The sequence below is a fragment of the Tiliqua scincoides genome, chromosome 1 (genome assembly GCF_035046505.1).
Source record: "Tiliqua scincoides isolate rTilSci1 chromosome 1, rTilSci1.hap2, whole genome shotgun sequence".
NCBI lineage: Eukaryota > Metazoa > Chordata > Lepidosauria > Squamata > Scincidae > Tiliqua > Tiliqua scincoides.
In genome coordinates, this window is record NC_089821.1 from 188,410,963 (window position 1) to 188,699,320 (window position 288,358).

General features: G+C 42.0%; 3 protein-coding genes across 6 annotated transcripts; 1 reads left to right on the plus strand and 2 right to left on the minus strand.

The window, feature by feature from the left end:
- Positions 1 to 14,197: 14,197 nt before the first annotated feature.
- On the minus strand, positions 14,198 to 22,436 carry NDUFAF4 (NADH:ubiquinone oxidoreductase complex assembly factor 4). Its single transcript, XM_066612833.1, has 3 exons — positions 22,243 to 22,436; positions 19,343 to 19,440; positions 14,198 to 16,072 (listed from the first exon to the last, which is right to left on the minus strand). Exons 1-3 carry the CDS (start codon positions 22,367 to 22,369, stop codon positions 15,779 to 15,781), a joined length of 519 nt encoding a protein of 172 aa, XP_066468930.1. The 5' UTR covers positions 22,370 to 22,436; the 3' UTR covers positions 14,198 to 15,778.
- A 21,604-nt stretch (positions 22,437 to 44,040) lies between these two features.
- Positions 44,041 to 121,395, plus strand: KLHL32 (kelch like family member 32). Of its 4 annotated transcripts, XM_066612845.1 has the most exons (12): positions 44,041 to 44,286; positions 44,684 to 44,776; positions 60,297 to 60,387; positions 64,481 to 64,661; positions 71,918 to 72,025; positions 76,041 to 76,139; positions 90,085 to 90,300; positions 104,725 to 105,451; positions 112,667 to 112,725; positions 116,227 to 116,419; positions 117,360 to 117,454; positions 118,985 to 121,395. In XM_066612845.1, the coding sequence occupies exons 3-12, from the start codon at positions 60,365 to 60,367 to the stop codon at positions 119,144 to 119,146; spliced, it is 1,863 nt and encodes a 620-aa protein (XP_066468942.1). In that variant the 5' UTR covers positions 44,041 to 44,286; positions 44,684 to 44,776; positions 60,297 to 60,364; the 3' UTR covers positions 119,147 to 121,395. The 4 variants fall into 4 exon arrangements, with proteins under 4 accessions (XP_066468942.1, XP_066468949.1, XP_066468937.1 ...); XM_066612852.1 differs by lacking the exon at positions 44,684 to 44,776; XM_066612840.1 differs by lacking the exons at positions 44,041 to 44,286; positions 44,684 to 44,776; positions 60,297 to 60,387 and adding an exon at positions 63,012 to 63,079.
- A 2,273-nt stretch (positions 121,396 to 123,668) lies between these two features.
- Positions 123,669 to 202,556, minus strand: MMS22L (MMS22 like, DNA repair protein). The gene is made up of 25 exons (XM_066610120.1): positions 202,475 to 202,556; positions 199,640 to 199,834; positions 197,647 to 197,772; positions 191,339 to 191,391; positions 190,049 to 190,136; positions 189,786 to 189,963; positions 188,762 to 188,855; positions 184,113 to 184,243; positions 181,460 to 181,573; positions 178,951 to 179,130; positions 174,630 to 174,692; positions 169,415 to 169,534; positions 168,178 to 168,404; positions 166,609 to 167,118; positions 145,553 to 145,740; positions 144,322 to 144,472; positions 141,252 to 141,394; positions 139,156 to 139,298; positions 138,838 to 138,997; positions 134,976 to 135,145; positions 132,228 to 132,439; positions 131,120 to 131,286; positions 127,774 to 127,870; positions 125,690 to 125,857; positions 123,669 to 124,441 (listed from the first exon to the last, which is right to left on the minus strand). The coding sequence occupies exons 2-25, from the start codon at positions 199,816 to 199,818 to the stop codon at positions 124,360 to 124,362; spliced, it is 3,744 nt and encodes a 1,247-aa protein (XP_066466217.1). The 5' UTR covers positions 199,819 to 199,834; positions 202,475 to 202,556; the 3' UTR covers positions 123,669 to 124,359.
- Between the last annotated feature and the right edge of the window lie 85,802 nt (positions 202,557 to 288,358).

Consider the following 288,358-nt stretch of genomic DNA (forward strand, 5'->3'; position numbering starts at 1 on the left):
GAGCTGTGGAACGAGGGCTCCCTCCACTGCTTGCTGTGTCATGTCTGTGATGCAGCAGTGACAGCAAAGGAAAGGCCTGCCTTGCTTTGTGCAAGTCCTTCTTTTATTCATATAAGTTCCATGTCTAATATATTCATTTATGTAAATTTATTCAAATTTTAAATGTTAATTAATTCTTTTTTCCCCAGCCCCCAACACATTGTCAGAGAGATGATATGGCCCTCCTGCCAAAAAGTTTGGACAGCCCTGCTGTAAACTGATAACTCTGGCTGCCAAAGAGCACAGTCAGTGGTGGACCTCCCCTCGAAGTGCCCTGGGGCAAAGTACCATGAAGCTGCGCCCCCCACTTAGTTCTCCACGGAACCTTGTGCAACTCCTGGACCAACAGGAGAAGCCGTCTGAGGCTTCCCTGTGGTCTTAAACTGTGCTTCTGGAAATCTGGATGCACAGTTTCTGACCATGTCGGGAGCCTCATTAAGGCTTCTTGCGCAGTCCTGGAGGCACGTGAGCTTTGTTCCTGTGGCATTTGCCCCTTCTTCTAAGGGAGGTCTGCTACTGAACGCAGTAGGCACCTTTTAAATAACCTTTTAGAGAGAGAAATAGCTTAGCTCTGTGGCAGAAACTTCCCAAGTCTTGAAACAAATTACCAAAAAACAATGCATTACAATATTTTCACAACACAATGGTGTCTCTGGAATGGATTACCATTGTAAAGAGGGTGTCCACTGTATCTCTACTAAACAAGAGCAGCAAAACGCCAAAGCACCGCAGACACTTGCCTATAAGTCGATCCCACAGATAAGTCGAGGGCAGGTTTTGAGCCAGCAATCATGGAATTTTCTATGACCCTTGGATAAGTTGGGGGTTAAACTTAGGGGGGTGTCTGACTATAGTTTTGTCTGATTTTACTTGAGGCCAGATCCTGAAAAATAACCCACCACTAATTGTTACCTAAGAACTGTAGTCTCTAATTTATTAAAAACATAAGATACATTTTTATTCTTTTTAAATTCTGATCTTCACCACCTTTTTGTAAACACTATCAGAGTAAGTGCACTGTAAACAACATACCAGTAAAACAGTGGTTCCCAACCTGGTATTCATGTACTCCTAGGGACACTCAACAAGACCTTTAGGGATACTTGAAAAAGAATGGAATAATGGCAGAAAAAGGCAGGTCATGCTCCAGAACGCCTTACAAGACAGGAATGCCTTGCAAGGACCAGCAAGGCAGGAAGGGAGGTAGCTAGTTGACTGTGAAAGCCCCACCAATAGCTAGTTTTTAGTCATCAATTCATGTATGAAACAGTGATTGAAAACCAGCACAGTAAAAAAGCTGAAACGTAATATGGAAAGTGATCAATCACCCAGAATTTCTCAGCACACTTCTGGTGCAAAACAGTGCAAAGGCAGAGTCTTCTGTTCTTCAAACAGATGAAAACAGAAAATATGTGATGAATACATGAAGTCTGAGAGGAGATGAGGGCTTGTATTATTAATTACAATCATTTGCTAATATGAAGGGTACAATTTATGGAAATGGGCTGCCAAGGGATATGCAAGTGAAAAAAGTTGGGAACCACTGCCGGAGAACCATGAATCAAATCCACCTTTAAGGTGTCTGGTGTGTTAAGCCAGAAGCTCTATGTACAACATACAACCCATAACACATGACTTGAAGTGTGCAATTCAATTCACAGCAGAGAGATGCAGCAGCATATATTTGCAACTCTTTTTACTCAGAAGTAGACCCACTGCTTTCCATGGGTGTTGTTCTTAAGTAATGGTGCATTGAATTGTAGCCTGCTTCAAATGGAAAGGAGGATGCCCATCTTGGTGTTTCAAAAAACAGACCTGCTTTGCAAGCATTTGCAAAGCAGAACCAGGCTGCAGCAGAAGCAAGGAGAATAAAAGGTTAACAAATTGCTTCTAAGGAGCTGCCTACTGCTTGAGAAACTTGGTGCCTGTCTGCCGCTTAAGAAACCAAACTGGTCAGAGTTGAAAGGCTTTGCCCTCTGATTGACTCGGAGATAAGGCGAAGTGAGAATTGGAGCTTGATTACTTGGCAGAAATTTCACATACTATAGGTGAGTATCTACGGTAAGTGAAATTATGCCGTTAATTGCCATCCACTGCCGAGCCCATTTGAAATGATGCCAACCTACTGCAGTGTTGTTAATCCATGGCCCTTTGCCACTGTTTGCCAAGTGTGAACTGCTAGACTTGGCCCTCCCATCTCCTCACAATTACCTCCCAAAACTTTGCATTTTATGTTCGTTTTTGAAAGCTAGACAAGTACTAATGTGAAGGAGTCCACACCTTTCATCATCTTGAAAAAGAAACTGTCACCAGTGACAGCATCATAAATTTTGCAGCTTGGTTGTACTTTTCACCCTTCAGACTTGCAATGAGCAAGGCTTATTTTATAGGTACATACTTTTTATTGAAATGTAACTGGCCTATTAAGATATTCACAGAACTGAATGGCTGTTTTTCATAAATCCAGTAAATAATGTATGTGTCCACACGCATGTGTGTTCATAGAATAACCCAGTGGTTCCCAGACTCTTTTTGACTGGCAGCCCCCTTAACCTACTGGGCCATTGGCCATGGCTCTCCATTACGGGTACAATCCTATACATTGTACAGGGTGGTGGGTAAGACCTCCGAGAGGAATTGAATCAGGGGGTACAAAATTTCTTTTGGTATGTTCCCATACCCTGAGGAGGCCCCAATGACTGTCCCTCCACCACAGGATGCAGCACACACTCTACTGGCACAACTGCACCAGCTCTAGATTGGATTGGGCTGGGCCAAAAGTTCCCTATGAATATCTTTTGTCCACTGTAGGATCAAAACTGCCAGGTGGCTTTGAAAGCAGTTCTCACATTTGTGCCACCCATCACCAGGAAGGGTGGTAGGATTCTGAAGTGCCTTGTCTTAATAGCCGGTAACCTCAACATGTATTGTCCTAGTACATGTCAAATTGGAGTAGCTGAAAGATGCCTCTGATTTGTTTGGAACGGCTGTTGGAAGTGGTTTTTCAAGCTAGCAGCAGGTGTGCCCCAGTCTGCCACTTTGCGCCTGCACCAGAAGGGAAAGCGGAGGAGGAAAAAGCATGCATGCTGCTTTCTTTTTTCATTGTGGAAATGCACAGAGCAAGCATAGAAGCCGTCTCAAGCAGGCTGCATTATTTCTTTTATAAAGGCATTGTGGCGTGCCTTGTTTGCTTTTATTTATTATCATCCAGTGAACTTGTTACTCACGTACATCATTTTCAAACAGGCTAGAGCTGCGTAATAAATCAACCTCCTGCTTTGTCCACAACCTATAAAACATCTATAAAATAGTATTAAAAAGCTGGCAGATGGCACACACTTGTACCCACCGCAAAGGAAGATAAAAAACCATTTTGTTTACTTTAGAGCGTGGTAGTCTGTTATTGTCTCCATGGAAATAATAGTTTTATGACAATGCGATGATAAATAACATTTTGAGAAAAGGCATTATCTCTGCTTCTCAAAACAATTAGGAAATTAACACTGACTTTCTTTTCTACCTATACAGTACTTTCCCTTCTGAATGCAATTACTTTGGCTAGTTTGATCAGCCCACATTTGTGTATATATTTTGTAATACAGTGTATATCAATCACCGCACAAATTTGGACATACCGTATTTATTTCAAAGACTGTTCAACTGTTGTGTGATTGCTCTCTCTCTCTCTCTCTCTCTCATATTGCTTCAATAGCACAGACTAATATAATTCTCTATGCCAGTGGTTCTCACACATTTAATGTTGGAGTTGGTGCAACTCTGGCTGGTGTCCAGAGGGGGCAGGATGCTGTCCAGAAGGGATTAAGCTATGTCACAGTGACCCTGACCTTTCTACCTGTTCTCTCTGTGATCCTTGTGGGGTGTGGCTCTAACACTTTATCCTCCCCTTCTCCTCTGAGCACTTCTTCCTTGTCCCACTTTTTAGAATGAGAATCTGTCAGGACCCACCGGAAGTGATGTCATGACTGGAAGTGACATCATCAAGCAGGAAAATTTTTAGCAATCCTAGTCTGCAATCCTACCCACACTTACCCAGGAGTAAGTCCCATTGACTGTCATTGTTAAAAGGATATACATAGTAGCTTGTTAAAAGTACAGGTTTGCAACATTTCCCCAAATGCAGTCACATCACATGGTAGCATCAAGTCTAATAGATTAAGAATAAAATATTGAAATGAATGGGGACCTACCTGAAATTGGCTTGCGACCTACAGTTTGAAAAACACTGCTCTATGCTATGAGGACCCTTCTATGGTATAAACTTATTTCTAAATGAAAATCAATTTCAAAACAGGGCCAGCCAGCACATGAACATGTGTCACTACATGAATAACAGTGGTAAGGGTGCACTGACTTCCCTAACTATCTACAGCTAAGACATGACTTATACCATTTCATCACACTAATATCTCATTCAGTCATGGAGAATCAGGCAGGATATGTATTTTTTCACACATCTTTTATCTTGTCTGATTTCTAAAGGCTTAATGTATAACAAGCAGGGTAGTTTATAATCTGTAGTTCCACTGCTCAAGTGGTGTTGGATGCCTAATGTAACATCATCAATCTCAGCATCCTTTTTTTAATTTAAAAAAGAGCAAGTTTCTGGTCCCTAAAGTTGCACATCAGTGATGCCCAGCAAACTACAAAGCCAGAGGCATAATTGAGCAGGACTTGGAGCCCAATCCTATGCATGCCTATTCAGAACTAAGTCCCATTACAGTCAATGGGGCTTACTTCCAGGAAAGTGTAGATAGGATTGTAGCCTTACAGTGTTCTGCATTTCTTTTTGTCCTTCCCTTTGAATAGATAAACCAAATAAATTAAGCAATTTTTTTCACCAGTCAGATCAGGGAGGGGAGGGGGATTGTCGGATTGAGTCCTGGGAATGGGGTGGGATCAGTGGTGCTAGTGCACGCCATATCTCCCCTGGGCTTGGAATCATGACATGGCTCCACTCTGACTTGCACCAGCAAATTAGCAGGCACAGGTCTGAGTAAACCCATTGCCACAGCTGGGGCTTTCCTCAGGGGGCAAATGTCTCCTTATGTCAAAAAGACCTCCTGCCTGATCAATCCCAGCATTGGATGCAGTACAGCTGCGATGATTCTGTTGCATTACTGCTGGTTAGGACTGGGCTGTAAAACAATCCAAACAGTAACAAGAGAGTGTAGTGCTTTCATTCTCATAAAAACTTGGAGGAAGACAAGGAGTGGATTTTGGGGGCGTTCTGCAAGTTCAGTTCTGGTATCGAAAATAAATTATGTGGCTGATCATATGATCAGAGACACTCTGTTCCTTCATTCTAAGTGTCTATCCAACCTCCTGAGCCCTTATTTTGCACCTGGCTGCTGGTGGACCTCAGGGCCCTAGTAATCCCCCCCCCCAAGTAGATCCTACCAATTTTCCCACCTCTGCATTAGATGTCAGTGAAGCTTCTTTCTTTGATCTGTGGTATATATTCACAAACAAAAGCCCCAATGATGTTTCTGTTATTAAGCAATTATCATGCATGTGAAGCAGGTCCATGTTTTTTGTATAATTATGATGGTGATTTCTTTTAAGGTTGTGCTAGTGCAGCGCTTTGTTTTCGTTTAGAAACCATTTCTTTCTTCTTTCCAAAGATTCATGATATCATCAGAAACCCGGTGGCTGAATCAGTATGTCCTTGGGAAACCTAAGGGTAACAACAAATGCAGAGCTGTGGCAGAGAATTAACTGGAAGAGTGTCCATGTTAGGTGTTTCTGAATATTGGAAGGAATAGGTATACCTGCTTGCTATTTGTGACAGTTAGATGACTGCTAGTTGGCTGAATTCTATTATAGTTGCAGACCACCAGTTATGAATTTGGGGAATAGCTCCATTTGTTTTCATTTTCCAGCTTTCCCCCTTGAATAGCTAAAGCAAAATAAAGCTGTACATTTATCTTGCATTTGAATAACCAGAAGCTACCCCCATCGTGTTTAGAAGCCCAGTTGTCCAGTTCAGAAGATGTGAATTCGAGGCAGATTAGAGACCCAGCATAGTTTTCCTATATATCAACCATACGTCTAAAACCTGGTCTAAAACATGTTGTCTAAAACATGTTGAATACTGGCTGCATTTACGGACATGACTAATGATGAAGCAGTTCATCATGTTGGCGTGTAAACTTGGTATTGTCAAAAATAATTCAAGTTGGGCAAATCAAAATCTCTGTTTTCCAAGCAAACACTCATATTTAGAAGTATTTGAAAAGAATACAGAAGAATCAAAATTTGTGAAGGATGTTAGAAATCACAGCTTCATCCTAAGTTCTCAAAGCGCTTGATTAGTTTATCACACATTCTCCTTCCAGGGCCAGCCTTAGGAGCTGCAGGGCCCAATTGAAAACATTTTTTGCGGGGCCCCAGGTTCCCAGCCAAGGTCGGTAGAATCTTAGAAAAATAAATAGAATTTATTATAGATGTCCTATCTCTATGGGAGAATGGAAAGCAATCAAAATGTGCGTTTAAAAACTGCATGTGAATTCATGGACCCAATGGATCTAAGCATATTTTAACATAAAATTGCATACAAGACTCTAGAGCAGCCATTTTCAATCACTGTGCCGTGGCACACTGGTGTGCTGCGAGTGGTCCACAGGTGTGCCACAGGAATTTGGAGGATGGTCATTTATTAATAGGGCCAATGGGAGATGTGAGTCCCCACTGGCAGCATGGTGTGCCTTGTCAATTGTCAAAAACCTGGTGGTTTGCCTTGATCATTTAAATGCCTTGTCAGTGTGCCATGAGATGGAAAAGGTTGAAAATCACTGCTCTAGAGAGTATTAGGTGCAGGGATTTTTGTGCAAATTATCTGTTTGATGCTTTGTGTTAAAATAATTTATCTTCAATAAGTGTTACACTAAAAAGTAAATATTAGGGAAAGATGGGAAATATGTGGGCCTCCAGTGAGCATTTTACATATTGCCAACCCAACAATAAAGAAAGGGTGACTGAGTGAAGGTGAATAGTTTCTTGGTTCTACCTCTACTGCTATTGTAACTTTTTCACACTTCATGAACTATTATAGTCTGTGAGTGCATTCGGGTTGGAATGTGTGATCTAACAACCCCTGTCAGTTAACTTTGTGTAATCAAAGCTTGAAATATGGTATTGATTGCACCACAAAGGTTTGTTTTCCAATGATATTCACTTTCAAAGCCAGCAGACAGCGAAACCCCATCCATGAATAAAAACACAGATATATTTTCATCAATGTTGTGGTTATTCTACAGCAGTGCTGACAAATCTTTTGGGCTTGGCATGTCAAAAATTCAAAAAATGCCTAACTTGACTCTGCTGGTGTGTCACCCCCCCCCCCCCACCCTGAATAAAGGAGAAAAAATTCTTTACATATTCATTAAAAAAAATACAATCCAATCAAGTGTGGTGCTATGTATTATATAAAGAAGAATCAAATAACAAAAATGAAGTACGAGTAACTGACAGTCCAATCCTAAAGCCAGCGGCTCACAGCACCTAGCAGCACTGCCAAGGCCACTGGAGGTCTCCTCGGGGGAAGAGGACAAAGTTCCCTACCCCCAGGGAAAGCTCCAAGCCCTGCAAAGGGGCTGCCCAAGTCTGCACCTGCTATTTTGCTGGCATAGTCTTGAGGGACCCTGTGTTGGGGTCCCACCCCCTGTCCCAAGCTCCTCCCCCCCGCCCCCCCCCATGCCACCCACTCCCTACTCCAATACTACTTAACACCAGACAGGGCTGCTGGAGCACTGGCCAGCCTTCCAAGCTGTGCTGAAGCTCGGTGCCTACTGGCACTGGCCCAGAGCGGTAGCCCCTCCTCTCCAGATGCTGTAGATGTGCCTTATGGCACATTTGCAACACCCAGCGCCAGCACTGCAACTGTTTAGGACTGGGTCCTCAGTTGTTATGGGGTGCCGGTGAATGCTGACTTGTCAACCAAAACGTCTTGGTATGTCACCTTTCCCATGCATATCATAGGTTTGCCACCACTGTTCTATAGCCATCATAAGGCACGGTTACTTAAGTTGCATTCAGTTAGTACTATGCAAGATGAAACACTAATTATTCTGTAGAATCAGGCCTGCATTAAATAGCAAATTTAAAATAAACATTCTCTCAGTGCAGCGCACAGTTCTTTAAAAATGTGGTATTAATTTTACATCACCTTATTTTGAGCACACAAAAGATTACAGTGCAGTTTTAATAATGTTACTTCTGCTTCACAGCCTTGGCTTGATCCTTACAGCCACCTAGCATCCCACGTGCGTTCACAAAAGCTTTTATCTTCTTCTGACCTCTGCTACAAGCATACAGGTGCTGACTGCTGCCACCACATTCTTCCCCACACTTCCAATTATAGAAGCATTTCACAGGGAACGTGTCCAGCTGTTGCCAACACAATTTGCAGCTTGCTGCAGTTTTTGGATCCGCTTTCCTCTCTACTGGAAAAGTCAACAGAGTTAATTTGTTCTCACACTGCTTCGGTTTGTGAATTTCACAGTTCTTGGTTTCACCTACAAGGCACAGGTCTCTTCACAGACTAATTTTAGGACCCAATCTATAAGGTGCTGAACATCTTCCATTCCCAGCAAAAACTATTTTTGGAGCAGTCCTTAAAACTGTCTGCTCTAAATGGAGATAGCCTGACCCATTTTGGTATCTGAGGCAGAAAACCCAAACTGCAGAGTCGTCCCTTCTCCAACACTACAGATAACATACGAGTAATTGACACTTTATTTCTCTTTAATACCACCCAACATCTGCTGCCTAAAGGCAGCCATTAGAGCAGCTTTAAACCTCATGCATGATAGTTCTTCCCATGCTAGCATAGAAGAAGCATAATAATAACAAGAACAAGCATAATAATAACATGTTACAGTTCACATGAGAAAAATTGTAGTTCGGTAAAACTGCTGTGCAAAGGAACTGTGTAATGGACTCATAGCCCAATCCTATGCATGTCTAATGGGACTTACTTCCCAGTGTGTTCAATTGGGCCTACTCCCAGGAAAATATGGATAGGATTGTAGCCTCACTCACACTATCCAGCCTCTATATTACTTCTGCAATATGGGGAATAGTCACACTCTGCAACTCCCCTCCCCATGAAGGTAATGTCAAAAGGCACCCTCCCACTACCTAATGGAACTATCTGAAAAGAATAATCTTACAGTAGAATAGATATGCGCACTATTTAGTTAGCTTATCTATGTACCACCTCAATTCACGATGTATTTCTGGTGTTAGTCAAACTGAAGAGATTGCAGCCACTAGCACCATTTTCTCCATTAAGGCAAAAATGTTATGTTAAGTGAAGAATCGAAATATTTGCATGCCCACAATCATTCCATGTAGAGCAAAACCATGTAACTCCTGAGTGGCACTGCAGCTGGCATTCTGGAATGCATGAAAGTTTTGTTTTGGTAGCTTTCTTAGGTCCTGTTCTCACATGCATGTTCATGCTACTTGACTGCAGCATCCAGCACTTTACTGTGTATGAATGCACCCTGACAGATGCACACAATGCTTGTCAAGAGTCAGTTCACACATCTAGCTCCCGGTCATCAAATCTACTAGTCAAATGCAGGGGAAATCAAGTGAGTTACCATATGCGTGAGTCACCCTGTAGTGGTAACAGAAACCAGAAGTACTTTACGCAGAGCTTCCAGTGCAGGAACAAGTGTTCTGTACACACTATTTCTTTCCCCTCGTAGCTTGCCCTCTTCTGTTCCTCATTCCACTTATCTTATATGCTGTAACATCAGTGGTCTTCAACCTTTTTTTGTGCCATGACCCCAATAAATAAATAAGACTCACCATGGGTCCTGCTCTTAGATCCTTATCTGCCTATCTCTGCCCCATTGCCATTCATTCCCTGTCCCATTATGCCCTCCCAGCAGTATTACTGTAACCAAATATTCTTATTAGAGAGACCAGAAGTTACCATGAAGCCTGGCACTAATGAAAGCTATTTAGGCACAGTTGCTAAGAATCTGAGCAGGACACAAACTCCTGGTAACTGAAGGGGTACCCAGATGCCTCCCCCTTTACCTGGTGGTACTCTAGTTCAGTGGTCTTCAACATTTTTCATTCCTGTAAGTTGCTGTGACCCCACAACTGAGCCTTTGTGACCCCATGGGGGTCCTGACCCCAAGGCTGAAGAACACAGCTGTAAATAAAGGCTCCAATTGGAAAAGAATCATACTAATTCAGAGTTCATTTCCTGAAGATTAATTAAGGTGCTGGAATAGCACTGTGGTCAGCAACTCCATCTGCTGGAGGCAGAGTTGTAAAGAGACTGAAAATAGGTAGTCAATATTTCACATGGTGGATCTTTGCAAAGAGATTGCAAATCCACAGTGCTATCTAGGCTAGGAACATAAAATGGGATGTAGCCTGCTTATGCATTTCCTCTGGAGAGGATTTTGCCATCCACTGTATATTACAGAGCTCTCTTGAGAGGCAATAGGAAAGCCTTCAACCCATCAAAGGTGGTGCAGCCATTTCATAGACACCACTGTGCAATTTAAATAGTTCAGAAGTTGCAAATGGGACTGTCTATTAGGCTTCAATTGTTTTCAGGAAGTTTTTAGCTTTTTTACATATTTGGTCCCAAACAGAACACTTGCGCTTTCAAAGGTACGGGCATGATTTCTGCATTGACATGCAGCAGCTTCACCTGGTTATTACCATTATATTAAAAGGTTTTCTTGTCCTGTCTATTTCCCTTGCCTTGCATCTAAGAACAGGAAGCTTTAAAAGTGGGGGATGATTGGGAGAAGAAAGAAGCACTCAGGTCAAATGGGAAATAATTCTAATTATTGCCAAGAGTGGCACATTTTGTCTGGACAGAGGCCAGGAAATGAAAACAGAACCATGTACCAGACTTCATTACAGCTAGGCAACACCTGGTGTTTGATTTTTGTCTGCACACTGTTTCTTATGCTGTCAAAAGAAATGCGTATGTCATCTTTCTAGAAGACAATATTGTACTGGATAAAACAAAAACAGGATGCAAAGCATTCTCTGCACAGGAGGGTGACGCGCACTAAGAACATAAGAACATAAGAAAAGCCCTGCTGGATCAGGCCATAGGCCCATCTAGTCCAGCTTCCTGTATCTCACAGCGGCCCACCAAATGCCCAGGGAGTACAAAGACAACAAGAGACCTGCGTCCTAGTGCCCTCCCTTGCATCTGGCATTCTGACATAGCTCGTTTCTAGAATTGGGAGGTTGCACATACACATCATGGCCTGTAAATCGTGATGGATTTTTCCTCCAGAAATTTGTCCAATCCCCTTAAGTGACCAAAATCGCTAAAATCACAGTTTGTAGGAATAATACCATCATGTCATATACCATTCAATGCGGAGTCTACAGCAGAATGCAATGAGAAAAACCTGAGTGAGATATCTCCATTCTATCAAAAGTTATGGCCCAAGAAACAGAAAACAAAAATGCAACTGTCTTATGTAACAAAGAAGTACTAGAAGCACTGTCTGTTCTAGTGGCTGTCTGCTGGTATTCATTTGCATCTTTTTAGATTGTGAGCCCTTTTGGGACAGGAAGCGATTTAGTTATGTGATTTTTTCCTGTAAACCGCTTTGTGAACTTTTAGTTGAAAAGCGGTATATAAATACTGTTGATTGTTGATTCCAGCTTCTAAGTTACTGAACAAATCCCAGCCTAGAATGTGGCCAACAGTATCCCTAGAACAGCATATATGCACCACTCTATAATGCCAATCAATGAGTTATTGGTGTTGGCTCCACTACAGCAACATCAGAACCAGTCTTAGAAATAAATTAATTTAATGCTTTTTAAAAATATTTAGTTGGCTGGGTACGAGGACCTGATAACTTTTTTTCAAGCAAGTTCAGAATATAGGTGCCAACATTCAGAAACATTTACTATGTCAGTGGTTCTCAAACTTTTAGCACTGGGATCCATGTTTTAGAATAAGAATCTGTCAGGACCCATGATGTCATGACCGGAAGTGACTTCATCAAGCAGGGGAAAATTTTAAACAATCCTAGACTGCAATCCTACTCACACTTACCAGGAATAAGTCCCATTTACTATCATTGTTAAAAGTATGTACATAGTAGCCTGTTCAAAGTACAGATGTGTATGTACCATTTCCCCAGTGCAGTCACATACCATGATAATATCAAGTCTAATAAATTAAAAATAAAATATTAAATGTATGTGTAAACCAGGGGTGCTCAAACATTTTGGCAGGAGGGCCACATTGTCTCTCTGATAGTGTCAGGGGCCGGGGGGGGGGAAAGAATTAATTTGCATTTCAAATTGGCATAATTTACATAAATGAATATATTAAAGATGGAACTTATATGAATGAATGAATTCAAACCAGTTCTTCAGGACTCTCACACACAGAAAGGGGGGGCATCCCCCAGCCAGTTCTTTAGGACTCAGCTCGCCTGCCTCCTCGTCCTCCCTCCCTCCCTCCCTGAGGTGGCATGTGCTGTTGCTTGGCCACTCATTCACTCACCTGCCCGGCTACCTACCCACCCTCTCGTGGCTTGTGCTGCAGCTGGCTGGCTGGCCAGCTGGCCACCCACTCACCCACCCACTCGCTTGCTTGCTCAGCTGACTGCCCATCCAGTCGCCCCCCACCCGCTTGCTCAGGTGGCTTGCGCTGCAGGCGCCCACCTGCTCACTCGGCTCAGCTGCCTGCCTGTTCGATTTAGTTGCCTGCCCATCCAGCCGCCCTCCCCCCGCCCGCTCATTCAGGCGGCTTGTGCTACAGGCCCCCACCCGCTTGCTCGGCTGCCTGCTCATCTGGCCACCCTCCCCCCACCCGCTTGCTCAGGTGGTTTGTGCTGCCGCCCACCCGGCCAGCCACCTGCCTGCCTGCCCTCAACCGGCCAGGCAGGGAATGACAGGCTCAGCGTGCACGCAGGGCTTTGATAGCGGGAAGTAACGCGACACTTGCAAGGCTTGAACCTTCCCACTATAAAAGGTTCTGCAGTTGGCTGGTCTTTCCTTCGCTACCACCGACAGCGGCAGCAATGGAAAACCAGAGCCGGAGCTCGCATGTTGGGCCAGCGTGGGCTGTGATAAGGGCCAGGTGCCCATTGAAGATGGGGGGACCTCGTGGGGGCCAGATGGGGACCCATTGTGTGCCACTTGTGGCCCGCGGGCTGGGATTTGGGCACCCCTGGTGTGAACAGACCCTCCCTGCCAGAAACTAGCTGGTTGCCTAGGCTACTGGAGATAGATTGCCTCTTCTTTGCATTAAGAGCCTCTCTATTGTGTAAATGGATGCTCTGCTGCAGGGAGATGCAATTGCCTCATTAAGAGCATCTTTACTGTGCTTTGATCACCGTCATATGTGCAGTTTGTTGTTAAGTGAATGGATGTTAAGTAGTGCATGCCTGTATAACCCACAGGGTTATCCACCTGTGCGCATACCTAAACTACAAGCTTAATCCAGTTTCCAACCTATTTTAATTGCTATGGATCCTAGCTCATACTGGGAATTGTAGGTCGGAAGAATTTTGTTAAACCTCCTTAACCTTTGCATAGTAAAACTGAATTTTTAGGGCCCAGTCCTATCCAACTTTCCAAAGCTGATGCAGCCATGCCAACAGGGCATGTGCTGCACCCTGTGGTGGGGCGACAGTCACATAAACCTCCTCAAGGCAAGATAACGTTTGTTCTCTTACCTTGGGGTAACATTGTGGTTGTATCAATGCTGGAAAGTTGGATAGGATTGGGCCGTTAAGAGACCTTTGGGGGAAAGCCTTAGGAGGTAAACTGCTTCCATAATAGTTTAGATTAGCAGTGTCAAACATAAGGCCTACATGTCAATATGGTAAGCGAAAGCTATTTATCTGGCCAGTGTGATAATTGGGAAAATATACAAAAACGAGACAAGGCATTGTAAAGAAACAGACCAAGGAATTATTCCTTCTCCTTCCCATGTTAGGTGAATACAGTATCTAAATATATTTAAGGATTGGTCAGAATGGCACAAAATTATCTGCATTCTATGGCCAATTGATAAAGTATTTTCCTCGGAAGAATAGAAGATGCTCAACTTCATATATTCATGTTAAATTCTGGGCACTTAACAAATCAGAAAAATAAACCTACTATGAAATGCTAGGTGTTCAACAATGTGAGAAGTTGCTTTATCCAGACTAATTCACTCACACACGATACAAATGCACAGAAACCATTTTGCCTAGTGGTTACTGTTTTAACATGTCACAAGACCTGCAGAAACTAGATGAAAAGAACAAAGAGTGTCAATTGATGTAGCTTTTCTGATTTCTTGATGACAACCAGAGTGTTTCAAAATTCCTTGTTCTACATGATTCAAGAAGTACAGGAGCTCCATCCTCTTTTACATCTGGTCAGTTTAAAGTAAAACTTGCCCTAGGAGGGTCACTGTAATTTCAGGATGAATTTGCAGTACATGAGAAGTACGCTTTGTAGCCTACAGTAGCCAAACACAGTAAGTAGTGTAAGCGAAGTGTTGAAATGTAGAACAATTCCTTCTTATTCAGTTGAGATTTCCAATCAGGCACAAGACCCTTCCTGAAAGTTGAGGCAATAAATTAGCAGAATTGGTTCTACAAGGCCACATTACCAAAAAATTAATGGCATTAACCAAAGACAAAAAGACACCAGTAGCATCAAGCTTTGATAACCAAGGTTATATCCGGTAAGCAACTACAATAGATAAATTAGATTGTGCTGAAATGCCATTTGTTTAAAACACCCATCATTATGTCAGGAAAAAGACTGTCAACCCTAACTCAGTTTTACCTTTTTGTTCCTTTAACCAGCTCTTACCTAGATGCAGAAACGACATGCCTTGTTCTTTCTCAGAAGAAAAAAACACAGTAATTCTGCTTTACTTTCAATTATAATTACAGGTGTGCGCCCCTTAACAACCTTCTGGCCAGCAACAGGTCACATATATGACAGCCGCCCACTGGTCAGGTTGCACCCCCCCCCCAAGCTCTGCTCCCCTCTGGAGACTTTTCTGAGCCTGCACTTTTTCTTTTCTGCGCACAGCCTCTGTGAGGCTCAGAATGCCCCACTCGTGCGAGAGACATGATTTCCGGTTTCCCAGAGGAAAGTGGAAGTCACATCTTCCATGATTCCAGCATTCAAATCCTCACAAAGGATTTCCCTTAGGAGGCTCAGAAAAGACTCTGGAAGTGAGGGGAGCAGAGCTTCCCCTCAACTTCAGAGGCTTCGCATAGCATCAAATGATGACAGGAATGATGACAAATGATGATGGGAATGCCAGTCTGCATCCCTGTTGTTAAGCAGCGCACAACTGTCTTTACAGAATGCTATTACATAAATTACAGAAGAGTTTCTTTAATACAAAAGAAAATTACAGTAAGAGTTTCTGCAATGCTCATACCAAAGTAGATCAAGTCATTAGATAATGCATTTTTGTTGTCGGAGTAACAAACAGTTGGTCTGAACAGCTCCTTTTCCAGATGGCCAACATTTTCAGAATATTAAGGATACCTTCAGAGATTCTCCAAGGGTTGCCTCTACTCCACAGTGACAGGCCCAGGATATTTTATGAATGCAGCAGTGTCAGAGGAAATGCACACAGCACTTACATAAGACATATTCAGAAGGTTCTCTTTCAAGTGAGGAACAAAATCAGATATGCAGTTTACAGAAGAGACTAGCAAGATCAGTCAAGATTTGGCAGATATTATTAATTGGGTTTTAGACTCTTCTTGTCTTCAGAAGTAAAGATCTCCACAGCGAAAGGAATGAAGTATGCTAAGAGAGCGGTCACATCTTTCAAATCTAGACAGTATTCCTTGGCTAATTTCTCTGCAGTCCATGTTTTTGGAGAGTGATGATGATTACTGAGCAGAGTCAAGACCTCAACTACAGATATTCTACCTTTGGGAACAGTCTGAACGTCAAGGTTATGGAGGTGGCCTACTTTTGTAAGACGGCGCTCTTCTGGCTGAGATGGGAGGATTCCTCCTTTATTTTGGACCTAGAGCAAGAGAAGTTTTAAAAGCAATGATAGATTTCAGTGCATAAGTCACATGTGTCCCACATCCCTTTTAAGTTAATGATTCCCCCGGCCTTTTAATAAAATATAACATCATTTTCTGCATTTATTTCTAGTCTGAAAAACAAAGAATCTTGATAAAAAACTGCCTCCTCTTCTATACCCAACTGCTCACAAAGGGCTGGGTCACACGGTTCATCACTTTTGGACTTCAGCAGCAAATGGTGACTTGCTTGGATACGTGAGCCATCACGTATCAAAAATCATAGATAACTTGTTCAGGTCACTTCAGATTTGGTAGATCCAGTATATACATTTAATAGGCAGTAAAAAGTTTAGTAGAAAGATTTATACACCACCTTTATATACCACCTTTATATTCCGCCTTTCCTATGTTCAAGGCAGTGCTCCTTGTTCTATGCTCCCATGTTCAAGATTTTACACATATAGGGCAGCCCTCGTTATCCAAGGGGGTTCCATTCCAGGAACCCCCGAGAATACAGAAATATGTGGATGTTAAAATATGCCGATTTAAGTATTCCAAAGCCTCAGAATCTGACTGAAGCACCATTCCAGTTGGGTCCAGATGGCCTTTGGAGGACCAAGGACGTTCTCAGAAGACCTTCTGAGGCCTGAAAAGCACAGCTTTCCGTTTTGGGCCAAAAAGCAGTTTTCAGCCCTCTGATTTGGAGGGCAACAGGTGGCACACCCTTCAGGTTCAGAACTCAAGGATATCCAAATCTGCAGGTACTGAAGCTATGGCTACTGTGGGCTGCCTGTACATTTATGAATCAACCCAGGATCTTGCAGAGTCTGTAGTTTGGACGCACTACGCAGAAACCAGGCTTTGTAAGCCTAACCCTGTGATGAGCTAAATCATTCAGCTCTTGCTATGATTGGAAACAAAAATGTTGACAGGATAAGTCACAACTGATTAGAATCTGGGTAGAAAAGAAAGTTTACAGGTTTTACTTTCTCACCATACAACAATCTGCATTTGTTGATGCCATTTTCCATGTATCCATTACTTAATTACAGGCTTAAATTTTATTAATATCCCACTATTCCTTCAAAGGATTCAGAGCAGCTGACACATGGTCCACATGTTCAATGTCAGTCTTATCCCATAGTTGCTAGCAGTTGAAGCTCTGGTGCTTTTACAGCCTAATCCTAACCTGCCCTGGAGCTGGCAGGCCACCTGGCCTGCACTGTATCCAGAGCAGGCTTGGAGCCACCCATAGCTCAGCTCGGGGCAAGGGGGATTCATTCTCCTTACCCCAGGTAATGCCCCAGCAGCCCCAATGGGGCTACTTGGATCTGCAACACTTAAAGAGGTTGTGCAGATCTGAGCAGCCCAGAGTTGCTCCGGGCTGCCTGGGACTGGGGTTAGGATCTAGCACAAGTGTCAGATTCTGACCCCACCCCCTGCCCTCCCCAGAATGCCTCCTTCCTGCCCCCCCAGACCTCCATGCTTACTTTTGCGCCAGCCCTGCAGGACTTGGGCCAGCCTCCCTCCTCACTCAGTGGTTTACTGGGTCAAAAATGCAAGAGAAGCAAAGCAGGGGAGAAGGAAAAAGGAAGCAACTTCTTTCAAAAACAAACATTCACTCAAGCTATATCTATAGCACCATCACTATACATAAAACTATGCATATTAAAACAAATACAGGTTTCTGCTCTGAGGAGTTTACAGTATTAAAAAAAATCTGTATGGCAAGTGTGCACTGCCACCACACTGACTTTTCGCAGCATTTTTGAAAAGAGAAATACCTGTTCACACCACATGAGCATAGCTGTTTTACATTAAAAGACTGATCATGGGTAGCCCATGTATCTTCACTGCAGTCTAGATTACTCCTTTCAATCACCTCTCATCAGAAGGCTTACCATGATTAGCTAACAGCAGCCACCTTTTCTTGAAATAATTGCGTGTTTGCTTACTGGTAATACATACACAAACGTATACTGTTTTAAGAGTAAGATACCCAGATTTTGATTCTCAAAGGTATTCTTAACATTCCCAGATATCATTTATGATTTCTTGCAACAGAATCACCTTTGTACACAATGTTAAAGGTCACTATGTAACAAACACGTCCATTCCAGAATCTCATGAAATAATAATTTGAGAGAGTTCTGCTAATCACCTATGCAGTTTCCAGATACCTCCCTTGTCACCTTATGATCCCTAGTAGTGGAGATGAGGGAAGCAAGTGCAGTAGCTGAAAAACCACAGATGGTAGCCAGAAATTGGAAAGAGACCACTGGCCAGGATGGGAAAAGGACAACCAGCAGTAGCATTTGAACAAAATGCCAGAGGTACAATAGGGACAAGCACTACATCTTTCAAAGTTCGTATTTCAAAATTTCGTACTTATGCCTGAAGCCCTAGGATAAGGCATAGGCCTATCTTATCAGAAGCAGAGTAGACACCAAATTAAAACAAGACAAATTTTTTCCTCATCATTTGATTGTCTCAGTTCAAATCAAATCCAAAGTCTACTATCCTAACCGCTAGATCTAAACATGCTTATTTGCAGGTTATATTCTACTAAGTTCAATGGCATCTACTTCCTAAGTAACCTTAAAGCAAGGTATTTAGGAATTTATAAATATTTATAGCACAGTCCTATGAACATTCACTGAGAAGTAAGTATTCAATGGGGATTATGCCATAATCTACCTAGGCATACTTACCTGGCACTAAGCTCTGTTGAAATCATTGGGACTTACTTTCAAGTAAAGATACTCAGGATTGTGCTGTCATTTTTAATTATTACTACTAACATAACCAATTCAGAAGCAGTGCAGAGTTCCCCTGCTTAGAGGACAGGATTCTTTTTTAGTTCTCTAACTTCAGTGGAGAATATAAAATAATATCTGGCTTATGCTTATTTTGGCATAAAATAAGACCATTTAAAAGGTGCTAACAAGAACACTACACTGAAAAATGATACAAAGTTTTAAGACATTGATTAGCTGAATCATTTAGAGAGACTGATACCTTAAGAATGAGCAATAAGAGAGTTGCATAATAAAGACTGACTATAGCCTAAACTGAGGACAAATATTATCTTACATTGCAATGTGCCTGCATTGATAACTACAAGGTTTAAAAACCATGCCACACAACACTGGAAACAAGATGGAAAATTACCCAGCAAACCCTAACATTAAATAAGTTTAATGTTACTAATGGATATCTCAAGATGAAAATGAACCTGTGTATTTCAAAAAGGCAGACTGACTCACATTCACAGATGGTTCTTTGGAATCAACATAAACATCCTTTAATAAGGTGAGAAGCTGTTCATCTTTTTTTTTAATTTCTTCTTGGAATTGGGCAGGGTCTGAGGAAAGAGAAATTTACAGCATAAGAGTACAATAATTTATCACCTGGTTTAAATGATATAATGCAATTTTCCAAGGAAAACATTTCATATATTGTAAGAATACACTTGAATTTGTATGATGTCACTTGTATAGACATTTCTAACGGGCATATCATAGTGTTTCTACATGTCAGGGAACTAATATTTACTAACACACATTATACTTCACTTGCTCATTAACTAACCATTCATCCAGACCAGTTTCCCATGTCAACAGGAACTTGTCCCAGATCATTCTGAATCAAAAGATGGATCAAAACCACTTGATTGGTGCAGAAAAGTGTTGACAGCCAGCTTGCAAATGTGGAATACTATGTGGAATTGCACAAGTGTGCAATTCTATACACACTTATCTGGGAGTAGGTCCAATTGAACTTAATGGGTTTAATTCTGCATAAACATATATCAAACTGGTCTGTATAATGTTGATGGAAGAGCAGCTAAGAGGATTTTATCTCCAGTCAAGAGTGGAGCTTAAGAGTCACTCTGGTAGATCACCTTAGCAAAAGTTATTTGCTCTTCACAAGTACTCTGTATGTAAAGTAACTTACTGTAGGCTAAGAGAGAGTGCCTGGCCCACGGCCATGTCTGAGTGGGAATTTGAACCCAGGTTCACTCCTCCCTGTTCCTAATAGCCTCTCTACTCCCTTTTTTTAGTTCTCCTTTCCAGGTGCTTGCATGAGGTGGGTGATCTGGTGTTGTTTGCAGGCTGAAGTCTGTAGTGTAGGATAAGAAAGATTATAAGAGAGATAATAAGAGATTGGAGGTGCTGAATGGAAATCTCTCAGGGTTCTATTGCAGTGTTTCTCAATCAGTGGTACTCGAGGTGGTACCTGGTGGTACTTGTGGGACCCTCCAGACCCCCACCACCTGGCTGCAAGACCCCAATGCAAAGTGACAAGCAGCAGTAGGAGGCTCAGCTTGGCAGGCAGAGCTCCAGGGTGCACTTTTTGCACCCTTGAAAAAGCACTCGGGTCCACCCTGAGAACAAGTTACAGTAAAACTCAGTAAGTAGGTCTGAGCTCGTCAGCAAGTTAGTACCCAGTGAAATCGATTTTGGGTGCAATCCTAACCCCTTATGTCAGTGCTTTCCAGCAGAGGCATAGCAGTGCCAATGGGACGTGTGCTGCATCCTGCAGTTGGGTGTCACTCACAGAGGCCTCCTCAAAGTAAGGGCAGTCATTAACATTAACTTTCCAGCACAACCTTTCCAGTGCTGGAAAGCACTGACATAAGGGGTTAGGATTGCACCCTTTGTCTCTTGAGACTATACTGTGCTTTATACAGGGAAAAAAATTAGTCCAATGGGCTGACCATAAATTCCTTCCTTAGATTTTGATACAATATCCGTCTCAAATTATGAAGGGGAAGAGGTGTTGTTGTTTTTTTACTTGATTTGCCACACTGCCATAATAACTTAAAGGAGGCAGCCTGATAAAGGGGGAAGTGAAGGATGTTTCAAGCACGGGCAGGGTAGGGGATAACATTTAAAATAAGTGATGAAAGCAGGAATGTGATAGAACAGTGCTTCTCAACATTTGGTCCCCACTGTAACCACCTTGCATGGTCCACCTGTTGGAAGCAACACTGGAAGTAACCAGTGATGATGACTGAGAGGCCAGACACAACACGACAAACACTGGTTAAGTGCAAGGTGACCAGATCCCATGGAGGACAGAGTGCCTGCACCTTTAACCATTGCACAGAAGAGGGAATAGGGCAGGTGCTGCTTTTGAAACCCTTCCATTTTGAGCTGCACCTGCCCAGATTCCCTCTTCTATACAGCAGTTAAAGGTACAGGCACTCTGTCCTCCATGGTATGTGGTCACCCTGGGTAAGAGCAGACAGGAGGACTAGAGCACCCTGGAGCTCTGCCTGCTGAGCTGAGCCTCCTACTGTTGCTTGCCACATTGCACTGGGGGTCTAGCTGCCAGGTTGTGAGGATCTGGGGGGTCCCACCAGACACCACCCCAAGTACCACCAGCAACAGAACCCTGAGACATCTGTGCAACCAGCGCCTCCAATCACTACATACTACAAATCCCAGCCTGCAAACGACACCAGAGACCACCCACCTCACGCATGCGCACGGAAAGGAGAGCGTCAAAAGGGGATGCAGACGGGCCCTTGGGGAGGAGCGAAGCGCGGTGCGCGCTCTGCTTCCGAACGTCCCGGGCGCAGGAGGCGAAGTGTCAATGTCACGGGGGCCTCCCTCCTGCTGCTGCAGTAGCATCTGCCATACGCGTCACCGCTGTGCCATTCCCAAGCATGGAGAAGGGGGCTCGCGTTTCGTTCAGGTGTGCTGCCTGCAGTGCAGCAACCCCCACACCCACGACGGTCCCCGGCTGCTTCTACGCAGCTCCCGACAGTGTCCCCTCATGCCATGCCCCTGCCTTGAATTAACAACACAACGCCATGCATGCCTACTCAGAAGTAGGTTCCACTGCAGGCAATGGGGCTTACTCCCAGGAAAGTCTGCCAAGGATTGCACCCTGCAGGGCGAGTGTGACGGGCCATGCGTGCCTACTCGGAAGTAAGTCCCACTGCATGCAATGGGGCTTACTCCCAGGAAAGCGTGCCTAGGATTGCACCCTAAGGCCTACGCAGGGCGAGTGTGATGGGCTCAGACAGCACAACGCCATGCGTGCCTTCTCGGAAGTAAGTCCCACTGCATGCAATGGGGCTGACTCCCAGGAAAGCGTGCCTACGACTCTGCAGGGCGAGCGTGACGGGCCGTGCGGCTGCACCGATTCAACTTACGCTGCAGCGGGACTGCTGCGCCGGGGTGCCGCGGGGCGGCTGCGGGCTTGGCTTTGCTGATTTCCCGGTGCGCGCGGCTCTCCAGGTTGAAATTGCTCCACACGCGGGTCACCCTGGCGCCCATCATCCCCGCACGGCGCCTTCACTTCCGAACGCCGCCCGGGTCGAGCCTGCGCCGAGGAGAAAAAGCGGCTGCCGGGCGCCGCTTGGTGGTGCGGAGGGCGCTGCGCACACCGCCTTTCCGTTGGGGGTAGGGCGGTGCCAAGCCCAAGGCTCTTGTCTGGTAGCTGCGCCTTGGATGGCGCCGCCTCTGCTCTCAAGGGGGAGCCCCACACGCCCCGCCCGTCAGGCTTCGGCCTTATGCACGTGTGGCAGTCATCTACTTCAGCCATTTCTGCCCAACGTTGCATATACGCAACAAGGATCAAATGTGAACACTGTGGGATGGGCATAAATGGGTTCTAAAAATGCTTCCAGGGGAGGTGGGCAGATCGTGGTTTTTTGTTTTTTTTTAAATCCATATGATACATACATGTGTAGTGTTACCAGATACGCGGGGGGGGGGGCAGACAGAGCGCCTATACCTTTGCCCAGTGGTTCACTTTTTAGAATGACAACCTGTCAGGACGCACTGAAAGTGATGTCATGACTAGAAGTGACATCATCAAGCAGGAAAATTATTCACAATCCTAGGCTGCAATCCAACCCACACTTACTCAAGGGTAAGTCCCATTGACTGTCATTGTTAAAAGCATATACAGAGTAACCTGTTGAAAGTACAGATCTGTAACATTTCCCCAAATACAGTCATAGACCATGATAGCATCAAGTCTAATACGGATATTAAAAATAAAATACTGAAACTAATGGGGACCCAGCTGAAAATGGTTTGCAACCCGCCTAGTGGGTCCCAACCCACTGTTTGAGAACAATAACTTTACCCATTGTATAGGGGGGGGGGATTTTGGCAGATGCAGCTCAACATGGAAGTGTTTAAAAATTCCCTCTTCTATATCACAGTTAAAGGTAGAGGCACTCTGTCTATGCCCCTTTGCAAATGGAAACCTTATACATTTGTGTACTTGTGGGACCAAGAGCAATTTTAAATAGGAAAACAGTATAGTAGGAATTCCCCCTGCGCTCTTCCAATTAATTACCTTTTAAAGTGATATTTTTACTTGTAATAAATGCTTTTTTTAATAATTAAAAAAAGGGAGGGCAAGAGGTCCTTTTCATGAATGTGCCACATCATATCCTGGCTGTGGTTGCTTCTTTGTTCCTTCCAGTTCTAAATGTTCTTCTGACAGATTTTGAATCTTGCCAGCTGCCGCCGCCAGAGGGCTGCTGAAGAACCAGTTCACTGAGAACTGACTCATTCCTAGTTAAAGAAGAACTGCTAAGTGGAATTCCCAGTTCATGTGCAGACTCAACTGTTTTGACCTTTTAAAGCCTGAAATGTCTTTGGACCTGGGTGCACTAAGGATCACTTTCTTCTATAAGTGTCATTTGAGGTGCTTTATTCAGCATCAGAGACTTGCTCAACATGCTTCTGCTGAATGTGGCTCAAAGCCAAATCTTCTAATCAGGCATCACTGGCACTGTCATAAAAGCACTTTAAAGCGCTTTTCGACAACCAATGAGTAACAGCCCAATCCTATGCATGTCTACTCAGAAGTCAGCCCCATTTGAGTCAATGGGACTTATTCCCAGGAAAGTGTGGATAGAACATAAGAACATAAGAACATAAGAACAGCCCCACTGGATCAGGCCATAGGCCCATCTAGTCCAGCTTCCTGTATCTCACAGCGGCCCACCAAATGCCCCAGGGAGCACACCAGATAACAAGAGACGTCATCCTGGTGCTCTCCCCTACATCTGGCATTCTGACTTAACCCATTTCTAAAATCAGGAGGTTGCGCATACACATCATGGCTTGTACCCCATAATGGATTTTTCCTCCAGAAACTCGTCCAATCCCCTTTTAAAGGCGTCTAGGCTAGACGCCAGCACCACATCCTGTGGCAAGGAGTTCCACAGACCGACCACGCGCTGAGTAAAGAAATATTTTCTTTTGTCTGTCCTAACCCGCCCAACACTCAATTTTAGTGGATGTCCCCTGGTTCTGGTATTATGTGAGAGTGTAAAGAGCATCTCCCTATCCACTCTGTCCATCCCCTGCATAATTTTGTATGTCTCAATCATGTCCCCCCTCAAGCGTCTCTTTTCTAGGCTGAAGAGGCCCAAACGCCGTAGCCTTTCCTCATAAGGAAGGTGCCGCAGCCCTGTAATCATCTTAGTCGCTCTCTTTTGCACCTTTTCCATTTCCACTATGTCTTTTTTGAGATGCGGCGACCAGAACTGGACACAATACTCCAGGTGTGGCCTTACCATCGATTTGTACAACGGCATTATAATACTAACCGTTTTGTTCTCAATACCCTTCCTAATGATCCCAAGCATAGAATTGGCCTTCTTCACTGCCACCGCACATTGGGTCGACACTTTCATCGACCTGTCCACCACCACCCCAAGATCTCTCTCCTGATCTGTCACAGACAGCTCAGAACCCATCAGCCTATATCTAAAGTTTTGATTTTTTGCCCCAATGTGCATGACTTTACACTTACTGACATTGAAGCTCATCTGCCATTTTGCTGCCCATTCTGCCAGTCTGGAGAGATCCTTCTGGAGCTCCTCACAATCACTTCTGGTCTTTACCACTCGGAAAAGTTTGGTGTCGTCTGCAAACTTAGCCACTTCACTGCTCAACCCTGTCTCCAGGTCATTTATGAAGAGGTTGAAAAGCACCGGTCCCAGGACAGATCCTTGGGGCACACCGCTTTTCACCTCTCTCCATTGTGAAAATTGCCCATTGACACCCACTCTCTGCTTCCTGGCCTCCAACCAGTTCTCAATCCACGAGAGGACCTGTCCTCTAATTCCCTGACTGTGGAGTTTTTTCAGTAGCCTTTGGTGAGGGACCGTGTCAAACGCCTTCTGAAAGTCCAGATATATAATGTCCACGGGTTCTCCCACATCCACATGCCTGTTGACCTTTTCAAAGAATTCTATAAGGTTCGTGAGGCAAGACTTACCCTTACAGAAGCCATGCTGACTCTCCCTCAGCAAGGCCTGTTCGTCTATGTGTTTTGAGATCCTATCTTTGATGAGGCATTCTACCATCTTACCCGGTATGGATGTTAGGCTGACCGGCCTATAGTTTCCCGGGTCCCCCCTCTTTCCCTTTTTAAAAATAGGCGTGACATTTGCTATCCTCCAATCTTCTGGCACCGTGGCCGTTTTGAGGGACAAGTTGCATACCTTAGTCAAGAGATCTGCAACTTCATTCTTCAATTCCTTAATAACCCTTGGGTGTATGCCATCAGGGCCCGGTGACTTATTGATCTTTAATTTATCAATGAGGTCTGAAACATCTTCTCTTTTAACCTCTATCTGACTTAACTCCTCGGTTAGGAGGGGCCGTTCGGGTAGCGGTATCTGCCCGAGGTCTTCTGCCGTGAAGACAGATGCAAAGAACTCATTTAATTTCTCTGCCATCTCTAAGTCTCCTTTTATCTCCCCTTTCCCTCCCTCACCATCCAGAGGGCCAACCGCTTCTCTGGCGGGTTTCCTGCTTCTAACATATTTGAAGAAGCTTTTATTATTCCCCTTAATGTTGCTGGCCATGCGTTCCTCATAGTCTCGCTTGGCCTCCCCTATCACCTTCTTACATTTCTTTTGCCACAGTTTATGTTCCTTTTTATTCTCTTCATTAGGGCAAGACTTCCATTTACGGAAGGAAGCTTCCTTGCCCTTCACAGCCTCTCTAACTTGGCTGGTTAGCCATGCGGGCACCCTCCTGGATTTAGTGGAACCCTTCTTTCTTTGCGGTATACACCTCTGCTGGGCCTCTATTACTGTTGTTTTAAGCAGCCTCCATGCATTCTGGAGAGACTGGACTCTTTTTACCCTCCCTTTCAACCTCCTTCTAACCAGCCTCCTCATTTGAGGGAAGTCCGCCCGTCGGAAGTCAAGGGTTTTTGTTAGAGATTTGCCTGGTATTCTTCCCCCAACGTGCACGTCAAAACGGATCGCAGCATGATCACTGTTCCCCAATGGCTCAGTAACGTTTACATCTCTAGTAACGTTTACATCTCTAAGTAACGTTTACATCTCTAAGTAACGTTTACATCTCAGATAGGATTGGGCTGTCTGTGGCACTGGCAAGAATGGCAGTGTGGGTGACTGCTGTTTGGTTTATTGGGTTGACATTTATCCATGTTTTGATGCCTGATTTTGCTAGTTTTAGAATTGTGTTGCAGTTGTGATTTGACAATTCTCCTAAGTAATGCCTTGTTACTAGATGCCTTGGTTTTGTTTTAACAAAGCTTAAGACAAGATCCCAATTTTTAAAATTATAATACTAGTCATCTATTTTGCAAGATAGAGCCCTCAGCCAGAGAACAAACTGTAAATATTTGAAGCTCATGGCAATGTCTCTTTGCTGTGTTAAGAAAATGGCAAATACAAGCCACTAGGGTTGGGAGCTTGAGTCAACTTGAGTTGCGAAAATGCGTGTTTTTCACCGACTTTTGGACTCGTGAGTCATACACGTGGAAGACTCAGAAAAACACTTGAGTGCTGACTGGAGTCTGCCTGTTGTCTGGGTGTGCTTGCTTACTGTTTTTGTGGCATGGAAAACCTCATGGTGCAGCATTCTGACCAGGCAAGCAGCAGGGAAGTTCCAGCTGGGAGGCAGGGAAGGGTTAATGTTTGCTTTTGCAGAGGGGGAGGGGGAATGGGCTGTCTTTTTCCTTCAATGATCATAGGAGGAAGGATGGGCAGTCTGGTATTTTCTTTGGCTGAGGGAGGGCAGAAGGAGGAGCCAAGGATGTTCTTGCCTTTTTGGTTGCAGAAGCTGGATGGTGAGGGAGGGAAAGGAGAGATAAAAGGAGATTTAGAGATGGCAGAGAAATTAAATGAGTTCTTTGCATCTGTCTTCATGGCAGAAGAGCTCGGGGCAAATACCCCTCCTGACCAAGGAATTAAGTCAGATAGAGGTTAAAAGAGAAGATCAATTAAAGATCAATTGATCAATTAAAGATCAATAAGTCACTGGGCCCTGATGGTATCCACCCAAGAGTTATTAAGGAATTGAAGAATGAAGTTGCAGATCTCTTGACTAAAATAGTAGTAGTAGTAGTAGTAGTAGTAGTAGTAGTAGTAGTAGTAGTATTTATATATGCAACTTGTCCCTCAAAATGGCCACAGTGCCAGAGGACTGGAGGATAGCAAATGTCACACTGATCTTTAAAAAGGGAAAGAGGGGGGACTCGGGAAACTATAGGCTGGTCAGCCTAACATCTATACCGGGTAAGATGGTGGAATGCCTCATCAAAGATAGAATTTCAAAACACATAGACGAATAGGCCTTGCTGAGGGACAATCAGCATGCTTCTGTAAGGGTAAGTCTTGCCTTACAAACCTTTTAGAATTCTTTGAAAAGGTCAACAGGCATGTGGATGCGGGAGAAACTGTGGACATTATATATCTGGACTGTCAGAAGGCGTTCAACATGGTTCCTCACCAAAGGCTACTAAAAAAGCTCCACAGTCAGTAAGTTAGAGGGCAGGTCCTCTCATGGATTGAGAACTGGTTGAAGACTAGGAAACAGAGAGTAGGTGTCAATGAGCAATTTTCACAATGGAGAGAAGTGAAAAGCGGTGTGCCCCAAGGATCTGTCCTAGGACCGGTGCTCTTCGACCTCTTCATAAATGACCTGGAGACAGGGTTGAGCAGTGAGGTGACTAAGTTTGCAGACGACACCATACTTTTCCGAGTGGTGAAGACCAGAAGTGATTGTGAGGAGTTCCAGAAGAATCTCTCCAAACTGGCAGAATGGGCAGCAAAATGGCAGATGCATTTCAGTGTAAGTAAGTGTAAAGTCATGCACATTGGGGCAAAAAATCAAAATTTCACATATAGGCTAATGGGTTCTGAACTGTCTGTGACAGATCAGGAGAAAGATCTTGGGGTGGTGGTGGACAGCTCAGTGAAAGTGTCAACCCAATGTGCGGCGGCAGTAAAGAAGGCCAATTCTATGCTTGGGATCATTAGAAAAGGTGTTGAGAACAAAATGGCTAATATTATAATGCTGTTGTACATATCTATGGTAAGGCCACACCTGAAGTACTGTATCCAGTTCTGGTCACTGCATCTCAAAAAAGACATAGTGGAAATGGAAAAGGTGCAAAAGAGAGTGACTAAGATGATTACTGGGCTGGGGAACCTTCCTTATGAGGAAAAGCTGCGGCGTTTGGGCCTCTTCAGCCTAGAAAAGAGACGCCTGAAGGGGGGACATGATTGAGACATACAAAATTATGCATGGGAAGGATAAAGTGGATAGAGAGATGCTCTTTACGCTCTCACATAACACCAGAACCAGGGGACATCCACTAAAATTGAGTGTTGGGAGGGTTAGGACAGACAAAAGAAAATATTTCTTTACTCAGTGTGTGGTTGGTCTGTGGAACTCCTTGCCACAGGATGTGGTGACGGCATCTGGCCTGGACGCCTTTAAAAGTGGATTGGACAAGTTTCTGGAGGAAAAATCCATTATGGGTTACAAGCCATGATGTGTATGCGCAACCTCCTGATTTTAGAAATGGGCTATGTCAGTGCAGGGGAGGGCACCAGGATGCAGGTCTCTTGTATCAGGTGTGCTCCCTGGGGCATTTGGTCCGCCGCTGTGAGATACAGGAAGCTGGACTAGATGGGCCTATGGCCTGATCCAGTGGGGCTGTTCTTATGTTCTTAAGCCCAGGGAGGGGGAGGAGGTAGTTCAAAGTGATCACACTTTTTACTGCATGGCTGCTGTGAGTGCTCCATTGTTACTTGGGCAGAGGAAGCCTTATTGAATGGCTGGTGCAAAAGGGACTACTCCTGATTAGAGCTGCCAAGGATTGGGTTGTCCTGGTAAGCCTTGCAGCTGCTGCTTATGACCTTCCTTCCTCTTGCTGTTTCTGTCCTCAGTCTTTCACAGCCCCTCCCACCCCCTTCTGTTCTCTTCACAGATGGGCAGGGTCACCAGGGGAGTGTTTAAAGTGAACTCCAGCACATGCACACACCCCAGCAGCACCCCTGTTCCCCTCTGCAGAGCTGTGGTGGGCTTTTTAAAGGGGTGTGTGTGTGACTCAAGTCCTATTGAGTCACAAAAGGGTGACTCAGACTCTAGACTTGACTCGAGTCAAGCCACACTGGGTTTTCCCATTCCTAAAAGCCACACAGCTCTGTGTGTATATATAGAATTTTACAAATGCTAAGCATTTGTCTTTTCAAAGTTATAGGGCCAGCAGCTTGTAATTTCTTTGCCAGCTTGCCCTGTTCCTTTTACGGTATTTCTTTATTGCTCCTCTCTGAGATAGCCTTTTTCAAAAGTTTTGTTTTTGAGAACAACATTCTTGGAATCTGCTCGGACTTGCTGTTTAGCAGGCGCTGATCTGATTAGCTCCATAGGGCAGGCTGGGGCATTACTCAACATAAGGGGAAAAATATCCCCTTGACCAGTTTTATCTGTTCCTCAGCTACTGCCTATTAATGACTTGTGTAACCTTTCCTATAAATGAAATAAAAGCCTTAAGATACATCATTAGTTGGTAATGTTTCTTTGTGCCACTGAACTGGGAACACACACACAAAATCTTGTGTTAACCTCACATCTTGAAAAAAATGGTTAGCTTTTATGTGTAGATTTGTAGTAATGTTGTGAGCGACACCATCATCCTTTGTCTCTGGGTCTTGGGCCAACCCTGCTATATTAGCATACTAGTTCTTTATTTTAACAAGCTTCCTCCTCTGCTGGTTTTTCAAAGTGTAGAGGTCTACATACCTATTGACCTGCTTGAGCTCATTAGTCCGTTTGTATTTTCTTTCTGTTGAGTCACACATGAACGTCAATGTTTTCAAATTATATTTCTCCTGAGACTGTGTTCTCAACTCCAGGAGATGCCACCCATTATTTTCCTGGAAGATTAAGCTCAGAATTACCGGGTTAATCAATTGCTGCTGTTGCATCCTGGTTGTGGAGTGCGTTATAATTTATCTTTTTAAGTTCAAGGCCAGACTCGTACATGGCGAAAAGTGACAATCAAGTGGACAAATTTCCATCCACTTGGAAATCCATTCAAACTCTGATAGCAGTTTATTGGGAAGCCAAGCATCTTGATCCCTATGATTACTCCTCAGAAGTAAGTTCCACTGAGTTTGATTGCAGCCGTAAAATGTGGTGATTGAATAATTGCGCTATCTGTATATGCAAATTCATAAGTACAGAGAACTTTATTACAAGTAATTTTGCTAAGGCAAAACAGTATTGCAAATATTGCTCTGCTTATTCAATGCCTGGCAAACACAATGACTTCAGATATCACTTCATATGCAATAGGCTGTTGTACTAACACATAGCCTCAAGCGTCTAACTGTTGAGCCAGCAATGTGCACACACATTCCTTATTCTTCAGCCATCTCTTGCTTGCAAAGGTTTCCCTCAAGGACCATTCCTCAAAGAGAACAGTTATTTCTTCATAGATGCATAGTTATAGAACTCAGTTTTTGGAATCTGCCTGAGGCCATTGTCCCATGTTGCTAGACTGACATAGCAGCTTATCAAGAATGACCAGCTTCCTGCTTAGGTTTTACAGCCAAGGTACTCAGCTGTAATGTGGGTTATACTGTATTGCCATAATTTATGCCGGTTTAGTACAGAATAATTTCATCTTGATGTTATAGTGGGTGGTTTTAATATTTTCATGACAACAGCATCTAGATGCTAGGCATAATAGTGAACTTGCTGCTCTTTGTTTTAATGTTTCTCTTATTTTTATGATTGGTAGCTTTTATTGTTTTTGTGAGTGTTTATGAATTGCCTTTGGGGATCTGTTGTGGAACTCAAAAATGGTGTGTAAATAGAAAAACCAACAATATTCCCAAATATCAATCTGGGTTTTTGTGTTGTGTTTTACTTTTATTTGTAGATAGTGCATATTTTTGAAATGGCCACTAGTGTTTCTACATGGTGAGGTTACTTTGGACAAAATCTTTCCCAACTTTCCAGCCCCAATGCAGCCAATGGGGTGTGCCCTGCACCCTGGAGTGGAGGAGCAGTCATAGAGGCCTCCTCAAGATAAAGAAACATTTGTTCCCTTATGTCGGGGCTGCACAACAGTTTCACCATCAAAGGGAAGCTATTCCTAGCTTTCAATACAAACTGAAAGCAGATTCTTTTTCATCAAAACTATATCGTAGGAAATGGTGCTTAAATACAACCCCACACTGAGGTAGGTTCTTCAAGAGTCCCAACAAGCTTTACTTGTTGTCAATTCCACTCGTTACATCAGCAATTGATTAATCATACCAATTAATGAGTTAAAGCTTGCTGTTCTACTGCAGAACTTCTACAGTTAGCAAGTGAATAGTGCAATGTGTGGTTCCCTGTAATTTTAGGAATATTTGTTTCTGCTTCCTTTACATACCCCTTTCTACATGATTACTCATAAGAAGAAACTAACATTTAAATCAAACTATTATCCCATTTTTAGACTGAAGGAATGTATTCTATTTCTTGGAGAAGTAACAAACCTGTAAAGCAAATGTGCTTCTAAAGAAAATGTACAACTAGACAGTGAGTATTGTTGGGATGATTGCCCTACTTTAGACTGATAATTTAAATTGGATTATCTCTCTCTCTCTCTCTCTCTCTCTCTCTGATGTGCTCAGCAAAGATGGATGCTTTTATTGATTCATGTTAGAAAATAATCCAGGTAGCTTTCTAATTGAAATATTTGCATGTTGAGATGAACGATATAAAAGTTCTCTCTGTGGCAGTTGATGGTCCATTCACACCTGCAAGTTACCACTTAATGATACCCTCAAAAAAGTGATGAAGGTACATGTGTGAATCAGTTCTCCATGCTGGAGTTGAAATATGGGAAGCATCCTGTGAGGCTGAAGGTAAGTGCCGTACTTTGCGCGGAACGCAAGGCTAATGTGTGAAATGGCCTAATGGGATGCATGTAGCATAAAGACTTGGCATGTATGCTGCAATATTGAACATCCGTTCTTTTAAAGCCTCCTTGTGGTCTTTCCCTTAGAATATGTTGGCTGAAAATAGGTCTGCTGGATGCCACAAGAAGGCTAATGTGCTTTCAGAACAGTGTGTTATCTGGACTCCTTCAAGGGCTTTTACAACTATATGAAAACTCTCTTAGCTATTGTTTGTCTCGATAGGATTCTATTTCTGGCCTTCCAATGGGCCAACTGTGACATTTGCCAGTACTTGTACCTCTTTTCTTCAATTTCCACTGTTTTCTAGGCAGCTATAGCATGATTCATCTTGAGATCAATAAACTCAAATAGTTTATGACATCTGAAAAAAATTCAGGATTATAATTTGTGCTGTGTTCTTTGTTGAGTTACAGGAAAAGAACATACAGAATATCTATAAGAAAACTTCCAGAGAGCATTGCCGTAATTCGCTTCTGAGCAGAGTCTATAAAATGATCATATTGCCACCGCATTGGATTCCTGATGTCAAGGGTTCAAAGCGGACATGCTTCGCATACTTGAAAACGAGTTGTCCTTGGAAACTCCTAACTCTTCCTGTCCTAATAAGATACAGGTGAAATATAGAGGTGAAGTACAGAGGCAAGAAAGAATACAATGTACCAGTGGAGGTGACGGGAATGGATTTTTCCCAAAATAGAAAAAAGAAAACTCTAGCAACTGTGCTTTTATTTTTAACAAGTTGAAAACAAAAAATTGTAGAAAATTCTGTGTCTGTGTCTGAGTACATGCATATACAAGACAGTGCAGCAACTTCCCTACCCCTGCCATCTTTGCTGAAATCTACATTGTACTGTCCAATAAATTTGGGGGTAGTGTTCCCATAGGTATCCATAAAGCCTCTTACCTCCCCCTCTCCACCAAAAAGACTGCCTTTCAGTACCCCTTCAAGAGATCTGAGATGGGAAGTCATGCCTTGGAAAGTTTATAGGTACGGACAAGTCTAGGTAATCTGACAAGAATCTGAAAAAGTGCAATTGGAAACCACTTCTGGTTTCTCTATTGCAAACTGGAAGTCATTTGCAGTAGCACTTTCTTGCTGTTTACAGGCTGTGGAGGCTTCTGCAGGGCTCGCTGCACCCCTGGGATGCTAGCACTTGCTATTGTGAGTACAGGCAACCCCCCCGGCCCCTGCATGGGTGTGATCCTGGAGATCATGTCACTGTCATCCACCCCGGCCCTTAAGGGACCCGGGACGAGCACTTCCCTGGCTGGTAGGTCACAACCCACGAGTTTGGGAACTACTGGTATAGAAGGTTGCTCTGGGCAGCCGGTTCTGCTACCCATTGCCCCAGCAGGCTTTGTGCCTGGATTTCTGGGTGGACATGGCTGCCTGGAGCAACTTGCTGTACCAAGATAAGACGCAGCGTGGTGGAATGGTAAGCACCGCTCACAGTGGGGACAGGTTTTTGCAGGTGTTGGATCCAGCCTGCAGACCAGTATTTAGGTCCTGCTGATCTGGACAGATTTGGCTGCCCAGTTGGTACATGCCTGCCAATCTCAGTAGAAGGCTTGGCTACTCCAGATATATGAAGAAGGTGTTGGAGGAAATTAAAAATGATTTCCTCTTTGGGGGGGGGGGAAGCAGAGTAGCTTAAGCAGCAGACGCCCCCCCCTTTTTGGGTATCATCCCAGGGAACCTCCCTTACCCGGCTGACTGCTAATCAAAAAAGACAAAGAGCCAATGGCTTGTTAAAGTTGCAAAAAAGAAGTTCCATTGAGTGTATATATACAGCATCTGATTAGGATCAGAGGTTCAGCTATTACTTAGAGATAGCAAGGCCCTGGACCTGCCTCGCCCTGCATGCCTTGTGCTCAAGATGGCATGGGCATTAGAGCCCTGTTTCGCACATCTTAACAGGTCGGTGATCAGAGGACAAGAGGGGTGTGCTCAGAGGAGAAGTGAAGGATAAAGGCTTAGCGCCACACCCCACAAGGATCACAGAGAGAACAGGTAGAAAGGTCAGAGTCACCGGGTCATAACTTGACCCCTTCTGGACAGCATCCTGCCCCCTCTGGACAGCAGACGGAGTTGCACCAACTCCAACAGAAGGACCAAATCTATATCAGCACATGGCCGGCTGGGAATAGTGTTTCAAGCTAAGAGGACAAAGACTGCTGCAGGAGGATGTCCCAGCAAGTTCAGGCTGCTGAACCTGCACAGAATTGTCCAAAAATAAGAGAAAATGAGGTGGAGGATGAAGAGGGGCATTCATCAAAGAACTGAAGGAGCATGTTTGGATCCAATTGTATATATTAGCACATATATAAACACATGCAGTTTTCTTTAAGCTTTGAATCATGAATAAGCTATTCCAATTGATATATAATATATTCTGAGAACAATATGTATAGTGGATATTTTTCTGACTGAAAATTTCAGGACCGAATAGTTTTCTGTTAGACACATTTTCTGCAAAGTTACAGGCTGAATTTCACATGTTTTCTAGGATGAACAGTGCACCATCAAATCCCTCTCGGCTGTGAAGTCTGCAGAGGGTTAGTGTGAACTGCAAACATGTTTGTGCAGTTTCTGAACTACCTGTGAAATGCAGACCTCAGGGCATTTTTCTGCAAATTTCTTGTGTATTTTGAGAACTCAAATGTATATAAAGTAATGAAACTACCTATTGAAGTAAGTTTGCTTTGTTCTGCAACAGATGTTATACTGGTTTATTTACATATCTAGTGGATACTAGATGGTTGAAAGTCAGGTGGTCACATATCATTAACCGATGATAGCTTTGTTTGAAAACCTGTGGTAGACAGTACTCATTCAGGTTTGGAGCTGGCTGGATCATCCAGTCCAGTAGGTTGGAGATGGAAACTAAGCAGTTAGAAGCCAAATAGATCCTTATTTAAGGATGAAATACTGTATAAAACTACTGCTAAAAAAAATGAAACAATGTGTTGAAGAAACTGTGCCCCAAGTACTCTCAGCAGCAACTTTTAATAACCTATACCAAGGGTGCCCAAACCCTGGCCCTGGGGCCACTTGCAGCCCTTGAGGACTCTCAATCTGGCCCACAGGGAGCCCCCAGTCTCCAATGAGCCTTTGGCCCTCCGGAGATTTGCTGGAGCCCATGCTGGCCCGACACAACTGCTCTCAGTGTGACAGCCAACTGTTCTACTCTTGCGTGAGCTGTGGGATGAGGGCTCCCTCCACTGCTTGTGTTTCACATCTATGATGCAGCAGTGGCAGCAAAGGAAAGGTTGGCCTTTCTTTGTGCAAGGCCTTTTATAGGCCTTGAGTTATTGCAAGACCTTCATTCATTCATAAGTTCCATCTCTAATATATTCATTTATGTAAATTTATTCAAATTTGAAATGTAAATTAATTCTTTTTTCCCCGGCCCCCGAAACAGTGTCAGAGAGATGATGTGGCCGTCCTGCCAAAAAGTTTGGACACCTTTGACCTATGCAATAGCTATAATTATCACCAGGGCCTAGGAGAGGGGGGTAAAAGGGATAATTTGTACCCGGGCCCAGGAGCCAAAGGAGGGGGCCCAGGGGGCCTGGGAACTTAAATTTCCCTATCTACTCAGACTTGTTGCCCGCACGGGATACTGGCAACACTACCACCACTGGGGATGCTGGGGACACTACTGAAGCCACATGGGTTGGTAGGCTTGGGCTCCAAAGACTTTTCCAACTGTCTCTACCCTCCCCCCTCTACCCTGTTTCACCCCTCCCTGCCCCATTCTGCTTGCTCACCACCATTCTCTCCTGCTCTGTTTCACCCCTCCCTTTGCAAAGGGGCCCAAAAGAAGCTTTGTACCCCCTGATAAAATTCCTTTCAGAGGCCCTGATTTATCACATGCTAATAGGGAGACTGTTCCTGTACTCTAAAACCTCCTTGCCAATTTTTAGATATCAGCTGTATCAGAAAACTCTTGTTTCACTCCTGGCTTAAGTTTAGATTGTTGTTCTGTGTACTCAGTTTTAATGTTATTTTTAGTCTAATTTACTTAGGGATTTTTGTATTGTTATTTATCTAACTGATAAATAAATAAATAACAATACAAAAATCCCTAAGTAATTTAAGTAATTAATCCCCAAGTAAATTTATCTAGTGGATAAATAAATAACGGTATTTATATACCGCTTTTCAAAGGGAAGTTCACAAAGCAATTTACAGAGAAAATCAAACAAATAATGGCTCCCTGTCCCAAAAGGGTTCACACTCTAAGAAGATGCAGAAGAACATCAGCAGACAGCCACTAAAAAAAACACTGCTGGGGTGAGGAGGGCCAGTTACTCTCCCCCTGCTAAATAAAAGAAGAGCATTCACTTGAAAAAGTGCCTCTTACCCAGTGAGCAGGAGCCAACTTACCCATTTATTAGATTTCTATACCACTTTTCTAAAAACCCAGAACTGTGTATGGACAAACAAAGATAAAACATCAGAATCAAATATTAAAATAGGAACCATAACAACCATTAAAACAATTAAAAATCAGATTAAAATGTCATAGTGTACAGCAGCATAAAAGTTAAGAAGGGGTCCCAAAGGAGTGCCTCCCTCCCCAAAGGCCAGGCAAAACAGATGGTTCTTCAAACCCCACCAGAAACCATATACTGAAGAGACTGCTCCAGATCTTCTGGAAGCTGGTTCCAGAGGCGTGGTGCCACAACCAAGAAGGCCCTACTCCTTGCTGCCAACCCAGTGGCTTCAGCTGGTGTAGGTATCCCAAGAAGCATCCCTCTCTAATGACTGCAGGGGACATGCAGGAATATAGGGGGGAAGGCGGTCTTTGAGGTATCTCGTCCTATGCCATATAGGGCTTTAAAGGTCACTACCAACACCTTAATTGGGCTCAAAAAGGAATGGGTAGGTAGTGTAGCTGCTGGTGGGACGGCATAACAGATTCTGCATGCCGAACCCCAACTGAGCTGCCACATTCTGCATCAACTGCAACTTCCAAACCATTTTCAGGGGTAGTCTCATGTAGAGTGCATTACAGTAGTCTAACTGAGATGTTACTAGGGCATGGACCACCATCACCAGATCTGACTTGACACAGATATGGCTGCAGCCAGTGCACCAGCCAAAGCTGGGCAAAAGCCCCCCCCCCCCCACCACAGATGCTACCTGAGCATCCAGGGACAACTGCATGCCCAGGAGGGCTCCCAGGCTGCAAACCTCCTCTTTCAGAGGGAGTGCTACCCTATCCAGAGCAAATTATGCTCCAAAGTACACTTGGAGTACATCCTGAAAGGTGTGATAGAAATCCAACAAATAACTAAGAGCTGAAATCTTAATAACTTTTAAGTGAACTTCACACTGAACTTTTGAACAATGCATACGATTGGGCTGTGTGAGTTCTAGGATATGTCCCAAATATTTATCTTGTCCTGGTGAGCTGCTTATTCTCTTCTACGTGCTGTATTGAGTTGATTCTGACTCACCTTTGCAGAAATGAGTGCAGTTGTCAGAGAAAGAAAAGATCGATCAAATGCATCTGGGAGAAGGAAAAACCAAACTTCTGCTAAACTATCACCAGTTCCTAAAAGAGAAGGTAGCAGTTTAGGGAAGTGGCAATACAGCTGACTCTAATCTTTTGTAGAAACAGGGCACAGAAATAATTAATAGCTGGAAATGGAAAGTTTTGCATATTGTTCTGCTGGAAGAATCTCTATATTTTTAATGCTGCTGCTGTATTTTTAATGACCCCTCTGTAACCTCCATACCAATTCTAGGCCAGTGTGGTGAATATTTTAACAGGGCAAATTCATTGCGTCTAAGCTTTCCCAACAGCTGCGTGCACCAACAGACACACCAGGTGATAGTGTTCATATTCATGCTGTGAAAAGCTGCACCAGCTGGTTTACATGCATTTCAAGTTCTTAAAAGTACATGAGCAAGACAAGGCATTTTTCTAGGTCAGCTGGCAAGCCTGCTGTAGGCACAGTGAGAAATGTGGACAAACGGAGAAAGAGCCTGTTGAATTTGGATATCTGGAAAGCTAAATGGAACAACATGTTATTAACTTGGACTGTTGGTATACCTTATCCAGCGGATTATGTGACAATTATATACATCTTGTCTTCAGAGATCTTTCTGTGAAGCAGTAGCATTGACCACAAAATAGTGGCAGAAATGAAACAGTCTCTTGATAAAGGAATGAGAAAAATGTTCTCTTGCAACCCTTTATTAAAAGATTGATAACCTGCATCTTTCTCCTTGTGGGAAGGAGGTGCTCAAGGAGGTTTACAAAAAGTACCGACACTCCAATCCTGAAGCTGGCAGCTCTGCTGGGTGCAGCAGCACCAAAACAGCTACAGCTGCATCCAGCGGCACCACCAAGGCCACTGAAGGTCTCCTTAGGGAAAGTCCCAAACCCTGCAATGGGGCTTCTCAAGTCTGCATCTGCTATTTTGCCCCCCTGGGGGTTCTGTAGGCCTCCCAATGACTTGTAAGACACTTCTGGTTTCTCCTTGAAAGTGGAAGTCATGTGTTTTTAGCTGCCAAGCTCAGTCTGAGCCTGGCGGGGGCTGCAGATGGGTCTGCAGCCTTTGTTGGGCTCAGAGGACCCTCCGGAGGTGAGTGCTGGGGGCCCGCGGATCCAATCCGTGGCTATGGAATTAATGGATACGGCCCCCTGTATCTTTTTGTCTCTGCATTTGAAAACAAATTCAGCTGAGAATTGATCAGAGAGTGGAGGTAGCTTGGACTGTTGCCTCATGTTGAGAAGACAAAATTATTTATAATCCAATCCTGACAAACACAATGTTAGAAAATTTGCCTTGTAGCTGTCTTCTAGGCCTTAATGTCAGTGAGGGCTCCCTCCCTGTTTCCATGTATACTGAGGTATGTATTCAGAGATAATTTGCCTCTCAAGTGGAAGAATTTAGATGGTTCTTCAGCGATGTAGACAGGAAGAGAGGAGAGAATAAACCAATGTATTTTTCTGTGAGCACAACTGTGTGCCACCCCTTCTTTTTAGATCTGAGTTTCAAACTTCAGTGGTGATGGTGAACATATTGCCAATCAGTAAATGCATTCTGTTTATAGCACTGTCTGTTGTCAGACCTTGCCACAGTTGCCAACCACATGGCCCCCCTCTCTCCCACACACTAGTGGAGAGATCACCATGCTGCTCAGAGCAGCATAGGTGGCCTTGAAGCTCTTTATGACTGCAATCCTATACATTCCTACTTTGGAGTAAGTCCCATTGAATTGGATGAGACTTGCTTCTGAGCAGCATGGTGCTGGAAGGCTTGTCTAGTGAATGTTTTGAGTTGCACCATATACCAGGCACACTTTTACAGAGGTAGTCAGCGTTAAGGTAGATGCTAGGCAGATGGCAATTACTCAGTGCTACAGCACGTGGTAATGAGCAGCTCTACAAGCTGATAGGATTAAATCAACTAAAGCTTTAATTGCAAATTTTAGAAAGAGCAATTAAGCAGACCAGTTACTAGTCTAGGAAACAGTCTCCTTTAGACTGGCTCAAACTACACCACCACCTTCATTTTGGATTGGATCCCATACAGACTGGGGTCCAATTTGATCTGTATCAAGTTCTTCTAGATTCTGGTGTATAACACTTGGGTTGTTCATACAATTACTGGTGTGCCCCCCCCCATTTCATGCTACTAACCACATATCAGGAATTTCTCAGTGAGAGGGCCTGTGGCATAGTGGCTGATACTGAGCTGCAAATCAGGAGCTCCCCAATTTGAGTCTTGCCTTTGCCATGAACTCAGTAGTTGGCCTCAGCCTTGCTTAGCTGCAATGTGGACATACTTACTGTACAGGATAGTTGTAAGGATTCCATCAACATCATACATGTGGAGCACTTCGAATACTTCAAAAGTGCTGCGCAAACATTAAGAATTATTAGGGTGGACAAACTGCTAGAAGGACAACTTGCTTGCGGCTACCAATAATCCTCTGCAGGTGATAAATCCTATTCTAGGACATTCTCCAGTCTCCATTCTAGGACATAAGTCTCCATATAGGGCACAATCCTAACCAGGTCGACTCAGAAGCAAGTCCTATTTTGTTCCATGGGGCTTACTCTCAGGAAAGTGTGGTAGCCTTGTAGATTGTAGATTGTAGCCTAAGGCTACTTCTGAGTAGACCTGGTTAGGAATGTGCTGCAATCTCATGCACACTTTTCTGGGAATAAGTCTCCTGAGGTATATTTTGCATTTATATCTCACCTTTCTTCCATGCTTCCATTCTTCTTCCTTCCATTCAAGGCAACACACATGAGCCAGACTCAGTCCTGTTTTGTTGGCAAGCATACTGCCTTGCTTGCCGTCAAACAAGACCCTCAGTTTGTATGGGATGAGTGAACCTCATAAACTTGGCCAGTGTCATATGTCAAATAAGAATTCATCCTGGGCAGGGCCTTGGAACCTTTTACAATACCACTGTATTGGGTTGGGCTTGGGGTGCTGTTCACCAGCAATCAAACTTATTTGGAAAGTGTTTCCTAACTATCTTAACATTTCAAGGGAGATACAATCACATTGGAAGCAACTAGAAAATGCAGGATATGCAAACTGAACTTTACCCTGGCAACAGAGTCAAGTATGCTCTCTGTAGTTCTCATTCTGCATGAAGTTTTGTGCAGCCCTGGAATAGAATGACTTATAGATTCCACTCTCCATTGCTAATGTATCTTTTATATTGGCCCAGATGGCAAATTTATAGGGGAGAACAGTGTCTGATGTACAATATCATGTGTGCTAATTGCACACTATTAGTTCTGGCTGAAGGCACATAGTCTCTAATGACTTCACAGGGCTGTTCTGGAGTAACCTGAGAAGAGCAACACTAACAACAAACCAATTGTATCTTTCAACCAAATTATCTTGAAGCACTTCAGTAATTCTCATGGGAATGGAAATTCAGTAGGTCTCATGCGTGTAAAAAAAAAAAAAAAAAAGGTCACTGCCTGTGTTTAATCCATTTCTGCCCAGCCCATTTGATCCCTGTTGCATATATGCACCTTTGGGCAGAAATGGCTTAATATGGTACAAGTTAAACCCAAGTGCAGTCTGGTGTCTTTGTTGGGGTGTGTGAGGGTAAGCAGAATTCCAGATGCAAGTATCTTGTGGTCTTATGTGCTCCCTGAGCCATCTGGTGGGCCGCTGTGAGATACAGGAAGCCGAACAAGGTGGGCCCTGAGCCTGATCCAGCAGGGCTGGATCTTATGTTCTTAAATGTGAAAAGCCACTTGCTCTAGAACAGTTAAAATGAGAGTTGTTTGTAATCTATGTGCAAATCTATAATTAGGGTTCTTTTATATCTAGAGTTGCCAGCTTTTCTGACAGGGTTTTCTGTGCTTTTAACAGCTGAATGAAAATTTAATCCATAGAATAGGGGTGTCAAACATACAGCCTGTGGGCTGGATATGGCTCACTGAAGCTCTTTAACTGGCCCACATGACAATTGCACTATCCCAGCACCACCATCTTCCCCACCTCTCAGCTGTGAAGTGACACCTCAGCAGAAGCTGCGCTGCTGAAAGGGGGGCAAGTGTATGAAGGAAGAGGAAGGCAAAGAAGCCGCTCTGCCCTTGGCTCTGGAAACTTCCCAGGGCCTGCTCTTTTCCTTCCCATGCGTTGCCTACTGCTGACAGCAAAGCACATTGTTTGCATTCCCATGCAGGCCAATACTTATTTATATACTGTATTGGGAAGTAAATTCTCCCCCATACTTGGATGTTTACTGTGCTGCTTACTCACTAAGAAATAAGGTCCCCCAAGTGGGATCGGCTCACAAGTAGGTGTGGCTAAAACTAGCAGCACTCAGCAGCTTGTGAACTACTGCCTGTGCCTTCAGGATTAGGTCAACTGGGTCAGACTTGTGAATGACACCCAATTTAGCAGCTTCTGGTGCATCTTGAATGAATGCACTTGTGAATGATTTGAAATCTTTCCTGTTGAAGAATGGTACAATTTCAGAACTTCCACAGAACGTCCAGTTCAAGGAGATTGAAATGCTTACTGGATGCTGCTTTCAGTTGGGCATAATTCTCAACTAAGTATGTGTAGGACTGTAGCACTGAAGAATTTTGAAAGTCTTTCCCATGCATTTGTTCACCTCAGAGTATTGATTGAATAGACACATCTCCACCATACAGGGAAATGAGGGGTGAGAGTCTCTGAATGCACATCCAGCCTGGTGCAAGGGAATGGCAGTGAGATGGAAGTATATTGTGGTCTTGTGTGCTCCCTGAGGCATCTGGTGGGCCACTATGAGATGCAGGAAGCTGGACCAGATGGGCCCTGGGCCTGATCCAGAAGTCACAGCATGCACATCCTTCACCTTAGACATGCTTATTTTTTTTTAGAAGAACAGAAAGACAGCTTTTAAAAAATATTGTGGTCCCACCATCATTTAGAAGTCTAGAATAAGGGGCTGAATTTACAAAACTTCAAGGACAATCTTCAGACACATGTATAAGTAAGGTGAACATAAGAACATAAGAAGGTGGGAACAAAGTGCTGATTTCTGGTCATCACCTGCTTAATGGCACCACTTCTGCTCTCACCATGAATGCTATTCAGCCAGCTGTATGAAACTCATATGATATCAATGACATAAAGCTTTCCTTTGCACTGAGATGCAACAGTGTGAAAAACTTCACACGACCAAGGCGTCATATGTTAAAGGCGTAGGTCAGAAGCTCTTGATAACCAAATGGACATTATTGCTGCTACGTACACAAAAGCACACATGTACATTTAAAATGATGCAATTGAGCAATAAATATGTTTATTGAAATAATTTCCACTCCATCTTTCAGGTAACTTCTCCAGTCAGTCAGCAGTGCCACTGTGTGTGTGTGTGTGTTTGTGTATAAACTAAGCAAAAAACCATAAGAATATAAGAGGAGCCAGGCCAAAGGCCTGCCTAGTCCAGCTGCCTGTGGCCCACCACTGGCCCATAGTGGCTTCCTGTATCTCACAGTGGCCCACCAGGTGCCTCTGGCAGCACACAAAACAACAAGAGACCCATATCCTGTTGCCACTCTACTGTACTGGCATTCAGAGATGGGCTACCTCTAAAACCTGGAAGCTGCATATACAGGGCTGCAACCTGCAGGTTTGGAACCTGTGGAAATTCAAATTCATTCGTACTGAACCCACAGATACCAAGGGCCACCTGTAGTCATCATGGCTTGTAACCTGTGATGGACTCCACAACCAAATCTAATGGGGGGGGGGGGAACAACACTAATCCCAAATCCTGTGACACTTCATCAACCCACAATTCTACTGTAGGGCCAGTTTCCTTAAAAATGATCCAGAAAACCAGACATTCCTTTTTTTTGCAGGCAAAACTGCAATTGCATAGGAAAGTCTGTCAGATTTGGCATCTACAGCATGGGGGGGGATACAAAAGCAGAGATCAGTCTCCCCTCCTCCCCAGCTGCATAAAGAGACTCACAGCCCAACCCTATGCATGTCTACTCAGAAGGAAGTCCCATTAGAGTCAATGCAGCTTACTCCCAGGAAAGTGTGGCTAGGATCGGGCTGTCGGTGGAGGGGAGCGCTGAAGCATCCCCTGCTCGGTGCAGCTTCTTGCAGACAGACCCCGGCAGCTCCTGCGGGGACTTTCTGGAGGGAGGGAGAGGCCGCCGAGCAGCAGCAACGCGCCGCCTACCTCTTCTTCGCACTGGGCTGCCGGCGGCCTGGAGGCTCCTCCTCTTGCAGGTGCACTCGGCGTCCTCCGGCTCGGCTGTTGCTAACAATGCGCTGCTCCTGCGCACTCCAAGGGGGACCGGGAGAGCCGCGCGCCTGGCGGCAGCAGGAACAACAAGAAAGCAGGAGAGAGCCGAGAGCAGCCTCAGCCAGCGCTGCCTTCTGCTGCGGTGCTTCTCCCAGGACTGCAAGCTGCTCAGGCCGGGAGCAGAGGGACCAAGGGGGCCCTTGGCGCGCGCTTGCTGGGTGTCTCCTTGAGAGGTGAGTGTGGGCCGCCGAGGATTAGGGCGGCTCGGCTGGCTTGAGCCTGCTGCTGCTGCTGCAGCAGCAGCAGCATCCAGTGACCTAATCTGGGCTCGCGGGGGTCAGTGCCTGTCCCGGGCATGGCATGCACGCGCATGGATCCCCAGCACCAGAACTCCACTGGAGTTCCCCAAATCATCTCTAAGCTGGGCTTTGTGGGAGGCTCCTCAGCCTGGTCTGTGCTTCTCGGTTGCCAGGGGAACCTCCAGCAGCAGCTGGGATAACCCCGTGCAGTGGGACTGCATGCCTCCCACGCATGTACAGGTTGAGCATCCCTTATGCGCACTGCTTGCATCCACGGAATGAGAAGTTCGTCCTCTTGCTCTCCTTGACTTCACTGTCATGACCCATACAGGTGTCTGCTGACTTATGCACACTACAGAGGGTGGCTGCTGGAACTGTGCATCGGTTTGACAACCCGAACGGAGTGTTTCCTCAGTGCGCACAGGTGGAGTATTCCTTATCCGGACTGCTTGTGGCAGGATGGTATCCGAATGTGTCTGGTTTGAAAATAATTGCATCTATATCATGAGATGCGCTCTTGCTCTTTTCGCTGTGACCCATACGGGTGTCTGCAGGCCTTGTTGACATTTCTCAACAGTGTCTGTACAGGGTTAGGGTTAGAGCAGAGAATAGCACTTGCAGCTTGTACCTGTGCTGGACATGGAAATGCGCGCAAGACCTTCTAGTGTTCATACTGCCCACAACTAACCTTGGACAAAAATACCTGGATTTTGGAATAGTCCAGATCAGGGGTAATCTACCTGTAGTAGGGTTGCAACCTCACTTGGCGGAAACAACAAATAGGGTTTGTGTCCCAAGAAATATGAAAAGCTTGGGTGTGTGTGTTTAGCATTTGTGCTTTGTGTTTTTTTCCCCCCTTCAATCGGTAACCATTAAACATAAAGGGCTGTAGTACCTGTGTAGGAGGTCACACAAAGCAGGGGTAAGAAAATGGCACCTGCTGACATTTTGCTCTTCACAATTTTTAAAGGGACAAGGGCTTGCATATCCTTCACATTCAGCCACACTATTATCTACTTTCCAGTCAATGCCTGCAAGGGAACCAGAAGGGTGCAAAGAAGTGACATGAGAAAAACTTGGGGGGTGATGATGACAGCAATGCTCAAGCTGTCCTATGCAAGAAGTTGTTTTGCTGAAGCAACTTAGATTGTCCCAGCGCTGCTCAGAAGTGACTATTTTGTGGCTTTAAGATAGTAGGCCAGGCAAACTCCATGTGACAGGGAGGGGGAAAGATGGCCTTGTTAACTGCATTACAGTCTGTTAGGCGAATTTTATTTTATTGGCGTATTCAATTCTCAATTTGATTTAAAGTTGACATAGAAAAGGAGGACCAACTGCAAGATATATCACACTTCTAAAGAGACTTTATGTATTCACACAGGCTCCCAGATTTACAGACGTCCGACTTACAGATTTCCACATAACAGGCAGCTGTACTGGCGTTTTTGTGCAGGTGTGGTACTTTCTTTACACCTTTTGCACAGGTGTAATAGCGTTGAGTTGGCAAGAACGGGCTGTTCCAACCTACCTCAATTTCATGTTACAAACAGATCTGCAGAACTTAACCTTTCTGTAAGTAGGGGACTTGGGCTGCAATCCTGTCCACACTTTCCTGGGAGTAAGCTCCATTGACTATAATGGAACTTACTTTTGAGTAGACAAGCATAGGCTTGGGCTCTTGGTGTACTACATTTTGTACCCTGCCTCTTTCCATTATAACATTCAGGGCACCATGCATGGGCTTTCCCGTCCGTATATTGACCATAGCTGCTTAATATCAGCAAGGTGACCTACTTCTTGCCCCTCCAGGTGTGCTTTGGGACTCTCCTTTCAGAGGGTTCCATTGCTCGCACACTATCGCATTTCAGTCTTTTGTTGTTGCTACTCTCTCCTAATCCTTTGGTGCATGACAGATTTATGAACAACTTGCAGAGAGTTCCAAAGATGATGTAAACTACTAAATGGAGCTGAGCAGCTCAGTAATGTTTCCTGGACACCTACTTTAGAGATGGTGAGAACTCGCTAGCATGCACTTCTGATTGCAGCTGAGGCCATTTTCTTCGCCCCAGTTAACACTAACTTGGCACCTTTCCAGAAGCTAGATTTCTAATTATTGACTCCTCATTTAAAACTTTTCTGTTCTAGAAAGGTTTCTGTGCCTAAAAAAAATGGCAGCAGAAATTCAGCAGGTGCTGTAGTGGTGGGAGAAACTTCACTTGTTAAATTTCTGCTTTCATGCAGCCACAATGGATGATTTCACAAAAAAAGTGGCAACCCTTCCAAAGCTGTTTTTTAAATTTATGCTTGCATTACCGATTGATTAGAAATGGTCCAGTACTTCTTATTTTAATTCTTTATATAGATGCCATTTGTAATTTGAAACTGGAATGTTAGCCTGCTACTAATTTAGCCTCTAATCAAGGGGTTAAAGAAGTCAGTTCATTTTTAACATGATTTCATGGCAGTAGTGGTGATAAAAAAGGGATCTGCTTAATTAATTTCCAGACTGGCTACCCTTTTGGGTTGAATCCTCCATTTTATTCTTCTCAGCAGTTTACACGTCTTGCATGTTTGGTTGCTTAACTCATTTCTGCCCAGCCTACAGGTGTACACATTTGAACATAAGGACAGCCCCACTGGATCAGGCCATAGGCCCATCTAGTCCAGCTTCCTGTATCTCACAGCCGCCCACCAAATGCCCCAGGGAGCACACCAGATAACAAGAGACCTCATCCTGGTGCCCTCCCTTGCATCTGGCATTCTGACATAGCCCATTTCTAAATTCAGGAGGTTGCGCATACACATCATGGCTTGTACCCTGTAATGGATTTTTCCTCCAGAAATTTGTCAAATTCCCTTTTAAAGGCGTCCAGGCCAGTCGCCATCACCACATCCTGTGGCAAGGAGTTCCACAGACCAACCACACGCTGAGTAAGGAAATATTTTCTTTTGTCTGTTCTAACTCTCCCAACACTCAATTTTAGTGGATGTCCCCTGGTTCTGGTGTTATGTGAGAGTGTAAAGAGCATCTCCCGATCCACTCTGTCCATCCCCTGCATAATTTTGTATGTCTCAATCATGTCCCCCCTCAGGCGTCTCTTTTCTAGGCTGAAGAGGCCCAAATGCCGTAGCCTTTCCTCATAAGGAAGGTGCCCCAGCCCCGTAATCATCTTAGTCGCTCTCTTTTGCACCTTTTCCATTTCCACTATGTCTTTTTTGAGATGCGGCGACCAGAACTGGACACAATACTCCAGGTGTGGCCTTACCATAGATTTGTACAATGGCATTATAATATTAGCCGTTTTGTTCTCAATACCTTTCCTAATGATCCCAAGCATAGAATTGTCCTTCTTCACTGCCGCCGCACATTGGGTCAACACTTTCATTGACCTGTCCACCACCACCCCAAGATTTCTCTCCTGCTCTGTCACAGACAGCTCAGAACCCATCAGCCTATATCTAAAGTTTTGATTTTTTTTGTCCCAATGTGCATGACTTTACACTTACTGACATTGAAGCGCATCTGCCATTTTGTTGCCCATTCTGCTAGTCTGGACAGATCCTTCTGGAGCTCCTCACAATCACTTCTGGTCTTCACCACTCAGAAAAGTTTGTTGTCGTCTGCAAACTTTGCAACCTCACTGCTCACCCCTGTCTCCAGGACATTTATGAAAAGGTTGAAAAGCACCAGTCCCAGGACAGATCCTTGAGGCACACCGCTTTTCACCTCTCTCCATTGTGAAAATTGCCCATTGACACTCACTCTCTGTTGCCTGGCCTTCAACCAGTTCTCAATCCATGAGAGGACCTGTCCTCTAATTCTCTGACTGTGGAATTTTTTCAGTAGCCTTTGGTGAGGGACTGTTTTGAATGCCTTCTGAAAGTCCAGATATATAATGTCCACGGGTTCTCCCGCATCCACATGCCTGTTGACCTTTTCAAAGAATTCTATAAGGTTTGTGAGGCAAGACTTACCCTTACAGAAGCCATGCTGATTCTCCCTCAGCAAGGCCTATTCATCTGTGTGTGTTGAGATCCTATCTTTGATGAGGCATTCCACCATCTTACCCGGTTTAGATGTTAGGCTGACCGGCCTATAGTTTCCCAGGTCCCCCCTCTTTCCCTTTTTAAAGATAGGCGTGACATTTGCTATCCTCCAATCTTCTGGCATTGTGGCCGTTTTGATCCCTGTTGTGTAAATGCAACTGGGTAGAAATGGCTTTTAAGCATGCAGCATTTAGGACCTATAGCTGTAGGTTCAGTGAGAATTTTTTTTTAGTAATCTAGAATTGGTGCTTGGTCATCTTTGCTATCCATCCTCAACACACCCAATTGAGTTTCATCAGTAGCCCTTGATGCAGCTAGGTAACAGTGACTCTTGGCTTTCCTTGTCATTCTGTGGCTTTTTCATTTCTTGTTTGGAAGTGTGGTTGCATCTTTTGAGAGAGTAAGGGCCAATGATGAAAAAGGACAGAAATAGACAAATTATGGAATACAGTGCAGGCAAAATCTTAACATTTCACCTCTGTTCATAACTTGGTTAGTAGTAATTATGTAGAGATTACAAGAGATGCAGAACACACATTGCCTCCTGTTTATCCTTTCTTCATTATGACATCTAAGTAAACAAAATATGTGACATTGTGATGATGTCCATTGCTCTGCTTTTGTAACTGACAGTGGGATGTGAGTGGGAGTTGGGCAAAACATAGTACAAAGATGTCATTTCACACTTTGTGGTTACCTAGACATTCTGAGAAAGGAGAATAATATTGCAGTTCAGGACACGCTGACTTGAGACTTGGATCCATTGAACACAATAGGACTTGCTTCCAATTAAGTTATTTGGAGGACTTATTGGTCCTGTGATTTCTGTAATGTCTGGTTAAGCCCTTAATGTACCAGCAAACTACTGTAAGAGTTTTGACAAACCTGTAGTCTGCTTTTATGCCTGACCAGGGTGAATAATGGGGAAGACAGATCGAGTTGATATTCCGGTGAAGTAGAAGACTGCGATGAAATTAACCCAAGGCCACCTTTTACAGATGGAAAAATAAATGCTTGAGTGGTTTGCTGTCTGCTCCCATGCGTGCAGCCCAGGATGAGCTGACCCACTTTTTGAACTTGAAGGACATTGAAAACTGGGTCAGCTCCTTGTGAGTTGCCTGGCAATCTTAACACAAGTTGAACAGCTCAGGAGAAGTCTCTTCTTGCCCATAAAATTCAACTTGGGCAAATTTCAAATCTGACTCTGGTGGTGTGAAGCAGCTCTTCGACTTGGACTCTGGAGAAAGTTTAAAAAAGGTGTTGTCATTAGGCAGTTTTTATGGGAATGTCCTGAATCTGATTTGATGTGGAACTTGCCACATTTCTTCAGACTCCACAAGTGTTGAAATTGCATATATGCCAAAAACTGACCATTTAGTCCCACAGATGCTTCAAGTAATTGCTTACTGTTAAAACATGCTCTGATTCCCAGTTGTCATATTGGTTTCATAACACAGTATTTACTTAGCGTTATAAAGTGCTTCATGTGTAGTGCTTTATATTGTCCTAACAACAACTGTGTAAGTTAACCCATTTCTACCCAGCCCACAGATGTATACATTTGATCCCTGTTGCGTATATGCAATGTTGGACAGAAATGGCCGAAGTCCTGTACAGTATTGTTATCCCCATATTGTAACTTGGGAACTGAAGCTTGAGAGAGCAGCTTGCTGAGTGAGTGTGTGGCAGAGATGAGATTTGAAATGGGGAAGTTCTGATTTGTGGCTGAAAGTTCTGAGTTATGGCTGAGGAAGTTCTAATTTGTGTCTTTACACTAATTATGTAATGAGTGCATGATTTATGTAATCTGGTGGCTTGTTAGTTTCTTTTTAAAAATAGTGGCTGGGGTGTGTGTGTTCTCAAAACAGTAGGAAGTTTATGGGCTGTGTCCCCCGCAGCAGTTTTACTCCCAGTTTTACCTTCCCAAACATGCAATTTTAAGTGAGATAAAGTTAGGTGTTTTCTGTTTAAATGGCATGGTGGGGGGGGGGATTCATCTAGGGGCAAAGCTCTCAAGTCTCCCTACTGCAGCTCTGTTTGGTGTTGCATTCTCTGCCTCCAACCACTACTTTAGAAACATTACTTACCTACTGTGTCACATTTACTTGGGGCTCACTTAACCATGGCGTTCTCCTATTCTGGACAGTTGTGGCCAAAGTTTTAAGAGAGCTTGCTACAGGGGGATGCTCTGTAGTTCCATGGTTCCATCTAAAAATATTGCCCAGTAAATTAGATACACCACACACATCTGGGATAATATTTGCCTTTCTTCTAGAGGCATAAAGTGGAATTCATGATTTCTTTTTCTGCACTGAAGGGGAAGGGGAACATATAATTATGTTATATATGCCTGCCCTCACCAGGGCACGATATTGCAGTTGGAAACTCACCTCTTGTATCTCTGTAGAAGAACTACTTTGGTTCTCTTCCCAATAGAGTCTTTGATTAAAGGAAGATCAGTGACTTGCATGATCAAAGTTTCATGCTCTCAGTTGAAACTTGTACGCTTGCCTGCTAGACTAGAGCTTGTTGTAGTCTCCCCTGAGCTCAATGGTCCTTACTTCTGAGCTGCCGTCCTTGTGTCATTTGTGCTGCAAATTTGATATGCTTTGTATGTTCACCTTTTCACCTCATGAGCCTTTAATTGCTCTGAGGCTCACTATTTGGTTTAAGTTATGCTTAACAGAGGCCTAGTTGGAACAACCATAAGGCATCCTCAGCTAGGATTATGAGATTGTGGTTGTTTGTGCAAATCTCTCCAGTTTGTCCTATGTTTCTGAGTTATCAATGAAAGCATGAATGTTTTTTTTTTTCCTGTGATGTATACTGATTAATTGAATATCATTACTACTTTCATAACTAACTGTTCTTTGGTCTATTTCTATTGTGGTACCCCAAACCTGGAATTCAGGAAATATGTACTCTTAACATGCATTTTGATTTAAGTAAAGAGTGGACTTGAAGCCTAGTTTTCTACTGCTGATCACTTCAAATTCTGTGAAACCTTCAATTTTTATGCTTCTCTCCTTTGCAGACCAATTTAAGCCAAGCTTACAGATCAGCAGCATACAGATTTATTCAGACATAAGTCTTGTTGAAGCCAGGGAGACGTAGCCCTGGTCTGTATGCTACACAGAATGAGATGGCAGAACCCTGAAGTGGTAGAACACTTTCTGTTCACCAGTGCTTGAACAAAGGAGGCTGCTTATAATGAGTAAGACCCTTGGTCCATCTCGGTCATTGTCTACTGGCAGCAGCCCTTTAGGATTTGGGACAGAGGTTCAGCCCTATTCTAGAAATACCAGTAATGGGGCTTTCTGCATGCAACCTACCACGATTACGGTTTTCATCTTTTTATTAGTCTAACTTTTGTGCATTAATTGTAACTGGACATGCAGAAATTTAGCTGTTGAAGCTTTTCATGACATGAGGATAAGTTGCGGGTGTGTGTGTGGGAGAGATTCACCAACTAAATTTCCATGTATGTCTGTCTATTGTTGCAAGCATAAGAGTAAGATAAGTAAGGAAGCCACAGTCATGTACATCATCATATCATCTTGAGTCTTCTGCTCTGATTTGTGAGGGATCTCTTGCCTAGGAAACTGTAAAACAAAGATGACTAACAGCAATTTCATTCAAGTGGTAATGTTAAGACTTTCCTTAGTAGTTGTCAAATGCTCTCACCTTTCTCAGGCAATGACTAGGAAACATTAATCTCGGTATCCAATATAAACCTTCATGGTGTTTGATAACACGACTTGTTGGCTTCATTGAGTGCCACACTGCCAGTGAGGGGCTTGCATCCCCAGTAACCCTACCAATAAATGAGCCTTCCCAAAACTCCCATGGCAGCACACCAGTGTTCCACAGCACACTGGTTGAAAATTGCTAGGTTAGAGTGTTGGACTTAGATCTGAAGTCTTGGGTTCAAATCCCTGTTCAACTATGAAGCTTACTGAGTAGTCTTCTGCCATTCACAATCTACCGGCCTAATCTGTCTTTCATGGTTGCCATGAGAGGGGAAAGGAACCTGAATAGTTCCAAGGGAAGTCCCTTAGAAGAAGGGTGGTGTATAAATGTGAAAAATAAAATTGGTTATATGATGTTATACGCAGTTATATGAAGGAGAAAAGGTTGTAAAAGCTTTCTTTCCCTACATTCAAGATACAACCCATAAATATTATTTTCCCCCTAACTCTTATCCTGTGTGCTTTTTGAAGTCCACTTGTTGTTGCTGGGTCTGCAATGAGCTATAACATTTATTTTTGAAATTTATGATCAAGCAATGAGATTGCTGCAAGTTACGTAAAAAGAATTCTTACTGTTTGTGAGCAGGTTGATGTCCTTATTACATCTGAAACATTTTACATCACAATCTGCTTTATATGGAATACATGTTGACAGTCTCCTGGATTCTTTATTAAGTCTTGACAGTGTGCGGTTAGCAAGCAGTTGTATCCAGCACCAACTTTTGTACAAGCTTAAATTTAGAGGCTTTTTGATTGGCATGGGGTTTTAAATACACTTGTACACATTATAGTTTTAAGCAGATTTCTTTTGGCCAGTTCCACATTATTCTCCCTATTGCATAAGCCTACAAAAAAAACCCACACCCCACTTTTTTTTTTAAGTTGCCAAGGATGTTTGAACAAATTTAGGATACTTTTGAGTTGCTGAATCCAAAAATGGCATCGGTTTTGCCCAATTGGCTCAAGTCTTGGGGAACTTCCTTACGAGAAAGTCATGGCTTTCTCATGAGGAAGATTACTGAATCGGCATGTAAGGTTGTTATGTCATACCCTCAAAACTAGAGTGAATAGGGCAAAATGGATGTCATTATGGATTCAGCACTCCAAATATACTCAAGAATAGGTCTAGCTTTTAAGACAACAACATGTGTGCAGGCCTGTATTATTATTTTCTGTTTATCTGGAAGATTTATACCCTGCTTTTCCACGCTTCTGGGAGCTCAAGGCAGCTTATATAATTCTGTAAAACAATAATAAGCAATATAATAAAATTAGCCAATAAAAGCCTATGATACCTATTTAAGAATGATGTGGAATAAAAAAGATCCTCAGACCCGTATGGAAGGACTCCAATAAGGGGAGAGTCCTAAGTTTGAGGGGGAAGGAATTCCAGAGGCCAGACACCACAACAGAAAAGGCCGTGTTGCAGGTTGCTGCCACTTGAATGTCAGGTTCGATCTCGTCTGATCTCGGAAGCTAAGCAGGGTCAGGCCTGGTTGGTACTTGGATGGGAGACCACCTGGGAATACTGGGTGCTGGAGGCTTATACCATAGTCTTTCGAGACTGAAGGTTGCCAACCATTTAGTATTGACAACAGGGCCGCTGGTAATGACTTCATAGGATGGACAGACTCATGCTGGGAAGAGTTGATTCTTTAAGTTTCTGGGTTCTTAACTGTTTATATGTATAACACCACCAATGTATGTGGAGATTTACATAGAATGAAAAAGAGATCCTTGCCCCAAGGGGCTTATAGTCTTTCTAGTCCATAGGTCTCCAAATTCCAACCTGCAGGCAGGATTTGGCTCTCCAGAATAACCCTTCTGGGCACCGCACAGCAGTGGCCAAGTGAGCTGTGGGAGCCATCTGCACCAGATCATTGCAGAACCTTGTGTCAGGAAGCCACCTCCTTGGGAAACTGGGGCGCAGAGCCGTCTAGGGTGATATGCAGCGGCTCTCTAGTGCGAGGCTCTGCAACGATCTGGCACAAAGAACAGTGGCTGGGGTGTAATGGTAAGGTTTCGCTGCCGCTGCGCCATGCCTGGAAGGGTTATTTTGTTGGAACTCACACTATGGTTTGAGGACCGCCACTCTAGCCCCTTAAAGCAGCACTGATAGTGCACTTAAGAAAGAGATCCCAACCATGCTCCACCTTTAAATCTTTCCTGTGATGTGATAGGGGATAAAACAACTATCAACATGGAAATTTCAGTCAGATGATCTTCAGAAATGGCATCATGATACCAACATAATTCAGGCAAAGGATTAAAAGAATAGCAAGAATAGTATTATCATAGCAGAATTGTTTTTTTCTTCCAAAAACTGAAATATTTTCACATTCTAACAAATGAGCTTCACTATGGCTCCTAGAGGTTTTGAACAACTGGAATTGCTAAGTGTTATTCCCTTGGATGTGCTGTGCCTGTGGGGTTGTAGTTTTAAGTTGGTCATAATGCTATTCCTGTAGCTGAATGTGCCTTTCAAGCCAGTTTACCCTTTCCAGGGCACTGTTGCTCACTGCTGTGTGGTATATCAAAGCAGCTGGAATCAAATACCCTACATGGCAGTACCTGGACTTTATTAAGACAGTAATTGCTGATCATACTGACTATCAATTGTAAGCATTAATGTGTAATGCTGAAGATAGTACCTCTGAGAACTTTCCAGGTTTTTAAAAGTGCTGGTACACAGTGCAAAAAGCTACTTCCAGGACAGAGCCTATTTGCATATGTTCTGCAGGATAACATGTATTAGTAAGGTGACCTGGCTAATAAAATGATAAAAGTGGTAGGACAGCGCTTCGGTCCACATACCTAAGATGTAAATTAGCAGGCTGCCCCCCTTAACTTCCATACACATTAGCGTGGAAGATTCCATTGTGGGGGAAGTAAGTGTCAAATCCTATCCAACTATCCAGCTCCAGTGTTGCCACAGTGTAGCCCTGTGGTAAGGGAACACATGTTCCGATACTTTGAGAAGAACACAGTGACTGCCCCTCCACTGCAGGATTCAGCGCATATCCCACTGGTGCAACTCCACCAGCACTGGAAAATTGAATAGGTTTGGGTCCTAAGTCCGTTCTACCTTTCTCTTCACTGGATATTTGCATATAGCAGAAAGGGTCACAATCTTGAGACCCTAGAGCAGGGATCTCCAAACTTTTTGGCCAGAGGGCTGCATCAAATATCTGGCTCGGTGAAGAGGGCTGGAAAAAAATTTAAATATAAAATTTATATAAATAGATTAGATATGGAACTTAGATGAGTGAATAAATGAATGAATGGGCTCGTTCATTCAACCTCCCTGGCCCTTAGAACACCCTCCAGATGCAATCAGAGCACAGCTCCAGTCATGTTCGACCAAGTGGGCCAGAGGCTTTCAGGGGACAAAAGGCTCGCCACAGACTAGATAGAGGCTCGCTGCGGGCCACATCTGGCCCCTGGGCTGAGACCCCTGCCGTAGAGCAAAGTGTGTGACTTTAGACTGCATGTCTGAATTGGCCTATGGGGATAGACCAGCTCTCTGCCTGTTGTGCTGGGTTTCTGTTTGCAGGAAGATAAATTCAGTTCAAAAGAGGCCTTTGGCACCTTCAATCTGAAGTGGCCCAACACATTCTGCCTTCTCAATCTGTGGCTTGTGTAAACTAGGGTGCAGGCTTCTAAAGTGGGTGTGAAACTGTAGTTCCGATCAGAGGTGTCACTAGGGTCGGTGTCACATTGTCTGAGAAATCATGGTGTCGGCCCCATGGACCTCCTCTCATACTAGACCATAAAGAATACATAATCTTTTTGTTACTAATGTTACTCGTAAATTGTAATTCCCATATATCACTGAATATAAAAGCAATAGTAGTGACAACAAATGAGCAAAATTAAAATTATAGCTTTCAATTACAATATCATAGACACATTAGGATCAAGCTGCACGTGTGTCTAGTGCAGTTTCTCAAACTGTGGGTCAGGACCCACTAAGTGAGTTGTGAGCCAATTTCAGGTGGGTCCCCATTCATTTCAATATTTTATTTTTGACATATTAGACTTAATGCTACCATGGTATGTAACTGCATTTGGGGGAAATGTTACAGATCTATACTTTTAACAGGCTACTATGTAAATGCTTTTAATAGTGATAGTAAATGGGACTTACTCCTGGTTAAGTTTGGGTACAAAACGACTAGTTTTATAATGCCGTTGTACAAATCTATGGTAAGGCCACACCTGGAGTATTGTGTCCAGTTCTGGTCGCCGCATCTCAAAAAAGACATAGTGGAAATGGAAAAGGTGCAAAAGAGAGCGACTAAGATGATTACTAGGCTGGGGCACCTTCCTTATGAGGAAAGGCTACGGCGTTTGGGCCTCTTCAGCCTAGAAAAGAGATGCCTGAGGGGGGACATGATCGAGACATACAAAATTATGCAGGGGATGGACAGAGTGGATAGGGAGATGCTCTTTACACTCTCACATAATACCAGAACCAGGGGACATCCACTAAAATTGAGTGTTGGGCGGGTTAGGACAGACAAAAGAAAATATTTATTTACTCGGCGTGTGGTTGGTCTGTGGAACTCCTTGCCACAGGATGTGGTGCTGGTGTCTAGCCTAGACGCCTTTAAAAGGGGATTGGACAAGTTTCTGGAGGAAAAATCCATTATGGAGTACAAGCCATGATGTGTATGCGCAACCTCCTGATTGTAGAAATGGGTTATGTCAGAATGCCAGATGCAAGGGAGGGCACCAGGATGAGGTCTCTTGTTATCTGTTGTGCTCCCTGGGGCATTTGGTGGGCCGCTGTGAGATACAGGAAGCTGGGCTAGATGGGCCTATGGCCTGATTCAGTGGGGCTGTTCTTATGTTCTTATGGGTAGGCTTGCACCCTAGGATTGTTCAAAATCTTCCTGCTGGATGATGTCATTGCCAGTCATGACATCAGTTCTGGTGAGTCCTGACAGATTCACATTCTAAAAAGTGGGTCCTGGGGCTAAAAGTTTGAAAACCACTGGTCTAGTAAGAGGATGAGTGCTATCTTTCACTTTATTCTGATTTGTGAATAAACCTTCCTACGTTTATTTCACATATCTATTATCTAATGGACTGCTTTGAGAAAACAATAGCTCTTGCATATTCAGTGATGCAAATTATATGCTGAGTTTAAAAAAATAGTTATAAACTATTCTGGTGCTTTTAATTTATTATTTAATTATCTGGTGCTTTTAATAATTATTTTAATTATTTAAACCCTGATTTACTAGCTCAGTGTTTTTGACCACGTTCTACCACTGATGTGTTTTCACACCAATGGTGTCAAATGTTGTCATTTCAGTATCACTCCTCCCTGGGGTGTCACTGGTGTGGTCTGCCCCATAGTGACATGCCTGGTTCTGATGCAAACCACACTGTTACTGTTGGCAACCTTCAGTCTCGGAAGACTATGGTATCGCGCTCTGGATGGTGATTCTGGAACAGCGTCTAGTGTGGCTGAAAAGGCCGATTCGGGAGTGACAATCCCTTCCACACTGGGAGCAAGTGCAGTCTGTCCCTGGTCTGTCTCCCTGGCTGTGGGCCTTCCTTGCCTCTTTGCCGCAGACTGTTGGCCAAGTGTCTCTTCAAACTGGGAAAGGCCATGCTGCACAGCCTGCCTCCAAGCGGGCTGCTCAGAGGCCAGGGTTTCCCACCTGTTGGGGTCCACTCCTAAGGCCTTCAGATCCCTCTTGCAGATGTCCTTGTATCGCAGCTGTGGTCTCCCTGTAGGGCACTTTCCTTGCACGAGTTCTCCATAGAGGAGATCCTTTGGGATCCGGCCTTCATCCATTCTCACGACATGACCGAGCCAACGCAGGCGTCTCTGTTTCATCAGTGCATACATGCTAGGGATTCCAGCTCGTTCCAGGACTGTGTTGTTAGGAACTTTGTCCTGCCAGGTGATGCTGAGAATGCATCAGAGGCAGCGCATGTGGAAAGCATTCAGTTTCCTCTCCTGTTGTGAGCGAAGAGTCCATGACTCGCTGGAGTACAGAAGTGTACTCTGGACGCAAGCTCTGTAGACCTGGATCTTGGTATGTTTGTGCATTGTGCAAACCACAGTGAGGAAGTAAAATGTGGAGTTTATCAAAGCCTTGGTGGACGGACCCTTATTGCTGATTTACATGCACGTAGGGTTGCCATGTCAGATGCATCCCAAAACCTGATTCCTGCTGCTGTCACAGGACTCTCAGTTCTTGAAAAATGGGGGGGGGGGTGGATCTGGTAACTGAGTGGAGCCCAGCAGTAGCCCCCAAATAGCCTGAATTTAACTTTGCTGCCTGTCTGCCTTGGAGTGGGGGAAGAGTTGGAGTAGGAAGGACATTTTTGGCAAGTTACAACCTTACCTATACTTATATATCACGATATATTCAGTTGATGACTACTGTAGGAAGGTCATTTTTGGCAAGTTACAACCTTACCTATACTTATATATCACGATATATTCAGTTGATGACTACTGTATATTGATGACTGGCAGCTGAATGTGTGAATGGAATCCATCAAAAATATGGCTGTGGGAGGTTAAGCTACAAGAATTCTGCCTGTGGTGTTTTTTTCTGAGATGGCCTCTTTGTACTTGTCAGTCAAACAAACCCAGCAAGGTTTATCAAGAAGCTAAAACCTCAAATTCTGTCAATTACTTTTTAAAATGATGGCTTATTCATTGGAGGCAGATCTGTATAGTTGCTTGGACCTTGGAGACGATGCTTTTTGCCTTAAATTAAAAAGTGAAAGATTTACATAGATTTGCCCTGGTGAACCACTGCTTTCAAATTGTATAGATTGTTTGAGAACTGTCTGGTTGTGCCCTGTACAACCTTCATGTTGCAGTTATCAAGTAACAAACATGCATGTGGGAATCTGGCCTTAAATGAACTCTAGGAACTGCTCTTAAATGGAGGAAAATAGGATGCGAGGTAATACTTGACTTGCTGTGTTGCTGGATACAGCAGATCATTTAGGCCGCAATCCTAACTAATTTTCCAGCACTGACTTAAGGGCAGTGCAACTCCGAGGTAAGGGAACAAACATTTTCCTACCTTGAGGAGGCCTCTATGACTGCCCCCCAACTGCAGGGTGCAGCACATGCCCCACTAGCACAGCTATGCAGTGCTGGAAAGTTGGTTAGGATTGCACCCTTAGTCATTTCTCCATGGAGGAAATTTTAAAGAGTGACCTTGCAGAAATAGCTATTTGTAAATTTTGAATGTTTATAGAGATGAAAAATTTTAATTTCTGGAAGCTTGGATCCAAAGGTACCTTTGCACATTAGTGAAATATGCTTCTGCTGGTGCAAAGTGACCTGCCAAATTTCTGCTGCATCCTCTTTTTCTTGTTGCCTCCAGTGCCCCACCCCACTCTGCACTGAAAGATCCCTGATCTCTATGAGCAGTGTTTTGGGGTGCATAATGCACAGGCTGCAGTAGGGAGCAATAAGTTTGACATCTCTATTGTGTGAATGCAGTTTTGATCATGAACCCTAAGATCCAAGCCTTTGTATTTTTAGATTTTGCAGAGTGAGCACTTTAATGGATGATTTCTTCAACATACTGGTGTTGATAGATCTTTGTTCTGGAACGTGAAAAACACAGGTGGCTGAATGCCAATGGGGAAGATTGTTTCCTCCTCATTTAAAGTGAAACCTCAAATGACACCTGCAGATGTACCTTGATAAGTTTGCTGAAGTGGGAACAGTTACTGATTGGCTTGCATAATCAAGCTTTGTTTGTTGTACCTTGTTTGTGGACTAAATGGCCACATTAGTCAAAGGGAAATGCCTTAGAACTCTTTTCATAGCCTTTTGAGTCTGCTTCTTGGACTTTCAGTTCTAGTTGTATTTTTTTTTTAGGTGGGTCAGTGTCCAAGCATGTTACTTTCTCTGCCCTTCGGGCAGTCTCCAAAAAGTGCATGCAGCTTGATAATAGTAGGTCCCTACTACTTCAACCAGTTGTTGCAACTCATCTGAAGGGACATCAGCATTCTGCACTACAAGTCTGACTAATAATTGTGTTGAAGCTTGGTTTTCCTTAAGGAAGGAAGAGATACTTTTTTCTCTTTACACAATCTTTTGACTCTCTGGTTCTTGGGGTGACTTTCAGGTCTCACTCTGTTTTCCTTTCTTTCCAGCTGGAATGTGTACTGCCTTCTGTACAAGCTGCTAAGAAGTGAGAGGTTCAGAAGGGCAAAGCTGAAGGATGCCATCTGAAGTGTGCCTCAGGTACAGTTCATGGGAGTTGTCTAAGCCAGTTTTAATTTAACTTTCCTTCGTTGACTGAATGCTAGCCTGGAGGTTGGCGATATGGCAAGCAACATACATAAATATTGCATCAAAATGACTGTACTAAGGAATGTCCATGAGAATATATATTTTTGTAAAATCTTTGCAGTTGTGACAAGTTTCCATGGCTTTTGCACTGTGAAGCTCTCTCACAGAAACACTGTGTTGTGAAATACCCTCAAATGAGGAGGCTGGTTAGAAGGAGGTTGAAAGGGAGGGTAAAAAGAGTCCAATCTCTCCAGAGTGCATGGAGGCTGCTTAAAACAACAGTAATAGAGGCCCAGCAGAGGTGTATACCGCAAAAGAAAGAAGGGTTCCACTAAATCCAGGAGGGTGCCCGCATGGCTAACCAGCCAAGTTAGAGAGGCTGTGAAGGGCAAGGAAGCTTCCTTCCGTAAATGGAAGTCTTGCCCTAATGAGGAGAATAAAAAGGAACATAAACTGTGGCAAAAGAGATGTAAGAAGGTGATATGGGAGGCCAAGCGAGACTATGAGGAACGCATGGCCAGCAACATTAAGGGGAATAATAAAAGCTTCTTCAAATATGTTAGAAGCAGGAAACCCGCCAGAGAAGCGGTTGGCCCTCTGGATGGTGAGGGAGGGAAAGGGGAGATAAAAGGAGACTTAGAGATGGCAGAGAAATTAAATGAGTTCTTTGCATCTGTCTTCATGGCAGAAGACCTCGGGCAGATACCGCTGCCCGAACGGCCCCTCCTGACCGAGGAGTTAAGTCAGATAGAGGTTAAAAGAGAAGATGTTTCAGACCTCATTGATAAATTAAAGATCAATAAGTCACCGGGCCCTGATGGCATCCACCCAAGGGTTATTAAGGAATTGAAGAATGAAGTTGCAGATCTCTTGACTAAGGTATGCAACTTGTCCCTCAAAACGGCCACGGTGCCAGAAGATTGGAGGATAGCAAATGTCACGCCTATTTTTAAAAAGGGAAAGAGGGGGGACCCGGGAAACTATAGGCCGTTCAGCCTAACATCCATACCGGGTAAGATGGTGGAATGCCTCATCAAAGATAGGATCTCAAAACACATAGACGAACAGGCCTTGCTGAGGGAGAGTCAGCATGGCTTCTGTAAGGGTAAGTCTTGCCTCACAAACCTTATAGAATTCTTTGAAAAGGTCAACAGGCATGTGGATGCGGGAGAACCCGTGGACATTATATATCTGGACTTTCAGAAGGCGTTTGACACGGTCCCTCACCAAAGGCTACTGAAAAAACTCCACAGTCAGGGAATTAGAGGACAGGTCCTCTCGTGGATTGAGAACTGGTTGGAGGCCAGGAAGCAGAGAGTGGGTGTCAATGGGCAATTTTCACAATGGAGAGAGGTGAAAAGCGGTGTGCCCTAAGGATCTGTCCTGGGACCGGTGCTTTTCAACCTCTTCATAAATGACCTGGAGACAGGGTTGAGCAGTGAAGTGGCTAAGTTTGCAGACGACACCAAACTTTTCCGAGTGGTAAAGACCAGAAGTGATTGTGAGGAGCTCCAGAAGGATCTCTCCAGACTGGCAGAATGGGCAGCAAAATGGCAGATGCGCTTCAATGTCAGTAAGTGTAAAGTCATGCACATTGGGGCAAAAAATCAAAACTTTAGACATAGGCTGATGGGTTCTGAGCTGTCTGTGACAGATCGGGAGAGAGATCTTGGGGTGGTGGTGGACAGGTCGATGAAAGTGTCGACCCAATGTGCGGCGGCAGTGAAGAAGGCTAATTCTATGCTTGGGATCATTAGGAAGGGTATTGAGAACAAAACGGCTAGTATTATAATGCCATTGTACAAATCGATGGTAAGGCCACACCTGGAGTATTGTGTCCAGTTCTGGTTGCCGCATCTCAAAAAAGACATAGTGGAAATGGAAAAGGTGCAAAAGAGAGCGACTAAGATGATTACGGGGCTGGGGCACCTTCCTTATGAGGAAAGGCTATGGCGTTTGGGCCTCTTCAGCCTAGAAAAGAGACGCTTGAGGGGGGACATGATTGAGACATACAAAATTATGCAGGGGATGGACAGAGTGGATAGGGAGATGCTCTTTACACTCTCACATAATACCAGAACCAGGGGACATCCACTAAAATTGAGTGTTGGGCGGGTTAGGATAGACAAAAGAAAATATTTCTTTACTCAGCTCGTGGTCGGTCTGTGGAACTCCTTGCCACAGGATGTGGTGCTGGCGTCTAGCCTAGACGCCTTTAAAAGGGGATTGGACGAGTTTCTGGAGGAAAAATCCATTATGGGTTACAAGCCATGATGTGTATGCGCAACCTCCTGATTTTAGGAATGGGTTAAGTCAGAATGCCAGATGTAGGGGAGGGCACCAGGATGAGGTCTCTTGTTATCTGGTGTGCTCCCTGGGGCATTTGGTGGGCTGCTGTGAGATACAGGAAGCTGGACTAGATGGGCCTATGGCCTGATCCAGTGGGGCTGTTCTTATGTTCTTATGTTCTTAAATAGTTGCTCTTTGAGTGTTTTCTCAGTTCATATGCATACTGAGTACACTGACATAGAAAAAAAAAAAAGATCTGTCTTCCTGCTCGTGCTGGGGAGGGAAGAGGCAGATGACCGAGCAGCAGTGTGTTAGTCCACATGGATCAACCACCAGATTGCCCTTGGAATGTTGGGTACGAATTGTTTTTACTATCAGTGATAATCAATGAAGTAGAAAGAACAGTGTGAGATTTTTATGTTCTCATGCCAAGCTCTCTCTCTCTCAAGATCTGATTAAGATAATGAATTTATTATGATTAAATGAAAATGGCAGGAGATTTTTTTTACAGTTTTTAATGTAATTTTTTTGCATATTTCATATGTAACCCTAAGAATGTTTGTCGTTTAAGAAAAGGGAGATGTAGGATCTCTGAACACAAACAACCAGCAATCCAAATTTGTCATTTGTCATAGTTATCAGAAGTGTCTCAGTACATAGGACCGGGCTCAGATGTAATCATTTGGGAATGTTCATGCAAGTGCCTATGAGCTTCTTTTGAGGCGTTGGAGTGCACACATTAATATGGGGTAAAAAGCATAGAAAGTCATTTCATCAATACCTGTATTCCAGTTGATGTAGGACATACATTCAAATTATGAGAACTGCAAACGGGACTTTGGTGTCAAAAAAGTGAAATTTCTTCTAATTAGGCAGTAAACTGACTGGTCTGCATTTGTGCTTCAGCACCAGGTGTTGACAAGAGTTGGCAGTAGCAATTTAACAGATTATCAGACGCCTGTATTATATTTAGAAAGCTATTCCAGTGTTTAGCCTGTCTGTTTGTGGCACGTGGGGGTGATGGTTACACCCAACTTCTAAGGGTTATAAGAATATGAAATCTATCCACCCTAGCCAGTGCTATGCCTTGAATTCTCCTACAGTCAAGAGTCAGCTAGTTAAAACATTCTACCTCCAGCTTTTTACTAGCTTAGAATGTTGCTAAAAGAGTTATTCAAGTCATTTGGACCATAAAGTGAATGAGTGACAAAATTAAGCCACTACGGGCGCAGTCCTAACCCCTTATGTCAGTAGTTTCCAGCACTGGCATAGCGGTGCCAATGGGACGTTTGCTGCATCCTGCAGCTGGGCGTCACTCACGGAGGCCTCCTCAAAGTAAGGGAATGTTTGTTCCCTGACCTCAGAGCTGCATTGCCCTTATGTCAGTGCTGGAAAGCACTGATAAGGGGTTAGGATTGTGCCCTGCACCTCCAAGTTACCAAGATTTAAGCCTGTCATTATCCAATGGACCACAGTACTATTTGTGCCACACTATAATGCAACAAGCTTGTAGTTACTGAGATAAAATAAGGACATTACTAAAAAATACATACACTTGCAAAGTCTTGTTAGCATTAGTGAATCATTACAGGTGTAGCATCCCTGGCATCAGTCTTACTGAATTCAATGGCACTTTCTTCTGAGTAACCTAACACAGATGGGGCTGCAAGTTTCACATGGAAAATGATATCTGAAATAATATGCAGCCTGTGCATATGTTTTTGTGGTGCTTATACATAAATAATTATTTTTACAGTATTCAAGATATGCTGACTGGTCAGAGGCTTTGCCAGTCCAGTTCCCATAATGATTCTGTATTGGCTGCTTTGAACCAACAAAGAAACGACGGAACCCTTTGTGATATAACTCTTGTTGCAGAAGAGCAGAAATTTCACGCCCACAAAGCAGTTCTAGCAGCATGCAGTGATTACTTCAGAGTAAGTTCATGTAATAATTTATCCGCATTTGGGGGGTTGCATATATGTATTGTGAGTTATTTTTCAACACTGCGCTAAACCATTACATAAGTGTTTCTCAAATTGTGGGTCGGGACCCACTAGGTGGGTCGCAAGCCAATTTCAGGTGGGTCCCCATTTATTTCAATATTTTATTTTTAAAATATTTTTAGACTTGATGCTACCATGGTATGGGACTGCATTTGGGGAAATGTTACAGACCTGTACTTTTAACAAGCTACTATGTATATTCTTTTAACAATAATAGTCAATGGGACTTCCTCCTGGGTAAGTGTGGGTAGGATTGCAGCCTAGGATTGCTAAAAATTTTCCTGCTTGATGATGTCACTTCTGGTCATGACATCACTTCCAGTGGGTCCTGACAGGTACTCATTCTAAAAAGTGGGTCCTGGTGCTAAATGTGTGAGAACCACTGCATTACATTATAATGAATGTTGATATAATTTGGGGGAGGGGCAATGTGAGCAGTGGATTTGAACAGAAGAATTCTCTTTCAGTGCTTTCACTTATGTAGAGGTGTGTGTATGCATGTGTACGAGCATTTATATGTTGATGGATAGTCATGTCTGTTTATTCTCTGCGTCATGTGTGTGGTTTGTGGTGGGACAGAAAACCTTTACTATTAAAAAAATAAAGTTGAACTGATAACTGCACAACCATTGCTGCCTGAAACTGCAGATATGGGTGAAGGGAGTTCCCTGGGCTTCCCTGGGCCTCCTAATGCCTTATAAGACATTAAAAATATCACTTCTGGTTTCTTCGTGAAACTGGAAGTCATGTGATTTGAACTCTAAAGCTTAGTCTGAGCCCGGCAGAGGCCGTGGATGGACATCCACAGCCTCTGCTGAGCTCAAAAGCCCCTCTGGAGGTGAGAGGAGCAGAGCTCCCTTTGCTTCCTGGGCGGTCCTGAACCGCAGATAACTGAATCTATGGATATGGGATCTGTGGATATGGGGCCCCCCCAGATTGTATCAGCAGTTGATTTTTAAGTTTAAAGTATTGGGTACTGTTTTCTGCATTCTGATTGAGAAGGCTGTATCACAAATCAGACATAGATATTTAGCGTATCTGTGGAGTGATCTGAGGGAAGAGGTGTAGAAATCCTTCCTGTGGTACAGTTTTATTCAGAAAAGAGTAGTTTAGTGTGTTAAGTCTGCTAGGAAAAATATATATAATTCAAGGTTGGATAATGCTTTATTTAGGATCAACCAAAAGAAAAGGGGAAGAAAGCACATGTTTAAATTCTGCAAAATTCTTCATCATTCAAATGGTAAGCAAAAGGAAAGAAAGAGGGAAAGGGGGGCATGTTAGGAGAACCCCACAGTTTGCAGGCGGCAAAATCTAGAGATGGAGTTTTAGGACTTTTTCTGTAGTCTTGAGTCAGCTTCTGAAAAGTGTGAAATGATTTGAAAAAATCCTAAATAAAACTTTACCTGCCCTTAAATTTGAAACTTTTATTCAGAAATACAATTTGCTGGACTATTTGCAAATTGTCTCTCCAATCCTGGGGTGTGTAGTACCACTGATAAAGCATGCACAGCTTTATTTATGCACAGGCCAAGAACCAGGCAGCCTAGGAAAGCTAAGTACAGAACATTCTTCTTTTTGCATCTGTAGGCTGCCTTGTCTCCAGTGGGTGTCCTCATACCAGGTCTTCGGCTGAAGAGCCTCTTGGGGGCAGGTCTGGGTATGGGAAGGGGGGATAGGATCCGGTGTGTGTGACTGCCACCCCCGCTGTCAACTGGCAACTGTGCAGGTTCTGCAAGCTGCTGTCATCCATGCATGGCCTCTCAGCCTCTGCACTGGCAATAGCTCTGTGGAACTGCTGTCGTAGAATTGGGCTGTAAGGAGGTCAGTTTGGAAAGAGGACTTCTCAAATTATCCCCTTCCCTTAGTTCCTCAACTTTTCTTTGTTAATTAATGAGATATTTTCACTGATATCTACCAGTACAGCAATGGAAAAAATGTTAAAGAAACTGCTATTTTTCTTTAAAGTTTTTTATTTTGGAGAATTGAAGTGGTAAAATCACCCAGTCTGACTTTATTTTTTGAGAGGGAAGAATTTGATTGTCGAGGAACTTGACAATATTGCAGCTTCCTACCTCCTGAGAAAGTAAGGAGTCCAGGATTGAGTCTGGAGGCAGTGAGTTGGGATCTTGCCAAGTGTCTGTGACATGCCAGAGCATTAAAATGACTAGTCATTGCTCTGGCAGAAGCAGCATATGGTGCCTTCATCATATCAGTCAGCCTTTTAGTTGTTTGTCTGAACCTCACTGATGCCTCTCTGCTAATTTTCCAGCAGTAGCGCGGGAGTCGCTTCCCCTATGGTTTCTTCACAGACTGTTCCAGAATTGCTTGCAGGAAGAACCATGTGGGCATGGTTGATGGCTTTCTCATGTAAATGATACCTGAATAGAAGGGAGGACATATTTCGATAGGAAAAAAATAATGGCAATGACCTTCCTAGGTGGCTGTTTGGAGGATGGAGTTGTAACAATGGAGGAGCACATGTTTTGCCAGCATGCAAAATATGTACCAGGAGCAATCTCTAGCAGGCCCCCTTGGAAAGACCCCGTTTGAAACCCTGCAGCATAACTTGTACAGGTCCAGCCTATTTATACAGTCAGACTGGGTGATTTTACCACTTCAATTCTCCAAAATAAAAAACTGGCCAGCCATCTCATTTAACCATATACTCTGGTTTACAATTCAACTATGGTAGTGAAATGCAGTGTTTTGAAAGTGTTTTTGAAAGTGCTCCTAAGCACAGACACATTGTGATGAGCTTAATGGATACTATTTGTGTGCCCGACTTGCTTTGTTCTGGAAAGTCAGTAGCATTTGCAGGCAGACAATTCAGTGTAAGTGAATCAATCATCCTCTCGATCCACAAAGGGAAGACAATATTTGTTAATCTGTGTGTGAATCTGTTCTGGAAAGTACTAAAGTGATTTCAGTGGTTCACGATTAAGCGATGGGAAAAATGGAATATAGTCGCTTAGTATATGGTTAAATGAGATGGCTGGCTACAAGGGAAATGTTGTGGACACCACTAATATAAGACTCAAAGCTAAACAAATTTATGAACGTGTTAGTGAAAATCAGGAAAATGTGAAGCTGTTCTCTGCAAGGGCTGGCTGACTGGCTCTTTTTAAAAACTGGCATGGGTAAAAAGTCTAAAACTTTCCAGTGAGGCTGGTTGAGCAGATGTGAAAGCAGCTGAAGAATTTGTAAGACTCCTGCTTAAAATCATTGAGGAGAAAGGGCACCTACCTGAGAAGGTATTTAGCACTGATGAAGCAGGTTTGTTTTACAAACAAACAGGCAACCATACATACATTTCAAAAAATGTAGCCAATGAGCCTGGCTTTAAGGTGTTGTGCTACTTTGCTTTTCTGTGCAAACGCTAGAAGTGACTTCAAATGCAAACCTTTGAGGGTGTACAGGGCCCAAAAATCTGTGTTCCTTGAAAGGAAAAAATCTGAACCACCTGCCAGTCATTTGGAAATGGAACTGCACGGCCTGAATGACTGTTGAGATTTTTTGGGGACTGGTTTAACAACCACTTGATTGCTGCAAAATACCTGGCAAAAACCCTTGCATTCAAAATTCTGTAGATATTGGATGATGTGCCTGTTCACATTCATCAGGACCTAGAAAATGCCTACTCATATGTTGAGATCTTGTTCATGCCCCAAAACACCATTGGAATAAGTATTCTCCAGCCACTGGACCATGACATTATTAAGGTTTTCAAAAGCCATTTTGCCTGGGTTCTCTACTGCAGTGCATGCCAGCATTTGGAGGCAAACCCTGACTCTACGATGATGGACTTTTGGAAGTCCGACACCATCCATGACATGTTAGACTATGTGAAAGTAGTGTGGGAGAATGTTTCCCAGGCTACAGTAAACAATTGTTGGCAAAAAGCCTGACTGCAGTGTGCCACCAATTTTGAAGACTTTAAAGTTGTTGATGCACAAATAAAATCAAATGTGCAAGCTATCTTGAGCTTAGCACAAAGAATTGTTGGTGACAGCTTTGATGACATGCAGGAGGAGGATGTTGCTAAAATTTTAATGCAGTCTCATCAAGCTTACCAATGAGGAGTTGAATGCTATGTATAAAGAGGCCCATAAAGGTGGTGGCGGCGATGATGACGACAATGATTAGGAAGTGGTCTTAAAAATTGGTCCTGCTCAGCATAAGTGAGCTTCATTGTTCGACCAGGCTTCCAAGGATATCTGATCCCTCAGTAGAATGCAGTCTCAAGTTTAAATGCCAACTTGAGGTACATTTTGTCCATATGCCAAGCTATTAAAAGAATTGCAATGGAAATCATGGCAAACAATGCTCAGTTCTTTATGCTAGTTGGAAGGAAGAAATTGGCACCACCACAACTTTCAACAAGTTAAGGCTGTGGTTTTCAAACTCTCCAGGAGAGTTTGAGCCACTGTAAGTTCTTGCGGGGGCGAGGGGAGGCAGTGGGGGTGGGTGGAAGGCACCAGTGCAATCCCCAGGATCATACCGCTAGGGGCTGCAGGGGCTTGGGAACGCTTACCCAAGCCTCCTGCAGCCTCCCCAGGGTGCAGGGAGCCCGGTGCGAACCTTTGTTAGAGCTCCCTGCAGCAGTGAATGTAAAAGCAGAGTGGCCGCACCCCGCCTCAGCTAAAGTTTGTAATCGGCATGATATGATTTTACAAGTACCAACCTTTCCACCCACCCCATATGTATCGCCTCCTTCCTGGGCAGACGCATCAGCAAGTTGCTGGTATTTTACTACCCAATGAGTTTTGTTAACTTCTTTTATTAAGTGGGAAATAAAATAACAATGCCAGAAAATCTTCCCACAGTTTGATTTTAATTTTTTTTTCCATTTAATCTGCAGCCCCACCTCTTTGCCTTCTCTCTCTTTTGCTTGGCCACTTCCTGGTTGGTGCACGCGGCTCAAAGCCTACCTCTCAAAGGTTATTCTAAGTCAAAGGCAAAGGGGAATTTCATTTCACTGAGTGAGGAGGTGCTGACTGATCACTGACTCCGCCTCCTCCGCTGCTCGCGCTGGACTTTCTGCTCTGGGAACTTAGTGAAAGGCAGCACCTTAGCAGAATGAGGGTGAGCACCAGAGTGGAAGGCCCTGGTGGGAGGCCATGTGAATGGGCATGTTGGGTTGGAAGTGTTGCAGTCTGGTCCATAGCAACCTGCTCACGCACAGGGTAAATGCACCGATTCTGCACCTACAGGGAGACTTCTGTGGTAATTTTATTTGGAAGCATCTCCCCAGTACAAGGCTCTGCAGTTACCTAGCATGTCAGCAGGTTGCTACAGGCCACAACCTTAAGGCATCCCCACCATTGTACTGTGGGCTGGGAAAAATCCTCCAGTTGGCCGGTTGTGCTCCCCTGGACCATAGTTTGGAGACCCCTTGTTAGTGCATTGAGGATAAAAAGTAATTTGAAGGTTGACCATTGCTGGATCCCAGCCAGACCCAGGCTTGGAGGATGTTTCTGAGAAGACAGGGAGCTGGTTCCCATAGCTGGTTCCACATCTGCTATGATTTGGCTGGGACTAGAGGGATCACTAGACCTCTTCCCATCCCCAGGAAACTGATGAAGGGAAAGGGACAAGCTTAGTAGAAAAATGCTTACCTGGTTGCCCAAGGTTTTGCTCCCTTAGGTTTTACTCAAGTGGACAAGGAAGCAGACATCTACAGGCTCTGGATCAGAACGATTCTGGGTCCAAGAGAAGGTGGGCTTCCTGTATAAACTCTCTATAAACTCTTCAGTCTTGCCTTGCAGGACTCATCTCTTCTTCTGCAGTCTCGGCTTAGCGCTGAAAAGTACAGTGACCTTCATGTTCGCTGTGCATGGCTAATTGAGGGGTCGTTTCTGTGTATATAATTCTGCAGACTGTTAAACTGTAATTAACACTTGTGTTCTTAGTAGCAAAGGAAGGACAAAAGGAGGTCATTGAGTGGATGTTGCATTCTTTTTATAAAGTCATTAAAGTGTGTTTGCTGCACCTGAAGTTAGCAATATATTTATGATCATGGTTTCTGTAGCATTGCTTTGGGTAAAGCTGATGGATTATGAATAGTGGAGCCTTTAAAAACTGGAGTATTTTAAAGCACTGCCTGTATTCATGCTGTGGCTATTATTTTTATACTATGTGTGAAAAATAATTACAGTATTCAGCGTAAAAAGGCACTGATTTTAATAGATAATGGATTAGCTGTTCAGTTGTAAATTTGTTTCATGGAGTAGTTGTAATTGTTAAGATTTTTAAAGGCTTATGCTCAGCTGATATTCTCAGCAGCTGCCAGGCTATTGTCTGCTGCAGTGCATGGAGCTGTTGGCAAGCTTTACGATGCCTTAGGGATCACATGGAGATGCTGAGTCTTATGATGCCCTGGCTCTACGTAGACCTATGTATGTAGAGTTGCCAGCCCTCCAGGGCTGACTTGGCATCTCTAGGAATCGAGATCAGTCCAAGAATACCTTTAGTCAGAGTTAACTCTGTATGTATATGGTAGTTACAATGTGCATGGCCCCAGTAACTCTCCGTTAACTCATTTTCTTTTTTCTTTTTCTTTTTGAATTTTGGGACTGATAATGTTCAGCATTCATGTAGCATTTTTCAAATGTTAAAAGCATTACTTAGCAATCATTACAACAGTCCTGTCAGGTAGGCTAACTTATATTTTATTATTTCTTATTTATTATGTATTATTTATTATTACCTATTCTCAGCTAATAGACTGAGACCCCAATCCTATCCAATTTTTCAGTGCTGGTGCAGCCATACCAGCGGGGCATGCACTGCATCCTGTGGTGGAGGAATCGTCACAGAGGCCTCCTCAAAGCCTCTTGGGGCTGCATTATGGCAGCACCGTTGCTGGAAAGCTGGATAGGATTGGGCCCTGGGACTGGGAGACAGTATTTTGCCCAAGACCCTGCAATAAGTTCATGATTGAAGGGAGGAAGAATGTACTTTTCAGTTTGAGGAAGGTTATTGAATTTGGGCCCATCCAAGATCAGTTGCTTGCTAGTTACGTGTTTCATGTTATAATATGAAATCAAAGTTAACCTTTGGGTTGATAACCATGATATTCACAAATGTCTTTGTAGCAAAGGAGTATCAATCAGCTGTTCATGGTATTTAATTGGAAGGTTGAAGCTTGAATAATTTAAATATATGCAATTGTTTTGTGCTTTTCTTAGGCAATGTTCAGTCTTTGTATGGTCGAAAGTGGTGCCAATGAGGTAAATTTACGTGGAATCACAAGCATAGGTTTAAAGCAAGCTCTGGATTTCGCATACACCGGACAGGTATAGTTGGAAAAAAAAAAGTGTGTGTGTTATTTGTAACAGCATTTTGCATATACATGGTACTTAAAGCAATTGTATTTTGAAGCTGGACAACATGAACACATTTGGACATGTCTGAAGAGAATAGTCGCCTCCTGTTGGTTAAAAAATTATGCCTATTCCTGGGCTAATTGTGCCTGTTAGGACTATGAATTGCATTATTGCTAAGTGTGCTAAGGGGCTTTTATACTTGCTTGGGGTGTCTTCCCCAAGAAATGGCTCTTTCAGATGTTCGTGGCTGCTGTCAGAGCACAGAGAAGCCTCCATGCCCTTGAGGTGACTCAAACCCATTGGAGTGTTGATGATGGAAATTTCAAAGGATTGCGTGGGAGTAATCCCAAAATGCATTAACAAATAATTGGATTTGTGCAGATGCCTCCTACACACTGCTCTGAAAACTTAGTCACAATAGGTTCTGATCCATCAGTATAGTGTCACCAGAGGAATAGATTTTCTTTTTGGAAGGGAAAATTACTAGTATGTATCCCTCCCATTAGAAAACAGTAGCTCTCTGTTTTGTGACAACACCCCAGATGGAAATAAAATAAGTAAGACTTGGTTCAGCAGCAACAAATCTGAAACGCATACAGTCCAGTTTCCTACCACATCTGTTTCATTCCAGATGCTCTGTACCAATCTGCGCTTAACAGTCTGTTTGTGGCTGCTTTCATATTAGATCCCTCTTGGCAGTGTTGACTCATTGATGAGGTGACATAATGCATCATGAGTGGTACGTTTGGGGGTGGGGGTGGCATGATGGTTCCCTGTCTCTGCTGCTGTCCTATCTCACTGTCAATAGATCTTCAGTCTTCTTCCCATTCTCTGAGAGTGAGTGAGAAAAGAATTGGGTTCCTCCCTCTCTCCAGCTGTGATCTCCGTCCTCATTCTTTCTGCCTATGCTTCAGCAGCAGAGCAGATTAGAAAAGGTGGCACAGTAGGAGGGCAGGGTAACTGGTGACTTCAGTGGAGGGGATGGTATTTGTGCTCTATATCAGAGGACCCTTGGCTGCTAAGGCATTGCTTTTTTGTGATGGAGCCACACAGCACTCTTATTCAGGGATGCCCTCCTCTAGGGCCAAGATCTTTATAGGTTTGCTCACAAGTAAGTTCTGTTCATCAAAGTTTTCCCTACAAGGTTAATTCAGAGTTTCTTCACTGCAAGTTCTGTCTGTTTTATTGCTTCCCTTTCAGTGTGGCTTTGAGTTTATCGATTAATTGATCATTAGTAAGTCAGGTTTGATTTCTCATTTTCGGGGGCTTTAATTATGAGCTTCCGTTCATTATTTTTTTCACTTCCTTTAAATTTTGTAGTGAGATAGCATTTTTTGACAAGAAAATAATGAAAGGAAATGAGAAATTAATACCCTCCATACCTACACAGGGAACATATGCTGACTATTGGGTAATTAATCACTGATCTTCCAGTTGTACTGAGCATGGGCTGTGAAATGGGTTGAAGCTGCTTTTAATTTAAAGCTCCAGAGCCCTTAGAAGCTGCAGTGTTCCTGTCCTACTTGCACTGCAGTTGTCATTGCCTCCCACACCCCAGAATTGCACAAATCAGATCTGGGAAAGGAAGGGGAGCACAGAAAAACTATGGCAGAGCTCCATAGGTAATGTTTGGATTTTTCATAAATATTGAGTGAACAATGGATGATAATTCTAACAAAAGGGCTAGACACCTTTCTGTTCAACTCTCTTGTTTCGATGTTAACAAAGCATGATCCTCATCTGTTTACTGCAGTGTTTTCCAAACTTTAATGATACTTGTTTCATAATAAATACGCTTGTGAATTGACTTAAGAAATTGTAGCTAGTATGTCCAGTATAAAACCAAAAGAAGTGTCCCCTTTCAAGGTAACCTTGAGTTCCAAGAAGCTTGAAGCAGGAAGATCAATTTAAAATAAAACTTCATGGAGTTAAAGAACTGAATGGCGATGACTCACAGGTGGCTTGGTAGCAATCTTAGACTAGACTGTTAGGCTAGACCAGGGGTCTCCAAACCTTGGCCCGTGGCAAGCCTCTATCCGGCCCACAGCCAGCCTCTTGTTCCCTGAAAGCCTCTGCGCCACTCAACTTAATATGACCAGCGCTGTGCTCTGGTTGTGTCTGGAGGGTGTTCTGAGGGCTAGAGAAATTGAATGAATGAACCCATCCATTCATTTATTCACTCATCCAAGTTCCATCTCTAATTTATTTATTTAAATTTTATATTTAATTTTTTTTTCTGGCCCTCAACACCACGTCAGATTTACTACTGCTGTATTGTATTTTGCATCTTCCAACACATATGCTATTTGTGGTAAGTTAAGAGCCTCCTGTTCCTTACCTATGTATCTAGTTGTCCTATGCAAAATAGTTTATCAAAAGGTAAATATTTATTTTAAATGTTTGATCTCTCCTTAAAACATCTTTTGTGCATTATTTCTCGATATCATTTTTTTATTCAAACAGTAGAAAACTGAAAAATATCCTTTCTGTATAAAGTGGATACTTGAGACCTCTAGTGAAAACAGCTAGTGTTGCAGGGCTTGGATTTTGAATGAGAACAGGCAGTCCAGGAGGAATATTTCATTTGCATTGTTCAGCAGAGGTACCCTTTATTTGAACACAACAACTTTGACGTGGTTCTTAGGGTTGATCAACAAGGACTATGGAAGAGTTTCAAGAAGTGTCCAGTTTGGACACAGAGTAAAGTATAGCAATTCAACAATGATTTAGCATTCATATTTAGTGTTCTAGCTAATGGTGGGTACAGGTGGTGCCTCTATATCTGTTCCTGGATCTGTTTCCCCCCCCCCCCCCGCACAGATACAGAAAATTGTGGATAATGAAATGTGCAGTTTTTGGAGCCCACCTGAGCTCCAAATGCAAGCTCCGAATGGCGCCCAGAGCCTTTTTCAACTTCCTGTAAACAAGGTTTTGGTCACGTCTGGGAGGTCTGCAGGGGGCCATCGGGGGTTTAGCATCCGTACTGAGGCAAATCCATGGATGCCAAATCCATAGATAAGGAGGCAGCAACTGAATGTTTAATTTTGTTTTTAGTGCTTGAACAATCACTGCATCTGTTTTTTTGTTTTGTGTTATTGTTGTTTATCTCTTTGATAACTTGTCTTCGAGTGTACTCTGAACTGTGTGCATCTACATCAGTCTGTGTTCATTTAGCTTCATTACTCTGATAATGTTAGTTGTTGTATAATATGAACTTGTGCCTTAAAGGGGTCGACATTCTCTTCTCCTTTGTATATTTCTATATGTGCTCTTCTGATTTGTCAGCTGTTATTTGGAATGTGCTTAAAAAAAAATTAAAAATTGCCATTCATTGATCACTGTGCACATGTGTACTAAAATATGCATTTCACTTATTAGCCCACAGGGCTCTCAGATCAGCTAATATTAAAAGTTTGAGGTTGATGCTAGCAATATTGCAGTGAGTATGCAGATAAGGATACAGAAACTTGAGATATCCCTATGTAGTTATAAAATAACTGGTTTTGTACAGAAATGAAACAAAACTAAATGGGAACGGAATGAAATAATAAATTACTGAATATTTGCACACGATGGTCATGCACACAATCTGATTCAAAACCATTTTTAGTAAAGGAGCAAAGGTTTGGTTAATGTGAATTGACTTAAATCTGTGTCAAAGCTGGCAGCTTTTGCACATGGCAAATGAGTCAGGTGACTTTTTCACCATGAGCCAAAAACCTGTGAAGAAATAAGATTAATATGTGTGATCTATGTATAGATGTAGATGTATCTCTTCGTTCTCTGCTCTTATGCAGAGTTGTGTTAATGCAGAGCTATCCTTTAACTATAATTTAAATCTTTTTTTGTGTGTACAAGGCTTTTTTCAAGAATAATTTAAAATTCAGATTGAGAAGTTGGAGTTTGTAAAATCGACGGCTTCAAAGACCACTTTAAAGGCAAATTTCTTACCATCTTCAAATTTATTTTGATTTCCCCAATATAGGTTCTCCTGGAGCCAGGAGTGATCCAGGATGTGTTGGCTGCAGGCAGTCATCTGCAGCTGTTGGAGATGATTAGTTTATGTTGTCACTATCTCATCCAGGTAGGCTTGAGAACCTTGAAAACTGTATTTATTTTGTTAACTTCAACTTTATTCCCAGGTGTCTGTTCCATGTGTTCCTCTGTGAGGTCAGGACAGACGTGTTCAGCTATCTGACAATGAATAGATGAAAGCCGGAAAGGACCTTGATTATGCCTTTGTTGCTGAATATAAGCTGATCTTTTCTTTAGCTTTCCATCTGTATTGCATAATTGTTTGTGTGGGTGGACAGGGGCTACATCCTTGCCAGCCAGTGTGACTAAAAGTAAGAAATTAGTTGCAAACTTTGAGAGCTGCTATGTTTTAAACTTTGAGCAAAAGAAAGTCAATACTTCTATGAACTTCCTTGTCACCAGTGAAATCTGTTCTCAACATTTATACCTTGCCTTTTAATCTAAAATATTCCCAAGGTTGTTTACTATAGATTATGTTCAGTGGAGCTGCGTCTTAGGTTAAGGCTAGGTTCTAAAGTCAGAATGCAAGGCAGTGGTTTTCAACCACTGAGCCATGGCACGTTTGTGTGTCACAAATGGTCTGCTGCAGGAGTTTGGGGAGGGACATTTGTAAGTAGGACCTTTGGAGCCCCCCTACCTGCAGTGCAGTGTGCCTTGTCAGTTCTCAAAAAATCTGATGGTGTGCCTTGACAATTTTAGTGCCTTCTCAGTATGCTATGAGATAAAAAAGGTTGAAAATTGCTGATGTAAAGAGACAATTGTGTATAGTCAAAATTACCCTTGAAAATCCCTTAAATCACCTGTGTTTAGGGACTCTGAAAAATGTGTACTGTATCTTTAAAAACTAGAATTACCCTATGAGAGGCATATGGGAACTGAGACCAATGGTGAAAACAGCAGATTCATGTCTCCCATCTCATGCTAACTCCGGAGCATATGCTCATTGAGTGGAATGGCGAGTAGGATCTCCTGCATTATTTGAGTCATTTCTGCCCTATGCAGCAGGGATCAAATGTGTACACCTGTGGGCTGGGCAGAAATGGGTTAAACTGTTTGCCAAGCATGTATAGTTGAATCTGTGTAAGTTAAATGAAAGTATGATGTGACTCCACTGTCATACACTACAGGTATAACCTAATTATCCACGTATTTTTCACATGTGGTTTTATCTCAATGCGATAAGAACAGCCTCTAATTTAAAGGAAAAAATCATTTAACAATAGCCTTGTCAGCTAGCAGACACCAATCATCCTCTCTCCATGTGCTTAGAACAACTTCACTCAGAGGCAAGTGATCCCTCCCTTCCCTTGAGCATGTGAATGCAAGTTATCACCTCCTCTTTGCATTCTTCCCCAAACTGCGCTCCTGGTGAAGGGAGTGCTCGATGCCTTGGAGGGAAGTCTTTCTGAGCACCTGGAGAGAGAATGATTGATTAATTGTCTGCCTGATGCTTCTTTCCTGCATTACAAAGGTAGGAAGGCTGTTTTTAAATCATCGTTTTTTGCAATTGTTTTTAAAATGGATTTCCTTTAATGTGATTTTTGGCATCCACGTGGATTCTGGGAACAGAACCCTCATGGATACTGAGACTCAACTGTATACACAAATATGGTATATTTTGCCATAAATATATTTGTGGGCCAGCTAAGAGAGGCTCTGTAAGGACATGATGTTATAACCTCTCCTGGAATCTTCTCTGCTTGCTCCCACTGCTGCTTTCAGAGTTGATAGCAAGCCCAGCGGACATTGTGCCCTCTTCCATAAAGTGTGCTGCAGGGTAGTGACATATTATGTTTTACTAGGCATTTTCGACGAGGTGCACGATATTTTATGACTAAGGAATCACAGTGTGTGTTATGTTCTTATGGGGTATCTGGACAATGTTTTAAAAAAGTAGTGCTTATGCTCTTGGGAATGTGTACGTCTTCAGCTAAACCCTGCATTATGAAGCATGGCTTTTTTTCTTCTTCCACGGTCAGCTCTTGTATTGCAAGCGTTTGGATTTTTAAATAGCAGCAAAAAGTGACTTTGGAGTTAGTTCTATACTAGACCTGAAGCAACAATAACTGTACAATATGTAGTCCATGTGCATAAAGGAAAAAGTAGAGCAGTGCTATTCAAAATGTGGTCAGTGGACCAGTACCAGTCCATGAGCCATTGGCTGCTGGTCTGTGGCATAGCTCCTCTGGCTTCTTGGCCAGAGGGTGTGCACCAAACCTCATGAGAGGCTATGAAACATTAAGAAAGGAAGTGGAATGCAGGAAAGACTAGGTAAGCAGATTTGCCAGGTATAGTGCTGGTCCATGGCACATTGGGAAAAACCATTGCCGGTCTGCCACAGCAGACCCTTTCAGAGGCACTTGAGTAGGCAGTGTTGCTACCAAAATAAAAATAGGTATGTTTCACAGGACATGCTTATATTCTCTGTTGTTTGGCTCCTTAACCAATTTGAATCAGCTAAAATCAATTACAGTACCTGACTTGATAGATTGATATTTTTGCCCTGCTGACATCACTGAGCACTGCCAGATGCAAGTGTTCTAGTATTCTGCAATCATTGCTTTTCCACTTCAAAATGCAAGTGAAATAGCTGCTCAAAATAGGGGTCAGTGGCCCATCTTTAAGCTATAAAGTTTCATAGGGCAACATGGAAGCTGTTGTTGGGTGAGCTTATCAGGCTCATCATTCTTTGTTGTGGGTGCTTTCTACTGTTTTGCCCCACAAGGAGAGTGCAGCAGCGGACTGTGTCTCAATTATCATACAGTTCTTGATTGAGTTTACAATGAAATTGGTAAGGGAAGTCAATGTTGAAGGTACTTCTTTTGTGTACTGTGCTATTTGAAGTGAGGAAAATCTTGAACACAACTTTTCTGCATTAGCATTGACTGTACTTCATTACAGTCGTTGTTTAAGAACATAAGAACAGCCCCGATGGATCAGGCCATAGGCCCATCTAGTCCAGCTTCCTGTATCTCACAGCGGCCCCACCAAATGCCCCAGGGAGCACACCTGATAACAATAATAATGATAATAATACAGGTATTTATATACCACCTTTCTTGGTCGTCAGATTTCTCCTCAGACTTTATTCAAGGTGGTTTACAAAGGCAGGCTGTTCTAAATCCCCATAGGGCTTTTTATAATTGAAAGGTTCTATCTTTCAAGAACCACAACATTTCAGATGGATCTTTTTGATCTGGTATCACATTCTGGCCTCCAGTTTCCTCCTGCGCAAGCTGATAAGCAGCTCCTTCATCTCTCACATGGAGGGCAACCAAGACGCTTCTTCACTCACACCGAAGAGCAGGTGGAATAACTCGGCTCAGCTTGCCAGCTGCTTCAAGGTCTTGGCATTCACAGTGCCGGTGGCCTTGAACTGGCGATGTGCGGATGTTATCTTCAGGCAAACGGAGGCTATACCCTCTAGAGTCCTGCATTCTGGTACCCTCCCTTGCATCTGACATAGCCCATTTCTGAAATCAGGAGGTTGCGCATATATATCATGGCTTGTAACACATAATGGATTTTTCCTCCAGAAACTTGTCCAACCCCTTTTAAAGGCATCCAGGCCAGATGCCATCACCACATCTTGTGGCAAGGAGTTCCACAGACCAACCACACGCTGAGTAAAGAAATATTTTCTTTTGTCTGTCCTAACCCTCCCAACACTCAATTTTAGTGGATGTCCCCTGGTTCTGGTGTTATGTGAGCGTGTAAAGAGCATCTCTCTATCCACTTTATCCTTCCCATGCATAATTTTGTATGTCTCAATCATGTCCCCCCTCAGGCATCTCTTTTCTAGGCTGAAAAGGCCCAAATGCCGTAGCTTTTCCTCATAAGGAAGGTGCCCCAGCCCAGCAATCATCTTAGTCGCTCTCTTTTGCACCTTTTCCATTTCCACTATATCCTTTTTGAGATGTGGTGACCAGTCCAGGTGTGGCCTTATCATAGATTTGTACAATGGCATTATAATATTAGCCATTTTGTTCTCAATACCTTTTCTAATGATCCCCAGCATAGAATTGGCCTTCTTCACTGCCGCCGCACATTGGGTCGACACTTTCATTGAGCTGTTCACCACCACCCCAAGTTATCTCTCCTGATCTGTGACAGACAGCTCAGAACCTATTAGCCTATATGTGAAGTTTTGATTTTTTGCCCCAATGTGCATGACTTTACACTTACTTACATTGAAATGCATCTGCCATTTTGCTGCTCATTCTGCCTGTTTGGAGAGATCCTTCTGGAGCTCTTCACAATCACTTCTGGTCTTCACTACTCGGAAAAGTTTGGTGTCGCCTGCAAACTTAGCCACCTCACTGCTCACCCCTGTCTCCAGGTCATTTATGAAAAGGTGCAATTTATGCAAGATTGCATTTTCCAGTCTTATGCAAGATTATGCAATTTCCAAATATTGCATTAGGTTCTCTAGGGTTTGTTTTTTATTTCAGAATATTATTCATATCTGATAGCCTCTTATGGCAAGTAGAATACCTTCCGAGTGTCAGCTTACCATTCTCCACTTCTTGTTGTCTCATTATTTGAAATGAACGTGTGTTGTTCAGTTATAGGTCTGATCTCCTAATCTGCAGATTTTTAATGGACAGATTTAACTCGCTGCGCATTCGGAACCTGTGATGAAAGACCAGATCTAAGCTCCACATGCGGCCTCCACAAAGCCTCAAAAAGCTCCCCAGAGGTGTTTAAAGGGCACCTCCAGTTTTTGCAAAAACCGGAAGTACCTATTAAAGACCTCTGGGGGCTTTCTGAGGCCTGTGGAAGCCGTGCATGGACTCTGCGGTCCTCAGAACTGCTATGGATGCGACCGGAACAAGTTTCTGGTCGTGTTCAGAGGCCCTATTGAACTGCAACTTGTGGATTTAATTATCCTCAGGTTTTAGTATCTGCTAGGGGTGGGGTCCTGGGATCAGATCTCCCTCAGATACTGTCCACCTGTTACTTGATACTGAAGTACCGAGGTCCAACTGTAAACTTATTAAGATACTGTTATCCCCTCCTATTTATCTTTAAGTGTGCAAAATCTAAACCTCTTTTTGACTGAATTGACTGTGAAATGCTAACTCAAACTCAAACACTTTCTCTTTTATCAGAGCTTTTTGCTTCCTGTACCCCACACACCCAAAAAGTCTTGTCTGTGAAAAACTATTATAGCTTTTAGTCTACTCTCATTACAGATGTGTTCATTCTTTGTGGAAAGAGACTTCTGGATTTCTCCACACAATGTTAGAAAGCATTCAGAAGTGCATTCTGAAGTTTTGCTGCACTAGGAGAGGAGTATCATGTGATTTTTTTTTTTAATACACAAATTGGTTCAGATTCTCTTTTACAGATCTTTAGAGCAGTTCCACACATCCATGTATGGTACCCTTTAGTTTAGAATTCTGGACCAATAGGTATAGCTGCCACTCAGAAGCATTTTCTCTGGCTTCCACATGGTGGCTGTAGTAGACACTGGTTCTTATTATATCATGAGCCTGACCTTGTGAATTGTCTCTTCTGGAACCTCAGCTTGTTTTGGACAAGATTGCACTGATTTCAGAGGGTTGCGTATCGACTTGGGACAGTGTTCTTGGGTCTGGCAATATTCCCTCAAGCCCAGGTCATTGCCATTGCCAGAAGTGCTTTTCAGCAGGTTTGGCTGTTGCTTCAGTTGCATCTTTACCTGGAGAAGTTGGATCCATGCCTTGAATGACCACATTGGATTACATTATTGTAGCATGCTTTGGGGCTGCTTTTGATGAACTTTAGGAAAATTCATTTGGGTCAGAACTCAGCCCAGACTGAGGCATTTTGATTGCATCACTTCATCACTGTTTCAGCTAAACTGGTTGCCAGTTTGCTTGCAGGCTCAATTCAGCATATTGGTCTTAACCTTGAAGGCTCTGAATGCTCTAGGACCAGGATATCTTGAGGACTGCCTCCTTTCGTGCAAGTCTGCCCAGGTGCTCTATTCATCTAGAGCTCAGGGAGGGACTGTAGCTCAGTGGAAGAGCTTTGCATGCAGAAGGACCGAGTCTCAATCCCTGGCATTTCCAGGTATATTAAAGTTCCTATTTGAATCAGTAGAGCCACTGCCAGCCAGAGTCAACCAGTACTAAGCAGGATGGCCCAGTGTTTGGACTCCATCCTATGACTTTTTCAGGTGCAACACCTAGACTGAGGGTGGCCAACCTTTCAGCTTTAGGACTCCTGGATCTTTAACAACTGTGTAGAGAGGGAATTTCAGCAGGTGCAGCTTATCAGTGAGATGATATAAAGCTGCACTTGCTGAAATTCTCTCCTCTACACAATTGTTAAAGGTACAGGGGCCCTAAAGTTGAAAGATTGGCCATCCTGACCTAGACTGCAGTGTGAGCTTCCCAGGGAGCCCTGTTTTCTGCTTTGCCACTTGTCTTTTGGCAAGCAGCTAAAACTTGACTCTTTAAGACAGTGGTTCTCAAACTTAGAGGGAGTGTTACTCCCTCAGTAAGTTCTTGCGGGGCAGGGGCTAGGGTAGCAATGCGATCTCCAGGATCACGTCACTAAGGGGCGTGCTAAGTGCTTTGCACTTACTTTTTACAATGTAGGGCTGCAGGAGGTGCAGGGAGCCCTGCGCAACCTTCCGCAGTGCTCCCCGATGCTTGGAACCTGCATTCAGAGCGGGCGCACAGCACCTCCTGCAAAACAGAAGTGTTTTGCTCCCGCTTCTGTTTTGCAGGAGGTGCTGTGCGCCCGCTTCTATTGCAGGTTCCAAGCATTGGGGAGCGCTGAGGAGGGCTGCACAGGGCTTCCTGCACCTCCCTACATTGTAAAAAGTAAGTGCAAATCACCCCCCTCGCCCCCCCCCCTTAGTAACACGATCCCAGGGATCGCATCACTGCATCCCTCCCCTTTCCCCGTCCCTTAAAGAGATGGGGGAAGTGTTACATGAACCACCAGTTTGAGAACCACTGCTTTAAGAGAACACTGTTGATGCCTATTAGTCCATGACAGTTTCCCCTGTTTCTTGTTGGATTGTTTTAGTTTGCTTTAAAATTTTTTAAAACTTTATAATTGTGAACAGTCTGAAGCCTTTTTTCAGTGGAAAGCTGGGATAGAAATGTTTGGATAAGGTAAATACTGGGTTTGAACCAATATGTCAGGTAATGGGAACCTTACCTGTCTCGAAGGTGGAAGCTATTGCTTCAACTGGTAGATCTCACAAGGCCCATTTTTCCTCCACCTATTTTTAAAAAGGCTTAAAATATGAAGGAGAGGGGAGTCTTATTTGCCTTTTATTTCAGTTTCAAAGTGTCTGAAGATGGCAGCGTCCACCTGTGGTGATGATTTCACTCTTCAAGGGTGATAAATATTCATGTGGTCATGCAACAAAGATAATGGTTTCTTGGTGTTCTGTATCCACATCACTGCAGAGGGATGGTGAACTGTACAGTATATATGTTCAGCAGTCTTTCGCTAGTTTGTATTTCTTTTGGCAAGCAGAACTGACTGGGCAGGTGTAAATACTAAGTGTTCTGTAATTGCCAACCAGTATTGCAACAGAGCAAAGTCACTGATAGAGGAAAGTGTTTGATTCTAAGGCAACAAAATAGGGATTATAGATATCTGAGAACATTTTGCTTTAAAAGTACACTAAAAAAATTTCCAGAATACTTACCACTAGGCAGTAGGTGGCACTGTGAGTCCACAAGTTTGAATAAAGCACCAGGAAAAAAAAGTTCAGAAAAAAAATGAAAAGAAATTATTTATTTTGGTCTATATTAGTCTTGTGACCTAATCAGTAAAAAAGTCATTATTCACACAACACTGGGCAATATGCATTGTAATTTTTAACAAATAATGGGAAACTGTTAACGGTTTCACAGGAAATACAGCCCTGTCTTTTGCAGCAATGGTCATTTATCATTGCATTTTGTGAAATCACTCATTTGTTCTAATTTGAATGTAAATGACTCTAAGGTTTTACAAATAAGGTGACAGACTCACATAAATGTAATTGCAGGGTTCATCTCTCTCTTTTTATATATCACTCATTAAGTTATGAATTAAATACATCGTATTAAACCAGGGGCATGTCCAATGATGATATTGTAATGGCAAATTACTCTATGCTATTAGAGGTGTATTTTTTATTCATGGACATTAATTTGTCATTAAACGGCATTAGTTTAGCACTTTTATGTGGGAGACGTGACCTGAAAGAAGAGACTTGCTGCTCTAATGTGAGAGCATAGAAATATGAGTACCAGATGCATTGTAGCCCTTTTTAGCTCTTGAAAAGAAATGGAGGAATATTTTATTTCAGCTTCCCACCCAAATACACAAAAGTCTTAAATTGGTTTTTATCCATGTTAATAGACATTTCTGAAGAACGACTAGCCTTCGTATTTTAAATCTTGTTTCTCATCCAAAAGCTACTGAGAAAGGTTAAGGTGGAAAAGAATAAGTTCGTCCTCAGATGTGAATTGCACACTTGCTGGGTTATGACCGATTCCAGATTATTTCTTTTAGCATCCTAAAATAGAAGCGACAATCAGCTTTGCATTTAGTGAAGTGGGAAACTTACTAGGTGAGTCCTAGGACACACTGTGATGCACAAAAACCAGAGAAAATGAAACTTGTCTAGTTCTGCATGAAAGAAATGCATATTTTGCACTTGGAATAAATTGTGCAGATTTTATAGTTTGATTGAATAATCTGGTTTTATTTGAATGTTTAGTTTTTCTCAGATTATGGAGTATTTTAGACAAACCCGAGTAGGTAGGGAAAAGAAAAAAGTTGATATCTCCTAAAACCCATCCATTGGCCACAGAAGCCCTACCCTATCACTGTAGTCCACAAGATGTAAGTACATTTAGGAGATTCTTGCATCAACAAAGCATATTGACTATGTTAGAGTGCAAAACCAGGGTTAGAGATTTGTTCTGAAGTCCCAGTTAATACTGACCATGGCTAGTTTTAAACTCAGTGCAGATATAATTACTAACAGTGTTTAGAGATGAAAGGGGGAAATGAGGGAATTAAAAGGGAGGAAGGAGCCTACACAAGTCTAAGGAGCCCTTTCCATGTCTTAACTATGGTTAAAAGATTGACAAGTGATGTCTCTGCAGAAGGCCACAACTCTCCTGTGATTTTTTTGTGGCATGAATACCACTTGACATGAATGGGATACATGAAAGAATACTGAAGGTCTTGTATTAATTTTAGCCTTAATGGTAGCTCATGCCTTGAAAATTGCATCTAGCTATGTACCTAGGTCGGTAAATTGCACCTAACTAAGTTCATCATAATTAATCCTCTATAGCAGGGCTTTTCAAACTGGGGCATCGTGATGCCTCAGCCTGTGAGTCCTGGCCTCTGCCCCCTTAAGGGGTGGGGGCAGCTTGGAGGCAGGGAGGAGGCAGTGGCATGATCCCCAGGATCACGCCACCCAGGGGGGCTGCAGGAGCTTGGGTGCACTTACCCAAGGCTCCTGCAGCCTCCCCAGGCTGAGGGGAGCCCGGCGCGACCTGCAGCAGGGCTCCCTGCAGCAGTGAAAGTAAATGCGGAGCGATTGCTAAAGTGGAGGCGGGCCCCCACCCCCGCTGCCTCCCCCCGCCATGCAAGTACTTAGTGGCTCCCAAACTCTCCCAGAGAGTTTGAGAACCACTGCTCTATAGCGTTGACATAGCTGTGATGTCACACAGATGTATGGAATATTGGGTGTTTGTGTTGATTTTTAAAGAAACTGTCTTCCTTATGTGATCTGGTAATCAAAAACAATCTAAGACTTGATTTTTTTTAATGTTAAAGGATCCATTTACAAGTGCACACACTCTCTCATGTGCCTATATTTGTAATTACTAAAAATAAATATAGAAATATAGAAAGGATGGGTCATGTGGATTGGAAGCAGCATAATACCTTGATTTATAACCACTCTAGTCCAAAAACAAAGCAGGTAGAGTAAAAACTGGGTATGATGCGCTGGATATTAATGGCTTGGCTTAGCAGTGGAATTTCTAAAGCTGTATACACTTTTTCTGTCTTAATTATGCATTCATTAGAAGCCTTTATACCCAACAGAATAAAGTAAATATTTTTTGATCTCTGTAGTGTGCTCCCAGATTGTAGATTTGCACAGCAGGGTCTTGATAATCTGAATAAATTGTATTTCCCGAAGGAGTTTATCTTTCAAATAAGGTCATAAAGAAATGCAGTCTTTCCCCTTAGTTCTCCTTGTGTTTTTCTTTGCTTTTTATAGCACAGCACAGAGGAACAGAGGTATATTGTACTCTGCTGTGTACGTGGTTGTGATTAACTCTCATTTATCAGCCTGTTACTTACATATATTCTCTCTGTGGCACGTGCAGGGCTGTTCTTAAAAAATAGAACGGAAAAAACAAGTGGCTATGAAATATTTAAACAGGATGTTGATAAAATGTTTTCTTATACGCTCTTGTTTAATACTTTCTTATAGTAATGAATGTGCACTTTCAGAGTTGTATAGGGGGAGTATATGCATGTATATAATTTGGAGCTATGTGTGCCATATACCCTGTGCCCGTATGCCACGTATCCACATGTGGGGGCATCATTCTGTGAAAAATATTATGGAAGGTGATTGGCAAAACTGTGCTGAACTATGATGGGTTTTTAACTACAAGTTCATTATTAAATCTCTTCAATGATGAAAACGTTTATATGATTTCTTCACAAAGCATTCTAGGAGAAAGACAATTGAATTAATTGAAATGTGCCATAATTTGAAAAGAATCATATGAATTTGCAGGATGAGATATGAGAGCATTTTTTGACCCCAAAAAATAATTCTCATTTTATGTTGAATATGCCATCTCTTGGATTAGGATAAAATAACATAAACAGTAAATAAATTAGCAAATGGGTCTTGACCCAGGCACTTCAAAGCCCTTTTGATTTTTAAATGGAACAGATTTCAGCACATGTTTAACTCTATATGATTGAAATCAGTACAATTTAACATACTTTGACTGTGTTGTACCATTTGAGTCATGCAACTGAGTAATGTTACAGTAGAATAGCATTAGTATTTCCATTCTCCTTGATTGCAGATTCTGTTTTCTTATAAAACACCTAATAGGTAATAGTGATCTTATTTACAGCAGAGTGCAAGAAACCTAGTTACAAATGATGATGGATTTGATAGTTGGCAGTGGGGCTGTGAATTTTGTGTCTGGCCCTCTGAGGAGATGTGGGAATCTAGCAGGACAGTGTGAGATGATGGGTGAAGTTAGACATGGCCCATAGCAGCAAATACGTCTCTCTTATTTTTGCTTTTGTTAAGTATTACTCCTGGGGAGCTTGAACTAGGACAAAATCATGGCAAAGCAGTAGAAGGGCTTTAGGACTATATACTGCTGTGTTTCCACTCTCAGTTGTACCCCCTGCATGCTTTTTAATTGGGGGCAAAAGCTTCCATTGGTTTTCTAATGATGTGGTGGTGTGTGATCAGGATTGGAGTCATGGCAGGGCAAAGTCCTAAAGCTCCCCACCTCCCTTCTACAGTTTTACCCCATTGCGGCTACCCAGTGCATTACTTAATATTGAAATGCAAGGACATTCTACATGTCTGACTTCTGTGCAGTTAAGACTAGTTAAGCCACCTGAGCTGTTGGCAACATCATAACTTACCCAAAAATATGGCGGTGACAGTTGCAATATAAGCAAAATAAATAGTTGGCTCTTCCGAGTTTTCAGAAATGAATGTGTCCACTAAGTATTAGACATGCACTGCAACATATAAAGAAAAAGCTAATGGTTTTAAAAGCAAAATGACTTCCACATGTTAATATGTTCAGTTCTGGATTGTTCCTAACTACAGCTTTATTTGTTTTTTGCTGTTAAATTGTGTTTATCAAATATTATAAGCCCATCTTTGTGAATCTTTAGATGGGGTAGAAAGATTCCTACAGAACTTCTAATGAATTAAATTAAGTTTAGAGCAGGGTATCAAACTTGTTTCATACAGAGAGCCAAAGTTAGTACTCATGGTGCCTGCTGAGGGGCAGAAGTGATATCATTAAACAGGAAGTGATGTCATTACGCAGAAGATGGTCAAAAATAAGTACTTTGTCCTCACTTAGAAGCTCATTAGCTGCAAATGACAGAAGATGTGCAAATCTTGTACACATTTTCAAGATATGAGAGAGCTCAATTGTCAAGCTGGGAGAGTCCAATTATAATGGGGGCTGGATAAATTGCTTCCGGGGGCTGCATTCGGTCCCTGGGTTTTATGTTTGATACCCTGGGTTACAGTGTACCTCTGGGTCTAAAAGCAAAAACAACTCCCAGCTACCTTTCCTTGGAAAATTTGTTTCAGAATTTAAACTGGGAAGCAAATTAAATTATGTTGCAGATAACTTTCTTAATATATTATATTGGGGTACAAAAAGAAGATAAAGTTCGCCTTTTCTAGGCCTTTCTTGTACTTTTGTCATGTCGTTATGTTTCTGAAAGCCCTATCACTGATTGGAAGGTGGGCTTCTCTGATCAGTAATATACATCTCACAATCTCAGCATGACATTTTTCGGCATGCAGCTTCATCAGCTGGATATCAGTGTGTCGCAGTGTATAATTTTAAGCTGAACAAGTGATTGGTATTACAATGGGGTGAATTTTGTTGGAGGAGGCTGATACATAGTTAGCTTCCGTGTCTGTGCAATTCAGAGCTAGGATTTCATGGTCCCAAAAGAGCAAGGACCAGGTCCTCTTTAAAATGATGTGGTCCAAGTTTTGAGCTGTTAAAAACCCCTGGTCTAAAATCTGTGTCATAGTGGTCTATAACAGAAGATTTAGCACTGTTTAAAGGTTAGCGAGAGTAAGAGAAGATACAGTGCTGCAGTGGATAATGTTGATACTTGGACCATATAGCTCACTTTCCATACAGGTCACTCTCTCTTTCAGCATAATCTATAAGTTTATTGTGAGAATGCAATCCAAAAGGTATCTTCGGCTGGTGTAAATCCCTTAAGCCAGCCCAGGAGTGTCACAAATGTGCCATAAGGCATGTTTGTGATGACTTGTAAGCCAGGGAGGCTGGCAAAGGGGGTGGGGGGTGACTGAAGGGTGGAATAGGAGCAGGGGAGGGTGGGGGTTGGACTGGGCCCAGGAGGGGTGTGGGACTGGCCTGAGTGACCTAGACTGTATCCTAACCCCTCTTCTGAGCAGCCCAGTGTTACTGGGCAGAACCGCTGGGGCAGATCTGAGTAGCCCAACTGAGGTGGCTGCTGCATGACAACGGGGTAAAAGGGAATAAATCCCCTTACTCCAAGTTGCGTGGCAGCCACCTCCTACCCTATGCTGCATATGATGCAGGCCAGTTCGCCTGCCTGTCCAGTGCAGGATAGGATTGGACTGTAATGCTGATAAATGATGTATGATGGCCTTTGTGTGGGCTACAGATGTGATAACGAATAATAATATTAATCTATTCACGCTGGCTGGAATTGAAGGAGCTACTTTAGGTGTGCCCACACGAATTATTTGTACTTTCAACAGCAGAGTCTCCCTCCACGTGTTATATCACTGTTTGCTTTTGAAATGTCTTTTGATTTTGTTCAGATGTGGTTGCCTTGTGACATGTGGGGGGTGTTCAAGAAACCCAAATTCAGAGTCCCTGTTAAAATGTCCAGAATTGGTTGCATGGCTCCCTGATTCCTGCTACTGAAGTACTAGGCATAGAGCTCTGATAAAGGAAAACTGTTTCAGAAGTTGGAGAAGGTAGAAGGTCTTTTTTTTTCTCGTCATCTTCTAGTGCTGAACAGCAAAGGTCAACCAATCACCAAAGGTGACCTAGCCATTTTTTGCTTAAACTACAAGGAGAATATGTGTGTTTCTTGGTACATTCCAGACTTAGTGGTCCAGTTTAGGTATAATGCTAGAAGTATCTTTGTCTCCTTCCTGCAATTGTTCTCTGTGACTTTATTTGAACATTGCATTCCTTCTAAAATATGTTTTTGTTTTATTTGGCCAGGAATTAAATAGCTTTAATTACTTGGACCTGTATAAGCTCGCTGACCTCTTTAACCTCACTTTGCTGGAGAAAGCCGTTGTTGACTTCTTAGTGAAACACCTCTCAGAGTTGCTGAAGAGTCACCCTGAAGAAATCTTGGCACTGCCATACTGCCTCATCCGAGAGGTATTGAAAAGTGACCGACTCACATCACTCAGTGAAGAGCAAATTTGGCAGGTACTGTACAAAGATAATTGGCAGCATGTTTACATTGCAGGAAACTAATACTGCAATCCTTAAGCACTGCAATCAAATTCAGAGTAAACCACAGATATCAGGAAGCAGTAAAAAAAAATGACATGAGCACGGGCTATAAGTGAGCCATGTTTCTTGCCTCATGTGCTTAGCATTGCACTAAACCAGTATGGAAAATGGAAAGTCTGTGATTGGCTCTTTTGTCCCCATCAATCCCATCCCTACTCTTGGTCAAGGAACACAAGCTTGAGAACTTGCATTTATTGACCTAATGAAGCAGGGAGGGTGGAATGGGAATTGGGGAGGCATGTATGTGTTTTCTGTAGTGGCCTGGCTTGCTGAGAGCCTATCTATGTATGCCGAATAGGGAGACTGGAAAAACTAGCATTCTGTTATATCCAACAATCTACAACATGGTGCCTTTGAGTACATGTGCTTCTGCATAGATGTCTGGCAGCACCCATTTCTCTGCCAAATCTTTCAAAGAGTGGACCTAACAAGATCAAGGACTCCTGCCCTTTGCGAATTCTGCCACACATGACTATGAATCATGCCCTTGATTCTGACAGCTAGTCATACGTTTAGTTCTAATACAACCAATTCATTTGGGACCGCATGCTATCTTTTTCTGTTTAATTCTTAACAAAGAAATTATTGTAATGACCTTTAATACTCCACTTCTGTAGAATTCTTTAATGTACTTTGTAAATATTCTACTTTGCAGGTAATAAAATATACAGAGCCACTGCTGAAATATGCTTTGCCAGTTGAGAAATTTTTTTATTTTTTTAAACAAAATATGGAATAAAATCCAGGAAATTAAGTACAAATGTTTTATGCTAGATCATTAAATAGTGTAGGGCAGTGGTTTTCAAACTCTCGGGGAGACTTTGAGCAGCTCTAAGTTCTTGCGGGAGCGGGGGGAGGCAGCAACACGCTCCCTAGGATTGCGCCGCTCAGGGGGGCTGCAGGGGCTTGGGTCCACTTACCTGAGAACTTCTGCAGCCTCCTGGGGGTGTGGGGAGCTCCATGTGACCTTCTGCAGGGCTCCTCGCAGCTTCAGAAGTGACAGTGGAGTAATTGCACGCTACTTCCGCTTTAGTAGAGGTGGGGCACGATTGCTCCACTTTAGCTTTCAAAGCTGCGGGGAGCCTTACAGAAGGTTGTGCAGGGCTCCCCGCACCCCCAGGAGGCTGCAGGAGGCTTGGGTAAGTGTACCCAAGCCCCTGCAGCCCCCCTGAGCGGCGCAATCCTGGGGATCGCACCAGTCTCCCTGCTGCCCTTGCCCCTTAAGGGAGCAGAGGCCAGGGCCCATAGGCTGGGGCGTTGCAACGCCCCAGTCTGAAAAGCCCTGGTGTAGGTCACTCCTCTTGTGTCTAATGAGGTTATTGTATAACTCTGACTATATCGATAATAGCTTATGCCAGGGGTGCTCAATAGGTGGATCGCGATCTACCGGTAGATCGCGAGGCAAAATGAGTAGATCGCGAAGTGCTGACCCCGCCCCCCTTCAGGTGCCTCTGGGAGGAAACGCTGGGAGTAAGGCCCATTGTACTCAATGGGGCTTACTCCCAGGTAAGTGTGGCTAGGATTGCAGCCTCACAGCCTAATCCTAGGCATGTCTACTCAGGAGTAAGTCCTGTTATACTCAGTGGGGCTCAAGGTACACCAACATACATTGTACACATAAATGTTAGATGTTATGATGGCGCGAACATTGTAAAAAAAACTGGTAGATCTCCGGGCCTTGCTGGGTTTCAAAGTAGCTCTCGAGCCAAAAAAGTGTGAGCACCCCTGGCTTATGCTGTAGCTCTCCCTCCTCAGTCAAGGTACAGAGAGAGTAGGTGGTTGTTGCACTTTCTTCTCCATTGAACAATGCTTTAGAAGAAATTCGTAGTGACTATTTATTTTACTCGTCCCATCACACTACATGAGGAAAAGGTAGGTTATTAGTTTCCCACCTACTAAAAAATAAGATATTCAGGCAAAATCCCTAGCATGCATGCACTGCTGAAACAGAGACGCCTGCATTGGCTCGGTCATGTCGTGAGAATGGATGATGGCCGGATCCCAAAGGATCTCCTCTATGGAGAACTCATGCAGGTAGACCACAGCTGCAATACAAGGACATCTGCAAGAGGGATCTGAAGGCCTTAGGAGTGGACCTCAACAAGTGGGAAACCCTGGCCTCTGAGCGGCCTGCTTGGAAGCAGGCTGTGCAGCATGGCCTTTCCCAGTTTGAAGAAACACTTGGCCAACAGTCTGAGGCAAAGAAGGAAGACCCATAGCCAGGGAGACAGACCAGGGACAGACTGCACTTGCTCCCAGTGTAGAAGGGATTGTCGCTCCCAAATTGGCCTTTTCAGCCACACTAGACGCTGTTCCAGAACCACCTTTCAGAGCGCGATACCATAGTCTTTCGAGACTGAAGGTTGCCAACAACAGGCAAAAATGAATTTTTAGTCTCCAAATTTGGTGCCATCTTTGAGTTCTTGTTTCTTACATTTGTCATCATGATTCTGTGTATTCTGAAAACGGAACTACCTATTATACTAATTTTTTCAGAAGCACTGATGACCCCATGATGGCAGGGGCATGGTTTGGATGGAGCACAGTGTGGAGAGCCAGGTTAGATGTCCACTTCAGATGCTTTTTGAGGAAAAGATTACTTTGGAAACTTTGACATGGAGTTTTTCATTTGGCCCTTAGGTGTTTCATCCGTGCACGTGCTACACTTGGTGTTTTGTGACTTATTCAGTTGTATCTGAAGTGGTGTGAAAATTACTTACAGTGACTGTACTATCTTAGCTGTGTCACACTGTACTGTCTTAGCTGCATCAAGTCATTACTGGATGTGTTGGTCATGCCTCTCTGCATCTGTTGTAGGAAACCTCTCTATATCTACTTCTCTTCTCAGAAGTCATTTTATTTTTTGCTTCTGAGGCCTGTTAAGGATAGTTCTTGATGCTCTTGTTCTGTATTTAATGTACATCCAGCTTAGGCTTCCTCTAGGTCAGGTCCAGTTATGGTCATGTTGATGCTAGCAAGCAGTTTAACATCACACACACACAATTGCATGTAGTATATCAACAAGGCTATCTATAAACTATAAGAACTATATGTAACAATAATAGAAAAAGAGCATATTACTGCCTAAGTGAAGAGAAAGCACTAGAAGAATTTCTGAAATCACCCATTTCAAGTGCTGGTTGGCCTCCAGAAAAGTGTGCAAGGTCTGCTAGGATCTACCCAATTGACATTTCTTAAAGACACTGATTGTATAAGCTGGGGCCTCCACGTGGGACCCATATATGCACCTGCAATTCAGCAGGGCTCTTCTTATGTTCTTATGAGAGGGTGAGTCATATGGCTTTCAAATCAATTTTGGTAGTCCGACATCATCCCACTGCATGAAGCGTCCTTAGCTCTTACACGGACACCTTAGGCAGATGTTGAATCATTTGCTGAGGCAGATCCACCTCAACCCATCTCAGAGGACCAGCAGATGATTCAATATATGCCTTCAAGTATAGTGGAAACAGACTGTAGGATGCTGTTTTGTTGCAGGGAGTTGGTGTTCATCCCCTGGTATTGGGCTCTTTATTGCTGTTTTGAAGGATTAAGCAGTGAGTCTGTTTTAGTGTGGTGAGGACAAAATTTGCATCTTTGGGTGAAGAAGAAATGGGCCATGTCAGAAACTATATGTCTACTCCTATCCTGATGTATAAAAATAAAATTTTTTTAAGGAATTCAGAGAGTAAACATCTCATGGAAAAAAAATGAGTTTGCTACAGCTAGTACTGTATTAAGCAGACATTAATGTGCTGCTTTCTGAGTGGCAACCAACTCTACACTGACCATTTTAGGTGTTATCATAATTGCCTCTCTAACAGTTACTAATGCGGTTACATAGAAAATTTAAGTTGTTATTTTTGTTTTTTTGCTGAGGGCAAAAATATATATTTCATTCCTGGTCATCCAGAATGAATTAAGACGCACACAAATATTTGCCAATTTAAGCTTTGAGTGGGCAATAAGAAACTGTTTTTGCTTTATCTTAGTAAATAAGTAAATCCCTCATAGCTAAACCCAATACAGGGAAATCAAATCAGGCCTGCTCTGTTGCCTCAAGTGTAGTTAAGTTCATCTTTTTTGCTAAGGTTATACTGGTAATGCAATATACCATGGAAGAATCTAATATTCAGCCCAGGGTGAAGATTGGGTATGCCAGAGGATTAGTGTCAGGGTGCTTTATAGAAGTGAAACTTGATATACAGGCTGGAGACAGAGCTACAGAATCTCATTAAATTGCTGAATTGTTCATTACTGAGCACTCTCCCTTTAATAAAGTGCTCATTGACTTTGACAAATCCCCATCCCATGTCTTAAAGGACGAGAGTAAGAGATACCAGGAAGGGAAGGAAGAGGAAATTGCCCAAATTGGGGGGAGGGGGGAAAGGAAGTAATAGAAAAGCTGATGAGGAATTCTTCTTTTTGGTTACTGTAGCACATTAATCGGTGTGACATTGGCAATGCCATATGCAGCCATGTTGCTTATGCGCATACATGCACAGGAATAACTCTGATTTAGTATTCCCCCCAAGGCATCATCCACTGGTTGAGCTTCCAATAAGCATCGACCACAAATTTAATGGTGTCTCACCTCCTTCCTTTTCCCAAGGGCAGGACCCCTGGAGCGGATGGCAATATTGCCTAGGCATAAATAATTCCTCTACTGAGTCACTGAAATGATGACTCATACATTCAAGTTTAGGCAGTTTTGAAGAAAAATATTTGTCTGACTTTTTGGATGTCTAGTGAGGCCTGTCTATGGACAGAAACTATTGCAACTAGTACTGAGTTGTAGAGATAAATATTCCTTCGGTAGTTTTGCATTTTCCATTTCACCGTGAACTGCACCCTTGTACTTATTCAGGAAAGAAGTGGCTGTTGCCTCTAATAAACTGTTGTCTTACTTGAAACATGTTAGCATAACATGGATGTGAATTTATAAATGAAGTACACAGTTTTCTTCGGGTTTTAAGATTTGGGGGGAGGCATACATCTCTTCCACTCCTTTGGTATTTTAGACGATGTGTGATTATTTCTCCAGAGCATATGTGTCTGGTTATTATAAAATAATCTTTTCGGAGCTGCTCTGCAGCAACAGCGAGAGCTGGGGGAAAGGGGATAAAATGGCAGCAGTCCTCTCCCCAGCAGGGATGGTCAGGTGGCTGCTAGCTTCTGAGGCAGGCCTGATGAAAATGGCCACCAGGAATACTCTGAAAAGAGTTGGGCATGCATCCTCCCAATATGGGTGGCCTTTGTCTGCCACTTCTTCTCCTCACACAGCAGCCTGAAGCAGTAGCAAGGGCTGGGAAAGACTAGTTGGCACCAGACCTCACCCTAGTTCAGATGTTCTGGTGGCTTTTGCGACAGGCCTGGTATAAATAACCCACTTGTTTTAAGGGCAGGACTAGGGTTGCTGGTGTCTTTCACCTTTTGGAGGGGGAGAGGTAGTGTGGAGTGGGTTCTGGGCGGGGATTTTGAGCAAACAAAGAGCTACCAAACACCTTAGAATTGACTAACACAAGGTATGATAATTTTGGAAACTCTAGGTTGAAATCATTATTTTGCCTTAAGCCAGTGGTTCCCAAACTCTCCAGGACTTTGGGAACCAGGGTGAGTGCTTGCAGAGGACCAGCAAAGGCAGCAACATGATTGCCATGATCCCACTCCTGCTGGGGGGGGGGAAGGGTTTTCTTAGACTTACCTGTGGGTTGCTATGGCTCTTGGTTGGGTCTAAGGAGCCTACAACCCCCTCTGCAACCCTCCCTGCAATTTGGGGGGGGGGGAACAACAACACGTCTGGTTTTTGTTGCGAAACTGGAAGTATTTCCTCCTCCCTTTTTACCGTACTTTGGTAGAATCAAAGATTTTAGTGAAAATTTTTTGTAGCTTCACCTTTTCAGTGTTATGTGTTGGTGCAGCTTGCACTTAGCCTTTAAATAATATCCGATATTTAAACTAGTGCAGTATTTGTTCTTGCAGAAGGATGGTTGATTATCCCGTGTTTTGTGTGATGACTTTTGGAAGTAATTCCATGAGAATGTATATGTTAAACGTTTTACTGGAATTACTCTGGAGTTGGCCCCTCCTTGCTTCATTGGAAGCATGTTTAGGGCTCCAATCCTATCCACACATTCCTAGATGTAAGCCCCATTGAACACAATGGGACTTACTTCTGAGTAGGCATGCATGGGATTGTGCAATAAGATTGCAGCCTTAATTTCTCTGGGTTTTGTCTCAAGATTGTTGGAACAGCTAGCACTCATGGTTTTTCTTCCATGTTTGCCAGTGGGACTGGAATGCATGCATATGTGCAGTCTTCTTGAATCTCTTCCCAGGTGATGCTGTTTTCCATCCTTTATATTGATTTATTCTGAGCTTTCTCAGCATTGCTTTTCCCCTTCAACTTGTGCTCATTGGCTATGGGTTTATGCTATAAGTCTTCACTGTATTTTGAAAGACTGTGTCTCCTGTGGGTCCTCATTTTCATTTTAATAATGTCTATGCCACTTGCTTTGAGCAGTAAAGAAATTACTAGATTGCATTATTTTCCCCTCCGTGTCCTACAATAATATTGCACATGCATGCACACACAGTTTATCCTAGATTAAATTTTGAATTGCATGAATGTTCACATCAGAAACAAGAACAGATGTTGGTCTTCCAGCTCCAGATTTACGTATTCTCTGGAGTTTAATATTTGAGTCTGCAGTCAGTATGTATCAATGTAAAATATAGGGGGGCCCCCATATCCTCAGATCCCGGATCTGCAGATTCACTTATCTCTGATTGGGCCCAGCCCCCTAGCACACGCTACTCCGCATGCATCCCTTCCAGAGGCGAGGGGAGCTCTGAGCTCAGCAGAGGCCATTCATCCCCAGCCTCTGAAGAGCTCAGACTGCATCTTCCAGTTTCACAGAGAAACCAGAAGCGATGTTTTTAAAGCCTTAAAAGTGACATTTAAAATGTCACTTCTGGGTTCTCCCTGAAAGCGAGCGCCACCCCCGGACAGTGGGGACAGGTGTTTGCCCATATCTGCTGTTTCAGCTATCCATGGGGGGTTCCAGAATGGAATCCTCACAAATAGGGCGGCATGTCTGTCCAGGCCTCAAAGTAATAACTAGGATCCAAAAAGGTTCATGCATATGAAGTGCTTTTGCATACACCCAGGTTGTGTCCTGACTGCAACTCCTCGCACCCTCAAAGCCCACTCTGCATGTCTGGTAAAAGACTGTAAACTTAACCCTATTCAATTTTCCAGTGCTGATGCAGTGCAGTCCCCAAGTAAGGGATCAAGTATTCCCTTACCTTGAGGAGGCCTCTGTGGCTGCCTCCCCACTGCAAGATGCAGCACATACCCCGTTGGCATGGCTGTATCAGTTCTGGAAAGTTGGGTAGGATTGGGCCCTGTGTGGGGCGGGGGAGTGGTGGAGTGGGACCTTTGGGTCTTGTCCTGTGATACCAAAGTGCAGGCACAACAAGATGGTGTGTTTTGGAGGGGCTATTCTTCATTTCCTGTTGAGCATCTTTATTGATGAAGATAGATAGAATGCTAGGAGGTGGCAGTGAGATGCAAGTATCTTGTGGTCTTGTGTGTGCTCCCCGAGGTATCTGGTGGGCTGCTATGAGACACAGGAAGCTGGACTTGATGCGCCTTGGGCCTGATCCAGTGGGGCTCTTTTTATGTTGCTATTTAATCATCCCGGTTAATATATCAAAGCATGTAATCATCTTTCTGATGCTTTTTTTCCTAATAGAAATAGCTGCTATGAAGGGGCTGATCTTTGCGAGGACAATGGTTTGTGGGAAGAAAGAATCGTTTCCCTGCCAACAATAATCCCTTCAAGCTGGTGTTTTCCCATGCAGGTTCCATTTGTCACAATGCTGCAAATAGCTTTGAGGGAAAATAGTACCTTGTGACATTTTTTGGCAGAAAAACGAGCCTTGGGGGTGGGAGGAGAGTGGCATCTTTCTCCCCATGCACCACAGTCCTGATCCAGTTCTAAAGAAGAGACCAACTATGGGAGATATGATTAGTTGTTTGATTTATTGTCTAGTTTTGACCCAAACTGAAAAAGTGGAATGGTAGATAAGCGTGTGAATGTCTGCACTGAAGCAAGAGAATGCAGGCTTCTCAAGGCTAGTTAATGCTTTGCAACAGGTTTGATTTTTAAAAATCTCTTTCAAGAAACATTGTATGGTAATTGCTTCCAACAAAGACCATATAGATATAAGTAGAAGCATTATTCCAAGCAGGAGTCCCTTCTAAGTAATTGCCTCCAGCTACGAAGAAGACAAATGCAGAAACAGATTGCAATGTTTGCTCTTGCTCCCCTGATAGGTAGGAGGTTCAGTGTCAATTTCTTTTTTAGAAGATTCCCCCCCCCCAAAAGGAAAATCTAAAAATGTGCTTGGTTATGCAGCATGTGCTGAAATTCAGTTGAAATCAATGAGATTTAGATTTGAGTAATTAGGCTGAACTGATCTAACATCAGCATTTTGACTTGAGAATCCTGTTCTTGGGATAGGATAGTAGCTCAGAAGAACTCTTAATTGGAGTGACTCTGAGGATGTGACCCCTTTGTTTTGCCTTGTAATACTGTACCAGCATACACCCACCTTTTATGTATGTATTGCAATAAATATCAGAATCATAGTTATGGTCTGATGTATGCTGGGCATTCTGAAGACTTCAGGAGGCCAGTAGAAAATGCAAAAAATTCTGACATGTTACTTATAAATTTCAAAGCTAATAAAGTTGCTTTGGTAAATGACCAAATCTGATACTGATTGCTGCTTCTCACCCTACACTGTCTGGCTGCAGACATTCCTTTTCCTTGATGCAGATCACAGTGTGGTTGACACTGAAGATGTGTATACAAAAAGAAAGAGATTGAGGATGGTTCAGTGGAGAAAGTCAGTAAAACTAGTTGGGCATAGGTTGTTAGGAGAATGGAGAAGTTCTGGGAAGATGCTGAGTTCTGGAACAATATTGGATAAAGTCTAAGAGAGATTGGAAATACTATATGCTAAAGTTGGCAACTTTCACCCATTGAAATGGAGAACAAATTGAACAACACAGAAAGTAGATGGCTAGAATGTGTGTCTATTTAGACTTCCATTTTGTGGCTCCTGTCATTTAGGGCCATTTGTTGTGAACCGGAGCCCAAATAAGGAAATGGAGGTTGTCCTTTTTTTCTATAGTTGGGGGGGGGGGGAACCACACACAGATTTGTGTCAAATGAAAAGTCCTACAAAGCAGCCTTGATAATAATCTCTCTGCCAAGACTTTAAGGAAAAGAGAGCTCAAATTGGCTGCTGCAACCTGCTGATCAGGAAATGCATGAATGTTCATGCAGCTAACATTACTGGCTTTGGTCTCCTGTGGTGCTGAGCTGTAGTACTTGTCTTGGTAGTTCCTAATGTACTCTGAGTGTACATTCACAATCAGATATCTGATTATGTAGTTATTGAAATGAGCAGAGAGAGGGAAAAAAGATAGGTTTTATTTATAACCTTTGTATCCTTCCCTTTCTCCAAGGAGCTCAGTATGTCATAGCCTCACAACATACCAGTGAGGAAAGTAGGGCTGAGAGAGAGAGAGTGACTTGCCTGAGGCCACCCAGTGAGCCTGTCTGAGCAAATATAACTGGAGTTCACCAAGCACCTTCTCAAAGGGTGTCCTCTTCTATTTAGCAGAGCAACTGTTCTCCTTCAGCCAGCATGGCATCTATTCCAGTGGCTGTTACTATCACCTTCTTGTATGTTTCTTAAGACTGTGAGCCCTTTGGGGCAGAGAAGTATTTGTTTGTTTAACTCTGTAAACTGCTTTGTGAACTTCTTTTCAAAAAGAGTTCAAAAAGCACTATATAAATATTCTTATTAATTAATTGTAGCCACCTTATTAATCCTAATTAATTAAGCAGGACCTCAAAGGTGCTTGTGTGTAATGGTGGCTGATATGACAAAGCCACTTATGTCACTAAAGTGTGGAAAGCAGTGGTATACCCTTATGGTGTTCTTGGTGGGAAGAGGCATCTGGGAACTTCTCTTCCAGGTGAAATTTTGCTGGTTTCCAAAATTGTGTCTGTTATCTTTCTGTCCCTCTCATCTCCGTGATAGAACCTTACTTGTTTATACAGCAAAGCTAAAAAGGTAGATCAATTTGAAATATTATTAATATTGAATAGGTATGTAATTAAAGAGCAGGGCTCTTCTTGTGTATATGTAGGGAACTGGCTCCCTTTGGACATCTCCCCCAGAGATGACCTTACTCAACAATCCACATTGGACTATAACAGATTATACAAGCTTAAAAAAAACAACCCCAAAAGTATGTTTGAACAAATTTAGGATATTTTGGGGGTGCTGAATCAAAAAATATCGATTTTGCCCAATTGGGCTCTAGTGTTGGGGGTACGGCATAGCTATATGCTGATATAAGCAGCTTCCTTGTGAGGAAGCCGACTCCATAAGTTCTTCTTGAGGAAGCTGCTTGAATCAGCATATAAGGTGGCTATGTTGTACTCCCAAAACTAGAGCCAATCAGGCACAACCAATGGCATTTTTTGATTCAGCACTCCAAAAATACGCAAGAATAGGTCTAACTTTTAAGACAGCAAAATGTGTGTAGGTCTGTGTTATTGCAAGCAGTTGCTGAGCTGAATGTGTGGACATGGGAAATAATTAGACCTGCTTACTTGCGGTAAGTAAAGAGTAAACAGTACTGATATGCATAAAGTATAATATAATGCTTCTGTTTAGTGTTACTAAAGTGTTACTTGTAACAGTTTAGTGTTACTCATAGTCTTCCCAAGACCATGTACAGATGGCAAAACAAGAACTCACTCTCTACTTGGTCCATGATGTACATGTATGAACATTCCGCCCTTGCAAGGAAAAGACCATGCCCCTGCTTACTATTGCTGCTGTTTCTCCTTGGTTGGCAGTGAGTTAAATACTTTTGGTAAAAATGTTCTTTCTTACACTACAGGAATTTCCACTGGGTGCAATCTTGTCAAAATTAAGCACCATTAAGTCCCATTGATTTCAGTGGGAGGTGAAGTACGTGTTCAACTGCTTTCCATAGAAATCAATGCAACTTTAAGGTGGTTAACTTTGCCTGGGCCATTCCTCGTTAGAACTTCATTGCATCAACACCAGTACCCAAAGTTAATAGGACTAGTGGCACACACACATTGGGAGTCATTGCTATTAAAAATATGTGTAAAAGACCAAAGAAAGACCAGTTCAGTGTATTGACAGTGTGCAAAATGGATCAGAAGCGTTGTGGAATGAAGCAATATTTTGTGTTGGCACCAGCCTTTTCCTCTATACTGATCCTTTTTGGATACTAAATTAATCTTGGCTGCTAAGCCTCTTTTTGTTTTGCTGACCTGACCTGAATGCTGATGTACTGTAGACATGCGTGATTGGCCAGATATGTGATGTAGCTCAAGAACACAAAGTAAAGGGTCTTGCTGCTTTCCAAGTGAAATGTCTGCTCTGTTCAGCAGTACAAAAGGGTTCTCTTGGTTTTTTTGTTTGGTTTTAGTGCTCTTCTTCAGTCAGCCACTGAAATTGCAGGATGCCACGTGGTAGAATCGTGTAGAGATGTGCGAGAGTTTAGGAATTGAGACTGTGGAGTGATTTGTGCATAAATGGAATATTATGGTTCCCCTTCATCAAAATTAGCTCTAATTTGACTTGTTTAAAGCTTGTAAACATGCAAAGAGCCCCTCAGATGATCTTGTTTCTCAATCATTGCCCTTAAATTTTGTACTGGTTGCAGCCCAACTCAAAGCTTTAATACTGACAGATTGAGTTTGACAACCAAATTTTTTCTCTACATGATCCTCAAAAATAATCTTTGTTTGAATTTTTTTTCCCAAAGATAGAAAGTGTAATAAGTGTAGAAGTCTTTAAAGCTAGGGGTGACAATAAATTTATTGGAGAGCAGCAAATATTGACAAGAGATTTGTGCCGATCAATTATTGCTGCTACTTGGTTGCTGTTACTTGGTGTTGCCCCCTCCCCCCCAAAAAACCCAAATAAAATCTCTCCTGTCACTGTGAAGGATGTTAGCTGTAATAAACTGTCCTGCTAATCAAGCAACACTGGAAGGTGAGGTCATTGGAAGTCTTCAGTCTTTTGCGCTTTTTCAAGAGTGAATTTTGTTTAAATTACGCTGAATTCACACTTAAAGCCTCCAAGGAGTGGGAGGGAAAAAGAACCCTACCTGTGTTTTATAACTCTGCACTGTCAGAACTCATAATAAGTCAAATATTCTTTCTGAGGTACTCATAAGGGAGGGGGAAAAACCTGTAAATTTAAGAGTAATTTCAGATTGTAAATGAAAAAGAGAGGCACGACTGTTCATTTGCACCAATCATGCCTTCCTTTCATCTGCTCTGATTAGGCCTGGTGCGGTTTCATCAAACTACTCCATCACTGAGCTGTCACTCCAGCCGTCTGTTGATTGAAAACAATCAGGGCTCTGATGGCACAATTATTCTGACCCTTTAACTAGAGGCTGCTGTGATAATGAAAGGTTGATTATGATAGTTTGTGCCTCTTTCAGTTTGCCAAGAAGGTTAATTTGGGCATCAGACGGATGTTTAATGGGCGCTTGCTGGCTACACTGAGGTAAATGAGAACGTGCAGCCTTCGATATTGCACGGATATAGTTTGGCTGTCAATCATTGTCATTTTGAGTTTGTGCCTTGCACTCTGGAAATCGCATTTTATTTTTTTTTCGTGGGATTTAATTTATTCTGTGCCCTGAGGAAGTTCTTTCACTCTGTGACCTTCAATGTAGCTTTCTCTGCCTTTTTTTTTTGCTTCCCTTCTTCCTCTCAGATTGTACTCAAAGGCACAATGGAGCTAGTAGAACATCTCTCTCTCCTTTAATTTTCTCTCTACTTTAACATAGTTTATCACTTCAATCTTACACAGTATTTTTTTAAATACTTGTAGAATAAGAATGTCAAAAATTATTGTGCAGGTTTTGCTTTCCATGCAGCGTATCTAACAGTGATGTATGAGTACAGTCACCCCTCATCTTACATGCAGGTTATGTTCCAGAGTATGTAGCCTAGAAAGCTACAATCACGTATACTCACAATTGCCTTGAAAATCTCTTACAACTGGAAAATACATACTGTCTCTTAAAAATTATGAGAGACAAGCAGGGACTGAAACCTGATGGAGGGAACAGCAGCAGCAGAGAGGGAACTCTCTGATCTCGCTCTCAGGTATGTAATTAGCAAGCAGAATGGTGGGTGGAATTGCCTGCATTTTAAACTGCTATTTTTTGTTTTTGTTTTGTTGACCGCTTGAAGTTGAATTTGTGCGAGTAAATGCACTGAAGACAAAGGGTGAATGTATAGACTTATACAGGCCATCTGCATTACCCATGGATTCAGGACCTGTGGATTTGATCATCATTGGGTCCCAAACGGCCCAGCTTGAACACTGTGAAGGCCCTCTGGAACTGTACTCCAGTTGCCTGTGGAGTACAGGTGTTTGAAAATGGTGTTATTTAACTTATTCAGAAATCAGCCTGTGTTTGTGTAAGATAGGCTTACATCCTACACACTGGAAACAAACACCTGTACACCAGAAGGTGTTCTGAGGCCCATGAAGGCTGCAATCAGAAGTGACATTTTAAGGCCTTAAAAGGTTTTGGGAGGGCCTCAGTGTTATACTTTTTTCATTGGTTGCTTCAGGATTGTCTCCACGCATATGTACCTATCTCACCACTTAGGGCAATATCAGAGGGCCTTTGCTGTGGTTTTCTGCTGTCTATCTGAGATAGTTAGGTAGTTGTGAAAAGCTCTCTTATAAGAGGCCCATTTGCTCCAATTGCTGTTGGCCTTTTGCAACATTGATAAAGACATCATTCTTCTATCTGATTTTATCTATTGTTTGGTAACTCTTGTATTTGATCTGTCGTAACACTTTTGCTAAGATTTCTAAGCTGCGTCGGGAGTCTTTTTTTGAGACAGGAAGGTGGGCAGTTGTTTTTGTTTATTATTGGTCTTACGTTGTCACTTACTGTTTATGCAAACTAGCCATTCCTTGTACATTAAGATGACGTGTCACTATGCCAAGTCAACATATTCCTGTTATCATATATAAACTCTACAGATAGTCATAATTATTTTAGAGAAAATGAAGGGCTGCTTTTATGTATGCAGCAGATGAAATTTGGGAGTATAATTTTTTGTTGATAAGTTGAGTAATGCAAATGTACAGTTCTTTTAGGAACGTAAGCAGTCTCGCATTGAATTGTGGATAATGCTGATAATTTCATTTTTGATTTGTTTTCCTTTCTAGCTAGCTGTGAGTTGGTTAGAACACAACTGCCGTTACCAATACATGGATGAACTTCTCCAGTATGTTCGATTTGGGCTTATGGATGTGGATACTTTGCATACTGTAGCCCTCTCTCATCCCCTTATCCAAGCTAGTGAAACTGCAACCGCACTCATCAACGAGGCCTTGGTGTACCACCAGAGCATCTATGCACAGCCAATTTGGCAGACCAGAAGAACTAAACCTCGTTTCCAGTCGGACACTCTTTACATCATTGGTGGGAAAAAAAGGGAGATCTGTAAAGTTAAAGAACTGCGCTACTTCAATCCTGTGGACCAGGAGAATGTTCATATAGCAGGAATTGCAAACTGGAGTGAATTGGCTCCCATGTCAGTCGGAAGAAGCCACCATTGTGTAGCTGTAATGGGAGACTTCCTCTTTGTAGCTGGTGGGGAAGTTGAGCATGCTACTGGCCGCACTTGTGCAGTACGGACGGCCTGTAGATACGATCCTCGCAATAATTCATGGGCTGAAATAGCACCAATGAAGAACTGCCGGGAACATTTTGTGCTGGGAGCTGTGGATGAATACCTCTATGCAGTAGGCGGTAGAAATGAACTTCGCCAGGTTTTGCCTACAGTTGAGCGCTACTGCCCCAAGAAGAACAAATGGACTTTTGTTCAGTCATTTGACAGATCCCTTTCTTGTCATGCAGGATATGTTGTGGATGGTCTTCTTTGGATATCAGGTAGAAAAGGTTTTACGTGCAAATTGGGGGCTTGGCTGGTGGTAACATATAACTCAAATGCAAAGAATATGTTTGGGAAAGATTGGGCCTAGCTTTTACTGTCTGAAGACTGAGCTTCAGAATTTTGAGTAACGGTGGGTGAAGGAGTGGGAGATCTGACAGTGCTTATGAGCCAAAAATAATAACCACAAATTGCTGCAAAGGCAAATAGCGCAGCTGAAGTATATTTGCTTAAAGAAAGGGATAATCAAGTACTGCTCCTGAAGACTGTTGTTCAAGGAAATGTTTAGTCAAAAGGTGAATATTAAAACTTAAATTAAAAAAACCCGGATCCTTTCAAAAGTTTTCTGTTGGCACATTTTGGTAAAGAGGACCGCCCCCTTTCTTAGCCTTTAAAGAAAACTGTGCAAAAAGCCTCCATCAGAGCATTTTGACGGCAATGAAAGCAGCACACAGGACAGGGGTGAACACCACTTCCAGGAGGCAGATGGCACACACCTCCTTGGAGCTGCTTCCAGCAGCACCAAAATGCTCCAATAGAGCCTTTCATGCCACTTAGAAGCAGCATGAAAGGCTCCACTGGAGCCTGGGCTGCATCTTTCCTTCCCCCTTTCTTTCAAAGGGGAGCAGAGGAGGTACCTGTGCAGAAGTAATTATGGTGACAGTGATGTCACTGCAATTACTTTCAGGTTAGGATGGGGGGGGGCGGCAAAGACAGAGGTGGCCCGGGCGGAGAAAAGCCTAGGACCGCCTCTGTCTGTGCTCATTTCTAAAGTATCCACTGTGGATTTTGAAAGTTGTGTGTTTTGCCTTTTTACAAGCCTTTTAAGCTTGGAATTTTCTAGAAGTCAGGCAGGAGGAAAGGACTGAGGGAAACCTGAGCTACTAGGAAGAATAGTGATTGGACTAGTTTCCACCATACCAAAGGCAGCACCCATCTGAAAGGGAAAGATGCCCCTTTTTTGCACCTCAGGTGTTAGTCACCAAGCTCTAATTTTTATTGATTCAGAGATTTCTAGACACCTGGATTTTTGGCTCCCAGGGAATAAGGCTAATTCACATGATTCCGTTTCTTATTTTATGGCTGCAGCCATTGTATGCTCCTGGAGAGTCTCTTCTTCCAGAAGGAACACAACAGTGCTACTATATCATGTAGTAAAGATGTTCTGGGCTTGAACTACCTCATATTGCAGATGGGGAGGTCTCATGATGGAATGTTTTTCCATGGGGAAAAAAATTTCTAACACCATGGCAAACTAGAATGTCAGAAAGCTATTTTGCAACCCATTTCCCGGACATGCTGGTTTCTGGAGAAGTATTTGCCGATTTGATCACCCAGTTGTAGTTTGGAGTGATACAATCCATGAATATTTTAATCAGATGAATTGGTGTTTTAATCAATCTATCAGTTGGTCCTCTCTATTTTCATTGAATACTTTCCCAGTTTGAGTGATTCTTCTGACTCGCAAAACTACTGTCATTTCATATAATTATTAGTTTAGTGTGTGAGCAAAATCACACAATTCCGCTTTGACATTATGCCTTCAAACCAACTCATGCTTCTTTTCTGCAGGTCAGATCTGGAAGACACAGTAGTTGGTGGCAGGGTGTTTTAAATCTTCTTTCACCAACTACTTTTTCTCCACAGTTCCTTTCCTCTGGCAGGGGTTCCAGATCTGGTTTTTCCATTACAAATGCTGACCTGGAACTGACTTTTGGGGAGAAACAACTTGCACTGGACAGAGTTGTGGAGGGGGAACTACAGATTAGGGCAGTGGTTCCCAAACTGTGAGATGTGGCTCCTCGGGGAGCCACAGAAACCAGCTAGGAGACCCACGGAATCCTTGTAAAAAACCCACCACCCTATACAAAGTATAGGATTGTGGTCCTAATGGGGATCCCAGCCAATGGCCCTGTAGGTCAAAGGAGCTGCCAGCTGCGAAAATTTGGGAACCACTAGACTGGGGAAAAGTTAAACATCCTCTTCCCCACCATTTCAAATCACAACAGTCTCTATTTAAGAAGACAAATGGCTGGACTTTAAAAGTGATCTCAACATATTTCTATTGGGAAGTAACTCAAGTTAGGAAGGAGAAACATGGTTTTACAAAAGTATGAAGAGTTTTATAAATATTTATTTTAAGGACTGGATACAAGTGGAACTGACAAGGTTGCACCAAAATCCATAAATAATCCATAAATTTAATCCATAAATTTTGATTTTATTTAAGAGATTTAAATGAGCGCTCAACTTGTGGTTGTCTGCTGGAGATGATTTCAAGCTCCCTTAGCATCTGAACCTTTTAGGATTCTGTGAGGAAAAGTTAGTCTAGGCTCTTTATGCATGATCTCCTGTCCTTTTGTATAGTGGAGAACCAAATGGGGATAGATCAGAAACACATTTTGTAGCTATGTATTCATGTGTTGAATGGAAATTTAAGGTGTAGTAGAATTACTGCTACTTTTTCAGGTTTGGCTATTCATTGATATGGTTGTTCACAACAAATGGCATGCATTTTAATTCCTGCTTAAAATGTGTTGAGGTGAATGGGATCCATTGTGGGTTTGAGTTTGATGCTTTCTTCTTGCATGAGAAAAAAAAGAAACTGCAATATGAACCATAACATGGAAGGGGAGGGAAATACTCTAGCCCAGTGGTTCTCAAACTCTGGGAGTTTGGGAGTTGCTGCACGTCTTCGCAGGGGAGAAGAGAATGCAATGATGTGATTCCCAGGATCGCTCTGCTGCCAGGGCTGACGGGCTTCATTTTATTTACCAGTATTGACAGTGGCCTCTTGGGGGTGCGGGGAGCCCCATGGAAGCCTCTACAGGACTCCTCAAGCCTCAGAAAATCTAAAACTAAAGATAGCGTCTAACTTCCGGTTTTTGATTGTGAAACCAGAAGTGGGTCACGAACTTCATTTTTAGATTTTCTGAGGCTTGGGAAGCCCTAAGGAGCCCTTCTGTGGGGCTCCCTGCACCCCCAGGAGGCTACTGCTGCTGGTGAGCAAAATGAAGCCTGTCACCCCAGGCAGCGAAGCAGTCCTGGGAATCACATCACTGCATTCCCCCCCTCCCCGACCCTTAAAGGGGCAAAGACAGTGTTTCTCAGGCTGGGCCATTGTGAAGCCCAGTTTAAGAACTTCTGCTCTAGCCTCTTTTATTCTCTTTGCTGGGACAGTCAACTTTTATCTTTACACTTTGGCAAACTGGGTAAGGTTGCAAGCTCCATCATTGGCCTTTCCTGTTCATCTTTGGTTTTTAAACAAAAACTAATGTCAAAAGTTACAGGGGGTGGCAGGGCTGGGTAGAAGAGCAAGCCATAATTGTTTATGGTTGAAGTTGATAGGACTGATAATTGTTTATGGTTGAAGTTGATAAGACTGAAGTTGATAGGACTAAATCAGCATTTCTCAACTGGTGATTCACTTACATACCGGTGGTATGGGAGGTGGTGTCCACTAGTATGTGCGGCAGCCCTGGACACTTGCTGCCCAGAAGCAAGATTACGACATGATTTACCAAATCACAATGCAACATGATGCACCAAACAACTGTAGGAGGCTTGGTAGGCAGGCAAAGCTCCAGCACATGCTTTTTGTGCGCTTGAAAAAGTCCTCCCCCCCCCCACTCTGAGCCTCTTATCAGTGTTTGATGCATCATGTCCCGGTCTTGCAGGCCTTCCAGCCCAGAAGTAACTGGCGATGATGTCATCACCACTTACTTCCAGTGGCATGTGCAATGGGCCGGCATGCACGAAGTGGTGCAGGGCAAATGAAACATTGAGAAATGCTGGCTTAAATCCAAGTATGTCAAGCAAACTCATTCTGAAACAATTAAATGAAGATCTGTAGAATCCCAAGTCAACGCTGCTCAACTTGCAGGCAGACAGTACTGAGGAACTGAAAACAAATTTTGGTATAGAATTGTACTACAGTTTGGACTGGATGCTAGTCATCCATATATTACCCCTTTGCGTGCAAATGCTAAGAACATAAAAGGCCTTCTGGATCAGAGCAAAGGTCTGCCTAGTCCAGGTACCTTAGATTTCACAGAGAGGCAAACTGGATGCTCCTTTCCCTGTGCCAGTTTGTTTAATCATAAGTCAGAGTGTCTTCCACATGAAGGCAGACAGCATCTGACATTTTCACAGAATACGAATGAAAAAATGCTAGTTGAAATTAGTACAAATCGGGTTTTAAAGAAAGGCATTAAAAAAATATCATTGACACATGAAACCTCTGTTGACCAATGAAATAATGGCTGAGTCTATGCCACCATTTGGAAATGAAGAAAGCCATGAGAGGATGCTAGCTGTCTATAGCCACCCTGGATACTAGGAAAAAATGCCAGGGAACCAAGTACTCTGCAGTGTTATAGCATTTCATGGCTTCGGAGACAGTATGCTGGACTGAATGGTCTATTGATTTGGTACAGCACCGTTTTTATAGGTTTAGCCAGCAATTAGCTAGCAAATGGAATTTTTTTGAAACTTTTACTGAACATATTTTTCTGCTTCTGCATTTGAAACCCGGATATATTTATAGATTGCTTGACTTTTAAAAGAGCTTTACAGATTTTATTTATAAATGCATCCTGATATCATTCTTGTAGTAGTGCTGTTGTTCGCTACCTCCTTTTATCTTTTAGAAAGCAGCTCAGATGCGTGAAAGAAATTGCCTTTTGATTGTCCCACTTACGATGGGAACCATCATTTTTTTTTTTCTTGGTGCCATTTAAACTTTTATTTCTTCACTTTTTGGGAAGCATTCTATTTCCATTCCTCCACTGCCTACAGGATTCTTAAAGTGGTAGCTCAAGGGGGCATTACAGGCTTGTTAAATTTGAATTTTGGGAGGATGTTAAAAAAAAAAAATTGAAACTTTCACTATAGCACTTCAAAGTTAGGATAAACTTGGTTTTGAAAATTGATGCTGATAGGGAATGGCATACTTAATGGCAGATGAATCTATAGAAAGCTGTTAAGATGCAGATTATCCCCCTGGGGAGAAGGCAGAGGGTGCTGGGGGAGACAGGAGAAGGAGAGATCAAAACTGCCAATCTGCAAAATATACTTGTTGGCAGGGAAGGCATGGAATCTCTGTCTGCAAATGCGGTGATTGCAGGGGGCAGTGTAGCAGCATGTGGCAGCCTAACCTAAGAGCAGACAAATCAGCTTGATGACTTTCAAAGCCAGAAATACTGCTGCAGGCAAGGGTATTTGATCTAAAGGGGGGTGGGGTGGAGGAAGGAGAATTAAAACATATAGAGACTATTATTAATTCCACCCCTGTTTTTGTGTAGTCAAATCTGTATGCAAATCCATGGCATCTCATTTTCAAAGATGAATCTTAACATTATATATTATGTATATGGGGGCAGAATGTAGAAGGAATGTTTAAAATTTCAGGTGTGCTGAGAACAGAATCTATAGAGGTAGCGTAACCCAGTTACAAAGAAAGCAAGACAGGGAAGCATACAAATGACAAATGCTTATTGGACCCAATTCACCAGCCCCTTCACTTGCCAGGACACACTGAGATTTTGCAGCTCTCCTTCTCAAGTGGGGTTTGCACAACAGGGATGCTGGAAGAGGTCAAAGATGTGAATGCAAAGAAACAGAATTTGATTCTTCTGATGTTTTGAAATGCTTTGGCCTCCTCCTTCAGCCATATTGTCTCCCAAGCTTCGTGTGCTTCAGTTTCCCTGTCACCTCAGGCAATTGGCTCAGTATAGCTGTTCGTGTGTTCTGCCCGCATCCCTGTGCCCTCACTTCCGCTATCTGCAGGTTTCTCCACTTAAAATGACTGTTTTCCATTTAATAGAATTAATTCCTCAAGAGAAGGCCCTCTCAAAATCTATTTTTTTAAACCCCTCTCCTTCCTCCATGCTGAACAAGCCCTAAGTAAGCGAGCAACGCCCTCCACCCCAAACTCATCCCTCTGAAATATGCAAATATGCCTTTATCATCACCTCACAGAACTACCAAGCAGTCTTTTGTTGCTGTAAAATACCTCTTTTAACTAGCTCTTGCTTACCTGAAAATTTCAGAATGGCAGCTTTGGAGGTTCACAATAAAATGTGGACGGCAGATGTGCCCATTATTTATTCAGCCAAGGTTTGCCATTTCTAATGCAGTCATTTTGCCATTTCTAATACATTCTAATGCAGCATCTTCCAGGGAGGCTCTCTTTCCCAGTCCCTTCCTGTTCCCTTGGACTTGCATAATAGTAGATCAAATCTCAGCCTCATGTTTTTACCTCTCCCCGCCCTTCCGCCACTAAGTATTGTCACCCTCTGAGTATGGCATAACACCTTCCTTTTTTTCTTTGGCTAGTGTGTTAGAGTGCTTTTCTCTCTACCTCCTTGCTCTTGTTTAAAGCCAGTATCGGGACATTCATTCAGTAGGATCTGCTGGAAAATGGTGACGCAGAAATGTACCAAATGGGTCTAAGTCCAGTTTAACGCAGTACATCTTTGTGGTTGAAATAGGGAAGAATTAATTAAAATGTCCCCCTTTAAAAAAATGAACCTATAAAGGAAAAATAACATCATGCAATTGCCTTATGTATTGCTTAGCAACATTCTGTCTTTAAGCCTTTCCTCTCCGTTATTCAAATGTTCATAACTGTATCGGTGGCAGGGGGATTGCATGTGAAAACACACATACACAACCCCTCGTTAAGCCATAGCCTTATTCCTGCAGACAGATTTCTTACAGTAGTTCGATTAGAAGTGTCTGGGCTTGAAGGCCATGGTCCAATAAAATGTCTTTTTTATTGGCCTTCAAGCCCTGACACTTTTAATTGGACTATTGGACATTCTGGCCATGAAAGCCTCAGTGTGTGTGTAGATATCTTACATATGTAGATGTATGTAGATGTCTTACATATGCTTGTGGCACATAGCAGTAATAAGCAAGTAAGTTGTAATCTACCTTTTACAAAACCTTTTTTTGTATGCTTTAGGCTTACAAGAGTATAACTCCCTCCGCCCCCGTATTGGTCTGAAAAACTTGAGTCAAAGGGGCTATATGGTTAATTCTTCACTTGATGACTAAGAAAACACGAAAGTGAGACTTGAAATAAGCGATAGTCTTATTATGTATGTATAGTTGCAACATTAACAGAACATTTCCTAGTGCTATTTTAAACCTTGAATTGCCTTAAAGTATTCCTGTGTGTGTTCATGTAACCTTGTAAACATTTGTTATAGGTGGAGTAACAAATACAGCACAATATCAGAACAGGCTAATGGTGTACGATCCTACTCAAGTAAGTTTTTATACTGAAGATACTTATGTTTACAAAGAGAACATAATGTTTGATTAACTCATTTTTGCCCATCCCACAGGTGTGCACATTTGGTCCCTATAAGCAACGTTGGGCAGAAATGGCTTTAAAGGCAGCCAAACTGTTCTGCACCTGCATCTTTTACCTTGTATTTCATTCACAGCAGTATCTCATGTGAACTAAACTGGAACATGATCCTTCCCTATACAAGGGTGAAACTTGTACGCATGGAAGGATCCTCATAGGACTTAAGACAGCTCATGGTGTATACCTGGTGTATTCCTTAGTGTATGCTGAAGCTGTTGACTACAAATGTCTGCATGGACAATGTGTATATGTAAGAACATAAGAACAGCCCTGCTGGATCAGGCCATAGGCCTATCTAGTCCAGCTTCCTGTGTCTCACAGTGGCCCACCAAATGTCCCAGGGAGCACACAGATAACAAGAGACCTGCATCCTGGTGCCCTCCCTTGCATCTGACATAGCCCATTTCTAAAATGAGGTTGCACATATGCATCATGGCTTGTAACCCGTGATGGATTTTTTGTCCAGAAATTTGTCCAATCCCCTTTTAATAAGGGGTCTCCACCATCCTCCCTGTGTCTATCTCTACATTGTAAGTGATTTGAGCTCTGAATCTCCAGTATGTTCCACAGCACAGAGAGTGAGGCCCTTTGTTCTTTCTGTGTGACAGCTCAGTGCATCCAAAGAGCCCTCTCTTTCCTCTCGGCATGCTGCGTGCAGTGTGTGCTGTGGAATGAGAGGCTTGAGTTTGCCTCCTCTGTGTGTATGTTGCACCCTAATGAAGAAGGATCATGTCCTTGACATTCATTTGCATACATTGTTAGTGCAAGGGAATTCAGTGGTTGACCATATACTTGGCTTATTTAAGGGTTCCAAGTTCAATCCCAACCTCTCCAGTTCTGAAATCCCAAGGAACAAGGCTAGGAATGGCAATAGCTCTCTAGTATCTTGAGCTAATTAGGGCAACCAAGACATATGGTTGAACTGATGACTCCACGTGGGATGTAGTTCCTCTCGCTGTGTGCATATATGCTACACTCCATGGCCAGAGATTGTGTATGAAGCATCAGATGATAGGGACTCACAGCAGAGAATGGCCACCACTTTCATGTGTTGCTTATGAGCTCCCAGCACTTGGTGCACCTATAAGTAAGCTGATATAAAGAAGAAACCCAACGGAAAATTCTTACCCATGATAATGGGAATAACCAGAAGATTTAAAAGTGAATACTTATCTATAGGTTTTGTTCTGTCTGTTCATTTTTTTTACCACTGTCTAGTTTAGTCTACCTTAAATAATGTTCTAACTTGTCAAATACATATCTCAGTAGAATATTTTCACCTTAAAAATGAACAACTTTTAAATGGGTTCATCTTCAAGTTTTTGGAAGGTTTGTTAGGTTGTTGGAAGTTTCCGTTCTTCTCAAGAAAGTGGCTCAGTTCTTCAATGTCAAACGTGAACACAGGATTCCAAGTTCTCCTTGGCGAGAGGAATTGCTCTGCATACTTGGGGATATTTCAGTGTGCAGATGGATCTTTTTCCTTTGTATAGGAGTGTTTCTGTGGACACAGAGCTCAACATGTGCATTGTAGTTGTTAACACTACAGCACAGACACCTATGCATCTTGGAAACTTTAGAGGACTAATTCCTGCAGATATTGATGGTTCCTGTTTTTCAAAAGAAGTGAAACATTTTGATTTCTTCAGAATCAAGTGCCCATAAAAACTTGCTGAAAAGCTAAAATTCTAAACCCACATAGAAACTATAAAACTTGAGCCTCACGATTACTTGGTAGACAGTGATTTGTGATTATAGAAAAGGAATTTGAATTATAACACTCTCCTGAGTGACCTCATAAGCACTAGTAGGATTTTCAGCACAATCTAGCCCAGTGGTTCTTAATCTGTTTTGGGAAGCTTTTGAGAATCTGATGAAAGCTGTGGACTCCCTCCCCAGAAAAATGCACATGTGCGTGTGTGAACACACACATTTTGCACCCAGTTCACCGACTCTCTGAAACCCATCTGTGGACCTCCACGGACCTCCAGGTTAAGAAGTCCTAATCTATCCTACAGTAATTTAAATTACATGTTTCACTGTAAAGTGTATAGTGAAACATTAATCTTTATACAGATGTGTGTTGATAGACCAGGGACAGACAACACTTGCAGAGACAGACCAGGGACAGACAACACTTGCTCCCAGTGTGGAAGGGATTGTCACTCCCGAATTGGCCTTTTCAGCCACACTAGATGCTGTGCCAGAACCACCATTCAGAGCATGATACCATAGTCTTTCGAGACTGAAGGTTGCCAACATATGTGTTGATAGGAAGAAGTTTCAGCTTTCTTAAGTATATATGATTCAGGCCTTAAGTTTTTGTTTGGTCCCATTTTTCATGTGCATTAAATAGTTTGCCACCTTTTTTTTGAGGCTCAGCAGCCATATTCTCTGACTGCAGGGCAGTGTGGGCTCCCGTTAAGCTAAAGCCACAAACAGTTAAAAACAAAGAGTTGCACGTTAGCATTCTTTAAAATGAGGACGGCTTCGTGTTTGTACACACAAGCTCTTCTTAAAAATTCTGCTGGCATACTGTGTACGGTGGGCACTGGAAGAACCTCACATCTGCTTGTGCCTTGCTCAGAATCTCAATAGCTCTATCATTTGGTGCTACTGCCTGTTTCTGCACTAGGCCTTTGTGGAGTGCTGATAATGCCTACCATCTGCCACCGAGCACACAGCTACCTGCCAACAGGCAGGCTGGGGTGACCTCTGCTTCTCTACTGCTGATTAGTATTCACATACTGGCTTATTAGGAATGACCCCACCAGGCCCCTCTGTTTCATTGCCTTTGCAGTGCTTGGCGGCTTACCTGGCAGGCACTGCTGTGGAGGAAGCTAAGATATAATCAGGGGATGCAGGCAGGCTGTGCAAAGCAGACGGTGTCTATAGTTCTGTGTCAAGGGACTGTACTGCTAATGCAAATATTAATTCCTCCTAGTCAAATGCTACACAGTATAATGGATAGCTATACATTAGAGGGGCTAAATGGAGCAATTGTTTTCTGACTTCTGCTACTGTGTGCCCACCGCACTCACGCTTTCTTCCTCAAATAGCTCAAAAATATGTTGCATCACTTCCTACCCTGATGAAAAATATCATTGCGTAGCTAAATGGTGGAACATGTTAAGCAATAACAGGAGACTGGGCTAATGCGTCTATGTTTTAGGCTACTGTTTGGATAGAATGTCATTTGTTGCTTCACTCTTAGGAGATAAATTATGAATGAAGAGGCAGCTATTGATCAGATTTATAATATTATTTTGAAGTGGTTTTGTGGATATATATTTGGACAACATTTATTGGAAGGCACTTGGAGCCCCAGTTAAAGGAAAAGTGGGTCATAAATTCGTGTGTAAATATTAAGGAGATCCAGTTTTTTTGGTCTGTTTGCAGAATAAATGGCTAAGCCGCAGCCCCATGTTGCAGAGGAGGGTGTACCATTCCATGGCTGCCGTCCAGAGGAAGCTCTACGTTTTAGGTGGCAACGACCTGGATTATAACAATGATCGGATTCTTGTCCGCCACATAGACTCCTATAATATAGACACTGACCAGTGGACCCGTTGCAGCTTCAGCATGTTGACAGGCAAGTGTGTATGTGTGTTTTAACAGAGTTGTAGCAATACAACCAAAAGTACAAAAGAAACCCAGCTCTTAAAAAGTTTCATTTACATGGCTGGATTTTGCTGTTTCCAGTGGGCCCCCAACTCATTCAGCTTCGTGGCAGTATCATCATGTTGTGAAGCAGCCGTCTCTGGAATGTTTTTGTCTGCACACCATGTAACGACACTGGCTATACTAGGCCTATATCAGGCCTACATAACTTTTGATCCACCTAGCCATATCATCTTCTTCCTGCCCCCGCCACTGCTCCTGCCATGTATAGCAACCTTAGAAGTTTGATACCATTCCTGGTTTTGCTGTTTGTCTGGGGCGACAAAAAAGAGGAACTGTCAGTAAACAGTAGCCACAATAATCAGGAACCACAATTCTTGCATTGGGCTCGATGGTTTACAAGCTGTGCATGCCTATTCTAGCTCGGCCATCCTCCTTTCTCTCATGACCCCTCACAAGTATCTCTTGCTATTATCATTTAATGATTGGTGGGTTTTGGTCCTATCACTAATCAAGTGTGAGGGCAAAGAGAGAAGGAAATGAAATAACTTCAAGTGTCTTCTTTCCTCCTCTTACTTATAGATGACCAGTGCACTAACAAGACTGTTATTTCACATGCTATAAACACAGTGCTAGTGAACAACTTGCACAGCTGCGGAATGTGGGAACTTTCCCTTCTCCTTTCATCAGTAGTCTTCTGTGCATGCTGAAACACCATGCAGTTGGGAGCATACTGATAAGGTTAACTATCTGCCCACTCATCTGCTTAAGAGGATGTATAGCAACTCTTTACATTTCATCAGCTGACAACTCAAACATTTGTGCATCAGCATTTTGCAGTAAGTATTAAGGTCTTTGGTATTGAGAGGCTAATTCAAACCCACAAGTTTTTATTTCTTTTTGCATTTCAGGCCAAAATGAATCTGGAGTTGCTGTCCACAATGGCAGAATATATCTAGTAGGAGGCTACTCCATTTGGACAAATGAACCCTCTGCATGTATTCAGGTGAATGATCCAAGTCAGCATTTCTCAACATTTGTCCCCCACTGTACCACTTTGCATGTTCCACCTTTTTGTAGCACTACTGGAAGTAACTGGCGATAACTTCCAGATTAAGACGCAACATGACTAATACCTGTCAGAGGCTGAGGTTGGTCAGGAGGGCTTTTTCAAGCACACAGAAAGCACATGTTGGACTGCTGAGCTGAGCCTCCACCTGCTGCTTGTCACGTTGCATTGCTGTTTTCACTGCCAGGTGACAGAGGTCCGGGGGTATGATGAGTACCACCAGACACCACTTCATGTACCACAAGTGGTACAAGTACCACTGGTTGAGAAACACTGATCTAAATTCCTTTTGGAACATAAGGGTTCTGTAAGGCTAGCTTTCACAGAGCTGCTGTTCAAACTGGGACATTTTTTTTAAAGACGGAGGAGAGAAAATGGTTGATTTCAATATCTAAAGAAGTTCTTGAGGAAAAAGCACATTTCAGTAAAATAGCAAGTACATAGTCTCCAAGTATTAATATATGTAGTACTTTTTGTATAGGCTTTTTTAAGACTATGGTTATAATCTGGGTAAATATTTAAAAAAAAACAAACCCAAAATAGTATATTCTCTGAACTTCATAGTGACCCAGCAATATAAAGTTTTCTGGTGTTACAGTTGAACATTTCTTTAGGGACTAGTATGCTTATACAGAGAAAGCAGATAAACAACAAGTACAGATTGTGCTTGCTTCTTGACAAAGACTTGGATTTGTTTAATGCTTTCATGCATGTACGGATAGTTACAAATCTGACTTCACAGTAGATGTCACAGTGTTGAGCATGAGACTGTCTAGTGTTGACTCCAAGTTGTAAGTATATTAGGGAAAACAATAAGTCTGTCTTACATTAGTTTCTTTTTAATTTTCTCATTGGGGAAGAATTTACTAGTTCTTGGAGAAAAAACACAGCAAAGAGGATGCTATTTAATAAAGGATAACAGACTGTAGTAAGTTCCACAATGGAATTGTATCACTCTACAGAAGCTCCAAATAAGGCTGGATCTAAATATGTAGCAGCATGAGGATAGAGAATGGGGAAAAATAGCACCGCACGTAAAACCTTCTGCAACTGCATACAAATGAGAGATTCAGTATTAGCTCTTTGCCTGCTGTACTGGTTTTTCTATTTGTAACCTGCAAGGTTTTTTTTTTTTTGGTCTTTTGTGGGAGCATTTAAAAATGTGTTGCCCTGCTCACAGGCTAGACTTGGGCAGTCCATTTTTACCACCTCATTGTATTGATTTTACAGATTAAACACTATGCCAGTAGCTTAGCCATTTTGGGAAGGACAGTTGCACACTGTAAATTTAGAAAATACTGTCACTTTTCACTTTATTTGGTGGGATGGTTGGGCCTGTAATTAGAACTGAATCGAATTGGTAAATTGAATGACCCACAACAAACAAGAGTGAACGGCATCCTTGTTGGTATTAGCAACACTTTTTACTGTGTTGTGTTCCTGCTGACATATCTTTGACTCTTTTAGGTGCTGGATGTTAGTAAGGAAGGAAAAGAAGATGTTTTCTATGGGCCCACCTTGCCTTTTGCTTCGAATGGAATTGCAGCTTGCTTTCTTCCTGCTCCCTATTCCACGTGCCCAAACCTGCAGCCCTTACAAGTGCCTCATCACAAGATAGGCACTATGTGAGAAAAGGAATATGACTGACAAAAGAACAGCTCTCTCACTCGCCGTCATCATCCTTGAACTGACCAAAAGGAGGAATCATTACAAAATTCTTCCTTGTATTAGATGCAGTAGAAGCCAAATATAAAAGTCAAAGGTCCAGAACTCAACCTGACCCTAGCACTGGATTTCAAGCAGGACTGGTTACCTTGTCTATAAATTTCTTTATTGATGTATTCTAGAAACCTTTTATGCAGCTTTATCTGGCCTCCTGTTCTTCAGGATCTGCCATATTGATCGATTTCCAGAAGTGCTTTGCAAGAACAAAAGTGATATGTCAATAAGGACAATACTATGTATGCAATTCAATATGTTTGGCAAAAGGGATATTAAGCTGTTTTGCTTCCACAACTACTGTAGTTGTTGCTAATATTTACATTAGATACTGTGAACCAAGAACAGCCACACTTTCACTGGAAGTGTGCAAAAAGTAAAAGGATTGTCTGCCTTTCTTCCAGGATGGAGGTTCCCAAAGGTTGCAGTCCAATGGAAGGGAGTATAGATTTCCTCAAAGACTTGCAGATAACATGCTAACCCTTGGTGATATGAAAAAAAAACTTTCAGAAAGGTGACTGCTGTGTATTTTCAGTATCTCTCATCTGCAGCTGTGAAAAAGGTGCTTTTTATAATCTCTGAATAAGTGCGTGTTCACATTAGCCTCATGAACAGGACGAAATGGAAGGGTGAAGGAGTCATATAGTCACACGAGCTACTGATGATGCATAAAAAGCAGGTATCTGGAGCTATTTATGGAAGGAAAAGGTCACGTGACAAGGAATCAAGGCAAGTTATAGCTCTTGTTAAAATTCTCACTTCAGTATTCAAGACTGTTGTATAGGAAAAAGTTTTTATTGAAACAGGACTAGGTGTTGATATAGTGACACTTGTTGGTCATCTTTGAGCACAGTTCTCAAGACATAATCATCCAAAGTAGTTTTGAAAAATTAGCATTACTTCGCAAACACTTTTGAGAACTGGGATTGTTTAACTCCAATATCTTCATTTGGCCAAAGCTGTAAATAAGACAGTGCACTTGAGTTCTAAACACCATTCAGCAATCTAAACAACTAAGATTGTTTGGAAGTGTTGAAACATTGGCAAGTGGCTAGAAGAAAAATTTTGCTTTGAATGTGAAGCTGAATATTGTCTATTCCACCATTGTGCTGAAGAGTAATTTGAACTAGTGTTGACATCTGGCTTTGGACCATTTGGAATAGCCCCTTGCTCAAACACTTAAAGCAGTATTTTCAACTATCTGTCACGTGGTTGGCCTTGGCTTCCTGATCCAGGTAGTCTCCCTGTTGTTGGGAGAAGATGGCCTTGTACCATGTAGAAACAATTGGTTTCCTGTGCCAGTAAAGACCCCTGCTTCCCAAATCTAAGGGAAAGAGAAATCCATCCTGGTTCAGGAAGTTCTCATGTTCTCAGTCTGATATCCCATTCAACTTTTTCCTATTCCTAGTTCATGCTTTAATGCACAATTTGGCAGTACAAGAAATTACAAGTGCAAGTGCCAAATATGTGATAGAGTCTTTTAATTTCTGCTCTGTGATAGAAATATGTGATAGAGATTTCTGCTCTGTGGCTGTTAGCTTTTGGGAATCTCAGCTGTCCTCAAAAATCTTTTATTCAGAAACTAAGCATCAGCACATCTTGTACAGCTATTCTCATAGCTGTTCCGTTTTTGCTGTTCTGGAAAGTGTCAAAAGGAAGGAACTACCATGACTGCAAATTAATGTAAATATCTAGAGATATCACCTAAACCAAAATACATCCACTTCAAGGAACAAGTGCATCCTTTCACAAGCTTGGTGGGAGGGTTAATAAGAGACAAGACCAATGAGCTGGCCCTAGGCTTTCTGCAGTTATTAGTGTATAGCTCTGTATTGTACCTATTTGATGAAAGACTTATGAAACCCCAACTCCCACCAGTTATCCTGGACTCTAATATTTGTATCTGCCATACAGGCCACCTTTACTAGTGATTCAATTGCACATCTTGAAGATCAAAACTACAGCAGGTCACCACATTTACAAATTGTTACAGAGCTGCTTTGTTTTGTCTAACTATACGTGGCTTCAAAAAATTATAAATCTCTGAAAGGCTGCACAGGCATAATAACAAAAGTTAGTGTGCTCAGATCATACGATGTGCCTCCATTCTACATTATAGGCATATGTACAGTTTACAATAAAATACTTATTAAATTGTGTTTTATCATCTTTATTTACACTGTGCTTTAATATAAAAAAAATATACATGCAACATGGGGTGGCATCTACTGCACTGGATGCATGGAACCCACTTGAAATGCCAAGCCCTATGTAGTGACAGGGACAAATCTGGCAGGTGCCAAACAGCTCACCATGTGAAAAACTCTGAAGATTCCCTTCACGTAGCCTCTAGCCTTATGTGACATGCTGTTTACTTACTTACATATTTCCGAGACACTATAATCCTGTAGGTCAGTGGTTTTCAGAGTGGGGCATCGCTGGTTGCTGGTTTCATAACCCAGTCTACGCACCTCCCTACATTTACACATATTCAGGCGGGCTGGCCCCTGTGAGCTATGCAAATGATATGGACAGGGGGCGCACAGATATTCCAAATAGTTTGAAACCATGTTCCAATCAGACTAATCATGTGAGGTTCTCTACAACACAATCACTGGCATAGGGCTCTGTAGGCCTGGTGATAACCATTGTGCACCCAGAACATTGCTCTCTTCTAAACAGAGGAGACAAGTGTCACACTCATTTGGTTGGAGAGGAGTTTTGCCCCATAACTGCAATGATTTTTTTTTTTAAATGCTGTTCACCATACAATAGGGCAGACTTAAACTTACTAATTTTTAAAATATCTATATTTTGTAGAAGCCAACTCCTAATACAAAGGTAGAGAACAAAGGGGAAAGCTGAGGTATAAGTCTGCTCAAAGTTTCTGTGGGACAAATGAAAAAGGGAAGCATTCCTCATGAAGATGCTTCTGCTTCAGCAGTGATCAGAAAGGACTTGAGAGGACTACACATTCTTCAGTGCCCTAGCACAGGGTTGTCCCACTTGAGAGCAGGAGCAGAACACCTGACAAAGCCCTGGAAGCTTCCGAGGTTGGCACTGCACATGCTCAGAACTCCACGACGTGCGATTGCAGAGTCCCTGAAGAAGTAGCAATGCTAAAGACAGATACCCGTTTCCATTATCTAGCACAGGGGTGCCCAAACCCCAGCCCTGGGGTCACATGCGGCCTTCAAGGACTCCCAATGCAGCCCTTAGGGAGCCCTCAGTCTCCAATGAGCCTCTGGCCTTCCAGAGACTTGCTGGAGCCTCCTCTGGCCTGAAGCAACTGCTCTCAGCGTGAGGGCGTCTGTTTGACCTCTCGCGTGAGCTGTGGGATGAAGGCTCCCTCCACTGCTTGCCGTTTCACAGCTGTGATGCAGTAGCAGCAGCAAAGGAAAGGCCAGCCTTGCTTTGTGCAAGGCCTTTGGCTATTGCAGGACCTTCTTTCATATGTTCATCTTTAATATATTCATGTATGTAAACTTATGTAAATTTATTCAAATTTTAAATATAAATTAATTATTTTCTTCCCTGGCCCCCGACACAGTGTCAGAGAGATGATGTGGCTCTCCTGCCAAAAACTTTGGACACCCCTGATCTAGCAAATAGTAAAGGACTCAGATTTTGAAGGCATCTCACTTCAAGAGGCTTTTTAAACAGGCTTTTAGAAACAGAAACCTTTTGAGATGATTAAGACTCCTCCAAGATATAGGAGCTTCCAAGAAGCTACAATGCAGGTTCAATAAGTCACTTTCATAATGAAAAGAATTTCCATGCAACACACGATTAAGTAGCCTAAAAGAGGCTTTTAGTTACTGTATTATCTGAAGTAATGATAGTTGATTTAGGGAAGAGATAATCTGCTACCTTTACATAAGAATACTATAACAATACCAGAAAGGCTCTGAACAAGATTATAGGGAAGTTTCCATGGCAGTAATTGATAGACACAAAAAAACAGTCTCTCATCATTAACTCTGAAAAGTTATGGTTTGTTTCACTGGTTTTGCCACCCAAGTCCATATAACTCACTACTGCAATGCAAATTACTCCTAAATCGCTAAGATTGTGTAATTTAATGGAACTGTGAACGCCATACATCAAATAAATTTGAAAATTACAGGAAGAGTTATTATAGGACTCAGAACCAGAGGGATATAATAGTACAAACATCCTGAAATATTCAACAAATCCCAATTTACAATATACAAAGTTTAAATCATACATGATCTTAAACAAAGCCCAAAATAATTAAGCAAGGGTTTGAATTCAGATGTGTGCACTTGTATTCCTTCCACCATTTTAACATTTGGTTGAACAGTCATCTTGCCAAACACCTTTGCAATGATAACAAAAGTAAAATATTTCTTCCCTGCCCACATTTTTGACATAGTGGAAAAAAAATAAATGATGTCATAGTGACCTGGGTAGTAGTTTTAAAAACTGAATCAGTTCTTGTTATTCAAGTGTGGCAACATTGCTTGCTGCAGTAGCAAAACTGAACAAGGACAACAGAGTGTGGGGTTATAGGTTGACTTCTGCAGTACACATTGACACATTTTTAATACAGGGAAAACACTAGGACAGCTGTCACTATTCCACACAATGCATACAAAAGCTTTGCTGTTAACATAAGGTGGCTCAAGCATCCTGACCTAACCCTGGCCTTGCTGAGATCAAACCCCTAACAGTCGCCAAGCTCATGTGAAGCTCTTCCATGCAAAACATCAGTGTGTCAGAATGAAAGGCCTGACAGCCCAAGTGTATTGATTCATTAGAGCAGAAAAATTTCACCCTTAGACAAACTGCCCTGTGTGTATCTTTTTTTACAAAAGAAAACCCAAACCATTTCACAATAGTCACCAATCTGCTTTCATTGGTTAACATTTTTGTCTGACAGAACTTAACCGGATTCAACTGTTTCCAGCCATCATTGGAAAGAGAAAAGGATTCAGTCTTTTTCCCATGTCGCTTGCAATATTACAGTAGGAAGAGACCAGCTTACATGTTTTAAAGTGGAGCCAAGAAACAGGGCCCACCTGTATGCAGGGATCTGATCTCTGCCTGAATGACGAGTGTTCCTGCAACAACCATCATGCAACACACCAATCAACTTGCTGCTAATGGGTCTCATTTTCCAGTTTCAGTATCTCTGCCTGTCCAGCCTCTGCGAGCTGAGATAAGAGCCTCTTATAAGCTTCTCTGTTAAAAAGAAAAACACAGAAGTACAGAACCACTTTAATTAAAACCAGCCTCAAAGAGCCTGAGAATCAGTCATGTCTTTTCCAGGCTGTTTTAAAGAACCAAAACATAATTTTGTCTCATCTTCTACTTTGCATTGCTTACTGAGAATCTCAGCAGAAAAATTACTAACTTGGTCTTGTTTTAGTTACTGAATGGCTCAAGAACAGGATCATTACCAGCTAGTACTATTTCAATCTACAATCAATTTCTCTGAATGTTACAATGGACCTCAAAGTCAGCACTATTAGTAGGTCCTCTTATTATAGCATTTTCATCCAAAGCACTTCACTGTGCCATTTCATAGCACTTCATTCATCTTTCTCTTTCCCATTTAAATTCTACAACCAAGATAACTAGGTGTTCTGAACAGAGGACTTCAACACACAGAATAAATCTTTTGACTTTGGTAAGAAGGCAACATATTATGCAACATGAAATACTAAGAGCTGTATCCAAAGATTCCCTTCCGGGAAAGAAAGCTTCGGATACAACTGAAGTAACCATAACCTTGAGGAAAAATAGGAAAAGGGCTTGACCTGAGCAAGGATACATCACGCCTCATCCCCAGAACCATGTTGAAAGCCTGGGAATACAAGGTGTCTATAAGCACATGCAGAATGTCCTTTACCACTCGGTAACCACAACTACCACAACCACATATCTGGAGTGAGCAGGAGAGGTTCAGATCAGAGAAAGTGACTTGCAGGCAAGCTGGAAACCCAGCACCCACAGTTTTAGAAATTAAATACTGAAAACTCATTTGCACTTTAGTCATACCTGCTGCACCTAATTAGTGTCCCTGAGTGGGACTGCACATGCTCACCTGCATTCGAAGAATCTATCAAACTTGGTAGGGCCCAAATAGCTATCATGATGGAGCTCTGTGTCTAGGAATGATCAGCTTGTATTATGGAGTCCAAAGAATCCAATATAGAACAATAAGGCTCCAATAGACCCTTATTTGTGAATATCTGCAAATTTGTGCATAATGTGTAAAGATGTGTAAAGATAATGTGCAGTGTGTAAAAATGTGTAAAGAGCTTCCATTTCATAAATTAATCCATATTTATTAAATATCAATGTGAAAATTAAACTCTGGTTCAACACTGCCTCAAAGAAATCCATGCTGCAGTTTACATATGCCTTTTGTGTTGAGAGTGAACTTATGTTCAGCATCCAAAAAGGAACAGTAATCCCCAAACATACCTTTGCGTGGTGTTTCTGCCAAGACCCTGTTTGTACTCAGAATTCCTCAGGGCCTCTGACATAGCAGGAATCAGACGGATAACTAGAGACTGGTCCAAGACTGCTACTGTTTCCAAGATGCTGTAAACCTGATTATCATATACAGTAGTGTAATCACGGATAAACTGCCTGAAGGTAGAAAAGAGGGCATTTAGTGCAAGGTACAAAAATTGGTTCTGAGAAAACAAGCTCTACCAAAGAAATGAGCAGTTTTATTTGAAAGAGTCCAGGGACACACAAATGCTAATATCACAGGATCCGATCTAGAGAAAGTAATACATATTCAACACTGGAGAAACCGGAAAAATCTAACCACAAATCCAGTAAGTTGCTACAATGTTTCTTCGATACAGCATGTACTGGAGAAAGTGGCTCAACTCGGAGATCACGACAAACCGGGCCGTTTGCACTAACCACGATTTAAATGTGATGGAAAAGTCCTTGCTTGATCCATGTATGATACAGTAAGTCATATACAAAGCCCACTCGCACTTCTGCATGCCCTGGCAACAAGCTGCCAAATCACGTGTACAACATCTAAACGTTTTCCTGCTTAATGTTAATCCTCGGAAATGTGGGTTTCAACGAAATAGCAAATCTTTTCTTCAGTCTATGTCAAATTGATACATGAAATTCTCTTGCCAAACACACATTGCCCCTTTCCTTATTTGAATGGCCTACTCAGTTGGTTAGACCTTCTAACCTTCTAAGAAACCTAAGTTGGAGACTGCTTTATACCCAGAGTTAAATGAACTCTACCTTCAGATGATGTTGTGTAACTTCCCACCTGACTGTGTAAGTTTAATACCATTGACTGATCCTCAATTTGCATCTTAAACTATTTTCAGCTGGTGTGTGCAGCTGATTAGACCACAGCCTCAGATGCTGAACTGCCCTTCCCCAGTATGACTGAGCCCTTGCCAAAGAATGGCATCTATTCTTCTGCATTCCAGTCTTTCCCATAGAAGTAATTGTGACTGAGTGTCAGAGCGATTGTCGTTCCCAAGAATACTGAGCATCAAACCGAAGCACTGCATGTTTGGGGGGGGGGAGTTAATCTCCCCTGACTCCTTTTGAGAGGAAAGACTACATTTATGACGGGTTATAAATTTAATGGTACTTGAATCTTAGCTTTTACTAACAGAGAATATAAGTTATGTGCTGTGCAACCAATTTACTTCTGAATTAATTTCCTGATGTTTATTTCAACCAACATCACTGAATACACACATTTTTTGGAAGGGGAAGGGAAATGCCAAAAATCTGAATTTTCTGAGTGGGCAAGTCTGGAGAGGTATCTGCAACTACTTTTAGAATGTCTACTTAGAAGACTCTCAGGCAGCACAGGAATAGGAGCACCAACCGCCCAGCAGCATTAGGAAACACACATGGGCAATACAGTGCAGCAGATGTTCCAAAACCACCCTCAAGGTGCAAAATTCCTGGAACCTGGTTCCAAGGGTGGCCATAAGAGGATGATCTCCAACAGAGTGGACAGGGATATCCATTTTTATAAAATAAACCATTGGCTGCTACCATCTCAGTCATTTGGACTGTAAATGACCAACTGAATTCTTCAACCCCCCCCCCCCAGGAAATTTTATAATGTGTGGAGCCAAGACTCTTATTAACTAATCCTAGACTGCAAAACTCACCTCCTCCTTCCCTCCAAGAAATATGATGTTTTCACAATACAAATAAACTGATCTTGCGATGTGGAGGAGAGTATCGTTCCCTAAGTCATGTGGAATAGGTAACTGGTTCAAGAATACCCTTTGCAGGCTGCCTGCCATTTTCTAATTTTAGGGCTGCAATGTTTTCATTCTCTAACACTGTATACACATTTACAGAAAAACAACAATGTATATGGTTCCTTCAGACCTGTTTCGTTTCTTGCTAGCCAATTCACATGACCAACCATTGTCAAGAATAGGAAGATAAACATCAACATCAAATTATGTTAGGGATAATTAGTTGCTTAAAATATGTTTTCTGTCAAGTGCCTTGTAATCATTTCAGTGCCAACTGGCGGAGTTTCTAGTTACCTGAATGTGGAAGTCAGCTGGGTGGTGAGCTCTTCTCTTGACCTTGCTTGGCAGGTTTCTACCATGCACTGTACAATGTCCATAGACAGTTTTTTAACTGTAAGAGACAAGTCACATCAAGCCTTCAAACAGACCATTGGGAGAAGAAGAAAAAAAAGCTTGAGGAGGTCTGTAAGTCTATGAGGTGTTTTTTGTTTCCGAGTAATGTGTACACTTATAGGCGATTGTCATATCCTTAGACAGCCACATAATATAACAAGAACCAATGACACATGATGGTAATAGATTCCACTGAACTTCAAAGGTTTGTATCCAAAGATTCATCTCCTCCAGAGGATCACAGGAAGCTGCCTTATCTGCCAATCAATCAGACTATTTGTTCATCTAGGCCAGTACTGGCAACACAGACTGGCAGCTGCTCACTGAGACTGCAGAGAGGAATTTTTCTCTCCCCTGCTTGGAGATGCCAGGGACTGAAGCTGGGACCTTCTCCATGCAAAGCAGGCACTCTACCACTGAGCCACAGTCCTTGTCCTTTAGAGAAAGGCTCAGGAGGAAGGAAGCTTTGGATATAACCCATAAGAATTTACTTCTGGGTATACATGCCTAAGCTTAGGCATACCTAAGTTTTCCCTTAACTATGTTCTAGTAGAACCCAAATGTAAGAAAGTAAGAGGTAAGATACTGAAGGTAAGCTGGTATTGCACAGTGGCTAGGAGTATACCCAACACAAATCTCATTAACTAAACTATCTTAGGCAAGCCATGCTCTTTTCAACCCCATGCATCCACAGTACTGGGACAATACTATTTATCTAGCTGACCGAGGTGTTGAAATGATTACTGTTGTAGTCCCCATTAAGTACTTTGACCACCAAAGTGCTATATTACTAAAATATTTAAATAGTGTTTTCAACAACATCAAGCTCCCAAAGCAGTTTAGTTGGCAAAATCAATAAAGGGTTCTCCATTCCGAAAGGGCTCACAATTACAAAAGATGCAGAATAAATACTAGCCAAGAGCCACTGGAAAACATTCTATGCTGGGTTGAAGAAGAACAAATATTCTCCCCTTGTTAGATATAAGAGAAGTGCCACTTTAAAAGGGGCCTCAATGCCCAATTACAGATTATTATTTAGATGACTTAATATATGAAAGCACTAGAAACCAAGTCAACAAAGCACTTTCAAGACCATAACAAAAAGCCCTGTACTACTGCCAATTAGGAACTAGGAACATCAAAAGCTTAATCCAGAGTTGACTGCAGCGGTCAGCGAGTCGCTGTCACAATTGCTCCTCCAAGTTCCTGTTTCCTCTGTTCTACCTATGTATTACTGCAAGCTCTTCCTATGTATTACTGCAAGCTCTTCACAAGAGCCTTTCAAGTTCTCATTGACAATCAGGTCTGCCACAGCCCGATGCCAGCTCCATGCCAGCTTGAGACCTATCTTGAAATCTAACAGTGGGGCTCTCCGTAGGTCATCTAGTCCAGGCTCCTTGTCGTAACATGCACAGTCTAGTCCAGTGATGTGCAATTCCTTAACTTGAGTGAGCTTGCCAAGCTTATCTAGAACTTCTCTGGTTTTAGGATACCTCAGAATGCCAGGTGCAAAGGAGTGGCAACAGGATGCAGGCATCATGTCTTGTGTGCTCCCTGAGGTATCTGGTGGGCCACTTTGAGATACAAGAAACTGAACTAGATGGGCCCTGGGCCTGATCCAGCAGGGTTCTTCTTATGTTATGTAGGACCAAACCAAAATGACCCAGTTGCCATCCAGGTTCAGTGCTGAGAATAAGGGGAGGTTAATGCAACTTCCTAAACTCTGACCCTTCAAACACAAGCTGCAAGACACAGATTACAGCTCTGTAACTTCATTATTCAATAGTGCGTTGTTTTAATTGTATGTGTTTTCTGCTCTGTACGCAGCCTTAGGTGTCCCATCTAAGCAGAACAGTGAACAAAACAATGTTTAAGTAAACAGATTCATGTGGTCCGTGATTTATGTCTCTGTACCAACAGATGGCCATCTAAGTTTTCACTAAAGGCAAGCAATGAGTTTTCCTCACCCTGGGTAAGCTATCACCAATTCTCTTCCAGGAGTGAAGAAAATGCCATGTTTGGCAAAGAGGAGTAAATAAAGAGTACAGGTTGAGACTAATTATTTGTGTGGGTTCCATTCCAAGCAGTCACTTGAATGACAAAAAACGCACTATAGCAAATCAATTTAAAAAACGTTTCTTTGCTCTGGTGATTGAAAAACAGCCTTGCTGACCTTTTGACTCTAAGATAAGAGTCATTAAGAGGACAATCAATCAGTCCTCCTCCAAGAGCTTCACACAGTCTCTCCCTTCACCAATGCAAAGCTATCACCTTTCTTTCAAAATCCTTGCTCAAAATCCTTGCTCAGGGAGAAGGATTGATGATTGTCAGCCAGCTGCCCTCTCTCTCTCATTAAGGAGGCTATTGTTAAAGGACTGTTCAGTTTTTTAAACTGATTTTAAAGGGGTGCATTTTCCCCTTCTCCAGGGATCAGCACATTCCTTCTCATTTGCAGGGGACATTTGTGTTGAGTCAAATCCGTGTATAAAAAAATCAGTGTATAAATAGGCTGGACCTGTAAATTGCCTTGACAGCACCCTAAAAGTACAACAGAGATTGTCCATTATAAGTAGAAGCCTGCCCCACATTTTCCAGAAAGTTTCCAAGGGCAAAAATATTTCACAAATTTCCCTAGGAAAAGTTTTTTTTTAATTTCTTAATTCAGCAAATCTGTCCTAACAAACAAACCAAACAAATTCCTTTGACTGACGCTTATTTCTTTTTATTCTATTCTTGATGGAAATTGCCCACAATTGTTCTCCCTCTCTGAATACTGTCACAGCATATCTCCTTTTATTGTTCAAGCTCATCCTACCGAGTACTCTTGTGCTTCTCGCCTGATCTCTTTGGCAATTTAGACAACACTTCACCTAGTTAAATGACCTTACTAGCTACTCCAAAAGCACTACTGCTTGGTCAAAATAACCTTTAGTTTCAGCTAGTCTACAGGCAAACTACTGGGTTTGCAGCCTGTTCATTTTGGAGCCAAGTTCAATGCAACAGGAAAAAAAAACACAAACATTGTTAGGGGATCTTTTAATTGTTATCTTGACCAAATAAGCTGCATTTTTAGAAGGGTTACAAGGACTCAGCTAACTGGTATGTGTGAATGAATGAATATTCTGCATACCGCGAGCTCCTTAGATAAGATGTATTCTTTTTGCTGATGCTTTAGTGTACACTGGTGAGACTGTATAGTTTTTTTCTATATAACAAAGAAAAAAAAATGCTAAATTCCCAAGCTCACCTTGCTGTTCATTGACCAAGGCGAGGCATTTCAGCACAGGAGGGAGAAGCAGCTCAGTGGCACACAGTTCACTGCTCTGGGTCCTCTGAAGTGCTTCAAGAATGAAAGCGAGCACGGATGCTAGGCGAGGAGGAGGGGTGTGACCTCTGAACTGGAGGTAATGTTCACTGGAAGAAAGATCAGGAAAGGACCCAACAGTAAATGTTTTTTTTACTGTTCTACAAGGATATTCTACAAGGATAACAAACACCACCATCACTTCATATACATGGCAATTTATTTCTATTTGCTCACTCCTCAGATGCAGTACATCTAATCCAGAGTTTCTCAAACTGTGGGTTGGAACCCATTAGGTGGGTCATGAGCCAATTTTAGGTGGGTCCCCATTAATTTCAATATGTATTTTATTTTTAATATATTAGGCTTTATGCTACCAAGCTATGTGACTGTATTTGGAGAAATGTTCCAGATCTGCACTTGTAACAGGCTACTCTATATATGCTTTTAACAATGATAGTAATTGGGGATTACTCCTGAGTAAGTGTGGATAGGATAAGAACATAAGAAGAGCCCTGCTGGATCAGACCCAGGGCCCAGCTAGTCCAGCTTCCCTGTATCTTTGTAATCCTGCAAAGGCTTGCAGCCTTTGGGATGCTTTTTAAAGAGATCAGCAACTGCTTGGGAAGGTTAGGAGGGTTCTATCTGTGGAAAGGACCATGTACCAGTAACTGAACACCTGCTTTGCATGCAGAAGGTTTTAGGCTGTATCCCAGGCATTCCTAGAGAGGCCCACAAAAATCTTTGTCTGAAATCCTGGTGAGCCACTGCCAGGCAGTGCAAGACAACACATAAGCTGCAATCCTATACACATTTTCCATTGAACACAATGGGACTTACTCCAGAGTAGATATACCTAGGATTGTGCTGTCAGTCAGGGGGTGCAACACTGAGTTAGCATATACCTACCCACTCAACTGTATTTTGTGTCAGAGCTTTTTTACTAGTGTCCAAGTTCTCTTTCTATACTGTAAAAGTAGCAGAAAACTTTCCCTACCTATGGAAAATTTAAATGTCAAAAACATGTTTTCTCCCTTTTCTTGGACCTTACCTAATGACTTGCGCAGTGGTTTTCCACAGATGTAAGGATGCTGGGCTGGTAGCAGAACTGCACATCGTCAGCAGAATGGGGTGTTGTCCAGATCGAAAAGTTGTAGGTGAAGAAGGGAGAAAACGCCCAAAATACTGCTGAATAATGTTCCCTAGCAACTGGTTCAAATAGGCACCTTGAGTCTGGGACTGGCAACATATAAAAGACAAGCCCTGCAAAAGAAAATGCATTAAAAAAATTAATAAAAATGAGAAATTCATCAGCATCTATCATGTAACTAAGCCAATTCCGAACGCAAAATATAAGAAATGAATGCTCAAGGTGGCTGATAGCTGTAGCATGATCATGACCACGGCCTAAACCAGCAGCCTCCAAACTGTGCAGCTGAAAAGACCTCCCCATTCCAGCCAGTGCTTACAGTTCCACCGTGCTGCTGCTGCTCCTGGCACCCAATCTTGTCACAAGGACTCTCTAGGCAGTCTTGTCTATTGCCAGTAGCCCCAGCAGGCTTTGCAGGCAGACGCAACTGCCCAGAGCGTCCTTGTGATGAGACTGGGTGCCAGGAGCAGCAGCATGGCAGAACTGTAAGCGCAGCTCACACGGGTGCGGGCTATCTCCAAACACCGGATCAGGCCCATGGAGAGGGGTTTGGAGAGCCCTAGCTTCAACCGTGATAATGACACTTTCAATAGCATCATTCTATTTCTGAAACTCAGTAAGATTTTTTTTTTTTAAAGAAAACCTAAGAGTGACAAAATTAATTTTTTTTAAATCTTATAGAAGTAAACATGGAACGGCTTCCTTGTAAGTAATGTTAAAAATGTGAAAAACAAATGCTTGACAGAATGCTGGGCCACAAGGTAAATTACTTGGCTTGAATGACAACCTGTGGGATTTGCAATTTTTGGCAAGTTTGACAGGGAATGCACTCGTGTAAATATACAGCAAGACAAATTAGGTATAAGTAATTCATAAAAGGAGCAAACACACCCTAATGAAATGAAACAAATATTGGTAGCAAGTGCGAAAGTAGCCCACAGGACAGTGATTCTTGAGGGCATGCCATGGCTCCAATTAAGCCTCTGATCGACTAAACCCAGTACTAACTGCCTTTCTGGAGCTAGAGGAATTCTTTGTCCTAATATTCATCTTCTAGATGTTAATTGCTTCTTAATCTCAAAAGCTGAAGGCATATTGCACCAGGAAATCTTTTGTATAGCCATCCCTGGTAGTTTGTACGATTAACTTATTCACTGCAAAGTTCTGAGGTACATGAGGTAGGAACCCCTTTTCATTTCATAAACCTATTATATGAACACAGATATTACATATTATTACCGATGCTGCATAACATTGTCAGTTGGCAGCCATTCCATTCCTAGGTTAGCCTTTCAGTATTCATTTTTGGGCATTTTTCTTACAGGAAGCTCAGTGGTTTTGGTTGGTTTTTCTTTTTCTTTTTCTAGAGTTGAGGCAGTTTTCTGTCCGTGACTTTTTGTTGTTTCTATGCATTTTTCCCTCCTATCTGTATAAACACATTTCTTTGAGAGCACTTCCCAGATTGGCAGGAAGGGAGGTAAATCATGAGTCTCCTGTCATAAGGGGTCGTTATTACTAGAGAATTCAAAGAGACTCATCTTTGGAATTCACACTAGCTCAATGGTCAGGCATCAGTAACAAAGGAAAAAGAATATGCTGGCAGGCATGTGGATTAGCAGAAGTATACTTTAACAAGCAATAACCTCTTTAATGTCATATAGCTGCAATAATCCATACCAAAATTGTTTATATATGTTTGGAATCAAATACGAAAACAAAAGATTGGTGATTTTATGGACCAGTCGATTATTAAATACTGCATGGAGATTTCAGCTTTCCCCAGAAATGAAGCTACCTTTTTCAACACTTCTTGTGGGCTCTACTTCAAACATGTTACTTCTAAGTAACAGCCTATTCATACTAATCTTATTATGCCATCCATCATAATCTGATTTTCAAGGTCACCACAAACTCTACGTTAAACTTCCACCAGATATTTCCCAGCTGTTTTAAGCAGACTAGATACTTAAGTAGCTCTTTATGTACTACCTCTTAAAGAAGGGAACAAAAAGAAAATCTGATCTACAATATAAATAACAAACTTGATAATCTCATTGTTCCACTATCATAACTGAAAATTCTTGACAAGACAGAGCAAAACCAAAATTCACAGGGGCAAATCTTTATTCAAAGTAAGTATCTGTGTGCTTTCATAATACTTTTGTCTCATTTGCCTGAAGTGAAGACCTCAGTTATTTCCTTAAATAAAGTTCCAAAACAACCGAGGGCCCAATCCTATACAACATTCCAGTGGTGATACAGCTGTACCAATGGGGTGTGCTAAACTGTGGTTGCATCAGTACCGGAAAGTTGGATACGATTGGGCCCTGAGGCTTCAATTCTATACACAGTTACAATGGAGTAAGTTCCACTGAAGTAAGTGTAAACTTACTTCTGAGTAGACATTCATAGCACTGTAACCTTAATAAAGTGTTATCAGTGAGAGATGCCAGAAAGTAAGTTACTTCTCAACTGAAGTCTTAGCCTAAAAACAGCCTTAAAAATATACATCTTTGAACCACCAAATCCATGACTGAGTTGTTTATGATCAACTGCTTAACAGTCCATAAAAATGCCACCGAGAGGCATTAGTTTCTCAAAGGTTCACTTGTCCATTGGTAACTATCTTAACATATAAAACACATGTACCTGAAGGAAGAGGGGAAGATTCTCTCGAATGGCAGATGACATCGCAGCAGGCAGCCCTTTGTCTTGCTGGAGCACAGCATGGGGCAAAAGCAAGCAATCTATAATGCGGAACAGGAGTTGCTGTGCTTTGGAAGTAGCCAATATGGGCGTCCAGGACTTCACAAGGCAACCTGTTAAATACAAATCAATCCCAAAAGGTAAAATTGCATTGGGGGGGGGGAAGGGAGAAGAATTAAGCATGCAGTTTCCCTTTGGCAAGTGTAGAAACAAAGTGTCTCATTTTCATACAGGCCACTTAGTCAACCTGGAAACAGTGGGGGTCCATTCACAGCACTGCAAAATGAGAGTTAGCAACTGTGGGTCAAAACAGGCATGAAGCAAAACTCCAGCTCCTGCATCTCAACTGTCCTCGTCCCTCAAACAACTTTGCCCATTGCAGCAAATCACACTGGGAACCGCCTCTCTGAACAGCTGTGTGACGCCTGCTCTGTTTCCTTCTTAAAACTCTTCCCCTGTTAACTCTGTTGTCACTCTTCCCCTTGTTCTCTGGTGTTCCCTTGTGTCTGTCTTGTAAACCTCTTGGGTCAGGGCCCTTTCCTCTCTTCCTGTGTAAAGCACTACGTACACTGATGGTATTATAGAGATAAACCATCATCTTCTCCTCACGTTTAAACAAGCTTCAAAACAGTCACTGTGAGAGGGCAAGAACGCTGACTTTGATGGTAGCACCAGTTTTGAGAGAGATACTGCTGCTACATCACATACTTCTTTATGTCAATATAATTTTTGCTCAATGATTTAGGGCCCAGTTCTATCCAACTTTCCAGTTTCAATGTAGCCACAATGCAGACCTATGGTAAAGGAACACATGTTTCCATACCTTAAGAAGAAGGTCCCATTTACTGCCTCTCCACCACAGGATGCACCAGCACTGGAAAACTGATTGGTCCTAACATTTGCACCTTTGTATCCCCATCCCATGGAAACAGGAAGGAAACGCACCACTTCCAAGTCCCTACAGAGTCAAGAGTATTTTTCCAGAGCTTGTCTTTCGCAGGATACCATGGTTCTGTGGTTTCCTAGCAATACAGAGGCTCCTAGCATGTTTTGGTGCTCGATCCACTACCTATATAAACTGCTGGAAAACAATTATCTACCACATAAATGCGCAGTGAGGGAGAAGAAAATATCGAGGTCATCCTATTGCCACTGTTCATGCAATAACCTATGGTTACCTAGAGGGAGAACACTAGATTATGATCAGTGGTGTAGTTAAAGTATCTGGCACCCAGGGACACAACATTTTTAAAACACTTCCCATACTGGCAGTGCCTTTCTAAGGCCTCCAAAAAGCCTTCTGAGATATGGAGAGGCTGCATATCCTCCTCGAGTGTCAGAAGGCTGGATTTCTTTTTGCCTTGGGTCTGCTGTCAGGGATATAGGTTTTCCTCCCTTCAAGGTATGGTACCCAGGGCAATTAACTCCCCTGCCACCCCTTACCTATGCCATTGAGCATGATCCCTTGCTATGAAGACTAGATAGAAAAGTCTTCTTGGCTAGAACCTCAATGCAAGTTTGCAATCTTACAACCGGGGGGGGGGGGGGAATTCAAATGAAGAGGGTTATAAATCGCACCCCATGGTTTTCAGGTGGACCTTGAGGGATTTAAGTTTTTACTGAATTATGCCCACAAAATCTCACTGGGTTCATTTGCAGAGTTAAAAATACATTTTTAGTTATATGCTATATTGTTTCAGGCTACCTATTGTACACAATGAAAGAGAAATTTTTTTCTTCAAACAAAAAGAAAAGAAAAATCCTAGACAGATAGGTATGAAAGAAATATCTTCAAACTAATAGAAAATAATGGAAGACAACAAAAAATAGGCTTTTACAGAAGTTAATGTGTACAAGTCAACCTATCAACCCTGAAAATACAAGCAAGTACTTTGATTTTGTGGAGTGGAACGTAAACAACCAAGAAAGAGAGCAAGCACTTAGCAATAGCTCCAGCAGTGCTGTAGTCTCTTTTCCCCCCAACTGCTCCACAAGAATACCTGAAATAAAACTGCTCCCTTTGACCCAGACTGCTATGCCCAATGGTCCTTACCACTGTCATTTACTCTAAGCCATTTAAGAGCTTAAAAGCACTGTTGTCTGACAATAGTGCAAGGACAATATCTGAAAGCAGAAAGTTGAGATTGGTTTAGTCCAATGGAAACAAAATAATCAAGGTTACTACCATCAATTAAATATTAAAAAAATATATATTTTTCATACCACCAGCTTTTGAGAGTCAAAAGAAATCCATTACTACTACTAATTATATTTAACAACAATGCAGGAGACCTTCATATGTATGTAAGAGCAGCTTTAACCCTGCATCTGCATCTGAGCATGGAGTTCCTTGCCCCACCACTTTTCCCAGAATTTATTGATTTATTACATTTATCCCACTTCTCTAAATGCATGCAATGTACGTGGAGCTTCCAGGCCCTAACCAAATCCAGACCTGCTTCAGCAAAGTAGATTTACCAGGTGCCCACAAGCCATGCCCTCTAGAGCAAGGCAATACCCATCTAGTGCTACAGTCACCCTCAACCAGCTGTTCCCAAAGACTTACTCGAACTTTAGGAACCCTGTAAGTATTTGCTGGGGAGGGGAGGGGCAGGTAAAAACAAAACGATTGGGGTGATTGTGCTGCTGCCAGGCAGGGAGGGGCTTATTCACTCACCTGGGGGCCACTAAGGATCTCTGATAGGGCTGGGGAGCCTGGACGCCCTCTGCAGCCCTCCCTGAGGCTTCCGATCCCTGTAAAAAAAGAAAAAACCACTTCTGGTTTTGCGGCAAAAACAAGAAGTGGTTTTTTTTTTTACAGGACTTGGAAGCATCAGGGAGGGCTGCAGAGGGGGTCACAGGCTCCCCACACCCTCCGGAGAGCCTTAGAAACCCCCAAGTAAGTTGGAAAAACACAACCCTCCCCAGTGGCAGCACAATCATCCCAATCATGTTGCTGCCAATTTCTGCAACATTCCTCTTAAAGGAGAATGCATGTATGCACATCCTCAAATACACACTTGCTCATTCATAGAGCTGTATATATGCACACAGATTGCTGTTTCGAATGAGAGCCAGAGATATTGCAGAGGAACAGAACATGTGCTAAAACCCTGACAATTTGTGTTGGTATGAGAGGTTTCTTGGAGAAAAAGGAGAGTGAAAAATCTGCACATGTGCCTAGGACACTGGTTCTCAAACGGATGGGTTGTGACCTACTAGGGGCCCATTTTTAAAGAATACGTATGTGCATACTGCACACACTTAAGGCTACATATGTATGTATGAAAGTACACACATCGAAGCAAGTAGGGGGAGAGAGATTTATGAATGGGAAACAGAATACACTTCCTCTCCTTGCCTCTGTTCCTCATTAGGGGCCTGTTCCTTGCCTGGGGCCAAGCATCATAAGTGCGTTGCTTCCAGGGGAAACCCAGAATCCTAGCATCCCTGATTATATTAATTAAACACTACATTATGAAGCTGCCACAAGGGAATCTCCATTAAGGTCACAGATTCTTGTTAGGCAGGAAAGATGGCACTACTTAAATACAATCAATGGAAGCACTCCACACAAGACTAAATTCCTCAGTCTTTTAAAGGTCTTTTAAAGCAGGTCTTTAAAGCAGGTTTAAAGGAAGGTCTTTTAAAGCGGGTTTCTTTCCATTAGTTTTATCTTGAATTGCCAGTGAGCAAGGTAATCAAAGAAGCAAGTTTTCTGAAAGTACAACTCCTATTCAGGCTTTAGTCATTTTCTGTATTAATTTACTCAAACCTGAAGATGAGTATTGGCTATAATAATTACCCATAATCCAATAGGTGAGATGCAGTCCTTCGGCAGGTCCTTTCTTTATCAAGTAGGGCTTTACATATTTCAAAACATCACCCAGGTACTCCAGTGCCTTTGTTACCATGGCAGATTTTTCTGACAACGTCTGAAGGCCACTGTAATTTTTACCAACGGCCTGAGGGGATGAAAGTATGTAGGAGACAAGGTAGAGAATGAATGATACTTGGTCAACCTCAGGTTGAAATGTGACAAATAAGTACGTCTTCAACTTTCTACATGGACCTTTAAATCTCTTCAGTCTCCCAGAATTGGTATTTATAGGAAATACTATACCTTAATAAACTGAAAAGCAGCATCCTTAGGATCTTGTTTGTACAGTGACTCATCAATATGAGCTTTTGAGAAGATAACTCTGACTTCTGGTAATCTAAATATCAATCTTGTGAGTTCTGTCAGTTGCTCCATATAAGCCTTACCTATTTATTACCAGAGAATACAGAAGAATCTGACATGAGTCTTTTCCATGAAGAACATAAAGAAAAATCATACAATGTTTTTAACGCAAATGTCTCTGAAATTAGAAGATGCCCTGAAAGATAATTAACAGCCCAATCCTAACTTGTGCTGAAACAGCCAGGTTGAGTGGCCTATCCAGTATCCAGTGCAAGGTAGGTGCCGGCTGGAGAGCAACTCAGTGTAAGGGGATAATTTTCCTCTCACCCCAAGCAATGTCCCAGCCAGCCCAATGGAGCTACTTGGATCTGTGCCAGTGGTTTCACTAGTGCAAATCCAAGCAGCCCATGTAAGGCCGATTGGGCCAGGGAAAGGGGTTAGGATTTGGCCTGTGCTGCCACGGCTGATCCCACCCCCATCTGCCTCCTGGACAACCCTCCCCTGCACCAAAAAAACTCCTCCCTGCCTCTGTTCTACCCTCCTGCCTATTCTCCCACCTCCTGAGCCTGCATATCTTGGCCCGTGTGAACGTACCCTGTCTGAGAGCACATCCATGGGGTGGTATGGGCTCCTGCACTGTTCCAGCTTGCTCTTAAGGAGACGCAAACAAGTTTTACAGCATGTTTGAGGCACTCCTAGGCCAGTGCAGGCAGCCTGCACCACCACAACGAGCACTCTGGATTGCGCACTACGACACAAAAAGCCTCACTCTCCTTTTCATTGCTAGAAGTTTCTAGGGAACATAAGCTACTCCAGATGCTTTCATGTCTTTTTGCTCCTGGTTATTGCCATTCTTCATTAACATTAAACAGGTCAAGAGCAGCCCAGTCTATATCTGGGCTGATACACTTCCATTACTGAACAAGTCACAGTGAATATTCAAAATGTCACCTGATGTAAAGTAGCTACCCTTTTACACATTTTAATCAGTCTTTTGTTGTTAAAACCAGATCTGTGGTTTTAACATCACCAACTCTCCCTCTCCCTCACACACACACACACACACACACACACTCTCTCTCTCTCTATCTTTCAATTCATGTTTGTAGGTGAAACAGGGAGATTAATCAGAATTAGTGATGGGATACTTCACTTATAGCTCAGTCCTATCCTCTCTCCCTCACTGGTGAGGAGGAGATGAGGAGGTTTTAGAGGGGAAAGAGCATCTAAATCCCCTTACTCCTGCATAAGCATTCCACTCCACAGTGGGTCTCCTGTACTAGCAATTTCGCTAGTGCAAGTCCAAGGAGAGAAAGGGAATGAGGAGGTTACAGAAAAGGAAGATAGGATCAGGTGCCATCGCTACCGGATCCACGCACTTCTGCAGCCTCCCCACCATTACACCCCCCATTCAGTTTTGCTCTCCCCTCACACTCTCCAGCCATCTTACCTTCCTCGGCAGGTGGCTGGTACTCTGGTGACATGTGCAGGAAGGCTCTGGCCTTCCTGCCATCACCCTAGCAGCACTCTACTCAGTATACTGACAGAAGGCACTTTATGGCTGCTTTTCAGCAGCTGCTGCCACCGGAATGCATGTTCCACTGTGGCTTCAGCCCATAAGATTGGACTGTGAAATGGGCAGCAGTAAACAAAAGACCAAAAAAAAAAATCAGTTAAAAATATCCTTTCTAATGAGCAACAAAAAAGCAGAACCCTACATAAATTAGTTTTCCGTTTGTGGCATTTATGTCATGATTTCCACTTATTAAACTTCAGTTTTAACAGAGCCCTTTAAAAGAAAAAAAGACACTTGGAAATATAGCTTGGCAACATTTCTTTGCTTTCACAGAAATAAGCACTTATCTTTTTTTATGAAGCAATTCATCGTTTACGAACAAGGCAAAACCTCAAGTATAAAGAAACAGTTAATTAAGCAAAAGGAAATGGGAATACATGCACATTTTGAAAAAGTTGGGAATTTTTTTTCAAATATAAAATCATCACTATAGCTACTACTGTATGAGAAATGAACTTACCAGCTGCTCGCTCAACATCTGTAACGACTAAAGCGTCAGGAGGGTGATAGATAAACATTTGCAAAACGCATCTCAACCAAGACCGAATCAACAAGGATTGGTACGATGTATGGCCCGCACCCATAAGTATTTCAGACAATGCGCTATAAGAAATAATTAAAGAAAGTTGCTGAAAGGCTTCCTTTGATCCTCTTTTTATACAATTTCAGTGGGACACACACGGACGGATGGTTGCATTCTCAACTGTAAAAGACCAAACAATTGTGAACTGTTCTCTATGCCATTTTCTGGTGAAGGTCTTAGAACAACTGAGGCACAAGACACCATACATGATCATGTCCTTCCCCCATACTGGTCTGCATGATGCTGATGCTAAAACATCAAGAATAAAATACTATTGGAGCCCAACAGCTTTTTCTCATCATGTGCAGCTCAACCTGCAGGATAATGTGAAAAGTCTACACAAGTTCCTCTGCCTATGTAGAAACTGGGAAAATGAACGGATATACAGTGTGACATATACTATCCTGTCCCGTGCAGGGACAGATCTTTCTAACTTGAACAGCAACAGACATATGAGACAGGCCCAGGCCTTCCATGCACCATAATATTGTATGTCACTGTTTCTGCATGTGCACTGAAGTCAAGACTCATATGTGGAGGAGTGAAGCAATAGGGCTCTTTTAAACCCTACAGAGATTGCTGTCCAGAGAAGGTTCATGTCCAAGTTGTACCTGGACATATACACTAGTGCAGGAGTGTCCAAAGTTTTTGGCAGGAGAGCCACATAATCTCTCTGACACTGTGTCAGGGACTGGGGGGAAAAAGAATTAATTTACATAAGTATACATAAATGAATATATTAAAGTTGAACTTATATGAATGAATGTCTTGCAACAGCTCAAGGCCTATAAAAGGCCTTGCACAAAGCAAGGCTGGCCTTTCTTTTGCTGCCGCTGCTGCATCACAGACGTGAAACAACAAGCAGTGGAGGGAGCCCTCATCCCACAGCTCACGCAAGAGGTCAAAAGGTTGCCCTCATGCTGAGAGCAGTTGCATCAGGCCAACAAATCTCCAGAGGGCCAGAGGCTCATTGGAGACTGGGGGCTCCCTGAGGGCCACATTGAGAGGCCTCGAGGGCCGCATATGGCCCCAGGGCTGGGGTTTGGGCACCCCTGCACTAGTGTAACAATTCATCTGCATTCTGAGAACAGGAACCAGTAACAACTGTTCCTAAAATGAAGTTACTTCAGCATGGAGTTTTACAGAAATACATTGTAGAGGAATTACTTTGAGGGAAAACTGATAGGACATTTGTTATGCAACTGGAAGATCTTAATCTTTGTAAACAATACTGGGATCACCTGTATTTGTTGCAAGAGGATTATACAAAGGTACATTCTGAATAAAAGGGATATGACAAGGAAAAATGAATATCTAACAAAATACCAAAGAGAACTGAAAACTAGTACAAAGCTTGCAGGCCTAAGTAAAATCATTAGCTATGACTGCAAACTATGTCACTGGGGCAAGACAAAAAAGTCACATAGATATGAACAATCCTGGACAACTTGCTACATGTTGACTCTATGTCTCTTCCCACATCTTCCGGTTTAATCACTTACAAAGCCAGCAGGGTGGAAGGGATCTTGTTGGTATTTAGTTTAACCAGTGCCCTCAGGCAGTATACCAAGGTGACTATGCATGACAGATACACGTCCAGCACAGTCTTATTTATGCCATTCAAAACAATGTATCATGAACTGTTTTGGAGCCACACTAAGATCTGACAATCATGCAAACCTTTCCCAAATGGGTTGTACAATGTCAAGAGCTATGGAATTCTGGCTGGTACTACCACATTCAAACAGAAACATGGAAGTAACTAATGCCACTGTATGAATATAGAATGCTACAGTGGAGAAAGAGAGAATATAATGACTTTTGAAGGCCATGGTCCAAAGAACAATGATGCTCGCCGGCAGGGTTGTGAGCCCAAGAAGACTTTAGACTTGGGAGCTTCACAGAGGAGATTCAAAAGCAGCTTTTGATATGGCACAAAGATAGAGACATTATTTTAAAAAAAAATGTAGTTAAGAATTTCATTAGGTTCGAACCATCTTAAATAAGCCCAAGTAGCAATTTCAGTTTCAGTCAAAGATTGCAAGTACATTCATTTATTTGTCAAAAGTTCCAATTGTATAATTATTTTCAGTTATACAACACCCTAGAACAGTGATTCCCAAATTGTACACTGTGCTCAACTCACAGGGGCACCATAGGATGTCCCCAGCATCTTCTTCTTCCTGGGCACCACCATCTTGAATTGCGCAAGAACAGTTGCATGAAATGTTGGGCAGGAGGTCTGGTCTAGAGGGTAGAGCCTCCGTCTGCCTGAAGATAACATCCACAAGGTCGCCAGTTCGAGGCCACCGGCACCGTGCGACCTTGGAGCAGCTGACAAACTGAAGTCGAGCAATTCCATCTGCTCTGAGTGTGGGAGGATGGAGGCCAGAATGTGAAGCCAGATCGGAATGAAACACCTTGAATGTTCTTGAAAGAAAGAACCTTCTTTGAAATTGTAAAAATCCCTATTTAATAGGGTTTTAATAAAGCCTGCCTGTGTAAACCACCTTGAATAAAGTCTTGAATAAAGGCCAAGAAAGGCGGTATATAAATACCTGTTATTATTATTATTATTATGTGCCCGGGAGAGCTGGGAAGAAGAGGCCACTGAGAAAAAAGGGCGCTGTGACCATGATAAGTATGGAAACCACTGACCTAGAACCTCCTCTCCACCTCCCTTGGGCAGTGTACTTAGACATACATTTATCAAACAGCACATACTGGTAACATTGGATATGAGGATAAATTCACAATTCAAACTGCAATTCAGCCCCCCTAGTCAAGTATGGTGCCAAATTTGACTCCTCAAGGGCTCACCCATTGCCAAACTTGACAAGATGAAAGAACACAAGAGAAGGGGTGAAAGGAGAATAATGTTCAAAACACAAGAGTAGCAAAAACCTTGACAAAACTAGTAAGAATGCTTTTATTTCACATCACCCACCTGTTTTCTATCAGATGACTTAGGTATCTCGAAACCAGCTGGGGGCAAACCATATCATCCCATCCAAACAACTGCATCATGGCTAAGACTGGTTGGGGTTGAAGATCTGATGTACATGTGCTGGGCAAATCCAAAGCCAGTAAAGTGAAACCTGATTTTTAAAAAATGAGATTCAAGATCAAATAATTCATGTTATTTCAGCTATTCTTCCTGAGAGATTCTGTCCCAACCAAAAAAAATGGAACTTTTCAAGAGAACAACAGGTTCTGCCTTAGTCTTTTGCTTGGTTTCTATTAAATACTCGAGAAGTGGCAGGGTATTCCCCTTCTGCAATGTTCTTTCCCATTACCATTATATCTTAATTATTGCAAAGCCACTGAAGTTCAAGGGTCCTTATGCATTTCCATTATTGACTGGGTCTTTGAGAGCTCATAAACTAGTTCTTAATTCACGCTGGGGTAAAATACATTTAAATTCAAATCTGTCTCTTCCAAATATTATTTAAATAGATTCACTGTGCCGTTATAGCTAGACACAACCCTTGTCAAACTTAAATGTGCATTATTACCATATAGAAATTTCATGAAAGAAATGGTATTATATCATAATACAGAAGTCCGATCAGCAGGGCATAGCTCCAATGAAGTCAAGGATCACAACTCTTACAGTTTACTCACAAGGTGTTATAGCATCTGTTACGTTTTTGAGTGACACTCCTACAGTGCAAAACTCTGGCGTACACATTTTTCTGTTTTCAAAATCAGGAGATTGTCACATAATGCTAACCTAGCTTTGAAACACTGTTTGACGTAAAGTATATGGCAAAAGATACTGACAAAATGAATATTACTACAATCTGAGAGGGACACCGGGGAAGCAGAAGAGAAATGAGTGAACGCATTTACGCACACAGAATATGCATCAAATTTAATACACTGAAGTGACCCCCCAATAACCATGCTCAAGATTACAGCTTATGTTTCAAATGTAGCACTGACAGAAGAAAAAAAAGTGCCACTAAGGTTGAGGATCTAGCTGTCCCATATTAAGCAGGTGATCACTTCAGAAGTGCACTTGCGCATTTGTGTCAAGACATGGTACCCGTCCAAAGGACTCCACCATTTGGAGACCGAATGCTGCTCTCTTAAACCCCATCTTCTAAATCAAAATACGAACATACAAAGCAAGAGTGCTGGTGGCCAGTGAAGGAGAGCAAGAGTGCAGCACAAACCTGCAGCTGTATCTGCAAGCTGTGGAGGAGGGGTCTGCAACAGCCTCTGGCTCTTCAAGTGGGGAAAGAAATTTCTCCAGAGAGCTCTGGCCACAGCAAGATGGTGCTCTTTCACCATGGAAGGCGGCTGTTCGTTGGGGCCCGTATTCCCTAACAGCAATCCCTGGTTTAAATGCTGGTGCACAGTCCTAAGAAGGAAAAAAAACACACATAAAAATTATTAACATTCAGGGCACCAGAGGGAGAAAATACACACATTTTGAATTCCTTAGAAAAGATCCCAGATTCTTTCTCTCTTTTCCACTGAACAACCCAAGAACTGAATGCTCATTTTCCATAATTAAAGCCTTGATGCAAAGACATTTATGCATACCAGCTATTTGATGGATAAATGATGGCATATTAAGCACCATAAAGTTAATGTTAATTACTAATGTCAACCATTAATTACGCACCTCTTAATGTATCAGGCCCAAATGAGAAACAGGCAGCTCTAAAAAGAATGTGTGCATTTATCAACTGACAAGTCAGTCTGCTTAGAGTCCAAAGTCAGGGCTTCTATTAATTTTGTCTGCAAGGAGTACAGGAAGTGGAACAGGTACATAGATAAACAACTATTATTCTCTGTAACATGGTTTCCCACTGAAGACTCGTTTTTGAAGCCTCAGTGCATGGGGAAAAAATAACCCATGAAACAAAGATTTTTTTGCCCAGGTTTGTCATGTGGTTGCTTTGGCATCAATGCCCAATGCTTACTAGTGGAGTAAGGCCAGAACTTACGATGTCAGTCTCATCATGGCATGAATTCAATAACACACTCAATTTTCTTTGATTTTGCTAGTACAATTTCTACTACTTAATCTAATTTGGAAGTTGTGACTTTCTAAAGGTTCAATAGAGATGTGTCTGCAGGGAATCAATGTTCTTAGAGAAATGGGTGGGAGGAGGGGCAGAAAGCATTAATAAATTTGTCTGGCAGACGAGGATACGAGGCATTCCTGCCCTGGGATGATCAACTAAATAACATGCTTATTAAAAACAATCTGGCAACGCACTATCATTCTTGCTCCTATTTATCTCCTGGTCAACTCAATTGAGATTGTAGATTAAGGCACAGGCAAGCATTATTACATTTGCTTTATTAAATTCTATAAACAGCAGTGTAAAGTCAGAGTCAAGGTACTTATAAGACAATGGCATACAAGGAGGAGAGTCAGAGATCTCATAACACTAGCACTGCTGGCAGGTCATAAACAGGGCTGAAGCGGAAAGAGGCTTTTGCATTTCCCAATTCCCTTCCAGACTCAATTACTCAAGAAATGAGTCTTAAACACACACACACACACATACACCCAGCAACTCAAAAAGCTAACAACCGCTTTAAAAATCTTTCCCACCCATGGTGCTGATTTTTCCCCCATTGATTTTTTCTTGCAAAGGGGCACAGAAAAATGCCTGTGAGAAAAAGTCAAGATGCAGGTTAATTCAACCAGCAACAATCTGTAGATGACCTACCTACACAACCCATGACAGGGTGGAGATGGTGAGGCAGGAGATCTTTGATTGCATTTTTCTATCTTTCTTGGGCTTCAGTTACTAATTGGTTGGGGTACATATGTGTTTCTTGGCCCTTTCTGTATTGAAACCAATGCCTGACTGAGAAAATGGGACATTCCATTAGTGCCCAAGGGCCCCACCCCTTTGCAGGTGATTTCCATGTAGAGGGAAGATTCTGACAAGGAACTGCTTTCATTGGAGGTCGTGGCACCTGCAGGGGACTATGTGATATTACTTTCCCAAACATTTGAACCAACTGAGTAATGGAATCTCAAATCTCTGAACATAATACAGTTCAACTTCCCAAATCTAAGTCAATTGCGTGGCAAGTCCACTGAACATTAATGGAACTTCCTTCCAGTTAAGACACTGAGATAGTGCAAGAAAATGCCATCTATGCTACAGTGTCAGAATTTTCATAACAGTAACAATGTGCTATTCCCAGTTTTTCTCAAAGGAGCCCTGGAGCCCTTGAGCTCCTAGGAGCCCTGGAGCTCCTTGAGATTCCCTTCAGGGGTTCCACAATAACACCATAAGTGGCCACCATCTTCCCCCTCACTGATCATCCATTCCTCCTGCCTCCCCTGTTTGTGGCTATCCTTCTTCATTCCCCTCCTGCTCCAGCTCTTTGCTAGTATGCAGCATTGGGTTGATGCTGTGCCGCTTCATTGTATGTGCCAGTGCTCTGGGGCTCCTTGAGAGTGCACATGCCCTGGTGGGTCTTCCTGAGACTCTGTTTAGGAGTGTGAAGGGCTTTGGAGACCAGTAAATTAGTATAAGATTAACAATGCTTAAAATATATGAAATGTTATCTACTTAGCAGTTTGCATGTTTATATTTGACTGAACAACAAAAAGGATGAAAGACTACTTTTTGGAAAAGGAAGCCAAGATTCAGAGCGCCTGTTACTTAGAGTGCTTTGTGCATGTAGATGCACCTTTGTGATTTTCATGTCTGAATGCAGCCTCTTGCACTTGATTCAGTGCCATTCTGGAGGAAGCATCCACAATTTTCTGGAGTGGTTTTTCAGGGGATGCAAGAGGCTATGGAAAGGGTGGCTGAAGTGCCCTGGGGCACACACAAAGCCTACACATGACCTTTTACATTCTGTTGCCAAATTCCCCAGTAACAATAAATACTGAGCATTTCTATAGAGCTTTCAGTGTGTGCACAGAAAGGGGATTTTACTATCCCCATACTGAAACTGGGGAACCAAGGCTCAGAGGAAGTGGCTTGACTATCAAGTTAGTGTTCCTGGGTGACCTTGGGCCAGTTACTATCTCTCAGCCTCATCTACCTCACAGGGTGGGACCAAAGGAGGGAAGGATCCATATACATCACCCTTAGTTCCTTGAAGGAAGAACGGTATAAAAACGTGGGAAAATGAATTTAAAAGTGGCTCCCTGTCCCCAAAGTGTTCACAATCTTAAAAAAAAACAAAAACACCAAGTTCAGGGCACAGGCATATTTCAAACTGGGGAAAATCCTGATTCATACCTCAGTCCTTCAGCCACTATCCTACAGTAGCTCTCCGTCAATGCTTCCTTCTCTTATCCACATGTAATGCATCACAAACACGATACAGTGACATAATGGACTCACTCATACTGGAAATGAGTATATTAGAAGATGGACATGCTGTACAAGGCGAATGCCTCCAAGATCCCTTTTTCTACAAGACAGGCACAGCAGCTGCTAGCTTTCAGAGGCAAGGATCCCAGCTGCAATGAAAGGACATGAATAGTGTCCTTGCTCCATAAATAAGAGCCAATTTCAACCCCAGTACCACTAGAGAAGCTATCAGCTCTGTTGGGCCAAGAGGGGAACCATATCCTGATGCAACCACATAAATCCTGTATTTGCACAATTTTTTCCAGGGCAGGATTGGGCCCTTACACAGAGCCTTATGGTTGTTTCTGGCTCAGTCAAGTACCAGAGATTATAAGAGTTTGCACAGCTGAGTTAACAGAAGCAAGGACTAGTTTATCCTGCCACATCATCTGTCTCAAGCTATACTGCTGCAGGTATAACAGGACAGAGTTAACAGGATAGAGTAGTTTCAATATGACAGCCTTCTCTGGCAGCAGCTAGTCTTTTCCAGATCCTCTTTCTGAAAGTAGCACTAGAAAAAAAATCATGCAGCTGGACTGGATGAGGGCTGGACTGTGTGAGGTACCTGAGCCCAACCAGGCCAGCATGATGCAGAGCCTTTGAGAAGAAGAATTGCACCAAATATAATGGATTAGTGACATATAGGACTCTTCACATCATGGAATCTATGTGGCATTTAGATATGACACAGAACTAATGTACATAAATATTTATCATATGGATTTTAAAAAAACCTACTTGGATATCTGAATTTCAGAGGTGTGTGTGCAGTAGCAAAGGTTTAGCAAATGAGGTGTTGTATGTCCGCTTGGTAAGAAATACCTTTGGGGTTTTTTGTTCTAATGGAACGAAATCTACTGTGAAAGAGCAAATATTTTGTTCATCTAGCATAATCTTCTCTTCTAGCAAGTGGCTTTATTAGACAGCAACTATCCCCTACTCAGATTGTTCTCACCAGCCAGCAATAGATAGGAGAGCTAATTTTCTGTCATTCAGAGACAACTATAGGTTTGCTAAACCTATACCAGCAGCTCCAAGACACACTTTAAGGGGAGGGTGGTGGTGGAATATGAACTGATGGTTTGAGATCAAAGCCACCATCAACATTGTGAACTCTGCTTGGTCACGCTAACAGGAAAATGTTTTACGAGTTCCACCACTGGGTATCAATTTAACAAGTTCCAACACCAGCTAAGCTGTAAAACTGTGAATGTAATTCATTTAGCGACCTGTGCATGTGGGGAAGCAATATGTAGGTGCAATGTCTCACAGTGACAAAAAACTGCTTTGATCTGCACCATTCAGATGATTGAACAAAGAATTTAAGCAATCATTGGCAATAGCTTTTATTGCCAAATGCACTAAACATTCATTATTATATGAGTGAACCTACTGCTTTTGAGGCCTGTTTGATAAAATTGAAGCGATTGGATAAATATTACATTTTATCATGAACACAACTTGTCTAGGAGGTTTAAATTATGGACACGCTTTATGTTGCAGATGATGATCATTTTTAGCAGAATCCATTTAAATTGACATTCTCCCATCTTTCAAGTGTACACATGGGAATTTTGCACACACGTAGCTACAAGATAAACAGTTCTCCCTCAGTCTATCTGAAATCTTGTCAACATGTTACCTGTGCCTCAGAAACAACACAATGAGTCAGTACCTAGGGGTGAAGCAACTACAATCATGGAATGTTACAAAATCAGTTGCGGTCATCTGTAGTGCTTATAGGAACATCTCTGTACACTCCCAATCTGTAACACACAATACGGCAATACAGATTAAGCAGCAAACAGGGGAATCTCAAGAGGCAGAATGGTGCCGTGGTTTGAGAGTTGGACTTCAACCTGGTACACACTCGTGCGTTCATCTATAGACACGTTACTTGGACACAACAATATAGAAATTGAAAATAAAGTAATAACAATAATTTTTTTTTAAAGACCTGGAAGATCCAGGTTCAAATCCCTGCTCAGTCACAAAGCTTCCTAGGTGACCTTGGGCCAGTCACAATCTCTCAGCCTCCATTATCTCACAGGGTTGTTGTGAGGACAAAAGGAGGATAGGAACTCTGCACAGTGTACACTGCCCTGAGCTCCTTGGTGGAAGGGTGGTATAAACATGTGAAAAATAAAATATGTAAATAAAACTATAGGAAATTGCCTCACCTCAAGTGGCACCTTTGGCTAGTATAAGACAGTGATGCCTCCACTGACTGGTAGTGCCTGTCTAAGGTTTCTGACAGGAGATTTTCCAGCCCTACCTCAAGATGCTGGAGACTGAACCAGGGACATTCCGCATGACAAATGCTCTACTGCGATCCTTGCCATAAGACAGAACACCTGCTAAATAATAGTTCCTATGACATTGCCATCAGGTTTGGGAGGAGTTAAAAAAGCCAACTAAATTAATAAAGAACATGACACATAATCTGGTGGGCTTCATAGATCCTGGGGCGGCAGCAAGAGGGACCACTGCTGCTTTTTTCATAACAGGAAAGACATTTGCTCTGAGATGGGATGGCAGAATTGTAACTCCTTCACCTACACAAGCTCCACTTGGTATTTCAAATGGATAACAGCTGCTGGACAAGGTTCTTTTTTTTTTTTTTAAAGGAACTGCAAGCCATCACATTATTAAATATTTAAGCTGTTTTTTTCTCATCCTGTTCCTCAAAATTCAAACTAAGAAGGGGGAGGGGAGACAAAAAAAATCCCTGCGTGGTAATGAAAAGAGCGGCTGCCATCCCTTCTAGGGTTAATGGGTGCTTTTGTAAGATTTTTAGGTCAGATTAACCTTTTGCTCACACTAAGGCTGGTTATAGGTTTTATTTTTACTGACTTTAATGCATCTAAAAAGGAAGGAGGAAAAAAATCAATACAGAGCGAGACAAAGGGCTCTCGAGGCCCTGGCTACACCAGCTTTTGGTTTGGCTCGCGCACACAATCCTACAACATGCTGAGGCTGGGAAGGATTAGCCTGCTTGTGTTGAGTAAACCGATGATACTCAATAAACAGTTTCTGTTGTAAACCCCTTAGGACGTGCAAAGCCACACTAGTTGGCATTAGACCAGATAAGCTGCCGAACCAGCTGTAATCTCATTTAGACCTGAGCTGATCCTCCTGTCCTTTCACTCTACAGGATCAACAAAAACCACTGAGGAAGCAGCTGTATTACAGCAGCAGCACTGCTTGCTGAATGCGGCAAACATTTTATAAAACTCTTCTCCTTGAAGCAAGTCTGCATATAATCTGCACAGAGGCAGAGAAATCAATGGGTTTCTGAATTAATTAGGATTCTTATTATTGCAGGCTAACTTTTCTCTTTACGGAGGGTAGCTGTTGCAAGCCAGTTCTGTAAGCTTGCTCTTCTTTGTTCACCATTCCTTTCTGCTAAAATTTTCCAATTTTTTTGGCATTACCTGGCATCGCTGAATTTTCCAAAACTGCAAGTATGAACTTGTGTCTGAGAACTAAATCACATGAATGTTTCTTGGAAGTTAACTGCTGAAATTCGTGATCTCTACATTTACACATTATTTAAATACAGAGTTATTTGTTACACATTTCAGATTCTCAACATTAGTAACTGTAATTTATTGTACTAGACAACCAGAATGAATGGCATCACATCAGCCAACCGGTTGAAAATATTAGCTTTAAGGAACCAATATACTACATTGAAAAAGCATAAACATTTCATGTTTGCTTCAGACTACATGAACTGTCTTACACAGAAGCAAACCGCTGGACTCTCTACTCTGGCTGGTTGCAGCTTTCTAGGGCTTGCCAGAACTGAGCTGGGGGGATTGGACTAGATGACCTCCAAGGTAAACTTTCAACTCTAACATTCTCTTATCCTTCCCAACTCTACTTGAAGTGAAACCGTGGTCTTCGGAACCCAAACCACATGTTCTACCGCTGGTATGTCCTTTTTCAAAAAGGGATACAAACACAGACAGTTTACCAAGTGATTGGGTTTTCAACAACACATAGTTGTCCATGAGTTTTTCATTTAGCTATCTTATCTACAATTTGTGGACAGACATGCCCTCCATGTACTTGTCTGACACTTAAACATACACACACCTAAGAAACCATCTCTGCCATGAAATCGTAGCAAATTCCATAAGTGAATTCTGTTTGCCCCCATTAGAGTTTTTCAATCCTCCTGCTTAAGTCACAGCCCCCCACATCCCCTGAACAGCCTCTCAACCAAGGCTTTGGAACCACCAAGAGCAGCAACCCATAACAAAGAAGTTCTTTCCTTTGTCCATCTTGACCCAATCAATTACATCAGGTGAACTTGAGTTTAGAGGTATGAAAAGGGGAGTAAAAAGGAGCTTGCTCTGGTCACTTTGTATGCAACATCAATCATTTTAATACAATTTAACTAGGCAAGAACGGTTCCATGCAATAGGGCCTGCCAGGATGAAGCAGCAACAGCCATGCCCTTTGAAAGCATAACATCCTGCAGTAAAAGTACTGGGACATCAAAGCAAAGGAGCTTGATTTACAGAGCTAAGCATCCACGTCGCTCATCAGGATAAGTTGAGAAATATACCCATTTTCATAACAGTACAGTGGTTCAGTGGAATAACCCACTGTTACAGGGCTTCTACACCAATTTCCATATGCTGTTGGTGCACACCATGTAGGTCAGATCTGTGTTACAGTGCAGAGAGGTCAGGTCAGATACACATTACAGAAGCTGCAAATTGGCATTGACCCATGTAGACTACTTCAGCAGCCACGACCTGCTCATTAATCTTCATCCTGTTCTATGGCATGCTTGGACTACATGCAGTTCGCAGAACTTAAACTGATCTGCAAACTGATCCAGCACTAAACGGAAGGGATTGTTTGCTTGAACAGAGCCACACTGGGATCAGCAGAGAGCCAAGGTGACACCCAGGTACAACCAACTCCCAATCTGTGCTTAGATCAACTACTATTCTAGATTTTCGGTTCACGTTACTCCAGATAAACATTACTTATGGCAACTGTTCTTATAAAACCAACACAGCCTCCGACAGTACATCTTAATGGAGAGATTTAAAAGCAAAAGAACAGTAGGTTGCTCTGCTACATTTCACCTCTAGTATGGAGATTAATAGAAGCATCCTATCAGCCATGGATGTGCAACAGAAATTACTTTATGGCTCCTGCACAATCACTTTAAAGCTGTCTAATGTGTTAATGTTTCACCTCTCTCCAACATATTTTTCAGACATAAAGGGGTCCCATTTAACATAATCACTTAATAACGGCAAAGTGATGGGTATCAGCACCCTAATTCTTCTAATATTTGCCAAACCCAGCTCTTTTGTAATAACAATAACACCATGATAGCAAACTGTAAATCTGTGTAATTATACTTTAATTGTATTGTGAGGCATGCATTAATCACAAAGTTTAAGTGCCAAGGATGGAATTATAATAATTCTGTAAAACAAATTTAAGCTAGCTAAGTAGGTCAAAACCACTAGCATGCAACAGGAGACCTCTGGGAATTTATCAGTTAATGGCTATTTATGTGCAAATGAGTGCCCTACAACCCTCCAAAATCCTGTGTAGCCGAAGGGTATTTCTGTTAACCAGGAGCATGCTTAACTGCTGAGGCATAAATTAAACCATTTATTGGAATTATTTTAATTCCTCCCCCCCTTCTCTTGCTGCACAATTTACAGTGTTAATTTACATGGAGACGGAGCTACTGAGGACTTTTCAGAAATGTGCTTGTTTAGAAAAGATCTTTTGCTAAGCAGTAACAATTGTGCTCTCAATGGCCCAACTTCCCAAAAGGGGCACAGCAATCCTGCAAAACCCCTTTTGTAACAAAGTCTATTGAAATGAAATTCAGCTTTAGGTCTCCTTCCTCCCATTGCAAACTTAGAAGAGGACAGCGAAGCTCAGAGGGAGTCGATCAACTACTTTTACGCAATGTTCATAAATGCACGCACCAAAAGTTGCATTCCCTACCCTACAGAAAAGACACAAATGCATAAGGAACTTTTTATTTATCTGGTGCAAGGTGAAGTGCCAGTTCAGCTTGGCTCTTGCAAGTGATATTTAAAGCAACCCTGGCCTCTGCACCTCCACCTACTATTCCCAGGCAGTGACAAACTGAATCCCGAGGGAGATTCACAGAAAAAGGAGGGGAAGGTATTGTTGCCTCTTCTCAAATCTTTTTCTGTGGGGTTAAGTGACCTTTAATGACACAGCAGATTGGAAAAGTCTGTCTCTGTACAAGAATTAGATGAGAAACAGGAGTGTTCCCTGGAAAAAAAAAGTTTATTATTTATGTGTTGGCAACCTTCAGTCTCAAAAGACTTTATATAGCACCATAAATGTGCATGACACTTCACAAAAGAGAAGAGGACAAGTCCCTGAACTCAAAGAGCTTACATTCTAACATTCATCACTGGAAAGCTGGAGAATAGAGGCCCACCACACAATTCCACCCAGCAAGCCAATACATCTATGATCACATCTGAATGTTATGGTAACTGATCGAAATTCAGCACTGCCCTTAAGACTATCATTAACCCTGATAAGAAATATACAGGCTCCTTTTCAAGCAGAAGTAGTACAAGAAAGGTATTTTCCTTCTCAGAAAGAATCAAGACAACACATTTTTCTTCCCAGTGGCGATTCAACTGCTCTTCTTCCCCCACATGGTTTTTCAGACTGAGAACTGATAAAAACTTTGATCTGCAATCTACAAAGTGCTGAATATATTTGCTCCCCCCCCTTTTTTTTTGCAAACATTCAGCATTATGGATGTAGACAGTTTCATTTAGAATCCAGCAGAGGCCCAGAAGACGAATCAAAATCTCATGATGCCTCTGGCCATCACAACTTGTTCAAAGCACGTTTCTAACCTTTTCATACAGCTGGTCTACGTTGGCCTCCTATTATGCCCGACGTTTACATTTCATGCAAAATTAATATATACCTCACCTGCACAAAACATGGCTGGAAAGCACAGTAATCTTTGACTTACTAAATGGGCAACTGTCTCCGGGTGAAAAAGAGTGCAACAGGCAGCAACTGAATGGAGATAGATCTCATAACCATGGCTTCCAAGACTCCCCATTTACTAGGGCTACTGGAGACATGTACTTGTCTGGGCAAGCATTATTTGCATATGGGTCCAGAAAGTGTCCCAAGGAAATTGGTAAAGAAAGGGTCTTAATTCCTCTTCCAGTGTGGATAAAAATTCCTTCAAATCAGTTTCCTGCCTGCCTGAACTCCGACTATACAGTTCCAGATCTTGACTGCACTACTCGCAATCAGAATGGATCTCTTGCACTCAAACCAAAGAACCACCTCAACTAAACTGAGAGGAAGACTTCACAAGATTCCAGCAGTTCTTTTCCACTAACCCTTCCCACCCTTGTCCTTACCCAAGGCTTTGAGTCACATTGGGATGCAGCTTTCATGACCTCCCAGTGATCCATCTCAGACCCAAATACAATTTTTGCTCCCTCCTGGAAAGGCAGCACCAGGGCCACACTGAGTTGAGTGCCAAGAATTCAAGTCAGGAAATCATTTTGAGGGGAGGGTCTTAGATGTCCCAACATGCAAGGTGTTTTCAAGGTCATAGTGCAACAGGACCTTTGTGTACCCAGGCCACCATAGGCTCTAACCCCACTGCACCTCTTTCCCAGATTTCCCCCTTGAACTGGACTCCAGGTATCCCTTTGGATCTACTCTTGGCTTATTTGTTGTGCCTTCTTGGGAACTCAGTTCTTGTGCCTACTGTTCATCAATCGCCACCTGGAATCCCCAGTCTTGTTGCCTTGGCATTTCCTCAACATAGCAGTATAGGCCTATTTCCTCTTCTCTGTTTACCTTTTCTACACGCTGATCAACCGACAGTGTGACCTGTCTCATTTCCTCCACCATCTTTCCCCCTGAACCCTGTAGTCTCTGCGTATACTGACCATTCTTGCTCATCCTCTTGACCAGTGGTTCCCAAACATTTTTGGCTGGCGGCTCACTTGACTAGGCCATTGACCACAGCTCACCATTAGGGCTACAATCCTATTCATTGTGTAGGGCGGCAGAAGAATGGATGGTTTCCACACTTACACATGGGAAGTCATGACTCACAGTTTGGTAACCACTGCTCTTGACTAAGCCAACAAGGATTCGGAGGCCTTTTCAAATCTCTATTCAGTCGGAGGGTACTTTTACCCTCAGCCTGGTACTTTTACTTCCCCAAAGAATGATCAGGACAACCCTAACCCCATCATTAGATAAGCATTGCATTCCCTGGAATTAGAATATCAGCTCTATATACTCCTGTTCCCTTCTTCCTTATGGTTAACCTGTCGTAACTATGGTATCAAAAATTCCAGGTGCACAGTATTCTTCCCACTCACTCACAGGTTTTGCACCCATCCTTTTTGCTCTTCTGAAAATTTCATTCAAATAGGACTCATGGTAGGAGATTGGCATGAATGCTCCCAAAAGGAATAGAATAAATAAAAAAAGAATGCCATCTTTTTGCCATCTTTCCTCTGTACATTCCTGATGATACTTTTCTCCCTTCTCGCTCTTTTGACTTTTGGGGGTTTTTTTGAGGGGGGAGGTAGGAGAAAGAGGAGGTACACATAGATTTTTCTGCTAACGCCATTTGCATTTCCAGCATAAAGGCTGCCAGTAGGAGGCAGCAGCGACCCTGATAGAAGCCCCCACTAAGCAATGTGGAGTAGTTAGGAACTCGCTTCATTCTTCTGTCATTATATAAGCAAGATGACACTGTTCTCTAATCCAGCCAAAGCCGATAAGTACCATCAACCTGTCACTTCCGACATTTCAAATTCTAACACTGCAGCATCAAAGAATTTTTTACATTTCGATTTCTTTTGCTGGCAGCAGTCGGTAGCCTCTCGTTCTCCCACGGTGTTCTAATGCAGCATTTGCACACCAGGGTTACTCCCAGCCTGAATAGCAGGTCATCCCCTCCTCACTGAGCTCATCTGTGGCCCATGTGCTAGGCAATTTAGATCCAATCAGCCCTTATTTAGCTCAAGAGTAATGAGCAGCATAGTGACACAGACTTAAGCCTGACCCTCAGGACACTGCTCATCAAGCAGTAAAACTGTGACAAAATCATTCATCTTCCACCCGCTGGCAAGAAATAATACTCGCACTCACTGTATTACTTTTCAAGATAGGAGGGGAAAAAAGTCCTGAATTTTCATGATGTGAGACATTAATTTGCAGAAAGCTGAATCCCCTTAAACCCCCCTGTTGCTATGAACTCACCAGGGGGAAATAGGCCTTAGGAGACTGAAATGGAATAAAGAAAATTGCTTCGGCTTTCTTTTTATTTTAAATAAGCCTTAAATCTGACAAGTTATCCTAAAGACAAAGATATACATACATATATTTATATAGATAGATACACACACACTTCATACATATGTGATGTTCCAAATTAAAGAAGAAACAATGCAAATTAAGGTATTTCAGTACTAATTAGGGGAGGCTTTTTTTTTAGCATTCTATTTTTTCCTCTTGGTTCAATATGAAGGGGGAAAAAATCCTGCAAATCTGTATAAATAGCTTTTCCTTTTTTTTCTAGTCACCACCTGCAAAGAAAGAAATATGGAGAGGAAAGTTCATTCAAGGGAAAAAAAAGAAGCTGTACTTTCAGAAGTGGAGTGTTTCAACCAGAAAATAAATGTACATTGATGTTCTTCAGGGATCACATATTTTTCTGAACAACTATGGGGTGGTGAGCAGCAGGTGCCCAGTACACATGAAAATGGTTTTGAACATTGCCTTATTTTTTTTCTTAAAGCTTATTTGGTGGATTTACCCTTTCACAACGGTAAATCATGTATAGCTGACAGGTAGGTTGCAGAACAAGCGTCAGATTAGGTTTGCTCGATAAAACGGTTCGGGCAAAGACCTTGCCAACAGAAGCAATGTGTTTCATAGAGTCACCCTGCTGGAGAGCACCATTTACTTAGCAGTTCAGCAAGTTGCACTGGGCAGGATGCTTTTGAGAGAGTCAGGTGCCCCCAGTAGCTTGTTGAGGCCATTTTGAAAATAATCCCAAAGATGCTGAGCTTGATCCCTAGGATGCAACATAGCCAAAGAATGATAGGAGTAGTGTTGAGATTCTAGTCCCACTGATCTACATCTCTTAACACGGCACACTTATAAGTGCTATCCTTTTCATAACAAAATCCCTGTTGTAAACCGCTTGGGATATTATGGTAACAGAGGCAGCAAGAAACAAAAATCAAGACTTAACCATGTTTATTTCCTTTGTTAAATGGCAGTAAACTGGGAATTTCCTGAAATTTTTTCTTACCACGGTAGAGGAATAAATATGGAACATTCGTTCAAAGCATATAATTCTTTTTTAATGCATTCTGGGGTGAACTTGGGAGAAGGGAAGAACCTCTGTGCGACCCAGAAGAGGCTGCAGGGAGTTCAGAAGAGTGCCTGGAGTCCTCAAAACACAGCGATTTCACTGGGCAATGGCAGGGGAAGCTATTGCAGGCTTTTGTCTTTACTTTCCAGATGTTTTTAAGGTGAGTCCCCTGTACTGCAGAAACCACAGATAACAATGGATGCCAGATCTGTGGATGTTGGGGTCTTCCTATATTCTTTTATGATTCATTTTGTAAAGTCCTTTGGGATTCAAGGATGAAAGGCAATTTGTGAATTTTTGAAATAAATAACAGTTACATTTTCTATTCTTATATCTTGTGTGGCATAATCTTCTTTCATGCTTGCAAAATACAGCCCAAAGACCACTACATATAGGGACCACTGGAGAAATGAAGACCAGAAGTGATTGTGAGGAGCTCCAGAAGGATCTCTCCAGACTGGCAGAATGGGCAGCAAAATGGCAGATGTGCTTCAATGTCAGTCAGTGTAAGGTCATGCACATTGGGGCAAAAATTCAAAACTTCACATATAGGCTGATGAGTTCTGAGCTGTCTGTGACAGATCAGGAGAGAAATCTTGGGGTGGTAGTGGACAGGTCGATGAAAGTGTTGACCCAATGTGCGGCGGCAGTGAAGAAGGCCAATTCTATGCTTGGGATCATTAGAAAAGGTATTGAGAACAAAATGGCTAATATTATAATGCCGTTGTACAAATCTATGGTAAGGCCACAACTGGACTATTGTGTCCAGTTCTGGTCGCCGCATCTCAAAAAAGACATAGTGGAAATGGAAAAGGTGCAAAAGAGAGCGACTAAGATGATTACTGGGCTGGGGAACCTTCCTTATGAGGAAAGGCTACGGCGCTTGGGCCTCTTCAGCCTAGAAAAGAGGCACCTGAGGGGGGACATGATTGAGACATACAAAATTATGCATGGGAAGGATAAAGTGGATAGAGAGATGCTCTTACACTCTCACATAACACCAGAACCAGGGGACATCCACTAAAATTGAGTGTTGGGAGGGTTAGAACAGACAAAAGAAAATATTTCTTTACTCGGCGTGTGGTTGGTCTGTGGAACTCTTTGCCGCAGGATGTGGTGATGGCGTCTGGCCTGGACGCCTTTAAAAGGGGATTGGACAAGTTTCTGGAGGAAAAATCCATTACGGGTTACAAGCCATGATGTGTATGCGCAACCTCCTGATTTTAGAAATGGGCTATGTCAGAATGCCAGATGCAAGGGAGGGCACCAGAATGAGGTCTCTTGTGATCTGGTGTGCTCCCTGGGGCATTTTGTGGGCCACTGTGAGATACAGGAAGTTGGACTAGATGGGCCTATGGCCTGATCCAGTGGGGCTGTTCTTATGTTCTTATGACATAAATCAGATACATTGACTTGCATGACTGTGCAAACAATGCTGCAACATCTTTTTACAGATGAAGAAGACAACTTTTTAAGAAAATAAAATAAAAGGAAGGCAAGCTTTATATCAATTACACAAACTGATACATCAGTAATATTAAAAAATTAATATATTGAAAAAACATTTTTCAAGGACTAATGCTGAAGCCACAGAGTAAAAGACACAGACCTCTCTGTAGTCTCTTTATCAGCTTATCTGTTCACAGATATAAAAAGGAGAGAAGAAGAGAGTCTCCTGATGGGCCCAGAGGGCTTCCCACAGGGCATTTCTGATGGCAATGTATAACACAAAAAAATACCCCTCAAAGAAAGCATATTTTTCCATAGCGAAAACATATACCAGAAATTCAGCACACAACCTGCCGAGCTACAGGGTGCACCACAGCAATAATGAATATACTTTCTAATTTGTTGATTTAGCAACAGTCCCACTATGAAAGAATCTTTATATTAAGAAGACAGCCATTTTTGTACTGTGACTGAGGCAGAAAAGATGGTCAGATAAACCTTAAATATAGTTTTACAGCCTGGGATATAGTTTTTACTGCAAAAGCCCAAAACCGTCATTGATCGTATCTGTTTTAACACACAAAAGACAAGCACATCTTCGGATCAGCTTGCTAACCACTATGTTCAGTCACTGCTCAACTTTATCAAGGTTCAAGAGTTAAGAGTGCCTTGAGTCGAGCCTACAGATTGCCAATCTGCAAGCAAAGTGCTAAGGAACTACAGTTAGAACACACTTTTTCAAAAATGTGCAAAGTTCATGTGTGGTGCATGAACAAAAATATGTTCAGAATATTACGATAGGTGGAGTTAATTGCCCCCCTTCCCCCACACAAACCTAATATTATAATCCAAGCCACACATTTCCAACGCATGTTATGTAATGTTCACGCTTTTTATTCTCAGTCAAGTGTTGATTGATATTTTGTATATATGTCATATTGCAAGTTTCAGCCTATCCAACCCGGCTCCTTTTAAAGAGCCACTTCTGTATTGGCAGTTTTCTCAGAATGTAGCCACACAAACAACTGAGAAGTTTCTTATCTTTAGCCTGTGTTCCTACAGAGGACATGCACGGTCTGTGTAGCATAATGGTAAGATTGGAGCTACAGCCTTACTCGTACTCGTGGCTCACTTGGTGTCATCAGTGCCTGCAGGAAACAATGCAGCACAAAGGAAAGAGTTCTTGACAGAGATAATTGGAAAGAAGACAAAGAATTCCAATAGTGGGCTTTCCCATAAAAATGAGTTTAGGAGCCAAGATCCTAGGGACTAAAAAGGTTAAATAAGGTATCAGTTCAATTCTAACCTCACTGATTCTTATCTAGAGATCAATAAAGCTCTCTATACTATCTTTACAACTTGATCCTATGCATATTTAGTTATAAATCTTGCTTACGCACTTCTTTGAATAACATGACTTGGATCACAGCTTGCCAGACCATGTCTACTCAAATGCAATATTTAGTTTAATAATGTTGGTTTACTTATGTGTTAAAAACTGCGTCCCAACTTTCTCAAACAAAGACTCAAGGAGGTTCACAGTCACAATGTTTATTGTGTGATAATGTTTTTTTAAACCAGACAAAAGCAGCTGCAGCAACAAAAAAAATTTGTAGGAACAGAAAAATAGATTTTTTTAATTTTTAAAACTGGGGGGAAGACTCTATGAAGTTAAACCAGCATTTCTCAAACTGTGGGTCACAAGTCAATTTCAAGTAGGTTGGTTAGCACCTAGCTCAGTCACCACTGAAGATACAGAGCTAGAAATACAGGGTACAGAGCTGCTGGGCAAGGTGGGCTCCCGGTGGGAGAGAAGCATGGTGCTTTGTCCTGAACAGGTGGACGTTGGAAAAGGAGAGAGGGCTGTGTGGTTGGAGAAGGATTCAAGCCTGCATTCTGCTTTGACTTCCAAGCTGGAATGTTAACAGTACAAACGCAGTATGTAATGAGACCTTTGGCTGACTGTTTGAAGCCTAAACTGATGATGCCATTTCCAGCTATGACATCACTTCCAGGTTAATGACATCACTTCCAATGGGTCCCAACAAACTGTCATTCTAAAACTTGTGAACTGGTGCTAATAGGTTTGAGAAGTACTAGGACAAATGCCTGGCAAACATAAGTCTTGTTGGTGCCAAAAGGCAAATACAAGGGTGTCAACAGCATTTTGCAAATAGGAAACATTCCATATTGTGGGAGCCACCAGAGAAAGTTCTCTTGTAAATTACCTCTAGTCTCAGAAGGCAGCAGAATTCACAAGACAGTTTCTTTGAAAGATCTAATTAGTAAGTATGCCTAGGATTTCAGATTCAGTCTTTTTTATTCTTAAAGCACTTCTTTCAGTCCCTTTTTCCCCAGAAACTAAGTCCAACTGAGAACGACTTGGACAAAATCCATCAAGCAAGTTCAATACTGGCAGAAATTTGAAGCCAAGTCTGCCCGTATAAATACACCATGTTGTCAACTCGGAGCATGCCTGTCACTCACTCCAGAAAGTTTCAACCAGACCTTCACTTTTAACACTTTGGGTAGCTTTCCTTCTTTTTAAGTGACGAGTATGCATATTACAGGCTGCTCTCAAAAATACACAAGTCTTCATCAGTATCTACTTTTCCAAGTTGAATCAAGTAAACAAAATCAGAGGATGGGGTAGTAACCAAGGAGATGGGCTTCAACGAGACTTCTGAGGCAAAATGACTGGGTTATTCAGCTACTCCCAAAGAAGTGGGAGTATATCAGAATTTTCTCCCTTATAGGATACGCACTCAGAGGAACTTGCATAAAAATACTGTGGGGGGGGGGAGCTCGTCTGTGGTCACGGTGTTGTTTACCTGTGTACACACTAAGTTAAACTGTTTTTAAGATAGAAGAGCACAAGATTAGGTTATGAGCAATTACGTGTGAGAAAGAGTCCTTATACTCTGTCCACTTTATCTAAACTAACCATTCTATAAAACATGCCCTAAATAAACCATTCTATTAAAAACACAATTTAACTTTTATACTCAAAAACATTTAATTTAGTGTGTGTGAGAGTAAAAAACCTGACCAGAGAAGTGCCTCTGCCTCCCTGCGCAGTGTTCTTAGTAACTTAGAGTGGATATCCTCTGATGGAGTAAAGTCTGATATATCTCTGCATTGGGAATAACTGAATAATCCAATCACATAACGTGGAAATTGACGGGATAAGACAAGGCCAGATGAATCACATTCACTGAAGGCAGTCCACTCTGCTGTTAGATTTTTTGGATTTCCAGCAGCCTTATTTATTTCTTGCAGTATATAATTCTGATTTAATATTAGTAATCCTAGAACAGAAAACAGAGGCATTCCTTTTGTCCCCCTAGTAAATGGAGAAGCCTGAAAAACCATTAGATTCTTCCTATACCTGTCCACTTAAAAAAAAGAAAAGAAAATTACAATGGCTATGTGAAAAGAAAGAGAATTTTGAAAGACAGAAAGTGAATGCCTTTACAAGACTTTGTTAGGCATGTTTTAGCCCAAGAGCAAATTTTCACAGCTGCATTTTAAATCCTTGAAAATAAAAGGGTTATAATGGGAAGGGCCGCTAGTCCCCTAACCAGAGCAGTATGAACGGCTATCATTAAAAGCACAGCTTTCAGCTACACCTCACTCTGCAAAATGAAAGACTGTCGAAATGGCAATCACCTCAAAGGGAAGAAAGTGGAGAAAACTAAAAATGTGATTTCGGAAAGTCTATGCAATATGTTTAAGGGGATTGCTACAACTATTTGACATTCTAAGCTTTAAATACCAAGGCATTTAGTTAACACAGCCAAGTCAGTATTTTCATAATGCTACTTAATCAGCAATAAAGGAATGCTCCTGTGAGCCATCATCTTGGGTTAGCAGAAAAGTGGCATATGAAGTTCTTATTAACTAACTGCCTACAGGGAGCCGCTTCTCTCTTTAATCAGTGATCTCACTTCCAACCTACCTGCAAATTCTGACAGCCCTAGAACTATTACACCCAGTACAGTTGGCAGAAATATTACGCTTACACAAGGGCTGATATCTTATTCCCATCTGGATCTTAAAACAGAAAAGATGGCTACAGCAAGACATTTCCTCTTCTGCCAAGTCAGTGAGGTAGCCAAGAATGCATGTTATTAATCTGGCCAAAGGTATTGCTCTACAATACACGCATACAACAGGTCTGACAAGGCGGTAGGCGACAAGGTGGTCTGACTCTGTAAGATGACGACTTCTCCTTTGTCTGCATTTCTGGGCACAATTCAACATGCTGGTTTTGAACAATAAAGCCATTTATGGCTTAAGAGCAAGGCACTGGGATGCCCAATCCTAACTGAAATTCCTGTGTAGTTATGAAGCAGAGCCAGCATGCCACAGGGGAATTTCAGTTGCTGGAGGTCTCCTTGGGGTAAGCCCCAGAAGCTGCAATGGTTCAATATGGAACTGCACCAACTATATCACTGGCACAAATCCAAGTTGATCTGTGCAGGTCAATCAGACCCAGGCAGGGGAACAGGATGTGGCACGTGCTGGCGCCACCAATCCTGACCCATCCAGGGCCCCCACCCCGATTCCCCTCTTCAACTGTTTCATACAGTTCAATATTATGTTTATTGTAAAAAAAACATGCTTACATGTGCAGCGCAATCTTAGGCATGCCTACTCAGAAGTAAGTTCCATGTGGTTCAATGAGGCTACTCCCAGGTAACTGCATGTAGGATTGCAGCCTTAGTAAAGTGAACAAAACGTTTGTTAATACAGTTTCCTCTTCCACTAAAATCAAGACGGTGCTACTGTGTTAGGACTCAAAAGACAGCTCAAGGTAAAATGCAGGACATACTTCTTGAAAAGTTTCAGAGAGCATCTTGTGCATCTGAAGTGTTTGCACATTTTAAAAATCACGTTAAACCAATTTAAAAGGAACCTCCTAATAAATATCCTACACTTTGCCACTTTATCTTTGTTCAAAGACAGCCTAGAAAAAAAAATAATCAGTTGTCCTTGGATTTACAAGCTACTGACAGCAGAAGTCAAACTATTCAGATGGTAACAAAGTACTGATGGTAAACATGCAGGTCAGTTTCTTCCCACTGTTCATAATGCATATTTTCCACTGCCCCTCCCTCACAAATCCTCAGGTTCCTACAGTGACCAATCAATAACTGTCTCATTAGGGCTTGTGGCAGGATGACAGGAGATGTTTTCCAGCCTTCCTGAAGCACTTCTTGGCTTTAAATTGCAGAGCTCCCTCCAATGTGAATTAGTGGACAGAAATATGTTTATTACAAAAAGGGCCGTGTGGAGGTCGTAAACTGGATCAATAAATCAAGGCGAAACTGCTAGTGATTAAATACGCTCTCCCATTTTCCACTAGTCACCATTCCATTCCCCTGTTTTATGCCATTTTTATCTAAATAGAAACTTGCAAAGAAAAAAAAAAGAGGAAAAAGTTGTGAGGCTACATAAATGAGAACACCCATAGTTACAGAAAGTCCAGAAGTGTACACCAAACCACACCATGTCACTGTGCTCTGCAGCTCCACATCTGGTCTCTCTGGGGATAGCACTTGTCAATGGTAAACACTCCAATAGAAAAAAATCTCCCTGTAATGTAGAATACCGTGGAGGGGAGCAGGGTAATACTACAGAGCACACCAGTGGAGGGCTTCCTAGCATGTGCTGTAGGTCTGGATGCACTTGTTTGATCATCAGTTTGTAACCCCCCTCCCCCAGCACGTATATTCAGTCACTCACCACATATTAGTCTGGAAGGAACAAAACCAGGTTTATCCAGCGCATTGCACATGACACTCAAGTTGTACAGGCTCTCATTAAACAGAGGGGGCCAATTTGATTGCTGTGTTGGACATAGAGAGTTTGTACAGACCTGGATAAACCTTGGTCAAGTCAGGCATGTTTAAAAATAAAAAAAATATGTTTGAAGCGATGCAATATTTGAAAATGTTGGTTATTAATTTGGGAGATAGGATGCTACCAAGTAATTAAACTATTTAACATATATACAAATCCTTACCTCAGCCTGGAGAGAATATCTTGCAAGAAATTTAAGACCATCACAAGTTCAGTTCCCCGGCAACCTGGCAGTAGCATACTAAAGCCATCATTCAGCAGTTTTTCCTCAGAAAGGTGCAAATAGCAACTGGTCTCAAAGACTTCTTGGACCCCATCAATATACGTGGAAAGAAGCATCCAGAGATTTTGTTTCTGTCCAAGGTCATTTTTAGTGACTAAGAAATCCTTTGCCTTTTCACGGAAGGCATGCAAGAGCTCCTCAGCCAATGCACTGATGTCCATGTTCTTCTCTACATAGGTTAAGATGAAGGCAAAGAAGCCCTTCCAAATGAGAGCCCTCTGAGCAATGCTGGTGGAAACTGGGCTCAGGAAGCGTAGAAGTTCCAATACACGGCTGGCAATGTCTTCGGTCTCAGCTATGGCTGCCAGCATGAGGAAGAGATTAAAAAAATTTTGCAGCCCCACCTCTGTCAGTTCTCGCATTCTCTTCTGATGAAATTTGGAATAAATTCTGCAATGAAAGAAAAAAACCAACATTTTAATGCCAGTTTCGTATTTCCCCTTTGCTCTGATGATCCCAGAGAACTTAACGGTAATGATCCTTATATGTCCCTTCCTTCTGAATGTGAGTTGTGGGTCCACCCTTGACCACCAGCCTGATACTGGCAGAGCTAAACACTTTTAGGAACCAAACAGACACATTTGGGAACCGAACACCTAACTTGTGTTCGGTTCCCAAATGTGTTTAGCTCTGCAAGTGTAACTGAAAGCAATATCTGTTATATACAGGTGAACTGTGAACAGGCGAAAGTGAACTGCAAAGCAGTACCTGACAGTCTGGCATGACGACTGCGCAGCTCTGAACTGCAAAGCCCACAAGAAATGGGCATCACGTTGGTTTTAAAATTAATCCTTCTATCCATCTTCTCTAGAGCCATGCAGAGAGGCAACTAGTGCTCTGAGCCCAAATAGTTCAAGTGCCAGGATCCAGTAGATATTTTGGCCTTGTGCATTGCAAGGGTATGTCGATACTACTACCTTACTCAGGATGTTGATTATAAGAATCATGTACAGTATAGTTACCTTTATACTTAGAAGGGATCAGGCTTAAGATTTGTAAAGACAATTTCCCTTGGGGCAGGTTAAAAAGAAAAAAGGGTTGCACTTAAAACATGCCAGGAATAACAGAACTTTTTTCCCTTGGAAAACAGCATCATGGGCTATACACGCAAGAAGCAACGGACTGTACCATTAGTTATGGTGTACCGTTAAAAAATATATACCTGATAAAATGCAAGTGTTTCTATAACAGTTTGCATGTTAGCAACTAAAATATGAATTAAACTAAGTAATAAGAGAATATGACCAAAATATCAGATTTATAATTATGTTTTTTTTCCCCATTCTCTATGGGAGTATTTCAGAATTCATGGAACAAATAATAGAGGTATACTTTGGAAATAAAACAAATTGAGGCAATCATAGAAGACACAATGATTGCTGAAAGCATCAGCACAAAGAGAACATCAAATAGGATACTATTATTTACAACATAATATAGGCTGTGTACCTTCCTTTGATCTGCTTCCAAGGATGAATACCATTGGTGCTGACTGTCTTCTTCATTATTTGTGCCAAAATTCGAAGAAAAAATTGATAGCTATTGCTGGAGGCATACATGTCAGGGGTATGCATGTCACTGCAGCAGCTCTTTACCAATTCATACATAGACAAAGGTGTTTTACTAAGACTTGCAAGATCTTTGAGACCAAACCAAGGAATTGTAAAAGAACTGTTCTAAAACAAAAACATACATATTTCAAAAAATGAAATCACAAATTACAACTGAAGTGAAAACTTCACAATCGTTACAAACAATTACAATCAATATTTTTGTTTATGATAAAATAATGGTTTTGTCATCTACTTTGTTTGCACAGTTAGGAATGAGTTCTACACACTTGGGAAGAAGAGGTACTAGGTAAGATCTACCAATGGTAGGGACCTTCAGAGGCTGCCAAAAATAGCAGAAAGGTGACAGCTAGGTGGAACAGGGCGCCAATGAGACCAGGGGTAGGGCAGTTCAGGTCTAGGAAGGGGATGGATTTGGAGACAGTGGCTCAATCCTAACCCCATTCCCAAACCTGATCCTGCAGCACAGATCCATGTGGATCCGCTAGCACAAGTTCGAGTAGACTGCTCCATGCAGCAGAAGCTGATAAAAGTACGGGGTGGGGGGACACTCTAAAGAAGCAACATTGCTGGAAGACCTTACTCCCAACAAGGTGTTGTTGGAAGACCTTACTACTTGTTGGAAGATTACTTCCAACAAGAAATCCAACAAGGAGAACAATCAGTTAAATTATAATTGTAGCCAAAGGATTAACAATTGCTTGGATTCTAGTATGTAATCCTTTCTCAAAAGCATTTTATAAAGGCCAGTCAGTTGCCTGTTGGCTGCACAACTCAGGGGAGTACACTTTGGCTTTAGTCCGCAGTCAACGGAAGGTGGGCTGTTGGGAGACTGCACCTCTCCCAGTAACAAATTTTGTATCTTCAAGTGGAGGCGCCTTCTTTAAAAAAAAAAAGTAAAACATTTTAAGTATCTCTAGAGTGCTCAGACTGATGGGGTGGAGAACAATATAAACAGAATGGATGACTAAATCAGAATAACTCATAAGAACTCAATGACTGATAAGGTCATTGATAATTCATTGCTAATCAAAGTAAAATGGATTATAACCAACTTCCTCAAGGTAACAGATGCCCATGTACAGCTCTAGCTTCTCTTAAGCATATTTACTAACCAGATTTTTGCTGTAATATTCCCAGAGAATGGTAACGGTGGGGAGGTTTGCATCCCAGGTATGGCTTAATGTCAGACAGCACTGAAGGTGCATTCGCAGCTGTTCTTCTAATACTGTAGTCTAGTAAACAAAGACATTCAAATGCTGTTATATTTTGCATTACTTTCACAAGATTTTTTTATTAAAATAAAATAAAAATAACCTTGACCACAATCAAATGCAAGACTTTGATTTCAAAAATACATTTGCTTCTGTAAATGTTATTTCAGGTTTAGGAGCAAGCCAAACTATTAATATAAGCAGTGATCTAGAAAATAAAAACTGATAAGTACTGCCACTGTCATCTAGTAAAACTCCATCAACATTTAGGAGTTGGAATCATACAGATGCAGAACTGGGGAATTTAAAAGGTAATTGTGCATACTTCCCTAGGAGTAAGCTCCATGAAACCATCAGATTTACTTCAGAGTAGACATGTACAGGATTGCACTGTTAACTACAATCCTAAACACACTTTAATAGGGAGTAATACCCATTAAAAACAGTGGGACTTTCAAAAAATAAGTAGGATTTTCACTAAAAATGCAATTCCTGAACAAACAAGGTATCAAGGCCTATCCCATAACACAGCAGTAGTTAGCCAAGACCAAGTCCTATTGAAAGCAACGGCAATTACACAGCATGCGAACATTCTGGTCACTTGGAATAGTAGGATGGACCTGCAGTATTCTAATTTACAGAGATGGAATATAATCCTCTGTTAAACTGCATCTGAATAGGCTTTTCTGCCATCATTTCTAAGCAGCAAGTCTGCATGCTACTATCCTCAACTGAAGCGACTTCATACTAGCAGTAGATAAGAACAGGGCAATTCTTGGCTTGTCCTATTTAAGCCATTTCTGCCCAATGTTGCATATACAACACGAAGGCAAGAAATAGGGCCTTCTCAGTAGTGGCACTAATGTTATGGAACTCCCTTCCCCTTGACTTGAGAATGGCTCCCTCCCTCAAGACCTTTCGACGAGGCCTGAAGACCTTGTTGTTTACACAAGCCTTCTGACTCTATGGCCTTTTTAACATCTTTTATACATCTTTTAGTTTTTTACAGGCGTGATTCCTCCTTGAACTGCTGTTTTATGCTCTTTTTATTCTGACTTTTATCTGATTACTGTTTTTATGGTTTTTCTTAATGTGTTTTTAATATGTTTTTATCTGTTAAATTATGTTTTAATTTGTTTTTTTTAATATGTTGTAAGCCACCCTGGGTCCCTTTGGGAAGAAGGGCGGGATAAAAATAAAGTTTATTATTATTATTATTATTATTATTATTATTACAATACAGGGACCAAATGTGTACACCTGTGGGTCAGGCAAAAATGTGTTGGTTCCAAAAATAAGTACCACTGCTAAAGTAGGTTATGCCACTGTATCAATTCTGCAGTCAAGGTTCCTACAAATTGAATTTGTATTCTAGTAAATACATTAGAACAGTGTTTCTCAAATTGTGGGTCAGGACCTCACTAGGTGGCTGCAAGCCAATTTCAGGTGGGCCCTGCATTCTTTTCAATGTGTATTTTATTTTTTAAACATTAGACTTGATGCTACCATAGTATGAGACTACATTTGGGGAAATGTTACAGATCTGTACTTTTAACAGGCTACTATGTATATGCTTTTAACAACAATAGTCAATAGATCTTAGTCCAGGGTAAATGTGGATGGCATTACAGCCTTTGGGATGTTTGGGGATTTTTTTTTTTTTTAAACAGATCAGTAACTGCTTGGGAGAGTTAGGAGAGTTCTTTATTTTAAATAAATTTTTAAACTTATACTTATTGTCAACTCTTAATTTATTTGATTGATACGATTTTGTTGTATGGGAGGGGTGTTAAAAATTTTCCTGCTTGATGATGTCACTTCTGGCCACGACATCACTTCCAGGTTAATGACATCTCTTCCAGTGGGTCCGAACAGATTGTCATTCTAAGAAGTGCTTAGTCCCAGTGCTAAAAAGCTTGAGAACTACTGCTTTAGATTTTTGAGAAGTGCTTTCAGTATGGAGTTAGCAGAAGCTATGCTTCCAGATCTTCTATCAGGAGACAGGAGGGGCTTTGATTTCCCAACTAAAAACAACTGTTTTTTTTTTTTGCTATGGATTGCCTATAGCTGCACCCATTTCCTTTTCGAGTTTGCTCATATAAAAAAATGACTGATCACCTCTCAGGAAGGACTCTCTCAACCCATCTGGTCATGCCACTATGGACAGAAGTGGAGAAGGTCCCTTCTTTTGCCAAGAATGTGCCACAATAAGCTAATAATTAAATTAAGCTAAGAGGTAGTAATCTCACTTTTTGGACTCATACTATCACAAAGACATTCTAGTGGCAGCAGAGGTATCCATTCCAACTTGTATAGATTGACATAAAACAAGTATACTCAGGAAACAGATTAATACTGTTTCTGAAATATTCCTTCAGTATTCAGAGCATCTGCATGTAAGGTAATTTAAGCAGAGAACTAATTCCTACAAATTAAGTCAGAACTCAGAGAGGTCAGCTTTTGAGACAGGAACCCATTTAATTATTTGATTTTTGTCTGTAAACCACTTGGTGAACTTTTTTGTTCAAAAGAAATATTCTTAATTATTATTAGTGCCTATCTGCTTCTAGATTATAATTAGTAAAGTAGCTATATGTTTTTTCTTAATCAGAGGTATGCACCCCCCCACACTCTGAATAAGATATTGATACTGTTGAAGAAATTTCAAATATTGCAAATGCAAATGTAGAAGACAGGAGATATTCAATAAAACTAAGCAAAGATGGATCAAAATCGACCTTTTGTGTTGACAATATCTTCATACAATGCATTCCTAGAGACATAACCATTCACAAGAAGAACAATTTGAATAAAGTAGAGTTCCATTTTGAATAAAGTAGAGAATAAAGTAGAGTCAGTAATCTGAAAGTACTGTACTATAAAGAATGACATTGGTCAACATATAAACAGAGCTTAGTTGAAACATTTAATCTCAACTACACCTACATTTCAATGCTTCTTTGATTTTAGGTTTTAGCATTTTATTTATTCAACCTTTTCTAGACATACTAATCAGAACAGCTCAAAGTCATATCAAAAAATCTAAGAGTCCTCCTAAAGCAGTGGTTCTTGAACTTTTCTGGCCCTTGGCTCCCCTGATCCTTGTGGCCATTGGCCACAGCTCCCCATTACAACACCTCACCTCAGTTACCCCCCAAAATGGGGATGAAGGTGTTATAATTATACACTAGAAACAAAAAAACAGCTGCCAGCACTCTGAGGCTGCAATTCTAACCACACTTACCTGAGAGTAAGCCCCACTGAACAAAATAGGACTTAATCCTTACTTAGACCTGGTTAGGATTGTGCCCTGAGTTTGTTAGCCACACACCTGCAGGGTTTTGGAAAGGGGGGGGGGAGAAGTGATGAATTTGCTGGGGGAGGGAAGACTTTGTTTTGTGTATCTGCTAATTATCTGCTAAGTATCTGCTAATTGCAAACTGAAGCAAACTGAGACCCAGATGTTTGGCTGCAATCCTAACCACTTTCCTGGGAGTAAGTCCCATTGAACACAATAGGACTTACTTTTGAGCAGACCTAGCTAGGATTGTGCCTTTTGTCTTATAATAGCAGCTGACATGGGAAGTAACCCCCCCCCCCAAAAGGAAGCAGGAAGAAAAAGGGGGTGGCTGAAAAGAAATGGGTGTTTTTATTTTTTAATCAATTTTTGGAGACAAAGCCATCAAGGGTGGCTTTTTTTCTTTTTTGAAAGGGGAGGAAAAGAGAAAGGTGAGCATCCTTGGTTAACCTGACACAGACCCCAAGCCTATGTAGGTCTACTTAGAAGTAAGTCCCATTTGAGTCAATGGGGCTTACTCCCAGGAAAGTGTAGATAGGATTGCAGCCACACCCAGCAAGATTACAACTCACCCCCAAAGTAGATGGGGACTACTCACACACATACATCCCAACATGCAGATGCCACCCCTATTCCCCCAGGCAAGGCAAAGGAATGCAGGCTGGGCATTTGGACACCTCCCCCCCCCAAGAGCAGGCTGGGCTCCCTCTTTCCCAAGTGGAAGAAAGCGCTTCGCTGCTCTCTCTAGGTCAGGCTTCCCTCCCAGTTTGAAGCCTGCCAGGAGCTCACCCTGTGCTGATGAGATGCAGCACCTCTGAACTGCCCAGCCAGCCTTCTCTCCCACCTCCCCCACCACTTTTCACATGCCCTCCCCACCTCACTCTCAACGTCGGAAAAGTAGCAAGTCAGGAGGCAGCACCTGCAGCTCAGTTGAGCAGCTGTGGCCACCTCTCTCCCCGAGGTGCCTGGCAATGTCCCTGGAGGCTAGCCATGCCTCACTAGGGAGGCAGGATGCACAGATTGAATACCTCAGTACTAAAGTGTTATAGTAAAAAATTAAAGATGCAGAGTGCTAACATTTTGACTAGACCCAAAAACTAAGCCATCTGTGACTAACACCTATTGCTAGCTAGGACAGCCATCTTCTGCTACACAAACAAATGAAAAAAATTATTTTTATAATGGCCGATGTTACAGAAATTACAATTTGTAACATGCAACTCAAGAACAAATTTACAGTGAATATGTTAATATGTATGGCATATTTAAAAGCACTTTTGAAAGGAGGTCAGTTCTGACCTCTGGGCCACAAAGTACTGCATTAACAACTCTGTAGAAAGAAAAATGATAAGGTATGAAATGAGTGCTCAGAAGCTACAACCTTATCAGTAAGAGTTTGATTCAAGCCTGTAAGACAAATTGCTCAGCAAGGCAAGTCACCTTCCCGCTGTGATGAGGATATCACTGAATTTTCAATGCAAGACTATCTCCCCTATCACGTCTCCTCAACCCGATACCTTCAGATTTAGCACAGAGCTTACATTTTCTAAGCACCCTGTTCTTATTCAGAATACATCTTGTCAAAGTAACACTTCTAGGATAATTATCTCTCTCAACACCCCCCCCCAGCTTATCTGACATTTTATCTTCAAAACACAACCTCTTAAGAGTATGACCACTAACAAGAGGTAAACACCTGAATTAAAGAAAAAAATTTCAAAAAGGAATCCAGTAAATAAAAGTGCTTTCCTTCATATTCTTTTTGCAGGTCCCCAAATCAGCTCAATCAAGCTTTCATATTATTTTTGACATACTTACTTGACTACTGATGGATTGCTTCAAGAGTTCCTCCACAAAGGGCCAGTTGGATTCTATTCGTTTCTGAATATAAAACAGTTGTGAATAACCAAACTCTTATAGCTAATTACATAAGCAAGAGTCAATAAACAATGTACAATAAGCTAAGAAGTCATGCGAGAATTTTCCTTCTTGTTATTAATGCTACAAACAAGTCCTGAAAAATCATCCCCTTTTTCTCTTACAGTTTTACCTAAATCTAGCAGGCATGGACAAACATTTCCTAGCTAGAGAAAGGATACTTCTTATTGCAAACTAAAATCATAATGCTCAGTACACATACACGAGAGAGAGAGAGAGAGAGAGAGAGAGAGAGAGAGAGAGAGAATTTTGAAGGCAAAACCTCACTAGTTTTTCTACTCTTTTTCGTATTTATCAAACCAATACAAGTCTGTTGTACTTCTAAATTATCAACAACCTCTTCTACAATAGGGAACAACCTGTTTCAGTAGATTCTGACTGAGGCAGAAAAGATGGTCAGATAAACCTTAAATATAGTTTTACAGCCTGGGATATAGTTTTTACTGTAAAAGCCCACAACAGTCATTGATCGTATCTGTTTTAACACACAAAAGACAAGCACATCTTTGGATCAGCTTGCTAACCACTATGTTCAGCCATTGCTCAACTTTATCAAGGTTCAAGAGTTAAGAGTGCCTTGAGTCGAGCCTACAGATTGCCAATCTGCAAGCAAAGTGCTAAGGAACTACAGTTAGAACACACTTTTTCAAAAATGTGCAAAGTTCATGTGTGGTGCATGAACAAAAATATGTTCAGAATATTACGATAGGTGGAGTTAATTGTCCCCCTTCCCCCACACAAACCTAATATTATAATCCAAGCCACACATTTCCAACACGTTATGTAATGTTCACACTTTTTATTCTCAGTCAAGTGTTGATTGATATTTTGTATATATATCATATTGCAAGTTTCAGCTTATCCAACCCGGCTCCTTTTAAAGAGCCACTTCTGTATTGGCAGTTTTCTCAGAATGTAGCCACACAAACAACTGAGAAGTTTCTTATCTTTAGCCTGTGTTCCTACAGAGGACATGCATGGTCTGTGTAGCATAATGGTAAGATTGGAGCTACAGCAGGGGCCTTACTCGTGGCTCACTTGGTGTCAGAGCTAGGAATTTCGTTATCTGTCAACACTTCTATTAGCAAATAACCAGTATATAAAATGTATCTCATTAGCTAGCTCTTGCTATCCTTAGCCATGTTATTTCATAGCTCAATCCTATTCTCCTCCCTGCATCGTTACACCCCCCAACCACTTACCTTCATTGGAGAGAGCTCCTGTCCCTGCCGCCATACATGAGACATCTGTGGCCTCTCCAGTGGTGGGACAGAAGCATGTGGCTCAGCACACTGGCAGAACTCGGTTTATGATGGTTGTTAAGTGTGCACTAGTTCCAGCAGCAAGGAGGGGGATAGGATTGGGCCGCTAGTGGTAATGTGTCTCAATGTGACATTCCAATAGAGGAAAACTACCTTAGGTTAAAACCAAAATATGTGAACCAGGCCTATGAAGAGTAAGCCCAAATTAAATAGAACAATTCACTTTGTTTTGTTCTATAATTCTGAACCAACAAGCCAGACACACAGTGAGTATTACTGTCAACTATATGCAATACTCTATAACTATACAACTATATACAATACTCCAGCACAATTTGTTCTTGTTCATAACAATGGCTTTGCCTTTTGCAACTCAAGCTTTACAAGCAATTCCAGAAGATTCCACAACCAACTTTTCTTCACCTCCAAAGTATATAACATTTCTGCCTAAGGAAAAGATTTGTGCTACTACTGTTTGCTTTTTAAAAAATGCAGACATATATCCATATAAACTACTGACTCGTTTCTTTTGCATTTATTCCTCATGTTATTAGAAAGACATAACTTCGGATACAACTTTGAGGATATAGGTAGCATTTTTTTTAACTGTGCAAAAAACTAGTTTTCTCTCCTGGCACACCTGTTGAGCAGCTAAGCTGCTCAGCTGGAAACCACTCTTTGCATATCTTACAAAGTAGTCATTTTAGACAATTCAAAGGCAAGAATGTTTAGCTTGAAGTCATTCTGACTATATTTCAACAGCCCAGAGCAGTGTTAAAATTGACCCCTGCAATGTTCAAATGTGGTAGTGTTTCTATTCAAGATTTATTTGGTTTTAAAATGTATTAATGTAGCCTTTAAGGATACGATAATGTGGAGTGTTTTGTACTTCAGAAAAACCACATATGATCTATATATCTTTTATAAGTATCAAATAAGGTTGGATGTGACCAGAGAAACTTGACAAATTTCCAATTTTAATCCATTTCTCTCCATACAAGCTAATATTGCCATACTTCGTATAAACTCACAGTACTATACAGTCACATATAAAGTAGCCCTAACATCTTATAAAGCCAGGAGTATTTAAATTTCACATTAACCAAGCCACAGCAGTGTACATTACAAAGGTAACGTACCTCATGGCAAAACATCAGAAGTCACTTTTTTAAGAGCTCACAGGTGGAGGATGGGAACTTAAAACAGAGACCAAGCTGACAGAAATTATTTTGATTTTGGATGATTTTTCTAGGCAATATTCAAAAGTATATACCTTTTCTGCATTTTAATTAATCATAACTATAAAGATATAAATGTAGTTCTCTACAACAGTTAAAAGGCAACTAGCATATACGAGTAAAACCCACTGACATATCAAGGGAGCCACGTATATTATTAACAATGCTTAACTTTGGTGCCCCTGTGCCTTTTAATTGCAGTGTAGCCAAATAAGGGCCCAATCCTATCCAGTTTTCCAGTGCTGGTGTAGCTGTGCCAATGGGTCAATGCACTGCATCTTGCGGTAGGGCAGCAGACACAGAGGCCCCCTTAAGGTATGGGAACATTTGTTCCCTTACCTTGGGGCCACATTGCAGCTGCATCAGTGCTGGAAAATTGGATAGGATTGGGCCCTAGGCCTGCTACCATTCTCATTTATGAACAGGAAAATTGGGTACATGGCTTACATAAATTGACATGAGTGCAATGGAATTACCCAAATATATTAATGGCCACGTTTCAGTTGCCCATAATAAATACGAATTACCTCCAAGCTATAAGAAACAAAAGCTTTACAAAAAAAATTGGTGCTTTTTGCCTATAAACAATATTGGGATGTGCAAGAAGGACTGGCTAATTAAAAATATGGTGGAACGATGACAATTTAGGGAGATTTATTTGTAGGGCTAGAATCAGTGCCAATAGACCTCAGATTCTCACTGATGACCTACTCAAGGAAGTAATGCTATGGATTTTCATCTGCAAAGTCTAAGGGCAAAATTCAGGCACGAACTCAAGACCGTAGTCATGACACAGCCCAAAGAAATCAAAATTTCATACATTTTTATTATTATACAGCATTATTATACAGTCTATAAATCTGAAAATTAATAGTTCATGTGTCAAATAAAGTGAAATTATCCAGAAGACTTAAGAGTAAACATCATATTTAGGAAAAAAAAAAGCTTTCAGTATTTATGAAACAGAAATTGGTCTTTAAATTGTTAAATAATTGTTAAATATTTGTTAAATTATGTTTTAATCTGTTTTTAACATGTTATAAGCCTCCCTGGGTCCCTTTGGGGAGAAGGGCAGGGTATAAATAAAGTTTATTATTTATTATTATTATTTAAGTTTTATAAGTTCTTATAAATGACTGCTTTGATCTTCACATTTGGTAACTGGGCGTGGATGCCCAAATTTGAAACACACTGTTTTATTGTCAGATACAAAGGAGCTAAAATCTGGCAGCTGTTCCTTTAAAATACCCAAAGGCAAGAAAGGATTAAGGATTTTTCAGGATTCTAAGTAGGGGCACATGCTGAAGTTTACAGAGATCTTGATGAGAGATGGAAGCCTTTGGCGCTCAAGTATCCGTAAGTGTAAAGTGAGACAGAATCTTGAGACAGTAGTTTGCAACACTGCCTTTGAGTTTGGTTCCATCAGACAAGCTGCACGCGCACACCCTATACCACATGTCACTCCCATTCTACTATGTTCCTCACATACATAAAAAGTATCAAAACAGGGTTTCCTTTTCTCCCAATTTAAAGTTTCCAAGTTTAATAAGCAGGTTGCAGAATAGGTTGGAAGAGCTGCTGCTTGACAAAGTTTTGTAATGCATGTTAACAATATGCAAATATCTTGATAATAAGCACCAACACCTGTGCTGGGTTAACCATCCAAGCAAACCTTCACAAATATTAAAAAAGCAAACCTACCTTTTTGTCTATGTTTCCATTCCAGTCAACATGGCAAAGTGATGCCAGGTGAGTGACAAGCCACCAACTAAAACCCAAGGGATCCTTGCATGGAATTGACTCGAAAGTAGATACGGCTTCAGCATGACTGTTTTTTCCAAATACACTCTTTAGAATTTTGTTGACCCAGCTCCAAAAAGACTGTAGAGAAAAGGTTTTGTTTAAAATGTTGTCTGTTATATAGAGGCTGGCCACACTGCTTGGCACCTTCAGTGCTAGGAGCCTGCAAAAGATGAAATCTAAAACTGGCGTGTATCACTGCTGGGTTTCCCCAGAGCAATCCTGTCAAATATACACCAACAAAATGTAGTACAGGTGCAACCTATTTATCCACAGATTTTTTTATCTTCAGATTTGACTCAAAGTGAATGGGGTGGGGGGAATGAAAGTCACACACACCTTTGCCACTGTTTTAAGGACTATTTTCTCTGCCAGTCAATTAACATGGAACCTTTTCAAGGTTATGGCTTCTGCTCCCTTTCCAGGAAGTCCAAAACACTGCAAAAAAGCTATTTTCCTGCCTTACCCAGGCAGGGAAATAGCCCTGGAGCCATGGAAGAGGTTCCCCTTGCAAAGGAACAGCAACACTCTTGGAGCCCCTGAGCCAGCAAAGAGGCTGAAGAGGGAAAGGGGGGGTGGTGGAAAACCTCTGCAGTCAGAGCACATGCAGCAAGGTGGAGCTCTCTCTTTCACTCACTCACACTCACACACACAGGCAGGCACAGTAGCAACAGAGGGGATTGCTTTAAAAAACCCAGGAAGTGTTTGCCCAACTCCCCCCCCCCCAGATGGTGCAGGCTCTCCGTGTTCCAGCCTATGGAAACAAAACAGTCCAGCAAGCAAGTCTTCCCAGCAAGCAAAGCATGAGATTTAGGCTACAATCCGATCCATACTTTCCTGGGAGTAAGCCCCATTGACTACAATTGGGTTTACTTCTGAGTAGAAATGCATAGGACTGGACTCTTAAAAGCTCAGCTTCCCACCTGTGAAAGGGGTAGGAGGGGGAGGCAAAGGAGGGGATTGATAACAGCTGCCTTAGTTTCCTTCCAGCCCCAAGTGTCAGGCTGCAGCTAAATGTGCGTATATTTAGCACAACACATTTTTTCTTAATCTCGCCGAGTCACGGAACAGAACTAAATAAATAGGTTCCACCTGTATTGTCAGTTGTCCGGGCACCCCAAAAAGTTTCCCCAGCTTTTTTGCATTTCTTTGAGAAGAATAATATGTTCTTAAGCCTCTTGGGTAAACAAATCAACTTGTGTTCCTCATGATTACACATTGCTTTAGTATCTAGGGACAACATCTGGTGAAATGGATGCCAATTTCCTATTGTGAGCAAGATAAATGGAAAGAATTTTCTTTCTTCTCCAGATGGTAGCCATGTTACTATGTAACAGAAAACAGAGCAAAGAGTCTTGTAGCAACCTAAAGATGAACAAGTTTACTTTAGCACATATTTTTGTGGACTCAAGGCCACTTCATCATTCATCAGATGCCTTGGTTTACTTGCCAATTTCTTGGCTTATCTCCATAAGATTTCTTAAGTGAGCAGTTGACAATTTTAGTTCTTCTGCTGAGAGGAAAGCTGTTTCCATGAATGTAGGCAAATGACTACTGTGGTGAAAACCTGGAAGGATCAAACAGAAGGTTGCACTGTTGGATCCAGAAGCCCCGCTGCTCAAAGAACAGCTGGAGATAGCAAGCACACAATCTAAGGGCCACTTCCAGAGTCTGCAAGGAATATCTGTTCTACTATAGAACATGTTTCAATCTAGCCAGTCAAACGGCCAGCTGATTTGCAAAGTTTGATGACAGAAGCAGAGGTAGATGCTAGGAGTCTCCACACTTTGGTTCAGCTATTACTAATACCAGGTCAATTGCTAATAAAAGAATTGCCATTCCAATGCAATTTTGGACAAAGTAAGTAACTTGGGATATGTCACCAAGATCTGGCTGGATGAGACCAGAGGACAAGCAGTGGTCTAATGGCCTAGCCAAGTATTTGGTGCAGTGGCAGGTTAGTGCTGGGTACAGCGCTGGAATCAGTCTCATCTGTAAACAAAGTTTCTCCTTTAATGTACATCTCTACTGCTTTCTGCAGCCAAACCTGATGGTGAGTTTGTGGTGTTGAGAATCAGTGACAGCTTGAGTATGCCACTGATGCTGTAGCCACCACCAAGTTAACCCTAAACAATTCCCTGGATGAGCTGGTCACGTACCTGGTTCTGGAGATTCCCCAGGACAGTACACTGTTTTAAGGACTATTTTCTCTGCCAGTCAATTAACATGGACCCTTTTCAAGGTTACAGAAAGCAATTCCACATGCTATTGGTACAGGTCAGTGCTTATGGTACAAACTGGTACAAAAATTATTTTGACACTCATTTTATCAGTCCATGAATATTAGGATGTTTTATGAAGAGATCTGTATTTGAAACATTATTCATAGTGGGAACGCAAGAATGCTTACCTCTGTAAGGGATCCTTTATTTCTGTGATCTAGCAGATGAATAAGCATAACCCATAACTCTTTCACACAGATGCAAGGATAATGGTGGCTCGTTAGAGCTTCAGAGGGCCTCACCTGGGATGAACACACAATTTTACTCAGAGCAGGAAGTAGACACCAATTTGGAAATATTTACTTTGGTAGAAACTACTGAGAAATCAATAAGTTTAACTGTTATTTTAATTAGACAGGAATATGAAAGGATTAAATAACCCAAGGGGGAAAAAACTACAAGTATCTTTTCCAAAAGAAAGTTGCTGATTTTATTTTATTTACTGAACAGTCGTACTAAAAAGGGGAAGACTAGAAACTTGATATACCAAGGTAAGGAAATGTGTGTACAGTCTGTGTGATAAAGAGGAGAGGAAAATTATCAAATACTTGTCTATTTCCTTTTAAAGGCTCATTTGTGGAATAAGAAGCACAAGTGGCCACCTTCTCCCTTGCTTTCTTTGGAACTAGGAAGGTAGATGAGTTATTAACTTCACCACAAAGGGACTACTTGAGGAATGTCCTGGCCCAGGGAAGTATTCTGGAAAGTAAAAAACAGACCACCTGGGACACGGTAGTAGCGTACACCTAAATACCTCACCCATACTCATTCCTGGGCCAGGACCTCACTCCTGAGACATACGTTTTCCCATCATGACCTACCTCATCCTTCACCCCAATATCCATTATTATTTTGCCATTCCTTCTTTCCTCACTAACTCACACCTCTTCTGTAAAACAAATGAACGTTCCTAGTTTTATACCAGGCACTGCACAAACAATAGATCAGGACAATAGTTTTAAGACCACTGACCATATACAACCTTTGCATATGGTCTATGCAACTGTCTATGCAACCTTTGAGAAAAGAATTTTAATTCTAGATAAATATATATTTTAAAAAATTCAAACTATTCCAAGTTTTTCTGGTTGTAAATTACTCCCAATAAAGCCTTCAGTATGGAACAAATAGCATTACCCTGTTGGCACTGCTGTATGACAGAATAAAATAACGACTTATGTTCCAAAACAATATGCTATTTTATGAGTTGTTAGTCTGCCATCTTTAATCAAATGAGTTTTACCTTGATTCACCAGCAGGTGGTATTGTAGCCACACACAGTGACTAGACACCACTCCCCATTTCTTTTAAGGTTAAAAAATGCACATTACTTTTCCTTAGATGTGTATTGGCTGCTGACATATGTCATATGGAATTGCCCTTTTCACAATGCAAAGTTGTTCTACGTTGGTTACCAATTTCATTAACTAAGCTAAATCTTTTGCAGTTGGGAGCCTGAGGAGTTTATCATCACTTGCTCCATTGCCTTGGGGGGGGGGGCAGGTCTGCATTTGAAAAAAATATTTATTTACAAATTTATATCCCACTTTATCTCCCTCCTGGGTATTCAGTGGTTTCCAAATACAATAAAAAAATATAAGCATTATAAAAAATTTTTAAAATGTCAATATTAAAAACTCCTAAAATCCAGCAAACAACCTAAAAATCTAATTAAAAGCCAAGAGCAACAAAAAGCAGAAAAACAAACCAGTAGTAGACAATTTTAAAATGTACCATAAAACTAATCAGCATAAAAACCCTGAATAGCCATATTAAAAAATTCCAAAGGCTTGAGTAAAAGAAATGTTTTAGGCCCAGCTGGAAAGCCTCTGAGGGAGTGGTTCATAAACTAAGAGGGAGGTAATTCCACAGACCTTGTTGCCACTATGCAGAAGGCCTTAACCCTAGTTGCTGCCCCTCTTAACAGCATATTTAGTTGGTTACATGAATACCTAAAGGACTTTGACTGCCATGTCAAGCTTAAACCTTGGAACAAAGAAGATATGAATGGTACACAACTGTGCACACAGCTTGCTAATACATGTTACATGAGGCCAAACCAAGTCTTTGTGGGAGTGGAAGGAAGCTCACATAAGCTCCCATTCCCTTCTCCCCCTGTGCCCACCTTCCAAAAGCTTCTTCTGAAGTTTTAGAAACCCTCAGAAAAGGATGGGTTGTGGGGAGCTGCCAGGAACAAGAGGAATCGATGAACATCAGTTCAGAGGCAGAGGGACCATTTGTTGGGGGACCATCCCATCCTTGCAGCAAGAACCCCTCAGGGATGACTTTTCAAAGGGTGGTTGTAGGAAGCAGTGTTGGGAATACTTCCTTGAATTAAACTCCTAGATAGCATGTTCTGATCCCTCAAGTTGTAGGCCAAACAAAGGTGAATCATGTAGCCTGCACAAGTTATGCAAATCTTTACAATTTGATACAATTTATTCCACAACGTTTTACTTTTTATATATTCCAATTTCACTAGTCACAGCTTTGACTATGGCAAACATTTCAGACTGGGGCCATACTACAGTTCAGAAGCATACTTTAGTTCAACTGCCAGAGATAGGTGAATACATGGGGGGGGGGAGAAGGAAGTTGTTAACAAAAAGTTTAAAAAGATACTGCCAAAGTACTATAACCACAGCACTATAATGACTGAGCTGAAAGAAAAAAAAGGCATTTCCCATTTGTATTGCCCATCCATAATGCACTTACTACATTAGCATATAACAGCACAAAAGGACAACTTGTTTACAATACAATCCAAAATCATCATAATACCTTTGTATAAATGTTGGCTGCCAAGTTTATCAAATCACACAAAAGGTTTCCACAGTGCTCTTCAAACAAACTGATATTGGTTAAATTTTCTCCAGTTAAGTTAGTGAACATGTGAGCATACACAGTTTGCCCTGGAAAAGAGAAGTGAGATCAGGGACACTTACTTTTCAGAGAAAACTTTATAGGGTTGATCACCCATTATGCTATACTCCCGGGTACTGCTATCTGTATGCAATTCCATTTGAATGACTGTACCTTGACTCATTTTGACAGATCAGCTTACTGTATCTGCATTGAATGGAACATGTGAGAAACTGTAACATAGACTACAAGGATTGTAACCAGGTATACAGATGTATCAGGCTAAAATTTTATCTTTAAGGATGTAGGAGCAAACACACAGACTTCTTCTGTTCTGTGTGTGCGCTGAGACAGAAGGTCTCTGCAGAAGTTTTTAATTTAATATAAGCCAGAAGCTTTTGATCAAATATAAGCCAGAAGTTGACTGGAAAATTTTATTTTCTTCAAATTCATCCCCAGTTTACAGGCACTATATTGCAATGTATATGATTCGTTCACTGCCATAATCCTGAGGCCTGCTTTAAACGATGCGATGGCCACTCTGGTAACTGATAAAATTTTATACCTAACATGCCTATCCAACATAGCTAGGTCAGGTTTTACCATTATGTACCATAGTCACCAGATCAGAAAGCCTGAGACAACCATGGAATTGTGTGCAAGCAATTATGGGATTTTGACATCATGCTGTTCTTATAACATTTAAATTAAACCTTAAGAGTCATTGCACTGGAATAATTTGTTCATGGCTTTTTCACACACAGAATGGAGACACTCAAAACCACAGGGATTGTCCATCCTTTTCTTTTTCTCCCCCAACAATCTTTCTTTCCTGCTTCATTTCCGATAAACCCCCCCCCCCCAGTTTTCTAGTTCCAGTTCTTCCTGGGTAGCCCACATAATTTCCCTGTATCCATTCTCCCTCTTCTCTATCTCTGTGCTTATGCCCCTTTTAGTTTTAAGGATTTCCTCTTCTCTTTGAACAGAACAACCACTTCCATTTAGGAGCTAGTTGTATGAATGGCTAAGCAACAGTGCATTACTTTATTTTCATTCCCATTCCCTTTAACTGTCAAATTATTCCCACAAATAAAAGCTTATCTGTTGCAGTTTTTCACCCTCACCTCCTTCATCTTTCCCTACCAAACTACTGAGATGTGTGACATTGGCTTTACAAAGCTGCAAGCTATGACACTGACCAAGTACATACTGCTCCGGGACAGGGTATCTTAGAGACCGCCTACTTCCACACAATCCGGCTCGTCCTCTTAGGTCATCAGAGAAGGCCTTTTTACAAGTGCCTCCACCTAAGGAGGTACGTGGGGCGGCGGCAAGAAATAGGGCCTTCTCAGTAGTGGCACCAACATTATGGAACTCCCTTCCCCTTGACTTGAGAATGGCTCCCTCTCTTGAGACTTTTCAGCAAGGCCTGAAGACATTTTTGTTTAAAGAAGCCTTCTGAGTGCATGGCCTTTTTAAACATCTTTTCTGTATCTTTTAGTATTTTTACAGGCCTGATTCCTCTGATTTGCTACGTTTTGCTCTTTTTATCTGACTATGGTTTTTATGGGTATATGTTAATCTGCTTTTAATCTGTTTTTATTTGTGGTTAAATTATGTTTTTAATCTGTATACACACACACACACACATAAGACAATATGCCTCTCTGCGAACATGTTTAAAAGTACACTTGTTAACAAGTGATCTTCAATAGTATGTCATCACTATAAAGAATAAGACTGCAAACAATTGAATTTAACGGGACTTGCTTTCGAGTAAACAAAGGAGCCAACTGCAAATGACCATAATAATCTTGAAAGAAATTAGATATCCTGATCATATTCTACTACAGCCCAGTAAAAAATGAGTTGTAATTTAATTTTTCACTCCTTGAATATAAGGGGTATCCTACCAAAGTAGAGAAGTTTCATTCATGGAAAGAGTCTTTCCATGAATGGAAAACTGTTCTGTTCATGGAGCAAAAACGTACAACACAACCCACAATATCTTTAAAAATACTAGCTCAATTCAAGTTCTATAATTGGTGTCTGAACATCTATCACTTCCAATTCTGAATATTCACTTTAAGACTGAATGACTTCAGAAACCTGAAGTTTTGCATGAACTGAAAGCAGCTTTTACACATGTTAAGATTGTCTCTTATCTTGTGTATGTATTTTTAAATATTTATCAGTCTACTTCACTTTAAGCAGAAGCTGAAGGAATCTGAAGGAAGAAGAATCCATGCTGTGAGCAAAGGTCTTTCGTCACTATGTTGAAGGAAAAATATGCTGAGAATTGGACCAACATTTATACTCTAGACCTGAAAATATTCTGATTCTAAACCACTTGAGAACTTTACCAACACCATTCTAATAGCACCGCTTGTTAGGTTACCCACTCAAATGTTGCTATCACTTCCAATTTTACTATCCTTGAATTTTGGATATAAGAGATTGTCAGCAACATAAAGTAGATCAAACACTTTATTTTAGAAGTATTTTAACACACTCCTTTAAAGATAATTTCACTCAATTTTGAAAAAAGTTAAAGTAGTTCAAAAGAGGGTTTTTAAAATTTTTTCCTTAAAATTTGCATTTTTCCCCACCAAAAAATGTCTTTTCCTGGGTCTGTTTTTTGTTTAACAACAAGGTGACCATTATGTTATTAGGAATTGTAATGTGGGGGGTCCCCTGTACACGCGGATCCCTTATCCATGGATTCACTTATCCGTGGATCAGATCCACAGGACCCATCCACATGCGCCACCTATGAGGTGCTCTATAGTGTCCTCTGAGCCCAGCAGAGGCTGCAGATGTCCGTCCATGGCCTCTACTGGGCTCATGTTTTTTTTTCCTGTTAAAAAAAATGACTTCCAGTTGCAGAGACCCCTCCAGAGGCAAGGGTAAGAGCTCTCCTCGACTCTGGAAGGTGGGGGGGGCATTTGCCCATATCCGCGGTTTCGCTTAATTGCAGGGGTTCCGGAACAGAATCCCCATGGACGTGGGGGCACACCTGTACAGAACATAAGTACTTTGATATAGATGAAAATTAATAGGCTGGCAAACATGCTTGAAAGTTTCGCTTCCCATTGTCTGGTCTACCTGAGAACAATGCATCAAACTAGAGTCAGAATGAATCCAAGCACACACTTTCCTCACTGCTTTGCCTGCCCTTCAGACCTTGTCAAATTCAAAGCAGAGCACTCTTTTGTCATTACTTTTAAAACTTAATTCTTATTTCTGATCAAATATTAAATAATATCATAGGAGTCCCGAGAAGCTATGGAGGGAGATGAGTGAAAATGACACTTATCTAATCATTTGGCAGCTAAGATTGACAGATCTCAAAATCCATGTTGAGCTGTGCCTGGCAGCTTTGAATGAGATCACTTGTCAACTGGGAAATTATCTTTCAAAAATCCAAACACATATATTTTATTGGCCACGGTAATGATCGCCGGAAGCTCTGGCAACCATAGCTAACCACTCACAATTTCTGATGCTGGTACAAGTAAACAGGGATTCTGGTCATAATTAGTATGTTATTAAATTGTTTTAGTGGACTTCCAAAAAAGAAATGTATCTTTAAACATATACCATCACATTTCTGTGCTTAAGGCATGTCAAGGTAAATGAACAAATTGCCCACCCCTTTACTGAATGTTGAGGGTATAAATGCTTTGAGGACTCTAGCTTCTGTTAATGACTTAAACAGGGGCTTCGGAATTATACTGATAACTGTCCAGTGGTTTTTACTTTACAGAAAGTTATACGGGACGCACACAGGGGCCTTGTTCATCAAAAGGCAGATAACGCCTAAAAATACACAGGTTGGAAATTCTTCTGAAATCAATAGGACAATTCCACAAAGTGTGTTAATTGGTTTAAAATATGTTCTAGATAGATATATTGACTTTTTAAATGATTTAGAAATGTGGTTTGCTGTGAAAAAAGATGGATGAATTGATGTATTAATTGATTTTTTTTTAAATTGCGCTAGACACAAGTATAGATGAATTGATCCTATTATTAACCGATTAAGACTCTAGAGTTATAAGACTGGAAGAATGATAGAACAGGAATAAAACAGACAGTTAGCTATCCTGAGCTATGACATAGGATGAGAAACCTTCAATGGGCTACTTGGGATTCCTTTGAAATACCGGGCTAACACACTTGCTAATGAGATATTCCAAGCCTAGAAATTCCATTTAGTTTTTACAATACAAAAATGTTTGCAGCCCCTGTCCATATATATAAGCAATGAATACTAGGAAAAATATTGTTGATTTCATTTAAGTGGAAAGTGAGTCTATTGAAATGTCTATTTTATTTTTACTTCAGCTGGTGTTGAACAGAATCAATGTAATCTATGCCTTCTCTCTCTCTCTCTCTCTCTCTCTCTCTCTCTCACACACACACACACACACACACACACAGTTCTTTTTAGATAGTAATTATTTGCAAGTGCATTTAAAACAAAATAGCTTATAATACAAAGACAAAACTTGGCACAAAAGAAATGCAGCAATATAAATCCCAGTATCAGCAAAAGCCATACTTACTTGGCATCTTTTTGCCAAGCATATGAAGAATTTCCAGAACTGACCAGTGGATATCTAGGTAAAGATGCAGGAGGTGCCATGATGAAGGGAACAACTATAATTAAAAGAAAATGTTGCACAAGAATAATGTTGCAAAATCATATAGATTAAAATCATCATAACTGTGGGCACAAGAATCTTGGTCACAAAGTAGAAGATAAATAACCTAAACAGTTTCGGAACCATTGGTCTGCATATTGTGGACCACTGTTAATAAGCTACAAAAATGATCAAGGGCAAAGATGAGTAGGTGACCATTTTGCATCATGGTAGCTACAGTGGCACAAACAATGATTTGTGCTAATGCAACTGCAGAATCCATGCAGCTGTCACTGCTGCAGCGCAATGAGATGATGGGCCCTAATTGGCAAGAACATCAAAGTCCTGCATTGCATCAGCTCCCAGACAAGGGTCTTAGGGCCCAATGTTATCCAATTTTCCAGTGCTGGTGCAGTTGTGCCAGTGGTGTGTATACTGCATCCTGAGGTTGTGGTTACACTGGAGCTGGAAAGTTGGATAGGATTGGGACCTTAGACAGCTTAGCGCATGTTACGAGTGATAATGTTAATGCCACTATCAATGGCACTTTATTGTTAAGAAAAATATATTTATATCTTAACATGTCTTCTATTTAACGTAATATTTCTACAAATATTTTCTTTAGTGAACAAACTGCACAGATTATATTCAGATCAAAACAACCATCAGTTATTCAGGGTGTATCGAAATGTAATACCCTTTGTGCTTTCGAAAGCAGATACATACAATCCTTCCTGCTTTGCCTTAGTATGAAGGGAGTCTATTGGCCTGGGTGCATTTGGGGCCCTACAGTACTGTCCTAGCTCTAGATTCTTTCCTCAAAAACCCCTCTCTCCAACTGTTGCTTCACCAATTGTCACTTCATCAACATTCTGTACTTCGAGTGCCTCTCACTAGGCATAGCACACTACGTCACTTTACATATGGAAAAAAGAAACAGCCAAACCTTTGTATGAGGCAGAATGGTGAAAACTCCTAGTATGTAGCCAGGGAGTTCATGTAGGTGTCCAATGTGCAAGGTCAAAGAATGGAGTTCTTTAACAAGCAAGGATGGTAGTTGTGCTTCTTCTTTCTCATATGGGTGGAACAACTGATCAACGCTTGCTTCATGGGGTTCCAAATACCTATATGGGTACATTGGCATGTAATATGACATAGCAGCAAACATAAAGAACGAATTATTTAGAATGAATGCATTTGACAACTCACCTGAAGATGAAAACTTTCACATATTGTAAGAACTTAATAGATTCTTGTCTGACATTATGGGCTTCCCAGTGAAGGTTTGCGGCCTGACCTGAAAAGTCACAGATTAAGGTGTGCTGTGCTAACATTACCTCAGCTATTCCCCCACCTACTGCTGTCTGAAGGAGAAATAAAGCAAGAATTCATGTCTTTGAAAAAGAAGCAAAAGAGAGAATTAGAACAAATGAATACAGTTAGGTCACATTTGGTCAATGAATCTCCTTTAATTCCAGAGGAATAAGAAACAGGTGGAGTAATGGACAAATGGCAACATCTGAAGTTTGGCATGCACACACACATTAGCTTGCACACACGCATTTAGCTTTCTACATGGTAAGTTGCTGAGATGCAGGAGCCCATCCCACAGATTTTAGTGCCTGTGTGAAAACTGTCAATCAGCCCTTTAAAAAAAAAAGCATCCAAGAGGTATCCTAAGACATGAAGAAAATAACAAATTCAGGATGGATCACTCCACACTACTACTTTAGTGAAAGTACTTTAATTTTAGTACTTTAGTGAAAGTAATTTCACAGAGTAATGATAGCAGTAGAGTCCCAAAAATTAATCTTGGTCTAGAGTTGGACCAACAGGCTTAAGCATCTGCTGAACCACAGGCTCACCAAGCCGCATATAGTAGCCTTGATGCACAGGCAGATGCTACTTGCTTCACCACTAGGCAATGCTATGTGCAAAATGCAAAACAATAATAAAAAACTTCCCGCAAGCAAAGTTGCCCTGTTTCCATAAAGTTCTATATATACATAAGAACTTATGTGTATATATAAGCATTTATAAAGCTTATGTTTTATGCTTGCCAACTAAGGATGTACCCTTATATTTTGGCCATTGACAAAACAGCTTAACCATTAAGCACAAAGATATATCACAACTATAATTCCAAGCATTTGTCACCACTATAACCAATATTGAAAACATCAAGTATCAGAATTTGAGGAAAAGGTCAAATTCAGTTGTCATTTTTTTCACTGGATTATTATCACTGCTGAGTGACTGAGTGGTTAGTTAGCAATTTTTAAATAGAGATTTCTTATGGTAAAATTCATACAAAAATACAGCATCAACATTTTGTAAAGGTCTTATGTAGGTTGCATTATTATTCTTTTGCTCTCAGATAGGAAAGGGTTAAAACATGCAAAAAATAGCTATTGTCAAAGACATTCTCTCTCTCTCTCCCCCCCCCTCACTGAAACACACACATAACAAACAAGAAACCCTCCCTTTTGGTTCACTTACCAAAGTCAGATGAATTTGACTGAATGAGATTTTCCAGCTTGTACATCTGTTGCCTAATAAAGAGATAAACATATACTTGGAATGAGTCTGTAAAACAGAGTTCTGTTCCTAACATAGTGTTCACAGACAGCTGCTAGTAGCCTGCTACATCCCCCCGCACTCAAATCTGTCTCAAAGTTGAAGCCATGGGTGGGCAAAGGACTGGAGAAGTCAAGACAACTACCATGCTCTGCCTGACCACTCCAACCTAGTGGTACAGCCATCAACACCCAGAGAGATACTGGCGATTCCACATGATGTTTGTTGTTAATTATTCTGGATTTAACTTAAGGAAAGCATGGATATACCAGAGGTACAAGCAACATTCATTATTTTATTGATGTATAACATTTACATCTTGACTTCCTTACATCATGGAACACAATGGAGTATATATGGGATGCCAACCATCCAGGTACTGACCAGCAAGATGACTCTTCATGTGTCCTCAAGCCATGTAGACACAACAGTGTCCTAAAGAAGAATTACTGGTGCAAGCGGATCACAGACAGCAGTGATTTGGGGCCCAATCCCAACATACCTCAGTGGCAGAGCTGGGTGTTGCAAACGTGCCATAAGGCATGTCTGCCACATCCTGAGATGAGTCATTGCTGGTGCCAGCCCAGCGCCAGTTGGCGCCAAGCTCAGTGCCAGATGGACACTGTCTGGAGCAGAGTAGGAGCTCTGGGCAGTGGTGAGGGTTAGAGGGTTGGAGATAGTGGTAGGTGTTCTGGAGTGGAGGGAGGGAGGGGCAGGGGGAGGAACCAGGGCAGGGGGATGGTGGGACTGGCGGAGCCCTGCTCCATTGAATCCTATGCTCCATGTTGGACTGAAAAACCCAACATGAAGCTCCTCTAGTCTGTGCCAGCAAAATAGCCAGCGCAGAATGGAGAAGAACCACTGCGGTCCCTGCACCCTTACTCGGAAAAAAGAGGCAAAAGACCCCTTCCCCCGAGGAGGCCTCTGGCAGCCCTCACTCTGCTGCTGGATGCAGTGTTAGCCATTTTGGCGCTGAGGCAGCTGTCAGAGCCACTGAGGATAGGATTGGACTGCCCGGCCCCTAACCTTACAAGAGATTTCAAAGCACAAGATGAGACACCTTTTCCCATGGTGCAACAAAGCAGAATGATGAGAGTATGGATGCTACTTTTCTTTCTTACTTATATGTTGCAGCATTATCCCCTGCATGTTGTAAAGACACAAGGGATTAAATTACTGGTCCTTACAACTGTATAATTTACCCATCAGATCACCACACTTTTCTACCAATGTACTTGCACAAGCATAACATTTCATTAGTAGCTGTGACAAAGTGAAGCAATAAATTGCTCTTATATCTCAGTTATTTAAACCTTAAGGCTAGACTTGCCATACTGCCCAAATATAGCTGGGTCTGAGCCAGATTCTGGGTTTTTCACTTGGTAATAGCAGTACCTGGCCTGGATCAATTAAAATGAAAATACTGCAATAAGTATTCTGCTCAATAGCCTGGAAAAAAAAAAGCAAACCCACTCCCAGCATTCTGGGTATGAGGGGTACCTGATGTTTTGAGATTGATGAGTAACTGATCAATGGAGACATAGTGCTTATTTCTAATTGGCCAAAAATCACAGGAAAATTATGCTGTGCCAAGTAAAAAATTCCTTTCAATTGTGCTTGATGTTGTCATGTAGTGATTTGGTGTTGCTGGAATCTATGCTGTTCTCCTGCATTCACTATATGAGTATTTGGCACACTGTGGCCTGATCAACAGGTTGGGGGAGGAGCAAGCTAACTGGAGAAGAATGCTGCCTTGAAACTGAGGACAGAGAGATTTGGTTTATTAGTCTTTTGATTTTTTTGCAGTTTAGAGATAGCAACAACATTGGGGAATAAGAACATAGCAACCTTACTTAAGGCCCAAGTTGCATTAGCTGTGCATAGCTTCCCAAATCTAAGTATATGATTAAATGCCTTCAGTGTGGACTCCGCTGAAGACACTGAGTATTTGATTGTGTTGATTGACAGATTTTCTAGTAACTATTAAATCGACTTGCATATTCACCAAAAGGTTAAGCAACTTTCCTACCAGGCTGCAACACAGCCTGAACAACCACCTTTTCCTCAAATGAATTGACAATCACAGGTAAACATATAGCACAGGTATGAGGTGCCTTATACAGGAAATGCTAGTTAAGAAGAAGCAGACACTGCTTATATACTAGATGCAATTTTGAAATGTCAAACTACTCTGAAGTGTTGCATTATCCGATAGTAATAATGATGCTCAAACAAGCCTAGAAAACCATGTTCATAAAAGGAAAAATAGGTTATAGTCCACTGTGCAGCAAATGAAATGAGCTCTGTACACAACAGAGAATCCAGCAAATCACGGTACACAAGACTGCCAAGAGAGAAACTGGAATTGTTAAAATTCCGGTTTCTGGAATTTCTGGGGGACATTGATATGAACCCCTACTCTATCACTGTGTAGGTCATGCAATGCAGCTGCAATTCTTTCGTTATGTGGGTCATACTATTAGGAAGCAACCAAATAAATAGTTACCCATATTCAGGGTGAAATGCCATGTTGCACTTCAGCAAGCTTACGTTCTCAAACCCACATTTGCTAAGGTCACCTGAATACAAAGGTGTGGAAGGGCAACTGTAGGACAGAAAGAGGTGGTATTTATTCCTTCCTGTCGCTGTTTATTCATCCAAGAAAATGTTTCACATCCCTGAGACAACTTTTCTCTATTCTAGGTGGTATTTCTGTAAAGAGCTAAAAATCAGCTAAAACAGCAGGAAGTACTTGCTAGGCAGTCTTTGGTCACTGGTAATATCATGAACAACTCTCCATCAATTGCTCCCTGGAAATGCCCCCCCCCCCCCCGGGCATTGGCATCCCAACTGAATCACATCATACATGCATTCAACTTACACAAATTCAACCATAGGCACTCACTAAACTGTTTAAGACATTTTTGCCCAACGCTGAATATACACAACAGGAATCAAACATGTATACCTCGGGGCTGGGCTGAAATGGGTTAAATAGTGTGGGCGATTCAGCCTGCCTTTTCAATCAGTGAGTGTATGCCCTGAACATGAGACAGGAGTCATGAATCTGCTGTTCCTTCCATCAGTCTCAACTCCTCTGTGCTTCTCAGAGTGTGAGCATCTTGCCATGCTGAGTGCAATTCAAGTGTTTAAATAAACAATATGTACTTTTTGTATAAAGCCCCTAAATATAAGAATTTAAGAGGTATTCAAGGGTAATTTTGACTATACTCTCTTCCCCCTTTATAAGTACTTTTGCTATGTAGATTTTAAACTTACTCATACTGCACATATTAAGATAATCTCTCTTAATCTACACCAATATTTTCAATATAAAATCCAGGACTGGTGAAGGGGGGGAACAATGAAGTCCCTCATGGAGGCAAGGTCTACCTCTCATTTTACTGGATGTATAGACCTTCTGTCTGCTTTGAGCTCTGGCAACAGAAGACAAATTTGCCTTGCATACCCAGGAAGGAGTTCCAGGAGGTTAGATCTAATTTTCGATCCCTCCCTGTGGAAGGTCCAGAAGCACCCCCTTTCTTGGGTGTGCTCCTGTGGGCTTTACAGAGCGACGTAGGAAGAGGAACCATTCTTCCTGCGAGAAGCACTGCCTAATGCAGGGGTTCTCAAGCTTCTCAGAAGTAAATCTTTGCAGGGGCAGGGAAAAAGACAGTAATGCGATCCCCGGGACTGCACCACTGCAGGAGCAGGGTGACTTTTTTCTAACACATCTTACATCCTGCATAAAATGCACAGGATTAGTAAAATTAATGCCTTTAATATGTAGTTCTGCCCTGAAGTGCCATTTTCCCCAACTGACGCTAATACTCACATTCACACACACTGTACTTCTGCACTTTCCCAAAGTCTTAACTCATCGGATATGGCAAACATAGAGCTCAATTGCGCCCCCCCCCCAAAGAGCAGATTTTATGGAAGCATAGTGCTTTTCCAGAAAGAAAAAGTCTAATATATATTACAGTAGATACTCAAGTATAAGTCAATCTCACATATAAATTGTATGCTTTCTATTACTGTGTCAGAACAATTACTGGTAAGTAAAATTGATTCTTCCCCCTCCCATCCCCCTATGTCCTGCTTCTCAGCCCAGTCCCACCCCCACCTCACCAGGCAGCTGTTCTTAGAAACTTTATGTCCTGTATTGACCCGTGTGTAAGTTGACTCATGTTTTCAGGGTCAATTTTAAGGCATAAATTTTTCAACTTATACAGGAATACAGGTCCAGCCTTGTTATACACTGATTTTTTATACACAGATTTGATTTAACACAAGTGGCCCCTGCAAATGAGAAGGAATGTGCTGATCCCCGGAGAAGGGAAAAAATGCACCATTTTAAAATCACAGTTTTAGCTGTGATTAAAGCAGTTTAAAAACTGCTTTTTACTGTTGCAGAGAGACAGTCATACAGTTGATTATAAGTATAACCTAAGTATCCACAGATTTTGCTATCTCAAAGCTGATGAGAAGGGCCCTTTAAATTAAAGGAAAACAGTCATTTAATAATGCCAGAGAGGGTAGTCAGTTGACAATCCATCAAACATTTTCTCTGCAGGCTTCACTCCTCCCTCCCCACCCAGCACATTAAAGAAGGCTAAATGGCAGCGATTATCACCTTCTCCACTCTTCCCCCCTTGCTGGGGCTCCTGGTGAAGGGAGGGATTGCTGCCTGCTAGTGAAGCCTAAGCTCCTGGAGAGAGACTGATTGTCTCTGTGTGTATTACAGAGGTCACCAAGGCTGTTTTTAAATTACCAAAGCAAAGAAACTTTGTTTTTTAAATTGATTTGCTATAGTGCGTTTTTTTGCCATTCACAAGAGTTCTTGGAACAGAACCCTTGGAACCCTCAGATTAATGAGACTCAACCTGTACATACTGGATCTTTTCCTTCCCCTTCACACCACTGTGTCACATAAGAAAGCAACAGGTGGCATCCTAAACTGTTCTGCAACTAGGTGGCACTTCTAGAACAAGATGGTATTGAAAGCTGCAGCAAGCAGGCAGATCAGCTTCCAACCCATGAACAGAAGGTACCTTCACCTTCAGATTTCAAGAGGCACAGGAAGCTAAAGGGGCAAGTAGGGAAGTTGCTTAAGAATGCCCTATCTGGCACCAATGGGGCACTTTCTAGTCACAGCCCAATGAATGCCCAGTATTTCTCAAAGTTATTGTCTCATTTTCAGACTCGCTAGATCTTTGCCTGCTTCGTTCTCTCACCAAACACCAGTTTGAACAAGACAAGAATAAGAGAGAAGGTTACAATTTTATGGGAACTGGTACGAACCATCAGTAGCAGAAATGGGATTGAGAGAGCACAGAATACAACCAGTGTCATTATGAAAGTTGCCAAGAGATCACAAAGAATCTAAATAGACCCAAAAGCTCAGAAACTCTGCTGAGAAGTTAGCAGGGTTCAACGCCATGACCGGTGAAGCTGTTACAAAGTGATGTGATGCTGTCTTAGGGTTTTGTCTAGCTATGGCACTAGGATTGGCAGGGCTACTGCACTATTTTAGAAACCCTGCGAGAGGAGATGTTGTGATCATCCACTGTGAATGTTGTTTCCACTGTGAGGGGGCGAGCATTGCACGACTGGTGACTAGATCTTGCTCTGGCTCCAGTATAACACATTCATCCTGCAATGAAAGTTATAAGAAGCCTTCAGGCCTAGGCACACACAGACCCATTCTGAGTCAATATGCCTAAAAAACAGGTGTAACCTAATTATCCATGAATATTCTTTCCCCAGCTCCCAGTGAAGTGAAGGGAGGGGTCGCTTGCCTTGGAGTGAAGCCTTTCTAAGCACCTGGAAACAGAATGATTGATTGTCTGCCTGCTGCCACTCTTGTGCATTACAAAGGTAAGCAAGGCAGTTTTTAAATTGCTGAGCAAGGGGACACTGTTGTTTAAATGGATTTCCTTTAACACAATTTTTGGCATCCTTGGGGGTTCTGGAAACTGAATCCTTGCATATACCAAGACACAACCTGTATAAGCCCTTTTTTTCTTTTAAAATATATGACAAAACTGCACACCCATTTGCACAGTGTCAAGATTCAACAACAATGCAGTATCATGGAAACATGAGTGGTAACAAAGTGAAACTGATGTTTGAAGGACAATGTCAACATACTCTCCAGTCACACATCTTGAGAATAAGTATATTTGGATCAGCATACTACAGTGATAAAAAACAGTAAAAAATCATACCTAAATAATCCAAAGAGAAGTGTACAAGACTCAACTAAAGCAGTTTCAGTAACCCACTGAAAACCAAACAATTCAACAATATCTTCTTCAAAATCAGTTGGAAAGGGATCTAGGTCCAGCAAAATTCTGAAAAAAGCCAAAGGCACTATTATTCACAGGTTATAGAAATATTATACATATTAACAGTATTTATATATTATTAACAGTATTTATATACCGCTTTTCAACTAAAAGTTCACAAAGCGGTTTACAGAGAAAAATCAAATAGCTAAATGGCTCCCTGTCCCAAAAGGGCTCACAGTCTAAAAAGCTCACAGTCTAAAATACATACATCTAAACATATATATTAATTCGATTTTCTGAACACAGGATTGTTACCCAGTGCCTCCCTACCTGTACTGTAGTGTCTTGGACAGGTGCCTTTCTGACAACAGTAAATGCTAGGAATGCTAGGTCAGATTTCAATCAAAGGGCATCTTTTTTCTTTGGCTCTCTTTCTCACCCACCCCTATGTGAGATATCTTATGGAAATTTCTCAAAGGAGTCTGACAACTTTACCTCACCTGCAGCACATGGCTCAGACATGGGGACATCCTACCTCTAGAAGAAAACAAGGCCACCAAGAAAGGGACAGCTCTTTTGGTGAAAATTTCACCTCATAGAAATTTTATCTAAGTCCTGAAAAAGGTGCAGTAATCAAGCCCTTTTGCCAGGTTGGACACATCTGCCATCTCCCAACACTCTCTTAAGAGTCAACTCTCTCGTTTTCAAATTGAACCTTCCCTAGGAAATGGGTATAGCTTTCAGAAACAAAGGCAAGTCAGGAAGGAGTCTCTGCTGGCCCAGAGGATCACTCTCCCAACTCCAGGTATAAAAATCCTATAAATACACCAGAGAACTCCAAGTTGCTTCTCATTTCCTCTTTCTCCCCTCACTTATGTTGGCAAGGCGCTCTCGCTCTCGCTCTCTCTCTCTCTCTCTCTTTCCAGGTTGCATTTGCCTGCATTTACACTGTATTTACAAAATGCTGTATTTACACCAGATATGGGAGGAACAATAAAGTTCTATGGCCTGCTCTCAATCCCTTAGCATAGGCTTAGCACCATTACATCTGCAACATTATTCAAATTGTTATGGCTCAATTTAATAATAATATTAATACAGGTATTTATATACCGCCTCTCTCAGTGATCAGATTTCTTCTCAGACTTTAATTCAAGCAGTTTACATAGGCAGACTTTTCTAAATCCCCATAGGGATTTTTACAATAGTTCTAATCTTTCATAGAACTCCTCATTCCAGCTGGATTCCGTCCCGGGCTGGCCTCTCTCCGGCCACTACGCCTCCCACGCTGCACTTGACAGCAACTCCTCTCCGCCACCGAGGGTCAACTTGTCAGTATATCAGCAGTTCTCGACAGTTCTCAGATACTTTCGGTTGCTTCGAACCGGCATGCCCAGATCTTCAGGCATACAAGGCGGGAGCTCTAAAACTGAGCCAGACCTCCTGCAATTTACACATTGCTACCATAGTGTGGTTGCTACACAAAATTTTCCCCTGCCGTGGAGCCCCACGCTGCCATTGTAACACATGCATGTACCAATCATATAGGAAGTAACTGGGGGATTTGGATGACCTAACACCTGTACAGTATAACTTCTCCAGTGGACTGCTGGCTCAGCCACAGAATCAGAAAAGAGGAGATATTTCAGTGACAGTCATACCACAGGCCCCCAAACCTTCTATTCAAACAAGTCAAAAAGACGAATGGGATTACTGTGGAACAGAGCAGCTGTTTGAAAAAATTACACATTTTAAACTCTCAGTCTCACACACACACACACACACACACACACACACACACACACACACACACACAGGAGACTTTAATACCACTCAATTACACTACTGAAACATTCTTGGTAAAGTCAAGCTTGCCCAATAATACTTTCCAGATAAAAGTGCCAAGTGTGACATTTTAAGTTTTACGTACCTCTTAAAAGACCCGGTTGCTAAATAGGAATCAGCAGAAAAGCTCTTCCCTCCACTTCGAACATCTGACACACAGGAGAAACAGGGAAGTCTGGAATACTGCCTCTCCACTTCCATAGCCATCTCTAAGCTTTCCGTGAGCGATGAAGGCTCCGAGGGAACACTGAAATCATCGTTCATTGTTTACGCTTGCCTCCTGAAATATGACACCTTTATATATTGTATCTGCACACACGTGAGCATGCATGCAAGCTGCTGCTGAATGAGAACATGAAATACCAAATACATCCCTTAAAAGCACTTGCACATAGAACAGTGAGCTATACATTTTCAAACCACCTCAGTATCCTAATATGCAAAGGTCTGAAACTTATAGTGTTCCAACTTGTCATTTACTAACATTAAGTGCTCTCAAGGTCTTAGGGTAGTGGTTCCCAAACTCTGAGCCGTGACTCCCTGAGGAGATACGGAAACCAGCCAAGGGAGCCACAGAATTCCCATGAAAAACCTGCCACCCTATTCAATGTATAGGATTGTAGCCCTAATGGGGAGTTGTGGCCAAGGGTTCAGTCGGTCAAGGCAGCCACCAGACAAAAGTTTGGAAACCACTGCCTTCAGGTAAAGGTTATATTATTGTAAGTGATCCTCCTGTTATGATTTTAGTTCTGTTCACTTTTAAAGCAGTCTTACAACATATTTGCAACCAATAATACAAATGGAACAGAAAAAAAAGGCAAGACTTGTGCTCTTAAAATAAAACCTACAAAAGTTTTGTGACTTGAAAAGTGAAAGTCTTTCTGGAACCCAAAGGGTATTACTTAGCGGCACATATATTAATTAAATTTTACAAGAAACAATTTGCTATCATACTTAACAATAGGAATGGAATACAATATTTGAACATAATATTTATGTTCAAATATTTGAATATTTCAATATTTGAAATGAACATTTATTTCATTTTTGCAAGATATTTTGTTTCCAAGTTTATGAGCTGAAGGCTCCAAGGCTTCCTATGATTTGGTTAAAAGTAGAATACAGTATAAACAACACAACAAAATAGCTTAAAGGAATATATCTAAAATCTAAGAGCGGCTGCAGAAGAATTGAAGAGTAATTTATTACTCTATTCCAGTGGTTTTCAAACTTAGCACCAGGACCCACTTTTTACAATGAGAATCTATTAGGACCCACCAGAAGCTATGTCATAACCGAAAGTGATGTCATCAAGCAAGAAAATTTTTAACAATCATAGGCTGCAATCCTACCCACACTTACCCAGGAGTAAGTCCCATTGACTATCACTGTTAAAAGCATATACATAGTAGCCTGTCAAAAGTGCAGGTCTGTAACATTTCCCCAAATGCAGTTACATATCATGGTAGCATCAAGTGATATATTAAAAATAAAATACTGAAATGAATGGGGACCCACCTGAAAATGACTCATGAACCACCTAATGCGTCCAACCCATAATTCGAGAAACACTGCTCTGTTTAGAGGAAAAAAACTGCTAGGCCCATTGCATGTCACTTAAAATGGAGACTTGGGGAGGTTAACAAAAAATGTATAAGGCATACAAACACAAAATTTTAAAGTTTTTTTCTTCTTTCTTCTACTGCCATCTTTGGTCGTACAAAAATAAAATGTTACTTTAATATAAGGTGAAAATCAAATTGTAAACTGTTGGCCCAACTGTGATAAATATTATCAAGTGAAGAATAGTTCTAAAGTTATTAATGATGACAATTTTTCATTCATTCAACATCAATCTGCTGTTGGCAAGTGAACACTACTCACTGATTGAAATTCCCAGTACATGCAATGGGTAGACTGGCAATAACCATCAGCAAGAACTATGGGTATGTTAAAAGTTATTAAGAAATCCATGCCAAATGAATTTGAACACCTTCAGCAAGTGCCTTCAGCAATGTAACACATGACAAAACTTATATAGGCCATTAACATTTGTGAGGGCTAACAGCAAGGTGCACCAAGTGCATATTTCTTTTAACAGATCCAAATAAAGAAAAAAAGGGCCCATGAACATATGCAGAATGCTTTTTTTTTTTTGGCCACCGAGTAATCATGATCTACACTTATCTGGGTGTATTCCAGATTAGACAAAATGAGGTTGCAATGTTAAACAAAATTACTCATGAGTCAAAACTCACTGAACACGGTGAAATGTTGCCTCTTAGTAAACATGCAAAGGCTTCACTGTATGAGTTTAGCACCTGAGTCCTACAATGTGCACTTACTTAAGAGCAAGCCCCATTGAACTCAGAGGGATTCACAGCACAATCCTATCCCCTTACCTGGGAGTACCACTGATTTTAATGGAACTTACTTCTGAGTAGACAGGCATAGGATTGCACAGTGACTTCTCAATAAACGCAGCCTGATATTAACTACTCTTCTCCTGCTGCCGCTGCCACTTAAACAGCACAGGTTTAAAAGTAGAAACAGATCCAACAGGAAGGAGGTCGACCAAGCAAACCACACTATGTGAATGCTCAAGAGCACAATCTTATGCATGTCTACTCAGAAGTAAGTCCCATTAGAGTCAGCAGGGCTTACTCCCAGAAAAGTGTAGCTAGCACTGCAGCCTCAGAGCCCCATCCTATGTGTGTCTACTCAGAAGTAAGACCCATTGTAGTCAGTAGGGCTTACTCCCAGGTAAGTGTGGCTAGGACTGCAGTCTCAGAGCCCCATCCTATGCGTGTCTACTCAGAAGTAAGGCCCACTGTAGTCAGCAGGGCTTACTCCCAGGTAAGTGTGGCTAGGACTGCAGCCTGGGAAAGGGCACGCACAGACCCAGCTCTCGGGCACCCACCTGCAGGCGCGCGCTTCGCAGCCCGCTTCCCCGCACAGAACTCTCCGAGAGCTACAATCGCCGCTCCTCCATAACTCCCGCGCGCACTCAGCGCTGAGCGACTGCGCCTGCTCCGAGCATGACACCCTCTGACGCCGCTGGTGGCAATTGGGCAGAGTGCTTTGCTTCTGGTGGGAGGGGAGGAGCAAGCGCAGCCTTTCCGCTGCAGCCTTGCTCTGGGAGCTGCACTGACTGCGTAGCAAAGCTGGTGTGCGCACTCAGAGCGTGTCTGGAATTGCAACCTGGACGCATAGGCAGGAGAACCAAGTCCTGGTGCTCTTAAGCCGTTGCTGCCCAGGGTTGCATATATGCAACAGGGATCAAATGTGTACATCAAAGTGAATTGGGCAGAAATGAGTGCCCCGGATGCTCCAGTCCTTTGCACGCTTGCTTATACTGGACACCCAGTAAACATGCACACTGGGTAAGTGTGCTTACCCAGAAGTAAGTGCCAGCAATGTCCGCGAAGCTTGATACCAAATCAACCAGTGTGTAGGACTGCAACCGTAACTACAGCCTATGAGCACAGCCCTGTGCATGCTTCCTCAGAAGTAAATCTAACTGTGTTCAATGGGACTTACTCCCAGGAAAGCGTGCATAGGATTGCAGCCTATATCCGTTCCTTGTACGCTTAGAAAGTAAATGGTGCTGCGAGTAGGATGGTAGTTTTACATGGTAGCAAAGCTGCATGCTTGTGTGGGAGCTGATCCAGACCGAACACAGGCCAGGCAACTTGCTGCTGACTAAATGCTCAGTGTAAGCCTAGGAAGTAAACCCGATTGACTTCAGTGGCGCTTACTCCCAGGTAAGTATGCATAGGTATTGCAGCATCAGTAGGATTGGGTGGAAAATCATAGAACTGCCTTTGGGATGCACCCTCGCCTTCTTCCCAGAACCCACTGACAATCTGCAGGGTACAGTAGCAAGTACTGTAGTAAGTTTGCTAATTATCAGTCCAATCCTATGCATGTCTAGTCAGAAGTAAGTCTCATTAAAGTCAATGGGGCTTACTCCCAGGAAATGTATTTATTTATTTAGCATATGGCATTTTTATACATGGACTTGTATATCAAGTAGACTAGATCAAATGTCAATGTTCAGTTCGTCCAGCCATTCAAGGATAGAGTTGCCTTCTTTGAAAAAGCCAGACCATGGGCCAGTATACACCCTCAGTTTGCAGCCAGACACAATGTGGTATATGGTTTGGCGGAGAACGTGCAATCACACACCCAGGAAAGTGTGGATAAGATTGGGCTGTGTATCTTCATACGTATATGAATTACAAATTCATACATGCAAGATGATGTGAAGTGTGGAAAGATGACAAAAAGGTAAACAACTCAGCTTTTTTTGCTGAGAAATGCTATGTGCATATTTTTAATTGTATATTTTCTGAAATTCTTTTGTTCATTGTCTTATAATAGACATAAAGATGGAGGGGGTCCACCTTGTATTCCAAGCCTCTGATAGCTGTATGGCAGGTAAAAATCTATGAGGTTAAAGCTTTTCATAACATGAAGTGGTAGTGATGGGAGATATGATAAATTTATTGAATACTATGTAGTTCATAATTTAAAAGTGGCAAGCATAAACTGGCAGAACTAGTGTCCCAGCATAATACAATAAAAATATGTATTATTTTTCTATTTAAAATACAGTAATCAAATCCTCAAATGCAGTGGGATAGTCAAACATAAAGGGAAGAAACCACATTTCCACTGCATCTTTTGTGTTCAATTCTCATTTTACTTTTTCCTTCCACCCTTGTTAGAACAGGGGTGTCCAAACTTTTTGGCAGGAGGGCCACATCAGCTCTCTGACACCGTGTCGGAGGCCAGGAAAAAAAAGAATTAATTTGCATTTAAAATTTGAATACATAAATGAATATATTGGAGATGGAACTTACAGGAATGAATGAAGGTCTCGCAATAGCTCAAGGCCTATAAAAGATCTTGCACAAAGTAAGGCCGGCATTTCCTTCGCTGCCGCTGCTGCTTTACAGACATGAAACAGCAAGCAGTGGAGGGAGCCCTCTGCCCACAGCTCACACGAGAGGTAGAACAGTCGCCTTCATGCCAAGAGCAGTCACGTTGGGCTAACACAGGCTCCAGCAAGTCTCTGAAGGGCCAGAAGCTCATTGGAGACTGGGGGCTCCCCACAGGATGGGTTGGGGGTCCCCAAGGGCCGCAAATGCCCCCGGGCCAGAATTTGGGCACCACTGGTCTAGAGATTCCCCAAATATGTATGTGCCAAGTACTACAGCGTATGAATGTACAAACTGCTTTGCTGGATCTTATGAGGAAACCATATAGTTCAACCTGATGCCTCTTTTTGTCAGAAGCAGGGCATGAAGCCTGCAACCCTGCTCTATTCTTTGTTCCCTAAATTTGATTCACAGTCATAGAATCCATCCTACGAAATCCAGTGAAACGTATGGAAGATTGAAGTTGCGCAACTTGCTCTCGTGGCCCAGTCCTATTCAGACACTGAGCTAATAGTACAACCATCATCATATCCTAAACTTGCCCAGGCAAAGCCATACATGCCAGCACAACCCAGCACTGATAAAACAGTGCTGGTAGCTCACTACACAAAGATGCAAGCAAGGAACCAGGCATGGTGAGTTTGAGCCCAACCAATTGCCCTAACCTTTTGCATGATAGGCCAGAAACACCCATAGCAGGGACAAAAGAAGAGGGGAAGGCAGGTCTAGAACCCACAAAGCTGCTCTCTAATCGCCCAGTCACAGCAGGAGATCGGCAAAAAAACCCCCACTCATCTGGCATTCGGCACCTTGCATCACCACAAACAGGCACACCTGGCTAGGAGGCTGTAACACATAGATGTATCAGAGGGAGCACTGCATGGGCGAATCATTGGGCTTGCACGTGGCACAGGGCACCCATTGCAGCAGCCTAACCACCACCACCCCTTTGCATCATTGCTGGCACACACATCCAATGGACTGTAGCACATAGATGTATCAGAGGGAGCACTGCGTGGGCGAATCATTGGGCTTGCACATGGCACAGGGCACCTATTGCAGTAGCCTAACCACCCCCCCCCCCTTTGCATCATTGCTGGCACACACATCCAATGGGGTTTTTTATTTTGCCACCCTCCTCAACCCCCTGCAACTGTCTGCCATACACTATGGCAGTAGAGAACAGGGGGCTAATGACTATAAAGGAGCATTCTACCTTCTCACCAGGAAGTCACTGAGGGAGGATGCTGTAGATGCTGAGAACAGAGAGGCCCTCCTTCCTGAGTCCAGTTGAGTTAAGAGGCAACAAAGTTGGGAAGAAGGGATCCCTATCTTCTAATAAAGAGAGAACCAGTGTAATCCAGTCAAGGTTTTTATGGAACTATATCAGTGACAGAGCAGTATCTGAAAGAGAAACCCACAAGTGGGGTTGTGAATTATCTCCAAGCAGGGTTGTCATTCCAGCTTATCCAACAGACATCCAAGGAGCAGGTGCCAGTTAGTTCTGGCTGCACCATTTGGTTCACTGTCTATCCTAGAGTTTGTAAAGCCACAGGAACCTGCCTGGTACAAGTAGGTTTGCAATCTTGCTGAGCAGCACTTGACACTGGTCACTGCATGCAGACAGGCTGTAGGCCTGCACTGTGTCCTTGCCTGTGGGGTAGCTTCCTCTGGAGCGAAGGGGAGGCACAGGGGGTGGTTCATTGGGGTGGGTTGTAACAAAGACTGGACAACAACATGATATATCTGATTGTGTTGCATACTTGGTGTTTGTGAAAGGGAGTGGTGTCCTTCTGGGAGTGAGAGCATGGTGGCTTGGAACATTATCTTTCCCTCTTCTGGAGGATGCTGCAATAAACTTCTCTAGTGGAGAGCTACTGTTTAGCCCCCTGTGGCAATGGCACAGTCCTGAAAAAACAAAAGAGGTTCAGATCAGTGTTTGACCAGTATCAGCAATGGTTGGAGTCTCTGGCATTCTTCCAAAGAGAGCGGGCAGTTGAAAATGGAAGCCATGATTAGGAAACAGAGTTTATAGCAGAGACACATTTGATAATCCTGAAGGGTCAGAAGGGGGGGGGGGTATACATGAGACAGAGATGTGACATCCATGTGTGGCAGCATGGAATTCCCCACCTTCCTTTGTTCACCTGCAAGGGATGCATTGTTTTTACTTTTGCTGTTGGAGTAGTGAGGTAGAGGTTCAAGCTGAGTGTCTGCATGTAGAGTCCTTCTAGGGCAAGAATACCTACAGTCAGGAAACAATCTACTCACACTGTTCATATATACACATATATATTCCCACCCTCCTTCACAAAGGCATATACATATACGTATACTTGCACATACGTGCATAAATACATGTGCAGAGACGGCCAACAGTGCATCAACCGGCCTGGTTTATACTCACTGTTGCCTGGGGCTGTTCAGCACTCCTCCATCTTTTGCTGACTGCTGCTTATCCTCTGGGTTCAATCCAAAGACCTCTCAATAAACAGACAAAAGTTGAGCAGGAGGCTGAGGTTAGCACACTTGTGCTAGCATTGTGATAGGTTTAAGTGGGCAAATCTCCTGAATGACTTGTAAAATATTTTGCACACTTAAAAATATTTTTATATTTGCCTGAATTAGTGACGTACTTTTTTCATGATAACGATGACATAGGTTCCCCCCCCCTTTGCTCTTGCTTATTTAGAAAAGCATCTTCCTGGTGTCTCTGTATTTCTGTTGCAAGGAGAACAGAGGAAACTCCTGTCCCTCAGAAAGTTAACTTCCATGTGCTGCTGCAGCTACAGAAAGTGGGACTTGTTAAATCTCAAATCTTCTGTGAATACATGGCTTCTGTTGCTCTTGAGGGGGTAAGAATCTTTTTTAATCCTTTCCCTAAGTTTCTGCTGCCTAATTTAAAAAAAAAAAAAGCTCACCATGATAAAATAGAGCTGTACTCAGTGTAACCCTGATTTCCATATGCAGATTTCTCTGCACTGACAGCTCTTTTCCCCAGTTGCGCTCTCTCTCTCTCCTTGTGTCTGATTTTTAGACCACCTTTATTTTCTCTCTCTCTCTCTCTCTCTCTCTCTCTCCCTCCTGCATGATGAAGCTAAAATATCCAACAGGCAGAGATTTGAGGTATAGTTTCTTAGGCACATGGTGGTTGGGGGGCAGGGGAAAGAGAAAAAGGGGATTGCCCCATTAACAGTCTTAATTGTATGCTCTCATCTCTCTCCACCACCCCCCACTACTCTGTGATTAAAGTTCCCCAGGATGAAGAAACTGGGAAAAGGAGTCCTTAACGGAGCAGCAACAGTCTGCAGTGGAACCAGATGTGTGGGACTTTTGATGATCTTTGACATTAAAAAAAAAATCAGTAGGAGAAACACGTCTAACACAAAAGCTGCAATCCAGCAGATACATTTTCTTCATGGCAGCAGCTCTGTCGTGTCGGCTAAGGAGCAATGTGCTGTATGTCAAGTTGTGCTGAGGAGAAAGGAGATGGAGGGTTCTTCAGCACAAAACAGAGAGCAGAGGTAAGAAACCTGTTTCAGTGATGCTTTTGGGTGTGTTTGTATGTGTTTTTCCCCAGACTTGAATGCCTAGAGAAAGAGACACCAAATGTGCCCTTAGTGTATGCTTCATGAAACCCAGAAGTTAATGCTGGTGGTTTATGTACATGTTTTGGAAGCATTAAATTGCCATGAATTCTCTTGTTGCTTATTTTTCTAATGAAATGGATCTATTAGACAAGCACATTTCATGAGTGACATCATGCTTGGTACTAAAAATGGATCTGCCAAGTCTTGCTTGTTCTGATGTAACTTGTCTCAAACGGCTGAATTTGTCACAAATTCAAGTTCGTGTGTTTTTTGATTCCATCTCAAATATTCGAAATCTTGTTGAAATCCCAAGCTGATCTCTCTATCCATATCTGCATCTATATATCTCTATCACAGAAGCGGCAAATGCTGGATAATTAAGTACAGTATTTAGCCTGGCTGTTTAGAAGCCAAAGAATAAGGTAATAAATTTTATTGTACTAATCAGACTCAAGATGTTCTCTGTGTTAATTGGGTTAAAAATTGCAGTACTTATTAGAAATTCTAATTTCACAATGCAGCAGTGACAATAAGCTCAGCCAGTGAATTATTCACATCTCTAATTTGCTCACTTAATGACAGTGTGCTGTAATCAGAGTGCAGAGAAGGCTTTCTATGCATTATGTATGATGCTCAGGACTTAAATGCAGGACATTATGAGGATCTCGGTGGTTTGTTAATTAGTTTTCCACCAGGCAGGACTTAGATATTCGCCAATAAATTTCTACAGTTCAAAAATATTAGGGTTGCAACACAAACAAAAGCAGGAACATGCAGAGAATCAAGGCTAGAAATGAGGATACTTGAACAATTTGCAAAAATGTGAGAAATAAAACATTTGAAAAAAAATAGTCCAACATTCTTGGAAAACAGCAAAGAAAGTTTCATCTGACTTCTTCCTTCTTGAAAAAGTTTATGGCTAAAGTGTTGTTGTTTTTTCTACTTCTTAAGTTTTATGCAGGTTTTTTCTGTAAAACTGTCAATACTTCATGTTTCAACAAGTGTTGACAATTTGCTTTTAGTTCTTCTGCGTATTTGGCATGCCATGAGCAAGAGCTGTTAAATACTAGTGTTAAGTGGAAAGTTAGTTACAGATATGGGTGAGATTCAAAGAGCTACTTTACCTGTGCCTAAGGGTTTGGAAAATAGTCTCTGGGATTTTGACTATACAATCCGCCCCCCCCCCATCATGTCACAGATTGCTTTGAAACTCCCCCAAGTATATTGTTGTCTTTACTGAGATTGTAAACTGTTTTGATGACCCCTTAATTAGAGTAGAAATGGGGGCTTAAAAATATTTTTAAAAAATCAAAATTTCAGAAGACATTTGTCCATGTGAAATGTGTGTGCTATTAAAGAAACATAAATGAAAGGCATGTGGAATTATAGTACAATCCTTAACATCTTTACTAAGAAGTTCCATTGTGTGCACTGAGGCTTACTCTCAGGTAAGTGTCAATACGATTGAAGCCTAAACTGTAATCCTATTCACACTTACCTGGGAGTAAACTCCATTGACTATAAAGGGGCATAATTCTGGATGGGCATGCATAGGATTGGGCTCAAGGCCCAATTGTATCCAACTTTTCCAGTGCCAGTGCAGCCCTGAGATGAGGGAAAAAACATTCCCTTACCTGGAGCAGGCCTCTATGACTGCTTCCACATCACAGGTTGCAGTGCATGCCCCTTAGCACAGCGGCATCGGCACTGGAAAATTGGACAGGATTGGGCCCCTTTGTCTCATAGTTCTTTGGATCTTGAACTCAGGGCACAACTGAGGTTGTCAACTGACCAGGGAAAAACCCTAAGTACAAATCAACCAAAGTTAAGCACCATTAATTTAAACGAATACATTTTTTAATCTCCTCCCAAGAAATAAATAGAACCTAAGGCTGTTTAATGTGGATGCATTGTGCTGAAGTTTGTAAAAAAGTTGTATTTGGATAAAGAAATAAATTGCTTAATTTAACTGTGACATCAAAGGCCAAACTAGAAATTTCATGGGAGTTGCACGTTAACACTTTCCTGATATTGTAAAGCAGGCCCCACCAGCATGCCATACACATAATCAGAGGAATGGCAGAGGGAAGGGGCTGTGCCTCTGGCTAGTTTTCATTGGTCACTAGCTCCAGTGAGCCCTGGCCATTTTTTAATCGCTACCACCCAAGCTGGTATTGCACCTGACAAACAAAATACCTTTCTTGCTCTGAATGAAATTGCAGCTGGGGGTGGGAGGGGAAAGGATGTGGAGTGGAAAAATGGTTGAAGGAAAGTGGGTTAAGCAGCTCCTTGTTCCTGATCTCTCTCCTATCAAATCTGCTGCTTTTCATTTTTTTTTAAAGATAAAATCAATTATGAGAATCTTAGGTATCCTCTCGTGTAATATCTAGGTTAGTCCTGAGTCTGCAGATTCATAAATAGGTGCTTCCACACGCAATAGTAACACTGAACCAGTGAGACTTCGCAGTTGGCAACTTTCAGTCTCGAAAGACTATGGTATAGCGCTCTAAATGGTGGTTCTGGCACAGCATCTAGTATGGCTGAAAAGTGAGTGACAATCCCTTCCACACTGGAAGCAAGTGCAGTCTGTCCCTGGTCTGTCACCCTGGCTATGGGCCTTCCTTCTTTGCCTCTTTGCCTCAGATTGTTGGTCAAGTGTCTCTTCAAACTGGGAAAGGCCATGTTGCACAGCCTGCCTCCAAGCAGAATGCTCAGAGGCCAAGTTTTCCCATCTGTTGAGGTTCATTCCTAAGGCTTTCAGATCCCTTTTGCAGATATCCTTGTAGCGCAGCTGTGGTTTACCCGTAGGGCGCTTCCCTGCACAAGTTCTCCATAGAGGAGATCCTTTGGGATCCGACCATCGCCCATTCTCACAACATGACCAAGCCAACGCAGGCGTCTCTGTTTCAGCAGTGTATACACGCTGGGGATTCCAGCTTGTTCCAGGACTGTGTTGTTTGGAACTTTGTCCTGCCAGGTGATACCGAGGATTCATCGGAGGCAGCACATGTGGAAAGCGTTCAGCTTCTTCTCCTGTTGTGTGTGAAGAGTCCATGACTCGCTGCAGTACAGAAGTGTACTCAGGACACAAGCTCTGTAGACCTGGATCTTGGTATGTTCTGTCAGCTTCTTGTTGGACCAGACTCTCTTTGCAAGTCTGGAAAACGTGGTAGCTGCTTTGCCGATGCATCTGTTTAGCTCGGTATCGAGAGAAAGAGTGTCGGAGATCTTTGAGCCAAGGTACACAAAGTCATGGACAACCTCCAGTTTGTGTGCAGAGATTGTAATGCAGGGAAGTGAGTCCATATCCTGAACCATGACCTGTGTTTTCTTCAGGCTGATTGTCAGTCCAAAGTCTTGCTAAAACAGTTCATGAGCTGCTGGAGATCTTTGGCAGTGTAGGCGGTGACAGCTGCATCTTCGGCAAAGAGGAAGTCACGCAGACATTTCAGCTGGACTTTGGACTTTGCTCTCAAGTCTGGAGAGGTTGAAGAGCTTTCCGTCTGATCTGGTCCAGAGATAGATACCTTCCATTGCAGTTCCAAAGGCCTGCTTTAGCAGGACAGTGAAGAAAATCCCAAACAAGGTTGGTGCGAGAACACAGCCCTGCTTCACTTTGCTTCGGATGTCAAAGGGGTCTGATGTGGAGCCATAAAAGACTACAGTGCCCTTCATGTCCTTGTGGAAAGACCTGATGATTCTGAGGAGCCTGGGTGGACATCCAATCTTGGGGAGAATCTTGAAGAGGCCACCCCTGCTGACCAGGTCGAAAGCCTTCGTGAGATCTATGAAGACTATAAAGAGTGGTTGTCGTTGTTCTCTGCATTTCTCCTGCAGCTGTCTAAGGGAGAATACCATATCGGCGGTGGACCTGTTGGGTCAGAATCCGCACTGCAATTCTGGATAAACACTCTCTGCAAGTACCTGGAGCCTCTTTAGTGCAACTCGGGCAAACAGCTTTCCTACAGCGCTAAGGAGAGAGATGCTGTAGTTATTGCAGTCACCCCTGTCGCCTTTGTTCCTGTACAGTGTGATGATGTTTGCATCCTTCATGTCCTGTGGTACTCCACCTTCTCTCCAGCAGAGGCAGAGGATTTCATGCAGCTCAGTGGTGATGATCTCTTTGCAGCACTTTAGGACTTCAGCAGGGATGCTGTCTTTCCCAGGTGCCTTGCCAGAGGCGAGGGAGTCCAGGGCCATGTGAAGTTCTTCTAGGGTTCTTCTAGGGTTGGTTCACTGTCAAGCTCCTCCAACACAGGCAGGCACTCAATGTTGTTCAGTGCTTCCTCAGTTACTGCATTTTCTTGGGAATACAGCTCAGAGAAGTGCTGCACCCAGCGTTCCATCTGCTGTGCCCGGTCCTGGATGACCTCCCCTGTGGCAGACTTCAGAGGGGCAGTTTTCTTCTGTGTTGGACCTACGGCCTGCTTGATACCATCATACAGCCCCTTGATGTTGCCCGTGTCAGCTGCTATTTGTATCTGGGAACAGAGCTGGAGCCAGTAGTCATTAGAACATCTCCTGGCAGTCTGCTGGACTTTGCTGCGAGCAGCTCAGAGGACCTGCAAGTTGCGCTCACTGGGACAGGCTTTGTATGCTGCTAGAGCTCTCCTCTTTTCCTCAATGACTGGTGTCAACTCCTCAGAGTGGGCTTCAAGCCAGTCTGCCATCTTGTTGGTCTTCTTGTTGAATATGGACAAGGCGGTGTTGTAAATGGCATTCTTGAAATGTTCCCATCTGTTGGATGCATCTGCATTGGCCAGGCCTGGAAGAGATTCCTCAAGCGCTTGTGCAAATTCCTCCACTCTTCCCTGATCCCAGGTCTTACTGGTGTCAATGCGAGGTCTTCCTTCCTTTTTCGTGTGATACAGTTGCTTAGTTAGCAGTTTCACTCTGCTGCACACCAGGGAGTGGTCAGTGTCGCAGGCAGCACCCTGATAACTGCGTGTGATCTTGATGCTGGGAAGGCTGGAGCGTCTGATGAGAATCAGGTCGAGCTGGTGCCAGTGCTTTGATCTTGGGTGTCTCCAAGAGACTCTGTGTTGGGGCTTTGTGTTGAAGAACGTGTTGCTGACGCAGAGACTGTGATGACAGCAAAACTCTAGCAGGTGTTGGCCATTTTCATTTGCAAGTGGGCCACAAACTGTGATCAGCGCCAACTCTAGTATTGAAGTCGCTGAGGATGAACAATGGCTCTTTTTCGGGGATTTTCTTGATAGTGGTGGCCAGGTCACCGTAGAATTTGTCTTTAGCTTCCGTTGAAGATGACAGAGTCAGTGCATATGCACTGATGAGAGTGACAAGTCCTGCTGACGAGTGGAGCTGCAGGGACAAAATTCTTTCACTTCCTGCAGTAGGTAGGATGATGGATTCCAGCAGGGTATTTCTGACTGCAAAGCCATCACCATGTTCCCTGGTCTCGTTTGGTGGTTTTCCCTGCCAGAAAAATGAGAAATTTCTCTTCGCAGTAGCAGAACTGAAAGGACCAGCATGGTCATTGCTGCAAATGTTTATTGGTCTGGAACTGGGATTACGGGATAGAGAGCTAGTGGTCCTATTTGTTCAATGGGGTTTACTGTCAGGAAAGTGTGGTTAGGATTGCAGCCTAAAAGACTTATTAGTCAAAATAACATGGATATACACTTGTATAATCATATGCAGAAGTAAGCCTTGTTCCTACATTTCTACATTATAATTTGAAATCGTATTTGGCATTGAGCTGAAATGGAAGAAGCTGAAGAACATTTCATAGGTGTATGTCATAAGGAGCATGCACAAAATTACATTCACTACTTCCAGGCGATGCGACTCCAAACATATGTGCAAGTGCTCATTATTATAACAAAGCCTTGTTTCCCAATCACAGCAATGCACATTGGCAAAATTCCAAAAGTTTGCACAAATTGGGGCTTTTTCACACAAACACTATGCCATATTTCTCACAGACCACAAATCGGACTAATATAGGAAAGAAAATCTAACCATGGCAATTGAAGAGGGATATGACCAAGAACTTGGGTTACAAATCCATTGGAATACATCAGGAATTGAAGGTCTTGCTTCGTTAGATAATTATCAACAGAAGGCTAAAATCAGTCACCCCAGCCAAGAAAATATGCCTACAACCAACTTACAGGCTTTGAAAAGATGAAGCAGAGCTGGATGGAAAGAAAGGAAAAACACAAATCCTGTTGTGACAGAAACACATAACCACTGAAATGCCTTGGAAGATATTCCAAGGCATTTGATGTTGCAAATGGTCAGTGGAAACCTGATGTAATTACAGCAACCATGCATGCAATGCTGCAGACAGAGAAACCGACATCTCAACATAATTGCAGACACCTGAGGCCTACACATGGTTTCATGCTTGCCAGCAGACCTGATGGACCCATGATTTGTGACCCAGGATCAGCCAATGGTGAGCATATGCATACAGATTCTTCAAAGCCCCTGAAGAACCTCAAACAAGCCTCAGCCAAACAGGGAGCCAATGAACACTCAAATCAGCACAAATTACATTGGATCACAGCTCTGAATGCAAGTAGAAGCAGTGCACTTCAGACATGGGAGGTGTTTCAAGCCCAAAGAATGGAAGGACTGAGATCTGAACTGATGAACACATGAGTAGAAGCAAATTTGCCATTGCTTTGTGAGCTTTTTGTAGAAATGCGATATTCAAATATTCAATAGTAACCTTCAGCAACGCCCTACCCCTTTTATTGTTTGCAGAACAGATGTGCTGTATTCATGTGAATTATCTCCTATGTCCAGATTTTCTCATCTCTTCTCTGTGTATGGCAGAGCAGGTTGCCCAGAAATCTGAGCAGTGACCTGGATAAGGGTTTGCTCAGACACAAGTAGTTGAATCAAGAATAAGGTTTTGAACTTCATGGAAGTTCAGAGTTCAAGAGAATGTTGTGACTTCTGTGATCTGAGAGTTCTGTGATTCCAAGGCCATTACTAAAATATGTACTGTGTAAGTATGTGGCTGGTGGGGGAAAAACCACTTCTGTAAGAAAATAAGGTTTGTGGACAAATCAACACCGTCTGTCTTTCCACAATATATTCACAGACTTCAATATGAAGTCATATTCATACTGAAGTCTGTGAATATATTGTGGAAGGGCAGACGGTGTTGATTTGCCCACCAACCTTATTTTCTCACAGAAGTGGTTTTTTCCCCCCACCATCCTGGTTCTCCAGTGCTAAGTGCTAAAATTTCTAATAAAGTTAATAAAAATTAAGGTAACTAAGGGGCCCTATCTTACCCACCACCACCCCGGCTGGTGCAACTGCACCAAAAACAAATGCACTGTATCCTCTGGGGAGGGGGAGGGTTGGTGGGCATGAATTAGGAGGCTATGGAGGAGAAAGGGGATTTAAATCCCACAATTGTCTCCTCTGACCTGCACTAGCTCTTTAGAGAAGAGTAAGGGGGTGGGCAGGCTGCCCACAAAGGAGATTTGATCTGGCGTGCACTATTGCTGCCGGATGCACCCCTTCTGCAGCCTCCCCACCCCATTCCACTTCACCTCCTCCCTACATCCTACCTGCCTCGGCAGGTCCAGTGCGCTCCAGTGGGCATGGGAAGCTTCTGGCCTTCCCGCTGGCACTCTGGCAATGCATGAAGCAGTGCACTGCCAGAGTGTCTTTTGACAACAGTCATTAAAGAGGTAGTGCTGTCGAGACAGTGCTACGAGCCAATAAGATTGGGCTGATGGGGATGATGGAGCAAATTTAGCAGTTTTACCCTCCTTCTCCATCAGTTGGATTGTGGCACAGCACTTATCCATCTGTGAGTACAGTACAGGACTAGTACAGGACTAGTTCATTGCTTGTGGGACTGAGAAGAAGTTTTTTTACCTTCCTACCAGACTGGCTGTGGTCAAGGTTCCCAACCCCAGTCCCAACCGGGTAGTGGTTGTATTAGCTGACAACCAGGTGCAGTGCTAGTAAGGGGAAGTGGTAGAGTTTGAGGGCCCAATCCTATCCAGTTTTCCACTGCTGGTGCAACTGTGCTAATGGGGCATGCACTGCATCTTGTAGTGGGGCAGCAGTCACAGAGGCCTCCTTAAGGTATGGAAACATTTGTTTCCTTACCATGGGGCTGCATTGTAATTGCACCGGGGCTGGAAAATTGGATAGGATTGGGCCCTGAGTGAGCAAAATGAGTACAGGTCTGGCAGGAGGTCTGGTCTAGAGGGTAGAGCCTCCATTTGCCTGAAGATTAACATCCACAAGGTCGCCAGTTCGAGGCCACCGGCACCGTGCGACCTTGAAGCAGCTGGCAAGCTGCAGCTGAGCTGTTCCATCTGCTCGGAGCATGGGAGGATGGAGGCCAGAATGTTAAACCAGATCGGAGTGTATCATCTTGAATGTGGTGGTTCTTGAAAGAGAGAACCTTCTTTCAATTTGTAAAAATCCCTGCGTGGATTTAATAAGCCTGCCTGTGTAAACCGCCTTGAATAAAGTCTTGAATAAAGACCAAGAAAGGCGGTATATAAATACTGTATATTATTATTATTATTACAGGTGGAGCCTAATTTATACGCGTGAGTTCCGTTCCGTGACCCGGCGCGATTAACAAAAAACACGTTGTGCTAAATTCCATAGAGTTAAGCAAACATTCTGTTCAAAACGTACTATGTTTAATCATACATTGAAAATGATTATATCCCACTTTCCCCTCTAAAATATAAAGTGCTCTGGGTGGCTTCCAATAAAAAGAAATTAAAACAATAAAAAGCACTTCACAATAACACATCAATACAAAATAAAATGGCTGCCAGATAGCTAAAAATCACAAATGTCTAGGAAATATAAAGAGGCAAAAAAGCAGAGGCAAAAAAATCCTCACACAGTAAAGAGGATGAAGCAAAACATGTTCAAAAACAAGTTCAACAATAGGTTGTGTGAACTGGCTGTTAAGCTGTTTCATGTATACCTGTCTGTAACAGTAACACAGACTGTAAAAAGTAGTTCCACTGTTTCCTGTTCAGGTTCAACATGTTGATCTGCAATCACAGCTACCTCTTCACAATCTTGCTGTCATTACCTAACTGGTGAAAGGAACTGATATTCTCTTCATGGAGATATCATTGTATGGCCACCACATCTTTCAATTGTTATTTCTTACAGGATAGGCTAATTTTTCTTCTGCCTCCATTCCTCTCCCCTCACCCACCTACATATTGTAGCTAACATACTATAGCCACAGTAACTGATGTTCGTAGCATTAATATGGAATTATATATATAGTCTTGTGGAATTGTAAAAAATAGTAACAGGGCCAAATCCTATTCTCAGCCACAAATGGGCCACCGCTCTATCCTGCAGGACCGATGAAGCAACTGGAAGTCTCCTTGGGTTAGGGGAACTTCTGTTCCCTTACCTCATGTAGTGCCCCGGCGGCCCGTATGGGTCCCTTTTGAGCTGTGCCTTCAAGTGGAGCTGGCGATAACCAAGGAGACCCATGTTGGGCTCTAAGGCTCAGGATGGGGGTAGAATTCAGTGGCAGAAGCTGCCACTGTCTCTGCCCCCTCCCGGGCCTGAATTGCCCCTGGGCTGCCCCCTCGTCCAGTTTCACCCTCTCCCCTTGCCCCAGATCACCTTCTTGCTGCTCAGTGGGATACTTACCACTGCATGACCCTCCTGGGCATCCCTCCAGCGTAGAGGCACAGCCTGTCTGCCAGCACCACTCAACTCCCTGCCACCACAATGTGCCTTATGGTACATTTGTGAAGACCATGGCTGGGGCAGCATCTGGACTGCCAGCATTACCCCAGCGTACGATCAAGCCGTCCAAACTGTTCCTGATCTGGAGAACCATGAGCACAGTAGGAGACTTCAAGTATGAGAGGTCAAGTTTGATCAGCAGAAGCTTCTCATTGCATCAAACAACTAATAGGAGAACTGGGAATGGCTGCAGGGAGGGTGGCCCATATCTGGAACACTTCCTTTCTCCTCTTCCCATAGCATAATTGTTAAGCGTTATTGATCAACTTGACTTCAACAGAATCTAAATGCACTTGATTTTGCATCACTTTTGTGTGATTAAACATTTTTCAATACTAGAATCCTATTTTGATATAGAAAGATAAATTTTTTCTAATTTTACACCAAAAAGGCATAACAATTTAAAACATTTGAAGCCCTTTCTATTAGATCGTTCTTTTATGTTCTTTGGAATGGAAAAATATGAGGATTTGTCTATCCTAAACTGTTTCTGGAGCTGTTTGCTGTATATATGTGAGTATTTGGGGGTATTTTTTAAAAATGTAGTACATCTTTTGTTCTCTTCAGATTTTAATGCTTCCCATAATGGCTTCTTCTAATATTTTTCTTTTCTTTTCTGAAATAAAGATAGTTTTGTCCCTGAGGATTTCTTTTAAAAGCTCCTTGAGAAATTGCTAGCATTTCTTGATAGTATTCTGTTACTATTAATTTGAGGAAAATATTTCGTTTCTTCTTTATGAAATACTTGAGAAGTGCACATCCAGAATAAGATGCTGAGATAAAAAGTTTGTGGTTGATCCAGGTCTTGAAGAAAACAAGACCTGGAAATTCTGTCCAAGTTGATTTTAAGCTTGGTCTCCAAGCTTATACAATATTCCTAGGATATGGGGAGCCCAATCCTATTCAGCGCTGGTACAGCAGGGCTACATGGCTAGGGTTGTGTCCTGTGCTGGGATTGAGCAGGCTGGAAGTCTCCTTTGGGCAAGGGAACATTAATTACACCAACATAGCTGGCTATTAGGATTGGGCCATTAGACATAAAATGTTCTTAGGAGAAGATGTTCTTAGGATACTCAGACCTTTCCAAGTGGTGTCCTCTTGTGTTTAGCAGGGGGAGAGCAACTATCATTCTTTACCCCAGCATGGTGTTTTTTCCAGTGGCTGTTGCTGGTGTGTCTTCTAGCGACAGGGCCACTGCGTCCTGGACAACTGTGTCCCAATCAAGTGCATCCCAGAATTGGACATTTGCATCCCTTCTTTTTGTATCCCAGACATTTGTGTTCCAATGTGTATATGTTTATATTAGAGGTATTTTTTTTTTTAATGCAAAGGCAGGATTAGGGTTAAGGCTGGGGTAAGATGCTTAGGATATATAGCATGGACGCAGATGATTGGAAGGCACAAAAAAAGATACAAATGTCCAAGGATGCCAATGACCAGGACACATTTGACCAGGATACTACGAGGATACTATTATCCAGGATGCAAATACCCTACCACTGTATCTTAAGTACTGTTTTTTCAAAGAGTGTGAGTCCTTTGGGGACAGGGAACTGTTTATTGATTTATTTCTATGTAAATTGCTTTGTGAACTACTCATTTGAAAAGCAGTATAATAATAATGTTGATGATGATGGACTTACTGCTAGATATATGGAAGACACACTCTGTCTTGTTGATTGTACACACACAACATTCTTATCTGACCAAATGGAAAAGGCTACCGAATGTTACCACAAGCCATAACATAATCTTTTTGCTTTTTCATTATTCAGCTTTGCATTTTTGTCCCACACTAAAGCATAGGTGGCTAATAACATTTGAGAATTAATACTAATAGAAATTACAAGACTAGATTTATTGCTAAATGTCACTGAGAAGGTCCTTTGCCCTAACCTCACGATCTTTGCCGCATTGAAGCCACCATCAAAGGACTACCTTTGGCTGCTGAAAAGATATAAGATGGCATCAAAAGTATTTTGTACCCATGTAAACTTTCATGTTAAAACTGGCATGTTGCATTGTGTATGGATTTATGCAAGTTCACTGGAGCAATGGTATAATCAGGAGATGAGCTCTCACATTCTTGACCAGCTGATGTCTCTGAACAATCTGCAAAGGCAGTCCCATGTGTAGCAGCAATAAATGACAGTTGCACCTCTCTGACTGAAGGGGCAGAAAACTGCAGATTTGATTATCCATGATTTTCATTATCAGCAAGGGGTCCGAGAATAGATTCCCCACAGATCCCAAGGCCCCACCTGTACCTTGTAGGTGAGGACTTCTCCTCTCCCCCTACATTCTTGCACCTCCACTTTAAACCTCTCTATTTATTCATTTTGTTCAACGATGTTCCCTCCCTTTCTATGGAAAGATACTACTTTTCCATGCCTTGCATACTTCCTTTGCCTTTTGGGGGTGATTGCACTGTAAGTTACAGGCCTTAATTCTTTAACCATTTAGACATGATTGTGTCATTGATTTAAATGACCACACTTACATTTGCAAGTGGAAACAGATACACTTATTAGGACTGCAGAAAACAACACCTCCCAAATGCGTGCATGTTGCTTTTGAATGATATGCTTTGCTTATGCTCCCACTACAGCAGTCTTCCAGATGGAAGATCAGTGCTGATCCTTAACTGTTAAGAGGCAGAGAAACCACAACATTTAGATTGAGTTTCCTATTCTATAAAGCTTGCAATGCAACAGCTGTTCTCTGGCATCTTAGGAGTGGAGCCTTACTGTGCAATCCTAGGCATGTCTACTCAAAAGTAAGTCCCATTGTGTTCAGTGGGCTTACTCCCAGGAAAGTGTTACAGATTGCAGCCCTAGTTTCCTAAGCTGCAGTAATGTGCACACTTACCTGGGAGTTCCACTGAGCACAGTGGAACTTTCTTCCATGTAAACTTGTGTATGATTGTGCTATTAGTCTGTGCTGTAGTTCTGTTTATCTTTTCCTTTTTATTGACTCCCTTGGCAATTTTTGCTTGAAGATCTGATATACTGTATATCTCACTGATTTTGTCAAGCTTAAGGCTTGTTTAACAGTGTTTCTTGCAACACTGGGTGAGTGCCAAACAAAAGTGTAAGGACTACCCATTCTCAAGGTTACCATCTCTTGATTTCTAGAAGTCAAAAACAAAGGAATGAATTGTTCCATAAATGCCCTTATTTGCATGGGTCCATTGGACCATTTGGTTCTGTCTCCCTGTAACATGGAAACTTATCCGGTGCTTTAAGTAAAACATCTATGATTTCCCTGATATTAAGAAAAGGCAACAGCTGAAGCGAACTTTTAAAGTATGTGACCTGGTGGAGCAGGTAGCTAATCTCTACCTGATTAAAATCCAACAGTCCTGGTAAATGTTGAGTCTTTTGTTTGGTGGAGGAGAGTAATAGGCTCATCTCACCCCAGAAGTGGCTTTTCTGGTAGCTGTCTGCTGGTGTTCTTTTGCATCTTTTAGATGGTGAGTCCTTTTTGGGACAGGGAGCCATTAGTTGTTTGATTTTTCTCTGTATACCTCTTTGTGAACTTTTCATTGAAAAGTATATAAATACTAATATTTTAAAATCACCTGGAAAAAAATGCCTTTATTGTGTCTGCTGGAAAGAAGATTGTTTTGTGATGCCTGCTTTAGTAGTCCAGTATGACTTAACACTACACTTCTGCCACAGGTGGGGCACTGGGTGAAATTATAATGCCTTGGGCTCATTAGATCAGTTCTCACATTTTCATTCTGTGATCAATGACATAGCTGCTGCAATAAAATAATCACACTGCAGATATGCAAAGAGCCAAAAAAAATATGGAGAATGATTCTGAATATGAAATGCTCTCTGAGGCTTTTAGATAAGATCATGTCTAGACTGAAACTGTAAGAGTACATTCAGTTATGGACACAAGCCAGTGATCTTTTAATAGGTCTGTGAGGTTATAGGAAAAACAAATGTCTTGTTCCTATGGCTAAATGAATGTGGCTTTGCTCTTGGAACATTTTCACAGAGCACAGCGATGAGATGCGAGTACAGCTGAGAAGCATTTCACAAAATATCTGGTTCTAGTAGGAGACTGTTTGGCTTACTGGATTACAAGTAGTAATTCTACATAAAACTCCATGTTGAAAATATATTATCTGGTTTTACTTGTTGTGACCTGGATTATTCATTGAAAAGGGGCCATAATTGCACCAGATTGCCGGGCAGTGGAGCACCTGGATATGCATCCAAAACTAATGTGTACACTTGGCTCCCAATCAAACAAAGACTTTCCCAACAGAAGCCTGCTTTTGGGGGTGCATCTCCCTTGCTGAATGAGAACAATTGTGGTTTTTAATTATTGCAGTCGATATTTTTGAAAGGCTCGTTAAGTATTTTCAGAAATGGAATTCCAGAATAAGATCATCCAAAAAAAGAGAGAGTGCAACTTGTCTATTAGCTATTGTTTTTGTCCGTTTTTGCAACATAAATAATATACAAATAAGCTCCAGCCTTCACACTCATCTTTTTCATATGAGTGTCAGTATTGGACAGGGTTTCTATTCTTGCTTTTAATGAGGTACAGAAATAGAATAATGTTATAGACTTAGTTACTAAGGTGTGACTTTCCACAGTGAAGCTCAGTATATATGGGGGCAGGCCATATCCGTGGATCCCATATCTGCGGATTCAGTTATCTTTGGGTCAGGTCCAGGGCCCCCCCTATAAGGCATTAAAAACGTAACTTCTGGTTTCTCTATGAAACTGGAAGTCATGTGTTTGGAGCTCTAAAGCTCAGTTTGATCCTGGCAGAGGCCAGGGATGGATGTCCTTGGCCTGAGCTCAGACTTCCCTCCCCATACTCCCTCCGGAGGCAAGGGAAGCGGAGGTCCCCTCACCTGCAGTTGGGGGGTGGCCCCCCCCAGATTTCAGGGATGGGTGTTCACCTGTATCTGCAGTTTCAGCTATCTACGACGGGAGCGTGTGTGTGTGTGTGTGTGTGTATGTGTGTTCCGGAATGGAACCTCAGCAGAGAAGGGGCATGCCTGTATTTCTCTTCTGTGGTGGCATGGTAGAAAGGGAAGCAATCAGATTTTCCTAAAAGGAATGAACTGATCCTGCCTCATGCAGACCTCCCAATATTTGCCCTCATGGAAAGCTTCGTTGCTCGTATTCCATTTAGAATTTATACGACTCAACACATAGTCATTGTTTGTTTTCATTAAGTTTAAGCATTATCTCTAAATGCTTTAGCCATGGCTAAGGACTGGTCTCATTAAAATAAGTTATGAAATAATAGTTGGAAGTAGATTAACAAATTGCTGCTAACTATGTTTATGTGATATATCTGCATTAAGCAATAGTGGCTGCAATCCTAACCATACTTTCCTGAGAGAAAAGTTCCATTGAACAAAAATAGGACTTACTTCTGAGTAGACCTGATTAGGATTGTGTCCTAAGGCTGTTCCTTTGCTTGTGTTCAACCTTTTCTTTCATGTGCCAAGCAGATCTCGCTAGCAACTTCCTGTGCACACTTTCCAGCATCCAGTTCAGCTTGGCAATTTAAGCCATGGTTTCAATGTATATGTGAAGTAATAACCAGGGTTAAGGCAGCTAGCTGTTGTTGGTGTTAATCATGGGTAAGCAGTGGACATAAATTCTGGTCTTGCAACTCTTAAAAACCTCTTTCTTGTCCCCCCCCCCTTTTTAATAGGTAGTGACCAAAAACTGGTCACTTTCTTTCAGGAAAGAAATGCACTATGAATTCTTAATGTAATGGCACCATCATTTTTCATCTTTTAATTACAGGAAGTTTTAAACTTGGCACTATAAACTATTTGCAGCATGAATTAATAATGCTAAAAATGATAGTCATTTAAACAACTGTAAGAAAACACTTCCCCTTCTCTGATTGTTAATAGTGTGTATGACCTGCAAGGGAAATTCAAAGTCATCTCATGGGTTGCCTGGTTAATGGAGAATTATCTTAATTAAAATAAAATCAAGAAGCTCAGCTGGAAACATGAAGCCTTTTTTTTTTCTTTTATCAATAAAAAAAGGAAGAAAATTCAATTTGAGAATGTAGGAAAGAATTACATTTTTGAAAAGTGCCTTCAAGTGTAAACAATATAGTGGAAGACGATACATGCAAGACAATTTGAGACACAAAGCAAAATCCTGGAAAAAGAGACCAGGAATAAATTACAGAAATGAAATCCATATAATTGGCTGTGGTTTCTTTAGTCATATCATTAACCAGGAATTATGGAGATTCTTGAAGACAGATGTAGCTAAAACTCCTTTTAATCGTAAACATTACTAGTTGAAATAATAAACTTAATTTTTATTTTATTTATTTATTTCATTTATGTCCATCTTTTCTTCTACTGAACTCATAAATGATGTCTTTAAGGTTCCTGGGAGATGTCCCATTTGGACACTGAACAGATCCAGAACATTAGTTTGCAAGGTTGAATGTGTCTTTGGATTATAGCTTTCTATCTATAGAATTTCTTTAAAAGGCAATTAAATAGTAAAGCCACACTTAGAGAAAACACAATGTGATTTTCCTTTTAAGGATTGTCCCATTCAGGATCTGATGTGCTATAAAAGTAATTTTATTTCAACATCCATGAACCAAAGGAGGCAGCACTCTCAGTATTGGCAATATATCGTAATTGATACTTTGTTTTGTCCAAGCAGGTGAGGCAATATTCTTATGGAAGTGATACTGTGGTGACACTGTGTTTAACGTTAGCTGTAGTGATACTTCTGACTTTCAAAAAATCATAAATAAAGCTACCTCAAAAGTAGACAGGTGCAGAAAATGTAGAGAACAGGTCAACAGCATTTTCATTTATCTCTTCTTTTTTGACACTTTTGTTAGGGAATTAGGAAATCAATAGACACTAATTTCATTGGCAAGGATTACAGAGTACATGAGAAGGAACAGTCATGATGTTCCGAGTTTCTTTCAAGGACACTGAATAAAACTGAATGATTTCAGTTGGCTTAACTGAACTGGTATTTCAAGTATTATTTTCTCCAAGTACTCAATGCATAAAACTATTGTGGAGCTTCTCTTGTACTTAGCAGGGAGAGAGCAACTGTCCCTCTTCACCCCAGCATAGCACCTTTTCCAGCAGCTGTTTTCTGGTGTCTCTTTGGCATCTTAATGAACTTTTTTTGAAAGAGGGAATAATTGATTTATTCATGTAGCTATGTAAACCACTTTGTAACCTTTTTTTTGCTGAAAAGTGGTATGTAAAAATGTTTAACAATAGGTGCAGATAGACATATTTCTATTGCAGAGTGAGAAATGAATTGTTTACACACACAGAGAGAGATGGGGCCTTGATATCCGCGAGATCCATTCTCAGACCCTCTGCAGATACTGAAAACCATGGATACCAAAATTTGCTGCTTCAGCCCTTCCAGGGTTTCCCTGGCTCCCCTAATACCTTTTTAAGGCATAAAGCATCACTTCCAGTTTTGTCTGAAAACAGGAAGTTATGGATTTTTTGCCTCTAGGAGGCATTCTGAAGTCTGCAGAGGCTGCATGCTGATGCACACAAAGTGGAGTTCACCTTCAGAGAGTTCAGGCTGAGCCAAGTTTGGCTCAATGGGGATCCAGGGGATAGAAAATCCATGGATAAGTAGGCTCAACCTGTATGTGTGTGTATCTCAGGATCTAATGTGCAGCGTATTACTAATTTATTACTAATTTTGTTTCAGTGTCTGTGTGCCAGAGAAGGCAGCATTCCCAGTACTGGCAAGATATGACAGTTGTTTAGGTGTCCCTAAACTATGATGCAGCACACTCTTGGACGTTACTGCATAAGTCAATGTAAATTAGTGTTACTCAAGTCTACATCAGATCAAGGAACTTCAAGGGTGATTGAGAGTCTTCTAGTTGTCCTGACTCCATCTTTTCAGCACTAAGACTTTAAACATTGTCAATTATTAAGGCTTAAGACAGAGAAGAACTTGGCTTCATCCTAAATCTGGTGCATATATTTTTTTTTAAAGAGAAATAATCCCTGCCACAATTGTAAATGTCAACACCGGCTTAACCTTCTTGTCGGTACAGATATTTCTGTTAACCTCACAGAACAGGATTTGTAATTTTACACCCCAGAATCTCTGAACAATTTGAGAGAGATTTGAATGAGATAAGGATGGAAAGAAAAATGATTTCGTTGTGTGCTAATAATAGAATTATCTTATTTCTGGGAGGTACGAGATGTGTGTGGATAGAACTAGTCACTTTAATATTAAAGTAACTGCAAAAGCAGACCTTCTAGTCCAGTGGTTCTCAAACTGTGGGTCGGGACCCACTTGGTGGGTTGCAATCTGATTTCTGGTGGGTCGCGAGAAGCTCAATTGAGAGCAAAACTCCACCAGTCCCGCCTCCCTCCCACCCCACTCCCCCTCTGACATGCCTTCTCCCCCCCCACCCCTAAACATGGTCACAAATCTGAGCGAGAACCCAACACTCAAATGGAGGCTGTTTGGCGCTTTCATTAACTTCTTGATAAGAAGTGCTGTATCCCTGAGTACAAGATACAGATGACCTTGAGTTATCAGGGAATGATTTTAATGCATTAAAAAAAGCCCTTGACAAACAAGAATTACTGGGCAACATGTGGTTGCTGCTATTCTTATGTTCTCTTCAGGTATCTTTATGGAGTTAAGGTCAAAATGGGAATGACAACAAGTCATGAAACAGTGAATGTAAAATCAAATTATTTTCAAACTCTTATTCATGCCTGCAAAATATTTCATTTGACTTGCCCCTTTCCATCAGTGTGATCTGCAGTGACAAAAGACGAAGTACGTTAACAAGGTAACAAGTGATAATCTAGTATCCGGAATCATTCACGCAAATGGTAAGCTTAAAAGCACACCAAGTAATTGTTTGAGCCATTGTTGTCATCACAGCAAGTATAAAGGCAGACGTAGTTTTTCACATTTAATAGTATAAGGTCTCCCTGCTGAAAACATGTACCAGATGCTGGATTTCCTCAAGGTTAAATGTGATTATAGCGCACACACACACAAATTGCAAGCAGAGATTAAATCACAAAATAATGAGATCCTCTCAAAAGGTAGCATACAACTGTGATTATCCTCCCTTTGCCTCTAAGATATACTTCTGTTTTAAATTCTTTCTACAGACTATTCATTGGAAAGCAGTATTTAAGGGAGTTTTGTGGGACTTCATTAGAAAGTCAATCAGCTTTGTCTTATCAGCTGGAGGACACTCTAAAGCGGTTCTGTATTACTTATGTGTCAACAGTTTAATGTTCATATTTCTACACACATATGTACATTCAGCTGACTTGAGACAATTGTTAAATTAAAATTGCTACAGGACTAGGTTAAATGCGACCTGCTATAGTGTTGGAATTAGACAATTTACTTGTGAACATCAGACAAGAATTTGTGTAATACAGGCACATCTGCTGTGGGCTTTTAGGGGCGAATGATCAGAACTCATGGTTCGCAAATACGTCAGGGGAAGTGAGCAAACTCAGTAAAATAATGGCATGGAGGTGAGGTTCCATCAGGCTGTTGGATTTGCTAGAATGAATTCTGAAAAGAGTGCATATCAAGTTGTCTGGTATAATGCATCCCAGCAGGTAAGGAATGACTGCTTAGCAAGCAAATGAAGTGACCTCTTGCTTTCTGTTACTCTATTTAAAAAAAAAAAAAATGACCGTTATCCAATCATTCTGTGAACAGACATCACCAAGTTTATCATTCCTGTAGTAAGAGATTAATATTAATAATCTTAATATTCAGTGCTAGAAATAGAAGCCTATATACATTCAAACCAGATCTCGTATTTGTATGCAGTCCCAACATACATATCTGGGAGGCATAAATTAGGATACCATATATCTGATTCAGTACAAAGTGGTTTACATAGGCATGCAGACCTTAAACCCCATTTTTTTAAAAATTGGGTTTTTACAAGTGTTATTTTATGAAAGTCATACAACCCTCCATTTCTCCAGATGTTTCCCTTCACAGTGCAGCCGTCGTCCTGACTGCACAATTCCTGCACTTTCCAAGCTTCCACTTGGAAAACATATCTCAGGCTGATCCTCAGGATGTTATCCATTTCTTGCCAATTGACTCCTCCACACGCCTCCACGTTCCTTCATTTCTTGCCAGTGGTTTCTGTCACCCATCCAAACAAAACACTAGGTGATCCTGCTTAGCTTTTTTTAGAAAAGGCGACAGCTCCACATCCATATCACACCTCCTACCTTGTCTTCATTATCATTTCTGGCCCAATCTTCATTGTCAGGAATTTATTGTACAGCATATTCATGTAGTAAATAAATTAGTACCTGGTTTGGTGTGGTGGAAAAGCAAAAATTCAAGCAGGTGACCAGACCTTGAAAGGTATGTCCATGATCAATAGGCAGTATGTTGACTGAAAGTACAAGAAAGATGAATTGGTACATAAGAGCAAAAGCATAGAAGCACCAGACTGGAACACTGGATCGCAAATTTTGTTGGGAAGATGGGTAGGCAAGGCAGGCATGATCTAAGAACTAAACTGGATGCAGAATGGCAAACAGCTGCAGTTACTGAAAACTCAGTAAACCTCAGTAGGCTCAGACATTAAAGGAGCTCTCCAGTGCACACTTTTGTCCAAGAGAGCTCTCAATGTCTTATAGTCATCCTTCCTTTTAGCATCATGTAGAGAAATGAATGTTCTCGTGTTCTTCTTCCTTAGGCTTAAACAGAATAGAGCAGTGTTCCTCAACGTTTGTCACCCACCATACCACTTTTCATGGTCCACCTATTTCATGTCATTGCCAGGTACTTTTGGATCGGGAGGCCAAACACCAGTTTGGCGATGTGACAAACTCCAGTAAGAGGCTCAGGGCGGATGAGAAAGCATTTTCAAGTGCACAAAAAAATATACTGGAATTCTGCCTGCCGAGCCAAGACATCCTACCTCTACTTGTTGCATTGCATTGCTGGTCTTGCTGCCAAGTGACAGGGGTCTGGGGGTCCTATGCATACTGCTGGACACCACCTCAAGTACCACCGGTGGTACACGTATCACTCATCGAGAAATGCTGGAGTAGAGTTCCAGTCTTATCACATGGATAAATTTCCCATCCAAACCTTCCTCTCAGTTCCCATCTTTGCAGGAAGCAACCTCTACCATTTAATGTTCACTTTAATGTCCCTCAGTAAACTGAGTGTATCATGGATTTGTAGTTATAATTATTTCAAGAAATGCTTGGGTAAAAAGAAATGCCTGTGCTATATGGGTATAATTTGACAGTTGGTATAATACCTGTATCTGGAGACATATATAATTTTAGTGATGTACATCTGTTGATTACTGCAAATTCTAATGAAAACATATTAACCAATTAATGTATACAAAACCCTTTGAAGATGCAAAGCCCTGGTAAAGAGCTGAGGGATGCTAAAAGCTAAACAACATGCATTTTATTACCATATATTGCTAAATATTTTTAGTAGTCTCTTGAGATCTACACAGATAAAGTTCTATATACAGAAACTAATGGGTTATGGGTAGAAGGGAAGGGAGAGGAAGACTACTTTTATGTGCCTGAAAAAGAGATACATATTCTTCATGAGATTAGGGGGGTGACTTTTTAGGTTGGTCGCACTTTGAACCTAAGTCACTTGACAGGCAGTTGTTTATGAATATAATCAATGCAATTCTCAATAGTTCCATTTTTAATAACGTGTTTACTGACTCCATGTTCCTGCCAAGGTAGTTTTATATATAGTTAATACATATGTGCAATAAAACTTTCCCTTAACCAGATGAGTATTTAATCTCTCTTCCTTAAAGTAATAATTCACATGTCAGGCATTAGTCAATTCATTTTCTTTTTGGCCTTTTTGAAAAAAGAAGACTCCATAGTCAAGTGTCCCCTCTCCTGGTCACTCTTCCCAGGCTTAATTCTTCACCTTTGGTGGTTATGGGGAGATGGGGTCTCTGTTGATGGTGAGCACAAATTTTGAGTGGCTGTGAAAGCCTGCCAAAATGTATGGGCTCATGTTGTGGTTGGAATGGGGACAAAAGCCTTGACATTGGCACTTTTGCTAAAAGTTGCCACGAGGTTTGTTTCTGAAGAAAGGAAGCCACTTCTAGGGTACTTGGGTCATGACTAATGTTGCTTTGAGACGAGTATAGCTGGTATACGTGCTTGCTTCACCATGTCTTCAACCTGTGCATTTGTAAATCATCTGTTTGTTACGAAAACCTTCACAAGATTCTGGAATTCTTCCCTCACAAAGAGATAGGCCTGGTACTTCCCATCACCTGGGGAAATGACTAGCATGAAACAGTTTAATCATTCTTCATAATAATTTAATTCTTAATAATGTAAGAAGGAGTGACTGCCATTTTAAGGTCTCCCAGGAATTGAAGGCCAGGAGAATATTTAGTTGAGTGTTAGAATATGGATTTTGATTGTTAAATAAAATTAGACTGCAATCCTATGCACACTTACTTGGGAATAAGATCCATTTAACATAGTAGTGTTTACTTCTGAGTAAATATGTATAGGATTGGACTTTTACTTATGTTCATAATTGCATACACTATACATCTATAGTATATTTTACTTGGTCAGATATGGCCACAATTGCATTTTGCTGTCATTAGTAAGGCTAGAAGGATATTGCTTTCATACTGCAACTGCTCTCATGCAATAAAATTAAGCCATATATACTGTGCTTCTGTTTTTGTATACTTGGAAAATGTATAGATGAAAATAGGTACTATTCTGCTGCTAGAGAGATAATATTGAAGAAAACTAGGAAGCAGCATATTGAAACATCCTCCTGCCACACCCCATTGAATACTTTCTGAAGGCTTTAAATTACATTATTCTACACGAAGCATTTTACATTCTACAAAGCTATGTACTTTTCATTGTATCCTGTGGCACCTTAAAGATTAACAAGTGTATTGGAGCATAAACATCTGTAGACATCAGACATAGTGAAATCATCTTTAAATCCTTTTCAAGTCTAGACTGAGTTTCGGAAATAGGTTCACTCCTAAGATGTGCATCTTGAATGCTACCTGTTGGTTATGAATGATTTCGGCTGCAATCCTAACCACACTTTCATGAGAGTAAGCCCTATTGAACAAAATAGGACTTCTGAGTAGACCTGATTAGGATTGTGCCCTTCAGAACTTAATTTATTGCTTAAGTTAGCAAATTAGTATAGCTTCTGGGCTCTGCTTGTTTAGTTGTTGGGGTAGAACTTACAAATGTCAGCTAGGACACACAGCAGAAATTGCCAGTGTGCAGCTATTGGATACCCTTAGGTCATCTTTGGAGGTCCTCTTCCACATGTGCTGTCTGAGGGCCAAACTTAAGGCAAGTATTTTCAAGGGGCATCTTGTCAACTATAACACTTTTTTTTTCTTCACATAAAACTGATATGACAGAGAACTTGTCTCCACCATTGTTCCAGTTAGGATTGGATTTCACTCAACTGTTTTCTGTGAAAAAAGGGACACTTATGATTGGGAACCACAGCTTTTAGAAATGCATTCCTGCAAACCTCTGCTTGAGAAGATTGGTGACTAGGGTGAAGGCAGTAGTGCAGCTAAGGAGGTGCAGGGGGTAGCAACTTGTCAGGGATGCTAGGGGTATGCCTGTTTGCCCCTACTAGTAGAGCAGAGTAGCAGCGTGTAGGAGAGCATTTGAAGTGAGCAGTCCCAAGGAGAAACACACAGCGGCACATTCCTTTCAGCAAACAGACTTTATTAAGAACATAAGAACAGCCCCACTCGATCAGGCCATAGGCCCATCTAGTCCAGCTTCCTGTATCTCACAGCGGCCCACCAAATGCCCCAGGGAGCACACCAGATAACAAGAGACCTGCATCCTGGTGCCCTCCCTTGCATCTGGCATTCTGACATAGCCCATTTCTAAAATCAGGAGGTTGCACATACGCATCATGGCTTGTAACCCATAAGGATTTTTCCTCCAGAAACTTGTCCAATCCCCTTTTAAAGGCATCCATGCCAGATGCCGTCACCACATCCTGTGGCAAGGAGTTCCACAGACCAACCACACGCTGAGTAAAGAAATATTTTCTTTTGTCTGTCCTAACCCTCCTAACCCTCAATTTTAGTGGATGTCCCCTGGTTCTGGTGTTATTGAAGAAAGTTGCCACAAAACAAAAGGCTTATCAGGATCACAGCAAAAGAATGATAACAATCAGCAGCAGAGTAGAAACGGCAGGATATCACACACCAGCAATGACTCCAGCAGCACCTCTACCGGTCACCATCCATGAACAACTCACTCCCATAGCTACAAGTGTCTGTTTATATATTGGTGCCTGCCAATCATAAAGCGGGTGACCTCATTGTCTTGTGATCACTATTTCACAGTATTGCATCAGCTAATTTACACAGGTGCACATTCATGGTGACTCAGTGCTTTTCTTTTGTCTTGGTCACATGGTAGCAACACAGGCAATGTTTACATTTTCCCCCATGTAGGTTTTCCAAGTAACCTCAGTGCTTCATCACTAGCCAGGCTGAAAAATTCCTTTTTTTTTTTTTTTTTGGCCTGATGCAGCACAAACCTTGAAACACTGCACTGCGTAACAAGCTTTAGGTGGGCAACAAGCTGAGCTGGACACTAGTGGCCAAAATTGTGAAAACCTTGGTATGTACCAATAATACCATCATGTTATATATCATTGGAAAGGTAACTTAATGCAGAATGCAATGAAACAAACCACATTGGAGTATCTGTAATCTATCAAAAGGTATGGCCAATTAACCAGAAAACGAAAACACACACCAAAAAATGGATTTCTTTATGAAACAAAAAGTGGATTTCTTTAACCTATGAGACTGATTGTTTTCCATGCATCATAACACAGCTACTCCTGCTAACTGGGAAGAGGCACTTTTCCAGTGGTGCTCCTCTTATATTTAGCAGGGGGAGAATAACCATCCCTCTTCACTGCAGCACAGTGTCTCTAACAAATAAGGGGCACACTTTTTGTTTATTTACTTAATTAAATTTGATTTTGTTGTGAAGGAGGGGCTACAAAATCTTATTTGATGCCAGATAGCAGAAAGATACCTTAGCTATGCCACTGGCTGGGGGGAGAAGGCAAAGCAAGTTAGTAGTGAGCTGCTGAGGGGAGGAGGCAGGTTTCCCCCCCAATTTTCACTTTTTAAAAAGCTGGGGCATGATGTCCCTTCCGGTTGTGACATCATTTCAGGGGCATCATTTTGAGCTTTGCACTGGGCTACACAATCATTAGCTACGCCACGGTGAAGGTCTTCACAGTGGTGGCACCCTCTTTGTGAATCCCTCTTACCAAGGAAGCCTGTGTGCTTCCTACTCTGATGTCCCCTGGCCATCAGGTGACAACCTTTTTATTTATTTCCCAAAGCCTTTAATGTTTTTGCTTGGGTTGTTTTAATCATCCCTTTTTGATTGATGTTAGAATTGGGCTGTGAATTAGCTTTTCTGTTAATAGATTGTCAGTACAGGATAAGATATGATCACTTTAATTCAGCTCACTTTTTTTTTTTTTAACCTAACTGTTCTGTAGCTTGCTTTTTCTCTTCAGTGCCATAGCTTTATAAAGAGAAGGTATTTTTATAACCTGAAAAAAGTTGACATTTTGTTTTCTTAAAGTGGGGTCTGGGCTTTGAGAGAGAGTTTTGATTTAAACTGGGTAGGAGAAAATAGGAGATGTAGATATTATGCGCATGCACACACATTTTCTCTCCCCCCCCCCCAGCAAACCAGCCAGTGCTTAATTCTTTTTAAAATTCCTGATGCAGGCCTTGTTTTATATTTTTCAGAGCACTGAACATATGGCCATTTCTGCTTGTGCTCGTATATTTGCAGCGATGCCTGTCAACATCCACCAGAGAGCAGAGCAGTTCTAACAGCTGAGTCTTTTCTGCTGTGGAAATCAATGGAGACAGCTACACAGCCAGATCCTGGCCAAACAACATGGATTGCAGTTCATTTCAAAGGTCAGCGCATATTTAAACTTGCTTCATTACTTCCACCTTTATGCCTGAGATTTTCATTTTTTGAAAATCAGTTTACCCAGGTTCCTTTAGAGACAGGGAAAAAAATGAAAGTGCTGAGTCCTATTTTCATTTGGAGATATCAAGCTTTTTATCAAATTATAGTGGTGGCGTTTCAGAATATTTCATATCTGATCAGAAAGAAAATCCAAAAATAATTTTCTCTTTATTCAGGAGTCTTTCAGGGACTAGGACTGTTTTATTTATTACTTGATATCTGTGCACTAGTCAATCATTTTTAAATTCAGACAAGAAAATAGAATTTTTATTTTTAAAGGGGTAAAAAAAAACCCTAAAATGTGTAGTATTGAAATGCTGTAGGTTTTATTTCTAGTGCAAAATTAGAGCCTCACTCCTTACTTTGCTGAACGTTTAAGGTTGGTTTTCTCCATGATACAGTACAATGAAGCTATGCATTTTAGGCTAAGCATCTTAATATTAGTTAATTAGGGGCACTACTGCTCCTGTGAATTTGTACAACAATATTATATATTTCAGGCTTCCGAATCTTGGCTGCCTTGTATCTCTGAGAACACTTCAGAGATACACAATGTTTATATGGGAACACTGGTGCTTTCACATTGTGTGCCCATCCATATGCAGAACATTTTTAATTTTAATGTTTCATCTGAATGTGATTCTAAAGAATGAATCATCCCTTTTGTTTATTAGCCCAATAGAATAGTTTTGTGGCTATATCCCAGTAGCATTTACTGGAGTAGAAATAAGGGCTTCAGGGACCTAATTTTAGATCCCACAGTCCTTTTGTTTTCTATGAATTTATGAAACAAACCTAAGTCTTCAAGCAGTAATTTTTCCTTCTCTTGGATATTGCTTCCTTCAATAAATTAATCTTCATGCGCCCCTCCCCCCTCAGAAGTCTTGTCTGTCATGCCCTTAGTTGGAACACACATTAAGAACATTGTGAGAAGGAAGCTGGAAATGACCTATGTGTGTTGACTTATACCTCCCATAGTAGAACTGGCCATCACATCACTCTGATACTTGGTATGGAGATTTTTTATGCCAGTATGAGGTGTGACCTGAAATGGCATCAGAACCCAAGAGCACATGCACATCAGAGGACATGAACATTAACCTTTGAATTAGCATTGTTGGCAATGGTATGGCCAACAGGGATGGGCCACAGAGCTCCTAGCAACCTGTTGTTGCAACTGTAATGGCTGATGCCATTATTGTGATTGCAGCAAGGGTAATTCACCATATAGGCCATTTCTAGCCAATCATCTTATTGGATGCACCTGCTCTCAGTGATCTACCATGAAGTTTAAGTACCACACCTGAAAATCAGGAAAAATTTTGGTTTCTTTAATAGAACTTCCTTGGGAATATATATATATTTTTTGCAGAGAGCAGGAGCGCTATGTTAACAGTTGAGTATCCAGGCATGCCAATACTTGATGCTCTTTCTGGGAATTTTTTCCCCCTAGAAAAATGATGTCCTGGCACAATTTATTTAACTATGCGCGACACTAATGATTCAGAACTCAAAGGCAGCACTATATTGGATGAATAATGGTTCCAGAGTGGTTGGGGATTAGTGCTCTAGTATCTTATGATAATGAAGGAGGCCTTCTACGTAGGATGGTAACACTCCACATGTGTGGTTTGTTTAGCCTCTGTTTTAAACATGACTTTTGAGTGAAAGGGAAAAGGATTCTTAATCCCAGAATGCAATAAGTGTAATGTATCAGTCCATACTAATGAGTCTATGTCTCTTTTTTGTTTTCCTAAACACACACACACACACGCTGCAGTCTTTCCCATTCGTGCAATCTTTATGTATTCAAGCCAAATCATGGATGAAGAAGCTGTGTGCTTGAAAATAGCAGCAAGAAAAATGAAGGCTACAACACTTCTTAGTTTCTTAATAATATCACTGTGTTGCTGGCTTTCAGCTTGTTGTATAAGCAGCAGTTTCCTTTCTTGGCATTCTTATTTCAAATATCAAGTAGCAGCCACTGTGGTATTTAGAGCTTATGATCTTTAAGCCACAAGGAGCACTGTTGCAGACTTAAAGATTCAAATGTGATTAAGCTTAATATTTTTTCAAACTTCTTGTGGGCTTGTAATAAGCTTACTCTGTGTGCTGTATGATAAGACAGGATGATGCTAGAACATGTATTTGACAAAGTACCCGAAAGAGCTTTGGTAAAGTTGCTGTAGCTAAAAGTCTTACTGTGTTAGTACAGGTTACATTTTTTTTTTTGCTCTTTTGGTTTTTTTAGTTTTAGAACCCAGTTCCAAAAAATAGTGAGACACATCATTTTTTTTTTTTTTTTTTACTTAGGGGCGTTCCTGAGACTTGCCTTGAACACATGTTTGTGTAAACAAATACAATGTGTAAATTGGACAATCACAGAGAGGGTCATCAGCAGTTCCTACATGAATGCAGGGATTGTTGAAATATTTAAGATTACTGAATGGTGTGAAGGTTTCTCAACTCCTTTCAAGAATAAATGAACCCTTAAAGTGTTCTGCAGTGGTGTTTGTCAGGCTCCATAGATAGACCCCAAATGGTACATGATCAATGGTATCAAAGGCCACCAAAAGATCTAGTAAGGTCTATGGTGTTACAGACTACTTACATGCTGTTCTGCTAAGCCATTTCTGCCCAACATTGCATATAAACAAAGGGATCAAATGTGTACACCTGTGGGTTGGGCAGAAATGGGATATTAACTATAAAACCAGTGAAGGAAGGCCCTCCAAAATGTGGTTTGTAGAAGAATAACTAATTTCAGATTCTTCAGTATACTTCTGCTGGTGAAGAGATTTTATCATCTTGAGAAACAGGGTGGATGGGGTGGGCAATGGTGTTCAAACTTTGTTTTTAGAAACTTAGCAATGTGGAATTAGGGAGAAAGCTTGGTACATTTTAAGACATATTTGCATTATGGTTGAAGCAAGAGCTAGGCCCAGCATGCAAGGTTGGTATCCCACACAAACTGAACCCCAACTGAGAATACTCAAAAAAGTATCCATGGTGAACACATAAGGCTTCCTCTGTGGACAAATGGAAAAGGGAAGGGCAGTGGCGTAGCTAAGGGGGTATAGGGATAATTTGTACCAGGTAACAAGCTTTAGGGGGGCAACTAGCTGAACTTGACACTAGTGGCCAAAATTGTGAAAACCTTGGTATGTATGCATAATACCATCATGTTATCTATTATTAGAAAGGTAATTTAATGCTGAATAGAATGAAACAAACCACACTGAAATATCTGTATTCTATCAAAAGTTAAAGCCAATTAGCCTGAAAACTTTTTATTTATTTACTTAACAAATTAAATTTGATTTCATCTTGAAGGGGGCTACAAAATCTTCTTTGACCCCACAAAGAAAATGCCATCGCTGTGCCACTGCCCCATTTTTCACTTGTTTAAAAGTTTGGGTGTGACGTCACTTCCAGGCATCATTTTGCACTTGGCATCAGGCTATATACTTTCATTTAGCTATACTACTGGGAAAGGGTGCTTTGAGCTGGATGTCTGCCTTGCTTCCAAGAATTCAGCCTTCCAACCCTCAAAGACAAATCAAAGATATGAAACAACTCTGTGCAATCTCCTTTATTTTAAGAAGACTAAAACCAAAATGAGGAATGTTTCTAGCTGATTCCAAACCTGATTTTTCTGAGTGTACCCATTCTGAGTACAATGTAAACTAATTTCTTGCAGAAGTATACAAGTCAAGAAGTATGTAACCAATGGGCAATACCAAAATTACATCACTAGTCCCTTGACAGGAGCCTTGGGTAACAGTATTTGAAAGGCTCTGAATTTGATGGGCCAGTGACTGAGTTGGGGAATAATTGTTCTGGTCATGAAGAAGCTAGATTTGGCAATCACAAAGATAAAAGAGGAAGTTTTCATATGGCCAAAACACTATGGACTATGAAAGGATGTTAATTAGATTCTAAACTACATCCTTGCTACAGCCAACTTCATTTTGTTGTCACCTTGTTTAAAATGGGCAGATTAGACCAAGGATGTTGTGTTGCTCAGTCCATACCAGGCATCACATTATTGTAACTTTGTATGGATGTTCAACTATAATTCTCTTCAACTGTTATTGAGTAATGTTAATACAGTAGAACCTCTTTAAGTTGACCACCCAAGGGACTGGGGGAAATTGGTCAACATAGGGAGGTGGTCAACATACGGGGAAAAAGGCATTTAAATATTATCATGTTTAGCTCCCAGGACAACAAATGTAAGGCCAAGTTATTATTTAGAGAATTGATCCTCTTGTGATGTTTACGATTTATATAATCTATATCTATATCAAGAGAATAAACAGCCCACAATCAGTGTTTAAAAAAACCCCTGAAAATTCAGAAGCTTAAAAAAAAGTGTAAGTTAAAAAAAAATACTTGGTTTCATAGCAGACAGGCAGACCAATGCTGTCCCTTGCCAGCTGATAGCAAGTAGCATGTTACATAGCCCCAACAGCTAAAAAACAAACACTTTTTTACTTAGGCTGCCTGGCCTCCACTGGGTCTCCTCAGATTACTAAAAGCCAGAAGGTGTTTGATACGGGCAGAGAGAGGGCAGGAAGGAGGCATGAAGGGGAGGCGTGATGTGGGGAGTGGGGTGGGCTGGAGGCGTGCTGGGGAGGGAAGGAAGCGGGTCCGCAGAGCTCTGCTCCGCAGGATCCAAGGCGCTCGGGGAGGGCTCCGTTCCCTACATGAGCGCCTTTACTTTACCGCTGACCTTTTGTTCAATGGTAAAGTGAGTAGCCCCATTGTGGGGCTGCTTACCTTACCCAGGAGAAGGGGACGAAAGTCCCCTTCTCCTGAGCTGCCTCCCGCAGTAGGCCGGGATGCGCAGGATCTCTGTGCTGCCGAGCCTGGGCGCCCTGGGCAGCTCAGGATTGGGCTGGTAGTCTTTTTTGTTGGCATCCTTCAGTCTCGGAAGACTATGGTGTCACGCTCTGAATGGTGGTTCTGGAACAGAGTGTCCTCTCCAGTGCGCGAAGCCTGGGTAAAGTAGGTATGGAGGATAGGCTGTTACCCATGCAGCAAATCCCCCCTCTCCACGTCGCTGAAATGGTCCAATGGAAAGGCAGAAGCCAATACGGTTGGTTCCAGCGACGTCGCAGGAGTGGCCAGAACGTGACTGTGTTCAGCCATGAACTGCCTCAGGGACTCAGGCTCCGGATTTTGCCTCAAGGTTGACTCCTGAAGCCTTTTCCATAACTGGATGTAGCCACAAGGCAGTGGAGGTTTGGGATCAGAGTTTTCCTTCTCTCAGATGAGCTGCCTTCCCAGGCTGACGAGTCCCATCTACCCGGTGGCTGTTTAGTTGCCTCTTACGACAAGTACAGCCAAACTGAGGGCCTATTCTTATCCCCAGCCCCCAGGGGATTCTGGTAGTCTACTAACTTACAAATCAAGATCAGGGAATGCTTTATTTAGAAACAACAACAAAAATTAAATAGCAATTTACAGAACTTTTCATCTGGCAGATAGTAAGCAAAAGGATTGGGCAACTGAGGAAAGAAGATGCATGCTGAAGGGCCCCAGCAGTCGGCAATCTGTAAAATCTAAAGATGGAGTTTTGGAGATTCCCTGAAGAATTTGGTGTTCTCTTTTGAGTAGTACACTTTCTGAACTGTAAGAGTGTCAGTTCTAGTTCCAAACACAATTAAAAAAGCTAGTAGCCAGTTGTTAAATTGTCTGAAATCTGTGTTCCAAACTGAGGAGTGATTTCATTCATTTTTTCTCCTGAAGATCTTAATGACTATTGGGGAGAGAGGGGAGAGTCCATTTCTTGACCAGTGCGTCTCTTTCAGTGATGGAGTATGCTTTAGATGATTTCCTGCTGAGGGACAGAAGGAGTGCTCCTAGCTGGTGCATCCCTGCACCATCATGGCACCAAGCCCAGCTCCTGAGGCATAACTTTGTAGAAAAATCAGAAAAAATTCTAGTGCATAAGATGGGGTGACTGCATTGGGTCCTTTTGATGGTTTGAAATGGCTTCTCACTGAGGGAACCAAATGGGCTGTTCCTTCTTGGTGAGTTCCACCAAGGTGTGGTCAGTGAGGCAAAGTGGGGATGAAGCAGTGGTAGTAGCCAACTAGCTTCAAGAACTGTAGGGCCGCTTTCTACATTGTTGGGGGTGCCCACTGTGCCAGAACCTGGACCTTGCTGACCACAGGTTGGATTTGTCCTCTGTCCACCATGAAGCACAGGTAGTGTGTATGCATCAAGTTGATTACACACTTGACCAGATTGGCCATCAAGGTGATCAGCATTGCAGACATATTGACCAGATGCTGTTCCCAGGGATCACTAAAAATGGTAATGTTGTCAATGTGGCTGTGCAGGTCTTGTGCCTTGATGAACATGATCCATGAGATGCTGGAATATGGTGGTCACCCCATGCAAATTTATGGGCTTGCTGTTGAAGTGGAATAGGCCTTGGGGGACCACAAAGGCGGTGCTTTCCCTGGAGATAGCAGGTTCTACCAATAACCCTTCATAGCAAACCTTTCTAATATCTCAACCACCACAAGTATAGAGTGTGCATTGAATGTGACATGACATTTATCTCACAGTAATCAGCACATACCCTAATAGAGCCATCATTTTTGGGGACCACGATGGCAAAGCTATGTCAGGGGCTTTGGGATCTTTTATAATTCTCGAGGGTAGCATTGACTCAGTTGCTTCTCTAGGATGCTTTCTATGTTTGGACCATTTCTTGGGTAGTAAACATATTGCTACCCCAGCACAGTTATGAACCTGCTTCTCATCACACCCTGGGGCATAAGTCTGTGATGCTGCCTCCTGGCCTGATACCTACCCAGCACAACAGAACCTCGCGCGGTGTTAGGAATGACTTGGAAAGCCTTCTGAGGCTTCTTGTGTGGTCTTAAACAGTACTTCCAGGAGTACTGCTTAAGACCATGTTGGAAGCCTGAGAAGACTTTCTGAGCAGTCTGCAATGTCACATGGGCATGGCATTTGGTACTTTTGCCCCCTCTGCCCTCCTCCAAGCCCACCACTGCCCCAGAAAATTTTTGATGTGGTGTCCCATGAGATGGGTGTGGCTTGGGTGGATTGAAAACACATTCCAAAACTGTTCTTCACGTGCTCTTACCTGTTCTTGCAGTAGAAGGGTGAGGGTTTTGCAAAGCTGGAACCATCTATATCAGTAGTTCTCACACATTTAGCACCGGGACCCACTTTTTAGAATGAGAATCTGTTCTCTGGATCCACCAGATGTGATGTCATGACTGGAAGTTATATCATCAAGCAGGAAAATTTTTTAACAATCCTAGGCTGCAATCCTACTCACACTTACCCAGGAGTAAGTCCCATTAACTATCATTGTTAAAAGAATATACATAGTAACTTGTTAAAAGTACAGGTCTGTAACATTTCCCCAAATGCAGTCACATACCATGGTAGCATCAAGTCTAAAATATTAAAAATAAAATATTGACATGAATGGGGACCACCTGAAATTGGCTCATGACCCACCTAGTAGATCCTACCCCACATTTTGAGAAACACTGGTCTATATTATCCCCCTAAGCTGCTTGTGAATCCCAGATTCTTCATCCTTATTTCAGTCAGAAATTGAAATTCAGTTTCATGCTCTCTCCATGCCTTAGGCAAATTGGCATGTCAGATAAGAAGTGGGTTTTTCTTTTTGGTCTTATGGATTTCATAAACAATGAGCTGCAGCTTTCATGCAATCTTAAGTGGTCCTTACAATTGTCCAGAAATTTGGATTTGCAGCAGGGGAACATTGTAGAATCCTTTCTGGGCCATTTGTGCTTTCTCTAGGTAGAACTTTGCCATGGTGCCACACTGCACCATGGATTGGAATTTATCTGCTGGTATTATCCGTTCCTCTCTTAATAGATCTATGATGTCATGGAGTGTTGGTTGAAGAGGAGCCTGAACATCACTGAAACCTAGGAACTGAGGCTACTGTGGCTGGAACTGCCACATTGTGAGAGGTTCATTTCCCAGGGTTAAATGTTTACAATAAAAGTTTATAATTAAAAGTTTACAATAAGTTTAAAAATGTATTTAAAATAAAGAAGAACCCTCCTAACACTCCCAAGCAGTTGCTGATCTGTTTAAAAAAGAATTTCCAAAGGCTGAGATCCTATGCACACTTACCCAGGACTAAGCCCTATTGACTATTATTGTTAAAAGCATATACATTGTATATGATACTATAGATCTGTTAAAAGTACATATCAGTAACATTTCCCCCAATGCAGTCGGATACTATGGAAGCATATATATAAAAAGTAAAATACAGGTGTGCATCACTGAAGGTTGGGGAGACCTTCTCTGATCCCTGTTGTTTTGTGATTAGGTCATTAAGTGAAAATTCGGCCCAATCTAGTGCCTTTGTTGTGTAAACAGTCACTCCCTACAAGACACTCTGGCTGTGTAGACTACTGGAGACTGATTGCCTCTTCTTTGCATTAAGTGTCTCTTTGTTGTGTATACAGACACTCTGCTGCAGGCTATGGGAGACCTGATTGCCTCATTAAGAGTCCCTTTGTTGGGAGGAGGAGGAGCCAACAGTGGATGAACAGACATGTCTCCAGGGGCTCCTGAGAGACAGTCTGTTTTCCACCAAAAACTGCAGGTCTGAAGAGGATCTGAAGATCTTTATCAGGAGAGATAAGATCCTTCCAGGTGCAGGTACCAGAGATTTTGAAAGCCGAACTGGGGGGGGTGCTTTCTTCTCGGAAACCTAATCATCTGGGACAGTATTGGGGGGAGGTGCAGTGTCTGCAGTCATGCTGCTGGCTCCATGTTAAGATACCATATGGAAGAAAAAACATGAAGTGTAAAGTTTAAGTTGGAAATTTAAGATAAGTATGTGTTAATATTTCCCCAGCTTTGATTGACTGATTTGGCTAAAAGCCCTGGATACACTGAAGGTGTTAATGAGAAACTTTTTAAGGATGTTGAAAGTGCTCTTTATCTTTGTAGTGGAATAAATCGGTCATGGATTATAACTATAAATATAATTTGGTGTGTGGACTAAAATCCAGAGTTGCTTGTGGACATAATTTTCATTAGATATGAAAGAGTTTTGTCTTCTTGAGACTGTTTCTTTTGTTTTGTTTTCTCCATTAACCACACTGTTACCTGCAAGAAAAATTCAAAGAATGCCTGACTGAAAAAACATGTGGTGGAAATAAGGAGAATAATACGCTGTGGACACCTTGTGGATTAGAGAGAAATTGCAAGATGGAGCCTGTTCCAGATATTTGGACTCAAATTATTCTTAAAAATTTGGAAAAATTGCTCACAATGAGAAGACAGCAGTTGAGTTGGTCCTTGCAGATTTAGGTCAGTTTAAAGACTCTCTCTCAACAGATAGGTGTGTGCAAGGAGCAATTGGAAGAAGTGAAGAAACAAGTAGAAGATACACAGAAGGAGAAAGCGGAAAACATGATGGTGAGGGATGAAATCATCATCAGAAGTGTGGATACAGAAATTAGAAGAGTTGAAAATCAACAGGATCTAGAGGGGACACTGATGGAGATTGAAATAGAGAAGATGGACAGAGTAACATGAGTGCACAAAATACAAAATTTGTTGGAACAAGAAAAAGAAAACATATCCCAGTTAATTGGAAGAATGAACATACCTTATACAAGAAAATGTGGGCTTATTGGATTCTATTATGGAGATAAATTATTAAAGATATTACAGGAGAAAAAATGGAAAGAAAGAAAAAGAAACCTGAGTTTGAACCTGAGGGTTAAAGAAAATTGGAGGATTTTATTTAGTTAATAACTGGTTTAAATTTACTTAAAAAACAAATACATACGAAATTGATATATATATATATGAATTAGAAAAAATAACTGGAAATATTAGCGTGTGGATGAATTGTTTTATAGGTGGTTATTATGTTAAATGATAAAAAGTGAATATTTAGAAAATATATTATAGGGAATTAGGAAAAATCTATTATATTTGATATAAGAAATATATAAATGAGTATTATAGTTAGAAGTAGATGGAAGAATTGTTTTATATGTTATATATTGGTAATTAGATTATTTTGTTTTAATATCAATGAGTAATTGAAGTAAGTTTATGTTTGATAGAAAAGGAAAATTTAGAAAATATAGTACAGGGCATTAGGGAAAATTTAGTATATATTATATAAATAAATGGATAAACTAATAAGAGGCAGAAGTAGATGAGTAGTAGATTAGGAGATATAGTATGATTAATGAGTAATGGTATATGGTATTTAGCACTCCTAAATGTATGTTATATGTTTGTATGTTTGTGTGTGTTAATTAAAAATAAATAAATAAATAAAAAGGAATAAAAGAGCCCCTTTGTTGTTCTTTGACCACCATCATATATATGGTCCATTTTTAGGTGGAAGGTGATGCACGCCAATGAAGTGAATAGGGAACCACCAGAAATTGTCTTGCAACTGAACTGAGCTGCCTAGTGCCTAGGGCTGCAGCAGAGTCAAAATGACTGCCACAACATCCTGAGCATGCTGGGCAGCTGCTGGTGGCTCCTCGGAGGAAGGGAGTGTTCATCCTCTTCCCCCAGGTCAGGTAAGATGCTCCACAATGGGGTTACTTGACTCTGTGCTGGCTATTTAGCCGGCGCAGAGTAAAGTAGCCCTGTGTCGGGCTGGGAGTTTCAATGTGGGGCTATGAATCTGGCAGAGCTGAACTCCACTGGTCCCACCTCTTCCACCCTGCTCCCTCCCTGCCACATCTTTCTCTGCCCTCCCCCCACCCCAGAACACCTCCCCCTATGCCCCCACTCACCTCTCTGCCATCTGGCGATTGCCTGGAGCACCAGGTGGCGGCCAGCCGGCCTCTGACTGGTGCTGGCTCAGGGTGGGCTTGCGCTGGGCCAGCTCTGGCACTGGGCCAGCGCTAACTGTTGCAGGCACGCCTTATGGCACATTTGTGACAGTGTGCGCTGGGGGCGGGCCAGCACATGTTGGATAGGTTGGGCGCTAGTGGGTCCCAACCCACAGTTTTAGAAACACTGCTCTAAGAGCTTCATACAATATTGCATTTGATCCTGAATCATTTATCTCATGTTTATGGAGACGTAAAACTCACTGTATTTGTTGGGTCTTTATTTCGTGCAGCTATGCTTAGAATTGCAAACCATTCCCCTCCCCCAGCAGAACACACGTGAATAGGATGCTGATCACTCACTTTCTACAAGCAAAAACCAAGACATGAAATGACCTGCAGTGTCTTATGGGACACATTGAGTACCAAATTCGAGTTTATTGTGGAGGCTTGTAATTTCTATTGTTATTCTATTGTTATGTAATATTCTATTGTTATTTTCAGCACACAACGTGCTTGATGGCTCTTCTCTCGTTTATCTTTCTAGTGATCATGCCTGGGACGGGTACTCTCGCTTTACCTCCACAGGAGGTAATCCTGTTGATTTGCAGTGAGATTTACTTCCAAGAAATACGTTTTGAAATGGACTGCCTTGCACAGGGCTACAGAGACAGCCTCAAAACTGTATTAGTTTTATTATTTTAATGTGTATATCTGCTTTTCAACCAAGAAAAGGTTCACAAAAATATTTGCAAAGAAAATGAATGGATTTGTCCTAATTTTAAAGATCTATCCCAGTCTTTAAAAAGACACCAGTAAACAGCCACTGGAGACACTGGGCTGGGGTGAATATGCATAGTTGCTCACCTTATGGATCAAGATAAAAGATATGCCACTTGAATGGTGCCTCTTAGTTCAGTTATTTGAGTCCTTCCATGTGCAGACTCACCATTCTGGCTTATGCACAGCATTGATCCTTGATGCTTGCCACTGCTAAGCAAGCAGTGTAGTCTCACTCATTGTTCTGGACAAAAGTCAATATTGTTGAATCTATGCATATATCCCAGAGCTGCTGATAGGTCTTTGGAGTGAGCAGTGGTGAATCTCTTTTTTTAGCCTGTGCGTGTGACGCTCATGCACACACCTGTCCGTTCATTTGGCAGGCGAGCACAGCTTCATCTGCCCTCTGTACATGTGATTAAATATTAATTAGGCCTCTAATATAAGCAAGTGAGTTCACAGGCCCAAGTGCCACATCCATAATGCATGAGGTACCCGAAGGCTCAGCCTGAAAAGCTGATTGGCCACCTTGGATTTGTATAATTATGAAGTTTCATTATTAACAGTGGAGGCAGTGGAGAGATTTGCTTAGCTTGAGGGACTTTGAAAGCATAAGCTGTCTCATTAGGGGAAAAGGGAATATGCAAACTTGTTAGCAAAGGGGGAGGGAAACAAAAATTAAGCCTAGTTCTTTAACAGGAGCTGTGTGTGTGTGTGTTAGAGAGAGAGAGAAATAATTTAAGTGTGTGGAAAAACCAGAAATTCAAATATCTGAGTTTGCTGTGGTAGCTTTCAACACTTTCACCAGATCTGGATGGCTCTTTTTTGCTTCAAAGCATTTATACTTCATATATAAAAATCTTTAATATTTTACTGAAAAATCCACAGGTAGCTTAATAGGTTCAGCAAAGTGAAAGGGATGGAGGTCTGAGAGAAAGAAGACTGTCCAGGGTTCTTGCTCAAACGTGTGTTGTGCATGCAATTAAATCTCAAGGTCAAACAATTTACAGACAATTACTTTTCTAACGTCTCCAGAAATGCCTGCTTACACGTCTTTAATTTTAAATGATACTGATATTCCAATTCTCCCCAAAGGTTAATGCTGACTAAATCCAGCTGTGACCTGACATGATGCGACAGCACACTGCCTAATTATCCTCTGGATAGTCATTTACTTTAAACCATTAAAGGAATAGGCTGCGAAAATGATTTAGGACTCTGGAAAAAAATTTTTTTTTTTTACCCTGACTCCTCTCTTGAAGCTAGGATGGGCTGAAAAAATAAAAATAAAAATCTTGCTAAATGTTAGCCATTTGCTTGTGATGGCAGAAAATTGTTCATCCCACTCCTTTTTTTTTCCCTCTTTAAAAAAACAGGTTAAATTGCTAACTAGTTCATTTTATCCATTGCCAACGGCTTGGCACTAAATGTCAGTGACAAATTTTGTACTTGTCTTGAAGAATGAATTAAGTTATGCACAAAAGCTGTAGTGCTCTTTTTAAGATTAGTGAATTGCGAAGAAAGTGGGGGGAGAGTTGCTCTTTTGAAAAAAAAGATTATATCGATTAAAGGCCTTTTCTATTGTCATGGAAGACAGGTAGTAGTTTAAGATAATTCTAACAGCTACCACCCACAGAGGCTGCAGTCCTTTGCTAGAAATTTCTTTAAGAGCCCTTATGTCACATCATAAAACATGATTGTTATCATAAGGCCATTTGTGATGGTAAAGAGAAAAAAAAAACAATTACAGAAGATGACAATTCTTATTCATTAGCTTAGGTAAATCCTTGCTCATATGTTTCCATAGGGGTCAGCTTTCAATGTATGTATGCATGTGTGTGGAAGTGTATATGAGTGTTTCAGTGAAGTAGCAATTAAAAAAAAAGTATTGGCTGTAAAAAGCTGATAAGAACGAACAGTTTGTTCAGCAATTTGTATTTGTAGGACCTGACAAAGACTTCACAATCCATCTGGCTCTTACTTGTTTGGCAATGGTTCTATCCTTGCATTTCAGAGTAAACAAAATATCAAAGTATGAATGTTAACAGCACATTGTTTGACTTAGGTTCTAGTAGACTTCTAGTAAGTTGCTACATGTTCTCATTTGGCTGCAGTCCATGTTCCTGTAGCATCCAAGTGCCACAGTCCTCACAAAACCCTCACATTACATGTGCCATGTGGCGTTCCAATATATGAAGTTTTGGATGGCCTTCACATGTAGTATTTAAATCAGATATTTATAGGATAGGATGTTTTGAGTGTGCTCAGTATTGTTTCTCCGACTTTTTATATTGCCCAAAGTTGCACTTCTCTTTAAAGTTTCACCAGTTCGCTAGTTTGACCCCATATTAAGTAGTACATCTACTGATGATCAGTCAGATGACTCTGAGTCCTTGTATGAATTACAGACTCACATCTCCTGCCAAAACAATAGTGAAATAATGTGAAGAAAAATAAAACACACCAGTGGCATCACTACGGGGGTTCTGGGGGTGAGGACCACACCAGTGACACCACTACTGGCCAAAATTGTGAAAATCTTGGTATTTTCAAATAATACCATCATGTTATATATCATTCAATGAGTAATTTAATGCAGAATGCAATGGAACAAACTGCACTGAAATACCTGTATTCTATCAAACTTTATAGCCAAATAACCAAAAAAGGAAAACACAACAGCCTTATGTAACAAAAAGTGGATTTAACTCAAAACTGATCAATGAGTGATTGTTCTGAGGGCCAATGAGGCATTATTATGAGACAGCATGAAACCAGTAAGGTGGTAGTATGAGTCAGCTCTCATTTCCATGTATCAGAGTTAATATGAGCTCTTATTCAGTTGTGTGAGTTTCATCAAGTTGGCCACTGGATTTTTGTTATACTGATTTATTGGATGACCTATATATTAAAGTAAAAAATGAAATAACTTAATGAAGGTTACATCAGCCCTAGTGATTCCACTGCATTTAGGCTACGTATATGATATTGTAATTTATTCTGTGTGGTCTGGTACGGGAGGAGGTCCATCATGGGGTGACACAATGAGCTCTCACACTGAGTGACACAAACCATAGTGCCTCTGAATCACAGGACTTCTGCCATACTCTAAAACAGTTGCAACATTACCAAAACTGTATTTACGAGGCAGATAAAACCGTTCACAAGTTCTAAACAACTAAAACAGCAATGCACTGTTTCCTGTTGAAGCACAACTCAAAAAGGGAAGGAAGATCTCTAGGTGGTGATTTATTTCTCTGATGTAATACCCTGCCAGCTAACCCAATGGAATCTCAAATAGTTAAACCAAACCAATAGTTAAATTGGTTAAATCAAATAGTTTGAGGGCAAGCCACATGCTAATCAAAGTACCAACCACATAACTCATTCTCTTACACTCTACTGTAATGTTCAGCACCTTATAACATAATGCCACAATACTGTGTGTTTTTCTCTTTCACTCACTTCAGTGAGAGCCTCCAAAGGAGGAGCGAGGGGGTGGTGGGGCAATTATGCCACTGCTGCCTCTTGGTATTTTGGTGGCTTGCAGATTGGGAAGCCACCAAAACACTCAGTAGGGACAGTGTGAGGGCAGGGAGGTGAGGAGGGAGGTGGCAGCGGGTGATCACAGGCACCGCCACCTCTTAGTGTTTTGGAAGCTGCAGAAACACTAAAAGGTGATGGCAGCATGAGGAAGGAGGAGGTGGGGAAGGACGATCACTGGCGCAGACTGCTGCAATATTACCGTAGAGTGGGGGAGGGCAGCAACAGGAGTGCACAGTGGGTGGATCAAACCCAGAAAGGGGCAGGATTGGTGGTGCCAGTATGTGCCATATACTATTCCCCTTGCCAGGCCTGATTGGCTGACACTGATATACTTGGTCTTGCACCAGTTATATAGCTGGTGCAGCTCTGAGTTGATCCATTGTGCAGGCTGGAGCTTATCCTGGAGCAAGGGGACAAATATCCTTTTACCCTGAGGAGACCTTCGCCTGCTAAACTTCCTTGTGTGATGCAAGGTAGCCCATGCTGGTGCTGCTACATCTGCACTGCTTAGGTAGGATTGGACTGTTTGTGTGTTATTAGTTTACTACCCTTTTCGTTGTCATTAGACATGTGGAAGCCAATGGGCTGGAAGTGTTGTGTATAGACTTGGAGACACTGTCTTTATTAGTCTTACCAGTTCTCACCCTATTCTTAAAAACAGGTCCCATAGCTTCCCCACAAGAGGAGAATTGAAGTTTCAAAGGCTTAAAATGGAGAAGCTCTTGCCATTGCAAGCAGAATTGTTCATGCTGTGGAAACTTTTTTTGACAAGTGCTAGATTTTTAATCAGATCTCACAGATTCTGGAGATCAATTTTATCTACAAAATTGTAGTGTTAATGGCTTGTCCTATAAGACCTTCCATGGTTCTTTGTTGTACAGTTACAGAAGTAACCCATGTTAGATGTTTGTTTCATCTTGGAATTTGAGTTCTTGTTAGCCTGATATTAGGTGGTCAGTTAGTTAAAACAGGCAATTGCACTACTATGTGGTTGATTTCCTGGTTGCATAAACCTTAAAGTCTTTTCTTCCTCCAGATCTTGGGTCCCATGTTTATATTAAACAGTTGCTTCTCACATGATTTTCGTAAGATTTAAACCGGGGGTATTAAAGCGTGGGGAGCAGATGACAGTTCCCATGGTGGTGTGCCCCATATTCAGGGATGAAACATCTATGATATTTAGGTTGCAATTCTAACTTGTACTGGAACAGTCAGGTTGACTGGACTGTGCTTTATGTACTGCAAGTTAGGGGCTGGCTAGAATGCAACTTGGAATAAGGGAATATATTTCCCCTTACCCCATGTCATGTGCCAGTCACCCCAATGGGGCTACTCAGATCTGAGCCAACAAAATTGCTGGTGAAAATCTGAGCAGCCTGGGGTAATGCTGAGTTGGTTGGCAGGGGGGTTAGGATCCAGCATAAGTTGTCAAGGCTGGTGCCACTTCCATCCCAGACCTGTCCCACCCACCAGCCTGCCCTCCCCCTTCCCAAGAACAACACCTTCCCGCTCTCCTGCCACTCTCTCCAACTCCTTGTGCCAGCCTCCCTAGGCTGGCATGAACTCAGACTCAGACTCAGTGAGTCTGCCACTGGATCTGACGCCAGGAGGCCAGGACGCATCCTTGCACTGGCCTACCCAGCTCACTAGTTGTTGTAAATGTACTTTATGGCACATTTGCAACACTCAGGGGCCAGTGCAAGGGACATGTGCTAACTCGGGGTGAGACTGGATTGCTGTGTTAGTCCCTGTAAGACTGAGTTTCTATACGACTGAGCTCTTAGAAAAGCAAATAATATCTCCTGAAATATTTGGACTTTTTGTGTGCCTGGGTACATTTTTAGCTGGCAGAAAAGTTTAGATGAGAAATATTTCCAGATTTGCTTCAGATGCTATTATTTCAAATTTTCTGTATATGAGAAGTACATTTCCAAAGGTTTTGGCAGAGGACCCAATGGAAACTATGGCAAGAGCAAAAGCAAGGGGGGAAAAAGCCCCAAACCCAAAGCAGCAGTTGGTTTAATGTGGCTTTTTGAAGTGCAGTTTCGGCATGCAAAGTGTACAGACTCTAAGGGCATGGTGTAAATAGAATCTGCACTAGGTGATGGTGTTTACCAAAATCCTTCTTGCTTCACACTCCTGCAAAGCCTTGATGGTTTTATTATTCAGGGGTTGGGAAGCAGGCAGAGGAATGCAATGAAGCTACAGAATGATTTAACACTGTGGGAACCTAATCAATAAGGCTGTTGCAGAGAGCTCCCAGGAAAGAGAGCTGTTTTCCATCCAGATGATAATGAGGCAGGCTAGCAGCAACCTCTGGAGATGAATACTGGAGCAGCGATTTTGTGGTGCTGCTTTCTTATTTACTAATTAATAGTTTTGGGGCCAGTGAGACACCTTTTGGCTTTTCCGACACCTGCAAACATCCTTCTGGTTAGTCTCACTTGACTCCTCTACCATCAGGGGTCACTCTAAGCTAATTAAATCATGCCAAATCTCACTCACTGAATATACATATACAGGCAGTTAGTTCTCCCAATTTACAGTCATCTTCAATGTTTGTGAAGTAAACAACTTAATTTTCCATTATTGGGATGACAGAGGTGGTGTGTCCTTATTTTAAAAAATATTTTTTAAAATCCTTTCTAGTCTAGATTATTGAGCAGGAAATAAAACACAGCGTCAAGTATGTGAAACAGAGGAGGGAATTAAAAACCTGGAACAACTTCAGTCTCCCAAGCCTGCGTACAGGCTCTTAAAAGCGCTCAGAGATGAAGAAGAATAGCAACATCTTACTCATTGGGTGAAATATTGATTATCTAAATCTATATGTTTCCACAGATGTACATTATATCATAAGTATGATGTATTTTACCTCTCTCTTGGAGAGATGTTGTGCAGTACAACATGCCTGCATTTAAAGTTATATCAGGGATACGGGATACTAAGTGCTTTTAGTTTTGTAGGTTTTTAAGGTGAGCAACAACAACAAAAAATGTGGTGTGACTATGACAAAACCAATATAAACCTGCATTATATACAGGTATACTTGTGAATCCTTGGATCGACTGTGGCGACCTATCAAGTGTACAGTTGGTGGCAAATCCAGGCTTGCTAAATAGAATGTGTGAAAATGGCAGCTCAGAGTAAATACAATTTACACTTCTACCCCTAGATAGAAATTCATGAACCCCATGAATTCATGAAGATTCATGAACTCCAGATACAGACCTTTTCTTGTAGGTAGATTTGTTCATTGTAATTCTTCCCTTAATTTTGTCACAAATCTTCAGACAAGGATGGAAATGGAGAGTGCGTGTATACTTTCAAAAATTAACAAAAGCCGCCTTTGTGTGTGAAAAGTAATCGGATTTTACTGCCCAAAATAACATTCTCTAAATTGTCTGTATTTGGTAAATTTGACTTATGATGATAGGGTTGCTAGTTCTAACTAACAGCCCAATCCTGAGCTGCCCAGAGCATGGCGCTGCCACAGCGTCAAAGTGGCTGCTGCAGCATTCTGAGCGCAACTGGGCAGCCGCCAGTGGTTCCTCGGGGGAGGGGGATGTTTGTCCCCTTCCCCTGGGTAAGGAAAGTAGCCCCACAATGAGGCTACTCAATTCTGTGACAGTTCTTGAGCTGCCGCAAAATCAAAGAGTACTGTGCTGGGCTGCTGAGCTCCACCAGTCTTGGCTTCCTTCCGCCCCACTCCCTCTCCCTGGCACACCTCCTCCCTGCCCTCTCCCCATCCTTCCCCCACCCAGAATGCCTCCTCCCACTCTCCCACCTAGCTCTCTGCTGCCCCACAGTTTGGGTGACTGCCGAGTGGCAGAGCACCAGCTTTCCACCAGCACATTTGTAGCAGTGCGCGCTGGTGGTAAGGCAGCGTGCAGAGCTCAGGATTGGGCTCTAAGCCATTCCTGAAGATTTTCCCCCCAGGCATAATATAATGTCATTAAGCCAAGAAGCCCCTGTTAAATTCACCAGCATTGCTTTCAGTAGTGACCTGAAGATTGATCTGATTGGACACTCTAGGCCAAACCTGGAGGATTGGCGTCCGTATTTGAAGATGTCCTTTTGATTGTTTTCCCCTTGACTTGAAGGAGTTCCATTGGTATTCCCATACCAAGCTACTGAGAAATAAGTCTACAGTAAAATAAACTATACCTTTATTCCAATGTATTCCCCACTCCCCCCCCCAGTTTCACAACAAAAGACCCTTGAGACTGTGAGCATTCATTTCATTTGCTTGATCTTAGATGTCTGAGTCATCTTTGATAATTTACCACAGCAGATCAAACTTTGCTGTAGTAGGCACTGAAAACATCACATTAGCTAGATCTTTAAAGACTCACAGTTTTTAAAAGACACATAAAAACTATGTGTTTTGGTGTAATGTAAATTGCTAACAAATATATTCACTGGCATTTGAGTAAGCACAATTTGTGCTTTTACAGGATTCCAAGAGATTCCGTTAAGGGTTTACACTTGCAGCCTAAAGACATTGGTCATAACCCAGAGAAGACCACATCTCCCTCTGCATTGTTTACTTATATTTTAAACAGTGCCCTGCATGGCAAATCACTTTTAGAACAAGGGCCATGAGGTTCTCCTATGCAGAGTGGCAAAATGTCCCACAGTGTAGGCTCTACTATGGGTTGGTTGTTGATGGGGACCAATGGATGCTGTAAAAATTCCTTTGTTTCATGCAACTGGAGCGCATCATGGATTGTACCTATGTGCTAAGATGGAATTGAAACTGGTTTTGACAACAGTGGCTCAGGTGATATGGAAAGGAAAAAAGGAAAAATAGGAGTGGGAAAGGATTGGTTTGGAATTCAGGGTTCTGGACTGATATTGTGTTGGGAATAGCACTGCCATAGTTTGATCCCCATAACAGCTATTCAGTCTGTACGTTTGTAAAGAAGTAGATTATGCATCAAAGACTAAGGCTTAGTGCCATCTTTTTAAAGAAAATAGCTACCAAGCTTAGTAAACTGGTTGCTCTGCAGGCATTTGACAACCTTAGTTCAGTCTGGTCCAACATGTGGCCTTTTGGGGGTGCCTATTTTGATGTGGCCTTTTGGGGGCACCACAGGCCCCCCCCCACTGCCTCCTGCTTCAGCAGCTTTTTGGTCTCCCTGCTATGCCATTCCAGCTTCTCTTTTAGAAAAGGAGAAGCCTGAATGGTGTGGCAGGAGACTGAAAAGTCCTGCCACAATTACTGCTGCCTCTGCCTTCTTCCAACTGAGCTGGCCAAGTGACTTCGGTGGCTCAGAACCCGGAAGTAATTGCCTGTGATATCATTACATCACCGCTAATTATTTCTGGGTCTGCGCAGTTGGGGGATCATGTCAGGGTTGTGCACCCCCTGGCTCCTGGACGTGGAACCACTCTATTCGTGCCTTTCTGGGCCAGTGATTAGTTAGTGCAATAAATGTGCAATTAATACCCAAAAGTTAGTATTAGAAAATTTCAGTTGAGATTTCCATTGCAGGGATATCATATTTGGAGCTAGCACTGGATATACGATATTGTGTGAGAGGGGATAATGAGACTCTTCCCTCTGTTGCTGTAGTAATTGTTGCGTGGAAAGAGGAAGTGGTGTAGCGTGAGGGGTGCAAAATGCTAAGTCTTTCTCAGCACCCGACTGTGTCATGTAAGCGGCCCCTTCCACTCACTGCTGGAGCAAGTTGGGGTGGTGAAACAATGTGGAGGAGATGCTTCTAGCTACACGGCTAAATGTGTGATGCAGGCGCCGCTGAGTTAATTTGAACTTTGCTGTTTTCTTTGCTCCGGCCTTCCCACACCTCTTACAAATGGAAGCAGGAACAGCCTGCTAGCAGGCTGATTAACAGGCTGCTTAGAGCTCCTTGAACCTCCTTCCCTTGTCTGTTTTGCTCTGCCTTGAATCCCAGCTGGTCTGCCTGCCTCTTCTCTATTTACCCCAAAGTTTAACCCCTCTTTCCCCCTGCTCATGTCACAACTGGTACCCTGCTCTGACTCAACCCCACACTCACCCTTGTCTATGCCATTTTGTTTTATCTTTTTAAACAGTGCCCTTGGAAATAGTTGGCATTGGAGAAAAGTGCAACAACATGGCCCAAGCATCCTGCACCTGAAGGAGGCAGTATAGCCAGTGAGCTAGGTGGGACCGTAAGAGTTTCCCCTTTTATTTTTCCAGTAAAGCTCTCTTTAGTTTGCAGATTACTAATCTCAGTCTTCCTTTCCTTCCTTCCCAGCTAAACAGGAAGCATGTAGGACCAACCTCACTCTCTCTTCCAAACCTTGCTGCATAAACCAGCTCAGCTACCAGAAACAACTCCCCCTTTCCCTGTAAGATTATGTTCTATTTTTATGAATGACCAATCCCTCCTTTATTCTAATTTTGCCCCCTCCCCACACTTTGAAGCATGACAGATTTTACAAATGGTCCCACAGAAGCTGTGCACTTCCTCACAAATGGAGCACTGGAGTATTCTAGGTTGAACAAGATGTGCATCAAGTTGTTTGCCTATGTATTGTTTCTTTCAAGTGTAAAAAGCAGCCATGGAGGACCCACTCAGGGTTAAGATTGCAGTGAGGAGGTGAGTTTAAAAAAAAAAAATTCTCTACCCCTGTGCCACAGTTGTGGTGATCCCATCCGTGCATCACTGGTTTGAGTCAAGAGGCAAATTGCCCTTGGCACCAACTGCAGAGGCATCCTTGGCACAGTTGCAAACTTATGTCATATTATTTTGAATGGTACCCACATATAATACCCTGGGCCATATTATAGCCATTGTCTTAAAGTGAGCTGTAGGAAGGTATGCAATGCAGTAGCAATCTATTTGTGCTTAGAAATATTGTTGTTATAACTAGTAGTCAAAGGGGTCTGTCGTAGTTAAGAATTTAGCTATAATATACCTAGAAATCACAACAAAGTGACCTATATTTCAAATAACTGCTATCAAATAATAGCCTCTCTCTCTCTCTCTCTCTCTCTCTCTCTCTCTCTCTCTCTCCCTCTCCCCCCTCCCTCCCTCCCCCCCGGGGGGGAGGCAAAGGGTTAAAACCCCCAGTTCCACTTCTCCCTCTGTGGATTGGAAACTCCTGCAGTTGCTACCTCTGAAATAAAAGCTAAGTCCATCAGTGCTAAAGACAAGCATAATGAAATGTCTGGTTTGACCCTGAATTCCTCCTAAACAGAGTTCTGTGGCAAATCAGTTTTTTTTCCCCAGTTGGTACAGCAAAAGAATTTTGATGAAAATTCACCAATATCCGCAATGATTCTGGAGAATTTGGATCATGGGAATGCAATAGAGTCACTAAACTTAGTACAAAGAGCAAGAAAGACATGGAAAAACGGTCTAGCCATGGAAGAAATGTGCAATCCTCAAGCCATAAAGACCTGATTTGAGGAAACTCTCCTGCCTAATATAGAACATATGTGTAGTCCATATGAGGGCGAACAAGCTGAGAATAAATCCGGATAAGACAGAGGTCCTCCTGGTGCAGAAATCCACAATGCGGGTACTGGACTATCGCCCTGCTCTGAATGGGGTTGCGCTCCCCCTGAAAGAGCAGGTTTGCAACTTGGCGGTTCTCCTGGACTCGCAGCTCCTCCTGGATGTCCAGGTGTCAGCTGTGGCCAGGGGTGTCTTTGCCCAGTTTCGGCTGGTGCGCCAGCTGTGGCCGTACCTGTCTCAGGCGGATCTGGCCACGGTAGTCCATGCCATAGTGACATCAAGATTAGATTATTGTAATGCGCTCTACGTGGGGCTGCCCCTGAAGATGGTCCGGAAGCTACAGCTAGTGCAGAATGCGGCGGCTCTTGTAGTTGCTGGGGGTCGGCAGTTTGACTCTGTCACGCCGCTACTCCGGCGGCTGCACTGGCTGCCCATTCCTTTCCGGGCTGAATTCAAGGTGCTGGTTATGACCTTTAAAGCCCTAAACGGCTTGGGACCAGTGTATTTGAGAGACCGCCTTCTTCCGTATAATCCGGTCCATTCTCTAAGGTCATCAGAAGGGGCCCTGTTGGTTGTGCCGTCATTGAGAGTGGTGAAGGAAATGGCGGCCAGAAACAGGGCCTTTTCGATGGTGGCACCTACACTATGGAATTCCCTCCCCTTTGAATTGAGAGCTGCTTCCTCATTATTAGCATTCCGGCAGGGCCTGAAGACTTTTTTCCGAACAGCCCCTCCTGACCGAGGAGTTAAGTCAGATAGAGGTTAAAAGAGAAGATGTTTCAGACCTCATTGATAAATTAAAGATCAATAAGTCACTGGGCCCTGATGGCATCCACCCAAGAGTTATTAAGGAATTGAAGAATGAAGTTGCAGACCTCTTGACTAAGGTATGCAACTTGTCCCTCAAAACGGCCATGGTGCCAGAAGATTGGAGGATAGCAAATGTCACGCCTATTTTTAAAAAGGGAAAGAGGGGGGACCCGGGAAACTATAGGCCGGTCAGCCTAACATCCATACTGGGTAAGATGGTGGAATGCCTCATCAAAGATAGGATCTCAAAACACATAGACGAACAGGCCTTGCTGAGGGAGAGTCAGCATGGCTTCTGTAAGGGTAAGTCTTGCCTCACGAACCTTATAGAATTCTTTGAAAAGGTCAACAGGCATGTGGATGCGGGAGAACCCGTGGACATTATATATCTGGACTTTCAGAAGGCGTTTGACACGGTCCCTCACCAAAGGCTACTGAAAAAACTCCACAGTCAGGGAATTAGAGGACAGGTCCTCTCGTGGATTGAGAACTGGTTGGAGGCCAGGAAGCAGAGAGTGGGTGTCAATGGGCAATTTTCACAATGGAGAGAGGTGAAAAGCGGTGTGCCCCAAGGATCTGTCCTGGGACCGGTGCTTTTCAACCTCTTCATAAATGACCTGGAGACAGGGTTGAGCAGTGAAGTGGCTAAGTTTGCAGACGACACCAAACTTTTCCGAGTGGTGAAAACCAGAAGTGATTGTGAGGAGCTCCAGAAGGATCTCTCCAGACTGGCAGAATGGGCAGCAAAATGGCAGATGCGCTTCAATGTCAGTAAGTGTAAAGTCATGCACATTGGGACAAAAAATCAAAACTTTAGATATAGGCTGAAGGGTTCTGAGCTGTCTGTGACAGATCAGGAGAGAGATCTTGGGGTGGTGGTGGACAGGTCGATGAAAGTGTCAACCCAATGTGCGGCGGCAGTGAAGAAGGCCAATTCTATGCTTGGGATCATTAGGAAGGGTATTGAGAACAAAACAGCTAGTATTATAATGCCATTGTACAAATCGATGGTAAGGCCACACCTGGAGTATTGTGTCCAGTTCTGGTCTCCACATCTCAAAAAAGACATAGTGGAAATGGAAAAGGTGCAAAAGAGAGCGACTAAGATGATTACTGGGCTGGGGCACCTTCCTTATGAGGAAAGGCTATGGCGTTTGGGCCTCTTAAGCCTAGAAAAGAGACGCCTGAGGGGGGACATGATTGAGACATACAAAATTATGCAGGGGATGGACAGAGTGGATAGGAAGATGCTCTTTACACTCTCACATAACACCAGAACCAGGGGACATCCACTAAAATTGAGTGTTGGGCGGGTTAGGACAGACAAAAGAAAATATTTCTTTACTCAGCGTGTGGTCGGTCTGTGGAACTCCTTGCCACAGGATGTGGTGCTGGTGTCTACCCTAGACGCCTTTAAAAGGGAATTGGACAAGTTTCTGGAGGAAAAATCCATTACGGGGTACAAGCTATGATGTGTATGCGCAACCTCCTGATTTTAGAAATGGGTTATGTCAGAATGCCAGATGCAAGGGAGGGCACCAGGATGAGGTCTCTTGTGATCTGGTGTGCTCCCTGGGGCATTTGGTGGGCCGCTGTGAGATACAGGAAGCTGGACTAGATGGGCCTATGGCCTGATCCAGTGGGGCTGTTCTTATGTTCTTACGTTTTTATTCAGGAAAGCCTTCGAGGCACCATAAGGGCTGTTGCTATAAATTTGTCTTTTACTGCGTGCTATGTATTTTATCCATGTATTTTATCTTTTTTTAATTGTTTTAACTGTTTTGTATTTTTAATCTTTATCTGCTGTTTTGTATTTTTAACCTGATTGTTAGCCGCCTTGGGTGCCCTTCGGGGAGAAAAGCGGAATATAAATCGAATAAATAAATAAATAGTCCATTAGCATAACTCCAAAGTTCCTGACAGCCCAGTCCTAACCAACCTTCCAGCACCAATGTAGTTGCAGTACAAAATGTTCTCTTACCTTGAGGCCTCTATTTCTCTCCACCACAAATTACAGTGCATGCCCCATTGGCATGGCTGCATTGGTCCTAGAATGTTGGTTAGGACTGGGCTGTGATACAACACAGGATACTTACAGATCTTTGTGCTCAAGATTACAGTTTTGTTCACTGTTGAGTCCAATGTGCATTCTGCTGCGTTTTGCAAAGAAACTGTTCCTCAAAGTCTAGAAGGAACTCCTACCTTTTTCAGGTCAAAGCTTTGGTCATCAGAACAACTTGGTATGAAAAATGGCAGACACACACATCTAATGCACAGCATGAGTGGAATTGAAGTAGGGACTGAAGCCAAACAAGTATCTGATGCTCTTAATGAGATGCAAACATGACTGCAGAAGCATTGTATAGCTTTAGCAATCTGACATTTAGAAATAGCTGTTTGAAATACACTACCAAGTACTTCTAAGAAAATGCTGAAAGATTTTGTTGGGGTTCTTTCCTCTGGGAAAATTATGTATTTCCACTGCTCTATAAATAACTTTGCGCGTCATTTAATTTGGCCAGGTTCAAAGCAGCACTTTAAGCAGATGAGTCACACCAACTAGATGCAATCCTTAATTGTAATGAAACTGCATATCTATTTCATCCAGGTTAGTGACGGCATATTGGTGTTCCACTGTCCTCCAGGCAACCTCCAATGTGGGGGTAGGCAACCATGAGCTACTGGTAACTCATGTGCCTGTTTTGGGTAGCTTGTGTGGATGAAAGGCTGTGGCCACCTTCTCCGCAGCTGATTGGTCGGCTGGTCACTTGAGAGAGGAGGAGGCCTCATGCTTGCGTCTCTCTTTCTGCATGATGCTCACGGTAGTGGCGGGCTTCTCTCTCCAACTCTCTCCTCGTCACAGCAGGCGCGGCTGGGGCCTGCACGCATCACAGTGCCAGCGGTGTTAGTTGGCTCTGAGATCCCTATTCTGTGTTAATTTACTTCTGCTGGGTGAGTGTGTGTGTCCGATGCAATCCAGGAATGTTCCTCCCCAACCCCGTTAGCTCTGAGATCCCTATTCCATGTTAATTTACTTCTGCTGCTTCAGGGTGAGTGCGTATGCATGTGCTACCGTCACTAGCATCCTTCAGTCTCGGAAGACTATGGTATTGCACTCTGAAAAGTGGTTCTGGAACAGCGTCTGGTGTGGCTGAAAAGGCCAATTCGGGAGTGACAATCCCTTCCACACTGGGAGCAAGTATAGTCTGTTCCTGGTCTGTCTCCCTGGCTACGGGCCTTCCTTCTTTGCCTCTTTGCCTCAGTCTGTTGGGCGTCTCTTCAGACTGGGAGAGGCCATGCTGCGCAGCCTGCCTCCAAGCGGGATGCTCAGAGGCCAAGGTTTCCCATCTGTTGAGGTCCATTCCTAAGGCCTTCAGATCCCTCTTGCAGATGTCCTTGTATCGCAGCTGTGGTCTACCTGTAGGGCGCTTTCCTTGCACAAGTTCTCCATAGAGGAGATCCTTTGGAATCCAGCCATCACCCATTCTCACGACACGACCAAGCCAACGCAGGCATGTCTGTTTCAGCAGTGCATACATGCTAGGGATTCCAGCTCGTTCCAGGACTTCCTTCCTTTTTTGTGTGATACAGACACTTTGTTCACAGTTTCACTCTGCTGCACACCAGGGAGTGGTCAGTATCTCAGGCAGCACCCTGATAACCACATGTGATCTTGATGCAGGGAAGGCTGGAGCGTCTGCTGAGAATCAGGTCAAGCTGGTGCCAGTGCTTTGATCGTGGGTGTCTCCAAGAGATTCTATGTTGGGGCTTCGTGTTGAAGAATGTGTTGCTGACACAGAGACCTGATGACAGTAAAACTCTAGTGCCGAACTGACCTAAGCAAGTGGGCCACGAACTGTGATCAGCGCCAACTCTAGCATTGAAGTCGCTGAGGATGAATAATGGCTCTTTCTTGGGGACCTTCTTGATAGTGGTGGCCAGGTTATCATAGAACTTGTCTTTAGCTTCTGCTGGAGACAACAGAGTCGGTGCATATGCACTGATGAGAGTGACAAGTCCTGCTGATTATTGGAGCTGCAGGGACAAAAATATGTGTGTGTTTTGCATGCGCACACTACAATCCAGGAATGGGGATGTGTTGTTCTGTGTTGATTTTGGGCTGATTGTGTTTTTCTGAGTAGATCCTGGGGTAAAAAGGAGAAAAAATGTTTTGCTTTTACCACTGCTGTGTGGGCTACTTTGTCACTATTCTGGGTTCTGTTTTAGCATATAATTTATACCAGGGTATATTAGGGACATGTTTTGGATGGCAGGTGTGCGTGAAGCAATAATAAAAGGAATTGCCTCTGAGTGTATGCAGAGTGCAGTGCACTTCAGGCATTACTCTTTTATCGGGTATCTCCTTGGCCCTTATTGCTGAAATACCTGAGTGTCTCCTGGGTGCTTAGAAGGCAAACGGATTTTGTGCTTCAGCTCTTTCACATGCCCTAAGGAGCTGGTAGCTGGACTAGGTAGTGGGAATGGCAGAGGTTGTTATGGCTGTTATGTTTGTATTGGCATTTCATAGCAGAGCTTTGTATTCATTTCTGACTTCTCCTGAGATACCACCTCTCTACAGGCAGTGGTTTTCACAGGTAATGTTGTTCCTTGTGTACTTGCAATCTTTAGGTGGACCGAGTTATACATCCATATCCATGCTAGATGGAGCCACCCCAAATTACATATTTCTCCAGTATCAAAACCTTGTTTTCACAAATAACAAAGCAAGCTTCTCTTTGTTCTATCCCAGTCTTTGGCGTACCCTGGCTCCAAAAACTCAACTTCTAGAAAGCTAAGCTGAGATTTAGTGTGTACTGCCATTTAGTGTGTACTCTCTCTCTCTCTCTCTCTCTCTCTCTCTCTCTCTCTCTCCCACACACACACACACACACACACACACACACACACACACACACACACACACACACACACACTCACACTCCACCTCCAGTGAGTGCTAAACTCTTTTCACCATGTGTGGCACAGTGCGGCACAATGTCTGAGATAGTACAGTCTAGACTTGGCACTTTTAAACACCGGGTCCCACTGCATTGTATCTTGAGTGTGGCATTTGGCCTCCAGCAATAACTAGAATACATTTGTCGTGTCCTACTTATGATCTTGCTGACAAGTATGCAAATAACAAAGAATTCAATTTTTCCTACTCCATACATCACAGTAGATCTTTGGCAGTTAGTCATTTTGTTAAGTAGCTCACGTATATCCATTGGTTGCCAACCCCTGCTCGAATGCAATAAGAAGCACATACTTTATATTTTGCCTTGCATTTCTATTGGTTCAAGTTCTGTTGGTAAAGGACCAAGGGAAAGATGAGGAGGATGACTAATAAGCTGTTATTATCGGTGTTGCCTTCTTCACTTCTTCTGCCCTAGGAAATAGGGCCGCAACCTCAGGCACTTCCAGCAAGGTACTGAAAGAATGACTGGCACTCTGTGGCATGTATTGAATGTACTAGTCTTCTGAATGTTGCTTAATAATAATAATAACAACAACAACAACAACAACTAGGTATTTATATACCGCCTTTCTGGTCATTGGATTACTCCTCTGACTTTATTCAAGGCGGTTTACATAGGCATGCGTTTCTAAATCCCTCGTGGGGATTTTTACAATCATAGACAGTTCTCTCTTTCTAGAACCACACATTTCAGATGGATCTTTTCTGGTCTGGTTTCACTTCTGGCCTCCAGTTGTCTCCCACACAGGCTGAAAAGCAGCTCCTTCATCTCTGACATGGAGTGCAGCCAAGACGCTTCTTCGCTCACACCTAAGAGCAGATGGAATAACTTGGCTTGGCTTGTCAGCTGCTTCAAGGTCTCACCATTCAGGGAGCTGCCGGTGGTCTCGAACTGGCGACCTTCGGATGTTATCTTCGGGCTAACGGAGGCTCTACCCTCTAGACCAGACCAGCAACTCTAATGTTGTTCCTATACATTCTGGCCTGCCATCTTGAGGGGGCTCTCCTACAAGCGCTGCCTTTGTCCTAAATTAGAGGAACGGCGGCGCAAGCCGAGGGGGGCAGGTATCCAGGGCCGGCTGATGTAATGACACCTCCTGCCTTATTGTGTCTCCACCTGTGCTTGCGCTGTCACCCTTTTCTCTGTGCATGTGTGGCCCTGGCAATGGAGATGAGGGTAGGTGGGGGGCAGATTTCGTGGCATTTGCCATGCCGACAAGGTAAGAACAATCACTCCAGTGGAGACAGTGGTAAACCACCACTCTGCAGTGGGAGGCAATGTATCCCCCCGCCCTGCTTAGCTACACTACAGTTTTCTAGCTCCAGTGCTCCTTGGGTAACTTTGCAGACTTCCCCTATGTACTGCTCCCTCCTCTTTCTCTCCTTTTTGCTTGCTACATTTTGTGTACTCTTGTAAGAATTTCCTCCTCTCTCTTTCTTCTACACAGAAACATTTTTTGCTTAAGACCTAGTTGTGTGTAAAACACAGGTCATGGTTCAGGATGTGGACTCACCTCCCTGCATTACAATCTCTTTGCATGAACTGGAGGTTGTCCATGACTTTGTGTACCTTGGCTCAACGATCTCCGACACTCTTTCTCTCAATACTGAGCTAAACAAATGCATCGGTAAAGCAGCTACCATGTTTTCCAGACTCACAAAGAGAGTCTGGTCCAACAAGAAGCTGACAGAACATACCAAGATCCAGGTCTACAGAGCTTGCGTTCTGAGTACACTTCTGTACTGCAGCGAGTCATGGACTCTCTGCTCACAGCAGGAGAGGAAACTGAACGCTTTCCACATGCGCTGCCTCCGAAGTATTCTCGGCGTCACCTGGCAGGACAAAGTTCCTAACAACACAGTCCTGGAACAAGCTGGAATCCCTAGCATGTATGCACTGCTGAAACAGAGACACCTGCGTTGGCTTGGTCATGTCGTGAGAATGGATGATGGCCGGATCCCAAAGGATCTCCTCTATGGAGAACTTGTGCAAGGAAAGCGCCCTACAGGTAGACCACAGCTGCAATACAAGGACATCTGCAAGAGGGATCTGAAGGCCTTAGGGATGGACCTCAACAAGTGGGAAACCCTGGCCTCTGAGCGGTCCGCTTGGAGGCAGGCTGTGCAGCTTGGCCTTTCCCAGTTTGAAGAGACACTTGGCCAACAGTCTGAGGCAAAGAAGGAAGGCCCATAGCCAGGGAGACAGACCAGGGACAGACTGCACTTGCTCCTGGTGTGGAAGGGATTGTCACTCCCGGATTGGCCTTTTCAGCCACACTAGTTGCTGTGCCAGAACCACCTTTCAGAGCGTGATACCATAGTCTTTCGAGACTGAAGGTTGCCAATACAAGTTGTGTGAGTGACTAGTGATTATATTGCCTTCTTTTTATTTTGATTCCTCCCTTATTTTATATTGAATTATTATCCCCACAATAAAAGTTCTCTGCTGGTGTACTTTTGCCTTTGTCTCCCTCTTTCTTAAATGGCATTCCACTGAGTTATGCCATTGGGCACTGCACCTCTTCCTCATACATAATCAGTTGCTCCCATGTGTACCTGTTACTTGTATCCTAAAAAGCATGCCTGGTAACAAGCAGAGTGGCTGAGGGACTGAGCTGTGAATCAGGACTCTCTTGGTCCAGACCTCACATCTGCCATGAATTAGCCTTAGTCTTTACTCCCTCTCTGCCTCAGCTGCAATATGAGGATGAGGATGATAATATTTATCTACTTTACAGGGCTGTTGTGAGGACAGCATCAAAAATAACACATGTGACACCTTTTGCGCACTCAGAAAATAATTTATTAAGTACTATTAAATTTAGTTTAACAAACTGTATTGTTTTTCTTGAAAGCAAACTTAAGCTGCAGGAGAGGAAGGGGCACCAGTATTTATTTTCCTTAGGGTCCACCACTGCCTTTCAAGTTGATGTGAACGCATGCGTGAAAGTGCATTATGAATACTACAAATTCTATACTGCAGTGCAAACTTGATAAACAGCCCAATCCTATCCCTCAGCACACTGTAACGTGCAGCCATGCCACGAAGGGAAAATATTTTCCCTTTGCCTCTCTGTAGGCCTCCTGATGGCCTATGGGTCTCCTTGGACCTACACCAGCTACATAGCTGATGTAGGTCCAAGGAGGGAAAGGGGAGGGACCAGACAAAGTTGTTTGCTGGTGCTGCTGGCATCCATCCCTTCCCCCGATCTACCTCCAAATTCCCCCTGCCCACAACATATGACTGCTGCCAACCTTCCATGAGTGGCAGAGCCTGGGGTCTTCAGCAATGGGGCTGCCACTTTGTGATCCTTGCACCATTGCTGGGCCTTTTGCAACAGCTAAATAGCGGGTGTATGTCCAAGGAGAGAAAAGACCCATAGGATTGTTCCATAGGTATTCATGCAAGAAATATGCATGCAGGGGAGAAGTTTCTGAGATCCTCAGATTAGTGAAAATATGCCTCTGTAATAACAGAGCTTCTGACTTGCAGGAAGAATGTACAAATTCAGAAACGGATCTCTTTCCTGATTTGGGTTATCAGAATTCATGGAAAAGGTCTTTGAGAAGAGAAGAACTCAAAACACCACTAAATTACTATCAGTTATGAATACACTACTTTTACAGTGCATGTCTGGGGGTTCTATTTTTTAAAATTGTTTCATTGGACATAATTTTGAATATCAAGAAAGTACACCAGTAACTGAATTTATAGTTTGACATTTAGCTGTGCTGGAATTTCAAAACTTCCTTCTTGCGTTCATAGTTTGAAAGTATTTTTCCCCCTGTGGCTTTTCTAATATAATTTGGATGACAGACACTAATGAAACTATAGCTTTTTCAGATAAGGCTTATATTTCATACACAGGTACAAGAAGTAATTTCCTTATCTAATTCCTTAATGAGCCTAAGTGTTAAGTGTTAGCCGTCCCTCATCTGTAACACTCTTCTTTTCTATTTAGGTTGAGTAACAATATAAAATGATTCAACTTTGTTTTAGGTTAGTCCAACACTCCATATAAGCCCAGAATTGATTTGGCAAAAGTGAATGCAAAAGAGGGGTTTCTGGGTCACATGTAACACACAGTACAGTGAAAATCCCTACTTTTTGCCTATTTTTCACCTGTGTTGTACCTCTCTAGCACCTCAGAGTTTTCCAAGCTGCCTCAGCATCTTGAAGGGGCTGCTGAGTCGTTTGATGACTGGAACCATGTTTTCCTTCTTGGGTTGTTTATATTGTTTGACTATCTTCTTCATCCACAACTGACTGTAAACAAAGGACCTGGCTTTGAGCCACATCACTGAAGACCACCTGATTTCCAGGAGTGGGAATGTCAGGTGTCTCAGGTGACTCCCAGTATCCAACTACAGGACAGGAACGTGGTGGAATGAAGCTTACCTTACCTTACCTTCTGGTACTCCTGCTGAAAACTGTGACAGCAGAACTGGGGGGAGGGAGGAGGACTGCAATCCTGTTCCCAATGGCTTGCCAGGAGGAAGAAGGATCAGGAAAAAGACTGCTACCTCATGACATCATGTACTGCCCAATACTTCTTTCCCCGTCTGGAAGACCCAGGATCCTGGAAGTCCCAGGATCCTCTCCTTAAGAGCAGTGCAGAGCAGAGCAGTGGTCCATCTAGTCTAACTTCCTGTTTCCACATACTAATGGAAAGCCCACAAGTGGGACAGAAAGCCCGCAAAAGAAGCAGACCTCTCCCTCTGTTGTCTCCCTGGCAACTGGTATTCATGTATCCTCTGAATATGGAACGGCACAATCCTAACCAGGTCTACTCGGAAGTAAGTCCTATTTTGTTCAATGGGGCTTACTCTCAGGAAAGTGTAGTTAGGATTGCAGCCAAACTTCCATACATCATCTAATAGCCACTGAAAACAGCATCCCCATGTCAAGGTCTCTAAGTCTTGCCCATGAGATGAAGGGTGACTGCCCCGATACCAACATGCTGTGCATTTCCCAGGCCCCTGTGCCTGCCCATGGTATCCAGGAATGTGGAGTGGACCATAGGAAAAGAGATGACATCAAGATGTCAGGGTGCAGGGCAAGTTATCCTACATGTTACAGGGATGAAGGGAAGATGTTGAGACAAGGTTGCTGTTTTCATATAACAGAATAACACTGTGTGTCTTTAAAATAGCACAATACAGTTGCCTTTAAAAAAAAAAATACTGAGCAGTACAGCCCATAGCTTAGTTTACTTTTTTACTGGTACTTTTTTTCCCCCTTTATATAGCTCCTAATTTAGGCCACCGACAAAAAGAAAATGCATCTTGAATATGCATCAGAGGTTCCAAAAATGAAAAGAAATTGCATTTGGATAGCACTTACTCAATAGACAGATATGATACATGGTAAGAAGGTGCACTGTCTGCCCTGTGATAGATTAAACTACTTTGTAGGAAAATTACTGTGAGACAGTCACCACCACCAGTAGCACCGTGGCTAAATCTTTAATAACATTCTCTTCCATATTCAGGAGCAAGGTATGAAGTACACAATAAGCAGAGTGAAGTAGAGTGCCATTTATCAAACCCCGGCAAGGTCTGTAATCTCCTGCTTTATCTCCTTTTTTTCCTTCCTTTTTGTATTTTATTGTTGCCGCAAGTCACACATTTACCCAGGCACTGGGCACGCAGCCTTAAAGCACTACCTGTGTACACTGTCACTCTAGGCAGTGTAATTAGTTTGTGTCTTTTTTGGGTGGTCCTTAGAGTGTTCTGCTTTAAATGCTCACCTGTTTTTAATAGTCTGAGGTGTGGGAAAGTAGTGGGAAAAGGGACATCCAAGGTGCTGCCGTCACACAGCTGGGCTTCTGAAAGCAGCATGTTGTCCTGCATGTCTTCTATCCATATTCCCTTTCAGGGAGTCTTTTGGTAAGATGGCAACACGAAATGATGTTGCGTTTGGCCCCTGGGTGGCACTGCATCGCTGGAGCTGATAAGCAGCCAAGGCATTTCAGCTTTCACAGGAAGGAAGGGATTGTTCTTAGAAACAGGAGAAAAAAAGCATCTACACCTCACTGGCTCCATACCAGATTTCAAAGTTGCTTACCTGTAGTAACCACAGCGTCATAACATTTTCTCCTCCTTGCTCAGGAGGTCCACAACATTTGAGTAAAGCAATGCAGCTCTGAAAAGCCACACCGCCGTCATGTGCAGAAATGTGAGGATGGTTCCTAGTGGGGAGCAGAGTGGAAGTGCTTTGTGCAGGCTGAATATGCATACCATCAGTCAGTCAGTGCTGCAGCCCTGGGGTGATTTTATTTAATACTATTATAACCCCTTCTTTATTGTTTGAATAGCGGTTTTATGACAAAACATTTATATTCAGCTTGCCTTTGTACTTGACTGAAAGAGAGCAATCACCGGGAGAGATAAGACAACAATGGTAATGATAACTGCATTTGTGGAAGCTTTCAGAATAGGCAGGCACAAGCAGGAACATACCTGAACCTGATCAGGATTAGGAATGTTACCTGTCCCCAAACTGGACAGTAGGAATTTTCCTGAGAGTCTTGCATTTTGTTCCTTAGGGCTGCATGCTAATAGAGAAAACATTATAGGCAGCTGAGAGGAAGCAGTGAAATCAGAATCTCACTCACTCCATAATCTTGGTTACCTTGAGGGAAGTCCCCCCCCCCCAAAAAAAAAAACCTGGAAAGCACTTCCTCTTAAAAAAAGTTTATTTTGTGTTGGCCATAGGCCATAGCAAATACAACTATAGAAATATACAAGCTCCGCATTGCAAATAAAAAACAGCAGCAGTGCAAAAAGGCTGGTGTCATTAGATATCACCAGAGCATTTAGGGGAAATTAATGATTATGTGCCTCTAATGTAGTTTGCATGAGCATCCAATTCCTTTTTGGAAGACAGCTAATGCAGAATTAGCCACTGATCTGATAATGTCCTTTTTTCATAGTTTGCCATTAAATAACCAATGATTAGAGAGCCTGAGCAATGGCTCTTCAGTAAGAATGGAGAAACTTCCTCAAAAATCGAGCACTTCAGTAAGTCACGTCTTTCACAGTTTATTTCTTCTTGAAGTTTGTCCCAATTCCTTGAAAGGCCTGAAGCTCTCATGACATTTAGGGGATGATCAGTGATAGAGCACATGTTTTTCATGTTGATGGTTACAGGACCAGTGTCTGACATCTCCCTGAAGAACTGTGGCTAGCCTCTTTAGGTGGCTCAGATTCAAGTAGCCTAATTGGGGCTGATGGCTTTACTCTGGGTAAGGAGAAGTGATTCCCTTTGCCCTGGGCTGAGCCATTTCTGGCCTCAACCCTGCTCTGGATGCGGGGCAGGCTCCTCGGTCTGCCTGCCCCAGGGCAGGTTAGAATTGGGCTGCCCATTCAAGTAACTTTATGGGTTCCTTATGCAGTATTTCTCAAATTTTGAACAAAGGCCAAACAATGCAGCTATGTAGCTATATGCATATTTTGTCTTTGTTGAGTAGTGCAGTTCTTGGAGGGGAAGACCAGGTCCAAATGGGACAAATAGTTAAAGCCTTGCTGCTGTACCACTGATCATGATCTAGATCAGTGAACTTCTATACTTACTATTTAACAAAGAAGAAACAAAAACTTAGTAGCATAGCACATGCATAATGGCTCCTCACCCAACACCACAGGTGAGCAAGAAGAGCTTTGCACGCATACCTGACTTGATGTGCTGCCTCTTGCTGTTGCATATGAAGACTTGTGGTTTGGAATGTTTCTTCAATACTGGTTCTGAAAGAAGAAGAGAACATCTGCAAGCCCCATTGAAAATCCCGTGCACATCATTCAGATAAAATAGCGCCTATTCTGATCGTCCCTCCCAAACCAGGGAAGGATGACAGTGGCTGCAGGGTATGGCAACACATTTTCTCAAATGTATATGTAGCAATGAGGATCCTGTACTAGAGTCATTCATTCCACTTCAGGGATAAGAAGGATCTACCTGCTGCCACATCCTATTCTTCCCTGGAACCCAAGTCCCATTTACAGCCCTCCATAGGGAACTATCTCACAGTTTTAAAACACCTGCAAAATAACTTGTAGAATAATATACAGTCCCTTTCCTTCAGGACACATATTTGATTGAATTAGAAATATAAGGCAGAATTGATGCAGAATTGTATAAGCTGTTAATACTGTGTACATATGAGTGGTCACACTGTGTGCACATGTTTTTATGTCAAATTCCTATGAATGGTAAATGGACTACTATAGGCATCAACCATAGGCACCTGTGCTAGTCCATTTACCTTTCTACATACTCAGTCCTGCATAGTTACATGCCACTACTGTCAGAAAGAGAGATTTGTCATGAAAGCCCAATTCTGGGCATAGTTCCTTTGACACAAGTATCACTCAGTTCAACTGCATGTGTTTTCTAGATGCATTGTTTAGGAATAGAATCATACATTTGGCTTGTAATATTGAGAGCCCAATCCTATAAATGTCTGCTCAGAAGTAAGTCCCATTATAGTCAATAGTGCTTACTCCCAGGTAAGTGTGGATAGGATTGCAGCCATAGTTTTATATACTGTCCTATCATTTTTGTATATTAGAGGAAGCTATCTTCCACAACTCCCCTCCTCTTATTATTGATAAGGTGGCCCACAAAACCACTGCTTTTAATAAGTAATTTATACCAACTCAAAGCTACTCATGATTGTGACCAATGTATTATTAATATAGAATGACTTTGAAAAATTGATTATAGTTTGATTTTCAGTGTTAACTTGCTTCAGTGTGTTGAGCAACATTGTCCTGTTGTCTTAAATGCTGCTCCTTTTATTCTTAAACACTTGCTTATCTTTTGAATTAAGCTTTTCTTTTTTTGAATAAATGCAAAAGTGAATGGAAAAATACAATGTAACTAAATACAGAAATGCAGTATTTGGAGGGGAACCGTCCCCCCATAAATCTAATTCTGACTGTAAATTTAACTATATGCATATTGTATTCTATGGTTTCCAAAAGGTACAAGCCATAATAGAGAAAAGTATCTATAGAATTGTTCTGATATGTCTGGATATGTATGTTACTTTTTTAGTGCTTTCCTAGGTTATCACTTTGGTTTTTCAAAGTGCTTTAGAAACACGTAACACTCTTTTTGCCAAAAGCAATGCATGTGACAAGGAAAAAAAAACACATATTGCTCTGTGCTCCTAGCATTTTATTGAAATAACAGATGCAAAGATAAGTCATTTTCTACTAAACGTCTTTCTAATTCTTTTTTGGTATCTTTTTTTCTCTTTTCCATGGACCCATTACCTATTATTGAAGATATCTCTTCTTACAGGGTCTTTAAAAAATGCAGCAACACTTAATGTAAATTTTTTAAAATGTGCATGGACTACTTAGGAATATGCACACTGAATATTAAACAAACACCTGAACTTCCTGGTGCTGTTGCCTGGATCCAGCACTTTGTTATCTCCTACGTGCAGTGACTTTAAATTCCTTATTAGGCTCTAGTCTCTCTCTGTCTATAAGGCTTCTGCATGATGTATGTGAGAAGGACTTCCAGCAGAGATACTTATCACACATCCACCTAAAAGTTGATGAGGCTTTTTTTTTTTTTTTTTAAAGTTCACTTGACCAAGATATTGCATGCAGATCATAAGATAACTGAGTGGAATGGTCCTCTGTCTTGCTTGTAAGCCAGTTCAAGACACATTTTAGCAAGACTGCTGTGTTGCAAACAGCACTGGGCAGACAGAACTCTATGGATTAAAGCAGGGGTGGGCAACATCTTAAGTCTCAACTCCACATATGCTTTAGCACTTGTTTGCTTGTGGGGCATTACAATAGTGCAGTGTAAGGTCAGGTAATCCTCCCTCAAGGGAGAATGATTTTCATGCCCAGGATTGCTCAGGTTCTTTTGCTCCAAGAGGCTAGGTTAGATATTTTGGATAGAGCTACAGACAAGCCATCCAGCAATAAATAAGGAAGGAGTATTGGAAGAGGAGGTATTGTCATCCAGTGTGTGAGATGGTGGGGAGATGGGGACCGATATTAGAACTACAGTTCTGACCCTCTAGCTTTTGGGATAATGGCCATGCCATTTAGAATGGGTGGTTGTAGCATATCATAACCAGTTGTCAATCATTGGATTAGTGTTATTCTGTCCATCTCATACATACTTGTTCTTGCTTGCTTACAGTGGATAAACCAAATAGCATTAATCAGTTGTAAGTACAGTATTTTAACTTCCCTCTCTTACATTTTAGGTAGGTTGGATTAGGGTAAGGTAGATGCTTAAATAGTGATATTAAAACACACACACACACACACACACAATGGGTTGGTTAAAAAAAACCCCAATGATAATAATGACAATTACTCTGGTTGTTAAGGGTAAAGCACTGATTACCACCCCTACAGGAAACAGAAATTGATTCAGAAAAACTTGTCTAGCTGAATGAAGAGGAAACAATAAAAGACATGGGCAGAAGACAAGAAATAGAAGTTGCTTTGCAAGGAAGCAACAAGAAGGAAGCTACTAATACGTGCAAGGAGAAGTCTCATCAGTCTTTTGCCAGTCCTCATTGAATGGGCTGCCACAGCAATTGCACTTTCAATGGAAAAAAGGCCACAAATAAGGTCTAAAAAAAGATGGGAGAACATCATGGAAAACATTGTGCAATAGATGGACAAAAATTTTATCCAGGTTCTCCACAAGAACTGAATGATTGAAGTTCATTTTAGAGAACATGGGTAGAATGGAAGCAACGGTACTGAAAGAGTGGATGATATATGGAAGTGCATGGAAGTGTGAAGTGTGGAAGGACCAAAGTAACTGAATCTGTGATTGAAGGAAAGCTTCAATGTTTTGCTGACCCTAAATCATTGCCAGAAATGATATTCCTTCCAACAGTTTACGGACGAAACTAAGGAACTCACATTCCTTAGTCTAAAACCATTATTCTCATATTAAAAAATCACTGCCCAAACTCTCTTTCTCATGAGTTTATTACGCATTGCTGAAGACTTTATTATGGTGCACGCTGTATATCTTGACTCTGTCATAACCTGTTCATATGCCAATTAAAAGCAGAGAAGGTGCTGTTCTTTTGGATAAAGGCATATTTGCAAGTCCTAATTGTCTTATGAAATGTTATCTACAGTTCAAAGCATAACTCAGCAGCTGCAGTGTATGGAGTGTGCAGAGTGCCTTAGTGCCCTTGTGTATGCATTCACTTACAGGTGCACTAGATCCAAGATGCATCCATCCACCCACTTTGAGATTTAGCTTCTCATGTCCCTTGGGAGGGGTTGAGCACTGAAGAATGACAACTCTAGCAACTTCTGCTAATACATTTTTCATAAAAGGCATAAATAGAAACAGTGATCTACCAGAGACAAGGACCAGAAAATAAGGTCTGCTCCTGGTAAATAGGGACTGTTGAAGCATATAAAATATGGCTCTGCCTCAGAGGGCTTACAGTCTAATAAATGCTATGAGGATAAAGAATGAGTAGAAATGTAGGTATGAAAAAAAAGGATCTTGGTCTCTGGCATGTTCAGTGTTAGATATTGGCAGAACATCAAGAAGGAAATGCTGTCAAGACATCAATTTCTCTTGTCATTGGCTCTGCTACAAGTTCGAGGCACAGGATAGATGGAAAGTGTCAAGGGACACAGTTTGGGGAATCATTAACATGAGGGTAGTAGCTGAACCAAAGAGCATCCCGAGTGTGAAAATAGGAAGGAAAGAATGGAAATTGTGAGGACCCGTACAAGGGAGTAGGCAAGACAAAGAGGAGAAGCTAACAAAAGAGACAGAGATGTATTGGTTAAAAAGAAAACGAGCGAATCATGAAACGTTGCTTGGGGCAGCATTTTAATTCTTTTTCTTTACATGCATGCAAAAGCACAAACATGTACATGACTGGAAAATCATTGTATGAAACATTTAGAAGGGAAACAAAATATCAAGGGATGAGGAGATGGCTTTCTTAGAAAGCAAGGAAGCATGCAAAAGTAAAAGCCTGTAGTTTTTAATTACCGCTTTAATTTTGTACACATGGAAACGTTTAAAGGCTTTTTCCCCCTGCTTATTTCAAAATATATGTCACTCTCTTCATAGCAATTAGAGCACAGGTTTTCCCTTAAAATCTGTCCTTCCCATCATCATCATCAACATCATCATAATTATTATTATACCATTTTTCAACAAAAAAGTTCACACCATGGATTACACAGCAAAAGAAAGGAAAAATGGCTCTGAGTTCCTAAGGGGATCATCACAGTCTAAAGAAAGGCACAAACAGCCAGCCACTGGAAAAAACACGTTGCTGGCATTTATCAGGGACAGTTGCTCTCTCCCTGCAAAATGTGAGAGAATTGCCACTTAAAAGGATGCCTCTTTGCCCAGCTAGTCGGGGCACGTTGGTATTAGCAGGGGCAGATAGGTCAGTGTTTTAGCTATTTTGGCAATTTTAAAAATCAACAGCTGGCATCAGAAAACCACAGTTTTCAAAATTACATGCCTTATATAGAATCAAATTACTTTATGCCTTTAACAAAAACAAAGGTGACTCTGTTCTTGAAAACTTACAGTTGACCTCTGACTAATGTCATACAAGTCTTCATTCATAATCGACAGCATAAATTACCACTTTAAATTATCACCTTGACCTTTCCTAGACTCAGGATAGTTGCCTGTGATAGATAACTTGAAATAAGAATTGTAATACACTTTGTATACAAAAGAGTGCAGTAGAAAAGATAATCAGAAATGGAGAATACTTTTGGTTCTGCATGTTATATTCCATAAACATTGCCCTTTTCTTGTTTGAAATGTGCTCTCTCTGCCATTCGACATGCTGCTTTTTGCTCCCATGGAGAAGTGAGGTGTGACTTTATTCTGCAGTGTTTTACATGAAAGGCAACCATAAACATATTTATTTTCCCAAAACTGAAGTTAATATTTCATATATGTTAAAAAGGGAGGGGGCATAATCCTTTGGGGAATTCCTGTAGCCGTTTGGCTATACCTGTTCCTTTTCAATATTCTCACCCAGTCTGTTTGTCATTGTGTATATTTTAAATAACACAAGACTCTCCCATGTCTCACGGTAACCCAGAATCCACCCTCTGCAAATCCCGATTTACTCTAGGTTTCTCTCAGTGTTATACTATCATAGAGCAAAAGTAAGTGAACATTGGCACCAGTAAAGGAATATTTATTGCCTTATATGACTGTTATACTTTTGATCCATGCTGGTTCTTATACTTCTGCTTTTTCTTTTTCTGTGCAATGACAGTGCCGCTGAGAGCTGGTATTGAGCCTGGGGCAAGATGTCTGATTGGGACCCCCTTTCCTAAATTTTCCTGCAAGCCAGATGTTACTACATTTTTAAACAAGTTTTTAATTAACAGTTTTAACTTAGCATGAACAAAATTGAAATATATATATATATATGACATATTAAATATACTGTAACTATATATATATATATAGTTACAGTATATTTAATATGTCATTTAACAACTGAAATACCAGCCCTTGTCTCCTTGTCTAGGTGGTCTGTGGAGCCTCCGTATCTGCAGATTATCTATCTGTGGATCTGGCTCAAGATTTGGCCCAGCCTGAACCTTCCAAAGGCAACCGGAGCTGTGCCTTTGGCCTCTGTGGGCTTCAGAATGTCTGTTACGGCCAAAAAAATGCTACTTCCAGTTTCTGAAGTGACATTTTTATGCCTTTTAAGGCATTGTGAGGCCCAGGTCAGAATCCCTCCCCAGCTCTCAGAATGCCTTAAAAGTCATAAAAACGTCATTTCCGGTTTCCTGAGGGAAGTAGCTTTTTTTGGCTGTTAATAGCCATTCTGAAGCCTGCAGATGTGCATGGTCTCTGCAGGCTCCAGAAAGCCCTCCAGATGTGACCAGAGCGCTGCTCTGGTCGCTTTCAGAAGGTTTAAGCCATTTCTGCTCAATGTTGCATATATGCAACAGGAACCAAATGTGTACACCTGTGGGCTGGGCAGAAATGGATTAAAGGGCTCTGTGGCTCTTGCTTATCTGCAATTTTCGGTTTCAGTGGGGTCCGAGAATGTATGCCCTGCAGATATTGAGGCCCCACATGTACTCTCCCATGCAAGCCTGTTAGAGGACCATCTCTCATCCCTACCATTCTCTGATATCTTTACTTTGAGTGGTGCTACTGCATTTCTTTTCTTCTGTCTCAGTGAAGTTCTCCTCATGTGCTTTTTCTCTTAATGCACAGGCATCCCAAGACTGGCTTTCACTATTTCCCACATTGCTATGTGGTGATTTGAAACAAAGGCCTAAGTGAATTAAACTTGCCTGGCGTTTTTTTGATTATTCATTTTTCTCTCTCTCTTTTATCTTCTGTACTCCAGACTCATATTTGTACTCCATATTGTTAATTCCATTTCAAGCAGTGCCAAAACACATGTAGGCTTTATCCAGAGGCATGTGTTCCACACACACACTAAACTAGAAGAAGGGGTGGAACTGACTACAGGTATCCCCTGCTTTCTGACGGTTCATTTTCCGATTATCTGCTCTTTCAACACCTTTCAATTTTATGTGAAGCTCATTCATTCAATGCATGTTTCACTCTTTCAACCTGCATTTACAGTTTGCCAACTAAATAAACATTGGAAGCAACATTAGTAAACTAAAAAAAGACTGGGTTCTGTTTTTCAACCGTTTCTGTTTTTCAACACTGTTCCAGTCCCTAACCTGTCAAATGAGTGGGGGATGCCTGTATTGGGGCCTGGGAATTGTTAACTGAACTGGGTGACTTGCTACTGGTGCCTAGTAGTTCTGGTCTGAAGGTGTAAGATTCACTTTCCCATGTTTAAATTTTACTAATACATGTTGGTGCTTTTGGAGAAGACCTGGGCTGCATTTCTACTACAGTACTGTTTCTCAAACTGTGGGTCTGGACCTACTAGGTGGGTCCCCATACATTTCAATATTTTATTTTAAATATTTTAGACAATGCTATCATGGTATGTGATTGCATTTGGGGAAATGTTACAGATCTGTACTTTTTACAGACTACTATGTTTGTGCATTTAACAATGGGATTTACTCCTGGGTAGGATTTCAGCCTAGGATTGTTAAAAACTTTCCTGCTTGATAATGTTACTTCCAGTGGGTCCTGAGAGATTCTCATTCTAAAAAGTGGGTCCTGGTGCTAAAAGTTTGAGAACCACTGCATTGCAGATTTAATTCACTTTCAATGCACTTCTATTTCCTCAATGCATTTTGGAGGGCCTGTAGTTTGTTCACTTGTATTGGTACTTGTACAAACTACACTTGTACACTTAACAAACTATAGAATGCACTGGTGGAATAGAAGTGCATTGAAAGGTGGGTTAAAGCTATAGTGGAAACATGGCCCTGGATAGGCTGAGAGTAAGGTATCCAAATTTATTTCTTAATTACAGCCCAATCCTGAGCTGCGCGGGTGCGGGGCTGTGATGGCACCGAAAATGGCTGTTGCCGCATCCTGCACACTTTGAGCAGCTGCGGGCGGCACCTTGGGAGAATGGGACTTTTGTCCCCTTCGCCCAGGTAAACCCAGTAGCCCCGCAATGGGGCTACTCGATTCACACGCCAACAAAAAGTTCAGTGGTGAATCAAGTGCCTCCATGTCAGGCAGTAACCCAAGTGTGTCTTGCTAGAAGCTTGATACTCCCTTGGCATGAGTCTGATCAAAGATTATATGATCTCTGGCTCACTTAATCTCTTAGTATGCATCCAGAACCATGTACGTACGTGTGCTGACTTGTGTGTGTTGTTTGCAAACAGGGAGGAAATGCAATTTATACACCTGCTCCTGGCTTGCATCACTAAAAAGGGCTTTTTATTGTGTGTGAGAACTTTTTGAACTGTCAAGTTGATCTTTAGCCAAAATTATGAGCAGATTTTGCACTGTAATGAAAATTCTGTCCAGTTTGTTGCAGTTCATAATATCTCTGTGTGGGTTGACTATGCTGATGTGTTTTGATGTACTCAATTTGGGAATATCTAAGAGAAATTGCTTGTTAGCTGAATCAGTCTGAGGTGCCAGTTGGCAGATACTGAAATCTATTTTTGAAGAATCTGAAGAAGTAAACTTGCCCTTTGTTCTTTGTGTAGACACCTTTTTTGTTTTTGTTTTTTTGGTTAAGAACTTTTTTGGTTCTTTGGTTAAGAACTTTTTTTTTTTTGTTAAGAACCTTTGTTCTTTGTGCAGACACCTTTCTTGTTCTTATAACTTTACATTTGTTTGGGTCTAAGACTAAATGGCTTTCTAGCTCTTCAGTTTCAAGAAGCATGACTCCAGTTTTTGAAATGGACTTTAGCCTGTCCAAAGTGGTAACTATATAAACTCTCAAAGTCATGTTGGGCTTTCCCCACTTTTTAACTAATATTGTTCTAGCTAGCATAGAATTATTGAGTGACTATATTGGTACCCCTTCTTTATTTTCATGCTAAGAATGTGACTGGCTCACAGTCAGCCTCTCTTTTTGGTTCAGTTACTTATCTCTTGCTTTTTGACATTCAAGAGAGTTTCCTCAGTTCCTAAAAGCAGAAAGGGGGAAGGAATGCTGGTGTGGAGGCTGTGGTAGACTATGGATCTGACGATGATGGCGTGCACTGGATCCTTTCTCCACTTCTGCAAGCCTCTCCACCCCTTTTGTCTCCTTGTACTTGCGTCAACTACAGGCCTGGTGCGGATCTGAGGAGACCACCCATTGCCCTTTCCTCTCCAAAGCCTCCCCTGCTTGATACAGTGCACCCATTTTTGGCGTGGCTGTGTTAGCAGGGGCGGGGGGTGCAGGGAGAATAGAATTGACTCTAAGATAATATAGCAGTGTTAACAGAGAGGTAAAAGTTTTTTTTCTTTGTCCAGTTGGCTGCACAGAAACGTAAGGAATGAAAGAACATTATTTTCCTTCCTATCTTAATTTCTTTCATTAGATTCAGTTAATGTAATTTATAAGGCCAGGAGCATGAGCCTATCAAAGCTGAGCACTTTAAAATCTCATTCATTTCAATAGCAAGTGCTCAACACTCTCTTGATGAAATCATCAGAACCCCGAAGTGTTGACTCTGGCTGTACTTGGTTAGTAGTGATTTCAAAGGCAGTCTGCTTTATTTAGAGGAATTGTAATATTACTATAATTACTATTAGTTTTTATTTTATTTTTTGTTAATGTGGTGAAACTGTTGTATTGACATTGCCAACCTTTCTCATAATATAGGTGCATTCTTTGTGGTAGGATCATGGAATTAATTCCTTGACATCAACCAGATACTTATGGTCAATCTTAATATGCAATATGCAATCCCCTAGAAATAATTTATTGATAATGGTTATGCACAGAATGGAGAGATCTATACACTTTAGATTTCTAAAATATAGGTACAATTCATGAGTTTAGGAATCTTGTGCTTTAAAGGTCTGAAGAAGAAACAAAGCCTGGATATCAGTGACTTTTCATGTTCAAATGTTGACACTTTGTTATTAGGAAGACAATAATTTGGTTTGGTAGTTTGGATCCTATTAAAATGAAAAGGATTGCAGTTGGCTTATTACGTACGGAGAGTGTTGTTCCCAACGTCTATCAGAATAACCGAACCAAGAAACTTGTGTCCTGAAACAAAGTCCTGAAGTGGAAGAGTTAGAAATCTGCCCAGTTCTGCAATCAGTTGGTGAATTAATTGTTCACAGTTTCTAGTTCCACCTATCTAAAGGACAGCATTGCCCTGAGAAGATGGGAAATATCAAAGTTGTGTCTACTTGACAAAGCATCATGACAAAGGGAAAATCATAGTATGCATAAATGATAGTTACATTTGTATCTGTCATTTGTAATGAAGGTCATGGTTCAGCTCATCTTACAAACAAGGCTACCATACTTCCCCAAAAAGCAAGTTCCACTACGCATGGTATGGGGCTGACCTGATTCTCTGTTTCTCTGAAGCACCTGGTGCTACCTTCCCAATCTATTACTGATTGGTGGAAAACTCCCCCCCCCCCCCGGAACAGGATGTCATGTTACACGAATAGCTGTAGGAGAGTAAGGGATTGGTGAAAATGGAGAGGGAGGAAATGGCTTGTAGAAGAGGAAGTGTCTCCTGCTGTTAGAAGAGCACCTTAGGATTTAAACCGTTCCACCAAGATCCCACTGCACAGATTTCTTTTGACTGATGCTTGGCTTAACTTGACATTATGATTGCTGACTCACTGACTGCTTATTGCAGTATTTCTCAAACTGTGGGGGGTCGGGACCCACTAGGTGGGTCACTAGCCAATTTCAGGTGGGTCACCATTCATTTCAATATTTTATTTTAATATATTAGACTTGATTCTACCATGCTATGTGACTGCATTTGGGGAAATGTTACAGATCTGTACTTTTAACAAGCTACTATGTATATGCTTTTAACAATGATAGTAAATGAAACTTACTCCTGGGTAAGTGTGAGTAGGATTGCAGCCTAAGATTGTTAAAAATGTTCCTGCTTGATAATGTCACCTCTGGTCATGACATCGCTTCTGGTGGGACCTGACAGATTCTCGTTCTTATGCTTATTTCCTTGTTTGTTGTATTTGAAGGCTTGCAGACAAGAGACATGGGGTCCCACAGCAGGCTCTTTCCATTCTTACTAAAATGCTGTCTCACTGAACTTTTTACTTCTGCTACAACTGTGTGGTTGGATCATTTTCTTCTTTGCTTTCTAGCATGTGTTATTTGGTGCATACATCGCACTTCTCTCAGGAGCTCAAGCATCACAATATGAGCAAAGAAGATAAGAAGACGACATAATTGTTCGTGATAATAATTATCCATGTATATGTTATCACAGTTCGTCGTAGTAGAAAAATGAAACATGTAAAACATATTGAGAAGTCTCCACTATTAAGGCAAATGCAAAGCCTTAGTTGATAACTAATTTACATTTGTACTTGCAACAAAAGGGCAAACTCAATTTGAAAAGAATCTGGGATCTGCTATATTAAGAAAAGTTATATATTGTCCATAAGAAAGGACTTCAGAGATTTTATCCTCTCTCCATTTTCCAAAGCAGTTTATGCCTAAGCTTATGGTGATCATAAAAGCAGTCTCTGAACACCAAGAGAAGGATTTGGAGAAGCAAATGCAATCAGAAATGATGTGGAAAGTAAAATGAAGAAGACCATGAAAAATTCAAAAACTTTTAGCGATTCACAATAATAACAGTAATTGCTATTTTAAAATATTTTACTTCTTCCAAAAGAAAACCTGTGCCATTAGCTGAAATTCCCGGTATTTTAAATCACCCAAAATCTTTTTGCAGCTGATGAAGACTTAACTATACCGTACAGGCAATCAAAACAAGTTATTATCTACATATTTTAGTTGATTTTAAAAAAGTACCTTTTGGAACTTGGAAAGAAAAATCATTTTGCTATGTAATCCCACCTAATTATAACACAGTTGGACAGAGCAAAAACATTATGATTGTTTATTTTATAGAGGTGATGGAATTTTTTCTCCCTTTTATGTTTAATAGGTATTGAGAGCTCATGTTCCTGAATCCTTTTATATTATGAACACTACATTAATATTTGGTTTTTTCCCTTGTTTTTACACTAAGGTTAAAAAGGCATATTACTCATGTAAAAGCGGCTGTCATAATGAATAGCCACAGACTGCTGACCTAGTCCTTCAGAGACTGCCATTTTCTTCTCTGCTGTACCTCAGACATCCAATGTGATCTTGTCTGTGCCACTTAAGAGGCCATCCTCAATCAATCTCCTTTGGATTAATCCCATTGATGTAAATGAAACCACTTCAGAGTATATGGCCTGTGGGTGTCAGCTTTTGACTCTCTGAGTTTTCTGCTTTTATCAGCATGAATGTCATTTTCTGACAACGCTGGAATCAAAAATTTCACTCATACTTTTTGACAGGCAAATCATTTGGCACATCAAGGTCCAAACACCCCACTTCTTTGTTTTCAACGTAAATGTAGTTGCTTTTGCAAATGCTTGTCCAAATTGAGCAAAATCTCTCTATTTTGAAATAACACTCGAAAGATTTCTGAAGCAAGACCATGTTTTTTTATTTAAAAAGTGATCATACTGTATACTAATCAGGCTAGCCTCGAATTTTCAAATGTGATTAGCAACATATGGGCCTGCAGGAATCACTTAAAAAGAATATATTTTAGTTTGGTTTTGAGTGAATCCAGACAGATACTTTGTTTCTGTTTTTATCATTTAGATTTCACAATATTTTGATTTTTAGTAGTCTTATGAAATGAAAAAACCCACCCACATTTATATGCTTTGTGATGTATAATGCACAAATGGCTTTCCAAAGGTAAATATAAAATAGATAATAGACTTCTCTGATGTTTCTGAAAAATGGTGTGGGAGAGAGCTCTTAACTCAGGTCTGTTTTCTCTCTCAGAGCCACAGGTGCACCCTTCCATCTGCTTTTGTTTCAGCAGAGGAAAATATATGTGGATTTAGGTAAAAATCCAGCACCTAATGGGCAGCCCAATTGTGTGCTCCTGGTTCCTGGGGCTGCAGTGGTGCCAAAAATGGCTGCTGCTGCATCCTGTGTGCTCTGCCGACAACTCCGGAGGCTCCTTGGGAGAAGAGGACTTATGGCATGTTTGTGACAGTGTGCGCCGGCAGTGAACCAGCATGCATTTTTTAGAATTGGGCCCTTAGACTAGAAATGTGACCTGCCCTCCCCTCTCCAAAGAAATGTGACCTCCCCTCTCTTCCCCTCTTAGAGGAAGCCTTTATTTCTTCTTGCTATTTCCAGTCTTCTCATTAAAGTTCAAAGAAGTAGATCATTCTACATACTACAGTTCTTCACCACTCAGCAATCTAGAACAATCTTTGTCAACCAGTAGTACTTGTACCACCAGTGGTACTTGAGATGATGTCTCAAGGTACTAATGAGACCCCCCGGCAGAACTCCAGTATGCAATTTTTGCATGCCTGAAAATTCCCTCTCGTCCTCCCTGAGCCTCTTAGTGGTGGTGTTTGTTGCGTCTAGCCTCCCAGTCTGGAAGTAACTGCTGGTGAGAGTTACTTCTGGTGGTACTTCCAATAGATGGAGCATGCAAAGTGGTATGGTAGGGGACAAACACTGAGAAACACTGATCAGAAACCCTCATATCCGCTCTTCATCTTTCCCAAAACAGCTCTTCGCACCACGTATATAACACATCTTCTCCTTATACCAATTCCTTGCTACTTAAACATAGCTGACCCCACAGCTGCCACGGAATTGTGAGCTTCCTTCAGAGATCTCAGACTTTAGGAAAGCTGTGCTGGGGGTACTTAGAGACCTATGACCAATCATTAGAGGTGTGATTTTTTTGGACCAGGGGAGTGCATGGGTAATAACTGTGACTGCGTCTGCTGACACTATACCTCCTATATCACCTACCTACTACACTTTTAAAGTGATTATAATTTATAATTATAATTTATAAAAATGCATCCTGGGGATAAAAACATATAACACTGCTTTCTTAGGTAAAAAATGAAATGAAATATCAGAAAAAATAAAAATGTTTAAGAACACCTCTACCAGCCACTCATGGAAAATTGTTTGCTTAGATGCCATTGGTGTCCTCAGAGGTCACAATTACTTTGAAGAGCACTGCCTTCATTCAGATTCCATCTCTGATCAATGTGTATTTGCTCCATCTCTTGTTATAATTTTTTTTTGTTGCTATTTGTGTGTGTGTGTGTGTGTGTGTGTGTGTGTGTGTGTGTGTGTGTGTTGCTTGTCAGCTTTCCTTGGTTTTTTTAAGGGTTGATTTGCTTGTGATGAATGGCACCATGGTTTTCCCTTCTGGAACATGTTCAGAGTTTGGGGGTTTCATTTGACCCCACTTTTTGATAAGCAAGTTGCAGTGGAGGCAATGGGGAATAGTTTTTATTAGTTTCACCTCCTCTGCTCTTACCTGGACACAGATGAACTCCCTATACTGACCTATGCTTATGTTAACCTCTGGGCTTGACTACTGCAATGAACTTTATGCGAAGCTCCCCTTGAGGGCAATACAGAAATATCAGCTGGTGCAAAACGTTGCAGGCCATCTTTTGGTAACTGCCAATAGATTCTCCCATATTCAACCCATACTGTTACAACTGTACTGCCTGACAGTTTGCTTTCAGGCTCAATTCAGGATCTCCTTGCTCTGTCCCCCATGTTCCCCCGATCCTCTCTAATCTGGTCCGCCTTCCAAGTTTTATCACCACATGAAGTTAGATCAGCAGTGGCAAGGCATGGTCCAACCAGATCCACCGCCTGAGGTGGCTGCTGGACCACCAATGCGGCTGCCACCATCACACCCAGCACTCTGCCAAAAAAGCCAAGAACAGAAATGTATCCAATTACCTCACTCCTTCCCATGCAATTCTTTCCAACAAAAGAGGACGTGTAGGTCATGTCGGGAACTCCCAGTGTGTCCCACGGTTTTCTGTGTTATTTAACCACAAGGAAACCACAAGGAAAGAGCAGGGTAAGTGGCTTCTTCACTACCCTCTCACCTCGCTCCTTTGTGCAGTCCCTTAAAATTCAAAGGAACTGTTTGAGGGAGGAGAAAGGTGAGTGGGAAGCATGTCAACATGGTTCTGACTGCGGCAGGCTGAAGAGGGGCAGCAGGAGTCTTGGGGTTGCCAAGTCTGCCACTTCCCCACCACTTGACGTGAGCGGCATCGTTCGTGTCATGGATGGACGGGCTCTGACTGACTCTTTTCATTGATTGCTTCAGGTCCGTGGAATGACTTCTCTCTTACAGTTCAAGCTACCCCTTCTCTGGCAGCCTTTTGGAAGGAATGCACAATTAGCTCACTGTCACTTTGTATTTTATTTATTTTTCACATTTTTCTACTGCTCTTCCTCCAAGGAGCTCAGGGTGATGACCGTGGTTCTACCCCTCTTTTTATCCTCACAAAAACCCTGTGAAGTAGGTGAGACTGACAGATAGGGACTGGGCCAAGGCCATTTAGAAAGCTTCACGATTGATCAGTGATTTGAATCTGGATCTTCCAGGTCCAAATCCAACTCCCATACCACTACCCAATTCTGGCTCTCTATTTTGTATTTGTTACAAATACAAATTTGTTAGTGTATTGCGTTTTAATATGAGATAAGCTACCTTAAGCACACAAAAGGCAGCTAAATATGTGGTTTTAATAACAAGTATGCCTATTACTACCATTTCTTGTTTTTTCCTTATATGAGATGCCAAGACTCAGAAGTATTGATAGCTGGAAGCAAACTCTTGAACAACCCTATATTCAAGATGCACATATCTCTTTTACACACGTTTGCCATTAATGAAACCGATTCTCAACATTGTTTGGGAACAACAAACGGTTTACAGTGCTGGGTACGGAAAATCAGTCAGCAATGGAAAGCAACTTTATACTCCCCCACCCCATAGTCTTAAAAATACACTTACAGTCTGCAATCCATTTTATTGTCAAGTTTGCTGTTCAGTTAATATATATTGTGTTCAAATTATATTTCTCTTAAACTGTGATAGTTCAGCAGTTTTCCCCATAAGCTTTAAAAAAAACAACACACCACCACAAGCGACCAAGTCATGTCTGCTTCATATGCAGTGGAGTGGAGCATTGGTGGCAACTAGTGATTAATTAGTTCAAAAAGTGTGCGTTCCCTAGGGATATCCTGGGAGATGCTTTCCAGGCCTTGTTTAAAAGAAACATATTGCTTGCTTTTACAGGTGTTGGTAGGCTGAATTTAGATTGGCCATCAACTATGCTCTGAGTTTGTTACATCTGCTGCACTGATTTCTGTTTATCCCATTACAAGAACCATGCATTAATTGTGCTTAATGATCCATTGCTTAAAACCCAAAGTTTACGTTTTCAGTAACTGTGATGCAACCATTGCTGCTTTCACTTCTGTGTGATTTGCGGTAACAACTTAATATCCATGGGTTTTTTAAAAAGTATATGGTGCAATTTTTAAAAATTATTATTAATGCATACTTGATGTATGGTTATGGTGAAGTACAACTTTCTGAAGATACAAGAATGAGTGCTTACGTGCACAGCAGCTGTGATTAATATAAGATATGTTAATTTTAAAAAAGAGCACTGTCTTTTGTTTTGGCTTTCCCAAATTCTTCATGGTGGTAACATTTTTGTCTGCATGTTCCACATTTGTCTTTTTTTTCTTCTTCTTGAGAGATTCAGATATAATTGTTAAACACATCCAGTCCTTGCATGACCTTTGGATATTTAGCATAGTTTGTGCTGTAGGGAGATATATGAAGGTGCAGGCAGTATGAACTACTGTAGATACTCACCTACGTATAGTACGTGAAATTTCTGCCAAGTAATCCAGCTCCAATTCTCACTTTGCCTGATCTCCGGGTCAATCAGAGGGCAGAGCCTTTCAACTCTGAACAGTTTCCTTTCTCAAGGGCGGGCAGGAGTCAAGTTTCTCAAGCAGGAGGCAGGCAGGCCAGAGATCGTTTATACCGCAACTGGGAAATTCCAGCCAAAGTTAACTTTTTAATCTCCTTCCTTCTGCTGCAGCCTGGTTCTGGTTCTGCTTGGCAAATGCTTGCAAAGCAGGTCTGTTTTTGGAAACATCAGGAAGGGACTTTCCTTCCCAGGCTACAATTCAGTGCACCATTACTTAAGAACAACACCCATGGAAAGCAGTGGGTCTGCTTCTGAGTAAAAAGGGTTGCAAATATGTCATCTCTCTGCTGTGAATTGAATTGCACACTCCCAGTTATGTGTTATGGGTTGTATGTTGTACGTAGAGCTTCTGGCTTAACACACCAGACACCTTAAAGGTGGATTTGATTCATAGTTCTCCTGCAGTGGTTCCCAACCTTTTTCACTTGCATATCCCTTGGCAGCCCATTTCCATAAATTGTACCCTTCATGTTAGCAAAATGTTTGTAATTAATAATACAAGCCCCCATCTCCTCCATATGAAAGCCCAGACTTCATGTATTTATCACAGTTTTTTCTCTTTTTATCTGTTTGAAGAACAGAAGACTCTGCCTTTGCACTGTTTTGCACCAGAAGTGTGCTGAGAAATTCTGGGTGATTGATCACTTTCCATATTATGTTTCAGGTTTTTTTACTGTGAACACTGGTTCATACATGAATTGATGACCAAAAACTAGCTATTGGTGGGGCTTTCACAGCCAACTAGCTACCTTCCTTCCTGCCTTGCTGGTCCTTGCAAGGCATTCCTGTCTTGCAAGGCGTTCTGGAGCATGACCTGCATTATGACCTGCATTCTTTTTCAAGTACCCCTAAAGGTCCTGTTCGTTGTCCCTGGGAGTACATGAATACCAGGTTGGGAACCACTGATTTATTGGTATGTTGTTTGCAGTGCACTTACTCTGATAGTGTTTACAAAAAGGTGGTGAAGACCGGAATTTAAAAGAATAAAAATGTATCTTATGATCTTTTACTATGTTTTTAATAAATTAGAGGCTACAGTTCTTAGGTAACAATTAGTGGTAGGTTATTTTTCAGGATCTGGCCTGGGGTAAAATCAGACAAAACTCAGTTGTCAGACACTCCCCTAAGTTTAACCCCCGACTTATCCAAGGGTCATAGATAATTCCATGATTGTTGGCTCAAGACCTGCCCTCAACTTATCTGTGGGGTCAACTTATAGACAAGTGTCCACGGTGAAACATTCAGCCATGCACATGATGTGGAATTTGTCCATCCTTCACTGTGCTCCTAGGTGACTTCTGCCATACTTCTAGTTTTATACGAAAGTCATCCAGATCATCTTCTCATGCAGATACTCTTAGAGCAGTGTTTCTTGTACAGTGATTTGGGACAGTGGATCACAATCCAATTTGTGGTGGGTCACGTAAAGTTTCTGAAATATTTAAAAAAAACAAAAACAAAATCCCTTGCCCTTTTTGCAGAAGAAAATTGCAGCAGTGGGAAATCCGGATGGAGAGACAGTTCCATGACTGGAATGCTAACCTATGGTCTGAGGTAATCCTCATACCCCCAAATTAAAATGTCACATTTTCCCA

What these genes read in the sequence shown, in the direction of transcription:
- NDUFAF4 (XM_066612833.1), bottom strand. Translation starts at nt 22,369, where the DNA reads ATGATGGGCGCCAGGGTGACCCGCGTGTGGAGCAATTTCAACCTGGAG. An exon ending in CGCAGCAGTCCCGCTGCAGC is followed by an intron (nt 19,441 to 22,242) that starts GTAAGTTGAATC and finishes CTCTTTCCTCAG; the next exon opens with ACCCTGCCCAATTCCAAGAA. An exon ending in CCAAAGAACCATCTGTGAAT is followed by an intron (nt 16,073 to 19,342) that starts GTGAGTCAGTCT and finishes CTCTTGCTCTAG; the next exon opens with GTCCAAAATAAAGGAGGAAT.
- KLHL32 (XM_066612840.1), top strand. Translation starts at nt 63,045, where the DNA reads ATGGATCAACCACCAGATTGCCCTTGGAATGTTGG. An exon ending in TGGTGTACGATCCTACTCAA is followed by an intron (nt 112,726 to 116,226) that starts GTAAGTTTTTAT and finishes GTCTGTTTGCAG; the next exon opens with AATAAATGGCTAAGCCGCAG. An exon ending in CAGCTTCAGCATGTTGACAG is followed by an intron (nt 116,420 to 117,359) that starts GCAAGTGTGTAT and finishes TTTGCATTTCAG; the next exon opens with GCCAAAATGAATCTGGAGTT.
- MMS22L (XM_066610120.1), bottom strand. Translation starts at nt 199,818, where the DNA reads ATGAACGATGATTTCAGTGTTCCCTCGGAGCCTTCATCGCTCACGGAA. An exon ending in GATATTCTCTCCAGGCTGAG is followed by an intron (nt 145,741 to 166,608) that starts GTAAGGATTTGT and finishes TTTCCTTCTTAG; the next exon opens with GACTGTGCACCAGCATTTAA. An exon ending in AGTCATCTGATAGAAAACAG is followed by an intron (nt 141,395 to 144,321) that starts GTGGGTGATGTG and finishes TATTTCTTATAG; the next exon opens with CGCATTGTCTGAAATACTTA.